The sequence below is a fragment of the Taudactylus pleione genome, unplaced genomic scaffold, assembly GCF_031769625.1.
Source record: "Taudactylus pleione unplaced genomic scaffold, aTauple2 ptg000116l, whole genome shotgun sequence".
Lineage (NCBI taxonomy): Eukaryota > Metazoa > Chordata > Amphibia > Anura > Myobatrachidae > Taudactylus > Taudactylus pleione.
The window spans coordinates 13,415,092-13,703,449 of record NW_028284518.1 but is presented as its reverse complement, the minus strand read 5'-3'; the positions used below and the strand labels follow the sequence as shown (position 1 = coordinate 13,703,449).

At 42.8% G+C, this 288,358-nt stretch overlaps 2 protein-coding genes across 2 annotated transcripts; both read right to left on the bottom strand.

The window, feature by feature from the left end:
- Positions 1-8,933: 8,933 nt before the first annotated feature.
- Positions 8,934-17,332, bottom strand: NRN1 (neuritin 1). Its single transcript, XM_088471692.1, has 3 exons — positions 17,103-17,332; positions 12,562-12,706; positions 8,934-10,144 (listed from the first exon to the last, which is right to left on the bottom strand). Exons 1-3 carry the CDS (start codon positions 17,155-17,157, stop codon positions 9,910-9,912), a joined length of 435 nt encoding a protein of 144 aa, XP_088327818.1. The 5' UTR covers positions 17,158-17,332; the 3' UTR covers positions 8,934-9,909.
- Positions 17,333-69,510: 52,178 nt separating this feature from the next.
- F13A1 (coagulation factor XIII A chain) lies at positions 69,511-274,706 on the bottom strand. Its single transcript, XM_088471783.1, has 15 exons — positions 274,640-274,706; positions 265,426-265,596; positions 258,173-258,361; positions 218,410-218,661; positions 214,284-214,402; positions 210,563-210,670; positions 193,970-194,144; positions 176,177-176,315; positions 136,039-136,142; positions 132,557-132,645; positions 112,697-112,850; positions 103,739-104,026; positions 100,384-100,544; positions 97,304-97,440; positions 69,511-70,769 (listed from the first exon to the last, which is right to left on the bottom strand). The coding sequence occupies exons 2-15, from the start codon at positions 265,583-265,585 to the stop codon at positions 70,619-70,621; spliced, it is 2,226 nt and encodes a 741-aa protein (XP_088327909.1). The 5' UTR covers positions 265,586-265,596; positions 274,640-274,706; the 3' UTR covers positions 69,511-70,618.
- Positions 274,707-288,358: the final 13,652 nt, after the last annotated feature.

Below are 288,358 nucleotides of genomic sequence, written 5' to 3'. Positions count from 1 at the left end.
GCTATAATATCTTATACAGTTATCATACCTTACATAGCTATCATACCTTGCACAGCTATCATATCTCGCACAGGTATCATACCTTGCACAGCTATCATACCTTACACATATCATACCTTATATAGCTTTCATACCTTACACAGCTATCATATCTTGTACAGCTATCATACCTTACACATATCATACTTTACACAACTATCACACCTTGCACAGCTATCATACCTTATTCAGTTATCACAGCTATCATACCTTGAACAGCTGTCGTACCTTGCACAGCTATTGTACCTTGCACAGCTATTGTACCTTTGCACAGCTATCATACCTTACACATATCATACCTTACACATATCATATCTTACACAGCTATCACACTTTGCACAGCTATCACAACTTACACAGATATCACACCTTACACATATGATACCATACACAGCTATCACACTTTGCATAACTATCATACCTTGCACAACTATCATACCTTGCACAGCTATCGTATCTTATACAGTTATCATACCTTCCACAGCTAAATTACCTTGCACAGCTATCATACCTTATACAGTTATCATACCATACACAGCTATCATACATTACACATATCATAGCATACACATCTTTCATACCATACACAGCTATCATACCATACACAACTATCATACCTTGCACAGCTATCATACCTTATACAGTTATCATACCATACACAGCTATCATACATTACACATATCATAGCATACACATCTTTCATACCATACACAGCTATCATACCATACACAACTATCATACCTTGCACAGTTATCATACCTTACACATATCATACCATACACATCTTTCATACCATACACAGCTATCATACCATACACAGCTATCACACCTTGCACAGCTATCAAACCATACACAGCTATCATATCTTGCACAGCTATCATACCTTACAAATTTCATACCATACATAACTATCATGCCATACACAGCTATCATACCTTACACAGCTATCATACCATACACAGCTATCATACCGTAAGCAGCTTTCATACCACACACAACTATCATACCTTTCATATATCATACCATACACAGATTTCATACCTTACACAAATATCATACCTTACACAGCTATCATACCGTACACAGCTATCAAATCTAGCACAGCGATCATACCATACACTATCATGCCATACACAGCTATCATACCATACACAGCTATCATACCATACACAGCTTTCATACCATACACACCTATCATACTTACACATATCATACCATACACAGCTTTCATACCATACACAGCTATCATACCATACACAGCTATCATACCTTGCACAGCTATAATATCTTATACAGTTAACATACCTTACATAGCTATCATACCTTACACAGCTATCATATCTCGCAAAGCTATCATACCTTGCACAGCTATCATACCTTACACATATCATACCTTATATAGCTTTCATACCTTACACAGCTATCATACCTTACAGAGTTATCATAGCTTACACAGCTATCATACCTTTATCAGTTATCACAGCTATCATACCTTGAACAGCTATCGTTCCTTGCACAGCTATTGTACCTTTGCACAGCTATCATACCTTACACATATCATACCTTACACATATCATATCTTACACAGCTATCACACTTTGCACAGCTATCACAACATACAGAGAAATCACACCTTACACATATTATAACATACACAGCTTTCACACCTTGCATAACTATCATACCTTGCACAGCTATGGTACCATGCATAGCTATCATACCTTGCACAGCTATCACACCATACACATATCATACCATACACATATCATACCATACACAGCTTTCATACCATACACAGCAATCATACCATATACAGCTATCATACCTTACAGATATCATACCATACACAAATCATACCTTACAAAGCTATCATACCTTACACAGCTATCATACCATACACAGCTATCATATCTTGCACAGCTATCATACCTTACACATATCATACCATACACAACTATCATGCCACACACAGCTATCATACCATACACAGCTATCATACCTTGCACAGCAATCACAGCTATCACATATCATACCATACACAACTATCATGCCATACACAGCTATCATACCTTACACAGCTATCATACCTTACACAGCTATCATACCATACACAGCTATCATACCGTACACAGCTATCAAATCTAGCACAGCGATCATACCATACACTATCATGCCATACACAGCTATCATACCATACACAGCTATCATACCTTACACAGCTTTCATACCACACACAACTATCATACCTTACATATATCATACCATACACAGCTTTCATAACATATACAGCTATCATACCGTACACAGCTATCAAATCCAGCACAGCAAGCATACCATACACTATCATGCAATAAACAGCTATCATACCATACACACCTATCATACTTACACATATCATACCATACACAGCTATCATACCATACACAGCTATCATACCTTGCACAGCTATAATATCTTATACAGTTATCATACCTTACATAGCTATCATACCTTACACAGCTATCATATCTCGCACAGCTATCATACCTTGCACAGCTATCATACCTTACACATATCATACCTTATATAGCTTTCATACCTTACACAGCTATCATACCTTACAGAGTTATCATAGCTTACACAGCTATCATACCTTACTCAGTTATCACAGCTATCATACCTTGAACAGCTATCGTTCCTTGCACAGCTATTGTACCTTGCACAGCTATTGTACCTTTGCACAGCTATCATACCATACACAGCTATCATACCTTACACAGCTTTCATACCACACACAACTATCATACCTTACATATATCATACCATACACAGCTTTCATAACATATACAGCTATCATACCGTACACAGCTATCAAATCTAGCACAGCAAGCATACCATACACTATCATGCAATAAACAGCTATCATACCTTACACAGCTTTCATACCATACATACCTTTCATACCTTACACATATCATACCATACACAACTATCATGCCACACACAGCTATCATACCATACACAGCTATCATACCTTACACAGCTTTCATACCATACACAACTATCATACCCTACACAGCTTTCATACCTAAAACAACTATCATACCATAAACAATTATCATACCTTACACATATCATACCATACACAGCTTTCATACCATACACAGCTGTCATACCATACACAGCTATCATATCTTGCACAGCTATAATATCTTATACAGTTATCATACCTTACATAGCTATTATACCTTGCACAGCTATCATATCTCGCACAGCTATCATACCTTGAACAGCTATCATACCTTACACATATCATACCTTATATAGCTTTCATACCTTACACAGCTATCATATCTTGCACAGCTATCATATCTTTCACATATCATACCTTACACAACTATCACACCTTGCACAGCTATCATACCTTACAGAGTTATCATAGCTTACACAGCTATAATACCTTATTCAGCTATCACAGCTATCATACCTTGACCAAATATCGTACCTTGCACAGCTATTGTACCTTGCACAGCTATTGTACCTTTGCACAGCTATCATACCTTACACATATCATACCTTACACATATCATATCTTACACAGCTATCACACTTTGCACAGCTATCATCCCTTACACAGCTATCACACCTTACACATATCATACCATACACAGCTATCACACCTTGCATAACTATCATACCTTGCACAGGTATTGTACCTTGCACAGCTATCATACCTTGCACAGCTATCACACCATACACATATCATACCTTACACATATCATACCTTACACAGCTATCACACGTTGCACAGCTATGATACCTTGCACAGCTATCACACCTTAAACATATCATACCTTACACATATCATACGTCACACAGCTATCACACCTTGCACAGCTATCGTACCTTGCACAGCTATCGTACCTTACACATATCATACCTTACAGATATACCTTACACAGCTATCACACCTTGCACAGCTATCATACGTAGAAACATGATTTAAATTCAACACTATTCAATATCATACCTTACACATATCATACCTTACACAGCTATCACACGTTGCACAGCTATCATACCTTTCACAGCTATAATACCTTGCACAGCTATCACACCTTACACATATCATACCTTACACATATCTTACCTCACACAGCTATCATGCCATACACAGCTATCATACTTTACAGAGCTATCATACCATACACAGCTATCATACCGTACACAGCTTTCATACCATACACAACTATCATACCTTACATATTTCATACCATACACAGCTTTCATACTCTACACTTATCATACCTTATACAGCTATCACACGTTGCACAGCTATCATACCTTACACAGCTATTATACCTTGCACAGCTATCACACCTTACACATATCATACCTTACACATATCATACCTCACATTGCCATCATGCCATACACAGCTATCATGCCATACACAGCTATCACACCATACACAGCTATCATACCTTACACAGCTTTCATACCATACACACCTATCATACCTTACACATATCATACCATACACAGCTTTCATACCATACACAGCTATCATACCATACACAGCTATCATACCTTGCACAGCTATAATATCTTATACAGTTATCATACCTTGCACAGCTATCATACCTTGCACAGCTATCATATCTCGCACAGCTATCATACCTTGCACAGCTATCATACCATACACATATCATACCTTATATAGCTTTCATACTTTACACAGCTATCATATCTTGCACAGCTATCATACCTTACACATATCATACCTTACACAACTGTCACACCTTGCACAGCTATCATACCTTACAGAGTTATCAAAGCTTACACAGCTATCATACCTTATTCAGTTATCACAGCTATCATACCTTGAACAGGTATCGTACCTTGCACAGCTATTGTACCTTGCACAGCTATTGTACCTTTGCACAGCTATCATACTTTACACATATCATAACTTACACAGCTATCACACTTTGCACAGCTATCACACATTACACAAATATCACACCTTACACATATTATACCATGCACAGCTATCACACCTTGCATAACTATCATACCTTGCACAGCTATCGTACCTTGCACAGCTATCATACCTTGCACAGCTATAACACCATACACTTATCATACCTTACACTGCTATCACACGTTGCACAGCTATGATACCTTGCACAGCTATCACACCTTACACATATCATACCTTACACATATCATACCTCACACAGCTATCACACCTTGCACAGCTATCGTACCTTGCACAGCTATCGTACCTTGCACAGCTATCGTACCTTGAAACCTGATTTATATTCAACACTAATCAATATCATACCTTACACATATCATACCTTACACAGCTTTCACATGTTGCACAGCTATCATACCTTACACAGCTATCATACCTTGCTCAGCTATCACACCTTACTCGTATCATACCTTACACATATCTTACCTCACACAGCTATCACACCTTGCACAGCTATCATACCTTACACAGCTATCATACCTTACAGAGTTATCATAGCTTACACAGTTATCATAAATATTCAGTTATCACAGCTATCGTACCTTGAACAGCTATCGTACCTTGCACAGCTATTGTACCTTGCACAGCTATTGTACCTTGCACAGCTATTGTACCTTGCACAGCTATCATACCTTGCACAGCTATCTTACCTTACACATACCATACCTTACACATATCATATCTTACACAGCTATCACACTTTGCACAGCTATCACACCTAACACATATCACACCTTGCACAGCTATCATACCTTACACAACTATCACACCATACACATATCATACCTTACACAGCTATCACACGTTGCACAGCTATCATACCTTACATAGCTATCAAACCTTGCACAGCTATCACACCTTACAGATATCATACCTTACACATATCATACCTCACACAGCTATCGTACCTTGCACAGCTATCGTACCTTGCACAGCTATCATACCTTGCACAGCTATCACACCCTACACATATCATGCCTTACACATATCATACCTTACACAGCTATCACACGTTGCACAGCTATGATACCTTGCACAGCTATCACACCTTACACATATCATACCTTACACATATACCTTACACAGCTATCACACCTTGCACAGCTATCATACCTTGAAACCTGATTTAAATTCAACACTAATCAATATCATACCTTACACATATCATACCTTACACAGCTATCACACGTTGCACAGCTATCATACCTTACACAGCTATCATGCCTTGCACAGCTATCACACCTTACACATATCATACCTTACACATATCATACCTCACACAGCTATCACACCTTGCACAGCTATCATACCTTACACAGCTATCATACCTTACAGAGTTATTATAGCTTACACAGCTATCATAAATATTCAGTTATCACAGCTATCGTACCTTGAACAGCTATCGTACCTTGCACAGCTATTGTACCTTGCACAGCTATTGTACCTTGCACAGCTATCATACCTCACACAGCTATCACACCTTGCAGAGCTATCATACCTTACACAGCTATCATACCTTACAGAGTTATTATAGCTTACACAGCTATCATAAATATTCAGTTATCACAGCTGTCGTACCTTGAACAGCTATCGTACCTTGCACAGCTATTGTACCTTGCATAGCTATCGTACCTTGCACAGCTGTCATACCTTGCACAGCTATCACACCATACACATATCATGCCTTACACATATCATACCTTACATAGCTATCATACCTTGCACAGCTATCACACCTTACACATATCATACCTTACACATATATCTTACACAGCTATCACACCTTGCACAGCTATCATACCTTGTAACATGATTTAAATTCAACACTAATCAATACAAAAACGCATGGAGAGAATATGGCAACATATATATAATATGGAAGTTACTAAATTACTGTCAGACGCTAGATACGTTCTATTCAACTATTATTTGTCTCCTTTAATAAATGTAACGCAATTATTTACTACTATTAGTCCTACATAATTTTGTACGCACAACATGGGATTTCAATATATATATATATATATATATATATATATATATATTTATAAACACACATATACACATATACGTGTCGAAATACCCTGTTGTTATACATTAAAATTGTAACTAAAAATATTTTATCCAATTTAAAAAATGTGCATCCATTACAACTTCGCTTAGTCAATCTGCAGAAATGTTATATGACTGTAATGAGATAACTGCTTCTTATATATGTGTAATCTGATTATAAAAAGGTGACTGTAGCGTGTAGAGACTTCCCTGTGACTCTGCATTCTGCCTGTGGCTTGGTCTGTGCATGAACAGTCGCCTGGTAATGAGAGTCACATCTGCATTATAACAGTGAGACAAGATTTCCCAGGAGAATTTATTTTTCATTGAACATATTTTTTTAAATGCTAACTAGACTGACATTAAAATCGAAACATGGTACACCCGGTTGTGAAAGAATAAGCATTGCACCCTTCATTTGTTCAATGTAAGGTGGAACATATTCATGCGGTTTTGCTGCTCATGGTGTGCCTTAAATAAGTGAGCTATATTTAGATACAAGGATATCATTAATGCAGAAGCAGAGGGAATTTGAAATCACATGAGCGTCTTTCTCTCTCTCAGCCTTTAATGCTGGTATCGAGCAATGCTACCATAATAACATCTAATATACCATAAATGAATCTAAGGACAAATTAACATCGGTTAGCTCATGATTTCATTCTTATTGAGAACCTGCTTGCTCTGAATGTACCAAAGTTATACAATACATTTAAAGGTCACATATAAATATCAGAGTACTGAAATAGATGGATCCTTATCTACTATCGTGGATAGTGCAGAACAATACAGGTATTTGTGTGTATGATCTTCATCTTACCGACAGTGTCATCTTTAGCTTCCAAAAGAGATGCCTGCCTTTGTTATAGTGCATTTATGGACCAGGAGCCTCCAGGGAGTTGCAGCATGAAATAATCCTCTTGTACTTGATGTATAGTATGCTAGTTTCCTTTTGAGTACATACACATGGCATTATTAAAAAAAAAGAGATGGGATTTATTTGTTGAGTGAATGGAAAGAAAAATGTAGTTAATGGACATAAAGTACATTGTAAAGGATCAAATGGCATGTTGTTGTTTCCCTCTGTCTTGTGCTGGCTCTTACTGGTTAAACTCACAAAGGTTTGTGTTGGTGCTTTCATGTGTATACACAAGTATACTTCCCCTAGACATCAAGAGCCTCTAAACAGAAAAGGTTAGAGCATTTTCCTCTGTTAAATCAATAGTGCTAGTCTCCTCACAAATTCAGCTGAGGTGCCTTATTAATTATGAAACGACTCATCTGATCTGGAGAACAGGCAGTATTCTCCTGCACCTTTGCAGTCTTAATAGTGGTGACCTTTTGTTCAACAAAAGCTATTTTCCCCGCACTCTCCCTGTTATTCTTATACCCTCCCTCCCATCCGTTTTTCAACCTCGCTGTCTCTGTCCTCCACACCTTCTCTCTGTCTCTTTCCTCCACACCTTCTCTCTGTCTCTGTCCTCCACACCTTCTCTCTGTCTCTTTCCTCCACACCTTCTCTCTGTCTCTTTCCTCCACACCTTCTCTCTGTCTCTGTCCCCTCACCTCTCCAATTTTGCTAAGACTCTCTTCCCCTTAGCACTCTGTCACCCTCCCTCTTTCTCCGCTCTATACCTTTATACCCCCTTTTTCCCCCCTCTCTGGTACAGCATTATGCGAGCAGCTACTGTATTCATAATATCTATGTAAGTATTCTTTACTAACATACAACAAATATTAACAATTTTCTTAAAAAATAAAATAAAAAATATATTTTTTTTATAGAAAATATGCAATTATAATAATGGAGACATTTTTGAAACAATAATTTTATTTAATATCTCATACTATACTTTGTAGCAAATATTTTTTTTGCTGATTTGGGTTTATAATAAACTTTATTTTAAATTACATTTATTTATTTATTTATTTTAAAATCAAGGCTCTCTTTTTTCTGTCAAAATCTTGTATTTTATAACTATTTGTACGATTATACATTTACTCCGCCGTTTGTGGTTCACACTGTAGGATACGTAATAATATGTGTAACACCTAAATCAAGGAAAAAATAAATAAAGGCAGTGAACTTTGAAATATATCTTGGCAACAGCAGGTAAAGCTACACTTCCTCAGCAGTCCATACATCATACTTGCCCCATCGGTAACGCATTCAGCCATTCACTGTGTTACGAACGTATCAGTGTTCTCCTGGATAGATACAACTTATCATTGCTGCAGGTAGAGCTGTCCTTTCCTTGGTTACATCATTGCATTGTAATGAGGAAACATCATTCTGTGGAGGGGGTTATGGTGAATATTAGATTGTGATTTGACCATATGTTTCACAAGTGAACATCTACAGCACATCTTCCATGTGCGACAGGTACCTTGGCTTGTATTCGGCATGTTGTGGTTTATTCAACGATTAGCCCATTTCCGTTTCTGCCTCGTATTATTATTATTATTGTTGTTGTTATTATTATTATTATTATTATTACTGGTTGGCCGAGGGCCTTTCCTGAGTTTCTTTTGCAAAGAAATATAGGGCTCGCGGTTTCTATTTTGCTGTGTGAAGATGTAAAGCTGAGGTCCGGTTTTGGCTGTTGTTGCTCACTGTTTGGTAACATTTGGCAAACAAAACGCAAATTAAAGAACATTATTTTTCTTTTCCCACAATCCTAGAAGGTTATTTTTGAACGTCATAGAGAACACAACGTCCCCGGACAACGGATAGGTATTTCCTCTAGAAATCCAGCAGGTGGCGAGACTGAGTGCGGATTCCCGAAGCTTTGGGTCTACTAGAAGAAGATCCAGGTAAGTAGAGCATATAGAGACACCATGAGCAAAGGCAGGATGGCTGGATGAACAGGTCGTGGGCTGGCTGATCCATTAGACCCACCACACATTTGGAACAAGCTGCCTTCAATGTTGAGTTTTTTGGAATCCTTTTTCAGTTTCTCCCACATGTCTGTTGCCCCTTCATGACAATCTGCGAGTACGGTGACAGCACAGATATGAAACTCATTCCAGTATCTAGATGAAAAATAATGAATGGACACTATTAGTTTAATGGTGTCCTCCAGCTACTCACACTCTGTGTGTCCTATGGCATGCACTGAGTGGCTACAATAATAAAATATATAAGTTTGGTATAATATCGTAATTTAAGCAGTACAATTTGACTAGAGGCTATCATGTAGGATAATGTGAAAGAAAGTTAGAAAGGGGTATATATATATATATATATATATATATATAGAGTGTATATATATATATATATATATATATATATATATATATCTAGATATAGATATATATAGATATATATAGATATATATATAAATATATATGTATATATAAATATGTTTATGAAATCATTCTGTAATAAGCATGGTGGCATTTGGAAATAAGTAGTATATCTTAATTCATGTCATGGTTTTTATAGCTCTATTTGTCATTTACAATAAAAACATTTAAAGCACAGGGGACGTCAAATGGTAATTGCACATCTCAAACTATGTGTTTGCGAAACCAAGTTACAAATCAGTTTTAATTTGAGTGCAATAAAAATCTTATCTGATCATAAATCTCTATGAAATCATCGCTTATTCACAAATACACGAATTACTATAAGAAGAAAATATATTTATCTTATATGTCATTGCTCATCTGATTTATGTAGAAATAAAAGCCCTCGATTAGTGGTCCTCATGCTCTTCCGCGATTACCAACTATACCATATCGATTGTTTAGCAAATACCCCCTTGTGATGGCAGGAGAGTCACAGCACCTGGCATTTTCAGCATCTCTTTTTTAGGCACGTGCCATTCCTATCAATTGTGATTTATCAGCTTAGATCAAATTGCACTGCTGTAGAATTATGTTCCAAAACCAATATATCTCAAGGAGTCAATGATATGCATGCATGTATTCCCACTGGGTAAGAGTTTTAAAATAGATCTCTGACCCCGTGCATCCCTTTATCTTTAGATCTTTAATCTCACCGATGTTTTCCCTCCCCTCTCTTCCTTTCTCTCCTTCCTGCATATAAGTGTGTTTATTTGCCTGTCTGTATGCTATTTCCTTCAATGCTATGATCTAGACAGGCGCCTGTGTTTTCTTGTAAAGTAGCCCCACAGAATCTAATTTATGAGCACTCCAAGCCTGTTGTAAACTATAGTTCTGCTATATTTGTAATAAATAATGAGATGTTGAGATGCTAGGAAAGCTTAAAGTGTCCCTGTTACAATATATCCGCTGTAATTGCATTTCCCACTGGAAAACTAGATCTTCCATAAATTACTTTCCATAGTCAAATACAAATGAAAGAAAACATTATCAATGCCTTGAACTCATGTTGCACCAATATATTAACACAGTTTAGGTCTTATTACATAGTTTTTCAAAAAGAATGGTAATATACATAAACTAGATGTTGAAAAATGAAGTATTTTGGTCCCTCGATTATGTCAAGTGAGCAACGACCAGCAATGATAATCTCATGAGAAAATTATTTTTTAAAATTGTATTAATGTATTTTTATACAGTGTTCATGAAAACAACTCTAGCTTGTCTATCTTATGTACGTTTAACATTTATTTAGCTGCATTGAATCACAGTACTTTTTACTAAATACACATATTACCTGTATAACGCATTTTAAAGAAGTACAATAATTTACTTTGAGTTTTGTTATGTATTTACCTCTCATTTACACACGTGTAATCGTTGTTTTTATTTGTAACTTTAATTCAGAACTAATGATTGCATGATTAGCCTCTACGATTTCTGAAGGGACTCAACCTTCTTCCCAGTCATAAAGGAAACATACTGTACTAGCAATTGTCAATTTTAGCTAATCTACTCAGGAGTAGCCCTGAAAATCCCTAAGAGGAGAATGTGTAATATGTTAATTGTATTGTATGTGCTGTGAGTGCAAGTGTCTTCGAATTTGAACTGTATCATTTATGCTTAAATGTAATTCAAAATTTGGCCATACAGGCGCAGTAAAAAGGGACATTTTGCATTCAGGTACTATCTTGTCTGGTTACACACTGTATGCAAATAGAATCGCAGTTACAGCAATCTAAAATGAGGAAAATAAACTGTGTACTGTTCTTTATTTACATTTATATTACCTTCATATAACCACCACAAATGCATTAGAGTAAAACTTTTTGGAAATAATTAAACCTACTGCACAAACAGTAACGCCCAAACGTTATTCATTATTGATTTGTATTTATAGAAATATATTCTAATGATTTGTAACCTGCCAGTGACTGTAATGAGAAAGAGAGAGAGAGAGAGAGAGAGAGAGAGAGAGAGAGTCTCTGACTTTTCTCAACTTCAGCGTCTGATTGGGGGCGGTGCTTCAAGGTGAATGGTACACAAAAATCATAATTCGTAAATAAAAAAAAGAAAGGATCAAGCTAACATTGGGAACTTACGTGCAAATGGTGTTGAGGTTTTTCTCTTCGTCCATGCCTTGCGAATAGGTTTCCATTTTATCGCCCATCGCGAGCATACAGTTGGAGAAGCCCTTAAAGACCGCATCGCACTTGCCTGTCGCCCTCACCGCCTGCAGCAGGTATGCTGGGGACAGAGATCAGCACCACGTCAGCAGGACAGCTCCACGCTGAGCACCGAGCTTACACTTAATGACCCGGCCACATATATACTGGATCATTCAGCTTGTCTTGAGAGCGTACAGAAAACAAACTACAGTATTTGCATTTCCTAATCCATGACCAATTCGGGGAACACTGTCCTTTATAGATATGATTTGAACTTTTTTCGTTCAATTCCATGTCCCAAAGTTAATTTTGGCCATGGCATGTACTTTCAAGTTTAGGACAATTGTATTGATATTTGGGCAAATTGCCGCATGCCACATGGCCACACATTTCACTGAAAATAATGAATTCTAATTTAAGCAAGAAAGTGCCCAATTTCCAATATGTGTTAATTATCTTTGTGTACATCAGATATTCTCTGCACTGTATGGAAACCGATATATAGAGGCATAATATAAGTAATAATTTAGGTAACAAAGCGGTAAAGTGCACAGTAGTTCTTTATAGTGTAAATTATTCTCCTTTTGTCTACACAAATATAATACTAGTAATAAAAATGTTTCCGAGACTCTTTAAACAGGAATTAAATATAATTCCTCACAACACACCAGGCATGAATAAAACATTGTCTTCAAAATTAAATAACTGTAAAGGTGGGGGAAATTAAATCTATTTTGCAGAATGTTTCTCTGCGATGAAACCTTAATACTCCCCACGTCGCACTTTTCAGACTATAGTATTAAGAGTTATAACAAATATTACACATAAACATTCCCTTAGATTTGACATAGAGAATCTTGGATTATACAATAGATGCTGCAGTGATCAGACAGTGAGCCATCTTTCAGGGGGGCGGGGTACTCTTTTTAGATGCAGGCTATGCTGTGGAATCTGTGTGTGTAAGGAAAGGAATTGGTGCACTCTTCTTGGATATACAACACTTCCAGGTCATTAGTACCTGCGTTTATTTAACACTAGAGAAAACCCAAAGTCAAATGCACAATGAACATTTTGATGAAGATGTAATGTTTCTGTGTATATATCACAACAGCAAAATACCGACATTAAATTCTAGGTTTTGTTTTCCTTTCTCTTGCAAATGCATCCAGGCAGCTATCATTAAAAATGCATGCACAGATTACCACATTCCTTTTATCCTCTGCTCTAGCAGACTCCAACTCACAGTACAGTACACCTAAAAACAATCTGGTATGATATGGTGATTCTGTTCATGGTCTGCAGTGTACACATAGTGTACATACATTATATACACTCTGCACAATGTATGTACAAGCCTTAATCTAGTTTTTTCCTAAAGTATCACGATTTTATAAAGCTTACAAGAACTGGTGATTCATTAAATGTACTTAGAACTAGTGTTACTTTGATTAAACTCCCTTATTACAGTGCAAGGTGTCAGTGGTTCACTGTAAGTAGGTCATTAATCTAAGTTTACAGGCCATCCTGGTGCCACACAACTGATCAATAAATAAAGCCAAGGTGTTCAATTGCTAAAGCGATCGTGTAGTAAATTAGGCGCTAGTTTATGAGTCCAAATTTGCAGCCAAATTATGCAGCCATCAGAACTGTACGTCCAAGACAGAGAGAAATGTTAGCTGTAAAATCATTCTAATAATTAAAACGTGGATATATAAGTCTTGAAATAAACACCTAAACGTGTCAAGGCAAAATGAAAAAGCAGATATCAGGGTGAAGGTGACACCCTTTTCCTATGTGTGAGATAGTGTAGGGAAAATACAGCCCCTCCCTCTTACACTGCTTGTGTTGCTGAAGTCTGGCTATTGCCATCACTAGATGATAGTATGTGACGATGACTGTGTGTGGATGGCACAATGCACCTATGCAACCATCAGCCTTAGACCAACAAATCAGCAGTCCATGAATATGTATGCAACACAAACAAACAATCCCTATAGATAAACACCAATGCTCACACATCATGATGGAGTATTATCCACAGAAAGACTTCTATTAAATGTGCCGTATCAGTTATGCGCATGCCCAACTTTATGTAGCATACTAGTACACTGGACTTCATCTTTTCAGACATTTTTTTAAAACTTGCTAAATGCAAAACGAAGATCTTTCATGGATCAGACACTTTTCCTGCTAATAGCTCATTTATTAGGCACATAGAGGCAAAAGAGTAAATGCAGCTTCAGATTGCATCTGAATGGCAGATATGTCATTGCTTTAGCTGCACCCATACCCTTTGCAGCTAAAAGAGTCAAACTGGCACTGAAGATCCGTGCCATACACTGATCCATACACTGAAGAAATGTGCCAGCTGAGCTACAACATTTCTAAGAAAATAAACCAATGCTCCTCTTTTTATTGTTCTAAGACTGCAGGGAAAGGGACGCCCCCTATATCATTTATCTACCTACATATTTTGCATTAGAATTAGGGCAGAAAATATGAATATAATCATGTCTGTTTGGGTATACTATCTATATAGTGACAAATATATCCTCTAAAGCAGTACCCTTGTGCAAATCAAGCAATGAATGCGCCAAATAATTACTATATTTTGTAGCATCAACAAAACACACTAATAATTACAACAATCCGTGATAATACAACGTCCAGTAAACATCATAATACATTAGTTCTCAGGACCAAACACACAAAGCGCTCCATGTAAGTTTAATATCCAATTCTAGGATTTCCTCTACTAACAAAATGTATTTACAGAGATCAGATTCACCGAGATATACATAAGAATATCTATAAAGGGAATGTAATCCATATTTATATAATAATGGATTTTGTGTGTTATGTCCCATTTAAAAAACAGTAATTTCACCCAGATAAATAATTTGCCTTTATGTGTACGTATGAATATAAGCAAACAAGTCCACATCCTTTAGCAAATTATAATAGAGTATATTACACACCATAAGAAACGGAAGAAGTGCCCTGAGCCACAGTACTCTGATAATGCTGCTCTCAGGTCCCAGGCACTGCTCCTTTTGTGCAATTAGCAAGCACTCTCAAATGTGTTGATGTCTGCATGTATAGTCGCTAATGTCATTACTGGTGTAAAGTCAATTTTAACGCCTCAGATCAAAGTCACAAGGGTGCATGGATTGAACAGATCAACTGAGGGACGATTCCATCTCCCTTTCACCGCACATCAGCTACCTGCACTTAATAAACAGCTATTTTTTCTCACTTTATTGTCCCTGTGCTCATTAGCTGGGATTATTCTGTGAGACTGTACGTTGTTAAGCACCCAGGCTGTCTTAATTGTGTCTTTATCTGTATACATTTTTTTTCTTACTGGAAGTGCTAATTAAATTTTTTCTTTTCAGTCAGCTGTTCACTAAGAATGTCCAAGGCCGTGTGGCAAAAGGAAAACAGGTTCCCTTAACGGCAACGGAGGGGTGCATTGTTGTATCAATGTAAGAGCTTCTGTCAGTGGGGCCCATTTACCACAGGGTTACAGAGATGTGCCAAGTGCAGCACTTTCCACTACCCGCTGTCGCAGTGAGGTGACTGAATTTATATCCGGGCAATGCCTCATAATCCCCGGGCACTATTTGTGCAATTTACACGGCCTGTCTCCAGCAGTTAGGTGTATATCTATCTATCTATCTATCTATCTATCTATCTATCTATCTATCTATCTATCTATCTATCTATCTATCTATATATCTATATATATTGCTAAGGGCATCTATTTATTTGGAGATCCACCACCACAGCTCATTTATAAAAAAGAACCTTTTATCGATTCGGAACAATTATCATTTTGTAAAGATAAAACACTTCAATTAAATATATATACATATATATAATACATATATATATATATATATACATACATACATACATATACACACACACAAACACATTACACACAAATTACCGTAATTAAAAAATAATTATATTTCACATGCATGTTTTTTTTTTTACTTTTACAGACATCTTACTGTGTTCTGGTTCACAAGCACGAATTGCTTTCAAGCAAGTACCCATGACAGATGAACCGACTTTAGATACAAAATCTAAAATACATATATGTCCTACAGACGATATTTTAATTATATTGCAATCGTGTAAGCAATATTTTTTTTTAATAAAAATTCATTCAGATTTTTGGAAATGTTCTGTCGAGTAACACAAGAGACAAAGCCCACAATTTTAAATTGAAGCACATTTTATGCCAGAGTACATTCTATCCCACATACATTTAAATAATCGGTGCACTGTTTTTTCAAACTATTCATATATATTTCTCCTATATCTCAGCTCTCTCCCTGCTGTCAATTTTATATAACGGGAGGTAAATATAAAGGGATTATCTGACTGACATTTTGTAGTATTCCATTCTTATCGGATTTAATGGTTATTAGGTTAAAAACGTCAAACAGAACTGAGCAGCCACTTACCTATCTGCACAGCAAGGACCAGTAGAATATATCTTCCGTTCAGATTAACTCCCATCCTACATTGAATAAAACCATTGGAGATTGTAGATTTTAATGTGTTTCTTGGGAAATCCTGGGTGGGGATTGAAAACTAGGCATTGCAAACAAGTTCCAGCAGCTGACACTTTGCAGAGCCGGAGAGAGAAGGCAGAGGAAGGGGAGAGAGGAAGGGAAGAGCCTGGGATGGGTCACACCATTTGGAGAGGGGATGATAGCGCACAGCCCACGCCCACCCCCCTTGCCTGGGCCTGACATGAGGAGGCTGGCGAAGTACCACTTGCTTATATACGTGCCTTGGAAGAGCATAGCCATTTATAGTCATCAGAGGCTGAGATCCTCCTGATATACCCACATTAATGAGCTGCCAGGGTAAGCACCTACCATTCCTTGGGCAAAATAGGCGGTCCCTCTTGGGGGAGGATGGGTTAACATTACATATGAGCTATAGATACTCTGATATTTGTTCAGCTTTCTGGATAGTCATAAACTCTGATCATTTCACACTGCTGGATTTACTAATAAGTGCGTGACATATTTCTGTGTTGTCGGTAACAGAGGTACATACAGTCATCTTGAATAAGAAACTGAGGCAACAACTTATTCTGTAGCATCGGGTAACAAAAAAAATGTATCCCCCTCCCCCTCTCTCTTTTCTTTCTCATTTTTGTGTATATCTATAAATCAAAGGATTTAACCAATTCAGTTCATATATTTTATTTTAATACGGCCATTTATTTATTCATTTATTTTTAAAGTAATATATATATATATATATATATATATATATATATATATGTATAACGTGTTAATTCCTCAAAATAAGTCCAATTTGACATACATTAGGTCTATTTAGTAAAGTCTCCACACAATGCTCCCAATAAAGGGATCATGCAAAGAAGCAGAAAGCATCAAGCTGCCATACAATTCAGCAGATTACAGGGAACAGGTTGGTGTGAAGGGAGCCTGTGCCACTACAGGGAATTGCTGCCAGTGACAACACTGGCTCTCAGAAGCCCACAAAGTTACCCCCCCCCCCCTCCTGTCTGGGAGGAGCGGCTGGTAAGATGATGTAATCGATCTCTGAATCCCATCAACTTACTTTATTCCTTCATGTATTGTACCGTTCAGTCTATTCTCAGTCGTCCTTGTGGTGCTGTGTGAAATACTCTGCTTTATATCAGTGATGGCTCATTTTTAATGTTAATCTATATATCTATCTGTCTATTTATCTATGTAGTTATCTGTTGTTTGCGCGTCTGTCAATGTAACAACTTGCCAATATCTCCCCCCTGTGTACATAAAACAACTGGTAACTCATTTGAAGAATTTATTGCTTTAAATTTTCTATACATTCCATTTATTACCCATACTCTACTGAGACAAAAATGAAACCTTTACATATATCCGCAGTGATCTAGTTTTCCCTCATTCCCTCTTTTCAGTTGTCTTTTTGACAGATCCTCCAAGACAGTCACTGGTCCTCCTCCTCCCAGACCTGGCTCAGGCAGTTCCTGCATAGAATCCTCTACTGTGACGTCAGCCAAGGAGTGCACCTGCCCTGCATCCTAATGCTGCTTCCCCAAACCAAGGAGACCTGATGTGGTATACTTGGCTTCTGTTGATCGCCGTTCACTGTCGGGAAAGCTAAAGTGGAGGGGGAGCCTGGGTGGGAGGCGGGGGAGGAGGGAATCCTTCCTGATCAAAATGATAAAGCACTTTGTGCTGCCAGCTTGACGTAAGGATGCAGCACAGGTAATAAGAGCAGAAACAAATGCCCTTGAGCAGTTTGCACCCTCCTACTCTCAGTTCTCCTTCCTTCGTCAGGTCTTCAATGTATCATGCTTCCTTTTTTCTACTGCATCCCTTAAAATGTATAACTATCCGTCCTTGCTGCTCAGGTTTAGCAAAAAAAAATAAAAACATAAAAAAATAATATTTTTTTTCTTCCAGTGCCCATCACTTGCTCACGAATCTGATCTCATTTGAATGAAGATAAGCGGTGACTCCATTATCAAAATAATATGAACGAAATCACTATTAAATAAGTCTTCAAAAAAAGTCTTACCATGTTAATATTTCCATTGTAGTTTAGAATGCTATTCCTAGCCATTGATATTACTATTTAAGTAAACCTGTTTGTGTTATGTATATAACTGTATTTTGTTTGTTTAGAGGAAAGCTAGTTGTTCTTCCTTTAGCTCTGCTCACATTTGATGATACCCCAGTAATAATTTGCTTAAACTACGTCTGTCCACTAGTTACATCCCCAAAGCTCCTACTGCCGCATTGTACCTAGTCCTCTCCCTTCTGCTGCAGTCTAGCTGCTCACAACTAATTAAGTCCCAGGACAGAGCTGCAAGTAGCAGCTGTTTTCTCTAGACTGTCTTTAGATATTCAGGGACCTTGTGTCCTCATAGGTTTCTGCTTAGAGGTTTTATTCCTGTTTTATGTTGGTGCAAGTTACCACAAACAGACCATTCTTCCCCAGGGGACATTTTATCCGCTAAATATAAAATCTGTGCATTGCTTTATGGTCAATATTTCTCTCTAAAATTAGTTTTACCTGGAAGACAATAGTGATGTAAGAAAACAGTAGTATCTTGCATACTAGCAATTGCCTACAATTGTGGTAATAAAAATAAATCAAAATAAAATACATAAATATTGGTATATGTTCAGCAAAGTGGCTATATTATTTTTTTCAGTCTAGTCACATATTGAAAAGTACTATCTGCTATCAATATCTATTTCCACAAGCCTGACTGGGTAAATTATTATGGATACACTAAAGGGGGCAGTGGGATTAACTAAATTGTGCAGCCCACAGTAAAAAATCCCAAAACACAACATAGTTTTGATCGTGTCAGTCACAATGATGTCCTGTAATAGTTTTATATGTAAAATAAGGGGAATAAACCAACAATAACAAGTAAAAGAGTATAATTAGTACACTTGCAGATGATTATTAAAGGTGATCACACAATGTTTATTTGTAATGCATTCCAGCAATGGCACTGGGGAATGCACAAACCAGTGCTAGTGCTCCTCTGTAATAGGGATGTAAAATCTTTTTAATCTATAGCCACATATGAATATTGTAACCATTGGGAAGAGTTGCAGTAAACTATTAACTGTAGACTTCAATATAGAAAAGAGGAACTTGCTTCTAGTTAAGTCATACTTCACAACATTATAAAAGTTCCCAAGGGGATAGAAGTGCACATGCTTGTGCAAAATTATGGGATGTGCACTGACCCTTCACTGTAATACATTTCGCTCACCGCACACTTCTGACCTGCAACACATAGGCTTCGCTGGGGAAGAGATGTAGGTGCTATGTAAATGTGAAATGACAACATTTAGAACATCACATTGGGAATGGGCAGACCTGGTGTTCCTTACAGACACTAGATCTAGGTTTGCTAACAACTAAATGTATATAGAGATTATAAATATAACCTGGAGTTGGATGCAATAAATATTCGGTAATAATTTTTTTTAAATAACTCTTTAATATAACACATGTACAGATTTTGTTACATGGTTTGCAATTTTGCAATGCTGAAGGTTAAATGTTTCTGATGAACCCTGTTTGGGGGTGCTCAGGCCAACCCCAACTCTCCCCCCGCACATGTGTTGTGCACAACCGGTGCAACAACACATGTCCCTCTTACCCAAGGCACTCCCAGTCCTGTATTCCTCTAAGGAAGATCTCCAGTTTAACTCATACCGTAGTTTGGAAAAGTTATAATAAAAAGGGAGTGGCAGGGAGTGTATGTGTGTGTTTAGGGGGGGGGGAGTAAAAAATGCTACAATGTACAACCTCCTTGTCATTTCTTCCTTTATAGCCTTTAATGTCTTGGTAATCATCCATCCTAGTAAGGCTTTGGCATGAAGATGATGACTAATAAGACTAATTCTGATTACATCTATATACCTACTTGTTAATGCAAATAACTAATCAGTCAATGTGGCAAGTACCTCAGAAACTGCTGCTATCCTGATTTTCATGGACAACAGTCTCTAAAGTTTACAGAGTATGATGCACATAGCAAAAACATCCAGTGACCAAAGTTTAGTCCTTTTAATAAAGAGATCAGAAGAGATTTGTCAGACTGATTGAAACTGACAAGATGGTGACAGTAACTTCTGCATACCACTGTTGTGTTACTGTTGTGTTACTGTTGTGTTACAACAGTGGCATGCAGAAGAGTAACTTTGAATGCATGTCAAACCTTGACGTAGATGGGATTCCTGTCAGATTGGAAAAATGGCACCTGGTCGAATGAACCCTGATTTCAACATGCAGATAGCAGGATCAGAATTTGGTGTAAACAACATGAATCCAAGTTTCCATCCTGTCCTATGTCAATGATTAGGGCTGCTGGTGGTGTAATGGTTGGAGTATGTTTTCTTGGTACATATTCTGCCCCTTAGTACTAATTGAGCATTGTTTACTTGCCACAGCCTACCTGAGTATTGTTGCATCTTTTTATGGCCACAGGTTACCCATCTTATAATTGCTCCTACGGGAATATGGCACAAATAACATGGTTCCACAGACATGTTTACTCCACTTGCATACACAGTCAACTGAACTAAATTTTATAGAGCACCTTTGGGATGTGGATAAGTATTCCAGGCCCTAAATTGTTTACAAATCACAGGACTTTGGGATTACCAGGCTATAATCCCGGAATTTTGGGATTGGGGTTAAAAAAGAAATAGAAAAAATACCCCAATGAAACATGGTAAAAAAGCTCCAATCTGTAACCTGGAAATTGGAAGTCCGTTGACTAGACTGATGATCTATTACAAACTGCAATATTCTAAAAAGAAATTGAAGTTTTTTCTCATTTGCTAAAAGTACTACCTAAGAGAAAGCAGGGCACCCAGGGTGTCACCGCTAGTCTTCGGATTTTGTTTCCTGTATACCCAGCTGCAGAGGAAGCACATTCAGGCTCTACACTAAGCATGGTTAATCCCATGGCTGTGATATCAGCTACTGATTCAGCTTTGTCTGTGTCAGACTAATAACCATCATCATGGGATGTAGTTGGCATCTCGGTGGTCGGGATGTCAGCGGTCAGAATCCCAGTGCCTGAATCCCGACAGCAGATGGAATCCCGACAGCAGATGGAATCCTGTCTCCAGAATCCTGACCGCTGACATCCCAATGGTAAGTATTAGGGTTAGGGTTAGGCACTAGGGGAAGGGTTAGGGTTAGGATACGGAGGGGAGGGGGGTTAGGGTTAGGCTGCAGAGGGGAGTGTTAGGGTTAGGCTGCAGGAAAGGTGGGTTAGGGGGAGTGTTAGGATACTTACAAAATTCTGTCAGGATTGTCGGGATGCCGCTGTCGGTATTCTGACTGCTGGTATCCTGGCTGCCGGGCTCCTGTACCCAACCCATCATCATCTATATTAGGAAGAGTCAATGATCATTATTGATGTCTATACAAGAGGAGAACAGATCAGTCTTTGTTATGGGTGAAGAGGGCTTTGTAGACTGTGAATGTTTAGTAGCACCCTTTTTGTAGAGAACATCACACACTGCAATGTGAAGGCTGTGCAGTATACACAGCTGGTGGTAAGTAGCTACAAGTTTTTCAATTTGTACCATTACAGTTGAGCTCTCAGTGATGATTGCGACTTTATAATTTTCAAGCGTCACATTAAACTCATTTAAACGTATTTTCAAAACTTCAAGACATTTTTCAGCATTCATCACAGAGTGAACTCTGGAGCTGATTCAGACCCGCTCACTAAGCTGAGTTCATTCATTATGGGCGATTGTCACCAGTCTGTGCATGCGTATGTGTCGCAGTGCGCATGCGTGAGCCAGTCTGTGCATTTGGGAAGTGATCACTTGTAGCCCGCAGGTGGAGCACTACTTTGAGTGACAGATAGTGCCGTTTGTGGGTGGTAACAGGGGAAGGTCCATGAAAATGGGGGAGTGGATGTGTGAACGCAGGCATGTCTGAGCGTCAAAACCCCGTTCTTTGGGCGTGCATAATTAACATGGAAGCATCATATTACATGTCACCTGGTTGTATTTCAGCCTGCAGTGATCGCAGTGCTTGTGGCAGGATAGGGTCTACCTCAAGGGCTGCGAGCAGCTTCGATGGGTCTCGATGTTACTGATTAATCATACACTTCCTGAAGATGATGTGTGCTTAGAATGAAAAGTGGGTGTCAATACACCGGCGTGCAATCACTCTGCCGTCGCTCTCTAAGACATAGAAGGCGTCCTTAAGCCTGGCTGTGCGATCACGGAATTTGCAAATCCGCCCCCTGCCGGCTGCGAGAGAGCGCTGCTTTGCGTCCGGGTCTGAATGAACTCTGATCACACTCAAACTCCAGAATATGTTTTGGCTATGTAAAATAATATTTGTATATGTTTTATTAGCAGTAGAGGTCCATTCATCAAATGCTTCAGATAATCTTGAACCCCACTTAAATTGCCTTAAATCCTGTGTAGAATAAATGATGAACGCTAGTCCATCTAAAGCTGTCATTGCATCTAGTGATGTATTTTCTGAAAGCCCAACTAATAGAAAGTTCTTTGTTTCATAGGTGGACCTTCATCAATATTCATTTGACTTAAACTTGGTATGAGCATGGCCTCTTTTGGTCATACTTTTATTTTCTGTTTGGCAGTTAAATGTTTATGCAAACCTTTTGTAGAACTGCCCAAGGTTTTTAAAATAGCATGCAAGCTTTGTATTTTGCTGTTTGATTATCAACAACTGTCAAAAAATGAAAACATCTCACACTAATGGTGCATACACACGGTCAGATTTTTCTTCAGATCTGAACGATAACGATTTTAAAAATCGTTCAGTCATTCATATCTGAAGGAAAATCTGACATATATAACATGTTTGTCAGATGAACGATGAATGATGCGCATTCCCGCTTGTCAGATAACGATATCTGACATCTGATGTGTTTGTAGTCAGATTTGGACGATTCCATTCATTTTAATGCAGTCAAAAATCGTTCGTTGTTCAAATCGTTTGTCAAATCATTCATCAAATCGTTCAATCGTTCATCTGACCATGTGTATGCACCTATACTGTATCTTTTTTAAGAGTAAAATAAAAAGTTGGCATTTTTTGTGCTGTTGCCATAATAGAAAATACCAAAGTGGCACTTTCAAATGCAAGCATAAAGTTTGTGTGTTTTTTTTACACGAACACACCTTTATTTAAATTAGACTGAAAGCATGGATGGTAAGGTAATGGTACCTTAACCAGAGGCAGTTTATGGCTTATTGTTGATATCATTTTGCTGCTATTAAACACCAGACAACAGTGCACAAATAAAATTCCACAATAGTACTGCTGCACTTTGGAGTGCAGCCTGCCAGAAAAAAGTTTGTGGGTTTGACATTTTTTCTACACACCATTATTGAACGTGTAGAAAAAATGTAAGTATATGAATGGTATTACATGTACTATGAAACCAGAATGGCAGTTTAATATCTGTCTTATTTTTAAATTAATTGTCTGCTATTAAGCATCACTAAACAACAGTGCACCAAGTCAACATAAAAAATTCCACAATGGTAATACTGCTGCACTTTGAATTGCTGTCTGTGAGAATCCCATTAATACACGGGATATGGTGTTGAAAATCCCAGAGAATTTGGGCATCTGGAACGGTCAGGGATTCCCCGGATGTAGTGGAATGGGAAATTTGCAGCATGTATGTGCAGTCAACAGTTCTGCAGAAGCTACGTGAGGCTATCATGTCACCAAACCTCTAAGGGACAAATTTATCACAACCTGCATTTTTTGCCTAAATTTGCAAAGTGAAAATTAATATTTTCATGCAAATTGAATAAAATCCATTTGCCAGGTGACAGGCCATGATAAGAGCTCATCCTGGCAAAGAGCTAGAAGCAGTGTGATAGCGTAACTGTCTCCCTAACCCACCCCTCCCGCAGCCTAACCCTAACCCTCCTGTCCTGCAGCATAACCCTCCACTCCAGCAGCCTAACCCTCCCCCTAGTGCCTAACCCTAACCCTCCCCCTAACCCTAAGTCTCCCCCTGACTCTAATACTTACCTCCGCAATCTGTCAGGATGCTGCTGTCGGTATTGTGTCTGTCTGCATCCTCACTGTCGGGAGGCTGACTACATCCCTGGTAGACAATGCGCTGAGATATCTGCTTTGATTCCTTCAAAGTACGTACATCTGGGGGATTCTTCATATTTGTGCCTACCCCCCGAAAAATGGGAAATATCCTGCAAATGTTTGATGACAAATAGGCCGATAAGGAATGTTTGTAGCCTCTTATTGAATCCACATCATGCTGTTTGGAGTGACATACACAGTACTGGGAAGGTGTACCTAGCAGAGTGACCACTGACTGTATGTGCATTTTTAAAAAGGGAGTCACATGACAGAGACCAAATGCATTGGGACTCAACTTGCTAAAGTTGTGCACAAGGCAATCTATGCTTAGATCAGCCTCTATACCATTTGTTTTTATAAGATGCTGACTCTGCTAAAGGATACACCTCTAGCACTATTTTGTAAGTACCTGATACTATCAGCAAATAAAGTCTGTTTTATTACATCCAGTCTAATTCTCTTAGTGTTATATATACACTTCCATCACACACCTACTTAATAACACACAACTCTACTACTACAATCTAAGGACCAGCAAGCAGAATGGAGTAATCAGGATACGTAACACTATCCTACCTATAATGTTTGCATGGTTGTGTCTACAAAGTACCTGATGCGGCGTTATTTGTGACAGTTCAGGTTTTGAAGACTTGAGGGGACTACAGAAGGAAGAGAAGCAGGCAGAGAATTTACAGTGTTAACTATGCACTTGTCAATGTTTGGATGATTTCTCAATTTCAATGTTTGGATGACTTTTCCCCTTAACCTACATTGTTACACTTTGAACTTTAATAGACTCACCGTTAGTATATACTAGGGGTGAGCGGGTTTGGATTTCTGAAATCCGAACCCCCCCGAGCCCCCCCGATCCGAGGCTGATCCGAGTCAGGCTCGACTTTTCCCGCCTGACTCGGATCTGAAATCGAGGCAAAACGTCATCATCCCGCCTTCCGGGTCTCACGGGTTTTGGATCCTATATAAGGTACCCGCGTTGGCGCCATTTTCTCACTCGGCTGTGGACAGTGAAGAGGGAGGGTGGGAGTTAGGGCTGGCTGGGCTGTGTAGTGTAGTGTAGTGTAGTGCAGAGTAGTGTTGTGCTGTGCTGTGCTGCGCTGTGCTGCTGTTGTCCATAGGGGCTGTGTCCACTATTTCAAAGTCCATAGGGGCTGGCTGTGTTGTGCTGTGCTGCTGTTGTCCATAGGGCCTGTGTCCACTACTTCAAAGTCCATAGGGGCTGGCTGGACTGTGTTGTGCAGTCAGTTGTCCATAGGGGCTGTGTCCACTCCAAAGTCCTGTGCAGTGTCCCAGTCCTAAAGGGGTGCTGTAGTGTTGTCCAGGGGGTGCTCTGTCCGTCAGGGGTGCTCCCCACAAGTGCTAAATATATTTTTTCTGTGTTTGTGAATTGTGTGCGCAGTAGCCGCACGTGCATCAACAAAGTAGTGCCAAGCGTGCGCCTGTGTCATAAGTAAAGGGCCGGCTGGCTTGTCCGTTAAAGGGTGCTGTAACCCCCAAAGTACACTCCAAACCAAATAAAAAAATATTTTCTGTGTTTGTGAATTGTGTGCGCAGTAGCCGCACGTGCATCAACAAAGTAGTGCCAAGCGTGCGCCTGTGTCATAAGTAAAGTGGCGGCTGGCTTGACCATTAAAGGGTGCTGTAACCCCCAAAGTACACTCCAAACCAAATAAAAAAATATTTTCTGTGTTTGTGAATTGTGTGCGCAGTAGCCGCACGTGCATCAACAAAGTAGTGCCAAGCGTGCGCCTGTGTCATAAGTAAAGGGCCAGCTGGCTTGACCGTTAAAGGGTGCTGTAACCCCCAAAGTACACTCCAAACCAAATAAAAAAATATTTTATGTGTTTGTGAATTGTGTGCGCAGTAGCTGCACGTGCATCAACAAAGTAGTGCCAAGCGTGCGCCTGTGTCATAAGTAAAGGGCCGGCTGACTTGACCGTTAAAGGGTGCTGTAACCCCCAAAGTACACTCCAAACCAAATAACAAAATATTTTCTGTGTTTGTGAATTGTGTGCACTGTGGCTGCACGTGCATCAACAAAGGAGCAGCGCCAAGCGTACGCCTGTTTCCCATAAGTAAAGAGCCAGCTAGCTCATTTCTTAAAGGGTGGTGTAACCCACAAAGTGCACTACTCTCCAGCAAAAATAAAAAAATATTTTCTGTGTTTGTGTGCACCTTAGCCGCATGTATATATCAATATAACATAAATGGAGGACCAAACTTTCTCCGATAAAAATAAAATAGGGAAAGATCAAGAACCACTTCCTCCTAGTGCTGTTGCTGCTGCTGGGAGTTGTTCATCATCCCAGAGAGGAAGTAGGAACATCACTACTTTTAGTAAACAATTGACCCTCCAACAGTCCCTAGCGATGAGGATGAAGTACGACAGCAGTCATCCTGAAGCAAAACGTATAACTGAGGCCTTGACTGCTATGTTGGTGTTAGACGTGCATCCGGTATCCGCCATTAGTGCAGTGGGATTTAGACAATTGATGGAGGTAGTGTGTCCCCAGTTCCAAATCCCGTCTAGATTCCACCTGCATCCTCAAAGCAGCAGCGACAAGCGTGCGTCTGTCTGTTAAAGGGTGGTGTAACCCTCAAAGTGCGCTCCACAAACAATAAAAAACATTCTTCTTTTTTTTTCTCTTTGTGAAATGTGTGGGCCATAGCCGCACCTGCATCCTTAAAGCAGCAGCGACAAGCGTGCGTCTGTCTGTTAAAGTGTGGTGTAACCCTCAAAGTGCGCTCCACAAACAATAAAAAAATTCTTCTTTTTTTTTCTGTCTTTGTGAAATGTGTGGGCTGTAGCCACACCTGCATCCTTAAAGCAGCAGCGACAAGCATGCGTCTGTCTGTTAAAGGGTGGTGTAACCCTCAAAGTGCGCTCCACAAACAATAAAAAAATTCTTCTTTTTTTTCTGTCTTTGTGAATTGTGTGGGCTGTAGCCGCACTTGCATCCTCAAAGCAGCAGCGACAAGCGTGCATCTGTCTGTTAAAGGGTGGTGTAACCCTCAAAGTGCGCTCCACAAACAATAAAAAAATTATTCTTTTTTTTTCTGTCTTTGTGTAATGTGTGGGCTGTAGCCACACCTGCATCCTTTAAGCAGCAGTGACAAGCGTGCGTCTGTCTGTTAAAGGATTACATCGGTGACAGCATCCAAGTAGGCATGTTAGACAGTCCGTACCTGTACTGGCAAGGAAAAAGAAGCAATTTGGAGGTCCCTGTACAAACTGGCTCTATTTTACCTGATTTTCCCCCCCTCCAGTGTGTACTCCGAAAGAGTGTTTAGTGCAGCTGGGAACCTTGTCAGCGAAATGCGTAGGAGGTTGCTTCCACAAAATGTGGAGAAGATGATGTTCATAAAATGAATTATCAACTCTTCCAGGGAGACCAGCCTCCAGAGCGTACAGAGGGACCTGTGGTTGTGGATTCCAGCGGGGACGAATTAATACTCTGTGAGGATGAGGATGTACACAACACTGAAGAGGATGAGGAATTGGTGGATGAGGAGGATGAGGACGACATCTTGCCTCCGTAGAGCCAGTTTGTGCAGGGACAGATTAATTGCCAGCTTGTTTTGTGGGGGCCCAAACGAACCAATCATTTCAGCCACAGTCGTGTGGCAGACCCTGGCGCTGAAATGTTTGGTTTGTTAAAGTGTGCATGTCCTGTTTATACAACATAAGGGTGGGTGGGAGGGCCCAAGGACAATTCCATCTTGCACCTCTTTTTTTTCTTTGCATTATGTACTGTTTGGGGCCTAGTTTTTCAAACTGCCATCCTGTCTGCCACTGCAGTGTCACTCCTAGATGGACCACGTGTTTGTGCCGCCCACTCGTATCTCTTAGCATAGTCATCCAGCTACCTCGGTGCAACCTTTTGGATATAAAAACACTATTGTGAGGTGTGAGGTGTTCAGAATAGACTGGAAATCAGTGGAAATTAAGGTTATTGAGGTTAATAATAGCATAGGAGCAGAAAAACACACAAATTCTGTGATTTTAGCTGTTTTTATGCTTTTTTAAAAAAAAATACAGATCCAAAACACAAAACCCAGAACCCAAAACATGGAAGGGTGGTTTTGGCAAAACCAATCCAGATCCAAAACACGAAGAAAGATCCAGATCCAAAACCAAAACACAAAACACGAAAAGTGGCCGGTGCACACCCCTAGTATATACAGACATACAATTCATTGTATTGGTCAAGTTCCTTCCTTGTATTCTAGAGATACATTGCTATATACTCGTACAAATGTGGTGGATACTGTGGCTAGAGAACCAAAACCCCCCCCCCTCCTTTTTGTTGTCTCCTTTATTCAATATAAATCAGCATATAATTTCTGGCATGGATTGGTCATACACTCAATGTACTCCAGAGCACTGAACCCATCTTATATTATCTAAGGCAGCATAGTAGTATGACTCGGTTAGAAGAGGGAGACCACAAACTTTTGTTCTTGCCTGGGGCCCCATGGGGTCTTAAGAACACTGGCTATAACATTGTTGGTGTTTCAAATGGGCTTGATAAATTCAGGTCAGAGAATGCATTGTTACAGAATACTCTTCTGTTAAAGTCTTATATAAATATATTCCTTTTTAACTCCATTAAATAAATCATATTGGATAGCTTTAAAAACGGGATGGATTTAGTGTGCTCCTCACAGTGAGTACAAACAGCTGTATTATCATTATCATTTCTTTATGTATCAGAACATGAGTAATTTATTACTTTTTTATTTTTTTTTGCTTTGCAAACTTCTGCGTGATAGATTTCCAGATAAGAGATTTCATATCAATGCATATACTTCTGTGTATAGGAGCCAGTAATCTCTTCTCTGCAGTATGTTAAAAAAATGCAGTCCACATCAAGACATTTGCTAGGATGAATTCTAATTATGTTTATTAGATTATGTCTACCGAGCAGCAGCCATTTACATAACACCTCATGTAAAAATAAGAAACAAATAATTTATTGAGCATGTAAGTATAGTTTTAAAAAAAAAACCATACTTATGGGGCTCAAAAGATGATTATTTAAAATTAATATTTTCCTCTAGGCATTTATTAACTGGACATAGGCTGTCTTCCTCTATCATTCACCTGTGTGGTGCTCCAGACGATGATTATGATATAAAAAGGAACTAGCAGATAATTAGTATATGAAATGAGATCAGCCATAAGTGGCATTTTCCTTGCCGCCCTCTGGGTCTCATTCAGACCCGCTCGCGAGCGCAGGACGCTCGCAAGCGGGTCGATGTTACCCAAATGCGCATGCGCACAACGGAGCCTGCTCCGTCGTGTGCATGTGCAAGACCCGGCGAGTGACGGGGAAGCTGTCGCTCGGGGTCTCGCTACAAAGGGGGCGTACTGTCGATGGTGAGTGACAGCACGCCCCCTTTGGTGGGCGTGCCGGGGCGTGGCTGCCCATACGGAGGCGTTCCCATGGGAATGCCTACCGTCTGGGACCGGCCCCACTGACATCACTAGTGATGTCAGTGGGAGTGATTTTGGCTCTGATAGAGCCAAAAGCACTCCTGGGCTTGCGGCAGCGAGACCCTACCGCAGGGTCTCATCGCAAGCCCGATGGTCGCGATGGTATTGACCATCGCGACCATCATCATGGACACTCGCATAAGCTGTGGGTGGTAACCCACAGCTATGCGAGCGTCCAAAAGGCCGCTCCAAATTTAACTAGGACGGCCCTGATTCAGAGCGAGCGCTCTGGTCAGAGCGTCCGGCTCTGAATCAGGCCCTCTGTGTGAAAGGGGTCAAATTAAATGACTTTAAATAAAATAAATTATATATGATTGTAAATTCATACTACCAAAAAAAAAGATTAGTTATAAATAATTGTTTTCTGGAGTCTTATGGTTCGAAAACAACATTTAAACTGATAAGCTTTTATGCAGTCTAAATGTTTGACTTGTAATTGCTTGTAAATAAGGGCCTGATTCAGAGCCGGTCGCTATTTGCGGTTGTTCGTTCAACAAAAAGGGGTGGCTATTCAAATGAACCGTTCGCTCTTTGCGGTCTGTTGACACCTCTATGTCTGAACGAGCGAACAAAACTTGCGGTTGTAATTTTGAAAAAGACGCCCCCTGGCCGCTCGCACCATACGTCATGTCCGCTATTTATTAGATTAATCAAGTACATCGAACAGCGTATGAACTGCTCGCTATTCTTGCTACCACAAATTTGCGAGCAGTTCTGGCTATAAAATAACCCAGGGACGTGGTCAATGACGCTCCAGTATTAATTATGCACACCCTTAAAACGCCCGTTTTGACCTTTAAGCATGCCTGCGTTCTGATCTCCACTCCCCGTTTTCAAGCACCTTCCCGTGTTACCACCCACATACGCCTCATCCTGTCACTCAAAGTAGCAGGCATTCGCTATATAGCGAACAAACGATTTTTGGCCACACTGACTGGTTTGCGCATTCGTATTGTAAACCATATGCATGCGTAGAAGTGCGAACATCGCTCGGAATGAGCGTACTGCCGCTTACGAGCGGCTCTGAATCAGGCCCTAAGTCTCCACATTAGTATCTTGCCTAGTTGCTTGCCAAGTTCTATTGTAAGGAGGCTCAAGAGAAAGGGGGTTTTAAAAGACCAGACTACTCACGGTGTACTGCCCCGCACTAAGGACCTCATTCAGAGTCGGTTGTAAGCGGCCGCTCGGTCGCACGCCTAATGATCGAGAATCAGAAAAAAATGCAATCGCACGGCCGGGCGATCGCAACCAAAGTGACGCCCACACATGAACAAAGCACCTCCTCTAGCTAACGAGTGATAGCAGCTAGCGATCGAGTCGATCGTTGTCAGTCGTTGTCTGTCGCTGTATGTTAGTTTTCTTCTGCTGGTTGCAGCTGCTTGTGTTGTGTGCAAATTACATCAAAAATTAACAAAAAAACGCATAGAATAAGCCATCCCCATGAAATATATTTATTCTTATTAGTCTCTAATGCAAATGCAACTGAATCAATTACAATCCAATTAGCAGTGTTATTAGCAACAACAAACGATTATTAGCTGCTTGCATTGTGTGGCACAGAATAGAAACATCAAACATAACATCAGTCACATTTGATAGTATCGATTGTACTCTGGTGCCTGAGAGAGCACATACCCAACCTCAAACTGTACGATCAGCCAGGACTCAAACCTGCTCGATAGAGGAACTTGCGTGGATGTACACAGATCGATGAGTATAAACAAGTGTGCACATGTGTGCGCATGTGTGCGATGATAATGGTAAAACTGTAAACAAACAATAAAAAGCGATTACTATATGTACATGGGAATGCAAGGCAAACATATACATAACATGGGAAGCGCAAACAACATGAAACATACAGTATGCAAAGTACAGGCTGCAATGTCACATAGTACAGCTAACATGCATAACATAACTGGCTAAGCAGATCTATGGCACAGTTGAAGCTTAGAACTCACTATCGGATGCTGTACCAGGTTGAGCATATGTAATGGTGACTGTTTGGGACCATGTGAAAAGGAAAATGGCTGCTTAGAGCTCCTTTAGCCCAGAATTCATTGCTAGACTGCTATGGATTGTTAAGAAGGACAAAATAGATCAGATTTAAACTGCTGCTGTCCTGACCATTAGGTGGGGCTGCTAATGTGAATTAGTGTAACATAACAAACCCTATGCTGAAGGCATGACACATGGTCCCAATTTCTCCTGCAGAGAAATGTATGAGTTTAAAATATTTTAGTCTGTGCTTTATTGTCATCATAAGGCATCAGAAGAAATAATAATGATTTATCACTTATTTTAAGAAGGAGCTTTTGGAGCCTTATGAATTTGCAGATAATTAAATTGTGATTCTCTAAGGGACCTTTTCATCATCCTCAATGGGCCCGTTACACATGCGTAAAAACTAGTTTACGCATGTTTTAAGTAACGGCCCATTCCTTAGGAACCTGATGGCGCAGCCTACTATTTACCAAACTCCGAAAACTGAATGTTTTTTGTTTTTAACTGCAAAGAAGGTGTTGATTCTCAGAGCTCACTCTTTCCTAGGGGAGGGAGCTCCAGGGTTGCAAAGAGGGTTCCCTCCACTGCCTCTGCACTGAATGCACAGCGCCTACGCGAATGCGAAAACTCAGGTCACGTATGCTCAGTTGGCCGTCATGGCAGTGGTAAGTAACACTGCTACTTTGCTAGCAGAGTTAGGGATTGGAAGGACAGCTGCTTTTCGGAGCAGCTGTCCTGGCACTGGAGCAATACTGAATTGCTCTGGTATTTATGTATCCACTGCTGCAACTTGAGGCGAGTTGGATACTTAATCATCGGGGACCTTCAAGCCCCCAAGGATGAATAGGCCCCTAAAAGGCTTATTTATCAACTAGAATTTTGTACCCATCACTCGCTCTGGTCGCTAGCTTTTGTGCTGATTTTTTTTCCTCTCTCTTTTTTACCCCTTTTTGCCCTGCCTCTCTTTTTATACATGTCTTATCCTGTTTCTCCCCCTCCCACCTTCCCCCTTTCTCTCTCTCGCTACCCCTAAGGGTGCTTTTTGTCATCAGCTCTAAGGATACTTTTTGCCCCTTGTTGGTGACAGGGGTAGCTAAGAGCAAGGGGCGCACAAGCAGCACCTGCGCACCTCCACGCAGCTCTCTGTAGAAAATGTTTATCATGCCTATTTAACAAAAAAATGTTGCCCAGGTAGCTGGGCAATACTCTACAGAAACGAGTTGCTTCACCAGTCAGTCCGGATCCCTTCAGTACACTCCACTGGAAGTCCAGAAGTGGGTTACAATGTGCAAATTTGATTATAAAAATAAAACATTGAAAAATAAATAAAAAATATTGTCCTAAATTTAAAAAATAATTTATTTTTACAAAAGTAGAAAATGTTTTGTTAAATAGCACTACCATGAATTTGCAGTCTAAACCTTCAAGAAAAAATGAATGACTGTCTGGCACATATAACAAATTTGAACAACTTAATGTATTACTAAATACTATTTTAGGATCAAACGTTTTGCTTTTGTGGGTAGTACAAAATCAAATTTTGATATTTTGTAACAACAAAGGATATATTTTAATCACTATATTGGGACTGTTTAAGACTTAACATGACCTTAGAGTAGAAATGCTTAATCATCTTAACAATATGCTTGATATTGATGTGTATATGCACTGGCATAATTCCCGTAGGCAGTGGAATCACTGACCTATGGGCACCAGCTTTAAGGGGGGCACTGAGGAGCAGGCCTAGTGATAAGGGAGTACAAGGAGCACACAGATAAATCCATCTATAACCACTGCCAGCGCCAGGCAGCAGTAATACATGAATCTTTCTGTGGGGTCTGGGGAGTTGCTGTCTCGTCTTCAGGTGTATGGTGCAATAAAGAGTCGCAATAAACAAAAAGAATACAAAAATCCATAAACGCCAGCAGTGTTTGAAGAATTGAAATGCGGTGCATGTGACATAATGATGTCACGTAGCACCGCTGAAAAGCAAAGGAGCTGTGGAGTGAAGAGGATCAGATAGAAGACCCAGAAAAAGGTAAGTCTCTGTGGGATGGACCTGGAGGGATGTAGAGGCGAGGGCTGCAGCTTCACAGGCATTGCAAGGCTAACTGGAGCTGGTGAGACACTGGGGTGCTGGAGAGACAGAAAGGTGCTGTCTGGAGCTGGAGAGACACTGAGGGTTAGAGAGACATAAGGGGGCTGGATGGAGCCACAGCACAATTAGGAGAAGCTAGAAGACCAAGAAGAATGTAATTCTCTGTGGTCAGGAGCCAGATATATGTGGGAGCAGGGGATGGGGAGACACTGCAGTGCTGGCTGGAGCTGGAGAGACACTGGGGTACTGGAGAGACATATGTGGATGGAGCAGAAGAGATACTGGGGGCTGGGGAGACAGAAGGGAACTGTCTGGAGCTGGAGAGACACTATGGGGCTGGAGAGACAGAGAGGGGTGGTGGCTGGAGCTGGAGAGACACTGGGTGGCTGACGAGACAGAAGGGGGCTGGCTGGAGCTGGAGAGACACTGGGGGCAGGAGAGACAGAAGGGGGCTGTAGCGACTAAGTGGGGATGAAGCTGCAGAAACATGTGGGAATGAGGCTGAAGTGACACAAGAAGATATTAGGCTGAAGAGAACTGAAAGGAAGTGAGAGTATCCATAATTGGCAGGATTACTGGTACATTACTTACTTCTTTGTCCTCTTATGACATTAAAGCATTCTGCATCGTTGAAAAGTAGAGGAGCCACAGCACGAGGAGGAGTAGCCAGAAGACCCAGTAGAAGGTAATTCTCTGAGGGCTGCAGACAGAGAAATGTGGGGGAAAGGGCTGGTGAGACACTGTGGGGCTGGCTGGAGCTAGAGAGATGGGTGCTGAAGGGACAGAAGGTGGTTGGTTGGTTGGAGCAGGATAGGCACTGGGCTGCTGGAGAGATACAAGGGGGGCTGTCTAGGGCTGGAGAGACACTGGGGGCTGGTGAGACAGAAGGGGGCTGGCTGGGACTTGAGAGACACTGGGGCCTGGAGAGACAGAAGGTAACTGGCTTGAGCTGGAGAGACAGAAGGGGAGATGAGATTGAGTAGAACTGGGAAGAAGTAAGAGCATCCACAATTGGCAGGATTACTGGCACATTGCTTCCTCCTTTGCCCTATTAGCTGTACTACTGTGCATGCACCAACAGTCAGCGCATGCGCAAGCTGGAGCTAACAGGTTGGGGGCACCACCATATATTTTGCCTCCGGGCACCTGGCATGAACATACGCCCCTGTGTGTATGCATAGTTTCCAGGCTGAGGCATAACAGTTTAGATTATCACGACTATGTGAATTCTGTAGCAAGTAATACCATAGTATTCTATGGCACAAAGACAGAACACAAACATTTCAGTAATGTGGAGCCAAATGTATGTTTATGCTCTGTGTGAATTAGTCAGCCAGATAGATGCCTAAAGACACAAAACCTTGATACTTTTTTTGATGTGATGGCTTCTCATGTACTTAACAGTATATGCTTTCTGTAATTTGTTATGTTGACATATTAAACAGGTGCATATAATGCTGACATTTTTCTTTAATGATAGTAGTGAATCATTGACCTAAATAATAGAGATGCAATGTTTTTTATAAATAATATTCTGACCAGGTAATAAACCCAAGTATCTTGGTTTTAGTTTAAAAAGTGATAAACAAAACTGTGTTGGAATATTGTACCAATCAGATTTTGTGGTGAAACAGGCCCACTTTTCATTTTCTGGCAATACAATTTTGACTTCTAGCTCCAATATATTGCGGGGTGGCTTTCCACACTGTAGTTGTAAATTTCATATTCCACATTTTGCAGACTTTATAATCTATGAATAGAGCCGCGATGATGAGTATCAATTTATTTTACTATGTATTAAGTCTTAAACCATGTGGAAACAAGGCGATTTAGGCATATTTTTATATATTTTAGTATAGAGGCTATTTACTAAAAGCTGACTGCATAACAAAGTATTGTATTAGATTGTAAGCTCTCATGAGCAGTGCCCTCAATACTCCTACCTTCTTCTGATCCCACCTCCTCAACCTGTGCATCCTTGGAGTATGTTTGGTGATTTATGTTATATATTATATGACTTATAAGGTTTTATGCTTAATTTCTTGCTAGTCTTACATTTATATATCTTGAAGGTCCTGTATTTTGCCTATTGGTCAAATATGCTGTACATTACTATTGTATGGTACTGTGAAATTTTGAGCTGTCACATACATATACTTTAATAATAATAATTATGGCTGCCTGACAAAGTCTGTGGTAGAAAAGTACGGAGAGCTCAGAAAACTAGAACGCATCTGATAAAAGTTTTCAGCTCATAAGTACATATATTAAGAACAGCTTTAGTATATACCATTTATTTCCAGCAAACAAGTTAAACATTAGTTGTACACATTTATAAATAATTATTTAGATACAAATAAAAATACATATAACTACATATAAATCTTGACTTAATCACAAATATCCTTCACTGACGAGCCAAAATAGATGCTACTTGCTTTAGGGAATTATAATATACTTTGTGCATTGTATTTACGTGTATATGCATGTACAGTATCTAAGATACAATGGATTTTATACATCTTCCAGTCTCTGTCCATACTGTTGTCTTGTTATAGATATTGGAGGAGGAATTGGAGAAAACTGCAATCCTAGTGTGGATTAGTTGAGTAGACTCTCAATTTGCATTATGCCAAAGGGACCAGTTTAACTAGAACACTGATGCAACCCCAGCTTTGGCAGAAAGACATATGATACACACAGCAGATACAGGAGCAGATGGGAACGTCGAATGGTGTTTCCACATGACACATATCCCAGAGGTGCATTGCATCAGTCAACCACTGAAGGTGAAGTAAACATATATGCTTTCATAATATGATATACACATGGGCTTTCACTGTTAGCGGAGATAGGGATGGAAATGCTGACTGCCGCTTTTCATGTGCAAAGTTGCATTTAGTGACTTAATGGAACAGATATGGGCAATGAGAATGAGAATCAATCAAATTTAAACATGATTCTTAATTCTTTCAGAATATAGGAGGAGACCAAGCTGGTTTTGCATTCTAATTTGCACCATCGGGAAGACTCGCCGCAATGCATCTGACAGGCTATTACATTTACCCCATAAAGAAATTCACATTTTTCCTGTCAGTATATTTTCTTCAGTCTATGGCAGTGGTCCCCAAACTTTTTCAGTTGAATGCACCCTTTGGGTCTCCTTAATTTTTTCAAGGCACTCTTAAGCCAAATTACCTGTAGTACTGCCCTTTATGTAGTGCCCCCTGTAGTAGTGCCCCTTATGCAATGCCTCCTGTAGTAGTGCCCCTTATGCAATGCCCCCTGTAGTAGTGCCCATTATGCAATGCCCACTACAGTAGTGCCCCTTTTGCAATGTCCCCAGTAATAATACCCCTTATGAAATGCCCCCTGTAGTAGTGCTCCTTATGTAAAGTCCCCTGTAGTACTGCCCATTATGCAATGCCCCCTGTAGTTGAGCCCATTATGCAGTACCCCTTGTAGTAGTACCTCTTAGGCAGTGCCCCCACACCCCTGCGCGGAACTTACCTGCATGAAGTTCATGCTGGGGACCGCTCCTCCTGCTGTCTCTCCCGCTGCACTGACAGGATCAAGCTGGATCCAGCAGGCACGCAGGATGCTCACAAGTTCCCAGTGATGCATTGCGCGGGCCGCGGGTGCACGGGTGACATCATGATGTCACCAGTACCCCCACGCACTGCATCACTGGGAACGCTGAAGCGATCAGAGGCTTCTTTAGCCTCTGATAGCTTCAGAGGCCAATGATCCACTTTCTGAAGGAGAGTTGATCGTGATCTATCGGTGGGAGCTCTGCGAGCTACCGGTAGATCGCGGTCAACGTTTTGGCCAGGCCTGCTGAGATGACATAAGCTTCCCTCCGGCCGCGACACCCTGGTGACAGTACCACAGTGCCCCAGGGTGCTGCTGCGCACAGTTTGGGAGCCACTAGTCTATGGGGTAAATTTACTAAAGTGAGAGTTTTTAGAAGTGGAGATGTTGCCCATAGCAACCAATCAGATTCTAGCTATCATCTTCGGGATGTAGTTATGTGACCGACGCCGGAATGCCGGCTAGGGATTTATGACAGGCGTCAAGATACTGACGCCTGTTATAATCCCAACGCCGGAATGCAGAACGACGTGGGCCCGAACAAGATAAGTACAGGCGCCTCTTTTCTTAACCACGGGGGGGAATGTTAGGTTTAGAGCACCCCGGGGGGGACTTAGGGTTAGGCACCCCCCGGGGAGGGTTAGGGTTAGGCTAGGGGAAGGGGGGGGTTAGGGTTAGGCACTAGGGGGGAGGTTAGGGTTAGGCACCCGTAAAGTAGCGTTAGGGGGAGGAGGGGAGGGTTAGCTGTACTCACCTCCGCTGTTGGGATTTCCTCCTTTTGGCCAGCCGCCGCTGGCAATACAATCCCATTCCATTATCTTCTAGAAGGTGCTTTTTAAATGTTAAGTAGAATCTAATTGGTTGCTTTGGGCAACATCTCCACTTCTAAAAACTCTCACTTTAGTAAATATACACTTATGAGAGAGATGTATCAAACCTTAGCGAGAGATAAAGTGGAGAGAGATAAAATACCAACCTATAAGCTTATAAATGTTATTTTTCAAAAAGAGGGCCGTATTCAATTAGGTGCAAAAAGGCGTGATCGGTGAAAAAGTATCGCCGATTGCGCCCTTTCACCAGGCGGAAACTAATTGCTGTATTCAATTGCAAAGACTTTTCGCGTACGCAGAAAGTCAGTGCAATATAATAGGCGAAATAGTTTCGCCAATGAATACCCGGCGGAAAAAAATGCAGAATTGCGGTTTTGGGGTGCAAAGGTGCGGAACCACTCTGCATCCTTTGGACAGCCCCCAAAGGATAATTGCGCCAAAAAAAACGCAAAAAAAAGAACACCCCAAAAAATCACTTTGAAAATGGGGGTGAAAAAATACAAAGTGGAGGTACAAATGCAAAAACAAGCGAAATAGACTTTTAGGGGGTCTGTAAGTATGGGGGAGGTGTTTTTTTATTGCAGGTGTTTGCTGAAGGTGCGTTTTTTGCAGCACTTGATTTTAGCGATTTTTAACTATGCTTACACCCATTTTTAAGTATCCCAAATTTGACAGGACTACTTATTTTCACCAAAAAACCTGCTTAATGCTATTCATCACCACTTGTGCAAAGCCCCTATTTTGGAGCAATTGACAGCACTTAAGTACCCCAAATAGCTTCAGTAGGGCTAATCGGGGACATCTAGATTGATCCCCAATGTTAGTGCATCTTTTGGGGGGTGTCAGGCTGATTTCCCCAATTCTGACAACACTTTTCGCCTGTTAGAGTTTCGCTGGGACGCTTTCACGTCCTTTGGAATTGAATAGCGGGAGCGCGCGTAATACTTTTTCGCATGCAAAATTGGCGGTCGGCAAAAAGTCTGGCATGCTAATAAGTATTGCGGGTGCGAAAATAATTTAATATGGCCCAGAGGCTGTAAAATGGTAGTTAGTACCTGATTGGTTGGTACTTTATCTCTCTCCAAGGTTTGATACATCTCCCCCAATGTGTCCATATTGTACAATGGCAGGGTATCAGAGATCACAGAGGCGTTTGTAGCAATGTAAATGCACAAGGCACAGAGCAAATACTTTTATACATGTGACAGAACTCTGGCTTCACACAATTTACAGTATAATAAACATTATTATTTATAATACTATACTACATACACTGTGTAGTGCTTTGCATGTTGGAGGCATACCCACCATACCCCCAGTGTGCTGCACCAATGATCACATCCAAACTTGGAGACAACCAATGTTTGGATGTATGTCAAACATTTTTGTTTCCTTTGGCTATAGGGCACATTATAACTTTGTTCTGTACATCAAAGGTTTACAGCAGTACTAACACCATTGATGTTAAACTCATCAACTTTAAGACTCTTTTGTATGGGGAAGCTACTTAAAAAGTTTTCTGATGGTATTTGTACTGCTGCAATTTTTATTCTGTTATCACCTTTTGAGGATGGCAATAATAAAAGAAAATGATTGAACAAATTTGCACTATTATTTAGTTATTTACTTTCAGAGCCTAAAGGTTTTTACTATAAATATTTTTTCTACTTTTTCTCCATTCTATACACTTATTTATTTATTTTTGACAAGTGGAACTAAAAGCCTGAGATTGTGCTTTCAGTTCCACTGCATGTGCCAGTGGTTCCCAAATTCGGTATTCAAGGCACCCTAACGGAATGCAGTCTGGAAGCTAAAGGTCGAAATGCCGACCGCCGGCTTCCCGACTGTGCAATACCGAAAGGGGACTAATGATAACCGTTGAAATCCCGACTCCTATCATTATCCCTATGCCGGCATCCCGACGCCCGGCATACCGAACGAAGGTAAGCCGGGCGGCGGGTGCGGACACCCTCGGGGAGGTGTTAGGTTAGGGGCTCCCAGGGGGGGACTTAGGGTTAGGCACCCCCCCGGGAGGGTTAGGGTTAGGCTAGGGGAAGGGGGGGTTAAGGTTAGGTTCCCCCGGGGGGAGGTTAGGGTTAGGCACCCCCCGGGAGGGTTAGGTTTAGGCTGCGGGGACGGGGTGGTTAGGTTAAGGCACTTGAAGGGGGTTAGGGTTAGGCACTGGGGGGGAGGTGAGGGTTAGGCACCCTTAAGGGAGTGTTAGGGTTAGGGGGGAAAGGGTTAGGTTAGTTAGTATACTTACCTGTCGGGATCTTCACTGCTGCCGGTCTTCCGGCATCAGGATTTGAACCGCCGGACATAGATCACTCATACCGGTCCCACCATAAAAGCCCATGTTTTAAAGATATCCATGTTTGTGCACAGCTGGTATAATCAAACTGACTGAGGTACTAATTAAGTCACCTGTACTTGCTTATATTTTAAACAGGGATACTGTGCAGTGAAGGCATGCACTAAAAATAAAGGGGCGTGGCCTCACAGGGAAGGAATATGCCCACACAAAAGTACCAATTCACATTACACTGCACAGTAGTGTCCGTTATAAACATTACATCACAAAGTAGTACTCCAAATCCCTTATACATGTTACGCCACACAGCAGAACCCCTTATACATGTTACAACACACAGTAGAGCCCCTTATACACATTATGCCACACAGTAGTACCCCTTATACACATTATGCCACATAGAGCCCCTTACACACATTATGCTACACAGTAGTGTCCCTTATACACAGTGGCAGATTTTACCTAGGGGCAGCAAGGCTGTAGCCCCCCCAGTAAAATCCTCCACTTCAGTGAGCCAGTGCAAACCGTGACTGCGCTGGCTACACTGTGACTGGAGGTGGCTTCCTATTGGAAGTGTCACCTACCAGTCATGCAGAGGACAGGCAGCCCCAGTGGGAGGTGTCTCCTCCCCCTGGGACTGCCAGTCCAACCTGCCATAAGCAGAGAGCGGCTTCCAGTGGAAGCTGCTGGTTTGCCTTTTGGGCAGCCCTGCAGGGCTTCTCGGGGCTGCTATTAATGCAGCCCCAAGAAGCTGGTCTAGAGTTATGCGCATGTGTGGCGCTACCTCCGCTTATGCACATGCGCGAGTCCCAGTGCCTGACCTTCATTGTGCAGGTGCCGGGAGCAGAAGCAGCAGCAGACCCCCTCAGGAGCTGCTGCTGCTTATACACATTATGCCACGTAGAGCCCCTTATACACATTATGCTACATAGTAGTGCCCCTTATATACATTATGCCACATAAAGCCCCCTGGCAAACTAATAGACTGGTGCCCACCTCCCCCCATAATTTCTGAATAATTACACTATACATTAAATAAGTACTTAAAATGATTGCCCAGCTACCCCCCATGCAGTGGCCCCAGTAGTAGTCGCCCCTATGCAGTGCCCACAGTAGTAGTCCCCATATGCAGTGCCCCCAGTAGCGGCCACCCCCCCATACATTGCCCCCAGTAGTAGTCCCTCCTATACAGTGACCTCAGTAGTAAACCCCCTATGCTGCATTGCCCCCAGTTGTAGTCCCCCTTATACAGTGCCCCCAGTAGTAGCCCCCCTATGCTGAATTGCTCCAAGTAGTAGTACCCCCTATGCTGCATTGCCCCCAGTAGTAGTCCCCCCTAAACAGTGTCCCCAGTAGTAGTGCCTCCTATGCTGCATTGGCCCCAGCAGTAGTCCCCCTATGCTGCATTTCCCCCAGTAGTAGTCTCCCCTATACAGTGCCCCCAGCAGTGGCCACCCCCCATAAAGTACCCCCAGTAGCGGCCACCCCCCCATAAAGTGTCCCCAGTAGCGGCCACCAGCTATACAGTGCCCCCTAGTAGAAAAAACAAAAACACAACTTATCTGAATCCCCGCTTCTGACGCTACTGCTGCTGCCCACTCCTCCCGGCCCGCTCTGCAGTACACTATGGGAGAGATGTCATTATGTCTGTCCCATCACCCACTGCAGAAGAAGCCAGAAGGCGGAGCTCATGAGTGAGCTCCAGCCGGCTCCCTCCATGGACACAGCAGCCAATAAGAGTCAGCTGGCGGCTGTGTGTTTGTTACTGTGTAGGGCAGACCGCTCTCACTGCGGTCTGCCCTACAGTTGTGGGCCCCGGGGGACTAGCGGTGGATGCAGCGGCGGCTATGGGCCCCTGCACCAAAGCGAACTGCCGCTTGTTTCAGCCCTGGGGAAGACCACCCCTTGGCTGCTGGTGGCACTGCCGGACAGCGCCCCCCTTTGGCCATCTCCCCTGGCGAGTGCCATCCTGGCCAATGGGTAGATATGCCCCTGTGTGTGACAGGGGCTGGGGAAGAGGGGGCGGTGACAGACATAGAAGCTGGGTAAGAGGTATGTGTAACAAACACAGGGGCTGGGGAAGAGGGATGTGTGACAGTCACAGGGGCTGGGGTGTGTGTGTGTGTGTGTGTGTGTGTGTGTGTGTGTGTGTGTGTGTGTGTGTGTGTGTGTGACGGGCTTGGATAAGTACTAGGAAAGTGTATAGGAGGCCCCAAAAACATGTGTACTTGGCCCCAAGATTTATGTTGCCGGACCTGACTATAACTCTGCCTGTTAATTATGCACGCCTCTGAAACGGTGTTAAGACGCTCAGGCATGCCTGCGTTTGCAAATCCACTCCCCCGTTTCTAGCGCCAAGCCTCTGTCACCACCCACAAATGGCTTCTCCTGTCACTCATTCAGTCGGGCTGGCTATGCACAGTGAGTGAACGCTTCCCGATCACTCGGACTGGTTTGCGCATGCGCACTGCAATGCTTACGTATGCACAGAATGCAAACATCGGCTGGCTGCGTGCGAATGCATCTTAGCGAGAGGGTCTGAATTGGGCCCTATATCCTTGTCGTGCCAACATATAAATGGCAGGGTACTTACATAGTATTAAGAAGGAACTTTTGACCAAAACTTCTCCTAAGCATGAAATACATTTGTTTTCTTTAGAAGAAAACACAACATAAAATTGTTAATAAAGTAAATAAAATAATATGTTTGACCTATTTAGTCCAAGCAATAATAAAGATCTCTGATAAATCCAAAAATTGTAACTGGACCCTTAAGTCTAACATGCAAATATTAGGCAAATGTGGTGCTGTATTATGTTAATTAGGTGATCTTGTTGAGAAGTCCTAATTTTCCAACTCCAAACATCTCACTTCTACAGTAGTATTTAAAGATATAGGAATACAGGATAAAGGAGCAAAAAGGTGGAAAATGTCCATGAATGTCCATGAATGGTGTGCCATATGCAATATATATATATATATATATATATATATATATATATATTGCCGCTTGTTTCAGCCCTGGGGAAGACCACCCCTTGGCTGCTGGTGGCACTGCCGGACAGCGCCCCCCTTTGGCCATCTCCCCTGGCGAGTGCCATCCTGGCCAATGGGTAGATATGCCCCTGTGTGTGACAGGGGCTGGGGAAGAGGGGGCGGTGACAGACATAGAAGCTGGGTAAGAGGTATGTGTAACAAACACAGGGGCTGGGGAAGAGGGATGTGTGACAGTCACAGGGGCTGGGGTGTGTGTGTGTGTGTGTGTGTGTGTGTGTGTGTGTGTGTGTGTGTGTGTGACGAGCTTGGATAAGTACTAGGAAAGTGTATAGGAGGCCCCAAAAACGTATACTTGGCCCCAAGATTTATGTTGCCGGACCTGACTATAACGCTGCCTGTTAATTATGCACGCCTCTGAAACGGTGTTAAGACGCTCAGGCATGCCTGCGTTTGCAAATTCACTCCCCCGTTTCTAGCGCCCAGCCTCTGTCACCACCCACAAATGGCTTCTCCTGTCACTCATTCAGTCAGGCTGTCTATGCGCAGCGAGCGAACGCTTCCCGATCACTCGGACTGGTTTGCGCATGAGCACTGCAGTGCTTACGTATGCACAGAATGCAAACATTGGCTGGCTGCGTGCGAATGCATCTTAGCGAGAGGGTCTGAATTGGGCCCTGTATCCTTGTGCCCACATATAAATGGCAGGGTACTTACATAGTATTAACAAGGAACTTTTGACCAAAACTTCTCCTAAGCATGAAATACATTTGTTTTCTTTAGAAGAAAACATAAAATTGTTAATAAAGTAAATAAAATAATATGTTTGACCTATTTAGTCCTAGCAATAATAAAGATCTCTGATAAATCCAAAAATTGTAACTGGACCCTTAAGTCTAATATGCAAATATTAGGCAAATGTGGTGCTGTATTATGTTAATTAGGTGATCTCGTTGAGAAGTCCTAATTTTCCAACTCCAAACATCTCACTTCTACAGTAGTATTTAAAGATATAGGAATACAGGATAAAGGAGCAAAAAGGTGGAAAATGTCCATGCAATATATATATATATATATATATAAAATAAATTGTATATATATATATATATACACATATATGTACATATATATATATATATATATATATATAATCTCTCTCTCTGTATATATACACAGATCAGCTATAAAACATTATGACAGGTATAGTGAATGACATTGATTAACTTGTTACAATGGCACCTTGTAAGGGATGGGATATATTAGGCAGCAAGGGAACAATCAATTCTTGCAGTTGATGTGTTGGAAGTAGGAAAAATGGGCAAGTGTAAGGATCTGAGCGACTTTGACAAGGGCTAAATATTGATGGCTGTACGACTTGGTCATAGTATCTCCAAAATGGCAGGTCTTGTTTGGTGTTTATGGTATGCAGTGGTTAGTGCCTACCAAGAGTTGTCCAAGAAAGGAAAACCAGTGAACCAGTGGCTGGTCATGGGTGCTCAAGACTCATTAATGTGCTTGGGGAGTGAAGGCTAGCCCGTCTGGTCCTAACCCACAGAAGAGCTACTGTAGCACAAATTCCTGAAAAAGTTAATGCTGGCTATGATAGAAAAGTATAATATTGAAGGAAATGGGGGACAATGGGAAAAACAATTGCACAGGAGAAAACACTAAAGGTCAAAGGCATAGGAATTCTGATATATGGTACAGAGGTGCTCCCTCAGAGTAAAAAAGAGTAGACGAGAAAAAAGAGGAAAGGGACTCCTTTTGTGGGGCACTCTCTGGTTGTATATGAAAATCTGATATGTATTAAAATAAAACTTTATTAATCAATATTTAAAATATTACTACCAAGAGCCTATAATCATGAACAATGAGTGCAAGACAGACTAACAAACAAGACAAAAATATGTGATTACGACTGATCCTGCATGCGTTGGCTGCACCCCTAAAATCAGAGAATAGATATCAATTCAAAAAGAATATTTAGTATATCCACAGGAAATAGTCCAAAAAAGCGATATAACACCTGTATTAAGTGAGTAACAATTGGACAATCAGCAGTCCTGATTATAATTTTGATGTTATGTTCCTGAGTATCACATTAAAGGGGTAACAGTGTTAAATGCACATATAGGTGTGGCGAAAATATGTGAAAACATGTGAATATCATAGAAGTAACAAATTACATAAATATTAAAAAGCTGAAAACCACAGATCCGATAACCAATTAAATTCACAATGAATAATTTTTTGGAGGAGTCCCTCCCTTCAACCTGGGAGAGTGTGGAGTAAATTAAACCTGGATAGGATGTTAATATAAGAGATGAGTGCACTTATAAGTCAGATGCTGCTTTCCCATGTCATACATGTATCAGACATGGGATGAGTGTCACTGACATATGGCACATAGAAACAGTGCAGCTTGCCTCTGCTATTAGTGTCTATTATAACCAGAAACCATGTTGCCAAACAGGCAGCGCAGGGGATCCGGTCTAGGACAACTAATGAGAAAGCAAGGAAAAAGGAATAAAGGTAAGATACCTGTCCCTGTAAACTCCCAGGTAGGATCATGGTGCGGAGGTTCCAAGTGTGCACTAGGTCCCCCCCAGCTGTATGGCCGACGCGCATTTCGTCGGAGGCTTTCTCAAGGAAGCTGTCATGGCAGTGTTTGTGGGCCTGATTTACATAGTGCCCGCTGTTCAATGATTGGTTGGCATCATATGCTAATTGCACCAGCCTCTAAAATGACGTCACTGTAGGCAGTGCACAGAAAACGGAGTTCATGCTATCATCTGAAAAAGTTTATAATCAGCTGCTTAGGGATTTAGCTAAGCATAACATTGCACAGGCATTTATCAAGTTACACAAGTACATATTGAAATAGGTACAAATCAAGTATCTATATCTGTGTGTCTCAAACGCTGGGTTAATTCACAGCCAGGACAATGAATATATTAATAAATAAAGAATTTGATACTAGACCTAATATGCGTGCATAAAACATTTAATTAAATTATATAGCAATATCAAAATAGACACAGATTTAAAACAACAGGTAGTAAGTGTGCATAATATATACACACACATAACTGTTTATTTATAGAAAATAATACTCAAACAGTACAAGGTGTTATCACCAGAAAAATAAATATGCAACTGATCAGGTCAAAATAAGGACTATATTTCAATAATGAAAATGTATATTATTTTTGAATCAATCAGTGTAGAATTGATTCAGTAAAAAACAATAAGACAATTAAATAAAAAATTTAAAACAAAAAAAATATATATCCATACTATTGGCAATACTGATTAATCCATAAGACGTCATGTGAAAATATAATTAAATGTGTGTATCTGAAAAACCAATGTGTATGTGCTGGAAAATACATCACCACATGTACAAAAATAAAACTTAAAAATGTAAAAAAAATTTTTTTACAAAAATTAATAAAGGTGTATATTAACAAAAAGGTGATATAATAAAAGATGATTACGCCATGTAAAATGTGTTCAATAAAAAATGTAAAAATGTTTATATGACGTGATAAAGGATGTCTCCATGTTAAATATATATCTCAGTACACATACATGCACTTAAATATATCAACATGTGCAAAGACATCAAAACACACATGTGCACATACATACCCAAAATATATTAATGCATAGAAAAGTAACTGGGTGAAAGTAATAACCAATAGAAAGGTAATGTGAAAATAAATAAAATAGGTGAACAAAAGCTCTACATTAAATGGATAAGTACACATAATTAATATAGTGAATATCAGTATATGTCAATAAAATATAATAAAAGGAATATGTAACAAAAAAAATGTTAATAAATCAAGTATCAAGAAAAGGACTGTAATTAATCATTTCATTCATCCCGTTTGGATTCACTGTGCCCAGTTTAAAAGTCAATTCACACTCCTTTTTGAGGAGTTCTTTGGTTAGATCTCCTTTCCTCAGATCCAAGACTATCCTATCTATACCAAAAGCCCTCAGGTTACTTGAAGATCCTTGATGGTGTTTATGGAATGTCTTGCGACTGTTGTTATTTTCTTCATTTTTTGTATATCCAATGCTGCATGTCTAATACTCCCGATATGTTCGAGTATTCGCTCTTTCAATGGTCTAGTAGCCATACCTACATATCTTTTTACACATGTGCATTCAAGGCAATAAATCACAGCAGAGGTATCACAATTGATGAAGTGTTGAAAAATATGTTTTTTACCAAACCGATCTATTATCTCTTTCCTTCTAATCATGTTAGGACATGCTTTGCATCGTCCACATGGAAAAGAACCTGGTACATTAAGTTTTTTCTTCTTTTCTGTTGAAAATGACTGTGAACACATATATCTGTCAGGTTCTGTGCTCTACGCCAACTAATCTGGACTTTAGGGTATGATAGAAAGGTGTCAGAATATACAGTACATAGCAGCTTGCTGTATACGGGGGCTGAAAAGCCACAGATTGGTCAGAGTGCCCATGCTGACCCCTGTCCACTGCTGAAAGTGCCTTAAATTGGTACAAGAGGGCCATAACTTGACCATGGTGCAATGGAAGAAGGTAGCCCGGGCTGAAGTATCATGTTTTCAGTTACATCATGTGGATGGCTGGGTGCATACACATCATTTATGAGGGAAATAGATGGCACCAGGATGCACTATGGGAAAAAGGCAACCAGGTGGAGGCAGTATCATGCTCTGGGAAATGTTTTGTTGGGAATCCTTGGGTCCATGTGAATGTTAGTTTGACACATACCACCTACCTAAACCTTGCTGCAGACCAAGTACACCCCTTCATGGCAATGGTATTCCCTGATGGCAGTGGCCTCTTTCAGCAGGATAATGCGCCCTGCCACACTGCAACAATTGTTCAGACATTGTTTGAGGAACATGACAAAGAGAATAGATGTGTTTAACTTGGACTCCAAATTACCTAGATCTCAATCTTATCAAGAATCTGTGGAATGCACTGGGAAAACAAATCTGAGTCATGGAGGCCCCACCACGCATCTTACAGGACTTAAAGGATCCGCTGCTAACATCTTGGTGCCAAATACCATAGGACACAACAGGTTTGAGCTGATTTGGCATCAGGAGGGGGACCTGCCCAAAATTATGTGTATATATATATATATATATATATATACATACACACATTAAATTCAAAGACAGACACAAACCACCCAATATTTTAAATGCCCAGGGCCTCAACAGTACCATAACATTAGCAAGTGACCACATGAAAAATATAAGAAGAAGGCGCTCAAATGGCACTTATTAAAATGTATCTTGTTCATGTTTGAGAAAGCAATTATATATTTATATGCAGACAGGAAGCACTCAGGTAAATGTATGCAGACAGGCGGTAGTCAGGTGTATAAAGCACACAAGGCACAGGGATTGACCAACATTTCGAAGTTAATCCATCGTCATCAGGGTTACCTGATGGATTAAGATCGAAACATTGGTGAACCCCTGTGCCCTGTGTCCTTTATTCACCTGAGTGCCGCCTGTCTGCATCTATTGTGAGGCTCTGAACTGTGGAGCTCCTGGCAGGGCAAGGAATATAAATAACGTGAGCGCCTCCTAAATAGCTCATACATACATACATACATACATACATACATATATACATATTTTATATATATACTGTATATAGATATATACACACACAACATGAAAGTTAATGCAACCTCTCTTGTGCTGCCTATCTTGATCAGTGTATACTATTGCTCATGATCATTCACAGTTTTCCAATTCAATAATTCAATAGTTCTACAATCTCATATTCTCATTTGACCACAAAATAATGTTGATGCTAGTGAAAGATAGTAATTTCCACACTGATCTTTTGCAGGCCTGGTAAGGTGAAGAGGTGGTTCTGCATCACAATGAACCTAATTGAACATAGAAATTTCATTGATTTCCTATTCAGCTTTCTCTAGAGCCCACAGCACTGGTACATTGCAACTCCTCATCCTTGCTGACTAGCAGACAGATAAAGTGGAAAACAAATGTAACCGTTTTAACCTGTGTGTGTATTAGAACTTCACCTAATCCCTGCTGGCCAGTCAGCTGCATATGCTCATGTCAATTAGGAAGCTTTCTTTCCTGTGTAGATTGCAGATTGTAATAGTATGTAGCCATGCAAAAACTAAATGCAATAGTTCTTTTTAAATGAGCTAAGAAGGGAAGTGACAGGGCACCAATTTAGACATACCTGGGTGTCAGTAAATCTGGCAACACAGTCTACAATATCAGCAACAAGATCAGGCAATTGACCTGATTTCACAGAACGCCTGGTGCTCAATTATTACCCAGTCAAAATCCACTGGGTTGTTATTGGGCTGTGTGCACTTATACAGGACATCTTGAAGTGATCCAGAAGTGTATGCTGAATGGTGGATTTTGTCCAATGTATTGGCCATATTGGGTACTGGTCCTGTATCAGGCAGAACTGGATTGTCTTGTGTGGCTAGCATAACTCATATAAATAAAATGTATTATGTACATTACCACAAAGGGCCTTATTCAATTTGGGGCGAAAAGCCGTTCTCAGCGAATCTTTTTATCCCTGTATTCAATTGTAGTGTCTTTTCGCCGGAGCTAAAACGCAATGCAATGTAAAAGGCAAAAAGTTTTGCCTATAAATACCTGGCGGGAAAAAGTGCAGAATTGCAGTTTTGTGGTGCACAGATGCAGAAACCACTCTGCACCCTTTGTACACTCCCCTTGATGCAAACTGCATAAAAAACACAAGGGACACCCCAAAAAAGCACTTTGAAAATGTTGGTGAAAAAATTCAAAGTGCGGGTACAAATTCAAAAACTAGCAAAATAGCCTTTGGGGGGGGTATGCAAGTATGGGGGAGGTGTTTTTTTAATTGCAGGTGCTTGCTGAAGGTGCATTTTTGGCGCTTTTTAATGCTTGGCTTTATCGATTTTTAAATATGCTTGCACCCATTATCATGTACCCCAAATTTGATGGAACTACTTATTTTGACCCAAAAAAATTGCTAAATGCTATTCTTCACCACTCTCTCAAAGACGATAAATAGCTCCTATTGAGACCATTTAAAGACCCCAAATACCTTTATCAGGGCTAATCACGGGTACCCATAGTGAACCCCCATGTCAGAGCATCTTTTGGGGGGTGTCAGGCAGATGTCCCCAAAAATGACAGGACTTTTCGCAGAATTCCTTTTTGCTGGGTCCCGTTTTCGGCGATTTGAAATTTAATACGGGGAAATCGCGGGACGAGAGCGATAAGTTTCTACCTGATAAACTCCAATGACAGTGAAAAATCCGGCAACGGACTTTTTGCTTCAAATTGAATATGACCCAAAGAGTTTAAGTACAGTAATTGGTAGATTTAAACATACATTCTTAGATTTAACTTTGTTCAAAGTGCAAATGGAATCGGTATGAATGAACGCTGAACGAGAGCCCGGCAGTCGATATCCCGATGCCGGCAGGCCGATCAGTGCAGATCCCGACGGAGGTAAGTAAAGTACCTAACCCTCCCCTCTCCCCCCCCCCCTAACCCTCCTTTAGTGGTGCCTAACCCTAACCTCCCCCCTAGTGCCTAACCCTAACCTCCCCCAGTGTTGCCTAAACCTAACCACCCATCACCGCACCCTAAACCTAACCCTCCTGGAGGGGTGCCTAACCTTAACCTCCCCCCGGAGGTGCCTAACCCCAACCCCTCCTTCCCCTAGCCTAACCCTAACCCACTCTGGGGGGTGCCTAACCTTAAGCCCCCCCAGGGGGTCCCTAAACTTAACCCCCCCATCCCCGGCTACGTGGATAACTTACTCCGGCGTTGGACGATCGGTCCGGCGTCCTGTCGGGGGCGCGGTGTCGGGATTAACATAGGCTTCGGTATTTTGATGCCTATGTTAGATCCCTTGCTGGGATTACACTGTCGGGATTGTTACTGGGGCCTTGCGGCCGCCGGTCACATGACTGCATCCGTGTCCATAATAAAGCTATGCACATAGTGGGGCTGATTCAGAGTTGGGCGCAAAGCAAATAATAATAAGAAAAAAAGTAAGCAATGGACTTTTTCATTTATAACTAAAGTTTCCACTCTATGGGGCCTATGTATCAAGCTGATTTTTACATAAAAGTATGCAGAAACTGCAGTTTCTGCATACTTTTATGTATTATTGCTATTTACTAATAGCACAATGCAGGAGATTTCACAAAAATCTTCGGCAAAGTGCTAATTAGCGCTGCAGTTCTCAGGCCCCATTATTGTCAATGGGGACTACGATCTGACCCCTATGTACTAAACTCTAAAAAGTGAAGCTTTTCGGAGTTTAGCTTCGGTAGTTTACACCATCTTCAGATGGTGTAAACTATTGTCAGCCTATGGAGGCTCCAGGTGCAGGAGAGCTGACACTGTGCGCATGCGCAGCATCATCTCCCCCCAGGGAAGTGAAAGACTTCTTCTAAATGCCGGGGATGTACCTCACAGGGACAGTTGTTACCGTAACTGCTGTCTCTGTAAGTTCCCCTTGGTACATAGCAGGGATATTTTCATTTTTAATGAAAAAATTCCCAGCGAGATGGATACATAGTAGTCGTGGCAGTACCGAGATTATTAGTATATAGACCCCTATGTACTGAAATGACTTTGCAGGGACAGCAGTAGCAATAACTGCTGTCCCTGCAAGTTACATCTTGGCCACATTCTTCTTGCTGCACTAGTCCTTTTGAATGATTATGAAAAGCTACATCTCTCACACAGGGGATGAGGGGTGGCTGTGTTGTATAGTGAACTGAGGGCCTGATTCAGAGCCGAACGCTCTGACCAGAGCGCTCGCTCTGAATCAGGGCCCTCCTCCATGAAAATGGAGCGTCTTCCTGGACGCTCGCATAGCTGTGGGTGACCACCCACAGCTTATGCGAGCATCCATGATGATGGTCGCGATGGTCAAGACCTTTGCGACCATCGGGCTTGCGACGGAGACCCTGCGGTAGGGTCTGCCGCAAGCCCTGGAGTGATTTTGGCTCTATCAGAGCCAAAATCACTCCCACTGACATCACTAGTGATGTCAGTGGGGTCGGCTTCAGACGGTAGGCGTTCCCATGGGAACACCTCCGTCTGGCAGCCACGCCCCCGGCACGCCCACCAAAGGGGGCGTGCTGTCAATCAACATCGACAGCACACCCCCTTTGGTGCGAGACCCGGAGCGACGGAGAGCCTGATGGAGCTCACTCTGTCGTGCGCATGCGCAGTGGGGCAACATCGACCCGCTTGCGAGCATCCTGCGCTCGCGAGCCGGTCTGAATGACCCCCTGAGCATGTTCAGAGTTTGATTTGCTTTCACTATTTACACATTCTCACATATTATGTTACATTAACTGTCACTACTGGACACTTGCCTCACCAGAATGGGACATTTCATTGACATAAAAATGTGAGGTCTCAGAATGTGGCGTACTATGGCGTACTATGGGCCTGATTCACTTGGGAATAGAGAGAGATATCTCTTTCAACTGATCATCTTGGTGAAACCATGCTGCACTGCAGGTGGGGCAGATTTAAAATGTGCAGAGAGATTTAGATTAGCGAGGAGTGTTTCCAAACTGACACCTAAATTGTAGAGTAATAATAAAGCTGTGCAGTATTTGTGGGCTACATGCAAAAGCAGCCAGTATTTACCCTTCATGTAAAAAAATGTATGTATTTACACCCCTTGCATTACAATATGGTTTGTTCAGGTTCACAGTTGAGAGAGATATCTCACTCTATTCCCAAGTCTGAATCAGGCCCTATATAAGTACACAGTTTCTCAATAATGGTCATGGCATAGGCAACATGTTTATGGTTTCTATTCAAGCTCAAAGTTTCCTGCAATATCGCCTCAGAGATATCAAACAAATTGGACTCACAGTCAGGCAGCACTTGAGGTAAATGGATTATGTGATCAAAATTATTTCTGCAATCGAGACAAAAGTATCCCTCATATAGAACTCTGTATCAAATCAATTTTGAGCTCAACTTTCAAACATTTTCCAGAACATGAAGCATATAAGCCAGAGGTTACCAAACGCGGTCCTCAAGGCTCCCCAACAGTTCAGGTGTTAAGGTGCATACACACGTAACGATTTTTTGATCCATTTAACTATAACAACGTCGTTATAATTGAATCGTTGAAAAAATCGTTCAGTTTCTGAGTTATAACGATTATCGTTCATGCGCATTCCCGTTTGTATCGATTGACCAATTGGACAATTTTCATTAAGGGAAGTTACAAAAATCGTTTGTAGTTCAAAAAATCGTTCATTACACTTTCAAAAATATGACAGATAAGCTGACAGAAAATCGTTTATAAAATCGTTGGTAACAAAATCGTTTTGTGTGTGTATGCAGCTTTATAAATATCCATGGTTGAGCACAGGTGACTTAATTAGTATCTCAGTCAATTTGATTTAACTACCTGTGGTCAACCATGGATATCTCTTAAGCTGCATACAAACACAACGATGTTAGTAACCAATGATTTTAGTGAGCGATTTTCGTCCAGATTTTCCCTTGAAAAAGTGAACGGAAATAGTTTATAAAAAATCGTTGGTTACTAAATTAATGAACTATTTTCATGAACGATGAACAATTTTTTAATCATGCATACATTGAACGGACATCGTTCATCGTTCAGTCTGTACAACATGAACGAATTTCTGAACGAAAATCGTTTGTTGGACAGTCAGAATGGATGATAAACTGCAAACGTGAACGCGCATGAACGATTATCGTTCATCATTCACCTTAAAAAGATGAATGATTTTATAAACGATTTAACGATAACGTCATCGTTATCGTTAATTCGGTCTCAAAATCGTTATGTGTGTGCGCACTTTTAAACCTGAACTGTTGGGGAGCCTTGAGGACCGCGTTTGGGAACCTCTGATATAAGCATACCCATAGCACTATGCACATACCACCATGTTTCACAGTGTAGATAATGTTTTTGGAATGATTTGCACTTTACAGTTGTGTTAAATATCGAGCCTACTGCCTGGACCAAAAAGATCACTCTTTTTCCTCATCACATAGTATAATCATCTTCCACTTGGCATGAGTGTCTCCCACATGCATCCTGGCAAACTCTAGCGGGAAGATTTATAAAACCTTGGAGAGCGATATGGTGAAGAGAGATAAACTATTGACCTATCAGCTTTTGTCATTTAACAGGTTGCATTTGAAAAATGACAGAAGCTGATTGGTTTGTACTTTATCTCTCTCCAAGCTTTGATTAATCTCCCCCTAATTGAGATTTTTGCCAACATCCCATAAAGAACAGATTTGTGAAGCATCTGTGCAATTGTTGATCCTAGGACATGTTCTGACATGGTTGCCATAGGCCTTTTGGTGTCCTCCTAATAAGTTCTCTTCTTACATGGAAGCTCAGGGCCTGATTCAGACCCGCTCGCAAGTGGTCGATGGTGCCCTAGAGCGCATGCGCACATCGGAGGGAGCTCCGTCGTGCGCATGCGCGAGACCCGCATAGCGACGGCCAGCCGTCGCTATGGGTCTCGCACCAAAGGGGGCGTGCTGTCGATGGTGAGTGACAGCACGCCCACTTTGGTGGGCGTGCCGGGGGCGTTGCTGCCCACACGGAGGCGTTCCCATGGAAACGCCTACCGTCTGGGTCCGGCCCCACTCACATCACTAGTGATGTCAGTGGGAGTGCTTTTGGCTCTGATAGAGCCAAAAGCACTCCTGGGCTTGCGGCAGCGAGACTCTACCGCTGGGTCTCGTCGCAAGCCCGATGGTCGCGATGGTCTTGACCATCGCGTCCATCATTTTGGCCGCTCGCATAAGCTGTGGGTGGTCACCCATAGCTATGCGAGCGGCCAGGAGGCCGCTGCAATTTTAGGTATGAGGGCCCTGATTCTGAGCGAGCGCTCCTGTCAGAGCGTCCGGCTCTGAATCAGGCCCTCAGTTTGGAGAACAGTCTGTTTTGACAAATTCATATTTTATTTATTTATGATAGATTAACTGTGATCTGGAGGATAATAAACGTCTCTAAAATCTTATTATAGCCATCCCCTGACTGATGCTTTTCAATAATGTTGATTTGCATGGAAAGTTCTTTGAGCTTCATGATACAGATCTTGCTTGGAAATGCATTTTCAAACTGTGGGAGCTCTCCCAGACAAATATATTTATTTTGCAATCAACTGAAACACTTTAATTGTATACAGCTGTTACCCCATCAATTACTTATGTGATAAAATAAATTGTCTGTTTTTTTAAGTTAAATTAAGGAAAAACTTTCTTTTATTTTAGATCACAGATTATTTTGTGTTAATCAGTATAAAGTTTTAATGACTAAGGGGCCAATTTAGAGTTAAGCTGCATACACATATAAAGATTTTCTGTCCAATCATCCAACTAGTTGGTTGGTTGGAATGAAAATCTGGTAAGGTATGAAAGCAAATGACAATCAGCAATTTGCTCCCAAACGCCGGAAAATGGACAAAAACTGTTGTTTGAACAAATTGTTTAGATGAAACAATTAACAAACTTGTCTGATGACCATTTTCATCTGTTTTCTGGCATTTAGGATCAAATTGCTGATTGTCAGTTACTCCCATACGTCATCAGATTTTCATTCCAACCAATCAACTAGTTGGATGGTTGGACAGAAAATCTTTACGTGTGTACCCAGCTTTACACACATGTTCATTTTGTGGATGTTTCTTGTGATTTTTAGGAATGCACATGCGGTGTAGCCAAACATATCCCTAATTGTAGCTGAATGGGCATAAATGGTTAGTAACGGGGCACTGGCATGTAGGCTAGGTTCAGTGAGGGCATGTCATGTGTTGCAAATCTATTTATTCCATGTTGTAGAAAAATGAAAAGTATGAAACGGGTGAGCACTTTGGAACTTGTTTAATTATACTGGCAACCCTGCTACTTGAACCACCAGAACAATTGCAGTAGCCATTGCTCTTACCCCAGTTGCATGTGCTCATTGGAACTTCCTGACACTACAAACCCACCCCTCCTCCTACCACCCCCATAGAGAACTTCCCTGATCTGTTGTGAATGATGTGAGGTTAAATAAAATAAATAGGCAGACAGTAGCAAAAAGTATGGGCTCCAGACTCCAGCACTGAGGAGATAGAGACATGTCAGAAAGTCAGGTTGTTACTCTGCGGCGTGGTGTGAGATTCAGACACTTAATCCATACTTGCCGACTTTTCTGCCTAGTTTGGCCTAGAAGGGGTGTGGGAGCTGCATAGGTGGGATGTGTGGGTGGGAAGGGGGGGCATGGTGATCGTGTCATCATGGCCCCGCCTCCAGCTATACAGTGCTTAGATCACAGGCATTGTGTAGCGGGGGGCGAATCGCATAATCGCCTCCCACTTTTGCTCTGTAAATGGATGGCTGGAGGGGGTGCGGGAGACTTTCCCTCTTTTCCAGGCGGCCAGGAGTGCCACTCGATTTTCGGAAGCCTCCCGGCCATTCCAGGAGAGTAGACAAGTATGAATTAATCCTATCAGCTGGTGACATCCTGTCCTTCCTAAGTAACACACATATAATTAAAAAATACCAAACTTATTTCTCGCCACTGTATATGAAAATACTTGTAATACTTACCTTTTATGTGCTTTATATGTCTCTGATCTCACCATGCTTACTAACACAGACATTACTGAACCCTATGCTGATTTCACTTTTACCTGTTTACTAAAATATATGAAATATGCTGTAATAGAAAGTGAATCTGTACTGTTTGCTGAAAAGACAACACAATTAGGTGTTATATTTTAGAGTAAGACTGACAGTGTAGATCAGTGGCGTAGTCAGCTTTTAAAATGATGAAAGTTGGAAAAATAAGAGCCCCAGTCCCAGGTGGTTCAAAATTCAAATATCAACATCTAAATACATTGGGGTCTAGGTACAAAGGGGCACTTTAGCGTGGTGTAAAAGCCGCTTCTGCTTCACCTGCATACCGCTACGAAGCAGGAGCTGGCTACCGCGGTTGTTACTAATTACCGACCCGCTAAGGAGGGTGAACGTTCAGTCACCCCCTCGGCGTATAGGCAGTATGGCAGAGACTGGACTCACCAGGTCTCCAGAGTCCTGTGAGGAGGAAGCAGAGAGGAGGTTTTTTTTTCAACAAACTTTATTGACAAATGTCCAAAATTACAGAGCCCAAGGCTTGCTTCTCCTGAGGAAGGATGAAACTGTCCGAAACGCATTGAGCAGGTGACCGCACACGGGACGCTGAGATTGGGCAAACTGTGGACTGAGTGAGGGACTCTTTTGGTATCCAGAACCCTTGGTGTCTCTTCACCCAACATCTACCATTGTATTGCACTATTTGTGGCTATCTTTTTCCTTTGAGTTAACCCACATTGGAAGTTGGAGTTTCCTATGACGCATCAGATTGCTGTATGATCACTTTAGAAATGTGAGTGTCCCTTTGTCATAAACATTACATGTGTTTTTACAATCAGTATTGAACTATGTTTGGTATCTTCCTTTTTTTGAGATAATCAACACAAAGGAATTGGAGTTGGAATTGGAATTGGAATTGGAGAGAAAGTAAAGTAAGATTTCCATGTGGAGGACTTCAGTGTGATGTATGGTCACTATGGAGACATAAAAGTATAAGAGACATTTCATTCTGATGGTAGCGCCAAAGGGTGAAACTCAATTTGTATTTATCCGCTTTGGATTGTCAAAACAAGAGATTCAAATATAAACACATTTATATTTGTCCAAGCCTCACACAACTTTACAAAAACTCAGCAAGAACACACAGAGTGCAGCAAAAAATCTTTACACAATATCTATGTACATACAAGCGTGTAATTCTAAAAAAAGGATGAGAGAGCGCCGACTTGACTATCTATTGCTCTGGCCACCAGACCATAGTACCATTCATCTTTATTATATTCTGCCAATGTAGTGACCTTTCCTTGCACAGGCTCACTGTTAGGTCTTTTGCCAATTGAATTTGTCAGTCCAAGTTTGAACTTATTCTACTAGTGAAATGAAGTATGAAGCAACTAAAGCATCCCTCGTGAACATGAGCTTAGGTAATTTATCTACTAAGATGTTTAGAGAGGGTATGTATCTTAATTGCTATCAGCTATATTATCATTGATCTTCTTTGCAATGTATGTTCAAATGCTGTGGAATAAAGAATCAATGCATAGTATATATAAATAAAAAACAGAAAATTGGACTTACTATCATTTGACATATGTTTACAACAATAATCTAGAGCATACTGCTGCCACATAAGGTAAATTGACACCACATTGTTAGTTTTGGGATAATATTTCTTGTTTTAAACAATATCTTATTTTTGTCTGAGTCTGTGGCATGCAATCTGCATGCAATCTGTTTCTTTATTGCAAAAGAATGTTCATAGACAACAATTTTTCCCAACTTATGTTTTCACATTAAGCAGAGACTATCTCAGTTTTATTATTACAAATGCCGTAAAAGCTTGATAAAAAAACAAGACAAGAAAAAAGTAAAAACAAGAAAAAGGGGAGCACAATTTCCAGACATCCATCTTGATATCAGTAGCATGATGTTTTCGTAATTAATGGAGCTATTTAATAAACTATAATTTCTTATTGCCACATTGTGCTGCATAAATATTTTATTTTAAGTGACAATTTATCAAAATCCTCCTTAGAGGACAGTGGTTCAGATAAAGTCCATACCAGAGAAGAACGAAAAGTAAAGTTATAGCTTGCATAAGCACTTAAATGCTGCATCCAGACTCCGCTTATCCAATGTTCATGAGTGATTCTTGGGCTACCATAGAGGGATCTCTGGCAAAAAGGTAGCCTATAGGTTAAATGGCTAAAGCCATTTAAAGATGGCATTAGCCATCTTGATTAAGTTCCAAAAAGCTTTGTTTTTGGGGGCCTCGTATATTGGATAGAGGTCTACATTGGTGGGTCAGTAATTAGCATACCAGATACCTATAACATCTCCTACATTATAGCTGTAATACATTGCCCAAATAAAAGTTAGAAACTCAAAATCAAGATTTTCTGAATGGTAAAAAGGTCCCTATAACTGAAATCCCATATTTTTATTTGAATGCTGAATGTTAAACACAGTATATAATTTATTCAAACTAATTATGTTTACAAAGGTGGATCAGAAATGTATATTCTAGGTGTAGTCCTATGCTCAGGGGCCTATAGACTGCACTCTACTTGGTGTCTGCAGTTATCAGTTACTGTCTCCATCTGGAAAAAGGTGGAAGAATATAGCATTTAGAAAGTCTGTCTCAACAATGGATGTGTTCCTGATCTGATAGATTTATTGTTGCTGCAAATTACATTCCAATAGAAAGTGCAGCATGGGTCAGACATCTTTACAGGTTGCCCATCAACTTCAACCTATCCACAATGAAGATGACATCCCAAAATTTCAGTCAGTGAGACTCTGGGAATACAGCCGAAAGTTAGCTGGCAGTCAGCAATAAGTTAACAGTGATGGTGAAGCTCGGGAAAGTCCTTAATATGCCATCCAGAAATATTGGATATAATTCTTAGGGAGAGTTGGCAATGTAGTCTAAGACAATGATTTATTTCCTTTACATCCCCAAACATATGTCAACTGAGCCAAAGTGCTTCCCATGCTTTATGGCAGGAATGGCTCTGATGGGCACCAATATTTGTCAATGCTTAATGTAGAAGTGACGGACTAGACACACAAAATGCTACTTGGCACATAATAGAGTAATGCATACCAAGATTAATGCAGTAAGAGTGGGTACCCTTTTAAAAATGTCATATCAAATGATAGTCAACCAGAAGGAAACTGAGACTTCTAACTTGACAAGCAAACATGGAGAGTTTCTGCACAGCAGGTCCAAAAATGTAAAGACACTGCAGCCTCGACCATCCATGTTAAGGAATCCCACTATTTGTTTTTGATAACAGCTCCAAATTTCTCCCATATATTGGCATTATTCACATCTGCTACCAGAATCATGTCCCAGTTTCCATTGTTGAGGTGTATCTTTGTTTCCAAGTGGTAGAGTAATTTCTGTAACTCTTTCCAGGTATGACAATAAGGGGTCTATTTACTAAGCAGTGTTAGGAGACAGAGTGAAAAGTGATAAGAAAGTGATAAGGTGCCAGCCAATCAGCTCCCAACTGTCTTCTCACAGGCTGTGTTTGAAAAATGACAGTTGGGAGCTGATTGGCTGGCACCTTATCACTTTTCACTCTGTCTCCTAACACTGCTTAGTAAATAGACCCCTAAATTAGCAAATAGACTAGGGGTCTATGTACTAAGCCTTGAAGAGAGATAAAGTGGATGGAGATAAAGTACAAACCTCTGGTTCAGCTCCTGTAATTTTTTAAACACAGAATGTAAAGTGACAGTTGGGAGCTGATTGGGTACTTTATCTTCATCCACTCTATCACTCTCCAAAGGCTAGTACATAGACCCATGCTCATGCTCATGGTCTGGTTTGGGTAGAACCTTGTAGTGCACCAGGTTGTCAACCTCTTTTAATGATACAAATTCTTGACATGTCAACTTTGCGGGACCTAAGTACAAGTAGAACTGAAAAAGTTCCAAATAACAGACATCTTATCTCAATTAAAACACAGTCCTATAATTGGTAACTCAACATGTATGGAACCTCCCGTAAACCAACAGAAGAGGGCCGAAGAAACTTCTTCAAAGATACTTTCAATTTAATGCTTAAAATGGTGTTTTAAAGTAGTGGGAAGTTAAGTGGGTTTTGCCAATAATTCTCTTTATTCGTGCATTTAAATAGGTGATATCTAAATAGTGATACCATTTAATAGGTGATACATATTTTGTAAGTGCGTTCTGACAAACAGACCAATAAAATGCAATTGGGTGTCACTTTTTGACACCTGAAAAGTTTTGAATTTACTTTTATTAGAATCACACTGCTCATTTTTCTTGAAATTATACAGGAAAAAGGTTTTCACCCTTTCAGTAATAAATCATTATTTTTTGTAAGAAAACCCTACATTGAAAATATCTTTGTTTGTTTTTGGCATCTCATTACTTGCTTTACTTCCCTTGGAGTTTTGCATTGATAGCTTATGTTTTATGCTAGTGTAATGTATTACGCTTTGATCAGTCACTTATTACCAATAATCTGTTTTACGTCTATGTGACATTCAGCAAATACATTTAAAAAATAAATACAAATTCACCATTTGATATTAATCCAAGCATTCACTTTTGTTGTTTCTGCATGTACATTGGATAGTCTATGCCAGTGGTTCTTAAACTCGGTCCTCAGGATCCCACACAGGTCATGTTTTGCAGATCACCCAGCAGGTGCACAGGTGTATTCATTACTCACTTACACATTATAAAAGATCCACAGGTGGAGATTATTATTTAACTTGTGATTCTGTGAGAACTGGAAAATATGCACTGTTTGGGGTCCTTAGGACCGAGTTTGAGAACCTGTGGTCTATGCTTTGTATATTCCAATGGTTCTCAAACTCTGTCCTCAGGGCCCCATACTGGTCACATTTTCCAGGTCACCCAGCAGGTGCACAGGTGTATTCATTACTCACTGACACATTATAAAAGATCCACAGGTGGAGCTAATTATTTCACTTGTGATTCTGTGAGGAGACCTGGAAATCATGCACTATTTGGGGTCCTGAGGACTGAGTTTCAGAACTTGTGGTATATTCTATTGCGCCTCTTGCTCAATGTCAATGTTTGTTTTTAGAATTAATTATAATTAGTGTAATACATTTCTAAATCACAGTTAAAAATAAAGCTGCCCAGTATTTGTGTGCTGCATGCAAAAGCCAGAAGCATTTTTTTTTCCTTCATGCAAAAAGAATTTGCATGGCAATATGATTTGTCAATATGCAAATCAACAATTTCTCAAAAATTTAAGCTGGGTTTGCGCTAACTCTAATCAGCCACTTTCTGTTATGTGGAGCAATGTTGGACGCTTTTAAAAATTGCAAAAATAACACATCTACTGAACTACGATGATCAATTTGCAATTTATTTCCTTATGCTAACTAATCAGATTGTGTCACGACCAGAGTTTCTCGGCATGGTGGTCGATGGGTGTTACCTGTGAGGTCACTCTGGCGGGGGGTGTCTGGCGGTGGCGCTGGTGTTTGGCGAGGGGCATTGGCTGTGCGTGGTTCTGTGCGGGCATGTTGTCACTTTGGGCTGGTGAGGCCTGGTGGTGCTTCTGTTCTGCTCCGGCATGGGCGCCGCCATCTTGCCTCCGGTCACGTGACCTAATCGCCCAATCCTGGTTTGTCACATGCTCTCTATGGCCATTCACGGCACAGCACTTGGTATTTAGGGAGGTTCAGAGCCTCACTTCATTGCCAGTGCAACGTGTTTCTCAGCATAGCTTAGAGAGAGTTCCCTGTGCTCACCACCTGTTCCTGTGTAACGCTACCTGTCTGCCTGCTTGTCTTCTCCAACCCCGCTGGACTACCCTGCATCCTCCATTACCTTCCCCTTGCCTGAGTACCTGAGTCTGCTGTTCACCCTGCACCTTGCCTCCACTGACACTCTGCTGGATGATTCTTCCTCATCCTGCATTCTTCAGTTCAACCACTACACCTGATTTTCCCTGCCCGTCATTACCTGGACATTCTCTATTAACCAGTCATTACCAGGACAGTTCCCATTGTCTGCCACTACCTGGACATTTTCTATTAACCAGTCACTTCCTGGACATTTTGCATTGCCAATCACTAACTGGACTTTCTCCCATTACTTCACCACTGCTCCCAAGTGCACTTAGTGCTATTTCTGGACTTTAGTTTTTTGTCATATTCATGTCTACCAAACCACTCTTTAAAAGTTCCATATTTTCATTTAAACCTGCTTCAGCGTCTGCTCCTATCATCACCCCGGGCCCACAACAAAACCAGAACCTCACAGATTGATTTGACATGACTATTCCTTCATTTATTTATGTTGACACCATTTTATGAGGTTATTTTCTATATAATATGCTTTTAGACAGAATCTACTATATAATCTTAGTAAACTGTGAGTCTATAACATGCATAGTAAGCATTGGATGTGGCACGGGTTTTCACAGGGCAAAGAAAGTTGGGGAAAAGAGCAAGAGAGATGGTGAGAGAGATGCCAGGAAGACTGGGAGAGATCGGTAAAAAAGGAAGAGAGATAGACAGGGAGGGAGATAGAGAGAGACAAGGGAAAGAAGGGGAGAGAGATACAGGATAAGAGAGAGGAGAGAGAGAGAGAGAGAGAGAGACAGGGGTATGAGAACTAGAGATATGGGAAGGGTAGGGAGAGTGAGGGAAAAAAGATCCCTGCAAATTGCAATGCGGAACTCAACAGCCGAAGGTAAGTTGCAGATTATAGTTTTTGTGCATTTTGCTGCTTGTGAACTGGCAAATGACAGTTCCGGAATACATAGAGAGGTCAAGTAAGGCTTGGCTGTGTGCTTAGGGAGTGTGGAAGGGGTGGGAAGCAACCCACATCAAAAGGACAGCAGTGCAGAGTAGAGAAGCGGAGGGGGAGTTGCACAACAGGCAATATGCAATTAAAACAGAACAAAAAAGTAAAACCGTTATAGAACATCAAACAAAATTATAGAATCAATATACGAATAAGAACCACTTTGGGAGAACTATTTGAGAGCTAATGGAAAGATAAATAACTCCAACAAATAAAAAGAGGGAAGAAGGCAAGAGCCAAAGGGGGAGGGGATGGGAGAAGAAAAGGAAAAAGAAAAAGGGGGTGGGGGAAGAGGGCGTTAGAGGAGAATGAGACCTAGACTGAATGTTACATGTACAGTTATACATGAGATCTAAAATTTGATAGCTCACATTCAATTCAGTCAAAGGAGCAGGGCGGCAATGTAGAAACCTAAAAAAGAACAGAAAAATGAGAACAGAGAAAAATCACAAAGAAAGAGCAATGGAGTAAACTGAGAAATAGAGTTTCAAAGTAATCATAAGTCCTGTTCTCATTTCAGTGACTGTCAAACCTTGGATTAGAGAGAGGATGGAGGTCGATAGGAGAGATGCGATAGGGGACCCCAATGAAATGCCAATGTTCTGAAGCATAGCAGGTTATTTCACTCTATAAGAGGTGCCATTGTGTGTTAACAACAGGCTGAGGTAATCCCCATCGATAGTGTATCTTATCATTGCAGAGAACTTTTCTGATGTTGATGTGATTGCAACGTTTCTGTAGGGTGGAGGGACACACATCTTGAAAGACTTGCAGGTTGTGTCCAGAGTAGGAGATCACATGGGTTATTGCAGGTGGAGCTAATAATCGTGAAATGTGAAAGTAGTGAAAATGTACAACCACACCCCTCGATGGTTGGTCAGAAGGTGCCTTAGGTCGTAAGACATGGTGGTAAAGTTCAACAAGAAAATCAGTAGGGGGAGCAGCAGGAAGACACTGTGGAACAAGCTCTCTAAATGTTGGAGAAGGTGTCATTGTCCACTGTTTTAGGAATGTTTTTGAAGTGGACATGGTTTTGACCATATTGGTATTCAACATCTTTCAAGTGCTCTTTCATGGCTTCTAGTTCTTGGCAGACTGAGGAGAGTTTGTGCCATAGATTCCTGAAAGTCACAAGTATCATTCACTTGCTCATGGGAATCCTTTGCGGGACCTCAGGGATGTAATCTCCATCTTAAGATCCTTTATGATGCATGCATTTCTGATTGAATATTGGAGTAAATGAGGTGCATTAACTTAGGAGTAGAGCAGATGATGCCAGTAGGATTTAGCCCCTCAGTTTCTGAGTCAGGACGAATAGAGCTGGCAGAGTGCTCAGTTGAAGGAGCTTTGTCTTTTGTCACAAACATGGAATGGGTCAAAGGAACCGAGGATTTATTATGCTGATGTGACATTGGTTTCCCTAAATGTGGACAGCATTGGTCAAGAGTCAGATAGAAAGTATGATGCTATCATAGTTAGTGCCTGTAGCAGCCAGTCCACCTAATTAAGTGGGATCATGCAAGCATATAGCACAGAGCGAGAAGGGAGAATGGGAATATCCAAATCGGTAGGTGAGGATATCTGTTGACAGGAAATTCATTGTGCATGGATGAATAAGAGAGAAGCAACTAAGAAAGTCAGCATACTGCAGTAGAGACTCACTCACCAGGCATTGGAGGTTTGCAAGCACTTCCATTGAAACTACAACATATAAAGTCCTTTTGAAGATCTAGGCAGCAGGGTACTTGGAGACAGAAGGACAGTTGCAAGGTGAGGTAAAGGTGACAACGGGAAGGCAGCTAAATACAAAGCAAAATGGGCTGGATCCCTGGAGGCTGATGTAATGCAGGAGGACAGGCAGGAGCCACACTGTGTCTACAGAGGTAGAACTGTTCCCATGCAGTGGAGTAGCGTTCAGAGATGGCTAAAGGTGCCACAACTCGGGTGGAAGAGCCAGAGTCGTAGGAGGGAGTGCACCTCTCTGAGGCCTCATGGCACTACAGCAGGAAGTCTAGTGCTGAGGGAGGCTGGAAGCAATCCACAGCAGATGATACAGCTGCTCTGTGGTTCCAAGACTATACTTATCTACTTTTCAGCTCTCTCCTCTGGGAGAAGCCCTGAGGAGAGATGCTGACTGACTGGAGATGGGGGCGGGGCACAGAACTACACATCATTAGGCCCCGCTCTCTCACAGGGAATTCCACGGGTCGATTGTGAGGGGTGGGACCAATATTGTGTGTTTTGTATAGAAACACGTCATGTTGGCCCCGCGTCCTCCCTGTTTACTCGCGATTCATGGTTTTAACATCCTCACAGTGCCCGCTTTGTTAGGTAGTGGACAGTGGATGCGGAAGTACCATCTACTCTTCCTTGGGTGTGGGGGACTGCCTGCAAATTCAGGGGTCTCCCGCAACTTCTGGGAGAGTAGGCAAATATGCCCAAGACCCACACCGGCAGATGAGAGTCCAGAGGAGGCGTGAGGTCACAGCTGGGGTCCTGGTGAGTGTAGAATCAGTTATAGTTCTCCAGGAGGAAGAGACTTGCAGCCAAACAGACAGGAACCGGAACATGAAGCGGAGCTCTGCTATTACACCACTGCTAGGCTACTGGGTGCCAGACTGTAGATAGACAGTAATTAGTTAGACAATGTCTAGATCGACCCCAGATGTTAGACAGTCAATAGATCGACAGATACAAAAGGTCAACAGGTACAAAAGGTTGACACACTAAAGGTCGACCTGTAAGAAGGTCGACAGGTACAAATGGTCGACAGGGTCAAAAGGTCGACATGAAAATGGTTGACACAAAAATGATCGATACTTTTTTTTTTTTTTTTTTAAGGTTAGGCACTTAAGATGATCCAGTGTCCAACGTCATTCCCTACCATCAAACGTCATTCCCTGCCATCCAAGTGGGCATGGAGGGGAAACAAATCCATGTGGCGAGCGAAGCGAGCCACCGTGCCCGCAGCGTGGCGAGCGAAGCAAGCCCGCAAGAGGCCGAATGGTATTTACGCAAAAAAATTACCCGTCGACCATTGTCGTGTCGACCATTTTCATGTCGACATTTTGACCCTGTTGACCATTTGTACCCGTCGACCTTTAGTGTGTCGACCTTTTGTACCTGTCGACCTTTTGTACCTGTCGATCTATTAGCTGTCTAACATCTGGGGTCGATCTAGAAATTGTCTATCTAAATGACTGTCTATCTCTTATACCACACCTTAGGCTACTCCCCAAACCAGCCTATTTGTTCCAATACTGTCAGTTTGATTTTCATTGCCATTTATGTATTTTACATTTTTTGGCAGTTTAGATTTCTTTCAATACCAACCAGTTTCTTAAGCTTCTATATTTACTTAGCTTATTTGCATTTTTGTGTTACTTTCCTTGGTTTTATTTAATGCTTTCTCACTATCTCCTAATTTTGAAAATGTAAAGGCTGTGGTTTTTCCAGTGACACTACTAATACTTTCTAATTTAGTCACTATAATTCTTTTATTTAAAAAGTTGTAAATTAACCTGTGTTCAATATATTTTGATACTTCAATAGCCCTACTTCGATAACATACCCACCAACATTCTATACCCAAACAATAATTTACAGATTTAGTAGCATTTTACACTTGTGACTTTAGAGGCAGACTGGTGGAGTGCAAGCAAACATAGGTCAAGTACATTAAGGGCTTGTATGCATAATTGCGACTGAGGTAGACCTGGATCCAAACACCTGTCAGGAGCCATATCTCTTGCAGATGCTGGAGAGCTGGTGCAAATACATGCACTGATGGGGATGATAATGATGATGACTATCGGCACCACATTATATGAAGTAACATCCATCTATTCAAATATTTAATTGATATCGACATTTGAGCCACAGCATGCAATGATTTTTTACAGGGGAAAATAAAACACCTTTGTATTTGATTCAGTTTGACTTAATTTAATTGAAATTAATTTGAATTTGTTATTTGTATTTAATTATTTTATGCATTGTGAATATGACTTTCAAATGTATTAATGACACTATCCAGATACTATTTCTGTTGTGCATATGACCCATTATTATATTGTGTAGAAATAGGGTTGTGTGGCCTGCACAATTATTATTAAACCTATCAAGCCACATCTCTTTGCTATACTTGTTTCTCCAGACATAAATCTATGCTAGTGCTGTAAAACTGAACGCAGCGAGAGGTGTGTCTGACTAAGCATATGCGCTGTTCACAAATGTGTCTTTTACTGTCAATGTCCAAGATGTAGCTTCATCTTTACATCAGCACAAGAGTGTCCAGGGAATAAACATATTATTCTAAACACTTTAGCTAATCTATATATGTATTCGATTTTGTGATAGTATTTTCCACTGACGAAAATAAAGAGCAAATACCAAGCAGAAAGAACAATCAAACTGTACTGAAAGTGTACTGAAATATTCTTTATTAGCGCTATAAAAAACCAAATAAAATAGTTAAAAGATAATGAAAACGTTAATATTTCCAATAAAAACCCAGAGCACTGTCACTAATGCATGCATATAAAAAGTGCTAGGGGTTACATAAAAGTTTTCAGAATAATATTTTGAGACTATCTAAAAAGAATAATTAATTAGAAATTCACTGATTAACAGAAAGCGGACCCTCTGCTAGATACTTGTATATTGGCATAAATGAGATTGTTGCATGTGAGACGTATTATATCCCTGTTTCTACATGACTTAGAGAAGATAGACAAGTGTATAATTTGCGACTTCCTGTCTGTGAGCAAGGAGTTTAATCTGCTGTATATTTATTTCTTCTCGCATCCTATGACTTTAAAATCCTACCATAAAACAATAAGCTACAAGGTATTTCTGAACTCACTGTGACTTCCATGTAACTCATTACATGGAAAAATGCTATGTGGCAGGTGTTTTCTTACAAAGGCAATGCTAAAAATATGACTTTATAAAATTTATGCTTTCTGTCCTCGTTTCTTGTCTTTGTAAAACAGACTGCTAAGCAACACTACCTAATGTATTCAGAATATTTTAGGGTTTTTTGGTTATTTTCATAGACATGTGTACAGGGTTGAAATCAGGGCAGTATGGAGGGTACCTGTATATATGGCCTGTACTAGCCTGGGAACCCAGACTAATGAGGGGGCCTCCACCTACAGATGATGCCTAGCTCAAGCCTTCCAGCTGGGAGCAGCCACACCTCCAATGGTGTGGCTGTGTCCCCTGCACATGTAAAGAGAGGTCCGGTATTTGCAATGGGACATGGCCCCATCTTATGTCCTGGCAGTACTACATATGTTAAAATTTGGAAGATTACTTTTATGGCAAAGACTGCTGGAAAAAGAGGAACAGTTTACCAGGTCAATTATGCTTTATGATATAAACATTTAATATTATGCAATCATTCTTCATTCAGTATTGTAGACCCTGCAATTATATATAATTGTGTTATGGTAATTATAATAGTAGCAATGATTATCTCAGTAAAATTGTAATGTCAGAGCTGCTTCACTAATAGTCTGCACTCAAGATTTCTATGTTCAGCTCTCCATACACATGTCGCAGGGTCTCAGAGTCGAGAGTTGCTATCACTTTCCTTGAGCCTGCTCTGCTTGGAGTGCACTTCTCTTCCCAAGTCACTGATGTGTTTCCTGGGATTTCTCTGAAAAATAAATCATACGCATTAAGGTTATCATATGCTCATACAAACACGTGTCCAAAATGGTTCCGGTAAGAGAGCCTTGCTTAATCAACAACCAAATTCCTTCATTGCCACATTAATGTTCCATTTTTGGTTTTCCAGTATTGGTTATTATGACAGAACTATTGGATAAGGTGCAGTCTGGTGCAGACTCCATTCTTAGTGCAGAGGCGGTCTCTAGGACCTGCCTGAGCTCAGTGAGAGGTCTAAACTCTGACATGCGCTACAGCACATGCGCGACATCTCTGCACGTTTTTCTCCCTGGTATTTGTGCTGATTGTACAGTACGTCATTCCAAGACTCTCCAACATACTAGCTGTGAGGAGCCTATACAAACACAGCAAGTACACTATGGGGCTGATTCAGCAAGGATCGCTATTGCAATTGGAATAGCGATTACGCAAGAAGTCTCACTGCGAAGATATGGTAATGATTGTGATCGCACTGCCATACGCAGCCTAACATAAGGATGCCCACTTTACTTTACACACATCCGTAATGCTTAGCAAAATTGCGAAACCATCAGTAACATTGAGTACCATCACAGCCTCACGCACACTTGCACAAGGTCTGATCTTACTCAGAAATTGCTAACCTCATCACACGCAGTGGAAGACCAAGCTGCGTCTGGCATTGCAGTGGCTAATTTATGCACACCCCTACAACAGCGTTCAAACACACTGGCATGCCTGCGTTTCGCCGACCAGCCCCCCAATCACTCTGCGATGTGTCTGCGTAGTCACTACAATTGCAGTCCCGCTTGCAGTGGAGTGTTCTCGCACACGCAATGTGATGTATGCACAGAACGCAACAATTGGCTAATTGGCAATAGCGATCCTTGCTGAATCAGCCCTTATATCACCACTGTTAAAGTGTGTAGGCATATTGCTAATATCCGCTAACATTCGACAGTTATACCTGTCATATCCCTTTATCTTATGCTACTTGTTGTTCTAACTGGTTCAGTAAACATAAGAACTAGTTATGCTATACCACTTGTGTGTATTAACTGTCACCGTGTTTCCCCGATAATAAGACACTGTCTTATTTTTTTTTTGGTTCCAAAAAACACCATAGGGCTTATTTTCGGGGTAGGTCTTATTTTAACTAACATTGACAGCAGTTCCCCTTATGCAGGCCCCCCTGCAGCCGTGCCCCTTATGCAGGCCCCCCTGTAGCAGTGCCCCTTATGCAGGCCACCCTGTAGCAGTGCCCCTTATGCAGGCCCCCCTGTAGCAGTGCCCCTTATGCAGGCCCCCCCTGTAGCAGTGTCCCTTATGCAGGCCCCCCCCTGTAGCAGTGCCCCTTATGCAGGCCCCCCCTGTAGCAGTGCCCCTTATGCAGGCCCCCCCCTATAGCAGTGTCCCTTATGCAGGCCCACCCCTGTAGCAGTGTCCCTTATGCAGGCCCCCCCCTGTAGCAGTGCCCCTTATGCAGGCCCCCCTGTAGCAGTGTCCCTTATGCAGGCCCCCCCCTGTAGCAGTGCCTCTTATGCAGGCCCCCCCCCTGTAGCAGTGTCCTTTATGCATGCCCCCCCCTGTAGCAGTGCCCCTTATGCAGGCCCCCCCCTGTAGCAGTGTCCCTTATGCAGGCCCACCCCTGTAGCAGTGTCCCTTATGCAGGCCCCCCCCTGTAGCAGTGCCCCTTATGCAGGCCCCCCTGTAGCAGTGTCCCTTATGCAGGCCCCCCCCTGTAGCAGTGCCTCTTATGCAGGCCCCCCCCCTGTAGCAGTGTCCTTTATGCATGCCCCCCCCCTGTAGCAGTGCCCCTTATGCAGCCTCCCTTGTGTAGCAGTGCCCCTTATGCAGGCCCCCTTATTGCAGTGCAAGTACGGTACTTACATGAGTCGCCGCCGTCCGGGATGTCCCTCTCACTTGCGCGCTGACTGGATCTAATATGATCCAGCAGGCGCAGCCGCACAGGATCCTCAGCGCGCGGGTGACGTCGTGACGTCACCCGCGCACTGCATGACTGGGAACGCTGGTCTCTGCAGCGTTCCCAGCTCAAAAAGAGAATAAGGTAGGTCTTATTTTCGGGGTAGGGCTTATTTTAGACCGGGCTACAAAAGTAAGGGTAGGGCTTATTTTCAGGGTAGGTCTTATTATCGGGGAAACACGGCACCAGCACCAAACAACTGAGCAACACACTTAGGGGGATCTATTCAACATATTAATTATCTATCTAACACATCCGAGTGGACCCCGATAATTAACTTTCCTACTTGAGGCGAGCAACGGAGCAATTCATAATATTGTATTTTCAAAGCTTGATGAATTCTGTCCCCATACTAGTGTATGGGAACAATAGGCCATTCCGGTAAGCAGGAGATATCTGTGATATCTCCTGCTTTACCCTTTTGATGTCCCAAAAACTTAATTTCTACAATTGCATGTAGCTTTTGTAGAAATTAAGTGATGATGAATAGAACCCTTAACATTTTATATACTTTGGCCAAGTGTATTCCCTCCTGGTGGGTAAATTGTCAGGAGGACTAGTACATCCAATACCACTGCTGATCACAGCACTGTTACACAGTTCTGCTACTGGGTTATGGGTCCGTAAGTCTCAAGATAATAGGCTCTGGATCCCCCATACACTTACCGATAATCTGGTAATAAAAACACCTTGACTAAGACTCATATACAGACCATAAAATGCTGATTTGCACCACTCTTTTTATTTGTGCACGTTGTCCTCGAAATAGCATTTCAAGATGTACCGTATGCCTGTTTTCTGTGTTTTGGAAACTTAGGGCCTAATTCAGCAGTGCATGATATATATATATATTAGGGGTGTGCACCGGCCACTTTTCGTGTTTTGTGTTTTGGTTTTGGATCTGGATCTTTCTTCGTGTTTTGGATCTGGATTGGTTTTGCCAAAACCACCCTTCCGTGTTTTGGGTTCTGGGTTTTGTGTTTTGGATCTGTATTTTTTTGAAAAAAAGCATAAAAACAGCTAAAATCACAGAATTTGTAGGTTTTTCTGCTCCTATGCTATTATTAACCTCAATAACCTTAATTTCCACTCATTTCCAGTCTATTCTGAATACCTCACACCTCACAATAGTGTTTTTATGTCCAAAAGGTTGCACCGAGGTAGCTGGATGACTATGCTAAGCGACACGAGTGGGCGGCACAAACACGTGACCCATCTAGGCGTGAAACTGCAGTGGCAGACAGGATGGCATTGAAAAACTAGGCCCCAAACTGTACATAATGCAAAGAAAAAAAAGAGGTGCAAGATGGAATTGTCCTTGGGCCCTCCCACCCACCCTTATATTGTATAAACAGGACATGCACACTTTAACAAACCAATCATTTCAGCGCCAGGGTCTGCCACACAACTGTGGCTGAAATGATTGGTTCGTTTGGGCCCCCACAAAACAAGCTGGCAATTAATCTGTCCCTGCACAAACTGGCTCTACGGAGGCAAGAAGTCGTCCTCATCCTCCTCATCCACAGATTCCTCACCCTCTTCAGTGTTATGTACATCCTCATCCTCACAGAGTATTAATTCGTCCCTGCTGGAACCACAGGTCCCTCTGTACGTTCTGGAGGCTGGTCTCCCTGGAAGAGTTGATCATTCATTTTATGAACATCATCTTCTCCACATTTTGTGGAAGCAACCTCCTACGCCTTTCGCTAACAAGGTTCCCGGCTGCACTAAACACTCTTTCGGAGTACACACTGGAGGGGGGGCAACTCAGGTAAAATAGAGCCAGTTTGTACAGGGACCTCCAAATTGCTTCTTTTTCCTGCCAGTACAGGTACGGACTGTCTGACATGCCTACTTGGATGCTGTCACCGATGTAATCCTTTAACAGACAGACGCACGCTTGTCGCTGCTGCTTTGAGGATTCAAGTGCGGCTACAGCCCACACAATTCACAAAGACAGAAAAAAAAAAAGAATATTTTTATTGTTTGTGGAGCACACTTTGAGGGTTACACCACCCTCTAACAGACAGACGCACGCTTGTCGCTGCTGCTTTGAGGATGCAAGTGCGGCTACAGCCCACACAATTCACAAAGACAGAAAAAAGAAGAAGAATATTTTTATTCTTTGTGTAGCACACTTTGAGGGTGTCACCACCCTTTAACAGACAGATGCACGCTTGTCGCTGCTGCTTTAAGGATGCAGGTGCGGCTACAGCCCACACATTTCACAAAGACCGAAAAAAAAAGAACAATATTTTAATTGTTTGTGTAGCACACTTTGAGGGTGTCACCACCCTTTAACAGACAGACGTACGCTTGTCGCTGCTGCTTTAAGGATGCAGGTGCGGCTACAGCCCACACATTTCACAAAGACCGAAAAAAAAGAACAATATTTTAATTGTTTGTGTAGAACACTTTGAGGGTGTCACCACCCTTTAACAGACAGACGCACGCTTGTCGCTGCTGCTTTAAGGATGCAGGTGCGGCTACAGCCCACACAATTCACAAAGACAGAAAAAATAACAATATTTTAATTGTTTGTGTAGCACACTTTGAGGGTGTCACCACCCTTTAACAGACAGACGCACGCTTGTCGCTGCTGCTTTGAGGATGCAAGTGTGGCTACATCGCACACAAGTCACAAACACATTAAAAAAAATATTTTGATTTTTTGGAGCACTTTGAGAGTTACAACACCCTTTAACAGACAGACGCACGCTTGTCGCTGCTGCTTTGAGGATGCAAGTGCGGCTACAGCCCACACAATTCACAAAGACAGAAAAAAAAAGAACAATATTTTAATTGTTTGTGTAGCACACTTTGAGGGTGTCACCACCCTTTAACAGACAGACGCACGCTTGTCGCTGCTGCTTTAAGGATGCAGGTGCGGCTACAGCCCACACAATTCACAAAGACAGAAAAAAGAAGAATATATTTATTGTTTGTGTAGCACACTTTGAGGGTGTCACCACCCTTTAACAGACAGACGCACGCTTGTCGCTGCTGCTTTGAGGATGCAAGTGCGGCTACATCGCACACAAGTCACAAACACATAAAAAAATAGTTTTTTATTTTTTGGAGCACTTTGAGAGTTACACCACCCTTTAACAGACAGACGCACGCTTGTCGCTGCTGCTTTAAGGATGCAGGTGCGGCTACAGCCCACACATTTCACAAAGACCGAAAAAAAAGAACAATATTTTAATTGTTTGTGTAGAACACTTTGAGGGTGTCACCACCCTTTAACAGACAGACGCACGCTTGTCGCTGCTGCTTTAAGGATGCAGGTGCGGCTACAGCCCACACATTTCACAAAGACAGAAAAAAAAATAACAATATTTTAATTGTTTGTGTAGCACACTTTGAGGGTGTCACCACCCTTTAACAGACAGACGCACGCTTGTCGCTGCTGCTTTGAGGATGCAGGTGGAATCTAGACGGGATTTGGAACCGAGGACACACTACCTCCATCAATTGTCTAAATCCCACTGCACTAATGTCGGATACCGGACGCACGTCTAACACCAACATAGCAGTCAAGGCCTCAGTTATACGTTTTGCTTCAGGATGACTGCTGTCGTACTTCATCCTCATCGCTAGGGACTGTTGGAGGGTCAATTGTTTAGTAAAAGTAGTGATGTTCCTACTTCCTCTCTGGGATGATGAACAACTCCCAGCAGCAGCAACAGCACTAGTAGGAAGTGGTTCTTGATCTTTCCCTATTTTATTTTTATCAGAGAAAGTTTGGTCCTCCATTTATGTTATATTGATATATATACGTGCGGCTAAAGCGCACACAAACACAGAAAATATTTTTTTATTTTTGCTGGAGAGTAGTGCACTTTGTGGGTTACACCACCCTTTAAGAAATGAGCCAGCCGGCTCTTTACTTATGGGACACAGGCGCACGCTTGGCGCTGCTCCTTTGTTGATGCACGTGCAGCCACAGTGCACACAAGTCACAAACACAGAAAATATATATTTTTTTGGTTTGGAGTGTACTTTGGGGGTTACAGAACCCTTTAACGGTCAAGCCAGCCGGCCCTTTACTTATGACACAGGCGCACGCTTGGCACTACTTTGTTGATGCACGTGCGGCTACTGCGCACACAATTCACAAACACAGAAAATAATTTTTTTTTTGGTTTGGACTGGAGTGTACTTTCGGGGGTTACAGCACCCTTTAACGGTCAAGCCAGCCGGCCCTTTACTTATGACACAGGCGCACACTTGGCACTACTTTGTTGATGCACGTGCGGCTACTGCGCACACAATTCACAAACACAGAAAATAATTTTTTTTCGGTTTGGACTGGAGTGTACTTTGGGGGTTACAGCACCCTTTAACGGTCAAGCCAGCCGGCCCTTTACTTATGACACAGGCGCACGCTTGGCACTACTTTGTTGATGCACGTGCGGCTACTGCGCACACAATTCACAAACACAGAAAATAATTTTTTTTTTGGTTTGGACTGGAGTGTACTTTCGGGGGTTACAGCACCCTTTAACGGTCAAGCCAGCCGGCCCTTTACTTATGACACAGGCGCACGTTTGGCACTACTTTGTTGATGCACGTGCGGCTACTGCGCACACAATTCACAAACACAGAAAATAATTTTTTTTTTGGTTTGGACTGGAGTGTACTTTCGGGGGTTACAGCACCCTTAACGGTCAAGCCAGCCGGCCCTTTACTTATGACACAGGCGCACGCTTGGCACTACTTTGTTGATGCACGTGCGGCTACTGCGCACACAATTCACAAACACAGAAAATAATTTTTTTTTTGGTTTGGACTGGAGTGTACTTTCGGGGGTTACAGCACCCTTAACGGTCAAGCCAGCCGGCCCTTTACTTATGACACAGGCGCACGCTTGGCACTACTTTGTTGATGCACGTGCGGCTACTGCGCACACAATTCACAAACACAGAAAATAATTTTTTTTTTGGTTTGGACTGGAGTGTACTTTCGGGGGTTACAGCACCCTTAACGGTCAAGCCAGCCGGCCCTTTACTTATGACACAGGCGCATGCTTGGCACTACTTTGTTGATGCACGTGCGGCTACTGCGCACACAATTCACAAACACAGAAAATAATTTTTTTTTTGGTTTGGACTGGAGTGTACTTTCGGGGGTTACAGCACCCTTAACGGTCAAGCCAGCCGGCCCTTTACTTATGACACAGGCGCACGCTTGGCACTACTTTGTTGATGCACGTGCGGCTACTGCGCACACAATTCACAAACACAGAAAATAATTATTTTTTTGGTTTGGACTGGAGTGTACTTTCGGGGGTTACAGCACCCTTAACGGTCAAGCCAGCCGGCCCTTTACTTATGACACAGGCGCACACTTGGCACTACTTTGTTGATGCACGTGCGGCTACTGCGCACACAATTCACAAACACAGAAAATAATTTTTTTTTGGTTTGGACTGGAGTGTACTTTCAGGGGTTACAGCACCCTTTAACGGTCAAGCCAGCCGGCCCTTTACTTATGACACAGGCGCACGCTTGGCACTACTTTGTTGATGCACGTGCGGCTACTGCGCACACAATTCACAAACACAGAAAATAATTTTTTTTTGGTTTGGACTGGAGTGTACTTTCGGGGGTTACAGCACCCTTTAACGGTCAAGCCAGCCGGCCCTTTACTTATGACACAGGCGCACTCTTGGCACTACTTTGTTGATGCACGTGCGGCTACTGCGCACACAATTCACAAACACAGAAAATAATTTTTTTTTAGGTTTGGACTGGAGTGTACTTTCGGGGGTTACAGCACCCTTAACGGTCAAGCCAGCCGGCCCTTTACTTATGACACAGGCGCACGCTTGGCACTACTTTGTTGATGCACGTGCGGCTACTGCGCACACAATTCACAAACACAGAAAATAATTTTTTTTTTGGTTTGGACTGGAGTGTACTTTCGGGGGTTACAGCACCCTTAACGGTCAAGCCAGCCGGCCCTTTACTTATGACACAGGCGCACGCTTGGCACTACTTTGTTGATGCACGTGCGGCTACTGCGCACACAATTCACAAACACAGAAAATAATTTTTTTTTTGGTTTGGACTGGAGTGTACTTTCGGGGGTTACAGCACCCTTTAACGGTCAAGCCAGCCGGCCCTTTACTTATGACACAGGCGCACACTTGGCACTACTTTGTTGATGCACGTGCGGCTACTGCGCACACAATTCACAAACACAGAAAATAATTTTTTTTCGGTTTGGACTGGAGTGTACTTTGGGGGTTACAGCACCCTTTAACGGTCAAGCCAGCCGGCCCTTTACTTATGACACAGGCGCACGCTTGGCACTACTTTGTTGATGCACGTGCGGCTACTGCGCACACAATTCACAAACACAGAAAATAATTTTTTTTTTGGTTTGGACTGGAGTGTACTTTCGGGGGTTACAGCACCCTTTAACGGTCAAGCCAGCCGGCCCTTTACTTATGACACAGGCGCACGTTTGGCACTACTTTGTTGATGCACGTGCGGCTACTGCGCACACAATTCACAAACACAGAAAATAATTTTTTTTTTGGTTTGGACTGGAGTGTACTTTCGGGGGTTACAGCACCCTTAACGGTCAAGCCAGCCGGCCCTTTACTTATGACACAGGCGCACGCTTGGCACTACTTTGTTGATGCACGTGCGGCTACTGCGCACACAATTCACAAACACAGAAAATAATTTTTTTTTTGGTTTGGACTGGAGTGTACTTTCGGGGGTTACAGCACCCTTAACGGTCAAGCCAGCCGGCCCTTTACTTATGACACAGGCGCACGCTTGGCACTACTTTGTTGATGCACGTGCGGCTACTGCGCACACAATTCACAAACACAGAAAATAATTTTTTTTTTGGTTTGGACTAGAGTGTACTTTCGGGGGTTACAGCACCCTTAACGGTCAAGCCAGCCGGCCCTTTACTTATGACACAGGCGCATGCTTGGCACTACTTTGTTGATGCACGTGCGGCTACTGCGCACACAATTCACAAACACAGAAAATAATTTTTTTTTTGGTTTGGACTGGAGTGTACTTTCGGGGGTTACAGCACCCTTAACGGTCAAGCCAGCCGGCCCTTTACTTATGACACAGGCGCACGCTTGGCACTACTTTGTTGATGCACGTGCGGCTACTGCGCACACAATTCACAAACACAGAAAATAATTATTTTTTTGGTTTGGACTGGAGTGTACTTTCGGGGGTTACAGCACCCTTAACGGTCAAGCCAGCCGGCCCTTTACTTATGACACAGGCGCACACTTGGCACTACTTTGTTGATGCACGTGCGGCTACTGCGCACACAATTCACAAACACAGAAAATAATTTTTTTTTGGTTTGGACTGGAGTGTACTTTCAGGGGTTACAGCACCCTTTAACGGTCAAGCCAGCCAGCCCTTTACTTATGACACAGGCGCACGCTTGGCACTACTTTGTTGATGCACGTGCGGCTACTGCGCACACAATTCACAAACACAGAAAATAATTTTTTTTTGGTTTGGACTGGAGTGTACTTTCGGGGGTTACAGCACCCTTTAACGGTCAAGCCAGCCGGCCCTTTACTTATGACACAGGCGCACTCTTGGCACTACTTTGTTGATGCACGTGCGGCTACTGCGCACACAATTCACAAACACAGAAAATAATTTTTTTTTAGGTTTGGACTGGAGTGTACTTTCGGGGGTTACAGCACCCTTAACGGTCAAGCCAGCCGGCCCTTTACTTATGACACAGGCGCACGCTTGGCACTACTTTGTTGATGCACGTGCGGCTACTGCGCACACAATTCACAAACACAGAAAATAATTTTTTTTTTGGTTTGGACTGGAGTGTACTTTCGGGGGTTACAGCACCCTTAACGGTCAAGCCAGCCGGCCCTTTACTTATGACACAGGCGCACGCTTGGCACTACTTTGTTGATGCACGTGCGGCTACTGCGCACACAATTCACAAACACAGAAAATAATTTTTTTTTTGGTTTGGACTGGAGTGTACTTTCGGGGGTTACAGCACCCTTAACGGTCAAGCCAGCCGGCCCTTTACTTATGACACAGGCGAACGCTTGACACTACTTTGTTGATGCACGTGCGGCTACTGCGCACACAATTCACAAACACAGAAAATAATTTTTTTTTGGTTTGGACTGGAGTGTACTTTCAGGGGTTACAGCACCCTTTAACGGTCAAGCCAGCCGGCCCTTTACTTATGACACAGGCGCACGCTTGGCACTACTTTGTTGATGCACGTGCGGCTACTGCGCACACAATACACAAACACACAAAATAATTTTTTTTTGGTTTGGACTGGAGTGTACTTTCGGGGGTTACAGCACCCTTTAATGGTCAAGCCAGCCGGCCCTTTACTTATGACACAGGGGCACTCTTGGCACTACTTTGTTGATGCACGTGCGGCTACTGCGCACACAATTCACAAACACAGAAAATAATTTTTTTTTAGGTTTGGACTGGAGTGTACTTTCGGGGGTTACAGCACCCTTAACGGTCAAGCCAGCCGGCCCTTTACTTATGACACAGGCGCACGCTTGGCACTACTTTGTAGATGCACGTGCGGCTACTGCGCACACAATTCACAAACACAGAAAATAATTTTTTTTTGGTTTGGACTGGAGTGTACTTTCGGGGGTTACAGCACCCTTTAACGGTCAAGCCAGCCGGCCCTTTACTTATGACACAGGCGCACGCTTGGCACTACTTTGTTGATGCACGTGCGGCTACTGCGCACACAATTCACAAACACAGAAAATAATTTTTTTTTAGGTTTGGACTGGAGTGTACTTTCGGGGGTTACAGCACCCTTAACGGTCAAGCCAGCCGGCCCTTTACTTATGACACAGGCGCACGCTTGGCACTACTTTGTTGATGCACGTGCGGCTACTGCGCACACAATTCACAAACACAGAAAATAATTTTTTTTTTGGTTTGGACTGGAGTGTACTTTCGGGGGTTACAGCACCCTTAACGGTCAAGCCAGCTGGCCCTTTACTTATGACACAGGCGCACGCTTGGCACTACTTTGTTGATGCACGTGCGGCTACTGCGCACACAATTCACAAACACAGAAAATAATTTTTTTTTTGGTTTGGACTGGAGTGTACTTTCGGGGGTTACAGCACCCTTAACGGTCAAGCCAGCCGGCCCTTTACTTATGACACAGGCGCACGCTTGGCACTACTTTGTTGATGCACGTGCGGCTACTGCGCACACAATTCACAAACACAGAAAATAATTTTTTTTTTGGTTTGGACTGGAGTGTACTTTCGGGGGTTACAGCACCCTTAACGGTCAAGCCAGCCGGCCCTTTACTTATGACACAGGCGCATGCTTGGCACTACTTTGTTGATGCACGTGCGGCTACTGCGCACACAATTCACAAACACAGAAAATAATTTTTTTTTTGGTTTGGACTGGAGTGTACTTTCGGGGGTTACAGCACCCTTAACGGTCAAGCCAGCCGGCCCTTTACTTATGACACAGGCGCACGCTTGGCACTACTTTGTTGATGCACGTGCGGCTACTGCGCACACAATTCACAAACACAGAAAATAATTATTTTTTTGGTTTGGACTGGAGTGTACTTTCGGGGGTTACAGCACCCTTAACGGTCAAGCCAGCCGGCCCTTTACTTATGACACAGGCGCACACTTGGCACTACTTTGTTGATGCACGTGCGGCTACTGCGCACACAATTCACAAACACAGAAAATAATTTTTTTTTGGTTTGGACTGGAGTGTACTTTCAGGGGTTACAGCACCCTTTAACGGTCAAGCCAGCCGGCCCTTTACTTATGACACAGGCGCACGCTTGGCACTACTTTGTTGATGCACGTGCGGCTACTGCGCACACAATTCACAAACACAGAAAATAATTTTTTTTTGGTTTGGACTGGAGTGTACTTTCGGGGGTTACAGCACCCTTTAACGGTCAAGCCAGCCGGCCCTTTACTTATGACACAGGCGCACTCTTGGCACTACTTTGTTGATGCACGTGCGGCTACTGCGCACACAATTCACAAACACAGAAAATAATTTTTTTTTAGGTTTGGACTGGAGTGTACTTTCGGGGGTTACAGCACCCTTAACGGTCAAGCCAGCCGGCCCTTTACTTATGACACAGGCGCACGCTTGGCACTACTTTGTTGATGCACGTGCGGCTACTGCGCACACAATTCACAAACACAGAAAATAATTTTTTTTTTGGTTTGGACTGGAGTGTACTTTCGGGGGTTACAGCACCCTTAACGGTCAAGCCAGCCGGCCCTTTACTTATGACACAGGCGCACGCTTGGCACTACTTTGTTGATGCACGTGCGGCTACTGCGCACACAATTCACAAACACAGAAAATAATTTTTTTTTTGGTTTGGACTGGAGTGTACTTTCGGGGGTTACAGCACCCTTTAACGGTCAAGCCAGCCGGCCCTTTACTTATGACACAGGCGCACACTTGGCACTACTTTGTTGATGCACGTGCGGCTACTGCGCACACAATTCACAAACACAGAAAATAATTTTTTTTCGGTTTGGACTGGAGTGTACTTTGGGGGTTACAGCACCCTTTAACGGTCAAGCCAGCCGGCCCTTTACTTATGACACAGGCGCACGCTTGGCACTACTTTGTTGATGCACGTGCGGCTACTGCGCACACAATTCACAAACACAGAAAATAATTTTTTTTTTGGTTTGGACTGGAGTGTACTTTCGGGGGTTACAGCACCCTTTAACGGTCAAGCCAGCCGGCCCTTTACTTATGACACAGGCGCACGTTTGGCACTACTTTGTTGATGCACGTGCGGCTACTGCGCACACAATTCACAAACACAGAAAATAATTTTTTTTTTGGTTTGGACTGGAGTGTACTTTCGGGGGTTACAGCACCCTTAACGGTCAAGCCAGCCGGCCCTTTACTTATGACACAGGCGCACGCTTGGCACTACTTTGTTGATGCACGTGCGGCTACTGCGCACACAATTCACAAACACAGAAAATAATTTTTTTTTTGGTTTGGACTGGAGTGTACTTTCGGGGGTTACAGCACCCTTAACGGTCAAGCCAGCCGGCCCTTTACTTATGACACAGGCGCACGCTTGGCACTACTTTGTTGATGCACGTGCGGCTACTGCGCACACAATTCACAAACACAGAAAATAATTTTTTTTTTGGTTTGGACTGGAGTGTACTTTCGGGGGTTACAGCACCCTTAACGGTCAAGCCAGCCGGCCCTTTACTTATGACACAGGCGCATGCTTGGCACTACTTTGTTGATGCACGTGCGGCTACTGCGCACACAATTCACAAACACAGAAAATAATTTTTTTTTTGGTTTGGACTGGAGTGTACTTTCGGGGGTTACAGCACCCTTAACGGTCAAGCCAGCCGGCCCTTTACTTATGACACAGGCGCACGCTTGGCACTACTTTGTTGATGCACGTGCGGCTACTGCGCACACAATTCACAAACACAGAAAATAATTATTTTTTTGGTTTGGACTGGAGTGTACTTTCGGGGGTTACAGCACCCTTAACGGTCAAGCCAGCCGGCCCTTTACTTATGACACAGGCGCACACTTGGCACTACTTTGTTGATGCACGTGCGGCTACTGCGCACACAATTCACAAACACAGAAAATAATTTTTTTTTGGTTTGGACTGGAGTGTACTTTCAGGGGTTACAGCACCCTTTAACGGTCAAGCCAGCCGGCCCTTTACTTATGACACAGGCGCACGCTTGGCACTACTTTGTTGATGCACGTGCGGCTACTGCGCACACAATTCACAAACACAGAAAATAATTTTTTTTTGGTTTGGACTGGAGTGTACTTTCGGGGGTTACAGCACCCTTTAACGGTCAAGCCAGCCGGCCCTTTACTTATGACACAGGCGCACTCTTGGCACTACTTTGTTGATGCACGTGCGGCTACTGCGCACACAATTCACAAACACAGAAAATAATTTTTTTTTAGGTTTGGACTGGAGTGTACTTTCGGGGGTTACAGCACCCTTAACGGTCAAGCCAGCCGGCCCTTTACTTATGACACAGGCGCACGCTTGGCACTACTTTGTTGATGCACGTGCGGCTACTGCGCACACAATTCACAAACACAGAAAATAATTTTTTTTTTGGTTTGGACTGGAGTGTACTTTCGGGGGTTACAGCACCCTTAACGGTCAAGCCAGCCGGCCCTTTACTTATGACACAGGCGCACGCTTGGCACTACTTTGTTGATGCACGTGCGGCTACTGCGCACACAATTCACAAACACAGAAAATAATTTTTTTTTTGGTTTGGACTGGAGTGTACTTTCGGGGGTTACAGCACCCTTAACGGTCAAGCCAGCCGGCCCTTTACTTATGACACAGGCGAACGCTTGACACTACTTTGTTGATGCACGTGCGGCTACTGCGCACACAATTCACAAACACAGAAAATAATTTTTTTTTGGTTTGGACTGGAGTGTACTTTCAGGGGTTACAGCACCCTTTAACGGTCAAGCCAGCCGGCCCTTTACTTATGACACAGGCGCACGCTTGGCACTACTTTGTTGATGCACGTGCGGCTACTGCGCACACAATTCACAAACACAGAAAATAATTTTTTTTTGGTTTGGACTGGAGTGTACTTTCGGGGGTTACAGCACCCTTTAATGGTCAAGCCAGCCGGCCCTTTACTTATGACACAGGGGCACTCTTGGCACTACTTTGTTGATGCACGTGCGGCTACTGCGCACACAATTCACAAACACAGAAAATAATTTTTTTTTAGGTTTGGACTGGAGTGTACTTTCGGGGGTTACAGCACCCTTAACGGTCAAGCCAGCCGGCCCTTTACTTATGACACAGGCGCACGCTTGGCACTACTTTGTAGATGCACGTGCGGCTACTGCGCACACAATTCACAAACACAGAAAATAATTTTTTTTTGGTTTGGACTGGAGTGTACTTTCGGGGGTTACAGCACCCTTTAACGGTCAAGCCAGCCGGCCCTTTACTTATGACACAGGCGCACGCTTGGCACTACTTTGTTGATGCACGTGCGGCTACTGCGCACACAATTCACAAACACAGAAAATAATTTTTTTTTAGGTTTGGACTGGAGTGTACTTTCGGGGGTTACAGCACCCTTAACGGTCAAGCCAGCCGGCCCTTTACTTATGACACAGGCGCACGCTTGGCACTACTTTGTTGATGCACGTGCGGCTACTGCGCACACAATTCACAAACACAGAAAATAATTTTTTTTTTGGTTTGGACTGGAGTGTACTTTCGGGGGTTACAGCACCCTTAACGGTCAAGCCAGCCGGCCCTTTACTTATGACACAGGCGCACGCTTGGCACTACTTTGTTGATGCACGTGCGGCTACTGCGCACACAATTCACAAACACAGAAAATAATTTTTTTTTTGGTTTGGACTGGAGTGTACTTTCGGGGGTTACAGCACCCTTAACGGTCAAGCCAGCCGGCCCTTTACTTATGACACAGGCGAACGCTTGACACTACTTTGTTGATGCACGTGCGGCTACTGCGCACACAATTCACAAACACAGAAAATAATTTTTTTTTGGTTTGGACTGGAGTGTACTTTCAGGGGTTACAGCACCCTTTAACGGTCAAGCCAGCCGGCCCTTTACTTATGACACAGGCGCACGCTTGGCACTACTTTGTTGATGCACGTGCGGCTACTGCGCACACAATTCACAAACACAGAAAATAATTTTTTTTTGGTTTGGACTGGAGTGTACTTTCGGGGGTTACAGCACCCTTTAACGGTCAAGCCAGCCGGCCCTTTACTTATGACACAGGGGCACTCTTGGCACTACTTTGTTGATGCACGTGCGGCTACTGCGCACACAATTCACAAACACAGAAAATAATTTTTTTTTAGGTTTGGACTGGAGTGTACTTTCGGGGGTTACAGCACCCTTAACGGTCAAGCCAGCCGGCCCTTTACTTATGACACAGGCGCACGCTTGGCACTACTTTGTTGATGCACGTGCGGCTACTGCGCACACAATTCACAAACACAGAAAATAATTTTTTTTTGGTTTGGACTGGAGTGTACTTTCGGGGGTTACAGCACCCTTTAACGGTCAAGCCAGCCGGCCCTTTACTTATGACACAGGCGCACGCTTGGCACTACTTTGTTGATGCACGTGCGGCTACTGCGCACACAATTCACAAACACAGAAAATAATTTTTTTTTTGGTTTGGACTGGAGTGTACTTTCGGGGGTTACAGCACCCTTAACGGTCAAGCCAGCCGGCCCTTTACTTATGACACAGGCGAACGCTTGACACTACTTTGTTGATGCACGTGCGGCTACTGCGCACACAATTCACAAACACAGAAAATAATTTTTTTTTGGTTTGGACTGGAGTGTACTTTCAGGGGTTACAGCACCCTTTAACGGTCAAGCCAGCCGGCCCTTTACTTATGACACAGGCGCACGCTTGGCACTACTTTGTTGATGCACGTGCGGCTACTGCGCACACAATTCACAAACACAGAAAATAATTTTTTTTTGGTTTGGACTGGAGTGTACTTTCGGGGGTTACAGCACCCTTTAACGGTCAAGCCAGCCGGCCCTTTACTTATGACACAGGGGCACTCTTGGCACTACTTTGTTGATGCACGTGCGGCTACTGCGCACACAATTCACAAACACAGAAAATAATTTTTTTTTAGGTTTGGACTGGAGTGTACTTTCGGGGGTTACAGCACCCTTAACGGTCAAGCCAGCCGGCCCTTTACTTATGACACAGGCGCACGCTTGGCACTACTTTGTTGATGCACGTGCGGCTACTGCGCACACAATTCACAAACACAGAAAATAATTTTTTTTTGGTTTGGACTGGAGTGTACTTTCGGGGGTTACAGCACCCTTTAACGGTCAAGCCAGCCGGCCCTTTACTTATGACACAGGCGCACACTTGGCACTACTTTGTTGATGCACGTGCGGCTACTGCGCACACAATTCACAAACACAGAAAATAATTTTTTTTTAGGTTTGGACTGGAGTGTACTTTCGGGGGTTACAGCACCCTTAACGGTCAAGCCAGCCGGCCCTTTACTTATGACACAGGCGCACGCTTGGCACTACTTTGTTGATGCACGTGCGGCTACTGCGCACACAATTCACAAACACAGAAAATAATTTTTTTTTTGGTTTGGACTGGAGTGTACTTTCGGGGGTTACAGCACCCTTAACGGTCAAGCCAGCCGGCCCTTTACTTATGACACAGGCGCACGCTTGGCACTACTTTGTTGATGCACGTGCAGCTACTGCGCACACAATTCACAAACACAGAAAATATATTATTTTTTTAGCACTTGGGGGGAGCACCCCTGATGGACAGAGCACCCCCTGGACAACACTACAGCACCCCTTTAGGACTGGGACACTGCACAGGACTTTGGAACTGACTGCACAACACAGTCCAGCCAGCCCCTATGGACTTTGAAGTAGTGGACACAGCCCCTATTAACAACAGCAGCACAGCACAACACAGCCAGCCCCTATGGACTTTGAAGTAGTGGACAACAGCAGCACTACACTACACTACACTACACAGCACTAACTCCCACCCTCCCTCTTCACTGTCCACAGCCGAGTGAGAAAATGGCGCCGACGCGGGTACCTTATATAGGATCCAAAACCCGCGAGACTCGGAAGGCGGGATGATGACGTTTTGCCTCGATGTCAGATCCGAGTCAGGCGGGAAAAGTCGAGCCTGACTCGGATCGGACTCGGATCGGGGGGGCTCGGGGGGGTTCGGATTTCAGAAATCCGAACCCGCTCACCCCTAATATATATATATATATATATATATAAGTAAAAAAATCACCGGCTCTTTTGACGTGAGTATAAACATAAATCCTGCTGAGGTGCTCACCCTGGGGCATGTCACCCCTCCATGTATCCTTTTTTCAATAAAGCGGCACTCTCAGCCTTAGGCAAAAAAGATATGCAGTAAAATACTTTTTTGCACAAGTATCTAAGCCTGAGAGCGCCGCTTTATTGAAAAAAAAATAAATAAATAAAAAAAATATATATATATATATATATATATATAATGAAAGAAAAGAGAGCAGTAGTTGTTTTAAGGTGGTGCTCTAATTGTTAAAATAAAACTTTTAGGGCTCTATTTATTATCACTTGTGGCCAGCTCCCAAAAAGAAACATTCCTTATTACCGCAATTCATGGCAATCTTTATTCGCTAAGATGTACCACTGGTGAGTCACCAGGACATGGGCTCCAATAGGAGCCCTTCCCAGCGATTGCAGAGAAGTAATAAAATTGCACTGTGATCAAATTTTTTCCTTTTCTGCCCCCTCAGCTGTGCTACTGCGAATAAAACATTGGACATTGGCGCATGTGTAAGCAGGAGCCACTGGGGTGGGAGGGGCATCACCATCTATTTCGCCTCAGGACACGGGGTAAATTTTTCAAAGGTTGATTTGGCATTTTGAGTGATTTGAGGTGCGATTTTCATTCGATTTGTATTTGATTTTGCTTTTGGGTATTTACTAAAGGCCAAATCGAATTTCAAATATTTTTAGTCAAATCGGCCTCAAATCGACCATCAGAAAAACATTGGTACTTTTACACACAAAACCCTTATTTACTATCATTCGATTTGAAATCGACCTCAAAATCGGACTTCAAATCGAACTTCAAATCACCAAATGAATAGACCTGATGCATGCTTTCGATTTGAGCATGAGCAGGTTGGATTGACACAGATACATGCAGACATCAGTGAGATGCCTGCATGTATATGACTGTAAAAAGTAATGAAACAGTTAAAAGTTTAAAAAAAATTGATGTGAGGTCCCCCCCAGAACACAACCAGCCCCGGACTGTTCAAACCAAGGTCTGGTTGACTAAGTACAGGGAAAAAATTACGTAGGGTCTCCCTGTACTCAGTACAACCAGCACTGAGCTATGGGAAGCAGGGCTGGTTCTGGAATTACAGGGAAAAATTTGCGTAGGGTCTCCCTCGAATTCACAGAACCATCCCTGGACCCTTTCTAATGGGGGACTGATGCCACAGCCAGGGGAACCCTATCATCGGGCCCCCCAGCCACAGCATCAGCCTTGACTGATAGTCAGCCCAGGCCAGGGATCCCTGGGGAGTTGGAGACCCCTGTAAATAAAGGGGTCTCCCTCTCCAGGGCACTCCTAGCCTAGGCTGATAGCCCGGGGCTATCCCCGCCACCCCTGGGCGGTGGGTGGCGGGTTGATTGTGTTAGTGTAGTGTAAAAATAGAAGAATATAAACCTTGTGTTTACAGTAGAACTGCAGGTCCCAGCAAGCCTCCCCCGCATGCTGGTACTTGGAGAACCACAAGTACCAGCATGCGGGGCATTAAGGGCCCACTGGGACCTGTAGTTCACCTGTAAAGAACTGTTGAAAGAAACACACACACCTTACACAGTATAAGTTTAATACATACATACACACTCACACATACTCACCTATATTACCTCGTGTGGTCCTCTTGTCCAGTAGGCATCCATGGGTCTTTTTAAAATAAAAAAACGATAAACCCGACCATCATACTACGCAAGATTCATCCTAACCAGGATGAATATTCCTTCCGGAATGAAGCGCACAGACGCGGCTTCCTCCTTTGAAGTACCAGGTCTGAGCGTTCATTGGCTAAGATAGGTCAGGCGCCGCATCTCAGCTAATGAACGGCTCCCTCCATTGAACTCAATAGTGGGAACTGCAAGATAAACTTTAGTTACCCTGTGGCTCCCACCATTGAGTTCAATAGAGGGAGCAGTTCATTGGCTGAGAGGCAGCACCTGACCTCTCTCAGCCAATGAAAGCGCAGACCCGGAACTTCAAAGGAGGAAGCCGCGTCTGTGTAATTCCAGAACCAGCCCTGTTTCCCATAGCCCAGTGCTTGAGTACAGGGAGACCCTAAATAATTTTTTCCCTGTACTTAGTCAACCAGACCTGGGTTTGAACAGTCCGGGGCTGGTTGTGTTTTGGGGGGGACCTCACATCATTTTTTTTTAAGTTTTAACTCTTTAGTTACTTTTTACTGTCAGATACATGCAGGCATCTCACTGATGTCTGCATGTATCTGTGTGAGAACGAACTGCTCATGCTGAAAGTGAAAGCATGAAGCAGTTCTATGCTGTCAGGATTTGCAGTTAGTTTTGTAGTGTGATTTGCCGTTCAATTTGTACATGAACATGCCAAATCGAACAACAAATCACTGCTCAAAACCAACTCAAATCGAATTTGTTTTGCAAATTGCAAAACAAATCGAATAATAGTAAATGCAGTGAAAAAATGGGTTTGCCTCAATTCGATTTCAGTAGATTTGAAAAGAGCTAAATCACTCCCCAAATCGACCTGCAAATCGACCTTTGATAAATTTACCCCCTGGTATCAACTTACACCCCTGAGTGGTTCCCAATCTTTCTTGAATCACAGTGCTCTAGAGTATCAGCATTTTTTTCATGGCACCCCTAAGCCAAAAGTTTCATATTGAGAAATTCAGCTATATTGTTAATACCTGTCATTCTTGGGCTCAGGTATGTTATGGTGGACAGGGTTGTACTTGTTTGGCCACATGATTCATGATAGGCAAAAGCAGTGCCAATGAGTGCCAATCACATTGACCATAAATAATTTGATTTGGTTCTGGACCACCAACCTGTGGCATCACTGCAAGTGCCCTGCATCCAGTTTGAGAACCACTGATTTAGTGGCAAATGGCACTTGTGTATGACATCTATGGTGATTTCTCTTTAATACTAATTTTGAGTATCCCTAAAAATGTTAAACAAGCCCCTTTCTTGGAAGTACCGATTGCTGGTTTGAGTTCAGCAAGAAATGAAGGTTGCACTAAACCACATTGAGGCGACCACCTTCAGGAAACCAAAAGCAATGCTCTCTTCCCAGTTATCAGTGAATAAAGCAACTGTAAGCACTGTATGCAGATGCAGGATTTGAGAATTCACTCAAAACCTCTCATCTGTCTTTTGGACCTACCAGGGGAGTTTTCTAACAAGACAGAAGCATTTTTTTCACCATGGAAATGTACCTTTAATGGAAGGATATTATAGATCCTTACCAGTGGCATAACTACAGGGGGTGCAGGGGGTGCAGTTGCTATGGGGCCCGCCGCTAGGGGGGGCCCGAGTTCCAGCAAGCAATTTGCACTTTTCAATATAAAATTTATTTAATCCGGCCCTGCTGCACCCTCTGTAGTTACGCGGACACACTGCCTTCGAGTCCTGTACTACTGTGAAGACCCGCCCAGAGCCGCAACAGGAATCAGCACAGGAAGGAGATGCAGCTGGAGAGTCTGCTGCCCCCTCCCTCAGTGCTGCCCGAGCCTCCCCGCCCCTGATGCTGATGGTCAGTCACAGAAGGACACACGCCATCCCGAGCCCTGCTGCAGTGCTGCTGATGCCCCCAGTGGCGGCCAGACTGTCCCGCATAATACATTGAACTCCCCTCCCTCGGGTGATTGCGGGGAGTCTGTGAGATGCTATGGAGTCAGTGAGATGCTACAGGGGGAGTGAGGTGTTATAGGAGGAGTGAGGTGTTACAGGGGGAGTAAGGTGCTACGGGGAAGTGAGAGGTACTACAGGGAGAGTGAGGTGCTACAGGGGGAGTGACAGGTGCTACCGGAGGAGTAAGGTGTTACAGGGGGAGTGAGGTGCTACGGGGAAGTGAGAGGTGCTAAAGGGGGAGTGAGGTGTTACAGGGGGAGTGAGGTGCTATGGGGAAGTGAGAGGTGCTAAAGGGGGAGTGAGGTGATACAGGGGAAGTGAGGTGTTACAAGGGGACTGACAGGTGCTACAGGGGGAGTGAGGTGTTACAGGGGGAGTGAGGTGCTACGGGGAAGTGGGAGGTACTAAAGGGGGAGTGAGGTGCTACAGGGGGAGTGAGAGGTGCTACAGGTGGAGTGAGGGGTGTGAGATGCTACAAGGTGAGGGGAGTAAGAGGTGCTATGAGGTGAGGTGAGGGGAGTGAGAGGTGCTATGAGGTGAGGGGAGTGAGAGGTGCTATGAGGTGAGTGAGGTGCTACAGGGTGAGGAGAGTGAGGTGCTAAGAGGTGAGGGGAGCTAATATATATATTTGTATATAAATTTATATACACGTATATACATTTATATATATGTATACACTCTGGTTGAGACCTGAGTTGGGGGCCCCTTAAGAATTTTGCTATGGGGCCCACAAAGTTCTAGTTACGCCTCTGATGCTTACATTGAATTGTTCTTGTTATATCAGGTTATCTACCAACCAATTAAAAGTGTTTATACATATGGATGCATTTTACCACTTTTAATATAAATTTGTCTCTGTATTTATGTTTAAGTATCAGCAGCAGCTGTACTACATTAATTTTACTATGCATTATAATATGTATTACTGACTTGATTGTTATTTATTTGTGACCTATGATGCCAGTTTGCTCTACTAATAGTATTCTGTTTTTACCTACATCTTATTATTAATAAACCACTGTTTATAAGTCATATAAACTAATCACTCTTTTACAAAAAGGTTCTCTACATTTCTGGTTCACAAATTTAATACACTGTTATGATGTCCTGAAATACTTTGTGTAAGCCCTCTAGAGTCACACTGGTAAGGTCTTTAAGCCAATAACAGCCACCTGTTGTTGCCTTAGAGCTGAACACGCTCACCGGTACTTAGGTTGCCGACTGGTCTTATGCTCGGGACAGTAATGGCTTACACAGTAGTTCAGATATTGCAGGAGATGTGTGCGGCTAGGGATCTGACTGGAAACAGGTGTTATGAACTTTGATACTAACAAGGTGTGACTAGGCCGCAAGCTGGATATGGAGTGAAGAGGCAAGGTAGCAGGCTGGGACGCTACAGAGCGGAATGGCAAGGTCACAGGCTGATGTTGCAGAACTGAGGGGTACTGAGTGGTAAGGGCACAGGCTGATGTTGCAGCTCCTTGATGGAATAAGCGGCAAGGCCATGGGCTATTGTCACTGCACTAAGGTGGTATGAGCGGCAAGGCCATGGACTGATGTCGCAGCTCTAGGTGGAATGGGTGCAGCTAACAGCGACTACAGCAATACAAACTGGAACACAGAAATTATGTTTGCAGGGTCAAGGCAGAAGTACTGGCTGGCAGAGATTCCTCATGACCACAAACAAAGACCAGGGATGTACATGCAGGGTATAAGCTATAACTGGCAGGGAGGAGTTGGGCTGGCTGCCTTTTAACAGAGTGACCCACCAATCAACAGCAGCTTGAGAATGAGAGACTTAGATTGATAATTAGGAACAGCTGCAGAGCTGCATGTCCACCCGGCAAGCTTGACAGAGGGAAGCAGCTCCCATGGCCACCCGGTGTACTGGGCACCTGGCAACCACAGGCATCATCCTAGCCTGGTGTCCCCATTGCAGGGTGAAGATGCAGTGTCTTGGTTGCATGGCAACAACCGGGACCTCGGGAGGAAGCAAACCATGGCGGCTTGTGGCACACACTCACGCAGCTTACTATGACCTTCCAAATTAAAATCACTATTTAAAATTATATTCAATTATTTTAAAATGTTTTTAATACAAATATTATTGAATTAAAATACAGCGTACAATACTATCTTGCTTTGATTCAATGTTATTCTTATATTATACAGATTATTTTTTCGCACTGATGCTACTTGTTTAGAAAACTCAATGTGGATCATAGCACCGTCTTACAGGGAGCTACTGAAATCTTACAAAGTACACTCATGGGTTTATGTATAAATGAATCAAAAAAAGTTTTTTTTTCCATTCTAAATTCTATTCATCCTTTACCATACTGAAATCTTATTTGTGGTATGTAAAAATCATTGAAAAGGTCTCAAGTGATTATTAGTAATCTCATTAAAAATGTCAGCTTAGTTTTACATAAAGTCTGCCTACATTATCTATGGGGAAACTAGTGCAACAGTGAAGACTAGGAGGGATTGCTGCCAAACAGCGCTATGAAGGAAGATGCGAGAATGCTGACTCTCTTTATGGATGAATGAATTAATTAAAAAAATTAATCCTTCCTCAGTTCCTTAAATAAATAAATACATATATAAATAAATAAATAAATAAAAATACGTATAACTTGGTCAAATAACCTACTGTATCTGCAATTTTTAATTATCACTGTAACAGATAAATCTTCAATGTGGGGTCCCCTTGTTAAAGGGCCCAGAAGTGTCAATGCAGGCCTGAATGCTTCTATTAGGGCATGGGTGCCAAATATGCTGTGTGGCCGCTATTCTCCAATATCTACCATGCCAATGCTGAAATGAGAGTGGTGGAGATCTGGATAATGAGTGATGTTGAAATCGATCATGTCAACTTAAAGTGTTAAGTTAATTATTTGTAACATTTATGACAGGGTGTGACACTAGAATCTTAGAAGAACATTGACTTGACAGAGTAGGAGCTCCTTAAAAATGTGTCCAATTATTTCTAGTTCTAATTTCTAGTTCCGCCATTGCAAGCAAGCAATCAGGCATTTGATTATATTGTCTTATTTCTACTAGATCAATGAAATTAATCATAGATTGGTTGTTACTGGTTACTGTACTGTACATATGAACTTTGTTAGTAAATAACCATTAAATCAGTTTAAAAATACAGAGAACAGCAACCATTACATATTATGAATGTGTTATTGCAATTGCTACTCTTTGCATTCTAAATTGCCATATTGTGTAATGCTTAATCTGAACCTACTGTATATCAGAACTTGGTGCTACTGCACTATCCAGAATCTACCTCATTGTTTTATTTGTTCAGTTATAACAGGCACTCAAGCATGCCTACAATCCTGAAGAGACATTGATAAAGAGAAAGTGGAATAAATAACAAAAAGTAAACTAAAAATAAGAGAAAATATACAGTAAATTATTTTCATTTTTTAAGAAATGGATTAAATTTTCAATAATCCTTTTTGCTTGGGAGAAAATATTGTGATGAATGCTTCCAAATAATGTGCTGAGCCATCAGAAGGCACATGTTATTTATCATTTTGAATACCTACTCACTAATGGGATTATGATTTAACTACTATCCTTTTTCCATTGCATTGAAAGGCCTGCAGCTTTATGTAAACTAGAGAACTTCAAACGGATCCTGAACTATTGATTCAACAGTTTTTAACATTAAGTGAATTGAGACATACCGTAGCAAGGAGGATACATTAGAGACATTACCCAAATTTCTTACCATCATACTGAGCTACTGAAGAAGGCAATGGTCATATGTCAAAGCTTAGTTCAGTAAATCATTATTTTAATATTGTACCTTACTACATATGCATTCTCAGCTTCTCTATCTTATTTTACTATTATGTGGTATAATTTAAAAATAAGATAAAGTTGCTATATGCTGGGTTGTAACTACAGAGTGTAGTCAGGATCCCTACGGACAGAATGCTGAAGGTCATAATACCAACTGCGGCATCCCGGCAGTCACAATCTCGACAGATTCCAACAGTGAGTATTAGGGTTAGGTACTAGGGTTAGGCTGGGGTAGGGGACGATTCGAGTTAGGCTGCGGGAGGGGATGGTTTGGGTTAGGCTGTGAGAGAGGTGGGTTAGGATTGGTTTTAGAATACTTTCCAAAATCTGTTAGGATTTTGACCGTCGAGATGCTGCTGTCGGTATTCTGACCATCGAGATTGTGACCATCGGGATCCTGTACCCAACCCATAATCTACAGTCAGTGCAGGGGTTGCTGTTTCTATTGGTCCTGGACCATCACCAGGGTCTGACTCCCTGCAACTTACTCAGGCTGCTGAACACTGCCTTCTAGGTGAGACTGTGAGGCTTTCTCCTCCCACTGTTACCTGCGCCAGCCAATGAGGACTATGGGCAACAAAGAAGGATGGGGAATCTGATGGACAGAGCACTGGAGCCGCCAGCTGAAGAGGTCTGTGTTTTGGAGCTCACTCTGAGCCACTCAGAGAACTTTCAAACAATGCGGCAGACAGAAGGTAACATGCTAGGGTGAACACAAGCACATTGTACAGTTGTAGTAAAGGGTGTCAGGTCTTATGTTGATATCTCTATTTTTGTGAGAACTAGCTGTGAACATTTCAGAGTAAATATATGTCCTTGCATAAAAGTAATTAAAAATGGATGGAAAGGTGTATTGCATTTTGTCACATTAACAGGATAGAGTTGCTACCCAGATTGTTCAAGGAAGGAGCCCAGTAGCATGAGCTTCAGGAGATATAGCACCAGGATAAAGGCAACCAGAAATTGAGATGTTTGATTGGTGGGATGTATTGTGACTAGCCCTGCATTTATTAAATTACAGAGGAATGACCTTATTAGCAGCTGTAGTAAGGTTCCTGCAAATCACCAGCTATTGCATACAGGTCCAACTATGATTCAGACAGGAAATTGAACATCACATTTGTCATACAGACATAGCCAGTGTTCATAAGAGCAATGATGGCATAAATGGAAAGTTATATAAATATGTAATTGCCAGACTTATACATTGATTGGTATTTAAAGATAACTCTTTACCTAAAAATCTGAGTTTTGGTTTTCATAACACCTGGCCCACCGATTCGCAGGATAACATTCTGGAGTTTCTTCTTCAGCGGATTAGTGAACTCCACCACCACTGTCATTTCCTTTCCAACCATCATCTCCCCGATAGTCTACAGTGTTTTATTGCAAAAAAAATAAAAAAATAATAATGGTATTATATGTGTACATATATATATATATATATATATATATATAAACAATCGTATAAAATTACAAATATCAAGTATTTTGCTTATATATAGCCCAAATTAAATAATGATTTAACATAAGTACAGAATAACTGTACTAGATACGAATATTGTAGACATTCTAATTAGCATTTTAATTATTCATCACATTATGCTGATCTTGCTTGAAATATTCTAATTATCCTTTTTTCTCATAACTTGTTAGACTCCTTAAAAATGTAGGATAGTGACATTTAATTCTCTACACTAAATGCCATCTAGGCTCAAGCTGTCCATATAATTCATATATATGCTAGTCTATTTATTGAAGCTTTCAATATATTATACATAATCTAAAAGTAAAGGTCATTTATGTGGTGCAAAAGTGCACATGCTCTTTTGTGACATCATGTTTTCACTTCAGTGCAAATGTGCCTAACTTTACATGGAAGCATGTGGCTATATAGGCCATGATGGTCCTTTCTGCAGGGGTTCAGAAGTTACAATGTAAGCTTATTTAACCAGTCTCACTGTTCCCCTTTAATATAAAGGGGAAGTGGTCACTTATACCATTCAACTAATACTATATAAGAGATACCCAGGCAGCAAATCATTGGCTATCATGGCCGGATGATAGGCGAGGCGACAGCGGTGGTCGCCCCAGGACCCCCACTGGCTCCCGGCCACTGCTACTAACTAAAAACCAAAGTACAGCATTTAGCTGTCTCTTCTGAGGTACTCCTCAACCACTCAGCCGAGGAGCTTCAGTACAGTCACAGTCTCGAGAGATTATGACGTCAAAAGACTGTGACTGGTCAGACCAGAGCAGCAGGCTGCGAAGTAATCCTCACTGCAAATGGCATCGCAAAGGTACCTACAACTCTAACTCAGGCCCTTTGTACCCTATCTGTCTGTCGATGGTACAACCGATTGTTGCGTCAATGTTGGTGTGTTTACAAACTCCAACACAAATGCACAGACCACAGAGCCTGAAAATGGGTGTCTCACCTCTGTACACTCCATCACACAGTAGAACACAAAGGAAAGTCTGAGATTAACATTTGCATGTTCCCGTAACCATTATTGAGAGAGCGGCTGCATTACCAGCCATCTCTGAATTAGGCCCTAGAACATATTCTCCTATGAACAGTTAATTGCATTTGTATAATATAATTTTCTTTATAAAAAGGACATTATATTAGCAATTGGTACACTGATAGGAAAATAATTATTTTCTATAATATCAATGCTAATTGCAGGAAGGTGGGAGCTTACCTAAATTGTATTTCATTATGTTTGTGATTTGTATAATAAAGGTCTCCAGTGCACAGCAAAGAATGAAATAATCATTCCAACCATAATTACTACAATAAGAATATTCATCTGCTTCGCTGTTTGCATCCTACTACATTGAGATGCATTACATCATTACTAGCAGGCAGTTAATGTCCTGCTCCTATAAAACTATTGAGTGACAGATGCGTCCATCAGCCTTACAGTTTTAGATGCATTATATTGCCTATGGGTATTTCGCAAATTAAATGTAAAATTATGAAAATGCTTCCATGACTATAGAAAAACAGAAAACCCATTTCCTTGTAAATCCAGTAAAAGTTATGCGTAATAATTTGTTCACACAAAGAAGCAGATATTGTATATTCAGTACAGTGAGTTTGGAAAGTCCCTCTGCAGTGACTGCCAAGTGTGTAACGAACAGTGGCTGCTCCAGTGGTGGGGCCACAGCACAGTCCAAAATTCAAATAGGGGAATCTCACCAACTGTCACCCCAAATTATGCCAAACCTCACCAGCCGGGACTCCCTGGCAGTTGGTGTGGCTCCCCTAATTGAATTTTAGACTATCCCACACTTAGCACAAGCAGTCACTGCAGAGGGACTTTCCCAACTCTCTCTATGGGGTAGAAGTACTAAGTCTTTGAGTGAGATAAAGTGTAGAGAGAAAAAGTAGCAGCCAATCAGCTCCTCATTTCACAGGCTGTAAAGTGACAGTTAGGAGCTGATCGGTTGGTACTTTATCTCTCTCCACTTTATCTCTCTCCAAGGCTTAGCACATCTCCCCGCATATGTATAGTATTGTACGTATAATGGACATGTAACAGGGAAGCAAATGCAAAAATCATTGAGATACTATAGGAATGAGAAAATATGTTTCATTTTTCATCAGGATGAGACATCACACAGGTAAAAAAATAAAGTTGAGAATTCAGTCATCTGAGTTACTGTTTTACCACTGGCCCTACCCCTGTGTATGAATGAAGTCACCTGCCCAAAACAGTGTATATTTGAAAGGCAAGTTTAGAAAGCTGTCACTCTAACTCTGCCTGATAAGTTAAAGGAGCACCTCCCCCTTCTAAAGGGCCCCATACATCAAGCGGCTGTGTTACTCATTCCCTTATCCGACTGGAACCGATCGATGACCGCCGATATATCAGGCAATCAGTGAAATTCTTCATGTTAAAAATCCATGATTTGTGAATCGCAATCATATTTGGGTCGGGATTGACAATTTGTGAATCCAACATGTTGCATTTCACAGATGCACCGATCCCAGCTCCGGGGATCGGGGAATTGGCCAATACATTGCTGAAGTATGGGGGCCTATAGTTAACAGAAGAACCTACAACAGAGGAATACAAGAGTGTATGGTTGACATGTTTAAGTACAAAGACACCAGTTATTTCATGTGTATTATTCAGCTCATTACTATACTTTCTTTGATATATATTAATTCATTAATTCTTTTATATATATATTCAAATAATGGCTTTACTTAAAAAATGAATACTGAGATATGAATCAGTCTGGAAAAGTTTAGCATAAGTTTCTCTCTAACTGTACATTTGTTTTCTTTTGGATATGACTCTGACCTTAATAGACAGCTCAGGAACGTGCAATACAACAATCTTCTGTTTGGCCATTATCTTCTTTGTTTCATTGACCCGAGCTGTGACAAAAAAATTTAGAGATGCCTGTTCCACAAGATGGTTCATGTACTCACTGGCTTTTATTTGAACTTCTGCCGTTTTAGCTAATAGAAAAATGAAATGAAAGAGAGAAAATGCAATTTACATTCTGAAGTGGTCATTGGAAATATATTCCTGAGTATCACATACCATATATCACTCATCATATTTGTTGCTAGTACTGTAACTAAATGGTAATTTACACAATTCCACCTCTTCACTCTCAGTACACAATGAATATCTGTGCTTGGTATAAGCATCTCCTAACTCTGTAGCTTTTTGTAGCCTTCAATCACATAATCTGCAGTTAATAAATAGAATTTAATGTATATCACTTGAAAGCTGTATTTGGCAACATTGGAGAGAAGTTGAAAAGATTATACAAAGGGATATGACTTCTTCAAAAAGGAAATTCAATTTCCAATACGTGTTTTATTATATAGCAAACACAAACATAAAGTGCATTCTTTTACATTTGCTCTTTAGCAGTTTTACATCAAGTGCTTTATTATAGATGAAAGAGCAGCTTCAAAAGGGTCTCACAAGTGTGCAAATAAACAGTTACATATATTATTATATATAAACCTTACACAATGAGCATTTTCTTTACGCAACAAAGCTGTGTTATTACTATCAATGCATGAATTGCCCCATTTGCTTTATTAACTGAATGGTTATATTTTTTATCCTATTATTCCATGTATATAATCAAATAGACTTAATAGTTTATCTTTATGTTGCAAATATGTTTATAGATATGATTAGTTTTAATGTCTCCTCTATGTGCTAGACGTAGCCCCCTCCCCAATATAAATCGTTCAATGCCCCTGGCTGCGGCTGTGATAAAACATGTAAAAGTCGCAGGAGGCATTGAGTTAAAAGACACCCACGACTAGCTTCTGTACTCCACTGCTGTGTCCGATGACACAGCATCAGATCTACTGGGGGACCATCGGACAATTCAGTAACCCTCTGGTTACTCAGGATGTCTGGTTAAATTACGCAGCCGAAACCAGTGAAGCTGCTTCCAAGGACACAGCCACTAGCTTCAACACATCCAGACAACAGGTGCAATATGCCCCGGTTTTCTGTAACACTTCCTGTCGCCGTCCTGTTGCCACCCCCAAATGCCAGCAGCATTCCAGCTTCAGATCAGCCCATGAACAGAGATGTGCGTTTATATCAGGTTTACTTACATCTCTGAATTAGGCCCTAACACAAGTAACAGAAATGACTGACAAGCAATGATATATTTTTATCCAATGTCACTAACTTGAGAAGATCACTATCAGATATGGCAGGTTGTGGTGATCTACTGTACTGTAAAACTTTCCAGGGTCAAACATATTTTAGCCTTTGTTTTTATCTCTAACTTTTCAAATCCTGCTTTCAGTGTTTTCTAAAGCCGCGTATCTATTTGCAGATTAAACAGAGCGATTGATTGATAACGACATCGTTATCGATCAATCGCTCATTAATCGTGCACAAATCGGGCATGAAAATGTTGAAAACAACCAGCAATGCGCGCTGCCACTGGTTGTTTTCAACATCAATCATCGCCTGAACATGCCGGTGAATCTGCCGATAACGACAGATTGGGCATGTTCGGGGATGAGGGAGGGTGCCTGCACTGAACGACATATCGCTCAGTGTAGGCACTGCAGGGGAAAAGGAATGACTGTACGATTACAATGTTGTAATCGTACTGTCGTTCCATGTTCTGCAAGTGGATACATATCTTTAGACCATCTTTTATGTTACAAGTGTGTTTGGAAAATGTAACCGTACTTCAGTAGCACTGATTCTATTAATCAGATCAAGTACAAGACTAGAATAAAACTGTTGTCAAAACTATTGTAAGGTTTTCATTACTTGTGAATACTTTACATTTGATACAATTGTCTATTATTATGTAGCCACTTTTTCCATTACACCCAAATCTACTCTCTAAAACAGAGTAGTAAAAGTAACAATAGTACATATGCATTTCAAGTGAATACAAAATAGAGTTTGTATGTTTGCCTTATATCTTTCCTTGTGTGGATACATTTTGGAATAATTTTCTCTGCTGTTTTTGAAACCCTTTATTTTTCATGACAACTGAAATATCTCAAAAATAGGAAGGAAATTATATTGATCATTTAGAGATAGCTTTATCTGAGGGGGTGACACCAAAATAGCAAAGCAGCTCTGCTATTTTGACATCACTTCCTTGAATGGTGTCACCCGGTGTGGCCTGCCCCCAAAATAGTGATGCCACTAAGGGATCGAGAGACTTCATATTGAACAAGGCTTTTTATTTTGGTCAGCAAAGACATAATATTTGTTTTTTATTTTTAAATAACTTTTATGTATTGATGACTGGCCCAGGGAAGTAGTAAGTTTACTTTAAACTCCAGGCCAGTACCACATACATAGCAGAGGACCATTCAGCTGCTCTCTGATATTTTTCCTGATAAATCAAGATAATAAAAAATTCCATGAACTGGCTGTTAATAAAATAACAGAAAATTGGCCTTTAATACTGTTTTTACTGCTGCCATGCACTTTGTCACTTTTTAGGCATATAACCATTTTATAAAGGGGGGTAACACCACACCCTGTGAACTGTATGCCTTGAAATAAGGTTGGTGGAGAGCAGGGGACACCTGCATGCATACAAAAAGCATTGAAGGTCAGCACTTTTTGACTGCTTGTAAATGACTGTGTGTTTCTTGATTTTTTGCTACATTCAGTTCTCACACTTCCTCGGCAAGTCATGGATAATTTACAACATATATAGTAGCTTGTTGAAACTGAATGAATGAAACATGCTAGGATTTGCTATAAACCAAGCAAGACCTGCCAGTAACCCTGTGTCCCTGAGGTAATCAGAAAAGGGATTTTGTATGACAGAGATTGAGGGTCAAGAGGGCTGAGCACCTTTTTATATATCTGAAGGTTGCGTTTGGTGCTTTTAGGAAAGCATCAGACTATGCGTTTTATACTGTAGACGCAGGTCATAGTTTTCTTTATAAACAATAATTGTATTCCTGCATGGTTGCCTTAAATGTCTAAATGATATGAGCACAGAATATCCATACAGCAGTGGATCTGATGATTGTATGTAAAGTATGAAAAAAAAGAAACCAGCAATCAATTGGATCCATTGCTCATAAAAGTGATTTCTAACTAATGTTATAGTACATTTCTCCTATGCACAATAAAACATGTTATTTAATTTTGCACTTTATATTTATAATATGTTTGTGCAACTTACTGGATAATGGATCCAAAGTAACTTCAAGTTTTTTGTTTTTAAACTCTGCTTTCAGTACCCCAGTATAAAATACAACATGTCCAGCTAGAAAGGCTGACACTGTATAAAGATGTGAGCTTTGGTTCTTGAATGTTAAAGTGACTTTGAAGTCACTGCCAAATACTGCATTATCTTCCTGAAATTCCATTGTAGTGTCAATCGAAGATGGTAGCTGTTCCTCTTCTCGGATTACCTTTTTGACACCATACATAAGAGCAGCCTCCAGCGCCAGTCTCTCTTCCTCAGTGCCTGTCACAAAACAAAAGTACAAACAAGTTTTCAGGTCAAAAGTATTAAGAGTACAACATTTAGAAATATTGGTCATTTAGCTGCAATAAAAAAATAAAATAGGAGTTATAAAGAAAATTATTCAATTCAACAAGAACCACCCCCGATCTCTGATAGTATGCCTGTTGGATGTAATGCACTGTGCGGGACTGGACCAGGTTAATATTATGGTAAATGTATACAAACACTCAGCCATGGTGCTTAGGGCCTGATTTCAGAGCCGCTCGTAAGCGGCCGCTCGTTCGCTCCGAGCGATGTTTGCCCAACTGCGCATGCGTACGGATCGTTATACGCATGCACGAACCAGTCAGTGCGGTCGAAATTCAAGTGCTCGCAATATAGCGAAAGCCTGATAATTTGAGTGACAGAAAGAGGCGTATGTGGGTGGTAACAGGGGAAGGTGTTTGAAAACGGGGAGTGGAGATCCGATCGCAGGCGTGCTTAAAGGTCAAAACGGGCGTTTTATGGGTGTGCATAATTAAAACAGCAGCGTCATTGACCACGTCACTGGGTTATTTTATAGCCAGAACTGCTCGCAAAATTGTGGTAGCAAAAACCAACCACAAGAATAGCGAGCAGCTCATACCCTGGTCGATGTACTCGATTAATCTAATAAATAGCGGACATGACGTAGGATGCGAGCGGCCAGGGGGCGTAGTTTCCCAAAAAACGACCGCAAGTTTTGTTCGCTCATTCAGACCTAGAGGCGTGAAAAGACCGCAAACAGCGAACGGTTCATTTGAATAGCCACCCCTATTTTCTGGACGAGCGAGCGCCAATTGCATCCGGCTCTGAATCAGGCCCTTAGTCCAAATGATCCAATTTCAAAAATATGTGTATGTGTATGTGTATATATATATATATATATATATATATATATAAAATATATATATATATATATAATATATATATATATATACACACACCTAGGCTCAAAGGGGCTCTATGAGCATCTTCAATAAGATTAGCAGAATTACTTTAGCATGTAAGTGGTGATTCTTGGTATATTTTGCAAAAGACAAAATATTCCTTTTGCATTGGCAAATGACTAATGTATGACTGGCACCTCATAAAATTGATTTGATAGCATAGATCCTTAAAATGAAAATTGCAATATTAAAATTTCCAACAATGTTATGTTCTAAAACAGGGGTGGGGAACCTTCTTTCTGCCGAGGGCCATTTTGATATATATAACATTATTCGCGGGCCCAGTCCAGGCCACACCTCTTCCATGTGACGTCACATGGGGGCGGGGCCAAAATAGACCCTGATTCAGCAATGCAAATCCGGAGGATGCTCTGGGTAGCTGTAAGGGCAGCAGTGTGACCGTCTAAAGTGTCCTAAGGATGCTAAAGTGTCCTAAGGATGCTAAAGTGTCCTAGAATGTAAGCTCTCATGAGCAGGGACCTCTTCCCTCATGTGCTTCTCTTTTCATTTTCTTCTACTCTCTACTCCCCATTAGGGCACCTAACACGGGACTGCCAACTCCCGGCAGCTTATTGTGAGTGCTTTAATCACTATTTCAGCAATGTATATCAGTCGTGTTCTTGTCCTGCACTGTAATGTACTGTAAGTTACTTGTTTCTTGTTCACCTATTATTTCTATGTACTATGTAAGGCGCTGCGGAACACTTGTGGCGCCATATAAATAAAGGATAATAATAATAATAATAATGGCACTGTTGCATAGATTCTGGCTGCAGTGTTCCATTCTAGGCACCCTGCTATCCAGATGAGGATAGCAGAAAAAAGCTCAGAGGGCCAGACCAAATGATTCCGGGGGCCTTATATGGCCCCCGGGCCTGAGGTTCCCCATCCCTGTTCTAAAATGTAGTTACTATTGTTAATCAGCTTTGTCATTCCATTGTTTCCTTAAGAAAGTTCACATGTCAAATTTTTTTTTTAAATATTGTCACTCAACAGAGTCTTTGGCACTTTCCAGTAATGTGGGACAACAAAAATGTTTTGTAGGGCCGTCAGTAAGACAGGCCTTCTCTTTCCTCAAATCCCCTGTAGTTTCCAGTGCTTGGGTGTAATTGTACAAGTCACTTATGTCATATATGTAACAAAAGGAAGGAATGTGGCTCCAATTATCATTCTTCATTCTCTGCCATGTCCACATACTCTCAATATATTTCCTTTTTCCCTCTGACCAGACAAAATATTAATATTACACATTACATGGTTTAGTATTTATTATGAAGTGGGATTTTCTGTGACAGTTGCTGCTTTCCTGTTGGATGTCATTGCTCTACTCTCTTGTTAACTGCTTTCATTCTACAACCTTTCCTCACATCCATCCTCTTGGGACCCAGTAGCTAAGCAACCACACAGTACTCACACTACAAATCTCCAAGGGTTTGCATGGCAAATAGACCTCCCATTAAATATTGAAAAACTCTAATGGTGAATACTGACGTGCTTTCTTTTACACTTTTTTTTCCAATTTCCTTTCCCTTTTACTTTCATTGCAAAACTGCAATAAATGCTAAAATATTTACTAAACCATCTTTCTACAGTACCACCTTGTTTGATCTGAATTATTTTTAGTAATATAAGAACAGATGTGTTATGATAGAATTGTATTTTTGAGATGCAAAGCCTGCAGTCTTTCAGCTAAACTAATACACTTTGCTAGCCATTAAAGCAGTTTTTCGCTACATAGACAACACAATTAAATCGCAATACAAAGAAAACATTCCCAGTAACAAATATACACCTTTTGTTTGGATTTGGTAAACACAATTTTGTGTTTAGTTTCCATAATAACTATATTAGAAATGTAAGTATTTATACTGATTATTGATAAACATTTGCTTACCAATATAGTTGATTTATTCGGGAAACTGCAGTTTAAATATTTATGTGTATTCAGCCTACTGCAGGTGTTTAGTTAAATTCGGTAATCTGGATGCCCTAGCAAGCACTGGTGGCCTGTAACTACATTATTAATCATTTGGGATGGTGTGTAGCCACAGGGCAATATGCAAAGTACGGTGTAAACGTAATTTGCAGCCTTTTCTGGGCACAAGTTGTTTTGCTTTTTAATGTCCATGCACATATTTTCGTAATCCACATTTTTCATGGGTACTCATAGCCTGCGACTACATGTGACTAAGGGACCAGGATCGGGGCATGCAGATGAGGGCTCTGGGTGTGCTTACATGTGCAGTAGGCTAACAGACCCAGTCAAAGCACAGTAAGGATGTGGGGTGGGCATGCATGACGTGAGGGGTGACCAAAAAGGGCAGCGGAAATTGGCAAATGAATGCAGATGCAGGGATCTGGGCTACGGGTCCTCACACCGTGACACTAAAGATGATGACTTTGTCTGATTGGTTGCAAACGTAAAATACACATCAATTTATGCAAACATACTGAAACTTTGTTTAAAAGGTTAGTTTACATTGCAATTCATACACATTTAATACAAATAAAGAATGCTTCATTCATACTAAGTTTGGGTAGGGGAAGCCCGCACATACATTTTAAAGTGTTGTTAAGCATTACAGATGTACCAATCCACGTGGGTACTTTTTATCTGCTCTGTCTGCCAGTTAGCTGTAATGCATTAGAATTGTATACAGTGATTTTTACCAATTTCAAAACTCACTGTAAAATCAAACCTCCAGTCATACTCCAGCTGCAGGTACATCTATGGGCGAGAGCCTCAGCCAAGAGTAGGAAGCCTCAGCTAAAGACTTGCATACACGGACAGCTCTGAATAGGTCACCAAGATGCAAATTTATTTTGCCAACACAAGTTGTGATTGTTTACTTGCAACTATGGATATTAGAGGGGGTTATTAGAGGGGGTTTGGCTGGGCTTGGTTGGATAAGATGTAACATATGACTTCAGGGATCAATCAAGCCTGCACTTTAATGTTAGGAAGGTTTTTTTTATCTAGGTTGCAATACATTGGCTTTATGTCAGGGACAGAACTATGGGAGACAATGGAGGCGCCTGCCGCCGGGCTCCAGCTCTGAAGGGGCACCTCCTCCATTGTCCACAACATATTCACCCCACTTTGGGCTGTAACTATCAACTTGGAGTGTACTGTCACGGCCGCCCAATACATGGCACCCCTTCCTAGCACCTGAGAAGCCACCATACACTAGTGGAGAGCTCCATGTCAGACCACCAGCTGCTGCCTTCATCTATCTATAGCCTGTCTGCATGTGAATTGCTACATTACAGTGTCAGCGGCTGTGACAGGGGGGCACCAAATTATAACTTGCCTCCAGGCGTCTGGGATGAACTTACGCCACTGCTTTATGTGCACCTTTGCTGAGAGTCAGTCAGATGTGGTCATCTGAGAGGAAGTGGGCTAAGCAGTGGTGGCTCCTACTTCATGTATCAGGAGGACTACTGCAGCCCACCTAAGCAGCAGCACTGTAAGGGGAGGGAAGAAAATAGAACAGGTCCTGTGCATATGCACAATTCCCTGGCTTCAAGGGACTGCAATGGGTTCGGCCCCTAAAAGCACATTACTGCTGTTGGCAAAACTTGTGTATGCTCACAACCCTTCCTATTTCTCTCTCGCAGCTTTTAAGGACTGCAGGCCTGATTCAGAGTTACACGCTATTAGCATCACTGATGCTTCTTTGGACACAGCAGTGATGCTAAAAAATGCTAATGACACAGAAGACGTCTTGTGTAAAAAGACACCTCATTCTGGTTTCCATGATCCACTGCTGTGAATGAGGACATAGCATTTCAGCACTCTGCATGACCATCAATCATCTGAGGTTAAGTCATGCCTCCCGACCCTCCTCCAGACCCGTCATGCCTCCAGACCTGCCCTCCTCAGTCGAGAGTCTCCTCCCTCCACCCCCCGCAGTGGTGTTTATACTGAACCAATTATTATAATTATTTAGAAATGTGCGCTGATCCCGGTGTTTTGGTTTTGGATCCGGATTCATCTTTGTGTTTTGGTTTCAGTTTTGCAAAACCACCCTCATGTTTTGGTTTTTAATCTGTATTTTTTTTTAAATAAATAAAAAAACTGGTAAAAAAATGACATAAGTTTGACCTGTTAGCATGCAATCCAAAACCCGAGTTCAGTTTTTAAGCAGGAGTTCTGAACCGCAGGAAGATCTGAACCGGGACTCGGTTCGACTCGGTACCCCAAAGTGATTCCTAACTTGTACTCTGTTCAACTCAGAACCCCTAAATTCGGTTGTTGTTCATTCTCTGAGAACCGGACCCATCTCTATTATTATTATTATTATTATTATTATTATTATTATTATTATTATAATTATTATTAAAATCCTTTATATGGCACCACAAGTGTTCTGCAGCGTAAGTACAAAGTACATAAACAAATAAGTGAACAAACAAACAACGACTTACAGTACAATAGAATGCAGGACAAGGACATGGTTTATGCACATTGCTGCATTAGTGATAATAACACTCAAGTAAGCAACAGGGCATAAGCAAACAGGTGTTAGGTGCCCTAGTGGGGAGTAAGGAGTAGATGAAAGTATAAGTAAAAAGAAGCACAAGAGGGCTCGTAACAGCTTACATTCTAAAGTTAATAAACCAATAAACTTATAATGTGACCAAACTGTATTGGGAACAAGCTACATATACTTGAAAATCACTGCACTAATGTCACTACCATTGGATTTGTAATGGAACCTGGGAAATGCATAACACACATACATGAGAAGTGCTTACACACATACATGAGAAGTGCTTACACACACGCATAAAACAGGCAAAGAATTCAGAGTAATGAAACTTTATAAAGTATTGTACAATCTATGCTAAAATTTTATATTGTATGTGTAAGATTGTTGTTGAAGATTATCTAAATGAGAATATACAGTGTAAGAATCAATAATCCTGTTATGCATGTCAAAGAATATAAACATTTATATTTGTACTGTATAAATTTATATCTGAACATGTGCATGTTGCCGAAAAATAAATTATATGTACCATATATTGTAAGTAATTCTAAGTCCCATATCTAGAATATCTGCTTGTGAATAGTTTATATACCATTCACAACCAGATATTGTAGATATACAAAGGCAGCTTCCAGTTTAGCCAGAGCTACTGTTAATTTTCTACTCTTTTTGTGAAATGTGGCTAAACTGGAAACTGCTTTTGTGAGCGATTAATATGTATTATTTTACATGTTGAAATGTGCTGTGTTATACACAGGTTATGTTATATTTGTATTGTTTACAGTATATGATCCTGAAGTTATCTGATAGCGTTTCATTATGACTCAGAGGAAAAATGTTGCAATAGCTTGTCTTAATTCATAATACATTGTAGATACGTTGATGATTTGCTTGATGTATTTGTAAAAATATAGTTTGTGTAAGATCTGGGAGGTACAGTATATCCCCTGTCAAAAAGGAAGATGGCAAGAACTTCCTCTCTGTGATTGTTGTGCTACAAGATGGGAAATTGACTAAAAGATACCTCATAGGAACATCTGCAATGTGTTATGGGAACTGTATTATTTGATATTACGCAAAATGCACATCTTGTATTTTACCCCAATAACTTAATATTAGATGGCCATATGGAATTTCATCATATTTCAAAGTTATTATGTAGGGTTCCATACAAAAGGTTGAAAATGAAAAGGTCTACAATGATTTGGTTGACACAAGAAAGTCGACATGACAAAGAGTCAACAGTATAGAAACTCGATATGTACAAAAGGGTGACAGGTTCAAAAGGTCAACATAGAAATAGTCAACACAGCAATGGTCGACACATACTTTTTTATTTTTAGGGTTAGGCACTTACCGGAGGGTTAGGCACGAGGAGGGACAGTTAGGGTTAGACACTCACCCAGACGGTTAGGCACTCACCCAGAGGGTTAGGCACCAAGGGGAGGGTTAGGGTAAAGAATAAGGTTAGAAAAAGAAAGTGTCGAACATTTCTCTATCCACCATTTCCATGTTGACCTTTCTAACCTGTTGACCTTTTGTACCTGTATAAAATATGTTGTCGACCTTCTGTACTGTGTAACTTTTGCCATGTTGATCTTTTTCCATGTCGACCTTTGGCGGTCGACCAAATTATTGTCAAGCTTTTTATTGTTGACTTTTTGTTTCCCACACCAAAGTAATAACAGCCATTTTAATTGTTTTGTAGTGATCCCTAATTTCAGCAGTAGACCAGCAGGAAAAACTCTGCTATGGACCTGCTAGCCCTCTTGATAGCCAACATATTGTACAGCTTGTAGAAAATGCATGATATATATTTGCACCTATCCCTATACAGATCTGCAACAGGCTACACTAATTCTAAAGCACTTACACATTGCTAGTATTGTCAGCTATTGAAATCAAGTAGACAGTTCAACACCATATGTAACAAAATATAGAAAACAAAATATAGAAGAAAAATTTAGGGTCTATAAATGCATAAGGCAGTACATATTTTAAGGTTTCCTTTGTTGTGCTGAAGAGAATAGTGGACCTCTAGCATTAGAAACCAAATATGAACATCGTTGAATGATTTAATTTGAACACTGTCCTGCTCAGCCTTATATTCCATACCCTGCATTCAGCCAGGGTTAGTGATGCAACTGTGTTATGCCTGTATGTGCAGTAGAATGTGCAGATCTTGCTCCCCAAAGGACATACTTTATAACCAGCACAGCAAACAAACATACTGTAATTGATTTCAAGCACCCTTCATTTAGCCGTTCATGGAGGCTCTTCTTAGCAGTGGGCATTACTGTAAAGCTAAAAGCAACTGCGATCAGGCTTTTTATCAGATCAGATGATCATCTTAGGGTATCAGACAAGGAGATTTGTGAATAATTTGGTATAAAATACTTTGGTGGTCATCATTAGTTCAACCTTAAAGTCCATAAATATGCTGTAAATAAAAAAATAATCTCTATCTATCCCATCTTAGTGCTGATAAGTTTCTTAATTAAACGGATGCATATTTATCATAGTCATATTTAGTCTTTCATTTTATGCAACATTTACTTAAACCTTCAAATAACATTAGTACAAGGATACTGACTCATGGGGGTTTATTTACTAAAGTGCAGGTTGTTAGAAGTGGAGATAGAAGAGATGTTGCCCATAGCAACCAATCAGATTCTGGCTATTATCTTCTAGAAGGTGCTAGATAAGTGTTAAGTAGAATCTGATTGGTTGCTATGGGTAACATCATTTCTAAAAACCCAAACTTTAGTAAATATACCCCATAGTGTAACAGAGTTAAATAAAAGAATAAAAAAACAGTAGATAAAAGTAAGCAAAACATAAATGGTATAATCAAATGGTCTGTAGTAATACAGTGTAAACAATGGCTGAGGACCGTGAGGTTTGAGCCATAAGAGATGTAAAAAATAAGTTTAACTTTATCTAATTAAAGTAAAAGCCTTCTGTTTAATTGGGTTTCTTACTGTAAGCCAGATTCACACTGTGTATGTTTATCAGAACTTAAATTATTAAGACTGTACAGAAGACATGCTAAATTAAAATTGAATATGAGTTTGACTAACAGGTGCAAAGTCATCCCGAAGTCTCTCCCACACATGCTGCAAAGAACATGTCCATACATTTTATTTAAACTTCTGTAAGTTTTAAAATGTACACCAAACTGTACATCATAGCGCAGCAGAACACATTACCTTCTGAAAACTTGTAGAGGTCAGTTATATCATGTTGTCCATCTCCGCCTATCTCTTTAGTTAATATTCTTTGTCCTACGTGAGTTTTATCAACATTCTGAATCACTTTTGATCCATCTTTCTTTACATTGTAATAAACAATGTCACTGTTTACCTGTAACAATAAAGCGAGCATGGTGTGATTCATCCCAAATCTGTTTTTTTAATATCTGTTAATTCATAGATTTAAAACATGCAATGCTCTCTTAATGATAGAATAGTAGTTATCACAAACAAATCCTCCTTATAGAATCCAATATGTAAATAAAAAGTTATAATAAGACCTTGGATATCTGAGTCTACGCTATATGATGTTGTCATGTTATGGTCGCATACTTCTCAGACTAGGGATGTCCATCAACATTTGCTGGCTAGTAACCATCAATGCTTTCCTCCCAATAGTAAATAGTTTTACCATCGATGGTTCCTATGGCAAAATAACACCACTTTCAGTACTGCGCATGCGAGGCTGCAGACACTCTTCATTTGCGCATGAGCAGACCCAACTGGTTTAAAGACTGTGCAAGAGTTCGAACTAAGTCAATATCACAAACAAGTGCATATCAATTGCATTGCGTAATAACATCATCGATCATGGGCTGATGTGTCACAGGTGGTCATGTGTGTGCTATGAAAAATGCACACACATAGCCCACAACATGGGCATGGTCTTAAAAGCCGGCATGGTCTTAAAAGCCAAGGCACAGACGTTTAGTCTTTCTCTCTTTATCCTGGAGATTCACAGAGACACACATTCTCTCTCATCACTTATGCTGGCCATACAGGCTACAATTATCGGGGCGATCCACCTGATATCGGCGGATCGCCCCGATAATTCTAGCGTGTGTGCGGGCGACCGAGGGTTAAATATTGCTCGGTCGGGCATGCAGGATTGTCCAGCATGCCCGTCCGATGCGATATTTACCCGGTAAACTGTTGGCCGCATAGGGCAGTGTATGCCCAGCGCGGCCGACAGACAGACATTTCCTGTGTTCCTTCCTACGGAAGGAACAGGGAAATGTCTCCTCCCCCGGGGGCAGAGTGCGGATGTCGGGCTATACACTGTGAGAGAAATCTCGCAGTGTATGCTGGCGACATCTGCGGCTGGCAGGCTGCCAGATAAAATGTCTGTCGGTCTGACAGACATTTTATCTGGCTGTGTATACCCAGCATAAGAAATGCCATACACAAATCTAAGATTATACTAACTAGCAATAAACTGATAAAGTAACAGGACACACAGGGCTCATGTATAGCTGGACTTACATGTATTTTTTTGGTGTAAAATATACTTTATATGTAATGTACATACAGTATGCACAAAAAATCATTGCCCATATGCAAATTCCTTCTGACTAAGTAGAAAGGCAGACTGGGGGAGGGAAGAGGTAATCAAGCGCAGGCCAGGCACAGTAAGCGTGTGTAAGTGTGACTGAGTCAGATCTGTACACAGATGCTGTTAGCAGAACCTATGTTGATAGTGATGCTGGCGTGTGATAGAGGTCAGTCCACACATTAAAGGGATTAACCAAGGATTGGTTTATTAGCCAGGTAGAAAGGCAGGATGTGAGACAACACAGGGTTAATGCAGTATAATGCAGGAAGATGCAGTATGAGACAGATCCAGCCAGGAGTGGGTTAATGCACAGTAGGTGGTGGTGGAATACACAGTGCAGCCAATGGTGGTGACGCAGTGGCTTGTGGAACCACTGTACAAATATGTGGCAGTTGTTGGGTATCTGTGGTAGTCTCCCTCCAGAGAAACCCATGGGCAGGTCATAACTCTCCAGAGGAAGAAGATACGTGGTATGGTAATAGTGTGCACAGTAGGTGCATTGGGCCAGAGGTTGTGCATGTGCAGTAGTGGTGGTGATTTATTATTGGCTGAATGCAGATTACCTTCTCCAGCTTAATGTGCTGTGTGCTGTGGTTATATGATAATTTTGCTTACGTGTCAAGATACATATAAATCAACATGCACACCAATTGTTCTTCTATTCGGACATATTTTATGTCTGCGTTTTTTTCTGTAAAATGTGTCCACCTTTGCATTAAGCCCACATAGAGAACACTAATAAAGGAACAGAGCAACACAAAGGCAGAGAGATGCATGCCCTGACTGACTACTGCAACAAAGGAATAAACTCAAGATTCAGTGGCATACAGCAAAGAGTGGTGTATTCACCTGGTGAAGTCAATTTATAATAATTTGTTAAAGTGTAAATGATTCAAAGTATGTGTGTGTGTAGTGCATTGTGGGTTACCTACAGCAATTATGTGTGTGACTACAAGAGTGAACAACAAGGGTTTTGTGTTAATAAATGGTAAGAAGGATTAGAGTAGTCATTTGTGAAAATAGCACAAGTAAAAGTGGAAGAGTATATGAGTAATTAGTGGGGACTTACTTGGAAGACTAACTTCCTTCAATTTAACTATCATGAGTGAATTAACACCTTAAAATGCATTTTAAATGGTTCCAGTGAGAACTATGAAAACTTTGTTGGTGCAGTTGAGCTATGCTCAGTTACCTGGGGATATAGGCTGGCAGCTGTAAGTCTTCCAGCCTCTGTACATGCATGATCTAATGCTAGCATCTCATATGGGTCACAACTCCTATATATAGAGAATGCAGGCTTACTTCATCAGCGCCAATGTATATAAAGACAGCTAGGCTGGCATCACTTACTAACAACTAACACGCATGATCTAATGCTAGCATCTCTATATGGGTCACAACTCCTATATACAGAGAATGCAGGCTTACTTCATCAGTGCCAATGTATATAAAGACTGCTAGGCTGGCATCACTTACTAACAATTAATTATATAGGTTGATTGACATCCAAAAATATTCCTTCAGGTACTGTACAAATTAAATGCTATTAATAAAGGTGATGATAAAAGTTGACATGCTGTGGGGGAGGTAAGACAGTTAACTTTTATTAGGGGACCAATATTTTAAATCTCTGCATAGTCCTTCATCAGCTCATCTTCTGCCTGTTGTGTAAAGCCAGTGCCTGACATAAAAATCTATCACAGGTTGTTATTACTGAGCTCAATAACATATAGGAAACAGCTGTTAATGTTCATACATGTCCACCATGGTGATCTTTTTATTAAGTATATACATATATATATATATATATTATGAAAGGTAAATAATTTTAAAGTCTGCTCAGCTCACTTGGAGTTCCAAAGTCAAAAGGATTTATTTGCAAACAGAAATAAATAGCGTACCGCCCCTTACAATACGCAAGCGCAATTGGCACCAATACAAGGCTTCAATTCTGAATGCACTGACTTCCAATGGTCACTGCAGTACAATTTATAAATTCACTTTCAAATAGTCCTTAGGGAATAAGATCATTGGATACAGGCAGGGATCTGTATATACGTCTGATAGGTCAGTTCTTTCTTCTTTGTGTGTGAGCAGTCGGATCTTCATTAGCCTGAGGGTCACGCCAAAACTATCCCATTCTGGAATTCCTTTGTCTCACAGTATCATTGGAGAGGGGGAAGTTTCAGTTTCAGGTTAAGCACATTACATTGTTTAACTATATATAAACTGGATCTAAAACATTATACCAATAATATTACATTTGTGTTTACAACAGGGATGCAGTATTTACCTATAATATGCTACAAATTAAATACTGATTAAAATAAGACTAAACATCAATATACAGTTATGTAACATTATAAGTATACTTAAAGTATATTTAAAATAAGAACTTCATTAATGATATTCCATAACCGCACGGTGTGGTGGTTTCTGCAGTGTCACCAAAGTTATCCTATTGGAATACAGAACAGAACAAGCCCAAGGAATTGTGTAATATTATGAATCACAACAGCATACAATAAGATCTTATACAATCAGATCTCATAAAAATCTAATTCGACCAATCTGCAATTTATAACCTATATAAGTACATGCCTTCATCCAAAATAACTATCCTTAACAATATATATATATTAGGGGTGAGCGGGTTCGGATTTCTGAAATCCGAACCCCCCCGAGCCCCCCCGATCCGAGTCCGATCCGAGTCAGGCTCGACTTTTCCCGCCTGACTCGGATCTGAAATCGAGGCAAAACGTCATCATCCCGCCTTCCGAGTCTCGCGGGTTTTGGATCCTATATAAGGTACCCGCGTCGGCGCCATTTTCTCACTCGGCTGTGGACAGTGAAGAGGGAGGGTGGGAGTTAGGGCTGTGTAGTGTAGTGTAGTGTAGTGCTGCTGTTGTCCACTACTTCAAAGTCCATAGGGGCTGGCTGTGTTGTGCTGTGCTGCTGTTGTTAATAGGGGCTGTGTCCACTACTTCAAAGTCCATAGGGGCTGGCTGGACTGTGTTGTGCAGTCAGTTCTCCATAGGGGCTGTGTCCACTCCAAAGTCCTGTGCAGTGTCCCAGTCCTAAAGGAGTGCTGTAGTGTTGTCCAGGGGGTGCTCTGTCCATCAGGGGTGCTCCCCCCAAGTGCTAAAAAAATAATATATTTTCTGTGTTTGTGAATTGTGTGCGCAGTAGCCGCACGTGCATCAACAAAGTAGTGCCAAGCGTGCGCCTGTGTCATAAGTAAAGGGCCGGCTGGCTTGACCGTTAAAGGGTGCTGTAACCCCCGAAAGTACACTCCAGTCCAAACCAAAAAAAAATTATTTTCTGTGTTTGTGAATTGTGTGCGCAGTAGCCGCACGTGCATCAACAAAGTAGTGCCAAGCGTGCGCCTGTGTCATAAGTAAAGGGCCGGCTGGCTTGACCGTTAAGGGTGCTGTAACCCCCGAAAGTACACTCCAGTCCAAACCAAAAAAAAAAATATTTTCTGTGTTTGTGAATTGTGTGCGCAGTAGCCGCACGTGCATCAACAAAGTAGTGCCAAGCGTGCGCCTGTGTCATAAGTAAAGGGCCGGCTGGCTTGACCGTTAAGGGTGCTGTAACCCCCGAAAGTACACTCCAGTCCAAACCAAAAAAAAAATTATTTTCTGTGTTTGTGAATTGTGTGCGCAGTAGCCGCACGTGCATCAACAAAGTAGTGCCAAGCGTGCGCCTGTGTCATAAGTAAAGGGCCGGCTGGCTTGACCGTTAAGGGTGCTGTAACCCCCGAAAGTACACTCCAGTCCAAACCAAAAAAAAAATTATTTTCTGTGTTTGTGAATTGTGTGTGCAGTAGCCGCACGTGCATCAACAAAGTAGTGCCAAGCGTGCGCCTGTGTCATAAGTAAAGGGCCGGCTGGCTTGACCGTTAAAGGGTGCTGTAACCCCCAAAGTACACTCCAGTCCAAACCAAAAAAAAATTATTTTCTGTGTTTGTGAATTGTGTGCGCAGTAGCCGCACGTGCATCAACAAAGTAGTGGCAAACGTGCACCTGTGTCATAAGTAAAGGGCTGGCTGGCTTGACCGTTAAGGGTGCTGTAACCCCCAAAAGTACACTCCAGTCCAAACCAAAAAAAAAATTATTTTCTGTGTTTGTGAATTGTGCGCAGTAGCCGCACGTGCATCAACAAAGTAGTGCCAAGCGTGCGCCTGTGTCATAAGTAAAGGGCCGGCTGGCTTGACCGTTAAGGGTGCTGTAACCCCCGAAAGTACACTCCAGTCCAAACCAAAAAAAAAATTATTTTCTGTGTTTGTGAATTGTGTGCGCAGTAGCCGCACGTGCATCAACAAAGTAGTGCCAAGCGTGCGCCTGTATCATAAGTAAAGGGCCGGCTGGCTTGACCGTTAAGGGTGCTGTAACCCCCGAAAGTACACTCCAGTCCAAACCAAAAAAAAAATTATTTTCTGTGTTTGTGAATTGTGTGCGCAGTAGCCGCACGTGCATCAACAAAGTAGTGCCAAGCGTGCGCCTGTGTCATAAGTAAAGGGCCGGCTGGCTTGACCGTTAAGGGTGCTGTAACCCCCGAAAGTACACTCCAGTCCAAACCAAAAAAAAAATTATTTTCTGTGTTTGTGAATTGTGTGCGCAGTAGCCGCACGTGCATCAACAAAGTAGTGCCAAGCGTGCGCCTGTGTCATAAGTAAAGGGCCGGCTGGCTTGACCGTTAAAGGGTGCTGTAACCCCCAAAGTACACTCCAGTCCAAACCAAAAAAAAAATTATTTTCTGTGTTTGTGAATTGTGTGCGCAGTAGCCGCACGTGCATCAACAAAGTAGTGCCAAACGTGCGCCTGTGTCATAAGTAAAGGGCCGGCTGGCTTGACCGTTAAGGGTGCTGTAACCCCCGAAAGTACACTCCAGTCCAAACCAAAAAAAAAATTATTTTCTGTGTTTGTGAATTGTGTGCGCAGTAGCCGCACGTGCATCAACAAAGTAGTGCCAAGCGTGCGCCTGTGTCATAAGTAAAGGGCCGGCTGGCTTGACCATTAAGGGTGCTGTAACCCCCGAAAGTACACTCCAGTCCAAACCAAAAAAAAAATTATTTTCTGTGTTTGTGAATTGTGTGCGCAGTAGCCGCACGTGCATCAACAAAGTAGTGCCAAGCGTGCACCTGTGTCATAAGTAAAGGGCCGGCTGGCTTGACCGTTAAGGGTGCTGTAACCCCCGAAAGTACACTCCAGTCCAAACCAAAAAAAAAATTATTTTCTGTGTTTGTGAATTGTGTGCGCAGTAGCCGCACGTGCATCAACAAAGTAGTGCCAAGCGTGCGCCTGTGTCATAAGTAAAGGGCCGGCTGGCTTGACCGTTAAAGGGTGCTGTAACCCCCGAAAGTACACTCCAGTCCAAACCAAAAAAAAATTATTTTCTGTGTTTGTGAATTGTGTGCGCAGTAGCCGCACGTGCATCAACAAAGTAGTGCCAAGCGTGCGCCTGTGTCATAAGTAAAGGGCCGGCTGGCTTGACCGTTAAAGGGTGCTGTAACCCCCAAAGTACACTCCAGTCCAAACCAAAAAAAAAATTATTTTCTGTGTTTGTGAATTGTGGGCGCAGTAGCCGCACGTGCATCAACAAAGTAGTGCCAAGCGTGCGCCTGTGTCATAAGTAAAGGGCCGGCTGGCTTGACCGTTAAAGGGTGCTGTAACCCCCAAAGTACACTCCAGTCCAAACCAAAAAAAAATTATTTTCTGTGTTTGTGAATTGTGTGCGCAGTAGCCGCACGTGCATCAACAAAGTAGTGCCAAGTGTGCGCCTGTGTCATAAGTAAAGGGCCGGCTGGCTTGACCGTTAAAGGGTGCTGTAACCCCCAAAGTACACTCCAGTCCAAACCAAAAAAAAAATTATTTTCTGTGTTTAGCCGCACGTATATATCAAATCGATATAACATAAATGGAGGACCAAACTTTCTCCGATAAAAATAAAATAGAGAAAGATCAAGAACCACTTCCTCCTAGTGCTGAAGCTGCTGCCACTAGTCATGACATAGACGATAACATGCCATCAACGTCGTCTGCCAAGGCCGATGCCCAATGTCATAGTAGAGGGCACATACAATCCCAAATGGCAAAGTTCAGGAAAATGACCTTGAAAAAGACATTTAAATCAGCTGAAGAGAAACGTAAACTTGCCAATATGCCATTTACGACACGGAGTGGCAAGGAACGGCTAAGGTCGATCCCTAGTATGTTCATGACTAGTGGTTCAGCTTCACATGACGATGGAAGCCCTCCTCCCACTAAAAAAATCAAAAGAGTTAAGCTGGCAAAAGCACAGCGAAGAACTGTGCTTTCTAAGAAGATATCACAAATCCCCAAGGAGAGTCCAAGTGTGGTGGTGGTTGCGATGCCTGACCTTCCCAGCACTGGACGGGAAGAGGTGGCTCTTTCCACCATTTGCACGCCCCCTGCAAGTGCTGAAAGGAGCACCCACAGTCCACTTGCTGATATGCAAATTGAAGATGTCACTGTTGAAGTACAACAGGATGAGGATACTGGTGTAGCTGGCGCTGAGGAGGAAGTTGGCGAGGAGGATTCTGATGGTGATGTGGTTTGTTTAAATCAGGCTCCGGGGGAGACAGTTGTTGTCCGTGGGATGAAAAAGCCCATCACGGTCATGCCTGGGCAGAAGACCAAACATTCCACCTCTTTGGTCTGGCAATATTTCTATCCAAATCCGGACAACAACTGTCTTGCCATATGTACCATATGTAAAGGTGAAATAAGTAGGGGTAGGGACGTCAACCACCTAGGAACATCCTCCCTTATACGGCACCTGCAGCGCGTTCATAAAAAGTTACTGTCAAGTTCAGAAACTTTGGCTAAGACCGTAAGCAGTCCAGGGACACCTAAATCCCGTTGTCCTGTTGTATCCAAGCGCCTGCAAACCACACCGTCAACTCCCTCCTCGTCAATTTCCTCCTTAGTCAGGATCGGAAGTAGTCCTGCAGGCCATGTCACTGGCATGACTGACTCTCCTATCCGGGATTCCTCTGGAGGATCCTGCATTGCTACGCCTACTGCTGCCGCTGCTGCTGTTGCTGCTGCTGGGAGTCGTTCATCATCCCAGAGAGGAAGTAGGAACACCACTACTTTTACTAAACAATTGACCCTCCAACAGTCCTTAGCGAGGAGGATGAAGTACGACAGCAGTCATCCTGAAGCAAAACGTATAACTGAGGCCTTGACTGCTATATTGGTGTTAGACGTGCGTCCGGTATCCGCCATTAGTGCAGTGGGATTTAGACAATTGATGGAGGTAGTGTGTCCCCGGTTCCAAATCCCGTCTAGATTCCACTTCACTAGGCAGGCGATACCGAGACTGTACAGAAACGTCAGAAAAAGTGTCCTCAGTGTCCTGAAAAATGCCGCTGTACACAATGTCCACTTAACCACGGACATGTGGACAAGTGGAACAGGGCAGACTAAGGACTATATGACTGTGACAGCCCACTGGGTAGATGTATCACCTTACGCAGCAACAGCAGCAGCGTCACCAGTAGCAGCATCTCAGAAACGCCAGCTCGTTACAAGGCAGGCTACGCTGTGTATCACCGGTTTCAGTAAGAGGCACACCGCCGACAACCTCTTAGAGAAACTGAGGGAAATCATCGCCCAGTGGCTTACCCCACTTAGACTCTCCTGGGGATTTGTGATATCTGACAACGCCACCAATATTGTGCGGGCATTACATCTGGGCAAATTCCAGCACGTCCCATGTTTTGCTCACACAATAAACTTGGTGGTGCAGAATTTTCTGAAAAGCGACAGGGGCGTGCAGGAGACGCTTTGGGTGGCCCGAAAAATTTCTGGCCACTTTCGCCATTCAGCGACTGCGTGCCGAAGACTGGAGCGCCAGCAAACACTCTTGAACCTGCCCCGCCATCACCTGAAGCAAGAGGTTGTGACGCGGTGGAACTCAACCCTCTATATTCTTCAGAGGATGGAGGAGCAGCAAAAGGCCATACAAGCCTATACATCCACCTATGACATAGGCAAAGGAGGGGGTATGCACCTGACTCAAGCGCAGTGGAGAATGATTTCCGTGTTGTGCAAGGTTCTCCAGCCCTTCGAACTTGCCACACGTGAAGTCAGTTCAGACACAGCCAGCTTGAGTCAGGTCATTCCCCTCATCAGGCTTTTGCAGAAGCAGCTGGAGAAAGTGAAGGAGGAGCTAAGACGGAGCGATTCCGCTCGGCATGTGGGACTTGTGGATGAAGCCCTTCATTCGCTTTGCCAGGATTCCAGGGTGGTCAATCTGTTGAAATCAGACCACTACATTTTGGCCACCGTGCTTGATCCTAGGTTTAAAGCCTATGTGGTGTCTCTCTTTCCGGCCGACACAAGCCTGCAGAGGTGCAAAGACCTGCTGGTGAACACACTGTCAGCTGAAGCGGAACGTGACACGTCAATGGCTCCTTCTTCATTTTCTCCCGCAACTGGGGCTGCCAGGAAAAAACTTAGGTATCCTAAGCAACCTGCTGGCGGTGATGCAGGGCAGGCAGGACCAAGTTTGGACATCTGGTCCGGACTGAAGGACCTGGCAACAATTTCTGACATGTCTACTGTCACTGCATATGATACTGTCACCATTGACAGAATGGTGGAGGATTACATCGGTGACAGCATCCAAGTAGGCATGTCAGACAGTCCATACCTGTACTGGCAGGAAAAAGAGGCAATTTGGAGGCCCCTGTACAAGCTGGCTCTATTTTACCTGAGTTGCCCCCCCTCCAGTGTGTACTCCGAAAGAGTGTTTAGTGCAGCCGGGAACCTTGTCAGCGAAAGGCGTAGGAGGTTGCTTCCACAGAATGTGGAGAAGATGATGTTCATCAAAATGAATTATCAGCTCTTCCAGGGAGACCAGCCTCCAGAAGGTACAGAGGGACCTGTGGTGGTGGATTCAAGTGGGGACGAGTTAATACTTTGTGAGGATGAGGATGTACACACTGAAGAGGGTGAGGAATCGGTGGATGAGGAGGATGAGGATGACATCTTGCCTCCGTAGAGCCAGTTTGTGCAGGGACACATTAATTGCCAGCTTGTTTTGTGGGGGCCCAAACGAACCAATCATTTCAGCCACAGTTGTGTGGCAGACCCTGGCGCTGAAATGATTGATTTGTTAAAGTGTGCATGTCCTGTTTATACAACATAAGGGTGGGTGGGAGGGCCCAAGGACAATTCCATCTTGCACTTCTTTTTTTTCTTTGCATTATGTACAGTTTGGGGCCTAGTTTTTCTAACTGCCATCCTGTCTGCCACTGCAGTGTCACTCCTAGATGGGTCACGTGTTTGTGCCGCCCACTCGTGTCGCTTAGCATAGTCATCCAGCTACCTCGGTGCAACCTTTTGGACATGAAAACACTATTGTGAGGTGTGAGGTGTTCAGAATAGACTGGAAATGAGTGGAAATTAAGGTTATTGAGGTTAATAATAGCATAGGAGCAGAGAAACCAACAAATTCTGTGATTTTAGCTGTTTTTATGCTTTTTAAAAAAAAAATACAGATCCAAAACACAAAACCCAGAACCCAAAACACGGAAGGGTGGTTTTGGCAAAACCAATCCAGATCCAAAACACGAAGAAAGATCCAGATCCAAAACCAAAACACAAAACACGAAAAGTGGCCGGTGCACACCCCTAATATATATATATATATATATGTATATATATATATATATATATATATTAGGGGTGTGCACCGGCCACTTTTCGTGTTTTGTGTTTTGGTTTTGGATCTGGATCTTTCTTCGTGTTTTGGATCTGGATTGGTTTTGCCAAAACCACCCTTCCGTGTTTTGGGTTCTTGGTTTTGTGTTTTGGATCTGTATTTTTTTGAAAAAAAGCATAAAAACAGCTAAAATCACAGAATTTGTAGGTTTTTCTGCTCCTATGCTATTATTAACCTCAATAACCTTAATTTCCACTCATTTCCAGTCTATTCTGAACACCTCACACCTCACAATAGTGTTTTTATGTCCAAAAGGTTGCACCGAGGTAGCTGGATGACTATGCTAAGCGACACGAGTGGGCGGCACAAACACGTGACCCATCTAGGCATGAAACTGCAGTGGCAGACAGGATGGCAGTTTGAAAAACTAGGCCCCAAACTGTACATAATGCAAAGAAAAAAAAGAGGTGCAAGATGGAATTGTCCTTGGGCCCTCCCACCCACCCTTATGTTGTATAAACAGGACATGCACACTTTAACAAACCAATCATTTCAGCGCCAGGGTCTGCCACACAACTGTGGCTGAAATGATTGGTTCGTTTGGGCCCCCACAAAACAAGCTGGCAATTAATGTGTCCCTGCACAAACTGGCTCTACGGAGGCAAGATGTCATCCTCATCCTCCTCATCCACCGATTCCTCACCCTCTTCAGTGTGTACATCCTCATCCTCACAGAGTATGAATTCGTCCCCACTTGAATCCACCACCACAGGTCCCTCTGTACCTTCTGGAGGCTGGTCTCCCTGGAAGAGTTGATAATTCATTTTATGAACATAATCTTCTCCACATTCTGTGGAAGCAACCTCCTACGCCTTTCGCTGACAAGGTTCCCGGCTGCACTAAACACTCTTTCGGAGTACACACTGGAGGGCGGGCAACTCAGGTAAAATAGAGCCAGCTTGTACAGGGGCCTCCAAATTGCCTCTTTTTCCTGCCAGTACAGGTACGGACTGTCTGACATGCCTACTTGGATGCTGTCACCGATGTAATCCTTTAACAGACAGACGCACACTTGTCGTTGCTGCTTTGAGGATGCAAGTGCGGCTACAGCCCACACAATTCACAAAGACAGAAAAAAAAAGAAGAATATTTTTATTGTTTGTGGAGCGCACTTTGAGGGTTACACCACCCTTTAACAGACAGACTCACGCTTGTCGCTGCTGCTTTGAGGATGCAAGTGCGGCTACATCGCACACAAGTCACAAACACATTAAAAAAATAGTTTTTTATTTTTTGGAGCACTTTGAGAGTTACACCACCCTTTAACAGACAGACGCACGCTTGTCGCTGCAGCTTTGAGGATGGAAGTGCTGCTACAGCCCACACAATTCACAAAGACAGAAAAAAAAAGAACAATATTTTTATTGTTTGTGTAGCACACTTTGAGGGTGTCACCACCCTTTAACAGACAGACGCACGCTTGTCGCTGCTGCTTTGAGGATGCAAGTGCGGCTACAGCCCACACAATTCACAAAGACAGAAAAAAAAGAACAATATTTTTATTGTTTGTGTAGCACACTTTGAGGGTGTCACCACCCTTTAACAGACAGACGCACGCTTGTCGCTGCTGCTTTGAGGATGCAAGTGCGGCTACAGCCCACACAATTCACAAAGACAGAAAAAAAAAGAACAATATTTTTATTGTTTGTGTAGCACACTTTGAGGGTGTCACCTCCCTTTAACAGACAGACGCACGCTTGTCGCTGCTGTTTTAAGGATGCAGGTGCGGCTACAGCCCACACATTTCACAAAGACAGAAAAAAAAAGAACAATATTTTTATTGTTTGTGTAGCACACTTTGAGGGTGTCACCACCCTTTAACAGACAGACGCACGCTTGTCACTGCTGCTTTAAGGATGCAGGTGCGGCTACAGCCCACACATTTCACAAAGACCGAAAAAAAAAGAACAATATTTTTATTGTTTGTGTAGCACACTTTGAGGGTGTCACCACCCTTTAACAGACAGACGCACGCTTGTCGCTGCTGCTTTGAGGATGCAGGTGGAATCTAGACGGGATTTGGAACCGGGGACACACTACCTCCTTCAATTGTCTAAATCCCACTGCACTAATGGCGGATACCGGACGCACGTCTAACACCAACATAGCAGTCAAGGCCTCAGTTATACGTTTTCTTCAGGATGACTGCTGTCGTACTTCATCCTCATCGCTAGGGACTGTTGGAGGGTCAATTGTTTAGTAAAAGTAGTGATGTTCCTACTTCCTCTCTGGGATGATGAACAACTCCCAGCAGCAGCAACAGCACTAGGAGGAAGTGGTTCTTGATCTTTCCCTATTTTATTTTTATCAGAGAAAGTTTGGTCCTCCATTTATGTTATATTGATATATACGTGCGGCTAAAGCGCACACAAACACAGAAAATATTTTTTTATTTTTGCTGGAGAGTAGTGCACTTTGTGGGTTACACCACCCTTTAAGAAATGAGCCAGCCGTCTCTTTACTTATGGGACACAGGCGCACGCTTGGCGCTGCTCCTTTGTTGATGCACGTGCAGCCACAGTGCACACAATTCACAAACACAGAAAAAATATTTTGTTATTTGGTTTGGAGTGTACTTTGGGGGTTACAGCACCCTTTAACGGTCAAGCCAGCTGGCCCTTTACTTATGACACAGGCGCACACTTGGCACTACTTTGTTGATGCACGTGCCGCTACTGCGCACACAAACACAAACACAGAAAATATTTTTTTTTTTGGTTTGGACTGGAGTGTACTTTGGGGGTTACAGCACCCTTTAACGGTCAAGCCAGCCGGCCTTTTACTTATGACACAGGCGCACGCTTGGCACTACTTTGTTGATGCACGTGCGGCTACTGCGCCCACAATTCACAAACACAGAAAATATTTTTTTTTGGGTTTGGAGTGTACTTTGGGGGTTACAGCACCCTTTAATGGTCAGTCCAGCTGGCCGTTTACTTATGACACAGGCGCACGCTTGGCACTACTTTGTTGATGCACGTGCGGCTACTGCGCACACAATTCACAAACAGAAAATATTTTTTTTTTTGGTTTCGACTGGAGTGTACTTTGGGGGTTACAGCACCCTTTAATGGTCAAGCCAGCCGGCCCTTCACTTATGACACAGGCGCACGCTTGGCACTACTTTGTTGATGCACGTGCGGCTACTGCGCACACAAACACAAACACAGAAAATATTTTTTTTTTTGGTTTGGACTGGAGTGTACTTTGGGGGTTACAGCACCCTTTAACGGTCAAGCCAGCCGGCCCTTTACTTATGACAGAGGCGCACGCTTGGCACTACTTTGTTGATGCACGTGCGGCTACTGCGCACACAATTCACAAACACAGAAAATATTTTTTTTTTGGTTTGGACTGGAGTGTACTTTGGGAGTTACAGCACCCTTTAACGGTCAAGCCAGCCGGCCCTTTACTTATGACAGAGGCGCACGCTTGGCACTACTTTGTTGATGCACGTGCGGCTACTGCGCACACAATTCACAAACACAAAAAATATAATTTTTTTAGCTCTTGGGGGAGCACCCCTGATGGACAGAGCACCCCCTGGACAACACTACAGCACCCCTTTAGGACTGGGACACTGCACAGGACTTTGGAGTGGACACAGCCCCTATGGAGAACTGACTGCACAACACAGTCCAGCCAGCCCCTATGGACTTTGAAGTAGTGGACACAGCCCCTATTAACAACAGCAGCACAGCACAACACAGCCAGCCCCTATGGACTTTGAAGTAGTGGACAACAGCAGCACAGCGCAGCACAGCACAGCACAGCACAACACTACTCTGCACTACACTACACTACACTACACAGCCCAGCCAGCCCTAACTCCCACCCTCCCTCTTCACTGTCCACAGCCGAGTGAGAAAATGGCACCGACGCGGGTACCTTATATAGGAACCAAAACCCGCGAGACTCGGAAGGCGGGATGATGACGTTTTGCCTCGATTTCAGATCCGAGTCAGGCGGGAAAAGTCGAGCCTGACTCGGATCGGCCTCGGATCTGGGGGGCTCGGGGGGGTTCGGATTTCAGAAATCCGAACCCGCTCACCCCTAATATATATATATATATATATATATATATATATATATATATATATATATTGTAATGTATCATGGGTAGTTGAAGTGAAGATTCCAGACAGGCAGGTAATTTTGGTAAAGCAGTGGCTTTTTTAATAGCAGCAAACACTGCACCTTAGCATATGTGAGTTTAGGCCTGCCCACATACAGGTCCATAACATACAATAAACAAACAAACAAACAAACATCAAAGTCTCAGCACTCCTTGTGCTTATCGATCAGCAGTGGCTTGCAGCCACAATTTGGGCATGCTTTCCCAGCATAGCCCTTGGACCCTGGCACTACAACACTGCGTCGCTACTTCCTGGCTGCTACTCAGCGTCAGGGCAATGAGCATCAGGTGTGTGAGAATTTTAAACCCTTCTTGTGCTCCAGTGATTATTCCAGCTGGGTCTGTAAATGTGAAAACCTGGAATTCCACACAACCACAGCCAATGCAGAACGTACAGGTTTCACTCTAGCCTCCCTTGGAGGGAGCTGATTCCTCCAGAATGTGGGTATTCAGGTGAGAGACAATCCCTCTCACCACAAAAAAAAAAAAATAAATAAATTTATATATATATATATATATATATATATATATATATCTACTGTTCGGAGAAGTCTGGCCAGAAGTGGTCTTCATGGAAGAATTGCAACCAAAAAGCCATACCTTCGATGTGAAAACAAGGCCAGCTATGTACTAAAACATGGGCCTGATCTCTACATCATTGAGTCTGTCTGGGATTACATTAAGTGACAAAGATTTGAGCAAGCCTACATCAACAGCAGATCTGTGGTTAGTTCTCCAAGATGTTTGGAACAACCTCCCTGCTGAATTCCTTCAAAAACTGTGTGCAAGTGTACCTAGAAGCATTGATGCTGTTTTGAAGGCAAAGGGTGGTCACACCAAATATTGATTTGATCTAGATTTTGATTGGATTCTGTGGAATCCGAACTGCTCCGAACATAAGGGATCCGAGTCCACCTGAGCCACGGCTTGGGTGTTCCCGCCTGACTCGGATCCCACTTCGTGGTCGACCGTCATCCTCCTACCGTTGGATTCTCGCAAGACATGGATGACGTTCGTCCTCTATATAAGGTGCGGCTGGGACTCGATGCCATTTGTTAGTCAGACTCACTCGGCACGCACGCTGCTCAGAGCTCTGACAGGAAGTTTGCTGTGTCCAGACTCCAGACTAGTGGCTACTGGCTGTGCTGTTAAGTGACTGTGAGGGGTACACTGCATGCTGATGCTGCGCTGCCAGTGGCGGGCTGGGCTGGGGGGCAGGGTGCCATATGCCCCCCGGTCCGGTAGACTTTCGCCTCAGTGAGGGCCGGTATCTCTAGTGCACAGGCATGACTGACGGCCGGGTGACAGGCAGAAAGTGCTCTCAGTCGCTCCGACTATAGCAGCATCAGAGCGGCTGGGCAGCATTCTCTGCCTGTTACCGGGCTGTCTGTCACCCTATGTAGCTTGTGGCTGCACACTGAGCAGCACTCCTTCCGAGGCCGCTCCGCTGCAGGGGCTGTGCACCTACTTCTGTGTCCTCTGTCCCTTCCCCGGGCTCCTTCCTCTCCCCGGCTAAGGCTCTGCCCCCCTCTCCGGGAGGCACCGCCCCCTCTCTTACCCTGTCTGACTATATTAATCTATCTCCTCCTGTACCTGCTGAAGACCCCACCCCCTCACCCCTACTCCCCACCCTTTCTTTAGTCTATCCTGTCTGTGTCATCTCTTCCTGTACCCTGGAGCTCCTCAGGGACCAGAAACAGAGCAGCCTTCCAGGCAGGTAAGTGCCAGTGGAGGTGTACATGTTTACATGACATTTGAGAGGGAAGGGGGGAGTGTTGGAATACTTATGCAATGGGGGCTGTAGTTATTTTTATCTTTGGGGGGATGGGGTGTTTTAATACTGTCGGTGCTGGGGGTGATGTAATAATGTGTGTGAATGTGGGGGGGTATTATTATTGTGTGTGAGGGCTACTGTATACTCAGAATACCTGTGTTATATGTGGGTCACTGATGATTTCTGCATAATCTGGTGATTACTGCGTTATCTGGCAGCCATTACAACGCTCCCCGCTCTGATGGTCCTTGCGAACCTCTCTGCATTATATGGCAGTCACTGCGACACTCCCTGATCTGATGGTCCTTGCGAACCTCTCTGCATTATATGGCAGTCACTGCGACACTCCCTGATCTGATGGTCCTTGTGAACCTCTCTGCATTATATGGCAGTCACTGCGACACTCCCTGATCTGATGGTCCTTGCGAACCTCTCTGCATTATATGGCAGTCACTGCGACACTCCCTGATCTGATGGTCCTTGCGAACCTCTCTGCATTATATGGCAGTCACTGCGATGCTCCCTAATCTGGCTGTCACTGCAAACCTCTCTACATTATTTAAAGCACACCCACATTAGGCACACCTAATTAGGCTATTATAATGTGTCTTTTCTCCATTGCAATGCGCTGGTGGAGAAATCGGGCCACTTACTTGTGTCTGCCCCCCAGACCAAAAGTTGCAGGCAGCCCCTGTGTGCTGCTCTGCTAATTAAAGTGACTCTTTGGGCAGTGCAGTAGCCCTCTGTGTATACAAGCACTGTGACTCCTTGGGCAATAGCCCTCTGTGTATACAAGCACTGTGACTCCTAGGGCAATAGCCCTATGTGTATGCAAGCACTGTGACTCCTTAAGCAATAGCCCTCTGTGTATACAAGCACTGTGACTCATTGGGCAGTAGCCCTCTGTATATACAAGCATGACTCCTTGGGCAATAGCCCTCTGTGTATACAAGCACTGTGACTCCTTGAGCAATAGCCCTCTGTGTATACAAGCACTGTGACTCCTTGGGCAATAGCCCTATGTGTATACAAGCACTGTGACTCCTTGAGCAATAGCCCTCTGTGTATACAAGCACTGTGACTCATTGGGCAGTAGCCCTCTGTATATACAAGCATGACTCCTTGGGCAATAGCCCTCTGTGTATACAAGCACTGTGACTCCTTGAGCAATAGCCCTCTGTGTATACAAGCACTGTGACTCCTTGGGCAATAGCCCTATGTGTATACAAGCACTGTGACTCCTTGAGCAATAGCCCTCTGTGTATACAAGCACTGTGACTCATTGGGCAGTAGCCCTCTGTATATACAAGCATGACTCCTTGGGCAATAGCCCTATGTGTATACAAGCACTGTGACTCCTTGAGCAATAGCCCTCTGTGTATACAAGCACTGTGACTCATTGGGCAATAGCCCTCTGTGTATACAAGGACTGTAATTCCTTGGGCAATAGTCCGTTGTGTGTATAAGCACTGTGAATCCTTGGGCAATAGCCATCTCTGTGTATAAGCACTGTGACTCCTTGGGCAATAGCCCGCTGTGTGTATAAGCACTGTGACTCCTTGGGCAATAGCCCTCTGTGTGTGTAAGCACTGTGACACCTTGGGCAATAGCCCTCTGTGTGTATAAGCACCATGACTCCTTGGGCAATATCCCTTTGTGTATACAACACCGTGACTCCTTGGGCCATAGCCCTCTGCATATACAAGCACTGTGACTGCATATACAAGCACTGTGACTCCTTGGGCCTTTGCCCTCTGTGTCTCCATAACATACAAGTACTGTGACTCAGTAGTGAGTAGCAGTGAGTGGCAATGTTTCAAAGATGTACTTTAAACTGCGGTGTCTGTGCCGCTGCTCTGTCGCTTAGTAACCAGCCAGCTCACTGCAGCCTTTGGCCAATAATGGTGAAAACAAAATAGTGAGCTGTGAGGTGGTCTAAATTGACTGTAAATGACTGTAAATTAATGTTATTGGATTTAATAATACTCTAGGAACAAAATAAAGCCCAAATGATGTGATTTTAGCTTTTTTTGTACATTTTTGTAAAAAAAATCCAAATCCAAATCCAAAACCAGTCATGGCAGGTTTGGCAAATCCAAAGCCGGATGATGTATCAGAACCAAATCCAAATCCAGCAAAAATGGTCCGGCGCACATCCCTAGAAATGAGGGTACTCACCATGCTTGTTGCTAACAGGTTTAAAGATTTATTACCACAGAAGATCATCACAGGAATAAAACTGTCATAATCAACATTTTGTGCCTATAAGGACCTTTTTCAAGATATTAGCAGAATAATTCAAAAGTAATTGAATCACAATTTCACCATGTAACTGTGACTTAAATGTGCAAGGTCTGAGTGGCGTCGGTGTAATACTGTTTTCTGGTATCAGCCATAGACATGGCAATGTGCATTTGGAAGCAATACAGTGGTACTGTTTCAAACAATAATGCTTAAATTGTGTTAATATTTATAGAAGTCAGTTTAAACCAAATAAAGGTTATGTAACGTGAAGCAGGAACAACTTTGTACTGCAGACTTCTCCAAGGTAAAATAATGTAAATTGTATACACTCACTATCGTCTTTTCTGAATACTTGACTTACTTTTTACATTATATGCATGTTATGTATACACAAAGGCAGATTTAATGTATGACATGATAGAGGCATTTATTCACATTTCTCAACAGCAAAGTTAATTGAAGACCTACTAGATGTGGATGATAGAAATGAAAGAGTACCATGCAAATAGCTTTGGCTTAGCATTGTGGATTTAGTAGGAGATATTACATTTATGATGAGATTAAAGTAAATCATACCTCAGAGAATAGGAAGGGTGTATCAAACTGGAAGCAGACATGGCCGTGCTTAATGGCTTGAACAGATGCAGGGCCGCATCTATACATACCTGAAAAGATGGTCAGTATTACAGTTTATCTGAGGATGAATTTGCACACTAGCTAAGAGCTTATTTTTCAGTATTGCACAGTTTGCCTACTGTTATTGATGTTTGCATACTATAGAGATATGTCCTCATACACTATTGCTAAAGTTGTGCAGTTGGACCAAACAGCCCTTCTTGGCGTGCCAGGTCCCGTCTTAAGGTGCATACACACGGAACAATATTGTGAACGATATGAACCATAATGATATCGTTATCGTTCATACCGTTCAATATCGTTCCGTGTGTATGCAAGACATTGTTAATGATGCGCGCTCATGCGGCTCGTTAATGATGTCTTTCATTGCCCGAACATGCAGGCCGACCTGATGATATCGTCAGGCCCTGCATGTTCGGGGATGCAGCCGGTGACATAACTGAACAATATCGTTAACGATATCGTTCAGTAGGTATGCTCAGTGTCGGGAACGACATTGAGCCTGGCAGGTGAAGGGGCAACACTGAATGATATTGCTCATAGATCATACCATTCCATGTGTACGCACCAGAACTCGGCTTGCTTTGAGCTTTTTTTTGCATCTTTAAGCCAACAAAATGCATCAAAGCGATGCTACTAACTGAGACTGTACGGATTCATTTGATATCCGACACTTCTATATCAGTGGCGTAACTAGGGTATTTGGAGCACAGGGCAAATTTGAAAAAGGAGCCCCCCCCATGTGCGCTCGGTGAAAAATGGGTGTGGTCACAAGGGGCGTGGCCACTGAAAAACAACATGACACACACCCCTTTCTTGTCACTGGGAACATTTCTTTCCATTTGCACCTTAATGCAGTGCCTCTTATACAGTCCCCCCTATGCAGTGCCCCTAGTAGTGGTCCCCCTTATGCAGGCCCCCAGTAGTACCCCTTATATAGTACCCGTAGTATACAATGCCCCCAGTAGTGTTCCCTCTTATGCAGGCCCCCAGTAGTGGTCCCCCTTATGCAGCCCCCGATTAGCTCCCCTTATACAGGCCCCCAGTAGTGATCCCCTATATTCAGTGCCTCTTACACAGTTCCCTCTGTAGTAGTCCCCCAGTCATGATCTCCCATATGCAGCCCCCCAGTAGTGATCCCCCATATGCAGTGCCCTTTATACAGTGCCCCCAGGGGTGATCCCCCCTTATGCAGGCCCCCAGTAGTTATCCCCCCTATGGAGTGCCCCCTGTAGTGGTTCTCCCTTTTCAGTGCCCCCTGTAGTGGTTCCCCCTGTGCAGTGCCCCCAGTAGTAAGCCTCTTATATAGTGCCCCAGTAGGAGTCCCCCTTCATGCAGTGCCCCCAGTAGTAGTCCCCACCCAGTAGTGTCCCCAGTAGTGGTCCTCCCCAATGCAGTGCCCCCAGTAGTAGTCCGCCCTATACAGTGCCCTTTATATAGTGGCCCCAGTAGGAGTCCCCCTTGATGCAGTGCCCCCAGTAGTTGCCCCCCCTATACAGTGCCCTTTATGTAGTGGCCCCAGTAGGAGTCCCCCTTGATGCAGTGCCATCAGTAGTAGTCCCCCCTATACAGTGCCCTTTATATAGTGGCCACAGTAGGAGTCCCCCTTGATTCAGTGCCCCCAGTGCCCCCAGTAGTAGTCCCCCCCACTAATGGTCCCCCCAGTAGTAGTCCCCATTAGTGGTCCCACCCAATGCAGTACCCACAGTAGTAGTCCCCCCTATACAGTGGCCCCAGTAGGAGTCCCCCTTGAAGCAGTGCCCCCCTGTAGTAGTCCCCAGTAGTGGTCTCCCCAATGCAGTGCCCCCAATAGTATCCCCCCCAGAAGCAGTGCCCCCAGTAGTAGTCCCCTCCTTAGTAATAGTGTCCCCCCCTTAGTAATAGTGTCCCCCCCAGTAGTGGTCTCCACCGCCCCCCCGAAGCAGTGCCCCCAGTAGTAGTCCCCCCCTACACACTGACATTAAATAATAAATAAAAGTAAAATACTTACCTGAATCCACGATCCGGCTCCCACTGCCATCCGCACGTCAATCCTCCCGGGCTGGCGTGCTCTGCATTATGGGAGAGACGTCATGACGTTATGACGTATTTCCCATTACCCACTGCAGGAGCCGGAAGGGAGCCGGCTCTTGCAGTGGGCACTGCGGCTGCAGCAGTCAATGAGAGTCTATCTGACTCTCATTGGCTGCTGTTTAACACACACATCACCGCCAGCACTTTGAGCAATCTCGCCTTTCAGAATCTAGTCTAAAAGATCTGCCTTTATTCTGGTTGTTTTAAATGCAGGTTTTGAAAACAGCAGCTGCATACATTGCACCTTTTGTATGTACCCATGTCCCAAAACCAAAATTGTGGATTACAATTTTAATTAATGCGCAGTTATTTGCAGTTAGGTCTTCAGTGTAAATCACTGTTTATGAATAACTCATTGGGGTCAATTTACTAAGATGGGAGTTCTATTTAAAAGTGATGTTGCCCATAGCAGAAGGTGCTAGATAAATGAGAAGTAGAATCTGACTGGTTACTATGGGCAACATTACTTTTAAATAGAACTCCCATGTTAGTAAATTTACCCCAATGAGTTATTCATAAACAGTGATTTAATCCGAAGACCTAACTGCAAATAATTGTGCATTAATTAAATAGAACTCCCATCTTAGTAAATTTACCCCATAGAGTCAGATGAAAACCTGTGGTTTGGTGTAACTGCACTCTAGCAAATTTACTTAAGGAGTTAATGATCCTCCGGGGGTTGTAGTTATAATCCCGACAGTCAGGATGCCAGTGCTTAGAATGCCGGCATCCCGACGGTAAGTACTGCGTCAGGATTCTGACCGCCGGGATCCCGAGAACCAGCATCCCTTACCCAACCTCTCACAGATACCGTCTTACAAGATTTGTAATGCCCATATTTTTTCTTAATTTATAATATTTGTGTTATGTATGCAACAGTTTCACTGAATTGGATTAAACAAGAATACTGGGTACTCTCTGCGTGTGGTTTAATAAATATGCTTGTGTGAATGGATCTTCCATATGGTATATGAATCAATGAACACTGTTTAATAATCATTTATGTTAACTGCAGCAATCTGCTGAATATCATATGCCTGTGTCATAAAGCTACATTTAACAGCATAGTCCTAACAAATTCTTCCTATTATACAACTTGATTTTAATTAAAACAAAAGTAATGAAATTCCTGGTAATGATAAGACTGCTGGTGAAAATACACCAAGGGTCAGATCTTCATTAATCCTTAGCAGGAAAGCTGCCCAAAAACAAAGATATAATTGTATGCAACTGCTTCTGAGCTACAGTACTTCATAACTGTAAAATAATAATGGTAATTTAGTGTGAAAGCGGTGAGAGTTCTATTGTGGAAGGAGATGAGAAGAAAAACAAAATAATGAAGTAATTACCATCGCTGGTCTCCTGAGGTGTGGCATCTACTGCCTGCCATCCTCCAAAACCCACCGGAAGGTCCGGGCGGCTCATCCAGGCCTCATTCCAGCAATGATAGTTCCTTGTTAGGAGAACAATTTGTTAATTTTAAAGAGCTGCTTTTGATCATAGTGTATTGACATGTACAGTCTACTATATGAGGATTAGTTTTATAAGATTTTAATTTATGGCTTTGTAGATAACAACATATTCTTGCATAAACCACTATACAGTGTCAGTATTTTCATATTGTTTTCCAGTACATTAGAGTCTCTGTTTTGTGTTCCTTCCCATTGTGTTTAGCTGTTTGTGCAAATCTTCATTGTGTCTATACCTTTTTATATTTTATTCATTTATGTTTGCCTTAGCTCATTCTGCCAATTCCACCTCTGCTTTCAGATGCAGATTAGATTTATTGGCCCACTAGGCCTTACCTCCCTCCAATGCATTGTTTTTTACTCCACTGTCTTCCATCATACATTGACTACATTTAACCCAAGTATAAGCAAAAAATGTATGTTTTAATATATTAATAACACACTAGCATTTTGGTTGTATTTCCTCTGTCTTCTCCTGTTTCTCTCTGATCCCGTTTAATTTTATCCCACCTCCCTATATTCCTCCTCCTCCTCCTCCTCCTCCTCCTCCTCCTCCTCCTCCTCCTCCTCCTGCTGTGTAGTGTCAAGTGTGTGGAGCACACTGACTACCTTGTACAACCAGTTCCACTTCTGTGAGTAATCTGAGTGGGGGTTCCAGTCCTTAGGGCATCTCCCCCCTGCCCCTATTTGTGCGTGCTGAAGACCGACTCTAGCAAGATTCTGTAGTAGCTTATTAAACATGTTAAATGTAAAAAGTGGCGAATGTGTTACACCTGGTCATTCCACAAATCTGGGACATAATATTGTGGTATCTCCATATGGACCTGTGCAGCAGCATGTGAAATATTTGTTGTACCCATCTGCATGACATCATCATAGTGACTTTTCTGTGCATATGAACGTGTCCAGTATCGGGCTCATTTACTAGCACTGCACTTATGTGCAAATTTGTTTTGAACAACAGAATCCAATCAGCATTATTCAGCATTAATCCTTTATCTCTTTAATGCAAGTTAGAGAATGAAAACAAGTGGCTGTTTGGTTGCTATGGGTAAGTACAAACTTTGAAAATGCTACAGCATGTTTGTAAATGAACCATTTTAGTGCAATTTAGAAAGTGAAATGAAAGTTGAATTTCGTAGCCATTATAAAAAGTAATGTACATGAAGAGATAAAATGGAACAAGTTCTAATACAAAGTTATAATAATTCACAATACCCATGTATTATCAGAAGGGATAAGAATATTGTTATTAAATAAATAAATAAATAATAAATCAATAAATTCCCTACAAGCAGACAGTTCCCTTCCAATTGTTTAAGCATAAAGTTTAGTTCACTGAGTGGTTGGAACAATGTGACACCTCTGTACATTATTAGGTACTGTATGTGGAATATTAACAGCTTTACTGTAATAAAAAGATGATGAAACTGAGGTTACTGGAAGGCATAGCTTTCATTTGTCTAAAGTTAGTCACCACGATGTCTTCAATCAGAATACATCAATTGTATGTAATATTTCGTTACAAGTATCTGGTTAATTTTGCTTTTTAAGTGATCTGCACCCAGCCAAGTGTTAAGAAACTGATTTAATTCAAGTACCCACTTATGTATTCCTGATCTGTAAGATTGTATCAGCAATAAAAATGTCAGTAAGAAAAAAAAACACAGAATAGTTAAACTCTGACCATTTCATAAATAATGGGTAAATACAGAAAGTAGAAGAGGTTGGGAGGATCTAAAGCTTGTCTAACAAGTCATTTCAAAGTAAGAATAACATTTTGGATCAAGGAAAACTTGTCAATGGAGAAATATAATGAGGCACAAAAATACGAAGAGATTATTCAAGGAAACCTATCTACAATTCTTGAATTTTTTAAACAGTACAAGAATGCATTATCCAGAGATTACTCTTGGGTATGCATGATGGAATATGAAAGGATGTTACTTACTGAGGTATAGAATCCTATTTTATTGCCAGAGAAAAAGATATAACCAGGTAAATTTGCAAAGTTATGTATACAATGGCATTTTCAAAGTAATTTTTTTTTATAAACGTATTGCATTTATATGTGTTTAATATGATTTTAGGTGTATTTACTAGTGCAGTCAATCTACAGTTTTATATATGCGCCAGTTACAGTGCAGGAAGCTATCGTGTTTAACCCAAACACATATAGGGCTATATTCATGATGTTAACTAACATTCTAACTTTCCGTGGACGCCGAAGCAATTCATCATTGTTTCAGCGCGGAGACAGCTGATCCAAAAATCATCTGTCCCCGAGAGTGGCTTCCCTGCTGCTTTCGGACCAGTGAATCTTTTCAAGACTCCTTCCTGAGTCCCGCGACCCGGGACTCCTTTCTATAGGGAAGGAGCGGGAAGCGGGAGCACTCGTCTTCTGAAGATGGCGAATGCTCCTGCAATCTAGCTCTGAAAATATTGTATTTTCAGAGCTTGATGAATTCTGTCCCCATACTAGTTTATAGGGACAGCGGGCCACTCCGCAAGAGGAAGGTAAGCAAGTAATATCTGTAATATCTCCTGCTTTACCTTCTTGATGAATGGTCCGATAACTTAATTTCTACAATTGCAGGTGAAAATGTTCATTTTCACCTGCTTTTGTAGAAATTAAGTGTTGATAAATAGGCCCCTTAGAAACTTATGTAAGTGCAGCCGAACCACATCTCCCTGAGATTACAATGCACTCCCATTGAGATAACTGGTGTGCCTCAAATTCTGAAATCGAACAAAAAAGTGTTAAACATGTGTAAATGCAAATATGTACGGTCTTATTTTGCGGGGGTTGGGGTTAATAGCCTTATGTGTAAGTAAAATTATTTTATATTGAATTCGGTAGAATGCAGGTAACCAGTGGATGGACTGACAGATTGGAGCAGGAGACGATAACCATTTAGTAAGGAAGATCAACCTCGCAGCTGAATTCAGTATGGATTGTAGTGGTTAGAGTCTGTTTTGGGGAAGACCAGTAAGGACACTATTGCAATAATCAATGCGGGAGATAATGAGTGCATGGATTAAGGTGGGTGCACACCTAACAGATATATCTGCAGATCGAGTGTCCCTCCCCGCGGGTGCCGCTGCATGTGTACAGGCGTTTGGCTGATCGCTCTTACACACTTGCCAAAGGACGTGATATGTCTGTGAACGACATATCGCTGGTACACATTGGCTAACGGGCAGTGCCAGATTAATGTCCACATGACCGGTGTGGTGTAGGTGTGGTTTACATAGGGGTGTGCCCTGTGCTGTGGGATATATACACATACATATATATATATATATATATATATATATATATACAGTATATATACTGTATACATATATATATATATATATGTATATACATATATATGCATACCTACACACACATATATATATATATATATATACACACACACATAAATACTCAGGAGCCAGACATTACACTGACCTGTGGGAAGTTAATCTGGACCTGCTGGGCTGCCTTCCCTCCGATTCCCAAGCTAGGTGACAGGATGGTGGACACATCTATAGAGCAGGACGGTCAGGGGACGGAGCTTCGGCGGATCGGAGGAGGGCGGGGTTTGGTCAGCCGGTCCACCGGCTGTGGGGAAGAAGGGAGAGGTCGCCAAGGGGGTGTTGGAAAGGGCTTAACTTAGCTATGGGCGGCCGAGGGGAAGAGATAGCTGGGCTAATGACGACAGGAAAAAAAAGTATTTTTCCTGTCTGCACCGCAATCAGTGTATGTAGAAGAGATCCAAAGTCCATATAACTAGTCGTTATCCAAAGTCGCTTAAATACGCAGGAACTACTCAGAGAGTATCAATGTAGGACAAAATGTCACAACAAAATGGCTGCCAGTAGCTAAGCTTCCTACTTATAGTGCTGTGACCTGCATTGTGACATCACAATACATGCAGGCAGCAGCTAAAGATGTCTGTAGCTTATATCAGCTCTAGGGCCCAGATGCCCTGGTTTAGGAGATGGCATTGTAATTTGGTGCAGGGAGAGGGCCAGGCCCCAGAGGTGGCCTGGGACTCTTAGCAGCCCCTTTCTCTACACCTACTGTAGCTACGCCCTTGCCTGTGAGTAGCCGTTAGTCTGCCAAAGATTGGAAAAGTGAGGACGGTGACACAATCATTTCAGTAGACTGTTTTAGCAGATGCATATCTAAGAGCTGCTGCAAAATTGTACAGGTGTGGAGGAATATATAGGGCAGTGGTGACGAACCCTGGCACTCCAGCTGCTGTGGGACTACATATCCCAGCATGCACTGCCAGAGTTTTGCTACTAGGGAATGCTAAAATTGTGGAAGTGCATGCTGGGATATGTAGTCCCACAGCAGCTGGAGTGCCAGGGTTCGCCACAAATGATATAGGGTTTTGAAACTGCGTCCAAATCTCCAGTAGGATTGTGTCAACAGTCTGGTCTGGGTTTGGTTCCTGGAGGATTGCACAATTGTTTACCAATCTTTGGTCATGCAGCATCATATCAGATGAATAATTTGCTTTTTCTATTTTTTCTAAATTAAATTCTCCATATAAAATGGAGGGAGGTGTCTGATGGGGTAAAAGTGACAAGCTAAAACTTGTTATATAGTTCTTACCTGAAGATGTTATTCAGATTCTGTTTCTGAAGATGTTGCTGTTTAGGACTTTATTGGAAGATTTAATCCAAAATCCATATCAGTAGTCGTTATCCAAAGTCGCTTAAATAAGCAGGAACTACTCAGAGAGTATCAGTGTAGGACAAAATTTCACAACAAAATGGCTGCCAGTAGCTAACCTTCCTGATTATAGTGCTGTGACCTGCATTGTGACATCACAATGCATTCTGGCAGCAGCTAGAGTTGGTTGTATCTTAGATCAGCCCTGAGTCCAGATGCTCTGCAGCAGCAATCAGGTGAGAATAGAAAAGCCGGGGTTTAGGAGATGGCTTTGTAATTCATTGCAGGAAGAGGGCCAAGCCCCAGAGGTGGCCTGGGATTCTTAGCAGCCCCTTTCTCTATACCTACTGTAGCTATGCCCTTGCTCGTCAGTAGCAGCTAGTCTGCCAAAGATTGAAAAAGTGAGGACAGTGACACTGGCCCTCATTCAGAGGCTCTCGCAAAATGCGAGCGGTCGCTCTGAATGAGGGCGGCCGCTTGGGTTTTGAAGTGCGGCCTCCTGGTCGCTAGCTAAGCTGTGGGTTACAACCCACAGCTGAAGCGACCGACCAGGTTGATGGTCGCGATGGTCAAGACCATCGTGACCATCGGGGCTTGCGACGAGACCCTAAGGTTGGGTCTCGGCAACCGCAAGCCCCAGGGAGCTTCCTGCTCTGATCGAGCAGGAAGCTCCCCACTGACATCACTGCTGATGTCAGCGCGGCCGCCCACAAAACGGCAGGCATTCCTTAAGGAACACCTCCGTTTGTGAAACCACCCCCCTACCACGCCTACAAAATGGGGAGAGCTGTCGATGAACATCGACAGCCGCCCCTTTTGTAGTGATCTCCGGAGCGAGAGAATTTCTCTCTCGCTCCGGGGCTTGCGCACTGGTCTGGGTTTGGTTCCCAGATGATTGCACAATCGTTTACCAATCTTTGGTCATGCGGCATCATATCAGATGAATAATTTGCTTTTTCCATTTTCTCTAAAGTAAAATCTCTAGATAAAATGGAGAGAGGCATCTGATGGGGTAAAAGTGAGAGGCCACAATTTGTTATATAGTTCTTACCTGAAGATGCTATTCAGATTCTATTTCTGAAGATGTTGCTGTTTAATACCTTATTGGAAGATTTAATCCAAAGTCCATATCAGTAGTCGTTATCCAAAGTCGCTTAAATAAGCAGGAACTACTCAGAGAGTATCAATGTAGGAGATATTGTCTCTACAAAATGGCTGCCAGTAGCTGGGCATTCTGTTTATAGTGCTGTGACCTGCATTGTGACATCACAATGCATGCAGACAACAGCTAAACATGGCTGTCACTTAGATCAGCTCTGGGCCCAGATGCCCTGAAGCAGCAATCAGGTGAGAATAGATAAGCCGGGGTTTAGGAGATGGCTTTGTAATTCAGTGCAGTGAGAGGACCAGGCCCCAGAGGTGGCCTGGGACTCTTAGCAGCTCATTTCTCTACAACTACTGTTTGGCCCTTGCCCGTCAGTAGCAGCAGTCTGCCAAAGATTGGAAAAGTGTGGATGGTGAACCAATCTTTTCAGTAGACTTTTTTTTAGCAGCAACAGATATGAGATCTGCTGCAAAATTGTATAGACCCTATATATTCCTCCACACCTATACAATTTTGCAGCAGATTGCATGTGCAGGTCACCGGGAAAATGGCAGACACGCCATTTTCCCAGTGATTTGCCCACTGCGCATTTGGTGGCCATTTTCCAGGCGTATTTGCGCAGGGCTGCGACACCCGACATGGGTCTTAAGAGGTAAGTATTAGAAAATATGGGTGCAGGTTGTGCGGTGTGGGCCCCCCTGAACCCAGGAGCCCATGTACCCTGCACATCCTGCACCAATTATAAAGACGCCCCTACTTCTGACATCACTAAAGAGGTTTGTCTGCAATTGCTGCGTTGTCCCATTTTAATATTTTAACTCGGTCCTCAGGACCCCACACGGTTCACATTTTCCATGTCAACCAGCAGGTGCCCATGTGTATTTACTACTCACCGACACATTTTAAAAGATCCACAGGTGGAGCTAATTATTTCACTTGTTATTCTGTGAGGAGACCTGGAAAACAAGAACAGTTTGGGGTCCTGAGGGCCGAGTTTGAGAACCTCTGAACTAGTGTATATACCATTTCTGATTATATAATTATGCACCTGGCCTGTGACTGAATAAGATAGATGGGTAGCATGTATGTCTTATAACTTTGCCTCATACACTGTTGGTTATTATATCTTTCCGCTGTATACTCACAAACATATATTGCAGATTTCTGATATATGCAACCATGGTTATATATCTATAAGATGATAAATGAGCATACATTCCATATACTTCATTGTTAATATAGGCTGCAAACCAGTGACTAATTACTTTCGACCGAAGGTACCTGAAATTCCATTCCATTGGTTGGATTACGGCACTAAAGCTGGGTACACATTATACGATTTTTTGGGCAGATCTGGCCGACATATCATCTAAATTGTCTAATATGTATGCACTATGGCCCTCATTCAGAGCCGGTCGCTATTTGCGTTCGTTCGTTCAAAAACAAGGGGTGGCTATGCAAATGATCCGTTCGCACATTGCAGTCTGTTCACACCTCTAAGTCTGAACGAGCGAGCAAAACATACGCTCTTTTATTTCTTAAAAACGCCCCCTGGCCGCTCGCACCATACGTCATGTCCGCTATTTATTAGATTAATCGAGTACATCGAACAGGATATGAACTGCTCGCTATTCTTGTGGTTGGTTTTTTCAACCGCTATTTTGCGAGCAGTTCTGAGTTAAAAAAAACCAAGTGACGTGGTCATTGACGCTGCTATATTAATTATGCACACCCATAAAACGCCCGTTTTGACCTTTAAGCACGCCTGCGATCGGATCTCCACTCCCCGTTTTCAAGCACCTTCCCCTGTTACCACCCTCATACGCCTCATTCTGTCACTAAAAATAGCAGGCACTCGCTATATTGCGTACAAATGATTTTCGGCTGCACTGACTGGTTCGCGCATGCGTACTAAAAACCGTACGCATGCGCAGATGTGCGAACATCGCTCGGAACGAGCGTACTGCCGATAGCGAGTGGCTCTGAATGAGGGCCAATGTCGGCTATTGCACGCTCCAGTGGGGTCGTCGGCCACATCGACAGGTCATCCCTACATGCAGCTCAACCTGACAATGTGACTGGCGACCCCATGCAGCGGGATGTGGCAGGGGACGACATATCGGTCAGACACCGGATCGTCTAATGTGTACCGGCCGCCCATCGTATTGCTGTCTGTTAAAGGGTGGTGTAACCTCCAAAGTGCGCTCCACAAAAAATAAACAATTCTTCTTTTTTTCTGTGTTTTGTGTGTGAAATGTATGCACAGTAGCCGCACGTACATCAACAAAGGAGCAGCGCCATGCGTGCGCTTGTGTCATAAGTAAAGGGCCGGCTGGCTCATCTGTTAAAGGGTGGTGTAACCCCCATAGTGCGCTCCATAAAAAATAAACAATTCTTTTTTTTCTGTGTTTGTGTGTGAAATGTATGCGCAGTAGCCGCACGTGCATCAACAAAGGAGCAGCGCCAAGCGTGCGCCTGTGTCATAAGTAAAGGGCCGGCTGGCTTGTCTGTTAAAGTGCACTCCAAACAAAATTAAAAATTCTTCTTTTCTGTGTTGTGAATTGTGTGCACTGTAGCTGCACGTGCATCAACAAAGGAGCAGCGCCAAGCATGCGCCTGTGTCATAAGTCTGTTAAAGGGTGGTGTAACCCCCAAAGTGCACTCCCAAAAAAAATATGAGATATGGTAAGAACTTACCTTTGTTATCTCTATTTCTACGAAGTACATAGGGTTCCACAGGATACCTTGGGGTATAGGAGATGACGTCAGGCATCGGGCACCATAGAGTTAAGTTTTTAAGTTTTCAGCCTCCCAGGATGCACTAGGGTCCCCCTCCTATACCCCGCCCCCGAGCCAAGGCATCTCAGTTACGTACCAAGCCATAGGCCGGAGGAGGAGAAGGAAGAGAGAGAAAAAAGATCTGGACACACACAGGAAACACATTCTCACCAGAGGGAGACGGAAAAACCGGTGACCAGAGCAAAGCCCATCTGCAGCACAGGTGCGACAGGGCGGGAGTCCTGTGGAACCCGCCCGAAGGAAGCATCCTGAGAGGCAAAGTTGTCAAACGCGTAATACCTCACAAAGGTATGGACAGAGGACCACGTGGCAGCCTTGCAGATCTGGACTGCCGAGGCACCACGTCGAGCTGCCCACAAAGGACCCACAGACCTAGTGTAATGAGCCCTCACAGAGGATGGAACCGGCAGGCCCTCCTTCCTGTTTGAATTTCCGGATTACCCGTGGAAGTGAAAATGGAGGAAAGAGATAAGCAAACCGGAACGTCCACCGGATGGACAGAGCATCCACCAGAGACGCCTTTTCGTCTCTTGTGGGAGACCCGTACACCGGCAACTTATTGTTGTGCCGTGACGCCATGAGGTCGATCTCTGGAAGACCCCACCTGTCCACCAGAAGTTGAAAGATGTCCCAGTGCAGAGACCATTCCCCCGGATGAACGTCCTGGCGACTGAGAAAGTTGGCCTCCCAGTTGAGGACTCCCAGGATGAATACCGCTGATATGGCCGGGAGATTGCGCTCTGCACAGATCAGGATGCGGGACACCTCTACGAGTGCCGCCCGACTTCGGGTTCCTCCTTCCTCCTTGCTGATTTATGTAGGCAACGGCGGTGGCGTTGTCCGACTGGACCTGCACGGGATGACCCTGGAGAACCCGATGGGCCTGCTGGAGAGCATTGAAAATGGCGCGGAGTTCCAAGATGTTTATCGGAAGCTCCTCTTCCGTCTCAGTCCATCTGCCAAGGAAAAAGTGTGGACCTGTGACCGCTCCCCAGCCCCGAAGACTGGCGTCCATTGTCAATAGTGCCCAGTTCGCCACCCAAAATGGATGACCCTTGTTGAGATTGGTCATCTGCAACCACCAGGCAAGGGACAGGCGAACCTCCGGAGTGAGCACCATCGTCTGGGATTTGAGACTCTGAGGCAGTCCATTCCATTTGGACAGGATCAGTTGCTGCAGAGGTCTGGAGTGAAACTGGGCATATTCCACCATGTCGAATACGGACACCATGGAGCCCAGTAACCTCATTGCCGAGTGAAAAGACACCCGGCGACTCTGCAGTCAATTGCACACCCTCAACTACAAGGCAGAGATCTTTCCCCCATCACAAAGATCCGCTGCTGACTGGAGTCCAACAAGGCTCCGAGGTGCAGAATCCTCTGAGACTGGATCAGGGTGGACTTTTGCCAGTTTATCAACCAGCCGTGCCGTTGCAGTACTGCGATCATCAGATCCTAATGGCATAGAAGGAGCCAACAGTAGGTCGTCTAGGTACGGCAACATGCGGACTCCCTGCAGCCGCCGGGAAGCCGCCATGACCGCCATAACTTTGGTGAACACATGTGGTGCTGTCGCCAGGCCAAAAGGTAACGCCCAGAACTGGAAATGATCGTTGCGGATTGCAAACCTGAGGAACTGTTGATGGCGCGAAAGAATAGGGACATGCAGGTAAGCGTCCTGTATGTCAAACGACACCATGTAATCCCCAGGTTCCAGCGCCAGAATGATGGACCGTAGGGTCTCCATCCGAAACCTCGGCACCCGCAAGGACTTGTTGAGTGCTTTGAGGTTGAGGATCAGACGGTACGACCCATTGGGTTTCTCCACCAAAAACAGATTGGAATAGGAACCCAGGCCCCTCTGGGAGAAAGGAACATGCACTATAACTCCAGCCTGGAGCATAGTGTGCAAAACCTTCTGCAGTTCCGTGGCTTTGTTCCGGTCTGATGCAAGACCCATGGTGAAGAATCGGGACGGGGGCCTGTGCCGGAAGGAGAGGGCATACCCGTGAGAAACCACCTCGTGAACCCAACTGTCTGTCGTGGTGACCGACCATCACTGGGCGAACCGCAGCGGGCAGCCTCCCACTTTGGGATCCCCCAAAGGGAGGCCCGGACCATCAGGCCGCAGGTTTGTCATCGGACTTAGGGGCCGGACGTCTGGTACTCCAGGCCTGCTTCTGGGGCTTGGCCGATTTCTTGGGGCCAGCCTGTCGGGGAAAGGACTGAGCCTTCGGTCTACCCTGGGTCCTGTAAGGCTGAAAGGACGAGGTACCTGAACTGGAAGGAACTGCAGCAGACGGGAGACATGCCGATTTGGTTGCCGCCAGCGTGGCTACAATTTTGTCCAGATCCGGACCAAATAGGACTTCTCCATTAAAAGGCAATGCTTCCAAGCCCTTTTTGGAATCAGCATCTGCCTTCCAAGATCGCAACCATAAGGTGCGACGAGCCGCCACTGCTGCCGAAGAAATCCGAGAAGTCAGGGTACTGATATCTAAAGCCGCTTCATTAATGTAAGTGGCCGAATCCCGGAGATTGCCTATCAACTCGGTGTGTTCAGCCGAACAGTCGAAATCGAAAGACGCCTCTAAACTATCTGCCCAGCGCTCCATAGCTCTGGCTACCCAACAAATGGCCATAGCCAGCCTGGCTGCCCCCCCTGCGAGGGAATAAACGGACTAGGCAGATCTCCACATTACGGTCTGTGGCATCCTTTAAGGAGGACATGGAGTGCACGGGCAACGTGGCACTTCGGACCAGGCGTGTCACATGGGAATCCACCTGTGGCGGGGATTCCCACTTAGCAAAATAATTGTCCGCAAACGGATAAGCCACTGCTAAACGTCTTTGAGGCTGATACCGTTTGCCAGGATGTTTCCACGCCTCCTCTAAGTGGTCCACCAATTGATCCGAAAGAGGAAACACGGTGGCGTGACCCTTAACATCCTTGAAAAAGGCATATTTGGATTTTGATACCAGAGGTTCATCATCCTCAATAACTAAAGCTGTGTGGACTGCACGAATAAGGCCAGGGATATAAACCTTAGACTTGGCGTCCAACTCTTTAGTACGGAGAGGTTCCTGGTCCGAAAGATCCAGAATCTCCCCATCATCGGACGTCCCCTCGTCATCCTCATAAGGAGTAGACAGAGATGCCACCGGCCGCTTATGCGGCCGCAACGCAGACTCCCCTTGTGACATGTCTGACAAATGCTGCACAGAACTTGTCAGAGAATTAACCCACGCAGGCTCCTGAGAGACCTGAGGTGTGGGGTACCATCAGTTGTCCCGGGAACCCCTGCATGGGTGATGACACCACTGACTGCTGGGACAATCCCATCTGAGGGAACGCAGGTTGCGGAGCTAACTGACCCACAAGGGTTGTAAGCGCTTTAACGAAACAAGCCCAGGGCGGTTCCTGAACCGGAGCCGTGACGGTAATCGGCCGCGTCAATAAAAAACACTGCCGACATAGCCCCTCCGCGCTACCCTCCCCCTCCGCTATAGGTACCTTACATGTAGTACACAGAAGCTGGAGAGGAAAATCATTCTCAGACATGATGGCAAGTATGTGACCCATCTCACTGATATGCGTTAGTTTAGTGGGAGAACAACCCTGCAATCACCGCACCGCAAGGGCTTTAGCAGAAGAAGAGCAGGGACAGTGAAAAGGCTGATAGTAGAAAGTGAAAGTACAGGCAGCAGACGCTAGCAGCAGTAACATACAATGCAAAGAAATCAATCCCTGCACTATCAGCGCTGATCCTCAACTATGCCGACACAGAGCCTAGTAGGACACAGCGCTGCATTCACAGACCTGTTCCAACGGAGGAGAGGTATGCCGGGGGACCCAGACCATGATGCCACCGATCAGCAGCATCCAACAGCGTTCACCATGCTTCAGGAAAGATGGCCACCGAGGAGCAGAGAGGAGGCTGGCCTGGGGGAGGAATGCTGCCACAGGGCCAATCGGGAAGTACAGAGAGGCTGTGTGCAGCGGGGGAGGCGCCGGCTGTGTACAGGGAAGGCGCGCTCCCCTGGCATGCATTTAACCCCTGGGATGCTGCAGCGCTACCGCTCAGCTGCGGTCCGCTGTCCCAGGGGGGAAGTGGAAGCGCAGGTCCATAACCTGGCTCCACGCTGCAGCCAGTCCCCAGGGAGCCCCTTGCCTGGGGTCTCCGGACCATGTTCCAGTGGGGACCCACCACGGGACCCCGCTGCTTACCTGCTGTCCCCCTTAAATCCAGCCATGGTCCCAAGCATCTGGGGTCACCGCTAGCTGTGACCCCAGATGCCTACCAGCATCCCCGGATCAGTACCGGCATTCTGATACCGGCGTGGGTGTAGGGAAGACAGCATGGACGTCAAGAATGACTGTCCATGCTGTACTTCCAGATGTGCAGCCACAGCTGCCTTGATAGAAAACTTCAGGGGCTATCCTAGCCCCCCTCTAAACAGGTGCATCCGACTCCGAGCCGGGCCCCAACGAAACTGAGATGCCTTGGCTCTGGGGCGGGGTATAGGAGGGGGACCCTAGTGCATCCTGGGAGGCTGAAAACTTAACTCTATGGTACCCGATGCCTGACATCATCACCTATACCCCAAGGTATCCTGTGGATACCCTATGGACCCTGAAGTAGAAATAAAAAATTCTTCTTTTCTGTGTTTGTGTGCACCTTAGCCGCACGTATATATCAATATAACATAAATGGAGGACAAAACTTTGTCCGATAAAAATAAAATAGGGAAAGATCAAGTACGACTTCCTCCTAATGCTGAAGCTGCTGCCACTAGTCATGACATAGACGATAAAATGCCATCACCGTCGTCTGCCAAGGTCGATGCCCAATGTCATAGAAGAGGGCATATAAAATCCCAAATGACAAAGTTCAGAAAATTGACCTTAAAAAAAACATTTAAATCATCTGAGGAGAAACGTAAACTTGCCAATATGCCATTTACGACACGGAGTGGCAAGGAACGACTAAGGTCTTTCCCTATGTTCATGACTAGTGGTTCAGCTTCACATGACGATGGAAGCCCTCCTCCCGCTACAAAAATCAAACGAGTTAAGCTGGCTTCTAAGAAGATATCACAAATCCCTAAGGAAGTCCAAGTGTGGTGATGGTTGCGATGCCTGACCTTCCCAGCACTGGATGGGAAGAGGTGGCTCTTTCCACCATTTGCACGCCCTCTGCAAGTGCTGAAAGGATCACCCACAGTCCACTTCCTGATATGCAAATTGAAGATGTCACTGTTGAAGTACAACAGGATGAGGATACTGTGGTAGCTGGCGCTGAGGAGGAAGATGGCAAGGAGGATTCTCATGGTGATGTGGTCTGTTTAAATCAGGCTCCGGGGGAGACAGTTGTTGTCCGTGGGATGAAAAAGCCCATCACGGTCATGTCTGGGCAGAAGACCAAACATTCAACCTCTTTGGTCTGGCAATATTTCTATCCAAATCCGGACAACAACTGTATTGCCATATGTACAATATGTAAAGGTAAAATAAGTAGGGGTAGGGATGTTAACCACCTAGGAACATCCTCCCTTATGCGTCACCTGCAGCGCATTCAGAAAAAGTTACTGTCAAGTTCAGAAACTTTGGCTAAGACCGTAAGCAGTCCAGGGACACCTAAATCCCTTTGTCCTGTTGTATCCAAGCACCTGCAAACCACACCGTCAACTCCCTCCTTGTCAATTTCCTCCTTAGTCAGGATCGGAAGTAGTCCTGCAGGCCATGTCACTGGCATGACTGACTCTCCTATCTGGGATTCCTACGGAGGATCCTGCATTGCTATGCCTACTGCTGCCGCTGCTGCTGTTGCTGCTGGGAGTCGTTCATCATCCCATAGAGGAAGTAGGAGCACCACTACTTTTACTAAACAATTGACTCTCCAACAGTCCTTAGCGAGGAGGATGAAGTACGACAGCAGTCATCCTGAAGCAAAATGTATAACTGAGGCCTTGACTGCTATGTTGGTGTTAGACGTGCATCCGGTATCCGCCCTTAGTGCAGTGTGATTTAGACAATTGATGGAGGTAGTGTGTCCCCGGTTCCAAATCCCGTCTAGATTCCACTTCACTAGGCAGGCGATACCGAGACTGTACACAAACGTCAGCAAAAGTGTCCTCAGTGTCCTAAAAAATGCGGTTGTACCCAATGTCCACTTAACCACGGACATGTGGACAAGTGGAACAGGGAAGACTAAGGACTATATAACTGTGACAGCCCACTGGGTAGATGTATCACCTTACGCAGCAACAACAGCAGCGTCACCAGTAGCAGCATCTCAGAAACACCAGCTAGTTCCAAGGCAGACTACACTGTGTATCACCGGTTTCAGTAAGAGGCACACCACTGACAATCTCTTAGAGAAACTGAGGGAAATCATCGAACAGTGGCTTACCCCACTTAGAGTCTTCTGGGGATTTGTGATATCTGACAACACCACCAATATTGTGCGTTTATTACATCTGGGCAAATTCCAGCACGTCCCATGTTTTGCTCACACAATAAATTTGGTGGTGCAGAATTTTCTGAAAAACCAAAGGGGCGTGCAGGAGACGCTTTGGGTGGCCCGAAAAATTTCTGCCCACTTTCGCCATTCAGTGACTGCGCACCAAAGACTGGAGCGCCAGCAAACACTCTTGAACCTGCACCGCCATCACCTGAAGCAGAAGGTTGTGATGCAGTGGAACTCAACCCTCTATATGCTTCAGAGGATGGAGGAGCAGCAAAAGGCCATTCAAGCCTATACATCCACCGATGACATAAGCAAAGGAGGGGGTATGCACCTGACTCAAGCGCAATGGAGAATGATTTCTGTGTAGTGCAAGGTTCTCCAGCCCTTCTAACTTGCCACACGTGAAGTCAGTTCAGACACTGCCAGCTTGAGTCAGGTCATTCCCCTCATCAGGCTTTTGCAGAAGCAGCTGGAGAAAGTGAAGGAAGAGCTAAGACGGAGCGATTCCGCTCAGCATGTGGGACTTGTGGATGAAGCCCTTCATTCGCTTTGCCAGGATTCCAGGGTGGTCAATCTGTTGAAATCAGACCACTACATTTTGGCCACCGTGCTCGATCCTAGGTTTAAAGCCTATGCGGTGTCTCTCTTTCTGGCCAACACAAGCCTGCAGAGGTGTAAAGACCTGCTGGTGAAAACACTGTCAGCTGAAGCGGAACGTGACTCGTCAACAGCTCCTTCTTCATTTTCTCCCGCAACTGGGGCTGCCAGGAAACAACTTAGGTATCCTAAGCAACCTGGAGGCGGTGATGCAGGGCAGGCAGGACCAAGTTTGGACATCTGGTCCGGACTGAAGGACCTGGCAACAATTTCTAACATGTCTACTGTCACTGCATATGATACTGTCACCATTGACAGAATGGTGGAGGATTAAATCTGTGACAGCATCCAAGTAGGCATGTCGGACTGTACTGGCAGGAAAAAGAGGCAATTTGGACGCCCCTGTACAAACTGGCTCTATTTTACCTGAGTTGCCCCCCGCCCAGTGTGTACTCCGAAAGAGTGTTTAGTGCAGCCGGGAACCTTGTCAGCGAAAGGCGTAGGAGGTTGCTTCCACAAAATGTGGAGAAGATGATGTTCATAAAAATGAATTATCAACTCTTCCAGGGAGACCAGCCCCCAGAACGTACAGAGGAACCTGTGGTGGTTGATTCCAATGGGGACGAATTAATACTCCGTGAGGATGAGGATGTACACAACACTGAAGAGGGTGGGGAATCGGTAGATGAGGAGGATGAAGACGACATCTTGCCTCCGTAGAGCCAGTTTGTGCAGGACAGATTAATTGCCAGCTTGTTTTGTGGGGGCCCAAACGAACCAATCATTTCAGCCACAGTCATGTGGCAGACCCTGTCACTGAAATGATTGGTTTGTTAAAGTGTGCATGTCCTGTTTATACAACATAAGGGTGGGTGGGAGGGCCCAAGAACAATTCCATTTTGCACCTCTTTTTTTCTTTGCATTATGTACTGTTTGGGGCCTAGTTTTTCAAACTGCCATCCTGTCTGCCACTGCAGTGTCACTCCTAGATGGGCCACGTGTTTGTGCTGCCCACTCGTGTCACTTAGCATAGTCATCCAGCTACCTCGGTGCAACCTTTTGGACTAAAAACAATATTGTGAGGTGTGAGGTGTTCAGAATAGACTGGAAATGAGTGGAAATTAAGGTTATTGAGGTTAATAATAGCATTGGAGCAGAAAAACCCACAAATTATGTGATTTTAGCTGTTTTTATGCTTTTTAAAAAAAAAATACAGATCCAAAACACAAAACCAAGAACCCATAACACGGAAGAGTGGTTTTGGCAAAACCAATCCAGATCCAAAACACGAAGAAAGATCCAGATCCAAAACCAAAACACAGAACATGAAAAGTGGCCGGTGCACACCCCTAATATATATATTAGGGGTGAGCGGGTTTGGATTTCTGAAATCCAAACCCCCCCGAGCCCCCCCGATCCGAGGCAGAGCTGAGTCAGGCTCGACTTTTCCCGCCTGACTCTGATCTGAAATCGAGGCAAAACGTCATCATCCCGCCTTCCGAGTCTCGCGGGTTTTGGATCCTATATAAGGTACCCGCGTCGGCGCCATTTTCTCACTCAGCTGTGGACAGTGAAGAAGGAGGGTGGGAGTTAGGGCTGGCTGGGCTGTGTAGTGTAGTGTAGTGTAGTGCAGAGTAGTGTTGTGCTGTGCTGTGCTGCGCTGTGCTGCTGTTGTCCACTACTTCAAAGTCCATAGGGGCTGGCTGTGTTGTGCTGTGCTGCTGTTGTTAATAGGGGCTGTGTCCACTACTTCAAAGTCCATAGGGGCTGGCTGGACTGTGTTGTGCAGTCAGTTCTCCATAGGGGCTGTGTCCACTCCAAAGTCCTGTGCAGTGTCCCAGTCCTAAAGGGGTGCTGTAGTGTTGTCCAGGGGGTGCTCTGTCCATCAGGGGTGCTCCCCCTAAGTGCTAAAAAAATAATATTTTTTGTGTGTTTGTGAATTGTGTGCGCAGTAGCCGCACGTGCATCAACAAAGTAGTGCCAAGCGTGCGCCTGTGTCATAAGTAAAGGGCCGGCTGGCTTGACTGTTAAAGGGTGCTGTAACTCCCAAAGTACACTCCAGTCCAAACCAAAAAAAATATTATTTTCTGTGTTTGTGAATTGTGTGCGCAGTAGCCGTACGTGCATCAACAAAGTAGTGCCAAGCGTGCGCCTGTGTCATAAGTAAAGGGCCGGCTGGCTTGACCGTTAAAGGGTGCTGTAACCCCCAAAGTACACTCCAGTCCAAACCAAAAAAAAAAATATTTTCTGTATTTGTGAATTGTGTGCGCACTAGTCGCACGTGCATCAACAAAGTAGTGCCAAGCGTGCGCCTGTGTCATAAGTAAAGGGCCGGCTGGCTTGACCATTAAAGGGTGCTGTAACCCCCAAAGTACACTCCAGTCCAAACCAAAAAAAAAAATATTTTCTGTGTTTGTGAATTGTGTGCGCAGTAGCCGCACGTGCATCAACAAAGTAGTGCCAAGCGTGCGCCTGTGTCATAAGTAAAGGGCCAGCTGGCTTGACCGTTAAAGGGTGCTGTAACCCCCAAAGTACACTCCAGTCCAAACCAAAAAAAAAATTATTTTCTGTGTTTGTGAATTGTGTGCGCAGTAGCCGCACGTGCATCAACAAAGTAGTGCCTAGCGTGCGCCTGTGTCATAAGTAAAGGGCCTGCTGGCTTGACCGTTAAAGGGTGCTGTAACCCCCAAAGTTCACTCCAAACCAAATAACAAAATATTTTTTCTGTGTTTGTGAATTGTGTGCACTGTGGCTACACGTGCATCAACAAAGGAGCAGTGCCAAGCGTGCGCCTGTGTCCCATAAGTAAAGAGCCGGCTGGCTCATTTCTTAAAGGGTGGTGTAACCCACAAAGTGCACTACTTTCCAGCAAAAATAAAAAAATATTTTCTGTGTTTGTGTGCGCTTTAGCCGCACGTATATATCAATATAACATAAATGGAGGACCAAACTTTCTCCGATAAAAATAAAATAGGGAAAGATCAAGAACCACTTCCTCCTAGTGCTGTTGCTGCTGCTGGGAGTTGTTCATCATCCCAGAGAGGAAGTAGGAACATCACTACTTTTACTAAACAATTGACCCTCCAACAGTCCCTAGCGATGAGGATGAAGTACGACAGCAGTCATCCTGAAGCAAAACGTATAACTGAGGCCTTGATGTGCGTCCTTGACGTGCGTCTGGTATACGCCATTAGTGCAGTGGGATTTAGACAATTGATGGAGGTAGTGTGTCCCCGGTTCCAAATCCCGTCTAGATTCCACCTCCATCCTCAAAGCAGCAGCGACAAGCGTGCGTCTGTCTGTTAAAGGGTGGTGACACCCTCAAAGTGTGCTACACAAACAATTAAAATATTGTTCTTTTTTTTTTGGTCTTTGTGAAATGTGTGGGCTGTAGCCGCACCTGCATCCTTAAAGCAGCAGCAACAAGCGTGCGTCTGTCTGTTAAAGGGTGGTGACACCCTCAAAGTGTGCTACACAAACAATTAAAATATTGTTCTTTTTTTTTCTGTCTTTGTGAATTGTGTGGGCTGTAGCCGCACTTGCATCCTCAAAGCAGCAGCGACAAGCGTGCGTCTGTCTGTTAAAGGGTGGTGACACCCTCAAAGTGTGCTACACAAACAATAAAAATATTGTTCTTTTTTTTTCTGTCTTTGTGAATTGTGTGGGCTGTAGCCGCACTTGCATCCTCAAAGCAGCAGCGACAAGCGTGCGTCTGTCTGTTAAAGGGTGGTGTAACTCTCAAAGTGCTCCAAAAAATAAAAAAATATTTTTTTAATGTGTTTGTGACTTGTGTGCGATGTAGCCGCACTTGCATCCTCAAAGCAGCAGCGACAAGTGTGCGTCTGTCTGTTAAAGGGTGGTGACACCCTCAAAGTGTGCTACACAAACAATAAAAATATTCTTCTTTTTTCTGTCTTTGTGAATTGTGTGGGCTGTAGCCGCATTTGCATCCTCAAAGCAGCAGCGACAAGCATGCGTCTGTCTGTTAAAGGGTGGTGACACCCTCAAAGTGTGCTACACAAACAATAAAAATATTCTTCTTTTTTCTGTCTTTGTGAATTGTGTGGGCTGTAGCTGCACTTGCATCCTCAAAGCAGCAGCGACAAGCGTACGTCTGTCTGTTAAAGGGTGGTGTAACCCTCAAAGTGCTCCAAAAAATAAAAAACTATTTTTTTTATGTGTTTGTGACTTGTGTGCCTTGTAGCCGCACGTGCATCAACACAGTAGCAGCGTCAAGCGTGCGCCTGTGTCATAAGTCAAGGGCCGGTTTGGACATCTGGTCCGGACTGAAGGACGTGCCAACAATTTCTGACAAGTCTACTGTCACTGCATATGATACTGTCCTCAAAGCAGCAGCGACAAGCGTGCGTCTGTCTGTTAAAGGGTGGTGTAACCCTCAAAGTGCGCTCCACAAACAATAAAAATATTCTTCTTTTTTTTCTGTCTTTGTGAAATGTGTGGGCGTAGCTGCACCTGCATCCTTAAAGCAGCAGCGACAAGCGTGCATCTGTCTGTTAAAGGGTGGTGTAACCCTCAAAGTGCGCTCCACAAGCAATAAAAAAATTCTTCTTTTTTTTTCTGTCTTTGTGAAATGTGTGGGCTGTAGCCGCACCTGCATCCTTAAAGCAGCAGTGACAAGCGTGCGTCTGTCTGTTAAAGGATTACATCGGTGACAGCATCCAAGTAGGCATGTCAGACAGTCCGTACCTGTACTGGCAGGAAAAAGAAGCAATTTGGAGGTCCCTGTACAAACTGGCCCTATTTTATCTGATTTGCCCCCCCTCCAGTGTGTACTCCGAAAGAGTGTTTAGTGCAGCCGGGAACCTTGTCAGCGAAAGGCGTTGGAGGTTGCTTCCACAAAATGTGGAGAAGATGATGTTCATAAAATGAATTATCAACTCTTCCAAGAAGACCAGCCTCCAGAACGTACAGAGGGACCTGTGGTTGTGGATTCCAGCAGGGACGAATTAATACTCTGTGAGGATGAGGATGTACACAACACTGAAGAGGGTGAGGAATCGGTGGATGAGGAGGATGAGGACGACATCTTGCCTCCGTAAAGCCAGTTTGTGCAGGGACACATTAATTGCCAGCTTGTTTTGTGGGAGCCCAAACGAACCAATCATTTCAGCCACAGTCGTGTGGCAGACCCTGGCGCTGAAATGATTGGTTTGTTAAAGTGTGCATGTCCTGTTTATACAACATAAGGGTGGGTGGGAGGGCCCAAGGACAATTCCATCTTGCACCTCTTTTTTTTCTTTGAATTATGTACTGTTTGGGGCCTAGTTTTTCAAACTGCCATCCTGTATGCCACTGCAGTGTCACTCCTAGATGGACCACGTGTTTGTGCCGCCCACTCGTATCTCTTAGCATAGTCATCCAGCTACCTCGGTGCAACCTTTTGGATATAAAAACACTATTGTGAGGTGTGAGGTGTTCAGAATAGACTGGAAATGAGTGGAAATTAAGGTTATTGAGGTTAATAATAGCATAGGAGCAGAAAAACACACAAATTCTGTGATTTTAGCTGTTTTTATGCTTTTTTTAAAAAAAAATACAGATCCAAAACACAAAACCCAGAACCCAAAACACGGAAGGGTGGTTTAGGCAAAACCAATCCTGATCCAAAACACGAAGAAAGATCCAGATCCAAAACCAAAACACAAAAAGTGGCCGGTGCACACCCCTAATATATATATATATATATATATATATATATATATATATATATATACACACATAAAGATAAATATTTGTTCAGGATATCAGCAGATGGCCGGTGCACACCCCCAGTTATAACTGATATTTATTAGCGTTCAAGATTTACATTTTATATTATATATAATATATTGTGATAAATTGTTATATATTCTTTCTCGGATAAATTCATCACTCATGTCCATTAGTTTTTAGATTATTTGTCTGTCCCCAACCTATATTTATTATTTGATAATTAAAAGTAAAGTTTTAATCTATACAATATTTTCAAGAGTGCCCTACAAAGAGTCTTCTGTCTGTCTCTTTACATTACAATAATGTACTGACTCTGGGGAGCACCACCACTATTTAACTATCTTTCCCGAGGGATATTTTTATTTATACTGTTGGTCTTGGTAATTACATCACATTATATTCTAAGCTTAGTGTGGAGTCTATTGTTGGTCTTTGTTACTGTCAAAACATGACAGTCACAGTCTTAGGCTGGTGGTGGGTGCAGCCCCCAGGCAGTGCACTTCCCCTTCCTTCTACAGTCCACTTCCTCATGCAGAGACTAACCTCAGCCCCCACATGACAACAAGGAGCCGCTCCTGATGATCTTAGGCTGGGTACACATCAGAACGATGTGTTCCTGATCGATCCGGAGCGATATATCGTGCCATGTGCCGTGTGTACAGTGGTATGACTGCGCGATGTACCATGTCATGCTACATGTAGTATGGCAGTCTTACACAGGGGCGTACACAGGGGGGCCTGCACCGCACACCCTTCACCGCTGCGGCCAATTTTCCGGCGTTCTGGACATGCGCAGTAGACTCTGGGCACACTCTAGTGCCTAGAGTCTACTGCTTCTGCGTTGGACGGTCAGTCGGCTGGCGGCCGCCTGGGAGAGAGGAGGGGACCCTGCACGGGGAATGCACATGGGCCCCCTCCTCTCTTAAGATGCCCCTGGTCTTACACATTATCTTCTGATTGACCATGCAGCCCAGCCAACCAGAAGATATCATTTATAACCTGTGGGAGCACGCAATTGAAAGTACACACTGAGTGATATGCACAATATGTCTTTCCTATTTGCCCGGAAATGACATATTGTGCCAATGTTGTTCGAGTGTGTACCAAGCCTTAATGGAGGCTAGAAATGATGCCCTGGAAAGAGGTGAGATTTTAATGAAGAATGTATGCAGCAGTATCTCAGTGCCGCTAACCACAGAAAGATATTGGGGTAGATGTATGATAGCGGCACTTAACGTGCCGCTATAACGCTACCCGCTTCGCCCCTTTACCGAGGCGAAGCAGGAAGCACTGCCGATGAGATGTAAGAACATCTCATCGGCCGGAGAGGGGGAGCATTAACTCCCCCCTCCGGCGCTACCCGCTAGAGACCACAGCGCATCAGCTTAGTGCTGATGCCCTGTGTCTCTGTCCCGGCCGGCTCCACTGAGCATGCGCGGGATCTTGCTAGTATCGCGAGATCCCTGCATGCAGCCTGGAGCCAGCAGCCACCACAGCAGGGACAGCGCTGTCCCTGCTGTGGGGATAGGCTAGCACCAGGCTGTAGCTGTCGATAAGGACAGCTACAGCTGGCCGAACGGTCATGCGGTATGACCGTTCGTACATGGCCCTGCTGCTTGGCGCTGCTATCTTGTAGATTGTAGCACCGATAATGACAGGGGCGCATAGCGCCCCTGTCATTTGCCGCCCAGACCCCCGATCATACATCGGGGAGAAGTGGTATCAGCGCACCTAACGTTACCGTTTCTGGGCTTCATACATCTCCCCCAGTTTTTTTTTATGTTTAAAGTACCATGCCTAGATATAAGGCTTCCCTATATACTTTATGTACTGTATAAGGGGTAATTTTACTCTAAAAAAGTGTACACTAAGTATATAAGGAACCCTCCTTATCTCTCATACCAGTGTGTATGTATGTATGTATATTTATAGATATACACACAGATACATATGTGAGTGCATTTTATTAAATAGAATTTTTGGATGGGAGTCGGTTGCATGATCAGCGGGGTGATGAGTTCTGGGGCAGGGGGTAGCTGAGCAAAGTGCAGGAAGCCCTGCCAGTATAATGTGTAATAGTGCTCACAATTTCTGCTGGCAGTCCTGGGACCCCCTTCTTAGGTTGTCACCATGTGGTGTCACTTACCAGCGGTGCATACCTTCTCCATAGTTAAACTAATAGGGTATGGACTTGCCCACCCCAACATTGGAGGTGGCTATCCTGAACCCACGGTACTATACCAAACTATGAGTCAGATGCAGTGGAGAAATTCATCTGAGATGCACCACGCATTTGCCCTGATATTTCTCGTGCAGAGCCGTAGTACGAATGTAGACGCGCGATAACAGAAATGTATGGGGTATTCCTGGGTGGTGACTGGAAGGTAAGATGTGGGTGGCTAAATAGAAGCATGTAGAGTTTGTTTTTGGGAGTGTCACAGGCGTGCCGCTGATACTGGATACATTCATAGATGCAGAATCATTCACATAGTAGGCTAAATTCAGATAGATAATCAGCACCGATCTGACTTCTGGTACAAGTTTCGATGGTGTGACGATGGTGCATCTAAAGGTACGCCAAGCAGTATTTCAGCATGGGCATCTTAGTCCTTGCACATTTGGATGCATAGATGTACACCAGGAAAGGGCATTATATTGCCATTTGCATAAAGTACCCGCCACAACTGCGGCACAAGACACAGACATGTACACTTCTGCCCCCAGCTTGGGCAGTCTGGACAAAATAGAAGATTCCCTGCTAGGGCATACAGTAACAGTTTAGGATGTGTGTGTAAAATTAATAATCATGTTTATTCTAATCTGTGTAACTGAATGTGGAGGTGTCTGATGGTATAATAGTGGCAGATGGAGGAATCTGATGGTATAATAGTAGCATGTAGTCTGATGGTATAATAGTGGCAAGTGGAGGAGTCTGTTGGCAAAATAGTTGCAGGTAGAGGAGTCTGATAGTATAATAGTGGCATGCAGAGTAGTCTGGTGGCAAAATAGTGACATGACAAGGAGTCTGATGACATAATAGTGGCATGTGGAGTAGTCTGGTGGCAAAATAGTGACATGCCGAGGAGTCTTATGGCATAATAGTGGCATGCAGAAGAGTCAGATGGCATAATAGTGGAAGGTAGAGGAGTCTGATAGTATAATAGTGGCATGCGGAGGAGTCTGGTGGAAAAATAGTGACATGCCAAGGAGTCTGATGGCATAAAAGTGACATGCAGCAGAGTCTGATGACATAATAGTGGCATGTGGAGTAGTCTTATGGCAAATAGTGATATGCAGAGGAGTCTGATAGCATATTAGTGGCATGCAGATGAGTCTGATGGCATAATAGTGGCATGCAGAAGAGTCTGATGGCATAATAGTGGCATGCAGAAAAGTCTGATGGCATAATAGTGACATGCTGAAGAGTCTGATGGCATAATACTGGCATGTGGAGGAGTCTATGTGCTGTCCTTGCAGGAGTTCATGATACTGTTGTGCCATTTATTAAGATTGGGGTGGGGTAGGGGAAAAAAGGGTGTGTTTGTGTGCGGTGAGGGAATGGCTGTATGCTGAATTGTGTCTGGGGTAGTAGTGTGATGGGTAACTGTGTGTGTGCAGGTGTGGTTGATCAATTATGTGGATGAGTGTCGATTGGGAATAATTGAAGTGGAATGAATGAGTATATAACCAAAACAAGGCAAGACAAACAAATTGAATCCAATCCTGTTTTATTGGAGGAGACACAGTGCTCCTCTAGGATGGTGATATAGTTGACTGAATTTACAGGTATTATGGCTGGTTTGATAGGTAATATAATATTCAGTCCTCTTGGGAGAGGTGTAGCCAGATGTGATCCTCGGTTGGGTAGTGGGTAGACCCTTTCAAGAGGCTCCTTACTGTGCGGTCCTTACTACCTGCACATTCCCCTGCTGAACCTATGGCCTACAGACTTAGGAATTGGGATTATCTTTACGCTGATGCCGGGAGTACCTCCAGGTGGCGACGTCCCGCACTGTTGAGGGATGCTTACCTACTGGTAAGTGTTTAGCGGTTACCTCACTGTCCAGTTGTATTGATGTAACCTATTGGAAGGTGCCAGTCTTACACAATCCCATTAGTGCTGCGCAGGATGTCACTAGTACTGTTGTCTCTGCCTGGACATCTGGTCAGTGTGGTGGCGGTGCGACACTGAGGTGCTGAGGCCGGAGATAGACCTGACCCCACGATCCCGTGGGGTCTGCACTGTGTGCTGGGTCGTGCACTCTGTGAGCGCGTGCTAGTCCTACAAGCCTGTAGGGGACACACAGCATAGTGACAAGCAGTGGCTCTACATGTCCGTCAGGGTCTACTACCGGTGTAGTGATCGACCATGGTCCGCGCCACAGCCGTGATGTATGTCAATATGAGAATGAGATAGATGGGAGTTCGTATGGTATAGAGTCCTCCAACGCATTTCAGCCTGCTGGCCTTTCTCAAGGAGTTACTGTATGGCTGGTGTAGCAGTCTTTTATCGGAGACTTCAGGGTCTGTCAGTCGATCACGTGTTGAGGGTGAGCCAATCGGGTGGTGTGTGGGCATGGCCAGGGGAGTGGTGGTGTTGAATGGGAGGTGGTTGGAAATTACCATTGACCAATGATGTGGCCGTGGCTGTCTCAGTGTGAGCTGGGACGTGTGGTTGCCATGGTGCATTGGTTTGTGTATGCAGCTGGTGTTGGCAGTGCAGTATTAGTATAGTGTGTGGAATGATGTGTGTTATATGTGAGGCGCTTGGGCGAGTGGGTAGAATTCACAGGGTGTGTGGGTGTAAAAGCGCCTAACATCAAGAACAAATTAATTAACCACATCCCACCACCATTTACACAAACAACACTGAACAAGCACACCATGAGACAGGGTTTCTACTACTGTGGAACCTGTAGTAACTGCCATACTTTAGGCTACAGGAGCACCAAACCCATCACCTTCTCCTCCACATGAACAGGCAGGACTTATAAGATTCAAGAACATATCTCTTCTAACACAAGTCACGTAATTTATCTACTGCAATGCCCCTGCAACCGTCAATACAGAGGGAGAACCATCAGGCCCCTCAAATTCAGAATTTCACACATTACGAGCATCACCAACAAGGAAGACAACCTCAACGTCCCACTGCATTTTCTGGAAAAATATCAGAGCAACACTACAGACATCAAATTCATGGGTATAAAAACCATCACCAAAAACTGGAGAGGCGGCAACCAAATCAAGAAGCTAAACAAGGAAGAACTTAAGTAGATGTTCACACTGAAAACTTTCATGCCACACGGTTTCAATATAGACAATGAAATTAAATCTGTCATTTCCAAGTAAACACCTCCCTTTCAGTACTGTTATAACTAGAATCTGTGACAGACCGGCACATTTCATTAACATACCGCCCTTTTAACCCTCCTGGGTATCCCAGTTGTCACTCCCTCCACACCTATCCACACCCCTGACCCTGGCTAAGTTTCCCCACATCATCCCAGTCCCCTGCCTTACATTCACCATTCCCTGCCCAATCGACCGCACAAGCCATCCCTCACAGCACTCAGTCAAACCCATCCCTACATTTTGTCCGTCCACCCACACCGAGAGCACCCACCCCTCCACACTCCATCCATCATTTTTTCATTGTTTCATCATTTAAATTTTTTACACAATCTATATGTTGATCCAGTTTACTCAGGATCACATATACCTCCTAAATAGCATTCTTACAATCCCATAGTAGACTTACAGTAGCGGACACCCCCCCCCAATATCAATAACACCCACACACCCTGTAAATTTTACCCACTCAGCCAAGCGCCGCACATATAACACATATAATTCACACGCATCCTTATTCCACACACTATACTAATACTGCACGGCCAACACCGGGTGTTTACACAAACCAACACACCATGGCAACCACACGTCCCAGCTCACACCGAGACAGTCACAGCCACATCATTGGTCAATGGTCATTTCCAACCACCTCCCATTCAATACCACCACCCATTGCCATCTTCACACACCCCCCAATTGGCTCACCCTCAACACGTGATCGGTTAACAGACACGGAAGTCCCCAAAAAAAGACTGCTCCGCCAGCCATACAGTAACTCCTTGAGAAAGGCCGGCAGGCCGAAACGCCTTGGAGGACTCTACACTGTATGAACTCCCATCTATCTCATTCCCATATTAACTTTTACACCCTGGCCGTGGTGCGGACCGCGGTCGATCACTACACTGGAAGCAGACCCTGACAGACATTTGGAGCCACCACTTGTCACTACGCTGTGTGTCCCCTACAGGCTTGTAGGACCAGCACACACTCACAGTGCACGACCCGGCTCAGAGAGTGCACGACCCAGCACACAGCGCAGACCCCATGGGATTGTGGGGCCAGGTCTACCGCTGGCCACAGCTCCTCAGTGTCGCACTGCCACCACACTCAACAGTGCGGGATACCACCACCTGGAGGTACTCCTGGCATCAGCGTAAAGATAATCCTGGTTCCTAAGTCTGTAGACCGTAGGTCCAGCAGGGGAATGTGCAGGTAGTAAGGACCGCATGGTAAGGAGCCCCCTGAAAGAGTCTACCCATTTCCCAACCAAGGATCTCACCTGGCTACACCTCTACCAAGAGGACTGAACACTATATTACCTACCAAACCATCCATAATACCTGTAAATTCAGTCAACTATATAACCATCCTAGAGGAGCACTGTGTCTCCTCCAATAAAACAGGTTTGGATTCAATTTGTTTGTCTTGCCTTTTTTTGGTTTATATACTCATTCATTCCACTTCAGTTTTTCCCAATCCACACTCATCCCCATAATCGACCAACCCCACCTGCACAGACACAATTACCCATCACACTATCACACCAGACACAATTCAGCATACAGCCATTCCCTCACCGCACCCCCACTTTTTTTCCCCTACCCCACTCCAATCTGCACCCACATTCACGGAGCGCATGTAACACCTACCATATTTATTGTTATCGTCAGTAGAACCAGGTACTCCTACTTTATGTTGCAGCACCTTCACACCCGCCTCCCCCCCCCCCAGCATTATAGACTCATCCCCCCATTGTCACCACACCTCAAAGCACGGCCCATCCTGAATATTACCCATTTATTAAGATGCCTGCGCCTACATCCTTGTGGATTTATTTTTGCCCTGTGTATTTCCCCTTTGTTGACTTGTGTTTCTGTTCATTCCTGTCTTGTGGTGTGTTAATCTATTGAGCTTCATCACTATATTAAATTTCTCTTGTACTTTAATAATGTAATTGCTTGAAAAAAGTCTCTTAATTAATATAGCCCTTATCAACTCCATGGTTGAACACAATAAACTAAAAATAATAATAATCCTAAAATAATATGCATTCAAAATGGGATTAATGCTCAGTCTAGTCTTTATTCTAGCATTCTGCACCTGTCACAACCCGTGCAGTTCCTTCTTCCTGCCTGGGGTATCACTTTCTGCTCTTGTGCTTCTAGCACACACTGGTCTGTATATCAGAAGTTTGTTGTTGTCACAAGCCACCCACACTGCCAATGCTGTGCGGGGTGAACGCCGGGCAAGCGTTCGCTGAAGTCTCCTCCTTCCTCCTGTTTGGATCTGTGGTTAGTAGCATATTGTTTGCAGTTCCAGTCTTGGTTGATGCTGAGCCTTTGCACTAATTACTGTACTTCCTGTCTGTGCTCACTGATTGATTCTCCTGTCTGTACACAGCCCAGGTGCTCACTGGTCTGTCATTAGGGATACTTGCTCTGGTTGGCCCTGTTTCTGTTAAATTCCAGCCAGCCCTTCACTCCATGTCGGTGATAGCATTCCATGTGTTTTCGGTTCCAGTATGGTCTCCTGTTTTCAGTCGAGTTACCTGTGTCTAGTCAGCCCCATTGTACCAGCTGCTTGTGTCATCTAGACGGCATGGTCTGCCATAAGTATTACCAGCCATTTGTGTCATCTGGGCAGCTCGGTCTGCATTCCTGTCACCAGCCATTTGTGCCATCCAGGCTGCACGGGCGCACCTCAGCGTCCTGAGTATGCAATCTTGTGTACTATTGCTGGTGTCATCCCAGTGGCACTAAGTGCACTTCAGCGTCCTGAGTACGCAATCTTGTGTACTATCCCTGGTGCCATCCCGGCGGCACTAAGCGCACCTTAGCGTCCCGAGTACGCAATCTTATGTACGATCGCTGGTGTCATCCCAGTGGCACTAAGTGCACTTCAGTGTCCAGAGTACACTACGCAGTTTACAACCGCTGGTGTCATCCCAGCGGCACTCAGCGCACCCCAGCATCTCCTTGCCAAGTTCATCCAGCCCTCGAGGCTGCTGCACAGCCTGGAGGCTGCCTCACAGCCCATAGGCTGCAACTCCTTTCAGTGACTGTTAGTACTGGCCCTCAGGCCACAACCAGCCCAGAGGCTACTACCGGTCCAAAGGCCGCACCTCATCCTGCTGGTCCTCAGGCTACAACCAGCCCAGAGGCTGCTACCGGCCCAAAGGCTGCACCTCATCCTACTGGCCCTCAGACCACAACCAGCCCAGAGGCTGCTACCGCCCCAAACGCTGAACCTCATCCTATTGGCCCTCAGGCCACAACCAGCCCTGGTTGCTACCGGCACAAAGGCCGCACCTCATCTTATTGGCCCACAGGCCTCAGCAAACCAGTCACCTCCAGCTCTCAAGGCTGCTTCTGGCACCAAAGGCTGCATCTCAACCTACCGGCCCACAGGCCTGATCCAACCAGGCACCTTCAGCCCTCAATTCTGCTACACGGCCGCATCAAGCCAAGGTATTCCGGCCCTCAAGGCCGTAGCGGGACTAATACCCAATTATCTGACCTGAGCCTTAACAGTTGTATCAGCTGAGTGTGCTAGATGCACCACAGCAGAGAGCAGCACACCAGGCAGGATAGGGGAACATCACGAGTTGTGACAGGTGCAAGGTGCTAGAATGAAGACTATCAGTCTCAGTAATTAGATTCTTTTCAGTAGTTCAATTAAAATTTTATAAGTTAAAAGCTGGATTGGCATGTCTATAAAACCATTATTTTCTATTAATGTCACACTGTGGAGTCCATTTATTAATCAGGACACCCTTTCTCTGGCTTTTGGGAGGTTTATTGCTAGTTAGCTCCTCCTTCATTTATTTGCACATATTATTGCCAAGCCTCTCTGTTAACTTGGTTCACTCACTTTGGCCGATGGTTACACCCCTTCACCGGCCCCTACTATTGTAATCCCCTGGTGACCCTTCAAGTCCCAGACCGACACTGATTGTACAGGTGTGAAGGGATAAATAGGGTGTTTAATCTGTATCCAAATGTCCAGCAGGAATGTGTCAACAGTTTGTGTGGAGTTGGTTCCCGGAGGATTGGACAACTGTTTACCCATTTTAAATCATGAAGCATCATATTAGATAAATTATTAGCTTTTTCTATTTTTTCGAAATTAAAATCTCCAGATAGAATGGAGGGAGGTGTCTGATGGGTTAAAGGTGAGAGGACAAAATGTGCTATATAGTTCTTACCTGAAGCTGTTATTCAGATTCTATTTCTGAAGATGTTGCTGTTTAGGAACTTATTGGAAGATTTAATCCAAAGTCCATATCAGTAGTCGTTATCCAAAGTCGCTTAAATAAGCAGGAACTACTCAGAGAGCATCAATGTATGACAAAATGTCACCACAAAATGGCTGCCAGCTAAGCTAACCTTCCTGATTATAGTGCTGTGACCTGCATTATGACATCACAATGCATGCAGACAGCAGCTAAAGATGGCTGTAGTTCAGATCAGCTCTGGGCCCAGATGCCCTGCAGTAGCAATCATGTGAGAATAGATAAGCCGGGGTTTAGGAGATGGCATTATAATTCCATGCAGGGAGAGGGCCAGGCCCCAAAGGTGGCCTTGCACTGTTAGCAGCCCCTTTCTCTATACCTACTGTAGCTACGCCCTTGCTTGTCAGTAGTACCTTGCCTGCCAAAGATTGGAAAAGTGAGGACAGTGACACAATCCTTTCAATAGATTGTTCTAGCAGATGCAGATCTAAATGCTGCTGCAAAATTGTACAGGTGTACAGGAATATATAGGGTGTTGAATCTGCTTCCAAATCCAGTAGGATTGTGTCAACAGTCTGGTCTGGATTTGATTCTCTGGAAAATAGGGCAATTGTTTACCCATCTTAACTCATGCAGTGTCATATCAGATGAATCATTTGCTTTTTCCATTGTTTATAAATTAAAAGATGCATATAAAATGGAGGTAGGTGTTTAATGGGATAAGAGTGACAAGCCAAAATTTGTTATATAGTTCTTATCTGAAGATATTATTCAGATTCTTTTTCTGAAGATGTTGCTGTTTAGGGCCTTATTGAAAAATGTAATCAAAGTCCATATCAGTAGTCGTTTTCCAAAGTCGCTCAAATAAGCAGGAACAACTCAGAGAGTATCAATGTAGTACAAAATGTCACAAGAAAATGGCTGCCAGTAGCTAAGCTTCCTGATGATAGTGCTGTTACCTGCATTATGACATCACAATGCATGCTGGCAGCAGCTAAAGATGGCTGTAACTCAGATCAGCTCTGGGTCCAGATGCCATACAGCAGCAATCAGTTGAGAATAGAAAAACCGGGGTTTAGGAGATGGCAGTGTAACTCGGTGCAGGGAGAGGACCAGGCCCCAGAGGCGACCTAGGACTCTTAGCAGCCCCATTCTCTGCAACTACTATAGCTACGCCCTTGCCTGTGAGTAGCCGCTAGTCTGCCAATGATTGGAAAAGTGTGGACGGTGACACAATCCTTTCAGTAGATTGTTTTAGCACATCCAGATATGAGTTCTGCTGCAGTATTGTTCAGGTGTGGAGGAATATATAGGAAGTTATATATATGTCCAAATCTCCAGTAGGATTGTTTCAACAGTTTGGTGTGGAGTTGGTTCCCGGAGGATTGGACAAGTTTTTACCCATCTTAAGTCACGAAGCATCATATTAGATGAATAATTAGCTTTTTCTATTTTTTCTAAATTAAAATCTCCAGATAAAATGGAGGGAGGTGTCTGATAAGGTAAAAGTGACAGGCCAAAATTTGTTATATAGTTCTTAACTAAAGATATTATTCAGATTCTTTTTCTGAAGATGTTGCTGTTTAGGACCTTATTGAAAGATTTCATCCAAAGTCTATCAGTAGTCTTTATCCAAAGTTGCTTATATAAACAGGAACTACTCAGGGAGTATTAATGTAAGAGAGATTGTCTCTACAAAATGGCTGCCAGTAACTGGGCATTCTGTTTATAATGCTGTGACCTGCATTGTGACATCACAATGTATGCAGGCAGCCAGTGCCAGATTAACGTCCACATGGGCCTGGAGCTGAAATTCATGAAGGGCCTATTGTGTGTCGCTGTTGGGGGTGTGACAAGTGCTGCAAAGTCTGACTGGTGATGTGGGGTCGTGACCAGTGTGGTGTAGGTGTGGTTTAGATAGGAGTGTGCCCTGTGCTGTGGGTATGTTTAGTTCAATGGAAGCTACTGCTGGCGCCTACCTTCCACCTAAGCAGCTACTGTTGGAAATCCGCCACTCTCTGGGCCTGATTCAGACCCGGTCGCAAGCGCTGAGTGCTCGCAACCAGGTCAATGGTGGCCCACAGCGCATGCGCACGACAGAGCCAGCTCCGTCGTGCGCATGCGCGAGACCCGGCTAGAGACGGGCAATCCAGGTCTCGCACCAAAGGGGGCGAGCTGTCGATGTTGAGTGACAGGTCACCCCCTTTGGTGGGCGGTCCGGGGGGGTGGCTGCCCAAATGGAGGCGTTCCCATGAGAACGCATGCCATTTGTTGGCGGCCCCACTGACATCACTCGTGATGTCAGTGGAGAGATTCCGGCTCTGTTAGAGCCAAAATATCTCTGGGGCTTGCGGCCACAAGATCTTACCACAAGGGTCTCGTCGCAAGCCCAATGGGTGGCAACCCACAGCTATGTGAGCGGCCAGGAGGCCGCTCCATAAAAAAAAAAAGACGCCCTGATTCAGAGCAAGCTCTCTTTCAGAGCGTCCGGCTCTGAATCAGGCCCTCTGTCCTTCACTCCAAACACCACCACCACTCTCAATATATATAACTAATAATAATAATAATAATAAACATAACAAACAGTGGGGTTTTGGTTCATGAATTGATCAATGCATTTAAGCTTGCAGCCTATCGTCACAGGACCCCACTTTACTGTCCCTACTCTATTGCTCAGAATCATAACATGGACATAGCCATCACATTGGTGTTAAACTCAGGGTATGCTATCAAGGTTTAAAGCTCACAGCAACTTTGCTTTTAAATGTGAGACAGTTACCAAGCACACCTGTTGCAAAGCACCTAGGAAAACAACTGACACAAGTTAGATAACTAGTTAAAAGGGGTGCATGAGAAAATGTGATCACAAAAATGATTAATTATAAAAATGAATCATAATAAACATAAAAGCACTAATCCACGGCACTCACCATTCCTAGTTTTGGGGTGCAACATGGTATGTGACCACATTGTTTAAATAGAAATCACAGGGGCTCTGCACTCACCCTAATAACTAATAGGGATGAGCGGGTTCGGTTCCCTGAGAACCGAACCCACCCGAACTTCGGGGATCCGGGGCGATCCGAGCCCAAGCTCGGATCTCCCTGTCTGCCCCGGATCCCTCTCCCGAGGCAAAACCTCGAGATCTGCTGTCGGATCTCGAGGTTTTGCCTCGAGCGGCCATTTAAAAAAAAATGCCTTTGCCTTTAATGGGCAAAGTGCTGATTGGCTGACAGAGCCGTCTGTCACGGCTCTCAGCCAATCAGCATTATGGTGCTCATTTGCATGTAGCACGGACTCGTGAGATCCGTGCTACATGCATCTGTGTGATTGACAGTGACACAGAGCACAGATGGGTCAGTGAGACCCGTCTGTGCTGCTGTGTATTTCAATGACACAGATGCACGCACGGACCAGGAGATCCGTGCTACTTGCATCTGTGTCATTGACACAGAGCACTAACGGGTCCGTGAGACCCGTCTGTGCTGCTGTGGTAAATAAAAAAAAAAAAACCTGTGTAAAAAGAGAAAAAAATGGCGTGCCCCCCCCCCAAAAAAGAGCAACCAGCCCCGGGCATTAGTGACCCAGTGCTGGGTGTGCTTAAATACAGGGGACAAACGACATAGGGGTCCCCTGTACTTAAACACAACCAGCACCGGGCTAGTCAGAACCAGAGCTGGTTGCCAAAATACGGGGGACAAACGACGTAGGGGTCCCCCGTATTCTGCGCAACCAGCTCTGGGCTCTGATCCGGTCCTGGTTCTGGAAATACAGGGGAAAAAAATGAGTAGGGTTCCCCTGTATGTTCCAGAACCAGCACTGGACTTTTTCTAGCGGGGGGCTGATGCCACAGCCAGGGGAGCCCTTTCACCGGGCCCCCCAGCCGCAGCATCAGCCCTGACCGCTAGTCAGCCCAGGCCGGGGATCCCTGGAGAGCTGGGGACCCCCCCAATAAAGGGGTCACCCTCTCCAGGGCACCCCAGGCCCAGGCTGATAGCCCGGGGCTATCCCCGCCACCCCTGGTGGCGGTGGGTGGCGGGTTGATTGTGTGGTGTGGTGTAAATAAAGAATATCAAACATTGTCTTTACAAGTAGAACTGCAAGTCCCAGCAAGCCTGCCCCGCATGCTGGTACTTGGAGAACCACAAGTACCAGCATGCAGGGCATTAAGGGCCCACTAGTACCTGTAGTTCACCTGTAAAAAAATGTTTAAAAAAAACACAGGACACACACACCGTGACAGTATAAGTTTATTAAACATACATACACACACACACACACACACACACACACATGTACACATACTCACCTATGTAACCCTGTAGCATCGGTCCACTTGTCCGGTAAAGTATCCATAGGGGACCTGTGAAAAAAAACATACTCACCATCTCCTATGCGAGGTTCTGTCCTCTTCGTTCCAAAGTAGGCATCCCCGGACTTGGCAAAAAAAAAAAAACGAAAACGCGATCCACGAACTTAGTACCGTTCTATAGAACGGTACTTCCCGAATGAGAGCTTAGCGGCGGGGTATCACCATGGAAACCCCGCTGCTAAGCGTTCATTGGCTGAGAGAGGCCATCTCCCGTCTCTCTCAGCCAATGAACGGCTCCCTCCATTGTAGTCAATGCTGGGAGCCGCAAGGTTATTAAAGTTTACCCTGCGGTTCCCACCATTGACTACAATGGAGGGAGCCGTTCATTGGCTGAGAGACGGGAGATGACCTCTCTCAGCCAATGAACGCTTAGCAGCGGGGTTTCCATGGTGATACCCCGGCGCTAAGCTCTCATTCGGGAAGTACCGTTCTATAGAACGGTACTAAGTTCGTGGATCGCGTTTTCATTTTTTTTTTTTGCCAAGTCCGGGGATGCCTACTTTGGAACGAAGAGGACAGAACCTCGCATAGGAGATGGTGAGTATGTTTTTTTTCACAGGTCCCCTAGGGATACTTTACCGGACAAGTGGACCGATGCTACAGGTTACATAGGTGAGTATGTGTACATGTGTGTGTGTGTATGTATGTTTAATAAACTTATACTGTCACGGTGTGTGTGTCCTGTGTTTTTTTAAACATTTTTTTTACAGGTGAACTACAGGTACTAGTGGGCCCTTAATGCCCTGCATGCTGGTACTTGTGGTTCTCCAAGTACCAGCATGCGGGGCAGGCTAGCTGGGACTTGCAGTTCTACTTGTAAAGACAATGTTTGATATTCTTTATTTACACCACACCACACAATCAACCCGCCACCCACCGCCACCAGGGGTGGCGGGGATAGCCCCGGGCTATCAGCCTGGGCCTGGGGTGCCCTGGAGAGGGTGACCCCTTTATTGGGGGGGTCCCCAGCTCTCCAGGGATCCCCGGCCTGGGCTGACTAGCGGTCAGGGTTGATGCTGCGGCTGGGGGGCCCGGTGAAAGGGCTCCCCTGGCTGTGGCATCAGCCCCCCGCTAGAAAAAGTCCAGTGCTGGTTCTGGAACATACAGGGGAACCCTACTCATTTTTTGTCCCCTATATTTCCAGAACCAGGACCGGATCAGAGCCCAGAGCTGGTTGCGCAGAATACAGGGGACCCCTACGTCGTTTGTCCCCCGTATTTTGGCAACCAGCGCTGGTTCTGACTAGCCCGGTGCTGGTTGTGCTTAAGTACAGGGGACCCCTACGTCGTTTGTCCCCTGTATTTAAGCACACCCAGCACTGGGTTACTTATGCCCGGGGCTGGTTGCTCTTTTTTGGGGGGGTGCACGCCATTTTTTTCTTTTTTTACACAGGTTTTTTTTTTTTTTTTTTTTTACCACAGCAGCACAGACGGGTCTCACGGACCTGTCATTGCTCTGTGCCAATCACACAGATGCATGTAGCACGGATCTCCCGGGTTCGTGCTACATGCAAATGGGCACCATAACGCTGATTGGCTTCCTGTCTGCCACTGCAGTGCCACTCCTAGATGGGCCACGTGTTTGTGCCGCCCCCTTGTGTCGCTTAGCATAGTCATCCAGCTTCCTCGGTACAACCTTTTGGCCTAAAAACAATATTGTGAGGTGTGAGGTGTTCAGAATAGAGTGGAAATGAGTGGAAATTAATGTTATTGGGGTTATTAATAGCGTAGGAACAAAAAAAGGCCCATTTATGTGATTTTAGCGTTTTTTTTTTATTTTTTAAGAAAAAATCCAGATCCAAAACACAAAACCCAGAACCCAAAACACGGAAGGGTGGTTTTGGCAAAACCAATCCAGATCCAAAACACGAAGAAAGATCCAGATCCAAAACCAAAACACAAAACACGAAAAGTGTCCGGTGCACACCCCTAATAACTAATAATAATAATAATAAAACCCCACTGTTTATTATGTTTATTATTATTATTATTATTATTATTATTATTAGTTATTATGGTGAGTGCAGAGCCCCTGTGAGTTCTATATATATATATATATATATATATATATATATATATATATACATACACAGTACACATATATATATGTGTGTGTGTGTATATATATATATATATATATATACATATATATATATATATATACATATATAGTCACATACATACATATATAAATACTTACATATGGGTAGAGAAAGGACGGCACTCGGTAGACTTATTTAAGATTTAAAACGGTCCTTTATTTTGCCAACGTTTTGTCAGGGACAGAAGAGTACATATATACATATATACACATACATACATACACACACATATATATATATATATTATATATATACATACAAATATATATACATACATATATATATAAATACTCAGGGGCCAGACATTACACTGACCTGTGGGAAGTTAATCTGGCCTGCTGGACTGCCTTTTCCTGATTCCTGAGCTAGGAGACAGGATGGTAGACACATCTTTAGAGCAGGATGGTCAGGGGGCGATGTTTTTGCGGGTCAAAGGTGGCGGGGCTTCGGTCAGCTGGTTCACCGGTCGTGGGGAAGGGGGGGGCGCCAAGGGGGTGTGGGGAAGGGTTAAACTTAGCTATTGGCGGCCGGGGGGAAGAGTTAGCTGGGCTGGTGGTGACAGGAAAAGAAATTATTTTTCCTGTCTGCACCACAGTCAGTGTATGTTGGCCTATTTTCAATGGGAGGGCCTGGAGTTGTAGCTCCACCTGCCCCATTGTTAATCCGGCCCTGCCGACGAGCACCAGATATATTGGCCGATCAATTGATCTGTGTACTCAGCTTTAGAGTTTTTACAGTGTCCTGTGTAAGATATGATTGTATAATGGATGTATGTAACTGGATTTGGAAACATATTGAATGTAGGGAACAAAAGACAGTTCAGAGTCAAGGATGACACCTTGGCAGTGAGCTTGTGCAGTAGGGTTGATTGTTGAGTTATACAGGCATAGAGATATCAGGTTGGTAAAAACTATTGGCCGGTGGAAATATTTTTAATTCTTTTTTGGAAAGATTAAACTTCAGGTGGCGAGATGACTTCCAAGATGAAACATAGGTCCCCTAATGTTTTAGCAGACTGCTCTTTAAGGTCTAGCCCTATACCCTATGAAATTCCCATTCACATAATGAGGACTGGGGTTGGCAATTCCATGCAAGATCCACCAGAGCAGGAGAGAGGATCTCCTGCTGAAGACCATTAAGCCATCAGGGCATTGCCAAAAACAACAGGTTGATGGCGTGCAGGTAAATAATATTTGCCATTTTATCTTTTCCCACTAAGGGGCCTATTCATCATTACTAAAAATTCTCTGGAGGTAAATAGGTTTAGAACTTGCATGGAGTTCTACCTAATTACTGGAGAAATTCATCATTCATCCTCTCCATAAGTATCTATTCCGAAAAGCTGTAATTTTTGTGATAACAGCCTTTCAGGAAATAGATACTTTTCCCTACCTACGCTAAGTTACCGCAGCTGTAATCAGTGCTGCGCATGCACCATTACATTCGTAAAAGCAGTGCATGCGCAGCATTGCCTACAGCTGCTGTAATTCTGTGTCCCCCCCCAACCCCCCACCTGCCTCCTGCCCCTCCCCTGTCCCCCACTTACCTGGTCGCTGCAGCTGCCTCCAGCTGCTGTTCTGACACTGTGTTCTACCGACAGAACGCAGTAAAGTTTAGAAAGAAAAAAAAAAAATTTTTTTTCTAAACTTTACTGTGTTCTGTCGTGAGAACAAAGTGTCAGAGCAGCAGCCGGAGCCAGACAAGGGACCAGGGAGCGCTGGATCGAGCCGGAGGAGGACCTGCCCAGCTGAAGGCAGGTAAGTATCACCCGCTATAGGCCACCTGAGAGTGGCGTAGAGCAACCCCATCAAATTCCGAAAATACATAATTTCCAGAATTTGATGAATAGCCTAATTTCCATATCCCCATAGTGGAAATTAAATGCAGACGGACTTAACCAGGAGATATCAGACATATGTGTGTTAATGATTACTACTGAAACAGTAATTAAGGAAAATGTCCTTTAAACCGTTATTTTAGTGTTGATGAATAGGCCCCTTAATCCCCACAAATTTCTCTTATTGTATAGTATTCGCCGTAAATAAAAAATGTGGAGTGGAGGCCCCTGGCTGGAACACTGGCAAGGGCCACTGGTGGTTTTACTGCAAGGTGACTCCTGACATAAACTGGAACAGATTAAAAGAAAATCAACACCTGGAATTATTTGACACAGTTGCAACAGTAGCTTAACAAATAATACGTGTAACTATTATTGTAAGCTACAGGCATCGAGAAGCTAGTTAAAATGTTTTGTTCTGCTTTCCTAAGTACTTGCCTTTCTCTTACTTTCAGACTAGTCAATAATCCCCACTATTGTTGAACTGTCTTTGGGATGTACAGTATGTACAATGCCAGGCAAGTCTAAGCATTAGCTTGACAGGACATTTTTTGCATACATTAGAACCAACTTCCTCATTTGTCAGTACCTAATATCACTGCACCAATACAGCTCATAAACTGTATGTGTCTAACAATGATCACTGTTTCAGATCACATATTTTATGTAATAACTGTCTGACAAATCATCACATGAAAGAAAAATAAGAAAATAATCATTCAGAAATGCATCATTAATCCATAACCTACCAGATGGAGTCCTTAGTGAGTGTGGTGTTAATTGTATCATCGTCATCCAGATAGAAATCAGTTTGTAGATTGGCATCATTGTCATGGGCAGAGAAATAATTGGTAATAAGTCGTGCAGGAATTCCAAGACTTCTCAGAACTGCAAGCAGAATAATAAAGCTTTTTTTACTAATAAATGAGATAATCAGAAACGAGACATTACTCTACTTGCACAGTCACTAGTGTTATTTATCGGAATAGCTTATTCTATGTTCATGCTAATGTTTAGTGTTAAGTTCTGTACTAGATAACAAGATTCTGCTTCACAATACAGAAGATTGCCATAACTAATTACACCCATTGAAACCTAGCAGAAACCTGCACAGTTTAGATGGCATACAATAGACATAATATAAGACATGCTAAATACATATGATATAAAATACTGCTTGGTAAGAAAAGATCAGTCAGGAAGAGAATATGGTGACAAAGTACAGCAAAAGACATAGAAAGTTATGGCTTTATCATTGTTTCAAGAGTAATATCATGATGTTGTCTAAAATGGATACATTACAATTCTCTATTCTTCTCTATATAAATCGAGAGATAGAAATAAATCTGTTTATATAAAATTAATTCTACCTATCAATTCTGTTATCCATAATATAAACAGTGAAGCTACCTCTTTTTCTAATGATCCATTAATCCCTGAAATGCTTATATCTATCTTGTTTCATACCTCTCAATTAGCCCAATTATGTGGAATTTTCTAGTTTTCTAGAACCACACAGAGCTGCGCACCTCTCCCTCCTTGTGTCTGCCCATATTCCTCATAATTATAAACTCTCATGAGCAGGGCCCTCTTCCAACTGTCTCTTCCTGTAATTAGTAGGGCTGTATTATATAATTATGTTAATCTGTCAATTTAAAAGCTAGTTTGTAACTATCTAATGTAATTTAATTTTAGATTGTATGCTATCACCTACAGTATATATAACTGAACTGAAATTAAAGATAGTAACAATGCCCTCATGTACCAGTACAGTAAGTGGCTATATATTAATAATAACACTAGACAGCGGCAAATTGGGCCACTGGGAAAGCGGGAAAGTTTCAGCTGGGCTGGTTCCATTCTCCCCTATCCCGGGCCGGCTTACACTGCAGTTTTAGGGGCATATTCAATTAGCCGCGATAAGCCATTTTCGGCGAAAAGTTTTTCCCGGTGACGTCATTTTGCCAGGTGAAAACTTTTCCCCGTATTCAATTCCAAAGACTTTTTGCCAGTGAGGAAAGTAAATGCATTGAAATAGGCAAAAAAGATTTGCCTATGAAAGCTGGCAGAAAAAAGTGCAGAATTGGGATTTTGGGGTGCAAACTTGCGGAAACCACCCTGCACCCTTGGGTCAGCCCCCCAAAGGTAAACTGTGTAAAAAAAAAGTAAAAACCCCTTAGAGCACCCCAAAAAAGTACTTTTTGGGGCAAAAAAAAATCATAGTTGGGGGACAAACTTAAAAACTAGCGAAATAGACTCCAGGGGGGTCCCCAAGTATGCCCCAGGTGTTTTTAAGATTGTAGGTGTTTGCGGCAGGTGGATTTTTTACGTTTTTTAAAACTTTACTTTAGCAACTTCAAAATATGCTAGCACCCATTTTCATGTACCACAAATTTGCTGGGACTACTTATTTTCTGCAAAAAACCTGCAAAATGCTATTCTTCACCACTTGTGCAAAGACGCTAATTAGCAGCTATTGAGATCATTTAAGTACCCCAAATACCTTCAGCAGGGCTACTCGGGGGCATCTAGAATGATTCCCAATGTCCGTGCATCTTTTGGGGGTGTCAGGCTGATTTCCCCAAATCTGACAGGACTTTTCACTAGTTTTGAATTCGCCGGGTTCCGTTTTCACTGATTTGTAATTGAATACCGGGATAAGCAGGGACGAGTGCGATACTTTTCCGTATGGAAAACCAGCAATGTCGGCGAAAAGTTCAGCATGCGAAAAGTACGGGACTTTTCGCAGGTGATTGAATATGCCCCTTAGTAGTGGCAGTGTTTTTACTGCACACCCCATGTAGTAATACGGAGGCCATATATGTTGGGAAAGGGGGAGAAGGAAAAAAGGAGGAAAGAAAAATTTGTTTTTTATCACAATTTTGGCAAATTGACCATTAGTACCTAGGCAATATTTTGATTTATTTATAAACGAATACAGTTACTATCAAGAAGCATGTTAGCTATGTAAAAGCAGGGGCCAAAACAATAATACAATGTATATTTAATGTAGAAGCTTGTGCCTACATATAACTTTAGATGCAACTCACCTATTACAGTATGTCATAGACTCTAACAGGATCTAGATTCCTGTATGTAGTAAAAATCAAATATAATCCACATGTCCTTAGTGCTGAGCAATGTAAACATTCATAGACTCCCAGCCGTATATATAATACCACAGATATAGCTAGTGCTATTGCATTCTCTGGTCAGTCACAGTGTACATTATACAGTAGGTATTTTTTGCTTAATACATTTTTGATAAAGGATTTTCCAGCCAGAGAGATGAACATTTGTACAGTATATACTGTAGTTATCTGTCAGCTAACACACAAGCATGATGAAATTCAAGTATTGTGCTGGCGGATGTGCAGTTACAGGGAAAATATATCCTGGCACATTTAAGGACAGATTTACTAAGCAAGTACAGCCATGAGCACATTAAATATAATATAAATGACACCAGGGCAATAATTAGGTGATTTGTAGATTGTAATAAAAATTCTTTATAGTAGAGTATTTTTAGTCACATGGAGAGGAAGGAACAGTGAGCCTCATAAGATGTACGCAAACTCGATGGCTTGTGTACATCTCCGATGATAGAAGATCTGTACTGCGCATGCGCCCGTCTTCTACTGCGAGATCTCTCGCAGTTCCCCAAAGCCGCAGCCTGCATGACAGGCTGAGACCATTTAGGGGCAAGGAGTGGGTGGAGCCGGCCTGTGTTCCTGGAAAACGGAGGTGTGTTGCCCCCATTTTCCAGGAGTGATGGGCCCAGCTCTGCGTCTTCCGAAGCAGACTTCCGGATCCCGGCTAAGCAGTTTCATTGCCCATTCTGAGTAAGCTTACTCAGATGGGTGATTACTGCGGCCATTGCGACGATGGCGATCCAATGCTGCACCTTAGAATGCAGCACTCAGATCTGACATGTTATCAGGAGGCGTCTTTTCCCTACAGATGCCTCCTTCTGCACTACCAAATATTAGCATCGCTGCTGCGTCCGTCTCTGTATCAGGCCCAGTATTTAAAAAATATTTCACATGCCTCTGAGTGATAAACAACAGATGCACTAGCCCCATAAAACATTCTAGGCTTTATAATTGGAGTACAGCCACATCTCCTCTAAAATGGGGACGTGGTTGCATCATTTTGGGTGCATGGTCGTGTCATGTAGTTGGCACATTCCATGTGACCTGAGGGTAGTGCGTCTGAAGTGCTAAGCTGGATCAGTCACCTCCTCTCCCCCAAAAGTAGCACTTAATTGCTCTGTACAAATGTCCCAAGTCCTGACGGATGGGGCAGTTCATTAGAATCGGGACTTTCCTGTTTACCTTGTGACATTTGGAAGATATGTCCTGTAGTCAGCATCCCAGCTACCCAATCCTTCCTAAATAGATGTTTTACTTGACTGAGGTATAATATTTTAGTTACTAGTAAGCCCACAATTTACCAGCTTTGGTATACAGGTGTGGGTCTTATTATATAGCATGCTTGGTATTAAAGGGTCTAAATGAGAATTTTTAACTTAGCCAGATACAACTGACTGTCAGTTATAAAGGAAAGCTAAATAAGAAGCTCTCTACAACATTGAAAACCGCAGTACAATACACACAATTATTTATTATATAGACATGCAGGCAGGAGTTTTGAGTAAAATATGTATTAAATGAGACAAGCTGGGGAGAAAAGGAGTTAGCCCTTCCTTTGTTCAACACTTTTACTAAATACATATGCCTTTGTTGCTCTGTCTAGGCACATATAGCCCTGATGTACCTTTCATAAGTTTATTATAACATGTACATTATAATAAAATATATACTACATTGTGAAAAACAAGAAATGGTCAAATTACTTAAGGGTAAAGTACAGGGGGTAGATCTACTAAAGTTTCTAAACATGAAAAGTGGAGGTGTTGCCCATAGCATCCAAATTCTAGCTATCATGTCTGTATTGCATTCTAGAAAACGATAGACATATTCTGATTGCCTGCTATAGGCAACACCACCACGTGTCTGTTTTAGAAGCTTCAGCAAATCTATCCCCAAATGTGATTGTAGGTAGAACATTGAAATAGACTGACAGACCATGTGAGTCACAGTAAACAATCCTGCAATGATGGTAAATGATGGGCCATAAAAGTGCTCTTCTGGATGTGAGCCTACTTACTGTATGTGTTGGGCTGCACTAAGTGGAATTACATACAAAGGAATGCTGTTTACTGCTATATTTTTTTCAATGATAGAATTAAATACAATGCACTAGAGGCTTTTATCTCAAGGTTCCTGCTTTAGCCACAAACAAAAAATAAATAAATAAAAGCCAAACAATAGGACAAATATTTTTTTTATGAGTAAATAACAAATATGCTTTAGAAACAAGTTTGTATTATTACTTTTTTACATTTTAGCAAACATTTCAGTAAATGTACAGGGGAAAAAAGCTAATACGGAGGTCATTGCTGTACTTTTACTGGAAGTTAATGTAGTAATGCTGCTAGGTCTATGAACGTAAATAGGTGACTTTGATGATTAAGTCATTTTTCTACTACCCCTTTTAAGCTTTTTGGATACAATGTTAAAGACTGGCTGTTAAAATACTGATGTGTATCCCTCAAGTCTCCAAAATATAAGTCATTCTTCCATTCATAGATACACAACATATGAGGAATAGGAATCCTTGGCGTGCAATCTTGTGAATCATTGTTAGAGCTGAGAGATGTTGAGAATGAGAGCATTAAAGTCACAAAGAAGCAGTCGTTCTAAATTCTACTAGCATTAGTCCTAAAGAGTTTTTTAATACTCTCAGTACACAACCCTCAGTACACAGCATTATTACTATGCATATAGGACCTGTTCGCTACTTGGTTCCAATTTTGATAGGCTACTGAAAGATTAACACTTAGGGCCTCAATGAGTATCCCTCACAACAATAAATGGTGCTCCAGCCAATCAGCTCCCAACTGTCATCTGTTTGAAAAATAACAGTTGGGAGCTGATTGGCTTGAGCACCATTTATTACACGCAACAAGTTTTATCATTCGTTGTGAGTGATAAGACTTGTTGATAAATAAGGCCCTTAGTACCATACATTTAAAACTGCAACATATATATAAAACAACTAGCTGAAATACCTGGCGTTGCCCGTGTTTATACTTTCAAGTTATTTAGTTTTATTATTTATTATGTGATGTCATCCAAATCCATCCAGTGGGAGGCCCAGAACAGACTCCCTGGGTCAAAGTTCTGCTGGGTGCACTCCGCTGTGAGGTCTGACTGGGACCCCAACCTCTCCATTAGGTATCCCTGACCATATTGCCACCCCTCTGTGAAGTTTTCATCCAAATCCATCCAGTGGAAGGCCCAGAACAAACTTCCCCCGGTGAAAGTTCTGGCCAGCATCCCCGGGACAAAGTTCTGCCCAGCGTACACCAACAGGAGGTCCGACTGGGGCCTCAACACCCTAGCAAGTCTTCTGGCATCCAATTTTACCACTCTGTGAAATTTTTGACCAAATCCATACAGTGGAAGGCTCAGAACAGGCTCCCCGGGTCACAGTTCTGCCCAGCGTACACCAACAGGAGATCCGACAAGGACCCTAACCCCCTAAAACCTGATCAGGTTCCAACTGGACCACCCTGCATTGGTTTCATCCCAATCGGGGTGCAGGGGTGTCCGAATGCATAACTGGATAGACAACAAACAAACAGAACAATTAATTTTATACAGATTACATTATTTTAAAATGCTTAACAAATGGTAACAATTTCTGGGTAAGAGCTCGCATAGAATAATTTCAAGCAATTCCATAAAGAAAGGAACAAACAAAGAGCCAGAGTGTCACCACTGACTGAAGGAGGGACTCCAATTTGATTTGAAATTCACTGCAACAAAAGTGGGGTAACTTGCATTTACAGTGCAACAAAGAACTAGAGTTGAAATAGGATATGAATTAAAGCGTCTTTAATTTCCTCTAAATAATAGCCTAAAACATATAATTATATATATATATATATATATATATATATATATATTAGGGGTGAGCAGGTTCGGATTTCTGAAATCCGAACCCCCCCGAGCCCCCCGGATCCGAGGCCGATCCGAGTCAGGCTTGACTTTTCCCGCTTGACTCGGATCTGAAATCAAGGCACAACATCATCATCCCGCCTTCCGGGTCTCGCGGGTTTTGGATTCTATATAAGGTACCCGTGTCGGCGCCATTTTCTCACTGGCTGGGCTGTGTAGTGTAGTGTAGTGTTGTGCTGTGCTGTGCTGCTGTTGTCCATAGGGGCTGTGTCCACTCCTCCAAAGTCCATAGGGGCTGGCTGTGTTGTGCTGTGCTGCTGTTGTCCATAGGGGCTGTGTCCACTCCTCCAAAGTCCATAGGGGCTGGCTGTGTTGTGCTGCTGTTGTCCATAGGGGCTGTGTCCACTCCTCCAAAGTCCATAGGGGCTGGCTGTGTTGTGCTGTGCTGCTGTTGTCCATAGGGGCTGTGTCCACTCCTCCAAAGTCCATAGGGGCTGGCAGGACTGTGTTGTGCAGTCAGTTGTCCATAGGGGCTGTGTCCACTCCAAAGTCCTGTGCAGTGTCCCAGTCCTAAAGGGGTGCTGTAGTGTTGTCCAGGGGGTGCTCTGTCCATCAGGGGTGCTCCCCCCAAGTGCAAAAGAAAATAATATTTTTTCTACGTTTGTGAATTGTGTGCGCAGTAGCTGCACGTGCATCAACAAAGTAGTGCCAAGCGTGCGCCTGTGTCCCATAAGTAAAGGGCCGGCTGGCTTTTCTGTTAAAGGATGCTGTAACCCCCAAAGGGCACTCCAAACAAAATAAAAAAATATTTTCTGTGTTTGTGAATTGTGTGCGCAGTAGCCGCACGTCCATCAACAAAGTAGCGCCAAGCGTGCGCCTGTGTCATAGGTAAAGGGCCGGCTGGCTTGACCATTAAAGGGTGCTGTAACCCCCAAAGTGCACTCCAAAAAAAATAAAAATATATATTTTTTTGTGTTTGTGAATTGTGTGCGCAGTAGCCGCACGTGCATCAACAAAGTAGCGCCAAACGTGCGCCTGTGTCATAGGTAAAGGGCCGGCTGGCTTGACCATTAAAGGGTGCTGTAACCCCCAAAGTGCACTCCAAAAAAAGAAAAAAAAATATATTTTTTGTGTTTGTGAATTGTGTGCGCTGTAGCCGCACAAGCATCAACAAAGTAGCGCCAAGCGTGCGCCTGTGTCTAAGGTAAAGGGCCGGCTGGCTTGACCGTTAAAGGGTGCTGTAACCCCCAAAGTGCACTCCAAAAAAAGAAAAATATATATTTTTTTGTGTTTGTGAATTGTGTGCGCAGTAGCCGCACGTGCATCAACAAAGTAGTGCCAAGCGTGCGCCTGTGTCATAAGTAAAGGGCCGGCTGGCTTGACCGTTAAAGGGTGCTGTAACCCCCAAAGTGCACTCCAAACAAAATAAAAAAATATATTTTTTTGTGTTTGTGAATTGTGTGCGCAGTAGCCGCACGTGCATCAACAAAGTACTGCCAAGCGTGCGCCTGTGTCATAAGTAAAGGGCCAGCTGGCTTGACCGTTAAAGGATGCTGTAACCCCCAAAGTGCACTCCAGACAAAATAAAAAATATTTTCTGTGTTTGTGAATTGTGTGCACTGTGGCTGCACGTGCATCAACAAAGGAGCAGCGCCAAGCATGCGCCTGTGTCCCATAAGTAAAGGGCCGGCTGGCTTGTCCGTTAAAGGGTGCTGTAACCCCCAAAGGGCACTCCAAACAAAATAAAAAAATATATTTTTTTGTGTTTGTGAATTGTGCACAGTAGCCGCATGTGTATCAACAAAGTAGCGCCAAGCGTGCGCCTGTGTCATAGGTAAAGGACTGTCTGGCTTGACCATTAAAAGGTGCTGTAACTCCCAAAGTGCACTCCAAAAAAAAGAAAAAAAAATATTTTTTTGTGTTCGTGAATGGTGTGCGCAGTAGCAGCCTGTGCATCAACAAAGTAGTGCCAAGCGTGCGCCTGTGTCATAAGTAAAGGGCCGGCAGGCTTGACCGTTAAAGGGTGCTGTAACCCCCAAAGTGCACTCCAAACAAGATAAAAATATATATTTTTTTGTGTTTGTGAATTGTGTGCGCAGTAGCGCACGTGCATCAACAAAGTACTGCCAAGCGTGCACCTGTGTCATAAGTAAAGGGCCGGCTGGCTTGACCATTAAAGGGTGCTGTAACCCCCAAAGTGCACTCCAAACAAAATAAAAAAATATTTTCTGTGTTTGTGAATTGTGTGCACTGTGGCTACACACACGATCATCAACAAAGGAGCAGCGCCAAGCGTGCGTCTGTCTGTTAAAGGTTATTTGTGATATCTGACAATGCCACCAATATTGTGCGGGCATTACATCTGGGCAAATTCCAGCACGTCCCATGTTTTGCTCACACAATAAACTTGGTGGTGCAGAATTTTCTGAAAAGCGACAGGGGCGTGCAGGAGACGCTTTGGGTGGCCCTAAAAATTTCTGCCCACTTTTGCCATTCAGCGACTGCGTGCCAAAGACTGGAGCGCCAGCAAACACTCTTGAACCTGCACCGCTATCACCTGAAGCAAGAGGTTGTGACGTGGTGGAACTCAACCCTCTATATGCTTCAGAGGATGGAGGAGCAGCAAAAGGCCATTCAAGCCTATACATCCACCTATGACATAGGCAAAGGAGGGGGTATGCACCTGACTCAAGTGCAGTGGAGAATGATTTCTGTGTTGTGCCAGGTTCTCCAGCCCTTCGAACTTGCCACACGTGAAGTCAGTTCAGGTACTGCCAGCTTGAGTCAGGTCATTCCCCTCATCAGGCTTTTGCAGAAGCAGCTGGAGAAAGTGAAGGAGGAGCTAAGATGGAGCAATTCCGCTCGGCATGTGGGACTTGTGGATGAAGCCCTTCATTCGCTTTGCCAGGATTCCAGGGTGGTCAATCTATTGAAATCAGACCACTGCATTTTGGCCACCGTGCTCAATCCTAGGTTTAAAGCCTATGTGGTGTCTCTCTTTCCGGCTGACACAAGCCTGCAGAGGTGCAAAGACCTGCTGATGAAAACACTGTCAGCTGAAGCAGAACGTGACACGTCAACAGCTCCTTCTTCATTTTCTCCCGCAACTGGGGCTGCCAGGAAAACACTTAGGTATCCTAAGCAACCCGCTGGCGGTGATGCAGGGCAGTCAGGACCAAGTTTGGACATCTGGTCCGGACTGAAGGACCTGGCAACAATTTCTGACATGTCTACTGTCACTGCATATGATACTGTCACCATTGACAGAATGGTGGAGGATTACATAGGTGACAGCATCCAAGTAGGCATGTCAGACAGTCTGTACCTGTACTGGCAGGAAAAAGAGGCAATTTGGAGGCCCCTGTACAAACTGGCTCTATTTTACCTGAGTTGCCCCCCCTCCAGTGTGTACTCTGAAAGAGTGTTTAGTGCAGCCGGGAACCTTGTCAGTGAAAGGCGTAGGAGGTTGCTTCCACAAAATGTGGAGAAGATGATGTTCATAAAAATGAATTATCAACTCTTCCAGGGAGACCAGCCTCCAGAACCTACAGAGGGACCTGTGGTGGTGGATTCCAGCGGGGACGAGTTAATAGTCTGTGAGGATGAGGATGTACACAACACTGAAGAGGGTGAGGAATCGGTGGATGAGGAGGATGAGGACGACATCTTGCCTCCGTAGAGCCAGTTTATGCAGGGACAGATTAATTGCCAGCTTGTTTTGTGGGGGCCCAAACGAACCAATCATTTCAGCCACAGTCGTGTGGCAGACCCTGGCGCTGAAATGATTGGTTTGTTAAAGTGTGCATGTCCTGTTTATACAACATAAGGGTGGGTGGGAGGGCCCAAGGACAATTCCATCTTGCACCTCTTTTTTTCTTTGCATTATGTACTGTTTGGGGCCTAGTTTTTCAAACTGCCATCCTGTCTGCCACTGCAGTGTCACTCCTAGATGGGCCACGTGTTTGTGCCGCCCACTCGTATCGCTTAGCATAGTCATCCAGCTACCTCGGTGCAAGATTTTGGACATAAAAACACTATTGTGAGGTGTGAGGTGTTCAGAATAGACTGGAAATGAGTGGAAATTAAGGTTATTGAGGTTAATAATAGCATAGGAGCAGAAAAACACACAAATTCTGTGATTTTAGCTGTTTTTATGCTTTTTTAAAAAAAAATACAGATCCAAAACACAAAACCGAGAACCCAAAACACGGAAGGGTGGTTTTGGCAAAACCAATCCAGATCCAAAACACGAAGAAAGATCCAGATCCAAAACCAAAACACAAAACATGAAAAGTGTCCGGTGCACACCCCTAATATATATATATATATATATATATATATATCTATATATATATCTATATATATCTATATCTATATATATATATATATATATATACACATAAAGATAAATATTTGTTCAGGATAGCAGCAGATGGCATTGGTGCACTTATAATCAAATAAATATGAGCAAAAATATGAAGGAAAATATTTATTGAAAGAAACGACAATACCGACCTTCCATAAAACAATGAGCTATGTAATTAGAAACGGACAGTCCTCGTACTTGTAGAATTAGCTCTGTGTGCCATTTAAGAGATTACTGGTTTCTGCAATATATGTATAGGGACAGCATTTGTAATCACAGTATCATTAATATCGCTAATGTTGTGCTGTTCAGTTCATAAACATCTCCAGTGATGTGTTGTTTGGTTCATAGGCAAGTTTACCATTACCTTAAAGTGGACACTAAGGCTCCCGTTAGTCCAGCTCTATAGCTTTCTCATGACTTAGGTAGAAAACATACGTGAAGCCGCACATGCCGAATTACTACAAGTCTGTTTATATGGGAACCAGATTTGCTAAAGTCTGCCAGCATACATTAAATATGTCATCAGCAAACACTTGGCTTAGCAACCCCCCCCCCCCCCTACACACACACATACAGACACCACTTTCCACCTTGTAGATAGTAGTCACCCTTGGCTAGTTTTGTTACAACATTGTAAAAACTGAAATGTATGTAGGGTGAGGGAAAAACATTTTTTAGCCTCAGCACCAGGTGCAATTATTTTGCGGTTATGGGATATCTACAGTTTTCAATGGAGCATACAGGCTCAACTGTCTCAAGAATCAATGGCTAAGTATTGCTCCCTGTACTCCTATCACATAGTGACAGCCATATAATCAGAGTATATTACAATGACCACTACACAAAATGAGAACATCACAGTGACCATCATATAATGCAGAGAACATCGCAGTAACTGCTATAAAATGCAAAAAACATTGCAGTGACCACCATATAATGCAGAGAATATTGCAGTGATTGATAGATAATACAGAGAACATTACAGTGACCACCATATAATTCAGAGAAGATCACAGTGACCATCATATAATGCAGAAAACATTGAGTGACCACCAGATAATGCAGAGAACATTGCAGTGATTGCCATATACTGCAGAGAACATAGCAGTGACTGACATATTATGAAGAAAGCATCACTGTGAACACCATATAATGCAGATAACATCACAGTGACCACCATATAATGTAGAGACCATCACAGTGACTGCCATATAATGCAGAGAACATCGCAGTGATAGCAATATAATGCAGAGACCATCAGAGTGACTGCCATATAATGCAGAGAAGATGGCAATGGCCACCATATAACACAGAGACCATGATAGTGACTGCCATATAAAGCAGAGAATATCACAGTGACACAAACATTAATACAACACCACCACCATAGATAATATTAGTAACTCCCCTCCAAAAAAAACATACATTCCTCCTGATTGCATAAATGTACCAACCCTCTAGATAACATTAAAACATTTTCACACCTTCACTGACATTTACCTGTCTGGTGGTCCCTGCAGAGCTCCAGAGTACAGGAAAGGAATACAGAGACAGGCTACAGAAAGGAATGGGTGGGGACTCAGGCTGAGGGTGTCAGATGGGAATAGGAGAGAGTTGGAGAATAGACAGACAGAGGAGAGGGGGATAGAGTGAGTGGGCGGTGTTTTGGGCAGGGAAAGACAGTGTAGAGTAGAGGAGCAGGTCGACACTCTATGAGAGGCAAGGACATGAGTAGTAGAGTAAACTCTAGACAGACAGGGCTGAGGAAAGGAGGGGCGGAGATTCGGGGTTTCAGACAGGATGGGAGTACTGCAGCGTGGCATAGGCAGCTGGTTTAGAGTAGTAGGGAACCAGCTGCCACTAATTAAACAGTTCACCAGGCTGGCAACCCTCACCCTCCATCATCCAGATCATGTGTCACACCCAGTGGCGTAACTAAGGGCGGGGTCGAGCGAGGCACATGGCCTGGGCGCTGTCTAACCCAGTGGCACGGGAGGGGGGGCACTGCCAGCTGCCATCCAGGTCAGTGCGGTCTGCGGCACTAAATAGTAAAACAAACACAACGCCATTGGTACCGGGTAGTACATTCACTGACAGTGAGTGTACTACCCGACGGTGGTGTGTTTGTTTTACTAGCCAATTAAGGGCAGAAAGATTCTTTTTGGCTGCTGCACCCAGGGTCAGCAATGGGCTGGAGCTCACTCATGAGTTCCACCTTCCGGCTAGCACAATAGGTGAAGGGAGATACGTCATCTCTACCATAGTGCTGAGTGGGAGGAGTGAACGGTGGCGGGTGCAGGAGCGGTGATTCAGTTAAGTATAGTTTTGTATGCAGCAATAAATTTTGGTGCCTACATTTTGTGCAAGTAGAGCACTAGCACAGAGTCACCTGGCACTCAACAATATATAAACACAAGAACAATATAGGTGATTGATATAAGTGCTTAAAGCCAAAATAGGGAAAGATACAATCATGAAATAATCCCACACAGAGGCCCTGATTCTGAGCCGGACGCTCTGACAGAGCGCTCGCTCTGAATCAGGGCATCTTTTTTTATTTTTATGAAGCGGCCTCCTGGCTGCTCGCATTACTGTGGGTTGCCATTACTGTGGGTTGCCACCCACAGCTAATGCGAGAGGCCAGGATGATGGTCGCGATGGTCAAGACCATCGCCACCATTGGGCTTGCGACAAGACCCTTGTGGTAGGGTCTTGTGGCCGCAAGCCCCAGAGAGCTTTCGGCCCAAACAGAGCCGAAAGCTCTCCCACTGACATCACTTGTGATGTCAGGGGGCCGGCCCCAAACGGTAGGTGTTCTCATGGGAACGCCTCCATCTGGGCAGCCACCCCCCCGGCCCGCCCACCAAAGGGGGCGTGCTATCACTCAACATCCACAGCACGCCCCCTTTGGTGCGAGACCCGGAGCGACGGATTGCCCATCGCTATCCGGGTCTCGCGCATGTGCACGACAGAGCCCACTGTCATAAATTCTTAATCTTTCATTAAGTTTTTATCCATCTGGTGCCTTTAGTCTATCAGTGGGTCTGATTGTGATTAATGTTTTCCCAAATAATCCTGTTAGGACGTCACACTCCCCGTGAGTGTATAGAATAGAAGAGAAGAATAATATAGTGCAAAACCCTTTATTTGATATATACAATGCAGGTGTGTGTTACAATGCACTCCTGCCAGATATGGTGTGAGATAAGCAGGGCCTCAATTTGAGCAGTGGTTATAAATAAACCCAGGCTATCCCACCATCAGGAATTACAGTCCTATTTCCTCATCAAATGGTAGTTCCAAAACTCTCCTCCACCAACATGTTTAAACCATCCTGAGGTTGAGGCCCTGCTTATCTTACACTATATCTGGTAGAAGTCAGGGTCGTAGCTAGGGTAGTGCGGCCGGTGCTATCGCACAGGGCAACACAGGTCAGGGGGCGGTATTTGGGCCTGTCAAATTTCTGTTTATTATCATTTTCACTTGTAGCTTCCTCTAATTTCATCCCCAGCATCTCATGGCCTCCCCTATCTCTTCCCTGGCCCTTCCCCATGAGTCCATTCCCCTTTTTTGGGTGCACTATGTCCCTTTGAAAAATGAGGGTGGCGCCAATGCTCTTTCTGGCACAAGGCACCAAAAAGTCTAGTTACGGCTCTGGTAGGAGTGCATTATAACACACACCCAGGGGTGCCGAGAGGGGGGGGAGAAGGTAGAGATTAACCGGGCCCGGGCTTCCTGAGAGGCCCATTGGGGGCCCAGGTCTGGCGCCACCCCCCCCTCCCTCACAGCAGCCCAGCTGCAGTGGGAGACTGCTTGTGGCTGTTGAGCAGTATCCTGTGCCTGTGGGGGGGAGCGATCGCACTGATCGCGCCCCCCTGGCTTTGAGTAGGGCTGAGGGGGCTCAGAGCGCCCCCCCTCCTCAGCACGCAGCGCTGTTTCACGGCGCTGCAAAGCTTTTTTTTCCCGGGAAGGAGGCGTGGCCATGCCTCCCACGATTAGGCCACGCCTCCTGTTACCTGGGCTCTTGGCGGGCCTGCACACACCTGCATTGTATATATCAAATATAAGGTTTTACATTATATTATTCGCCGTCTTCTACTCATACACTCACTGGGAGTGTGACTTCCTAACGGGAATATTTGGGAGAACATTAATCACAATCAGACCCACCGATAGACTAAAGGCATCGAAGTATAGTTTTGTGTTCTGTGCGTCTGTATAAGGGGCACTACTACTGGGGGCACTGCATAAGGGGCACTACTGGGGGCACTACATAAGGGGCACTACTGGTTGCACTGTATAAGTGGCACTACTGGGAGCACTGCATAAGGGGTATTATTACTGGAGGCATTAAGGTGCATATGGAATGGAAATGAATGTTCCCAGAATGATGACAAATGGTGGCGTGTGATGTTGACACGCCCCCATTTTTCAGTGACCACACCCTTTATAACATATGACCACTCACACTTTTTTGGCACGCACACAGTTGGGGGGACTCCATTTTTCATCTTGCCCTGGTCGCCAAGGACCCTAGTTACGCCACTGGTCACACCTATCCCCCCAGCTATGCCGCTGCTCAGTAGTGGTTATACTACCTAAGCAGCATGTGAGAGGGCTAGTGCTAATTCAGAAAAAACAGCTTAAAGAACATTTTTCACCTAAGCCTTGAGAACTCTATGGAGAGCACTACAAGTAGCAATGGTGCGTCCTTAAGATAATGGAAAACCTGTTACAAAGAGCACATGATTGGAAGCACTTATGATATTGTGATTATACTACTGTCACTCAGGCATAAACCAATATACATCTATTGTGGACACCAGTATTTTATTATTTTCTATAGTGTTGCAACCTGTCACAGCTTAGTGCTGGTAGTGGAAGAGAACCATGCTGTCTATCAAGTTGTAGAATTATAGCCTGTGACACTATGCTTTTCTTATGGCCATTTACAGACTCCTACACTGTCCTGCTATCTTATTTGCCACTTTTTTGGGGGACAACATGACTTCCGTACTCTCCCATGCACATAGAGGCTGATTCAAAGTTGTAAGCAAATCCAATGGTTTGCGCACAACTCCGATGTTTGGGAATCTGCGCATGCGCAGGACCTGTACAGTGCATGTGCAGTTATTCCTCTGCATGGCTTGCTTGCAGTCTGATTGACAGACTATGGCCATTTGGGGGCAGAGCGGGTGGCAATGTCAGGCAGCGCCCCAGAAAACAGGGGTATGTGAGCACTATTTTCTGCACTGTAATTGCAAAATTGCATTAAAAAAACAGCAGTATTATTAAGTTGGCAGAAGTTACTAGCACTAGAGAATTATGTATCTAGTTTAACGTTTTTCGATGACACTATTTTATGTGAAGGACTATGGCTCGATTCAGAGCCCCTCGCTAGATGCATATGCTCGCACTCAGTGTATGCAAATTCAGCTTAACGACGGCATGGCAGGCGATCGCACTGCATGCGATCGCTTTGTGTATGTAGACGCCCCCCAGCCTGTCTTAAGATGCCCACTTGCGCACGTCATCTCCAGGAAGTGTCTGCAACCATCAGTACATCAGGTACCATCGGAAGTGAATGCAGCGCTTGAGGTTGATTAATCCCTACCGCAAGCAATGCGAGCATTTCAGTGTGAAATACAGCCAGGTGATGCATACTATGATGCTGCCTGTTAATTATGCACATCTCTGAAACGGCGTTAAGACGCTCAGGCACGCCTGCATTTGCACCTCCATTCCCCCGTTTATAGTGGCCTGCCCCTGTTACCACCCACAAATGGCTTCTCCTGTCACTCACTATGCTGGGCTGTCTATGCGCAGCGAGCGAGCGCTTCCCGATCTCTCGTACTGGTTCGTGCATGCGCACTGCGATGCATACGCATGCGCAGACTGCAAAACGATCGGCCAGCTATGAGCAAACGCTTCTTATTGACCGGGTCTGAATCAGGTCCTATATACGGATTTATAAGGTCACTAATTAAATTTCTTTTCTTGTAAATTACATAATTTCAAACCAATATTTCAAAAGAAAAGGACAGGCAAGAACACAGTCAGTGCAGGATTTCAGTTCCCTAAAGGAACATTTTGGTATTACCCTTGTGGCATTGGGATACCATTGCATTGTAGAAACACCAAAAGTAACACATAAATCTAACCTTTTCTAGCTAATTGAAAAACAATAAAAAAATGAGTTTACCAAATTTTGGGTCAATGTTTCTGATGGTCTAGATAGCACATTCCTGGTTCTCTTTTACCATTATATATGCATGCTGGCACAAGGGCAAAATATTGGCTAATTGTAAGGTAATGGTTACAGTAGACAGAGGATTTAGCTGTGATTTCCTTATGACATAAATAAAGTGCAATAAGTGATAAAGAAACAATCAAAATTATTCCTCTTATTAACTAGCATATTGGTAAATGAACAAGATAAATGTGATTGGCCTATTAGCCCATGTACAAATGGCTGTATCTGATCTGATTCAGAAATCCACATTTTTTGTAAGTGATTCTTTAGCCCAGAGGTTCCCAAACTCGGTCCTCAAGGTACACTAACAGTCCAGGTTTTAAGGATATCCATGCTTGACCACCTGTGCTCAACCATGGAGATCTCTAAAACCTGAACTGTTGTGGTGCCTTGAGTACTGTGTTTAGGAAGCTCTGCTTTAGCCTGTTCCCATTGGTAGGGTTGGCCCATGCATAGCTAGCTAATCGCTATAATACACAAAATAAGTGACAAATTTTGCAGCATTGTTTTACCAACTGAAGAGTTCAGAGGTCTTCCTTGTGTGAGAGCCAAACAGTGTTTCCCAATTACTTTAATGTGTCACTTCTTTAGTTTTTTTTTAGGAAGAATCTATTTTCTAACTAGTAAAATGCAGAATTCTATGATGCCAGTTTGGCACAGCCGTATGGTAGGATAAACCCTCTATTCCATCAAAACAACCTGCTTTAGAGCATCATAGCTTTGGAGCTGCAGTGTCAAGGCCAGACTGCTATTACAGTAATACAGTCATATTTAGTAGGAGTTATTCTTCAAATGTCTGTACTACTACAGTATAGCTAAATAGAAAATATAAATATATCTTAAAACACTGAAAAACCTGTGGTGACATAAATGTTGATTAGTTTTCAATGCTTACATGTAGTAAATACACCAGCAAACACCCAACACTGTCCATATTTCACTGGTAATTTAGAGCTGAAGTATTCTAGTAGGATTTCCACACTTCCAGTCCAGGCAGATGGAGATACTCCAAAAGAATAATCCTTACCCCAACTTCCGACAATCACACCATTATCATCTTTGGAGTTTATCTATAAAGAGCAGAAAATAATGTCATTTTTCTATCCTAATTACTGGTATCCTGCATATACATACTGACAGGACTTATGCCCCAAAACTGTCACAACTGGAAATGTCCTTTTTATGTCTATGTCTGTGTGTATATGTCTATGTTTTTATTTATATATAATCAGTTAATTTGGAGTTGTGCACCTGTATTTCTTCTTTGTGTATATGTCTGTGAACTCGCAATTATTACACATCTAAACCAGTGGTTCCCAAACTGTGTGCTGTGGCACCCTGGGGTGCCTCAGGACTCTTGCAGGTGTGCCTCAGCCTGGTGGTCCAGCACCAAATCAAATTCTTTATGGTCAATGTAATGTAAATATGTGGACAAACAGAAGCACAAACCTGTCTACCACCCCATAACTGATCCTGAGGATGACAGGTCAGCACAATTTAGTTAATATTTTTGTTTCTGAATTTCTCAATAACAAAGTTTTGGCTTAGGGCTGCCTTGAAAACAATGCTGATACTCTAGGGCGACGGGATTCAAAAAAGTTTGGGAACCACTGATCTAAACAAAATATACAATACACAGTCTGAGAAGAATGTTTATCTGTTACCAGGCTGCTATTAGATTGCCTGTCAGCTCCACAGTTATACAGTAATATAATAGTCATACTGTAATATAATAGCAGGATTTTAGGAGACCTCACCCCTTACATATTTAATTTATTAATACAGTTTAGAATTTAGTGAGCATTTTATCTGTTAAATAAAATAGGTACGACTCATCTATTTTACCAACAAGATGCACTAAGTTACAGTTTTCTGTAATTGGGAGTTCACATAAGGGAAGAGGAAAGTGTAGTATGTACTATTTAGTAGGTATATGTAGTTTACTTTTTAGTTGGTAAAAGTGACCTTTATTATACACACTACCTGACATGGTATGGAAAACTCAAAAAGCACAGGATACCTACCGTGTACATGTCATAGATAACTGTAAATGATTCAGTTAGCATTGTAGTCAACTATACACCTCTTCTCTTATTCTATGAGACTCATAGTTCTGCCCAATTAGTTTAATATTTTTTATGCTATCTACTACCATTACATTCTACCATTTTACATGCTTTTGAAACAATGTTAATATGTTACCTTCAATTAGGTCTCAAGTCAAGTTCACTGGCATCCCTAGAGCTCCTCTGTGTCTTTGATGCCAAGGGCAATTATACTTTGTTATTGTTCAGTCAATGGCTATAAATGCCTTATTGCTGAACGTGAGATATTGACCTGCCAGTTTCCATCACACCGGATTAAAAACATAATAACATGGTTCTTCTCATAAGGAAAGGATTTCTTTAGAACTCATAATTTTCTACATGCTATGCAGTTTTCTCTTTCACAATATATAAGGAAACTACAGGAGAAAATGACAAGCTATTTTTCTTTACTACAAAAAGATAATATAATGTACCATAGATTTGCCCCATTAAGGAATGTATTTTGGGGGCTGGGACAGCTGGTCTGATAAGCAGATGTCCCAGTTAATGCTAAGATCTATTCTTTACACTGTCCCGTTCTGTCCAGGCAGTGTTCCTGAGAAAAATTGGAGAGAGCTGAGTGGATCCTGCTTCACCCTCCAATATAGGTTTCTATATGAAAAAAATTATGGCATTGGCTATCAGAAATAATCTAAGCTTATTAGAGCTAGTGACATCGGGCCTGACTGCAGTTCCCATAATCAATAATGGGGACTGATTCTGCTGTGTTAGTTTGCCTAAGACAGGAGATATCTCTGATATCTCCTGTGTTTAGCACGTCTTAAATAGGTTGCAATTTCCTCATGATTTTCAGGGGAAATTTGGTTAATAATAGGCCGTGGTCATTTCCTGCTGTGAGTTGTCATTTGTCTGTTCTTGCATGATACACCTTTTAGGGCTCTATTTACTACAATCCGCATTTGTAATGCAGATTATAGTGTGATATTACCAGGCAATAGCACAGGGATTTACTACAAATCCCTTGCAGAGACAGAGCTTGCAATAAAGCTCTGTCCCTGCAAATCCCCTCCGGAGCCTTATCACGGTATTTTTACAAAAAATACTGTGACAAGTGCCCCGAGCATGTGCCGGCCGCCGCTGTAACCCCCCCTGTCGCCAAGCTCCGACCCCATCGCTAAGACCCGCCCCCACAATCGCAGACCCCCGCAATCCCCCCTCCCCCCCTACGACTCCCCCCTCCCTTAATTACACTTACCTGCAGTTATCGGGCCTCCGGTGATGTCCTCTATCGCTCTGGTCAGGTGACATCCCATTCTGCACTGGGACCCTGTCAGGTGACGACTGGGCCCCAGTGCACCATGGGAGACCAGCTGACTGGAGGGAGGACATCACCGGAGTCCCGAACTCAAGTCCCTGGACTCAGGTAAGTTTGTTTTTTTACTTTTTTTTACAATGAATCAGCGTGTGGACCACACAGCTGATCACTGGGGCTGGCTCTGCTCTGCCCGTTACAGTGGAGCAGGAGTCCGGTAACCGGGTGAGACCCTGGATAACGCTACCTTCAGGTGGCATTATTATCACAGGGCTTCCCCCGGTATTTTTTCACATTTTATATTCAGTAACTTTGGTCAGATCACATTTCCCATTACAATTATGGGAAATGCGATCTGCTTACTAAAAATAAGTGATAATTAGGGGTTGGAGTAGAATTTTGCGAATTCTACTCCAAATGCCCTTTAGTAACTGTAGGTGATACTAAAATAATGTGAAAAGGGTGTGAAAACACCCCTTTTCACATTATTTTAGTAAAAATAATGGCCCTCATTCAGAGCCGTTCGTTAACAGCAGTACGCTCGTTGCATTCCGATGTTGAGTAACCGCGCATGCGTCGGTGTTACACTGCGCATGTGCGTACGGCAGATTGCGAGTTTTTTTTGTCTCGTTCGTCAAATAGCGTACAGGAAGTGACATGTCAAATGTGATTGACAGAACAGGGCATTTTGGGGTGTTGCCGGGGGAGGAGATGGAAAAACGCAGGCGTGGCGAGGCGTTTTTTGGGCGTACATACATTACCAAATGCGAACGTCAAATGTGTTCGTACCAACTCATACGTCAATGGATGATCCTCTTTCCCTTCAAAATGCTTGCACAGCTTAGGGGCTGGATAACTCGACCACAGTGGCGATGGCCTTCTCCTCCGTCCCGGCACTCCACGATGTTGCCTCGATTAATCACGGCTTGTCAGAAACTCAATTAGTGTTGGATTGAAAACCGGCTTGGTATGTGTTTGGAAAGCAGTTTTTTTGGATAGCACAAAACCGAACGCAGGTGGAAATCATAGCTGCTATTGTCTGGATTACACAATCAATTAGCGTACATTTGTGGGGGTGTATTTTGGCCGCAATGTGTTCTTTTTGGACTATTGTAACAATAATGTCATCATGTTTAGGTTTTGTGCCTCATTTTGTGTTTGCAAGGTGATTTTTCCTCCTTAGGTAATGTTTTAAACCTTCCTTAACGAGCCCTTTTTTTTCAATGTGTAATTTTTTAGGTTGAACGTTGTTGGCTTGTGGACCCGGATTAAATGTAACCCATTTTTACAATAATGTCAGAATACAAAGTCGTACATTTGTGGCAAATTTATTGGTATCCCACAAAAAATAAATACACATATTTTACTCAAACATTTTTGGCAGTGTTCATTCCACAATATTTATTAATTGTGCAAACAATAATTTTTGGGTAAACGTAAATGCAAAAATTAAAAACAATTCACAAGAAAGGAGAGGGAAGTTTTGGCCAGAAAGGAATATGAGGCAAGCACAGAAGGAGTGTGGGAAAAGTAGCCAATGGTGTCACCGTTTTTTCGGCCGTTTGGCTGGGGGAGGGAGGGTGCCAGACCGGGTCCGGGATGTCATCGGGCTGGCCTGTCCAGAGGCAGATGTTGTGGCCTCTGGACTAGGCACAGGGCTAGGCACATTTGGAGGATTGGCTGATGTTGTGCCAGAGGTGGAGGATCCTGATGTTCCGGCAGGAAGGGAGGTCGGCTCCACCATGTGCTGGCGAACGAGCTGCTCCAGGGCAGTGGTGATGCGGATGTTGGCCCTGGTATTTTCCGCCAGGGCCTGACCAATGGTCACGTTGGCCGCAGCATTTTGCTCCAGGGCCTCAGCCACCCGTACCAGACTGGCGTCCATCCTCTGCAGAATCTCCGTATGGAAATCCGATTTAAAATTGAGTTCTGTGAGGAGGGACACTGCCTGCGAGGGGGATTGCCCAGAACTGGCTTCTGCAGGGTCCTCAGCCGGATGTACTGGTTCCTCCCCTGCAGAGCCAGCAGAAATTCTGCGGCCAAGGCTCCCCTCTGGAGCAGACTCATCCGCCTGTGTCTCTGTTGGAAAAATGAGAAAAGAGTCACATTAGAATCTACATATTGGCACAATAACATTTCAGAGTTGGTGACATCACAACATTTACCTGGGACAACATGAGGAGCCGCAAAGTCTGGCATGTCCGTATCCATGTTGGACACGCCAAACACCTCCACAGCCTGCACACACCCCTGTGCCAGCTCTTCTAAATCAGTCAACTCCAATGACACAGGGGTGGGACCTCCACCTGTCCCCCTTGCATGCCTAGCCCTGTCCGCCATTTTTTGTTTCAGGCGATATTTGAAGTCTTGCCATCTGTGGGTGAAAAAGGAACCATTACTTTTTATTTGATTTTGTTTTTGGTTTTAGGGTGGTCAAGTGTTTACTTACCGCCGTTTGACATCCCGGGCTAGACGGACATAATCACCCACCCTATTGACATCCACGGCTACCTCTTCCCACATTCTCCACTTCTGGCTTGCACTCATATTCCTGTCTGCCTGTGTCAGGATGTCCACACACTTCTGAATCAAAACCTCCATCTCCTTTCTTGTGAATTGTGGCTGCCTTTTCTTTTTGGCAGCTTTGCCCGGAATACTGGGCCCAGCAGCCTCTTCCATGTCATCCTCCTCACCTATTTGTGTAAATTTGCAGAATTCCCAACTTCACAACTTGCACAATATTGTGTTTCTAATTAATCATTGAGTCAAAATGCATGAAATACTTACCGCCTGACTGTTGTCCATTGTTTCCCTGGTCTGTAGCCATATCTGAGCTCCAAACAAGAAATACACCAGAATTGTGTTTTTGTCTCGTGACGTATTTATACATGCGTCCTTATTTTGCGGCCGCATCATTGATTGTGCGTTACTATGATCCCTCCTTAATTTGTGCGGGAAACGAAACACTATTTATGGCTTGGGGCATCTCGATTCGAGGTGGCGTTTTTGGAATGTTGGAGGTTACGTTGGTTGGAGTTGATTGTTGGCTGGTGTAGGAGTAAGCGTTTTTTGAAGTATTTTTTTGGATTTATTCTTTTTTTGATTTCCGTTCGTTTTTTTTCCCTTTTAATTTTTTGGGTCGTTTCCAGTTTTGGTAAGTTTGTGGAAGTCTAACTTTGGGTCAATTTGTCTCTCATTCTGGTGACGATTTTTCTAATAAGTTTTTCCCGTCATTTCATCTCTCTTAGGTTTTATTTTGGCTCTGCCCCAAAGACATTTTGTTCCGGATTCTTATATATTATCTCTTGGTAATTTCATTTGTTAAACTGTTTTGGAAATGTTCTTGTTTGTCTTTACGCAACTTTGGTTGGCCTTACACATGTAACGTTTGTTTTTGCCAATTCGAAGTCTGTGTTTTTTGTTTTTTTATTTACGCGGTGTTGTTGTAACTTGTATTTGCGAACTAATTAGCGCATTTTTACTACTTACTATTGTGACTTTTATTTGCGAACTAATTAGCGCATTTTTACTACTTACTATTGTGACTTGTATTTGCGAACTAATTAGTGCATTTTTACTACTTACTATTTTGACTTTTATTTGCGAACTAATTAGCGCATTTTTACTACTTACTATTGTGACTTGTATTTGCGAACTAATTAGCGCATTTTTACTACTTACTATTGTGACTTGTATTTGCGAACTAATTAGCGCATTTTTACTACTTACTATTGTGACTTTTATTTGCAAACTAATTAGCGCATTTTTACTACTTACTATTGTGACTTGTAGTTGCGAACTAATTAGCGCATTTTTACTACTTACTATTGTGACTTGTATTTGCGAACTAATTAGCGCATTTTTACTACTTACTATTGTGACTTTTATTTGCGAACTAATTAGCGCTTTGTGAAATGTTTATTCATCCCTTAAAATTGTTTGTTTTTTCGGTAGCATTTGTTGCTTACATTTGGCCTCAATTTGACGTAGTGTGCGCAACGTCATTTTGCTCTTTGGTCAAATGTGTGTGTGTCCCCTTTTCTGTTTTTTCTTGCTTAAATTTTTGAAAATGACATGTCCAGCATAAAATGATGTATATTTATGTTGTGATTTTTTCCAGTTTCAACATATCATGACAATACCCCAGCATGTAAGCATCAATGGATGGTATTTTCAAGCTAAGTCAAATTGTTTTTTTTTGGGTGGGGTAAAAAGCCTGACATTCCAATGTTGCCATTTCAGGTTGATATGGGTCGGATTGTTCTGGCCCTGCTCCCGGAAGCCGACCAACCTCAATCTCGTCCCAGGCATAGGCATCGTAGGCGTGCAAGGCCCCAGATATTTCTAACACATGTCACCCTTTTTGGAATGCCCGATGATGAGGTTTTAAGATGCTACCGTCTTCCTCCAAAAATCATCATAGACACTCTCTCATTAATAGAGAGTGATCTTGAGCGGCAAATTGACAGTCCTACAGCAATACCACCACTTACGCAATTTATGGCGGTGTTACATTTCTGTGCCTCAGGATCGTTCCAAACAATGGTGGGAATAGTGGCGGGCATCTCCCAATCCTCCTTTTCCCAGATCCTGAGGGCAGTGATGGAGGCACTTTTCAAGCACCTCCATCATTTTATTCAAATGCCTTTGGATATGGGTGCCCTTAGTGTGGCCAAGGCCAATTTTTACCAAATAGCTGGCTTCCCACACATCATAGGGGTTGTGGATGGTACTCACATACCACTTCAGCCTCCAGCACGGCTGGAGGCAATATTTAGAAACCGGAAACACTATCACTCCCTCAATGTAATGGTGGTATGTGATGCCTCCCTCCAGATCCTGTCCCTGAATGCAAAATTACCAGGAAGTGCACACGACTCCTTCGTCATCCGGCAATCAGGGATATGGCACAAATTAACCAACCTACAAGCTGGTGATGCGTGGCTTCTGGGTAAGTGGAGACCTTTAGTACATAACAATGTTAAGCTTCATACAGAGTGAGCCTGATGTTGACTATTCTTTTTCACAGGAGACAGTGGCTACCCTTGCACGCCCTGGCTGCTCATTCCTTATTTGGCTCCCACACCAGGGCCACAAAGTGAGTATAATTCCACACTTACAGCCACCAGGCAAGTGGTGGAGCACTGTATCAGCCTTTTAAAAGGCCGATTCAGATGCCTCTACCGCTCTGGTGGCGAGCTCATGTATTTGCCGGATATGGTTTCGAAAATTGTGGTCCTGTGTGGGATATTTCACAACATCGCCATAAGGAGTGGTGTCCCAATGCTGCCAGAGAATGCCTTACCTGAGGATGGCCCCCCCGAGGTTGGTGGGAGGTCAGTATGTGGGGGACCATACGCGATGATGTGGTGGCCGGATTTTTTAGGTAATTATTGACAAAACAACAGTGTTGATACCTACTGTGGTTGGGTTTGTTTGAGAACATCTAATTTTTTTTTAATTATTTTCTCCATCTTCTGTTTTTTAACATAATCTTTGGCACTCCAACAATGACTACTTCCTGCTACCCTTACAAAACCTGTATGTGGACATTTTGGGGATATATTCTGGAACCCATATTGCAACACCATATTTGTGGAATCATGTTGGCATGGTCCTTCGTCAACCAGTTCTTGATTTTTTGATTTTTGATTTGGTTTTTTTGGTATGTGTTGTATTTGAGATTATCACTGTGTGTTTTGTTTGTGAGTGACCACTTTGATTTTTCAGTTATGTTGTGAATAAATGTTTTGAGAGTGAAATGTTGTACCTTTTTTTGAACGTTACCAGCAAGTGTAACCAGGTTCACACACGTTACATTTGACTAAGGGGTAATCCAGTACTGACGCCAGTTGAGCTAAAATTTAATTTTTTTTCAGGGTCCAAACCAACACCAAAAGGAAGCCTGTACAATCATTTTGCTTCATAAGATTGGCCTAAGCAGCTTGTACACCAACTAGGAACCTGTAAAATGTAGAAATATCTAATTGTGACTACACCAAAAAAGGGAAATGAGATTGTTACTGTTAGGTGTTTCTTGTGGCTGTTTTACATAAAAATACAACACACACTCTTAGTGTCAAAAAATGGAAATCCTTGCAGGAACAGTCTACTTATGTCAGGGTAAACAATCTGTGTTTTTAAAAAAACGAATGAGCCAGAACGTTACTTCGAAAATAACAATTTATTTAGATAATGGGACAAAAAAATAAAAAACTAATCCCTAAGGAGGACCGACATACGGTCAAGGACCACCAGCACCCCGATTATATTGTGGCGCATCCGGCCCACACAGGCGGATAATTCGGCCCGACGCCTCTGTTCCTCTGTGGGTGAGAAAAGTGTGGGGATTAATACAACAATAGTGAAACCACATTAAAAAACAAGCCAAAACCAAACTCCAAAAACAAAACAAAAAAAAACTGCATTAAAACACATCAAACTAAAATGTTGTAGGCCAAAAATCCAAGGCCTATGTACAAATTCCGACAGGTGTGATATGTGTATGTGGAAAACAGAAGGAACAGGTAAAGGCAATCGCCCAAATACCCAAAAATGTAGCCAAAAACCACAAAAAAAGGAACCACACATGATTACATACAAACAGTTTGTGTCGATAAAAAAACGCAAAGAAAAACATACCGGAAGATCCAACGCCAGCTACGGAAGGCCCTCCATCGTCCTCCTCGGAGGTGGCTCCATTCCCCAAAGATCGGGGCGGGGTAATGACCGACTCCGGGGAGGGGGTCATTCTAAGAGGGGTGGTTGGTGGAGAGGGGGAATTGGGATGGAGGGGAAGGAGGCCCGAAATTTCAGGCTGAGGGTCTAGGAAGGCTGGGGAGGAGTGGGGAATAGGGGAATTACTGGAGTTGGAGTGTTGGCTGGGGGTTGAGGAGAGTGGCCGTGAGCACCGTCTGGCCGGACGCTGACGGCGTAGTCTTCGCTGGGCCCCTAAAAGATGTAAAAAATTTGGGGTTAGTTTCAACTAGGGGTGAGCGGGTTCGGTTTTACTCGGTTTTACCCGGATCTTTTTATTGGCTATCGCCGAACATGTGTTTTGGATAGCGAATAAAATCGAGCCAAATTTGCGGTAAAGTGGCGATAAGAACCGAGTAAAACCGAACCCGCTCACCCCTAGTTTCAACACAAATCCGCGCCACAAAACAATTTCAAACCCCCCCCCAAAAAAAACAGATATGAGGAGAATGAATAAATATGAAATACAGGGAAAACATGGCCATGCAGATATGAGTACAATGAATAAATATGAAATACAGGGAAAACATGGCCATGCAGATATAAGTACAATGAATAAATATGAAATACAGGGAAAACATGGCCATGCAGATATGAGGAGAATGAATAAATATGAAATACAGGGAAAACATGGCCATGCAGATATGAGGAGAATGAATAAATATGAAATACAGGGAAAACATGGCCATGCAGATATGAGGAGAATGAATAAATATGAAATACAGGGAAAACATGGCCATGCAGATATGAGGAGAATGAATAAATATGAAATACAGGAAAAACATGGCCATGCAGATATGAGTACAATGAATAAATATGAAATACAAGGAAAACATGGCCATGCAGATATGAGTACAATGAATAAATATGAAATACAGGGAAAACATGGCCATGCAGATATGAGTACAATGAATAAATATGAAATACAGGGAAAACATGGCCATGCAGATATGAGGAGAATGAATAAATATGAAATACAGGGAAAACATGGCCATGCAGATATGAGGAGAATGAATAAATATGAAATACAGGGGAAACATGGCCATGCAGATATGAGGAGAATGAATAAATATGAAATACAGGGAAAACATGGCCATGCAGATATGAGTACAATTAATAAATATGAAATACAGGGAAAACATGGCCATGCAGATATGAGTACAATGAATAAATATGAAATCCAGGGAAAACTTGGCCATGCAGATATGAGGAGAATGAATAAATACGAAATACAGGGAAAACATGGCCATGCAGATATGAGGAGAATGAATAAATATGAAACACAGGGAAAACATGGCCATGCAGATATGAGGAGAATGAATAAATATGAAACACAGGGAAAACATTCACACGCAGTTAGGGCCACAAAGACAAACATGAAAACCACAATCCATAAAACTTACGATCTGCGATCTGCATGCGAAAGCATGCCAGCAAGCGGGGCGTCCGCCGTTGCAGGTCCGACCACCTGCGCTCCAGCTGCCCGATCTGGCGGCGTGAGCCAAAGGAGCGCAGGCGGGCCCGTACCTCCGCATATGCGGAACGCTTCTCGCGGTTGGTGATGGGTGGAGGCTGGTTGGTGATCCGCCTATCCATCACCTCCGTAAGCACCAGCAGCTCGCGTCTGGTGAATGCGGAGGCTCTCATGATGGCAATGGTGTTTTTCTTAAAAATCATTTTTGATAAAGTGCACCAAAATTTTATGATTGGCTAATGTATTTGGGTAATTAACAGGAGCAATTCTATTGGTTAGTGTATGAGTCATGTGTTCGACAGGGCCAGAAATCTGTTGAGACTTATGATAGGCTTGATGCAGTGACATGCGTAAGCAAATTTACATAAAGAAATGAACTCCGGGAAATATGCGGCCTGAAACACAAATAGAACAATTATTTAATTGAGGCTAACATGTATTTTGACAATTAAAAGCGAATGTTTAAGCCGTACGTATTCTGCGGGTAAACACAAACACGGACATGAATAAAGTTTATTGCATTGTGTTAAAAAAAAAAAAAAAAACAATTTAGCGAATTGATATATTGATTGGCATGATACGATTGAGGGAGGTAGGCAGAATAAACGAGCAGTTAATCGAAATCTGACAGTCCAACTTCCGGGTAGTACTAGTGCGTGCGTTCCCTTCAAGCCACTTCGGGGATGTACGCTCGCTATTTCGCACGCTCGTTAGTTAGAGGAGGGGTCGCTTGAGTTTGGGGAGGATGTTTGTCTGCGTGCGAAAATATGAGCGTGTGCTTGAATTTAAATATTTTTTACGTACGCCGAACGTACGAACGGTCACTTGCGTCCGGGTCTGAATGAGGGCCAATGTTAATAAATAGAGCCCTTAATGAGAAAGTGATTGGATAAGCAATAACTATATGGTGTACATTTACGGAAGAAACATATTTTATATCCTCAGCATAGATACATTTGATTCCACCTGGGCAGGTCAGGGTATTACAAGCAGAATGCAGGTTATCTCCAATAATACATCTGATTGTACAAATGCAATTATGATATGTTCTATTGTTTTGTGCATCAAGATATTCCAATGAACCGCAAGGGATGGGATAATGCATGACTTTGCACAAAGTTTGGTAAGATGCACAACATAGCTATATTTTGCTACTAAATTGTATCTCTCTCTCTGTAAAGATATGTTTGCTATTTGTGTACTAAAAAAAATTATCATATGAGGTAATCCTTCAATAAGGGGAAATGTATTAATATGTGTAGATAAACCATACATGCTGACTCTGAGAGACTGACAGACTTCTAGGAGTACGCCCAGAGAAAGTCCTCCGTTCTCCTGGCAGTCAGGAGACATGAGTCATGTCATCTGCATCTCAAGGCTGAAGTAAAACAGAGATGAATGAAAATACATCAATGTGCAGTGGTGGAGGCCTGCACTAACATATGCCATGCATAAGCTCTGGTCCTCCCCTTCCCACCTCTGACTAAATTCCTCCTCTATTCCTCTCCCTATATATACATATATACCTCACCCTCTGCCTGCATCTCTGTTCTCCCTCTGTGTGTCTGTCACCATCTTTGTATTATTCACCCTGTTTCATTCTGGTATTTGCACCTGTCTCTCCATATGTGGTTCTTTGTCTCCACATGCGGAACTCTCTGTCCTGGCACATGGTGTGTATGTCTCCCATTGTCCCCCTATTCCATCTGTTTCTCCTCCTTTTTCTCCCATCTGCTCCCACAACCCACTGTCCACCTTGCACTCCACCCCACTTGCATCTGTCTTCCACTTCTCTCCTCTTCATGGTTTTCTTTCCTGCTGGTCGCCGCCAATCAGAAGCTACAGTATGTGGACAAACAGAAGTGCGACCATGTCCAACAGTAACTGAACTAAATATAACAGGTAAGCACATTTTTTTTTAAATAATGTAATAATGTTTGCTGATTATCTCACTAGGAAACTTTTGGTCTAGTGGTGACATAAAAAAATGCTGAGAAAGTTTGGGAACCATTGAACCATATTGCAAGTAAATTAAGTGTACATTACACAAAAGGAAATATGCACAAAAAGGTATTTTGGCCCATATGTAGAGATATAGACATGTCAGAATGTGGCCACATCTGTCTGGGCAGCTAGGTTTACAACTAGTCATCATCAGTGCACTTGCACCAGCTCTATTCTAGGTGCAGTCTGCAGGTGCAAAGGAGCTCTAAGCACTTCCTAAATAGGCTGCTCTAAACTAGGCCCTCTACAGACATGAATGCATACATGCTGGTATACCCTGGCCCACATTTGCACAAGCATGCCCTCACAGAACTTTGCCTATTTGAGAATGCCTTATCTTCATATTTTTACACAAGGTAAGCCACGCAAATAGGTGTGCGTTAAACTCTTCATCAGCTCCTAAGTGAGCAGTATTTTACTGAAAAAAAACAAACATTGTAAATCATTCTGAGGTGGCTCCAATGCAATCACAGGCTATGCTTTGTGGTGACTTTTTTACATTTGCAAAATACGGCACAAAGTGCCATGAATATGATAGTCAAAGTGCAGAATCTTCTATTTACGTCTCTGACCCTATCTGCCTTCACACTCCCGCCAACCCACTTAACTCCACAATTCCATGCTGCCTCTCCTACCAACTGATTATTTTCTCCCACTACAGCTCCAAAATTTTTCTTGTGCTGCTCCGTACCTCTGGAATTTTCTCCCTCTCTCTACAAGACTCTCCTCCTACAAATCTAAAAATGAGCTCTCAAGACCCACTTCTTGATCAAAGTCTTCTAGCTCTCTAATCCACTGCTCCATGCTCCTTGCTCACTGACTCCCCCTTCTGTGTCACCCCATCTGTCCACCCCCCACCCCCTTTAGACTGTAAGCTCTCACGAGCAGGGCCCTCTTCCCTCAAGTGCTTTCTCTTCCCATACTTATACTATCATCTACTCCATACTGCCTATAACAGCACTTAACCCTTGGTTTCAGCCACCATGCTGTACTGTAAGTCACTTGTTTCTTGTCTTGCTCATTCTGTTTATGTACTTTGAAATGTGCTGCAAATCCCTTGTGGCGCCATATAAATAAAGGATAATTATAATAATAATATTATTATTATTATTATTAGTAATAATATTAATAATAATAATAATTAGCCCAATGTTTGCATTTTTGAAAATAAGCTGATTTCTACCAAATAAAATACACTTTACATCAGAAAATGCCTTGTCAGATAAGCAACAAAATTCTGGTTAGATTTTTTTTTTTTTAATTTCTAAAGACTACATTTTTCTTAAGGTATTTGTTTTTTCATTATTAAAGTTTAAGAAAAACAGTGCATTCATTAATATATGACAAAATACATGAGTTAAACCACTGCATTATACCTCACATTGTGTTCTGAACTATCCCTTGGTTGTTATTATTGTTATGTTGCTACTAATTTAAATGGGTGTTGTATATTAAAATTGGTATCCGGTCAGATGGTCGACATACAGAAGGTTGACATTTCATTGTGTTAATTATCGGGGGCCAATAACCTCACTTCCCACTATTTCTTTATCAATTAATGGCACAACTACTGTATTCTGCATTGTCTTGGAGTTATCCTGAACTCCTCCCTCTTCTTCAAACCAAATATTCAAAATCTCTCAGAGTCACGTCGTTTCCATCTCAAAAATATTTCTAAGCTCAGACCCTTTCTCAACCAGGAAGCTACTAAACCCTCATACACTCACTGGTCATCTCTGGATTGGACTACTGTAACCTCCTCCTATCTGGCCTCCCCAACTCCCATCTCTCTCCAGTCTGTCCTCACTGTTGCTGCTCCACTTATCTTCCTCTCCAAATGCTCTACATCTGCCTCCCCTCTCCTACAAGCCCTCCACTGGCTCCCCTCCCATTCAGAACCCCTTTCAAGGTTCTTACACTTGCTTACAAAGCCCTCACCAATTTCTCTCCCATTTACATCTCTGACCTCATCTCCCTTCACCCCCCTGCCTGCCATCTTTGTTCAACCTCTCATGCCAACTAATTACTTCCTCCCACTCCTCCCTCCAAGATTTTGCCCATGCTGCTCCTCACCTTTGGAACTCTCTACCTCTCCCCATCACACTCTCCACCTCTCTACAATCCTTTAAATGGACTCTCAAGACCCACTACTTCATCAAAGCCTTCCAGCTCTCATACTAACTTGCTGCTACATTCTCCTTCCTCCCCTTCTACCCCATCTGTGTCACTCCAGTTTGTCTGCCCCTCCCCCTTTAGAATGTGAGCTCTTATGAGCAGGGCCCTCTACCATCTTGTGCTTCTACTTACTTTACTGTCATCTACTTTTTATTCCCCACTAGGGTACATAACATTTGCTTGCTTATGCTATGTTGCTTATTTGGGTGTTATGGTCGCTGATGTAGCAATGTATATTATGTCCTTGTCCTGCATTTGTATTGTATTTGTACTGTCAAAACTGGATTATTGGCTGAGACAAGATCAGTTTAAAATTGAAGCATGCGCGACGCCATCTTGCAAATGGCAGCTAGACTCCATTTTAGAAACAAGAATCTGCAAGACGCCATTTTGTGACCAGCGTCACTTCAAGTTACAACTCAGGAGCTAAGAACAGATGGCAATGTTTTTGTTAATCTACCAAGGGCAACTGGAAGAACAAGCTTCCTGAATAAAAGTAAATAGAATAGACAATGGGTATTTTTACATACAAATTGGGAATCCCTGGATGCAGACAAAGTATAGTTGTGGCAATTGTAATATAATCCAGGCATTGATCTACACAATTGGATTTGTCTGAATCCTAAACAGGTCAGCCCCACACACAGACAGGATGGCCCCAACTTCACAGCTTGAGATGATAACACAGTTTCCTTTGAACACAGGAAAGGTGGGGGCCTGCTGACAGAGGGCATGTGGAACTATCTGGCTCAGCATGTCACACTGCTAAAGTGCACCCATCTTCATACACACATTAATATGTCTTTATATCAAACCCCGAATACTCACACATTACATATTCACACATAAGGTTTAATAAGCTTTAAAGTGTATGATTTAAGTTGGTTCAGTTAGTTTAAATGCTGAGAAATAAAGATATTTGATAACTAAGGTATTATACATGCTAAACAAGTCGTGTTTGGAGTTGTACTGATGCATACTCTTTTTACAGTATTCCGGTGTTATCGGTGGGGAGATCGCATCATGCATTCTCGAGTTATGGATCGCAGAGCCTACAAGCAACAAAATGTATATTTTAGGAACAGCTGTTAGGATGTTGCAGGGGGCGTGAAGAGGAAGATCCCCAGCTGTTAGAGGCAGGGAGAGTCTATTTGAACTAGCCTGTTAAATGTGCTGTAACAGATGCTTCTCCCCTGGGAACCAATGATACCAGTAACAAACTTCCCTATTGTCCTGTTTATTCTGGGGGGTATAAATATGTGTGCACGAACGCTGGTTCTCAGTCTTCGTGCTGAACGCTGTATGACTAGGGGTCTCTTGCTGATGCCTATCTCCGGGTCCGGAAGCGCCTGCGTATGTATACTGTACTTGGGTCTGTATAATTTTCCTTTTGTGCCTAAATTGTGTCTTGATCAATTGCGTGTAACTGTCTGAACTTTTACCTGAATAACACTTGTGCTTTGGAACCACAGATTCCACGTCTAAGTCTTTATTTATGGTATGACTGCGTACGCAAATTAGCGTCTTCCTTAGAGGTTTATAGGAAGGGTTTTAGAAGGTACAGGCAGGGGTATATAGAGGTTAATTTTAATATTAACAGTACTGTAAGTCACTGGTCAGTTATTTATTTATGTACTTTGTAAGGCACTGCGGAACACTTGTGGAGCCATATACAGTAAATAAACGATATAATAATAATAACTAACATATTTCACATACCAATGCAGATCCAACACGGCTGATTTTGACAGGGTTGCCTCTTCCAGAGAGATCAAGTTCCGCTTTATCCATTAAAAAAAGGCACGCATCAAGTACCCTCTCTTCAAACTAAAAAATGATATCATTACATTAGAAGGAAGTTATATATTAATATTATTCATCCCCTGCTTAAATTACTATTAGCAATTATTAATATATTATAGAATTTTGTCACATCTGCTGCTGCGAATTTATACTAATGTCACAGCCGAAGGGCTTCCTACTGAAATGCCTACTGGCTGCAATCCGCTGTGGTGCACAAATACTGGAGTTGCACCATCGAGCAGACAGCGGTCACACCATAAGATATTTGAGCAACCCTATGGTTGGTCAGAATGTCCGACGGTGCTTGGCTGCCAGTGCCAGTGGAACTGTGACTTCCGACGCAGTCCGTGAAACCAGCACACCCTAACACGCCCTCTGATATGTCTGCCAATGAAACCCACTGCTCAGGAATGCATATCGGGATTGCATGGATCTCCGTGCAATTCCGATCTGCATCCCGTGGTGATAACCATTGGGACATGTGTTTCAGGCACATGCGCAGATTTAAAACATTGGGATATTATTAATGTTCTCTAACAAATTACTTGTATGAAGTGAAATGAACATTGGCCCTCATTCAGAGCCGCTCGTTAGCGGCAGTACGCTCGTTCCGAGCGATGTTTGCACATCTGCGCATGCGTACGCTTTTTAGTACGCATGCGCGAACCAGTCAGTGCGGACGAAAATCGTTTGTACGCTATATAGCGAGTGCCTGCTATTTTGAGTGACAGAATGAGGCGTATGTGGGTGGTAACTGGGGAAGGTGCTTGAAAATGGGGAGTGGAGATCCGAACGCAGGCGTGCTTAAAGGTCAAAACGGGCGTTTTATGGGTGTGTATATTTAAAACAGCAGCGTCAATGACCACGTCACTGGGTTATTTTAGAGCCAGAACTGCTCGCAAATTTGTGGTAGCAAACACCAACCACAAGAATAGCGAGCAGTTCATACGCTGGTCGATGTACTCGATTAATCTAATAAATAGCGGACATGACGTATGGTGCGAGCGGCCAGGGGGCGTTTTTAACAAATAAACGAGCGGATGTTTTGCTCGTTCGTTCAGACTTAGAGGTGTGAACAGACTGCAATGTGCGTACGGATCATTTGAATAGCCACCCCTTGTTTTTAAACGAACGACCGCAAATAGCGAACGGCTCTGAATGAGGGCCATAGTCTTGCTTAGTACATGTAGAAGGTTAGACAGATTGATGTGTCAACACAGAAGTAAAACAAAAGGTTATGGGTGTATTTGACTAAATAACCTTAAAATTGTAAGTACAGATACTATGAAGTAAAGAGTCTAAGTGTAAATTTACTAAAGTGAGCGTTTTTAGAAATTAGTTTTAGAAGAGATGTTGCCCATAGCAACCGATCAGATTCTAGCTATTATCTTCTAGAAGGTGCTAGTTAAATGTTAAGTAGAATCTGATTGGTTGCTATGGGTAACATTTCTTTTAAAACTAATTTCTAAAAATTCTCACCTTAATAAATTTACCCCTAAGAATCTTGTCTGTCTGAATTTTAAACACGCTTGACATCGCACTGACACGAGTGAGTTTGTGTAAAACAAACTCACAAATTTACGAAGAATCGTGTTGAACTGAATCGTGTTTTCCAATGGTGCATGCATACGTGTTTGCAAGTGTGTGTGTTCAGTCGTATTTGGACTGAACACAATAGAAGTGTGTATCAGCAGCATGTGACCTGTGCATGCTTCTGTGTGTAATAAAAGCATTAAATTGCTACATTGCTATATTAAAAGCATTCACACCCCCGTGGTGCCTAGAGAAGAGAAGAGGACCAACTGACGCCTAGGATGCCTACAAGACAAGGATGACCAACTGGCACCAGGGAGTAGGTAAGTATGTGATTTGAGTGGGTGTGAGTGTGAGTGCGGGTGAGTGAGTGGTTATGTAATAAAATAATAAAACATTTGGTGTGTGCATACTGTCATTATTTTAATACTTCTTTTACATGGTGACTATAGGTACCAGTGGGCACTTAATGCCTGGGCTTGCTGGCATTGTGATTCTCCAAGTGCCAGCAAGCAGGGCAGGCTTGCTGGGACCTCTAGTCCCACAGTAAAGGACAATATTAGTTTAAATCTAAATTTTACACACATCAACCCCGCACCCAGCTCCCAGGTGTGCGGGGGATAGCCCAGGCCTGGGGTATACTCGGGAGGAGGACCCCTTTATTGGGGGGGTTCCCACCTCCTGAGGACTCCCCAGCCTGAGCTTACTAGTTGGGGATTGGTTAATGCTTTGGCTGGGGGATCCTGGCTGTGGCATTACCCTCCGCTAGTTGAGCCAGGTGCTTGTTTCAGGGAAATACAGGGAATCCCTTGTTTCCTCGTACTTTCTGACCCAGGACCGTTTCAAAAAGCCCGATGCTGGTTCATGGAAATACGAGGGACCGCTATGCATTTATTTGCTCATAATTCCTGAACCAGGGCTGGTTACATTTAACTATTTAATGTCTTTATTGCACTCAGAAGCATGCACAGGTTACACTGATTGTGCATACTTCTGCTAAACACACTGGAGGGAGTCTATTTTTAACTTTTATTTTGTCCCAAGTTTTCTTCAGTTACGATCGTGTTAGACACAATTCTTGGTAAATTCCTGTGTTGTATTCCTGTCCATGTAAAGTACTTGCGAGTTTGGCCAATTTTGTATTTACTTTTATTTGTATTTTCACCTGTGTTTTTCAGAGAGATTCGTGTTTTGTTATCTGTGCTTGCCTTTAGTAAATCTCCGTGTTTGAAAACCAGGGCCAACTCGCTTGTGAATGGCATCTCGGGCATACATGATTCTTAATAAATTTACCCTTATTAGTCTATTTTTTTTTAAAACTTAACAAATGGGATGATGAAACTTATTAAACTTTGATCATAGGTTTACAGAACATGAAGATCACATTTGTAGAAGAACATCTGTTGATGAGTGAAGATATTTCTAGTGAGCACTGATACATCTCATTTTGAGGGCAGTGCAGAAACTAATATGTAGAGAGAAGATATTGTGATGAGATGATAACTAAATAGGACACTGTGTTACAGACATTCCTTGCTGTTTGCAGTGGGTTGGGTACGGGATGCCGATGCTCGGGATCCCGGCAGTCAGAATCCCTACGCCGGCATCCCGACATGGTTAGGATACCGACACCTTTCGGTTAACATCCTATCCCTACCCCTGAACCTAACCCTCCCTCCCGCGGTATATCCCTAACCCCCCCCCCTCGCAGCCTAACCCTATCCCTCCCCCTAGTGCCTAACCCTAACCCTCCCCCTAACCCCAATACATGCCGACGGGATGCTGGCGGTTGAGATGCTGGTGCCGGGATTCTGACTGGTGTCAGTATTCCTGCAGCGGCATTCTGAGCACCGACACCCTAACGGCCGTGGTATAAACTACATCCCATTGAAGTGGCATGTGTCTTAAAAAAAATTTTCATTTTGCACCAGTTCAAACCTTATTTTCTTCAGGGTTTAATCCACACTTATATAGTATATGTCAAAGCAAGTGTCACCTGTGACCAGCCAGTTGATATCCAATTTTTACCATAATTTGATGAAATAATTAGATTATAAATACAGTACAATCTGCTTCATGCTCACTAATAAATAAGAATTCTCACCTGTCCATATTCCCAGCTTCTTTTCTTAATATTGGTAATTTCTCCATTGAAAATGACACCAACATCATTCATGACATATTCTTCTATTTCCCTCTCATCATCCATGTAAACAGCATCTTCTACTCATAGTAACACAGGTGTTAGTTTAAAGTGGTTGCTGTCTATTCATAAACATACAATTGTAGTGATGCAGGCTTTCAGTTTATATTTTTATATTTTTATATATTTATATTTTTAACCAGAACCCTTTAGTTGCTTTTTAAAATAGTTAATTAATAGATCATTAGATACATACTTACATAGGTCCTCATTAAGAGATGTACACTATTCTGATATTTACTCAGTTGAGCGATTATCGGTTGACTACACATGCATCACGTTCGCACTGCCCATGTGCCCAGGTACCTATGCGATGCTACTTGCAGAGAGGATTTTGTCGCAAAGAGATTGACAGTCAGGGGGAGGTAATGGAGACAACAAATGCAGACGTGTCTTAGCCATTTTTTCGTGTGTGTCATAGCCTGGGTCTGCGATCCCATATGCAGATAAAGTAGCTCAGACTCAGTTCAGGTGGCCATTCTGCGTGACCATAGGGCTACTCAGATGGATGACAATCCAATGATCTGCGATGGCAGCTGCGTATTTGTACACACTTGCTTGGGTTTGCGAAGCACAGGTCGGTGTCTCAATACATTTCCAGCCGGCTATCGCAGCTGCAAATGCATTAGCGTATATGTCTGTATCAGGTCCAAAGTTAATACACACACATAGGGTTATGTAAAACTCACACCTCTATATTATATACACATATATATTTTTTTTTTCTGTTTTGATGATGTGTATATATATTTGATGTCTGGGCCATGTCTATGGCTCTATATAAAGTGTTGAGGTATTTGTATGTAAACAAATGGGCATCCTTGCCCTGTGCTGGCACCTTGATGGTTAAAATCTTGGTTGTTTTGATCTGATGCACTCTGTCAGGGAGAGCGGCCATTTGATTCATTAGTGGCTCAGTACAGTACAATGTTGTAGGCAGGGCCGGATTAAGCCTTCGGGGGGCCCGGGGCACTTAAAAAAGGTTCTACTTCCCCTCTTGTCAGCAACACCCCTCTGGCTGTGCCAGATGAGCGCCTCCTATGTGAGTCCCTCCCCCTGCACCTCCATGAGGCAGCCGCTAGAAGAAAGTGAGGCTTTCCAGTTCTCATAGTATTTGGTTCAAATAGCTTTGGGTGCCGGGGTGCAAATAGACGGTTAATCTCTTTGGGTAGTGAGGGTGGGAATGATCTGATGGATGCTGATAATGTTACGTAATAGCTTTATAGTAAATAGAGTATGTCAAAATAGGCCAAGATCAGTATAGGGTTGCAAGATAGATATTGCAGGTCAAACTTGAGAAACCACAGATAGAGATTAATTATGAAGATGAAAAGAAATGAGGTACAGAGATGGTAATAGCATGAGAGGTATTAATGGGGTATCCACTTAGCGATTTGAGCAAGTGATTGCACAATAACGACATTGTTATCGTAATCGCGCATGCATCGGGCAGTTTAGGTAGGAAAACGACCAGCGATGCGCGTGCCCGCTGGTCATTTCCGACATCTATCATCACTCGTACATGCTGGTCAACCTGACGATCCCGTCAGGTTCAGCATGTGCGTGGATGGTGGATGTGCCTAGACTGAACGTTCAGTGTAGGCACATCACTAAACATGGAAACGACAGCACGATTACAATGTCGTAATCGTGCTGTCGTTTCCATGTCTACTAGTGGATACGCGGCTTTAGCTAGCTGCTCCCAGCAGGGGTGTTGGGTCAGTGGGTGCAGACAATGTTCAGGTCTCTGTGGCTGCAGCCTTTGGCACACAGTATATAAACTGTATAAAGGAGACTGATTCCTCCTGCTCTGATGGATTTATTAGGAGAGCTGCTCTTGCTGAGGCCAAAGGTGCAACATGTGACTGAGGAATCTGTTATTTCAGCTCTTTAGCACCAAGAAGAATCCTCCCTCCAGTCTCTCAACCTCTCCTCCTGGTGTGCAGTGGCTGTAAATTTCTGTTATCAAAACAGTTAGAGCCCTTATCTCCCACCTTCAAGGACTCTGGGCCTCATTCAGAGGCGGTCGGAGGATGCAAGCGGTCGCTCAGAAACTGGGCGGCCACTTGCATCCTGACCGCCTGCCTCTGTTGCGGTCGTTAGGCTGTGGGTTAACACCCACAGCTCTAACGACCGCTCCGGTGATGGTCGCGATGGTCTCTGACCATCGGGGCTTACGACGAGACCCTAGGGTAGGGTCTCCCTTGTCGTAAGACCCGGAGAGCTTCTGGCTCTGTCTGAGCCGGAAGCTCTCCACTGACATCATTAGTGATGTCAGTGGGGCCTCCCCCAAATGGCAGGCATTCCCATAGGAACGCCTCCGTTTGGACTGCCAACCCCCCGGCCCGCCTTCCAAACGGGGCGAGCTGTCAATCAACATCGACAGCTCGCCCCCTTTGGATCGAGACCGGCTACGACCGGCACTGTCGGTCGTAGCGGGTCTCACACATGCGCATGCCGGCGCCGTCGTGCGCATGCTCTGTGGGTGCCATCATCCCGGTCCGAGCGCATCGGCGCTAACGACCGGGTCTGAATGACCCCCTCTCTCTCTCCCCCACTATGCCAATTTGTTTCTCCCTTTGTTCTGCACTATCCTGAGCTGTGTGTGCTGTCAGGCTACAGTGAAAAAGTTGCCACTTTTACTACTGTACCTTATAGCTCTCATATGCCATCAGATTGGCATCTGCAGCTCTGTTCACGCTCCTTGCATGGATGGATCACTGTGCCTGTGCGGAGCAGAGAGTGAGGGGAAGGCAGGAGAGCACAGTAGTCTCTGTTGTCTCCTCCCCTTCCCCTGTCATGTTGTGGAGCTGCAGCTTGATGGTGACTGACAGTACTGTACAGTAAGCGCTGCTGATTGGTCAGAGAGGGCATCTGCTCCCAGCAGCAGCATGTTCCACTCAGCTGACTTTCCTGGCCTGGCTGTAACCCCCTCCCCTTCATCATCACTGAAATGACGGACTCCTAGACAAATAGGCAGAAGTCCGCAGCCATTTGAAATAAAACAAAAACACAGATTCGGCAGGAGGCCCCCAGAGAGAGGGGTCCCGGGGGTACTCGCCCCCTGTGCCCCCCCTTAATCCGGTACTGGTTATAGGTGCTCATGCTGGTTTGACCATGATACTATAGTTATTTTGAACTGAGTGTTACAGTATATAATTAGAATATTAGATGCTCCTTCCTGAGGGGGAGCAGCCTCCGATCGGTGCCCAATTTGTTTACTTATGCTTCTCAGGCACATCAGCTGGTCTGAACAGGAACAGGAAGTTAGGTCACTGGCAAGCTCAGTTTCTGATTGTGAATCCATGTGCAAATTGAGAAGCAAAATGTTGACATGTAAAGTATTCATGTGCCAAAAAATATCTGTTATCTCTATGTGAAATGGTGTGTGCCCATCTTGATTTATGTCTGCCTCATACACATATAATTTTGCACAATTGTGAACAGAGGCAGACAGTGATGATGATGGCACCAACACAAGCAAACTGCTGACACTGATAGCCGGTGCTTTCTTTGTTGTCAGGGAATAAATATATTTTGTTTTTGTGTTCACCTTGACTAACTCTATATTCGTCTTTTAACAATCATTAATGAATCATATTTTTGGAGCTACTGAGGTACTTCTTTTCACACTACTAAATCAAACAGTATTAATTAATGTAATATATGGCTAATAAAGGAATTATACATTTTTCCATGTACCTAATTTTTTTAGAACAGTTTTGCTGACATCAAGTCCTAGAATACAGACTGATAAGACTTTAATACATCACAGGACATTGTTTTACATTTGGCACCCAAAGCAATAACTGAAATGTAAGAATTTCATCATCAAAATAAGTTTGCATTAGCAATAACCCAGTGACTCTAAAAGTAACTTTATAAAAACAAATATTTGGAACAAACAAAGTTATGTACCATAATATAAACAGTTAAACTATGATAAGTTTATTTATATTTATTAAAGTTGTCCTGTGTAAAGAGTTTAAGTGTTGAGTAAGTAAATGTCCTAGCCGCTGTTGCTTACCTTTACACCAAGGATTGAAGAGAATATAGGTGTCTGTGTTAGAGTTTCTAGGTGTCCTCCGTATCTCATAAGAGGTTAACACAGCAATATACATGCGGAATTTGCCTATGATGCAGTCAGGTGCTGATAATATGCTCAAAGTAATGGAGTTGCTTTCCTCAAGAATGATTTTTGCTCCCCATTTTCCTGCTTCTAGGTTGTCCACAATAGGGATTGGTATGTATGTACCTTTGCTTTGTTGTGGGTAGCGACCTGAATAAGACAAAAACACAAAAACAGTTAGGCATTGCCTTGTGGATTAAAGCAGAAGATAATGTAAACTTGACAATTTTTGTTAAATTTTTCTATAACCTTAGTATGTTCTACATGGCTTTAACTAAAGGCCTGTTTGAAATGTTCTGCAAGAAAACAGTAGTTAGACGTGTTATTTTTCCATTGTTTGTAAGAACTCACATCCCATCATGGTGGCTCACTTAAAGCCTAATTCAGAGGTGGACGCAGACGCTGTTGTGTCCTTTGGCGGTTGCCTGTGACTTTATGCAAATGCCACTACAAAGTGCTTGCCTGGTGTACACCCATGTCTATGAATGTGCAAGGACTGAGATGCCCACTTTTGTGCGAGTGTAGATGCTCTAATACCTCCTGGTGCATCTTTAGACACCACCATCGGTTACACAATCGAAACTTGCATAAGTTCTATGACGTGCAGATTTTCACACACGAATAACATGCTCATAAGATGGACCAGTCACCGCCCAGGAATGCCCATTTCTGATACCATGCACCTCATCACAACTGCGCTTTGGGTGTACACACTGTGTAATGCATGCACTGTACTCGTTTTTATGGATTTTTGCGCATGCACAGTAGCATATAATCGTTTAACACCATGAACATCGGCATTGCGTGTGAGTCTGAATCAGGTCCTTAATGTTATGTAGGCTTTCCCTTGTTTTATATTTTTTTATATTTTGGTTCCCTTCCTGTCTAATTAGTTTAGGACATTCTTAGTCCTTGTCCAAGTAAAGGCAATGTCACTACAGCAATTTCTTGCAATGTTTAACTAATTGAACTTCTGATTTCACTACTGATTGTAGAACTAGTCATGAGCCTTATTTACTACTATAATTAGCTGTTATAGCTGAATGCTGTTCAAAAGGACTGAAAAATAAAAATGTTCTGTGGATACAGCAAAATTGCAAAATATCCTATTTTGATGTATAGTAAAGGAAAAGGAACGGTGCCTATGGCTCACTAGTTTGGTTGTTGAACAGTTTATAAACTCTTCTTCCCTATTCTGTCTTGGGTACTTGCTACATCTGTATTGTGATGAGTACCACTATTCAAGGACAAAATAAAGAGATACTAACGGGCAAGAAAGGATTTTCACACAAAAGTGTTAGTTCATTGATTGACTAGGTTCCCAGGTTCAGTTAGCAGCTGGCAAGCATTTAATACGGAATATCACCTGACATGCACAAGTGCGACAGAGGTCCACCTCTGCACAGTGCAATATCAGTGTACCACTGTGCTGGCATCCAAGTCATTCTTACTTGTAGGCCATAAGAAGGACTGTGGGAGAGCTGCATAGTCAGGTCTCCGAATTAGAGCACAAATGGTTCTTATGAAGGTAAAAGACAGGCTGATCCTCGGTACATGAATATATATTAATGAGGTGTATTAACTAAAGTGCGGGTTTCTAAAGGTGGAGATGTTGCCCATAGCAACCAATCAGATTCTATTTATCTAGCACCCTTTAGAAGATAATATCTTGAATCTGATTGGTTGCTTCATAACATCTCCACTTCTGTAAACCCGCACTTTAGTAAATATACCCCATAGTCCTTATGCTGGAATAAAGCACAGAAAGCTACTAAAGATGGGGGTGAGGCAGTAGTTACTCTAATATTGGCAGGGCACTGAAGAAACAAATTCCTCAGGGAGGCTGTCATGATAATAGCCTGACCAGGAATCAGAGACATAGAAATAGAATTTACTGGTGTCCCAAATGCCTGTTTTCTTGTCACTCATCACGTTCCTAAATAATCCCACGAAAGATTACTGTACATGTCAAAATGTCTAAATATTGGTTCCTGCCATGTTGTTAATCTGTTTGATCTCAGTTTTTTTTCATTAAAAATGTATCCATTAGATGATATAATGAACGATTGAACGATAATGATATCATTATCGTTCATTATATTGTGCAGTAGACATTGAGCTCACACTGAACAATATATCGATTAGTGTCGGCACCCTCCCTCATCCCCGAACCTGCGCAACCTGACAATATAGTCAGGTTGGACAGTAGGTTCGGGTGATGAGAGACGTAGTCAACGACCAGCGAGTGCGCGCATCGCTGGTCGTTGACGGCATATCCACTGCACGATATAATGAACGATTGAAGAAAAATTATATCGTTATCGTTCAATCGTTCATTATTTTGTCTAGTGGATACGCGGCATAATACAAAAGAAAAAACATCAGCAGACAAGTAATGATAACATTATGGTAGGACATTTACATTATAAATCGTATAACAGGCACATTCCAGAAGAGAGGGAAAAAAAATTATGTGGACGTGTTATCACAGATTCAAAAATCAGTATTTAATCAGCTTAAGGGAAGTATATGATATATAGCATGCCAGTTCAGACTTCTTAATTTTACAAGATGGCTTAGTTAATACTTAATGTTGCTCATCACGTATTACATCTAAGAATTGAGCCAAAGGTTATTCCTGAGCACCTGAGAAGATGGCACTGGTTGTTTCCGTTGTCCACTAGATGATAGTGGCAGCCAAAGGATTATGTCTAATTGTAATATAATGATGGCATAGGTTTGTAGGCAACTGGGGAGGCAAGACAAAAGTGTTTCAGAGAAAAGGGGATACATATATATTGTTGTTGTCTATATATATATATATATATATATTGATATACTTGACCTCTAACCAAAGACCAAAATATTAACAATTTTAGGCACTCACATAATATAAGGAACCAGATCATAAACTATCCACTCCAACATTGGTTCGAGGCGATGGAGCCAATGTAGCCTAGTAGGCACATAGTGCCACCTCTATAGAAGCTTATTTAAATGTTGGCTGTGTTGTTCCACTCTTCTCCATTAAAAGTCTCCACCAGACCTGCTTCCCATGTTCGCTCACGGTGATCTTTGGACAACGAACTTGGGACAGTTAGTTTGTTATATTATATAATAATGAGATTAGGCTTATTGATGAAGCCTACTGGAAATCTATGGATTGTTTGATCCACTTTAATCACGCTGAGGAGATTTTTGTGTTTCGTTGGCTACCTCTCGGGCAAGGAGATGTTTGCTAGAAAATAACTGTTTGCTTTTAAGGCTTTAGGTTAATCCAAAGTTTTAATATATTTTTTTATTAGTATAATTATTATTATTATTCATAACCATAATAATAATATGCCAATGATCTGTACATTCGCCATAAGGAACCTGTACAGATAGGTATATCTTCTTGCCACATATTGGACATATTCAGACATTAGTTTCATATCTTTGTATGTAACAGTATATACATTAATGTACTGGAAAAATATTGAGTTACATTCAATACTTAAAGTATTTTTAGAAGCACATTACAGTGGATCTTCACGGTCGGCAGCTATTTCTTTTATCATTATATTGGGTAAATTAACAAATGCACATGACACTAATCAATTATAATGGATTTTAAGCATTCCTGTTACATAATGTAACCTAAAAATAGCTTAAAACATTATATACATCACTCCCTCCTGAAATCATCATTATGAATTAGATTATATAGACAATTTGTTGATAAAAGAGATGAATCTGAAAGAAATATGATATTGCCACATGAAATAGACTGTTTTTATGAATAAAAATAAAATAATAAACTGACTTGCAGATATATAACATATAAACTTTTTAGTACAGTGGAAAGTTGTGCTATTAGAACTCAATAAAATGTGTAAATTAGGAAAAAAAAAATTAAATCTGTATAGTGTGTGTAAAATATACACATAGCTCATAACCTTGACACAACCTTATTAGCTCTAAGTAGACAATCCCTTGAAATAATGTTATATACAGCTGTCAGTTTAATACTGAATGCTTCAGATACTTTGTCTATGTTACCACCATTTTTGGGGATTTTATCGGGCTATTATTATTATATTATTTTGTATTTTATTTTTGTTACCTGAGCTCACAATTTCATCACTTAATGATTATTTTATTGCTTGTTAAAATAAACAAAACATTTATATTTAGCATGCGCTTACAGTAAAGGCCCCCATACATGGTACAATTTTTTAAACTATATGGCTGTTTACGACCGATTGGAATGACATATCGTTTTAAAAGTGCTGTGTATGGGCATAATAACGATGCCGACATGCGCTCCCACTGGCGTTGATCGTGGTCCCTGATCTATTCAACATGCAGAAAGATCTCGACCTGTCTTTCACGAATAGACACCCCTCGCTCCGTGTGTATGCACGATGAGCGATTTATCATCACTTTTCCTGGCCATTCCTCTCCACCATTTTGTGCCAGCCGTCAAAGAGATAGAAGATGCATTGTGAGGAAATTTGCTGCCAAAAGATATATCGTTAATGATTTGCAGTCGTTAGCAACCCATCTATATTGTTTGATCATTTGTACAATCAGGAGTTCAAGGGAAATCGCTAACGAGATTAGATCATTGCCTACATTGTACCATGTGTACCAAGCTTTAGTACTTGGCTTTTAAATTGTACTTCATTTTTCCTGAATATTCACATGATTTCTTGATTATATACATAGGGCCGTATTCAATTAGCGGCAAAAACAGCGTTTTTTTCACCTTAGGTAAAAATGTCAATTTTTTTGCCAAAAAACTGCAATATTTTCTGCAAAAAACAGGCGAAAACACAATTGGTGAAAAAAAACTGGAGATAAGTTTTCTCCATTCCAGACCAGGTGAAGAAAAATGCAAAATCCCTATTTTTGGCTAAAATGTGGGTATTTCTTTCAGAACGCTTTGGACACCCCCTTAATGATAAATGACCCCCAAAAAATTTTGTGAGTTTGTGAGCGAAAAACGGCCACGCAAATTTTGGCTAAAAAAAATAATGTTGAAAATGGTTTTAATGTATTGTGTCTAATTTTTGGGGGGGGACGGTATGGATGTGTGAAGTATTTCAAACATCGCACACGGTCGCAGCAGGTTTTTTTTACGTTTTTTAAAATTGCGTTTGTACTACACGAAAATATGCTTGCACCCATTTTAACGTACCCCCAATTTACGTGGAACAGTAATTTCCTGGAAAAAAACTTGCTTCCTATCATTTTCAACATTTTTCATTTTTTTTCACCCAAAATTGCGCGGTCCTTTTTTGCCAAAGTGATGAACTTACTAAATTTTTTGGGGGTAATTTATCATTAGGGGGGGTGTCCAAAGGGTTCTGAAAGAATTCTCCAAATTTTTAGCCAAAAATAGAGATTTTGCATTTTTTTTTCGCCTGGTCTGGAATGGAGAAAACTTAAATCCAGTTTTTTTTCGCCAATTGAGTTTTCGCCTGTTTTTTGGCAAAAAAATCTCTGTGTCTTAGCAAAAAAATTCCCGTTTCGCCTATGGCGAAAAACTGTAGTTTTCACCGCTAATTGAATACAGCCAGGGCCGGATTTCCCACCAGGCAACCTAGGCGCTCGCCTAGGACCTGGCGGGATCCAAGAGGCCCGTGGGCAGGCCCCTTTGGCCTAAGAAATCTGCCTTGTCAAAATGCTCCCAGAGGAGCACAGTGCGCGTCATGACGTCACACGGTACCACCTACTTTTCAGGGCGTCTCGCTGCCTGCTCTCACAGAGTGACTGTGTATAGCATTGGGGAGGAGGAGGGTCACCTGGTCTGCCGCCCAGCTTCAGCTAGCTCCGGAGTCCGGACCACATAGTTACCCATCTGTACTGGAACAATATGGGCGGAGCCAATACAACAAGCTCCGCACCCAAATCGTGGCATTATATCGTGAGGGGGCGGAGCATAATGAAGCGTGTCTGGACTGTCTAGTGTCTGCCCCATTAGCAACCTGCATTGTTGAGTGTAAGTAATTTATGTATGTGTACTCTTTTAGTGTGTGTGTATGTATTCATGTGTTAGTGTCTATGTATGTTATTGTGTATATGTGTTAGTGTGTATATACTGTGTATATTTTAGTGTATGTGTATGTATGTATTCATGTGTTAGTGTCTATGTATGTTATTGTGTATATGTGTTAGTGTGTGTATACTGTGTATATTTTAGTGTATGTGTATGTATGTATTCATGTGTTAGTGTCCATGTATGTTATTGTGTATATGTGTTAGTGTGTATATACTGTGTATATTTTAGTGTATGTGTATGTATGTATTCATGTGTTAGTGTCTATGTATGTTATTGTGTATATGTGTTAGTGTGTGTATACTGTGTATATTTTAGTGTATGTGTATGTATGTATTCATGTGTTAGTGTCTATGTATGTTATTGTTTATACTGTGTATATTTTAGTGTATGTGTTATGTGTATGTATGTGTACTATTTTAGCGTGTGTATGTATGTATTCATGTGTTAGTGTCTATGTACTGTATGTTATTGTGTATATGTGTTAGTGTGTGTATACTGTGTATATTTTAGTATATATGTATGTGTTATGTGTATGTATGTGTTAATTTGTATATATGTGTGTGTAGACTGTGTCAATGTGTATGTTATATATTATGTATATATGTGTGTGTGTATATATAATATATATATATACTGTATATATTTAGATTTAGAAACCCACCCAGGAAAATCCTGCATTTGCCCCTGGGCCTCGGCCTGCCCCAGTATGCACATCCACCTCTGCACAGCGCCAGTGCCAGGCTTGCTACCGCACACCAGCAGCACGCAGAGGCCAGAGGGACAGGCAGAGCTTCAAAAGGGAAGGACAGCAGCCAGCTAGGTAGGGTACTGTATTAGGGTGGGTACACAACTGAGCGACCAGCAATCGTGCCGATGTTCAGGGCAATTTGCATTACACGATTTAATGAACGATGGAACAATCACTTGTTCCGTCCTTCATTAATATGTATGGCACCGTATGTGATATCGTGTGATTAGCTGTGCAGCACAACCAATGACACGATATCGCATTGCGACCGCGGGAGCGCGCAATTCGGGCAAAAACACTGCACGATATTTCCGATTTGTCATTCCGATTTAGTGAAATCGGGCCGATATAGTGCAAGTGCGTAGCCGGCCTTATTCTGAAATTACTCCGTAATCGCTCAGCCCATAATTAATAGCTATTCAATTTTAATCAGATTGCACAACATAAAAACTACATAAATCAACCTATAGTACTACTATAGATTGATTTATGTTGTTTTTATGTTGTGCAATCTGATTTAAAATTGAATAGTTAATAATTATGGGCTGAGCGATTATCGGTAGACTGTGTACTCATCGTGATTGCGCTGCACACACGCCAAGGTATAGTGTTAAGGATTATTTGAGGGAGGGGGCCCAAAACTGGTATTTTGCCAAGGCCCCATTAGGTCTAAATCCGGCTCTGAATACAGCCCAAAGTCTTTAATGTTTCTCTATATTGTGCGTGTATATATATATATATATATATATATATATATTAGGGGTGTGCACCGGCCACTTTTAGTGTTTTGGTTTTGGATCTGGATCTTTCTTCGTGTTTTGGATCTGGATTGGTTTTGCCAAAACCACCCTTCCGTGTTTTGGATCTGTATTTTTTTGAAAAAAAGCATAAAAACAGCTAAAATCACAGAATTTGTGGGTTTTTCTGCTCCTATGCTATTATTAACCTCAATAACCTTAATTTCCACTCATTTCCAGTCTATTCTGAACACCTCACACCTCACAATAGTGTTTTTATGTCCAAAAGGTTGCACCAAGGTAGTTGGATGACTATGCTAAGCGAAACGAGTGGGCGGCACAAACACGTGTCCCATCTAGGAGTGACACTGCAGTGGCAGACAGGATGGCAGTTTGAAAAACTAGGCCCCAAACAGTACATAATGCAAAGAAAAAAAGAGGTGCAAGATGGAATTGTCCTTGGGCCCTCTCACCCACCCTTATGTTGTATAAACAGGACATGCACACTTTAGCAAACCAATCATTTCAGCGCCACGACTATGGCAGAAATGATTGGTTCATTTGGGCCCCCACAAAACAAGCTGGCAATTGATCTGTCCCTGCACAAACTGGCTCTACAGAGGCAAGATGATGTCCTCATCCTCCTCATTCACCGATTCCTCACCCTCTTCAGTGTTGTGTACATCCTCATCCACACAGAGTATTAATTCGTCCCCGCTGGAATCCACCACCACAGGTCCCTCTGTACGTTCTGGAGGCTGGTCTCCCTGGAAGAGTTGATAATTAATTTTTATGAACATCATCTTCTCCACGTTTTGTGGAAGCAACCTCCTAAGCCTTTCGCTGACAAGGTTCCCGGCTGCAGTAAATACTCTTTCGGAGTACACACTGGAGGGGGGGCAACTCAGGTAAAATAGAGCCAGTTTGTACAGGGGCCTCCAAATTGCCTCTTTTTCCTGCCAGTACAGGTACGGACTGTCTGACATGCCTACTTGGATGCTGTCACCGATGTAATCCTCCACCATTCTGTCAATGGTGACAGTATCATATGCAGTGACAGTAGACATGTCAGAAATTGTTGCCAGGTCCTTCAGTCCGGACCAGATGTCCAAACTTGGTCCTGCCTGCCCTGCATCACCACCAACGAGTTGCTTAGGATACCTAAGTTTTTTTCTGGCAGCCCCAGTGGCGGGAGAAAATGAAGAAGGAGCTGTTGACGTGTCACGTTCCACTTCAGCTGACAGTGTTTTCACCGTCTTTGCACCTCTGCAGGCTTGTGTCGGCCGGAAAGAGAGATACCACATAGGCTTTAAACCTAGGGTCGAGCACGGTGGCCAAAATGTAGTGGTCTGATTTGAACAGATTGACCACCCTGGAATCCTGGCAAAGCGAACGAAGCGCTTCATCCACAAGTCCCACATGCCAAGCGGAATCGCTCCATCTTAGCTCCTCCTTCACTTTCTCCAGCTGCTTCTGCAAAAGCCTGATGAATGACCTGACTCAAGCTGGCAGTGTCTGAACTGACTTCACGTGTGGCAAGTTTGAAGGGCTGGAGAACCTTGCACAACACGGAAATCATTCTCCACTGCGCTTGAATCAGGTGCATACCCCCTCCTTTGCCTATGTCATAGGTGGATGTATAGGCTTGAATGGCCTTTTGCTGCTCCTCCATCCTCTGAGGCATATAGAGGGTTGAGTTCCACCGCGTCACAACCTATTGCTTCAGGTGATGGCGGGGCAGGTTCAAGAGTGTTTTCTGGCGCTCCAGTCTTCAGCACGCAGTCGCTGAATGGCAAAAGTGGGCAGAAATTTTTTGGGCCACCCAAAGCGTCTCCTGCACGCCCCTGTCTCTTTTCCGAAAATTCTGCACCACCAAGTTTATTGTGTGAGCAAAACATGGGACGTGCTGGAATTTGCCCAGATGTAATGCCCGCACAATATTGGTGGCGTTGTCAGATATCACAAATCCCCAGGAGAGTCTAAGTGGGGTAAGCCACCGGGCAATGATTTCCCTCAGTTTCTCTAAGAGGTTGTCAGCAGTGTGCCTCTTACTGAAACTGGTGATACACAGCGTAGCCTGCCTTTGAACGAGCTGGCGTTTCTAAGATGCTGCTACTGGTGACGCTGCTGTTGTTGCTGCGTAAGGTGATACATTTACCCAGTGGGCTGTCACAGTCATATAGTCCTTAGTTTGCCCTGTACCACTTGTCCGCATGTCCGTGGTTAAGTGGACATTGGGTACAACCGCATTTTCCAGGACACTGAGGACACTTTTTCTGACATCTCTGTACAGTCTCGGTATCGCCTGCCTAGTGAAGTGGAATCTAGATGGGATTTGGAACCGGGGACACACTACCTCCATCAATTGTCTAAATCCCATTGCCCTAATGGCGGATACCGGACGCACGTCTAACACCAACATAGCAGTCAAGGCCTCAGTTATCCGTTTTGCTTCAGGATGACTGCTGTCGTACTTCATCCTCCTCGCTAAGGACTGTTGGAGGGTCAATTGTTTAGTAAAAGTAGTGGTGTTCCTACTTTCTCTCTGGGATGATGAACGACTCAGAGCAGCAGCAACAGCAGCAGTGGCAGCAGTAGGCGTAGCAATGCAGGATCCTCCGGAGGAATCCCGGATAGGAGAGTCAGTCATGCCAGTGACATGGTCTGCAGGACTACTTCAGATCCTGACTAAGGAGGAAATTGATGAGGAGGGAGTTGACGGTGTGGTTTGCAGGCGCTTGGATACAACAGGACAACGGGATTTAGGTGTCCCTGGACTGCTTACGGTCTTAGCCAAAGTTTCTGAACTTGACAGTAACTTTTTATGAACGTGCTGCAGGTGCAATATAAGGGAGGATGTTCCTAGGTGGTTAACTTCCCTACCCCTACTTATTTCACCTTTACATATGGTACATATGGCAAGACAGTTGTTGTCCGGACTTGGATAGAAATATTGCCAGACCAAAGAGGTGGAATGTTTGGTCTTCTGCCCAGGCATGACCGTGATGGGCTTTTTCATCCCACGGACAACAACTGTCTCCCCCGGAGCCTGATTTAAACAAACCACATCACCATCAGAATCCTCCTCGCCAACTTCCTCCTCAGCGCCAGCTACACCAGTATCCTCATCCTGTTGTACTTCAACAGTGACATCTTCAATTTGCATATCAGCAAGTGGACTGTTGGTGCTCCTTTCAGCACTTGCAGGGGGCGTGCAAATGGTGGAAAGAGCCACCTCTTCCCGTCCAGTGCTGGGAAGGTCAGGCATCGCAACCGCCACCACACTTGGACTCTCCTTGGGGATTTGTGATATCTTCTTAGAACGCACAGTTCTTCACTGTGCTTTTGCCAACTTAACTCATTTGATTTTTTTAGCGGGAGGAGGGCTTCCATCATCATGTGAAGCTGAACCACTAGTCATGAACATAGGGAAAGACCTTAGCCGTTCCTTGCCACTCCGTGTCGTAAAAGGCATATTGGCAAATTTACTTTTCTCCTCAGATGAATTAAATGGTTTTATTAAGGTCATTTTCCTGAACTTTGTCATTTGGGATTGTATGTGCCCTCTCCTATGACATTGGGCATCGGCCTTGGCAGACGACGTTGATGGCATGTTATCATCTATGTCATGACTAGTGGCAGCAGCTTCAGCACTAGGAGGAAGTGGTTCTTGATCTTTCCCTATTTTATTTTTATCGGAGAAAGTTTGGTCCTCCATTTATGTTATATTGATATATAAGTGTGGCTAAGGCGCACACAAACACAGAAAATAATATTTTATTTTTGTTGGAGACTAGTGCACTTTGTGGGTTTCACCACCCTTTAAGAAATGAGCCAGCCGGCTCTTTACTTATGGGACACAGGCGCACACTTGGCGCTGCTCCTTTGTTGATTCACGTGCATCTACAGTGCAGACAATTCACAAAGAAAGAAAAAAAAGGAGAATTTTTTATTTTTTGTGGTGCACACTTTGAGGGTTACACCACTCTTTAACAGACAGATGCACGCTTGGCGCTGCTGCTTTGAGGATGCACGTACAGTGCAGACAATTCACAAACACAAAAGAAAATGTTTTATTTTTGTTGGAGCCCACTTTTGGGGTTACATCACCCTTTAACAGACAGATGCACGCTTGTCGCTGCTGCTTTGAGGATGCAGGGCTCTGAATCCACCTCCTCTTTGCTACCTTTCTCAGTTGGAGTACCACAAGGTTCAGTCTTAGGTGTGCTGCTTTTCTCAATCTATACCACATCCCGTGGAAAACTTATCAGCTCTTTTGGATTTCAGTGTAATCTGTATGCGGATGATACTCAAATCTACCTATTCTCCCCAGATTTGTTGCCATCTATAGTGGTCTGAGTTACTGAATGTCTTTCTGCCATTTTATCTTGGAGGTCATCTCGTCCCTTCAAACGTAATCTTTTCAAAACAGAATTAATAATATTTCCATCGGCCAATAGTTTCTGAACTGTCTTTTGTTTCCCACATTCAATATGTTTCTAAATCATGTTACATACATCTAAAAACATATCCAGAATCCAACCATATCTTACACAGGGCACTTCAAAAACTGTATTCATGCACTCATTATCTCCCGCATTGATTATTGCAATAGTCTCCTTACTGGTCTCCCCCCAAAACAGACTCTCACCACTACAATTAATTTTCAATGCAGCTGAAAGGCTGTTCTTCAACGCTAAATGTTCATTGTTTCCTGCTCTTCTCTGTCAATCCCTCCATTGGTTACTTGCATTCTACCGAATTCAATATAAAAAACTTTTACTCACACATAAGGCTATTAACCAAACTTTACCAACATACATCTCTTAGCTTATCTCAAAATATCTCTCAATCCAACCTCTCTATTCTGTACAAGCTCTGTGCCTCTCATCCACATGCATCACCTGCTCCCATTCATGGTTATGGGATTTTTTCACTCTGTAGAATTCCTTCCCATGCACAATAAGACTTTCCTCTAGTCTCTAAACCTTCAAGTTTTCCCTGAAAACTCACGTCTTGAGACAAGCTTATCAAATCTTTAAAACACCCACATAACCTTCATAAGCTATCCTACCCAATTACATCCCCTCTATACAGTCCATACATAACTTTACATATCTTCTCTTTCTTCATTTTCACATCCTTTTGACCTTAAGCCAAAATTCCTGTATGAATGGATCATACAGCCCACCAAGAGCCTCTGTAGTCTTGCTGGACCAATAGGCAATAGGTAGCACCTATCCTTGTTATATCAATGCATATTAGTATACTGTAGTTTGTAAGCTTACGAGCAGGGCCCTCTTACCTCTGTGTCTGTCTGTTATTAGTATTACCCAGTCTTGTGTTATTACTGGTCATTCTCAATTGTAATGGAATATGATGGCGCTATGTAAGAAACCGTTGATAAATAATATATACATTTATATAAATGTCTTGTTTTTTGTGTGGTACATGTTGTCGACATTCATCATGATGTAATGTTGACACTGTTGAAATATCAACAGTATGCTTGTATTATAGCTCTCTCTCTATCCCTAACACTAACCTTAAAGGTAACCTTAAACCTAATGGAAATGCTCACATTATGACAATGTTGGTGTCGACATTTTGTCAATATTGACATTTTGCAGGTGTCGACATAATAACCATGCAGACATCATTAATGTCAACCTTCTGGTGTCAATATTATGATCGGTGACATTCTGGCTGCATACCTGTTTTGCATCCTTCAGTATTATTAGAGCTTTTTTTTATTGTTATACTCTTTGCAAACCTTACAAAAGGGATTATTTAATATGGTATAGTTTAGGAATGACATATCTGTCAGAGGTAGCTTGAAGTGTCAGGCTGTGTGTACACCTATATACTGTACTAAGTATACCGGGAAGATTATTTTACCAAGAATGGTTTAATTCTGCGGCCACCCACAGAAAATATGCATCTTTTTGGATTTACTATCTTGGCATTCAAGAACAGTGTTACAAGAAGATAATGACTTGTGAATGGAAAGTACACAGAGAGGTAACAGAAAATCAAAATTAATAATACTGCATTATTGGGCAAGAAAAATGTCTATGATTATACAGTATTAGTTCTAGAATACTGTAACATGTGGCTATAATGTCCTTTTTAAAAAATAAAGTGTTATGTGGAATAAAATGAGAAGATAATACAACTGGTATAAAATTATATTTAATAAAAATGTATTTATTGTACAAAAAAAAAACACAATAGAAATATGAATTAATATGTGCATACTTGCCTACTCTACCGGTATCTGTGGCAGGCTCCTGATTTTTTGGGTAGTCCCCCACACCCCCAGAAGAGTAGTCATTTCTCCCACATCCCACCCACTTCCTAGTGAATTGGGCAGAATGGGGAAAACTTACCAGGAATCCACGATCCATCGGGAAGGGGTGGGGCTCAATGACGTGATTATATGATAATCGTGTCCTTTGGCACTGCTCTCTATTCAAATGTGTGTGATTTGCAGTATTTCATCACACGGGAGAAGGTCAAAATTACACAAATAATCCAGCCAACCCCCATCACTGCCCACCTGCATTTCCTCTCCGGGCTTCTCCAAGAGAGGACATATTAATAGCAGGTAAGTATGAATATATGTCTAACATTGTGAGAGCTAACTTTAAAAGGGAATAAGTATAGCAGTATATCCACACAGCAGAGCATCACACCACAAACAATACACTAATTTTAATGAATGAAAACTCAATAGAATTATAGAGTGCTGACTTTGGTTTAGGGTTAATAAATCTTATTTAGTGTGCTTTATCCTAGTGCACTTACTTCACGTGCCTTTATAAACCTTGTGATCCACGCAGTTTGAGATTAATAATACTCTAGGAACAAAAAAGGTCCAATTTATGTGATTTTTAGCTTTTTTTGTATATTTTTGAAAAAAATTCAAATCTAAATTCAAAGCCAGTCACCACGGTTTGGCAAATCCAAATCCAACACCGGACGACGAATCAGTCCAAAACCGGACGACGAATCAGTATGAGAAGTTGATAAAACTGATGAGTGCTAGAAAGACTGATTATCATTGACACAAATACATCACTATGTAGACAGCACTTCACAGGTATATGTCAAACCATTCATAAAATTACAATGTAAGCTCATAGCCATCCACAAACATTTTTGCAGAACTAACTCTAGCCATTGTTTCAAAATGTAATTTTTTCTACACTGCTTTTAGCATGAACCCCATATAGTACAGCACTGTGTAATATAATGTCAATGTAATAATGGGTGATAATAATTCCATTATTTAATAGGAGATGTAGTTGGGGAAAGGAAATCAAAGTTAATAATGAGGGTTCCTTCCTAATTGTAAACAGATAGTTAAGTTGAAACATATTTTAGAGTTTTGAAAAAATAATAGTAATGAGGTTTTATGTAAAGTACACACTACTGCGTCTACATGGTTTTCTGTGTGTTTGATGTAATGCAGCCTGTCACTCTGTGTGAGTTTTCTTACAGATAAATGAGATCTTTGAACTGTCATTTTCATTCAAGGTTTTGCAGCTATTACCAAGAATCATCTGGGCATGTGGGATGGATGGTTAAGGAATCAGGAAGGAGAAGAATAATGGTGATGGATTTCTAGCTTCCAGTACATTCATAGCACCAAGAGGCTTTCCCTAGTTCAATGGCTTGGGGAGAATGCCAGCTCTAATGATACAAAACTGCCAAGGGTGCTACAAATGGCAAATATCTTCAGATTTGTTTTATTTATTAGTCATGTCCTAATGAACGCATTCATGGAAAAAGGGAGAGGTCTGGTTGTCTCCACTGGGCCACCATATGTTATCAGGGGCACAGAGGGGTGGGATGCTTACCACAGAGACATAATTAGCTTCTACAGAGGGCACCTGAGGGGCACAACTTTACCACTACATGGCCATGACCCTTTAGTATCGGTGCACAGCTGACCTCTTACTGCCCCTTTATGCAATCTACCAACAGTGCAAACATACTGGATATCTCTAAGGAGTTTGGTCTAGAAGAGTAATGCAAACATTGTAACTGATTTTAATACACTATACAAAATTGGCACAACCAAAGACTTTTGCAATTGCTGTTACTCATTATCTCAGTGTCAGCTTCATTTAAACTAATTCTTGCTTTATCATTTTCAGAGAGCCGTAACTAGACTTTTTGGAGCCCTGTGCCAGAAAGAGCATTGGCGCCCCCCTCATTTTTCAAAGAGATATAATGCACCCAAAAAAGGGCCGTGGAGAAGGGCCAGGGAAGAGATAGGAGAGGCCAGGAGATGCTGGGGATGAAATAAAAGGAAGCTACAAGCAAGAATGATAATAAACAGAAATTTGACAGGCCCAAACAGTGCCCCCTGACCTGTGGTGCCCTGTGCGATGGCACCGGCCGCATTACCCTAGCTTCGGCCCTGATTATTTTTATGACATTATTTAAAATGATTACATCAAAATATTCTGGATAGAAACAACAATTATTAAAGAGCTTAGAAAAGAATAAACAAGATGAAACAAAAAAATTGTTATTGTTTCCCAGTGGTTCACTGCGACTAATTAAATCTTTAAAATATCTATGAGCCTAAAACAGCAGGTAACAGGATTGTGACAGGGGCTTTGAAAGTAGCACAGGAAGAAAGGCTGTGTTTTTATGCATTTAAGAAAAGACCATATTTCATATTCTTCTGAACTGAACAGACGTCCTACACCACTTTTTATGAATTGTTTACCTAGCATACTGCATCATAATCCAAGAATCAAAGTGTAAACTTTGGTATATTGAGGAATGAAGCTCAGATAAGTACTGTGTTAAGCTGTAGGCCTTAGAACATTCTCATTTATTATTGAGCATAAAGCAAAGCTGAACAGACTGATAAAATCAGTGAACCATTCTAGAATCCCATCAGTGTTAATATAATATGCTAAAAACAGTAAAACTAAAATATTGATGGAGTAATTTTAATTTTGGTTCAATACTGCTGGGTCTACTTTGTTTACATTTGCTATGTTAGGTCAGTATTAAAATGATTTCTTTTTAGTTGGTGAAATTATCAGCAGAGTTACAAAAGAAAAAGTATAATGGAAAATTATATAAATGGTTTCATTTAACCACTGAGTGGCCTGTTGTGTTTTCTTGTAACTGTGTGAATGAAATGTGATAGAAAAAAATCCTGAAATGTACAACAACACAATGAGGGCTCCAAAAGAAACATATTTTCGTCTGTTCCATGACTATACATAGTCAGAATATGTATGACTGTACATAGTAAGAATATGTATGACTGTACATAGTCAGAATATGTATGACTGTACATAGTCAGAATATGTATGACTGTACATAGTCAGAATATGTATGACTGTACATAGTCAGAATATGTATGACTGTACATAGTCAGAATATGTTTTTCATCCAGACACATAAGTACCAATGCATATGTGAAAGATCGCAAACAGATGTTCATTAGAGCTGCCTAGGTTTGGGGCACACAAAAATACAGAGTTGTAGCCAATTTGGTAAGAATTACCATTGCCCATTCAAATCTCTGCATGTGGGAGTATCTTTTAGCAGACTGTAGGCAGAGGTGTAACTAGAACTTTATGGGCCCCATAGCTTCTATAGAGAAACCTCTCTCGGCAGCACTCCAATGGAGTGGACATGTCTGCTGCCTCCCAGGGAGCATGCTTACTGCCACCTACTTTATCAGTTTAATGCATTAACATACTCCAGTCTATTTTGTCATATTCTCATGGTCAGCAAAATAAATGTAAACAAAATGGTTTAAGCTGATTGGTATTGTTTCCTATCTGTAGCTGAAAAAATAAATAGCTCTTTTAATTATAAAACATTGAGGGGTCTATTCATTAAGAGAAAAATATCCCCTGTGATAATTAAGGATTGAACTAGCTGCAAGTTCAATCCTAGTATTGGAGGCATTCATCATGCCGCCTATACTTAATTATATCTTGAGGATAATCGAGTAAAAGGTAACAACAAAGAAAAATTCTAAAATACCTTATACTTATTTCACTCACCGTGTATAAATCTCAGCAGGACAGTATGTGCCAACTAAGGGTCTGATTCAAACTATTACGCAAACCTAATGGTTTGCGCACAAGTCTGATGGCGGGAGGACTGTGCATGCGCTTGACCCATCTTGCGCATGTGTGGAACAGGTCTTGTGAGTTCACTCACAGTGCCCCTTAAGTCGCAGCATGATTGACAGGCTGCTGCCATTTGGGGGCAGGTGGGGGCTATGATGCTGACTCTTTTACAGAATGGAGACATACATTTTGTAGATGTGCCGAGGCCAGGTTCTATGTTTTCTGATGCAGATTACCTGGCCTCAACTGAGCAGCTCAGGCAGTCATTCTGAAGCTCATGCTTACTCAGATGACCGTTAGCTGCAACCATAGCAACCATAGAGAGCAGTAACGATGCTTATAGCATACAACTCTGAATCAGGCCCAAAAGGCCTGTTTCATGGTGATTTACTATAGTTGTCAAGTCCAGAAATACTTCATTGCATCTGATTAAGGCAGAGATGTACTAAAGTTGAAAATGCAATAAAACCTCTGAATGGGGGTTTTATTGCATTAAGCACCGAAATGTAATGCATTCTAGTGCTTCGTCCCAGTGCGTAATGCCACCTTTACTCAATAGAAGCCTATGGGCTTCTTATTGGGATGCATACCCTGAGAGGGATCCCTTCCATCACCCCCTGCGGCCAGCATCATTCTGTGTATTTAACACCCAGAAGTCCCTCTGTCTGGGGGGCATCGCACAGGACAGCTCTTATTGGGAGAGCTGCCCTTTGAGATGTAAATCGCATTTCTAGGTACATACCACGGTAATCAACCACGGTATGTACCCGAAGAGAGGCGGGATGTACCGCATTGCGGAAGCGATGCTTAGTATATCTCGCCCTAAAACACTAAAATCAAACATAAAATTATTAAAATGTACTGAATTCTGTTCTCGTCGACCAATTGCATGTACAGTATTAAACAGGCAGCTTTTGTACTATACTATTAATGGGGTATAAAAAGGATAATAATAATAATAATAATAATAATAATAATAATAAAAACATTGCAGGTGTCAGAGCAGCACTCTGTCTTTCCATGGCATATCACATCACCAAGCTTAGGCTTATTTTACAGAAAACCAGAGTAGGAATCATTTTGGTCCATAGGGCTGGTCAGCATTGATGGAGTTAAGTTGGACAGTAAATAATTATTACTTAAGGAATTTGCTGGGTCTCCAATTGCATTGCACTTCCTCTGGCAAGTACAGTAGCATCATATTACAGAGCAATGCTTCAGACTAAACAACACAAAAAGCCTTCCAGGGAATCTTCCCTTTCGTAAAAGCCTATTGAATTTTGGGAGTGTACAAATGCATAAGTGGTTTTCAATGATTTTTTGGTAGCTATGCTAATACAAATATTCTGCATACACCAAGTATGTTGTGTTCTACTGTCTTGTAGATTTTTGCAGATGCTGTATATAACATTAGCTGAAGACTATCACAGAACTCAGCAGTTGTATCACTAATAGACATTCGTAGGATACTGCTACCAGTACAGAGACAGACGGCTATATTACAAGATCTAATAACACAGTCTAATCACTATCATCATTAGACTATTGTCTATTATATAGACAGTGTAATATATCTAATCTTTAGCTCTGTAGAAATAGATTATTTAGCACTATTAGCCACTTATATAATTTGATTTAATACTTGGAATTTTGCAGCTTGATAAAAGAAAAATGCAAAACAGAATTTTATATATAGATTTTGCAATTCAATACATGACCACTATTTACCCCAGACAGGGTGACTGATTGTGATTCAACAAAACTGTTCTTGTTGATACAGACACTATAAACTGCTGATTTATGCCAACACACATTATGGGAAGGCATTCTTATAGCAGCAAGCAATATTACAGGCAAATTAAAAAACATCATGCAATATATAAGCAAAATAACCATAAATGGAACCTCTGACCTGAATATCTTAGACGTGTATAACACTTGCCAAAATGGGTCCGGGAATTAGAAGCAATCACTGGGAGAAAAGATTATTGATACATAACTGCTTTTCAATTATTTCAATCCTTGACTGCAGGTCAGAAATGTACACCATTGAAAAAAGTAGAAAAGCTGTAAAATGAATTGTAAACTCCATTTAGGCCTTGTAAACCTCACTGTTATAATCAACATAATTAAGCATTTAATATGCATTAAAAGGAGAGTAATTATATACTTTCATCAAGATTAACTGTGGTGGCAGCCAGTCCAGGTCCTATTGATTGTTATTAGGATAGTTGCCAACTTTTCTCCCAGATCAAGATTTGGCAGAATATTATATGAATTACATGAACTACTTGCTTATCATAGTCAAGAATTACAATAGGAAATATATATGCTAGAAACTCTGCATGCCATGATAAGCCCTATACTTGACATGGTGGCGTATTTATCTGTGAATCTAATCCCTTCCTCACAGTGGCCAGTTCACACCTATGCTAATTAGAAATAACCAAATAGATTTGATCAGGCTAAGTTTGTACACTGCACGAGTACAAAACAGACTAAAAACTAAAACAAGTATAGAAGAGAGTTTGGTCACTAGTATCGTCGCTGCAATACAACTGTACGGTTGGTCATCAACTGCGGAGGGTTAGGAACCATTGATGGTCTGATAGCATTGGCAAATAGTTTTGGCATAGATGGAAGACCATTTTTTTACCTCAGCAATGGGGGTCCTGGTGGCTAATAGTCACTGCAGTTTGTGCATGTCTTTGAACCATCAATGATTTCCCACCGATGGTTAGGAGCCATCACTACTCCAAAAGTTCTCTTCTTCCCTCATTCTAACTAGCTTGGTAAACAATTGTAAGAATCAACTTTGTCTCCAATATTAAAGCCGTAGGGGGTGATTTATGTATATAGGTTTCAGGACATTTTGGTCACCAGAAAAATTGTTGCGCCTCTTATAATTCAGTCAGTTACAAGGTGGAAGGTGGAAGATAAATCCTGTGAAACTGATGTTCCGTCACAATGTTATTTAGCAACTTGCCCAGAATGAACAAACCAAGACCTCACAATATGCCACAGACAGGTACTATATTTCTGTATTTTGAATTATATTTTGAGTCTCTGTTCTGTGTGTCCCACAAGCATCTGTGTGTGTCATGTGTGTGTGTGTGTGTGTGTGTGTGTCTATCTGTGTGTCCCTGTGTGTTTGTGACATGGGAGAGGTGTAGGACATAATTATTTCTACTTTATAATGCTAATTAGAAAAATACAGTGACACATTGGGTCTTATACAGAGTTAAGAAAAAAATGTATAAACGTATTCGGCACTCACCTAAATGCGTGGAGAAGATTAAAGGAACTGAAATTGTATGTGTAAAAATAATCTATGTTTATTAATAGAAATAAAATATTTTAAAAATTCAGTAAAACAATTCATAGATATAAATTAAAAGGAAATGTCATACATAAGATTCTGATCAAATGGATATAATCCTATGCTTTAAATAAAAAACAATTAAAACCTTATACAACTGTTGATAATTTCTTTATCAATAAATAACATAATGACATATCCAATAATTGTCCATAATGGTGTCAATAGCAGCTGTTGCAGGTTAAAAAGATGTCCTTTAAACAAGGGTTCTTTGTTAGACCATTTCTTCTGTTTTTTTCTATCAGTAATCTGAATGTGATTAATATTTCCAGTTCATTGGTTACAAAGTGTCCAGTTTTTAATGATTATGTAACAAAGTTTATCAGTTGCAACTTATATCCAGGCAGTTACATAAGTTACAATGGATAAACTATGCTACATAATCATTAAAAACTGGATACTTTGTTTAATGATCTAACAAAGAACCCTTGTTTAAATGAAAACTTTTTAACTTGCCACAGCTGCTATTGACACCATTATGGACATTTATTGGATATGTCGTTATGTTAATTATTGGTAAATAAATTATCAACAGTTTTTAATTGTTTTTATAGACACATAGGATTATATCCATTTGATCCAAATTTTATGTATGACATTTCCTATTAATTTATATCTATGAATTGTTTTACTGAATTTTTTAATTCTATTAATAAACATAGATTATTTTTATATATTCAATTTCAGTTCCTGTAATCTTCACAACGCATTTAGGTGAGTGCCGAATAGGTTTATACGTTTTTTTCTTAACTATTGATTATTACTAGGAGGAAGATAGGACCTCCTGTAAATCCTAGGCAGCACCCTAATTTTTAATCTCAGCACCCATAGAAAGAAGGAGCACAGTGTTATTACCTATATACTAGGGGCTTATACAGAGTTGAAAGCAGGTCTGCTGCAATTGCACCCGCATTGTGTGAATGGAGAAAAATGTGGATATATGCCGGTATGCTGATATGTATGCGTCACACCGACCAAATCCATACACTTCATAGCTTTTAACATTATCAGTACGTACTGGGATCAGCCCTATTCCCGGTACAAGAGATCTGTCTGAATACAAGCATATCCTTGCATATGTACAACTCTGTATAGCCCACAATTTAGTTAACACACCCTCAAGATGCCCTTGTTAAACCTAGCCTACAGGAGAACACATATTAGTTGTGTGTGACTCAGCATTGTCCGTACTTATGTTTGCTAAATTACGCAGCATCACTGTGTGAAACCATGCAGGACCCATCTGCAAAATTGACTAAGCATCTTCTCCATTAAGTGCCATCACTTTGTATTTGTAATAATGTTAAAAAGCATTATTACAATTAATGCTAAAATTAAATGAAAACCTATCAAAGTCCCTAAAGCTTCTGAGAAGGAGGTGCTAGGTGGCACACTACCATTTGTATACCGTCACTTGGTACAGAAAAGGGTCAAATCATGAAGAAATACGCCAGCGATGGGCATAACTACCATAGGTGCAACAGGTTCAGTTGCTATGGGTGGTACAGAGGGCCTCTTACAAACTTTTGCTATGGGGCCTTCAAATACCTAGTTACACCCCTGATGTCAGTGCTTGGATTTTCCTATATTATATGTAGTACCAGCTGCACAGCGCAAATGTCATATGTCAGAGGTTCCCATACTTGGTTCTCGAGACACCCTAATGGCCCAGGTTTTATGGATAACCATTCTTGGGCACAGGTGACTTAATTAGTACATCAGTCAGTTTGATTTAACCATCTGTGCTCAGACATGGATAGCCTTAAAACCTGGACTGTTAGGTTGCCTTGAGGACCGAGTTTGGGAACCACTGCTATATGTACAGTAAATACAAAACAGAACAACAATTACCGTAAGTGCTTATGCCCACTGTGTGTATCGGGATGAAGTTATGAGACCGGTGGCTGTGAGGCCAACGGTCTCAATCCCGACACTGGAATCCCGACAAGGGATTTAAGTTAGGCATCGAAATACTGACACCTATCTTAATCCCGAAGCCGGAATCCAGGAGGATGCATGCCCTAATGAAGGTAAGCAAGGCGCCCGCAGTGTTAGCGACGGGGGGAGGGTTATGTTTAGGTAAGTTTGAGGGGTTAGTGTTAGGTTTTGGGGGGGTGTTAGGGTCAGGCACTAAGGGGGGATGGCTAGGTTTATCATGAAGGGAGGAGACTTAGGTTTATGCACTAATGGGGAGCGTTAGGGTGGAGGGTGGGGAGGGTTAGGGTTAGGTTACAAGAAGGGAGGGTTAGGGGGAGCCAGGGGAGGATAATATACTTACCCGACCCCTGTCTGGATACCAACCATCAGGATGCCGCTGTCGGTATTATGACAGGAGGCATCCCCTCAGCTGGCATTACATACCCATTCCTGTGTATCTAGCAGAGTGAAAGTATGAGGAATTAATATGTTGATCAAAAGATTTTTTAGTGTGCAGGCCAACTCATTTCTGCCACTCCTACACTATCATATTTGCTTTATACAACATTGAATTGGAATTGCAGTAAAATGCCCTTTTCTCTCATATTCAGAGGCTTCCATGCTTACTTGGGTGGTCTTGTAAGCCACACTTCTATAGGCTTTATATAAGTGTTGAAGCTGGATAATTGACAAGATCAGCTTAAAATTAGATCGTAAAGACGTCATCTTGCGACTGGCCGCAAGATGCCATGTTAGAAAATGAGATCGCAAGATGCCATTTTGCGAATGGCCGCCCAAGCGCCATTTTAGGTAAACTCACACTTAAGTACATATGGCAATATTACTATTAACATCATGCGTTTGCATCTTTCACCATTTCTCATACACACATTAATACGCACAATTGGCTGTTAACTAGTCGCATATTAGCGAATGCATAAGATCCTGTATGAAAACGCTGTTTATTAGCTTCGTGCGCACGCATCTGCCCCAAGTTAACTAGCGTCTTTATATCAAACCCCAAATACTTACACAGTACATATTCACATAAAAGGTCTCATAAGCTTTAGAGTATAAGATTCAAGTTTGTTTATTTATTATAATTGCTGAGAAATAAAGGTTATTTGGTAGCTAAGGTTTAATACATGATAAGTAAGTCATGTTTGATATTATACTGATCTGCACTCTTTCAACAGCATTTTGATATTGTCAGTGTGAAGATCGCAACATGCATTTTCAACTTATGGACCGCAGAGACTTAAAGCACCGAAATGTACATTATATGACCAACTGTTAGGATGTGCATGAACAGGAAACCAGAGACAACCAGTTGTTAGAGGCTGGACTGTGTCTATTTGAATCAACCTGTTAAATGCTCTGCAACAGATGCATCCTCCTGGGAACCAACGGCATCAGCGACAAGCCTCTCTATTGTGTTGTCTGTTTCTGCTAGAGTATAAACGTGTGTGTTATGACCCCAGTCTGAGTCTTCTTGCTGAATGCTGATAGACGGGGGTTTCTTGCTGAAGCCTACATCTGGCCCAGAGCGCTGCGTATGTATAACTGTACTTGGTTCTGTATAATTCTTTGTGCTAAATTGTACTTAGATCATAGCGTGTAACTGACTGTACTTTTACTTGAAATACCATTTTGTGCTTTGGAACCACAGGTAAAAGGTCTGGAGTCTTTATTTACTATATGACTGTGTACGCAAAATAGCGTCATCCTTAGAGGTTTATAGGCAGGATATTAGAAGGTATAGGCAGGATATTAGAAGGTATAGGCAGGAGTGTATAGAGGTTCTAATTCAATATCTTTAGTTGGGGGCTCATAGTGAAGTCACTTACCTACTCACACGATACATACGGTTATCGATATCTCACCAAAGGGTGGAGTGGCCACATGCAGGGTTTACCTGCAACTGCTTGGTGCTGAGAATGAGAAATCGCTACCCATTTTCGTGTGAGCCAGGGACGCTGACTAGAATCCAGGGACAAGAGAGGAAAAAGTTTGTTTTCCTTTGTTGATAGAACCCTATGTTTAGAGGGGTGTCGCAGTATTTAGCATGTGGCTGAGTCGCAGTTTTGCACACAGTCAAGTCGCACTTTTGTGTACGCAGCTAAAGGTTGTCATACGGTTGTGTGGTAGTCGCATTATTGTGTATGCAACTGGTCGCACAATAGTGTATACGTACTTCCGCTTGTGCTGCCACGTGTTTAAACAAAGCTGTTGAGGTTTACATTCTTTTCAATTGTTGTCAATATCTGGGTTAACGTATATTTCTCAGTGCAGGAAAAATTGTGTAACAGTGAGTATTTGTTGGTAGGGGTAACTTGTTCACTAAAGTTAGAGGTACCGTATGAACTTTAAGGGCTAAGTGCTAGCCGCTCGGTAAGCAGCTGACCATTCTATACACAGTAGCAGGTGTACATGTTGTCTTTGTTGTAGAGAGGTGCGTGGAAGTAGCAGACTTAAACTTCCATAGGTGTGGAAGTTGCCTTCTTAAATCTTATCCGGGTGTGTGGAGTAGCCTTCTTCAAATCTTCACAGGTGTGTAGGCACTACCGTTTAAATCGTCCACAGGTAAGTGAAAGTATCTTGACTGTCTTTCACCAGTTTAAATCTTTATTGAAAAACATAAGAGTTGTCTCAGAATGGGAGCCATGCAAACAATAGAGATGTTAGACAATGATGCGCTGCTAATGGAAGCTTGGATCGGCCCATCGTATTATGCATACTAAGTATGGTACTTATGCAATAAGGTATTGTGATGTATGGTTTAAAATGACGATGAAGAGTGTTAGACCATTTCCCAGAATTGGTAGTTTTGATAAAGATGTATTAGATAATGTCCGGGATCACATCAGTCTGATGCGCTCCCGAGAGAAAAAGGTCAAATATTATGAATGTTTAAAGTTGTGGCAGCATGAAGGGGATGCGTGGCTTAAAAATGTGCAAGCGAAGCAAACTAGCATTGCGAGCGCATTGCCAGAGAATACATCCGCAACGCTAAATTGCAATGCGGGCGAGCCGCAAAATGGCGCGCACGTGCAGCAAGGTAGCGTTGTGGAAAGTATTGTCAGCAGTTCACGTGCACCACCTTCACCTTATGTGGATGGAGGTGCAAGTACAGTTATCAAAAAATACCCATAAAAATGTAACAAGCAATTTGTACCCTCTCTTAAGCAACCATAAAGAAAATGTTCATGATGTGGATGATGAGCCTATTGTAAGGTCTGCCATTTCCCATGCTGTGCAGATGATAGATGCTGCACCACAACAATCATGAGTGGTGCCGCCATCTCCATTGGTAACAGTAAGGGAAGTGCTAGCCCCCTCTGCACCCGTAGAGGAAGTCATTAATACCATACGTAGCAGCAGCAGATTAAACCCCCAGCCAGGTAACAAGGTCAAAGGTAGCAGTGCTACCGGTCTGCATCCCATTCGGACAATAACTGTTCCGAATGGAAATGCAGATGCGAACGGTATAGTGCCCACGAGGGAAGTGATAATGCATTGTCCTTGGACAAGAGCAGTACTAAATTCCATCATAAATGATTTCCCCGATCCCAAAAAGGAACTAGCCAAATGTCAAAGATTTTTGAGGAATTTGTGTAGTTCTCATGAGCCAACTAATAAAGATTGGCATCTGGTGTTAAGGGCCTTTCTGCCATGCAATACCGATGTGACAAAATTTATCACGGATTGTGTATTGGATGATGACGTTCCCTTAACAGACCAAGTAAACCAAGGTAACATTTCCCGCATTGTAACTCAATTGGGTATATATTTTCCGGTAGTAGTTAACTGGAACAAAATTTTCACTATAAAGCAAAAGGAGAGTGTATCTGCAGAAGATTATTGCAACCGGGCTCTGCAGGCTATCACCCAGTACACTGGGATAGACGATATTAAAGATAGCACTCACCAAAGGGGAATCATAGTCACGGTACTCATGGACGGTCTTAAAGAAAACTTAAAGACTCTGGTTCAAACCTCACAACCTGGCTGGAGGGGAGTCACAATAGATACCCTCATAGAATCTGCCATAGAACATGATAAGAACATCTCAAAGAAGAGAGAGACCCAGAGCAAAAAACTAATGGGTGAGTATCCAGGCTCTGGAAGGAATGACGGTAACATCACAGCCAGCAGACACACTTGCATCTACACACACACTTACACCTGAACAGTTATATGCCCTCACTAATCCCACAGCAAACACAGCTCTATTCTACTAATCCTACACATCCACAGGTCCCATACTACTCACAAACTTTCATACCCACCACAATACCCTTATCTGCCATATCCCTACCCATATCCATCACCTTTTCCCCCTGCTCAAACCTCACAACAACCCATATCTTCATCCAATCCACGAACATGTTTTTATTGTAACCAGCAAGGACATTTAATTAGAAACTGCAGAGTAAAAAGGGTAGGACCCTCAAATCAGGGAAAACCTGCATATCCCCATAAGGGATATGCACAGAGGCCAGCAAATATCCAGCAAGCACCAGCTCCAATTGTGGCCGTTAATGCTTTATTGGAGAATGGTAGCCAACGCTGGGGGTCAGGTCATACCTAAAGTCTACAAATAGTCAGGTTAACGGGAAGTACTAGGGACGAACCGGTCATGATTGTTGATGTAGCTGGTACTGAATATTCTTTTGTTGTAGACACAAGGGCGACCAGGTCAGTTATAAAATCTCCCATTAATTTACAGGTGACAAACGAGACAGTACCAACAATGGGTGTAACAGGTAAAGTGCAACATTATCCTTTAACAAAGTTCACAGAGGTTACTATTGGGCCGTTGCATACCAGGCATTCTTCCCTTCTGGCTGCTGTGGCTCCTACTAACCTGCTGGGTAGAGATTTGTTATGTAAGATGGGATGTGTCATATATTGCACCCTGTCAGAGTTCAGCCGGGGATCGGCCGTCCCTTACCATTCCGCCGGCTTCCTCTGACTTCCCGGGCAGTCGGGCAGCTGGTGCGGCGTCGAGGGAGGTGCTGAGCATTCTCCCTGATGCTGGTGTGTCGGGCAGCCTGGTGCGCGGGGATTGGAGTTTCTGTCATGGGCGCCACCATGACACTTCCTTCTCTGACTATCCTTCCTTCCCTGACAGTCTGGCCAGTCAGCTGACGCTGTGGACCAATCAGTGGGCTTCCAGGGGTATATATCTGGCTCCTGTGTATCAGGTAGTTATATGAACAACCATTGTCGCTGCTAGTGTTACTAGTGGTCTCTCGTTCCAGGTTCCCTTGCTTCCAGTGATCTATTCCTGTGTGCAGCTATATCATTCATCTCATCAGTGCGTTACCACCTCGCCTGTGCGCAGTATACCTCCATTCCACCAGTGCTATCTATTTCACCAGTGCTTTACCATCACAGCCTGAGTGTAGTTATACGTACCCACCTCTCCAGTGTCATAATCTCTGGCTGGCTCCAGTACCACTACCCACCTCATTACTGGACTCTGTGGTCCCTACCTACATGTTACAGTATTGCACCGTGGTGCACTCTTTCTAACCGGCAACCCGGTAGAGTGTGTCCACAGTGCACACTTCCTTGTACCTCAAGTACAGTGTCCCTACGTGCCCCTTACTGGCACAGACCCTTTGGGCCACAAGTGTTCATCTCTCCTTTTTCCCGCGGGCTTTGGTCACCTAGTCAAAGGACGGCGACCTGCTTACGAGGTGCAGCTCAAGCCCATATCCCGATTGGTGGGGTCACTGGCGAACACCATCTCATAGGTTAGATTCCGGACCTTTGACTAGGTCTCACCAACGACCAAGACTAATGGATGCAGAGGTCGTACATTCAGGCCCCTCGCCTCCATTTCCTCCTGCAGCCTCAGGCCTCAGCTTCCAGAAAACCGCCTCCCAGCGTGACACACCCCTGAAGGTGTATTTTAGATATCCCAGAAAGAGTTGCGCATGAGGTGCAGGATATGTTAGACATTACGATTATTACAACAGGGACTTTTAATTCATACAGCTAGTGTAGCCAACAGTCCCATCTTCCAGGTGAAGAAGAGTGGTGAGAGGGGTTATAGGCTGGTACAAGACCTTAGAGGTGTTAATAAAGTAGTAGAGAGCCAATTCCCCGTAGTGCCAAATCCAGCTGTCATTCTTATGCAGATCCCTCCAAATGCAACCCATTTCACTGTTATTGACCTCTGTTCTGCTTTCTTCTCTGTGCCTCTCCACCCTGACTGTCAGTATTTATTCGCATTCACATACAGAGGTGTACAATATACATGGACACGATAGCCCCAAGGTTTCATAGACAGCCCCAGTATCTTTTCCCAGCACGACTGTTTACAATCTTTTCAACCTGCCAATGGATCTGTTCTAATTCAATATGTGGATGATTTATTGCTATGTTCTGATTTGTTTATGTCATGATTGAATGATACTAAACTTTTGTTGCTTCATCTCTGGCATACAGGACACAAGGTGGCTAAGGACAAACTACAGCCGTGCCAATCCAGAGTAAAATATTTGGGACACTGCCTAACCCAGGGGTTACGACATCTCACAAATGATAGAATCCAGGCCATACAGAACATGACACTGCCGCAGAATCAACAGCAAATTCGTACCTTCTTGGGAATGTGTGGATACTGTAGAATGTGGATCCCAGGTTTTTCTATTTTGGCCTTGCCTTTGCAGGACTTAGTCTCTTCCTAAAAGCCCAAATGTGTCATACACACAGAGGAATCAGAGCAGGCTTTCCTTAATCTTAAGGATAGTCTGACAAAAGCACCTGCATTGGGAATACCTGATTATGAAAAACCTTTTGATTTGTATTGTACGGAAGCCGATGGTTGTGCTGCAGGTATCCTCACACAAAAACAAGGTGATGCCAGTAGGCCCGTAGCATACTACAGTGCCCAATTGGACACTGTGGCAAGATCACTCCCCACCTGTTTGAGAAGTGTCGCAGCTACCGCTCTATTGGTGAATAAAAGTGAGGACGTAGTATTGTATCTGCTCTGCTGAACTCTGCTCAAACCAGACACGTCTCTTCAGCTAGGGTTACCAAATGGGAACTAGCTCTAATCGCACCTGCAAACATCAATGTTAAACGTTGCAGCACGCTGAACCCAGCAACGTATTTACCATATGTACCACATGATGTACAAAGGGTTGAAGGGGACGAGTTGCTGGCTGGAGGTGAGTTCAGCAGACATAATGATGCACATGATTGTATGGAATATCTGAATCAGACCTTTACTGCTAGACCTGACATACGTGACACACCTTTGGAGAATGTAGATGTAAATTTTTACACGGATGGGGGTTGTCATAGATAAACAGACACAGGTGAATTATGTACAGGTTATGCTGTTGTAAATGACACAGACATCATAGAAGCTAAACTTCTTGGTCCTCCTCCCTCAGCCTAGGTGGCATAGTTAGTAGCACTAACTAGAGCGTGTGAACTGGCAGCAGGCAAGTCTGCTAACATTTACACTGACTCGAGGTACGTGTTCAGAGTGGTGCACGATTTCGGGGCTCTATGGCGTCTGAGAAATTTTATGACAGCAGCAGGCACACCAGTTGCACATTCAAGACACATAAAACATCTTTTAGAAGCAATCCAACTGATGGACCTTTCCAGGTGATACAAATTGATTTAATCTAATTACCACCCTGCAGGAACCTTAAGTATGTGTTAGTGTGCACTGACGTATTTTCCAACTGGGTTGAGGCCTACCCAGCGGCCACTAATACTGCTGTGTTTACTGCCAAGAAAATAGTTCAGGAATTTGTATGCAGATACTGCATCCCTAAAATCATCGAGAGTTACAGAGTTACTCATTTCACAGATGATGTTTTCCAAAATATGTGTAAGCTGATGGGTATTAATAGCCAACTTCACACCCCCTAATGACTGCAAGCCAGTGCCAAGGTAGAGAGGATGAACGGGACTATTAAAAATAAGTTAAGTAAAATCATGACAGAGACTGGACTAGGATGGCCAGAAGCGTTACCGTTGGTCCTGCATAGCATAAGGACCACTCCTAGACCCCCTCTAAATCTGTCCCCATTTGAAATACTGTTTGGTAGACCACCTCATTTGATTATAAGTCCAGAGGAAGATTTGAAAGGTAACAACGAGGTAACTGTAAGGTATCTTATATCAATGAGTAAGCAATTAAAACAGCAACAGCAGAAACTAAAATTGTTGTCCCATGATATGCCTGAAACTAACTGTCATGATGTTGAACCAGGAGAATATGTTATGATCAGAAATTTCTTGCATTCAGGTTGTTTGACTGATCGTGGGAAGGTCCGTACCAGGTGCTGCTGACAAGTACTACATCTTTGAAGGTGGCTGAGAGAAATACCTGGGTCCATTCCACTCACTGCAAAAAGGTCAATCAACCGGTGGAGAAACAAGTCGGAGACAAGGTTGATAGCGTGGACCTGTCGATTGCAAACTTGTTCCGGGAGGATTGAAAAGGTCGTAGTGAGATACCTGAACTAAAAGAAATTTGCAGGTCTTGTTGTGGCAATGGACGGGCCTGCTGTGTTCATTTTCATATTCTCTTTTAGAGTGTTCACCATTCTGGTTGGTTCTGGGATATCCGATTTCTGTGATGGGGGACCAATTGAGGAGATGGGAGCTGATGGCACTGCTGATGGAGTGGAATCAGGAGGAGTGCTATGCCAATCAGGGGAGCGTCTGACCAATCTTAGTACTGTTATTGTTAAGAGAGCTGAAATGTGTTTAATGATAATGATGCATACCATCCCTTATGTTCTCCCCGATAATGTGTATTTTATATGTGGAAGAAAGGCGTATAAGTGGCTCTCCCCGAGTTCCGAAGGTTTGTGTTACCTGGGAAGAGTAGTCCCAGAAGTTATGACCCTCACACAAGTTGAAATGCTTGGTATCCATAAAAACACACCATCACCATATCTTCACACGCAGTATGAACACAGAGGCAAACGAAATATGATACCTGGTGACATGCATAAAGCCACTCAGTTAATTAGTGAGACAACTGGCTTCCAAGTTTTAGTCGCACTGGATCCCACCAGGATCGCTCGGGGTACATTAAATTTTAGATATATTCAGGAACTTGCTAAATTGATAGATAATATCACCGAGATGTATGATGACACATTCAGGTATACAGGGAGAGAATTGCAAGCGTACAAGAAAGAACTGGTGCAACACAGGCTAGCGTTAAATTATTTAACTGCTGTTACTGGAGGGTACTGCGTAACTTTGGCCACCCAATTTGGAGTAAAATGTTGCAGCTATGTCACCAATGATACCAGCGACCCCAAGGAGGTGATAGACCGGAAGATGGATGAAATTCTGCAGCTAGGAATTTCGTAAGAACCATAATGCTTCAGTGGCTGAAGTAGGGAAGAAGATAGAAGGATGGGTCTCATGGTTGAACCCAGTAAAATGGTTCTCAGGCCTAGGGGAATGGGTCCAGGAAGTGATCACCAGCATAGGCAAATTCTTGATCCTTATACTGATTGTCATCATAATAATTGGCCTATGTGTCCAGTGTGTTCCTATTGTGTTGAAGTGTGGAAAATGTAAAAATAGAGTAAAATGAAAGAACGAAATTATGATGGTGGTCAGTAATGACAATATGAATACTGAGGTAAATATAGAACTGCATTACAACCCTGAACTAGGAAATACCATAATTTAATGTATTATATTTAGACATGCAAATAATGTATTATTGAAATGTTATTTTTAAAACACCTCAGATAATGTAAAGTCTCAAATTCCCCTTCAAGACTGCCTTTATAGGACTGTTGTATCCCCACACCTTTCACATGATCTTCCAAGATCCGCTGTGTGCAAATAATTGTAGTTTTATGTCCCCACTCAGAGACACATTATTGATGGATTAAGAACCACCTTGTGCCATCCCATAATAACACTAAATAATATATAAATGTAAGCCTAAATTAATTTTTAAAATCAGATTGTGATAGCATGTTGTTCACTATCAAAGGGTGGACTGTCGAAGCTGGATAATTGGCTGAGACAAGATCAGTTTAAAATTAGATCGTAAAGACGCCATCTTGTGACTGGCCACAAGATGCCATTTTAGAAAATGAGATCGCAAGATGCCATTTTTCAAATGGCCACCCAAGCGCCATTTTAGGTAAACTCACACTTAAGTACATATGGCAATATTACTATTAGCATCATGCGATTGCATCTTTCACCATTTCTCATACACACATTAATACGCACAATTGCGCTGTTAACTAGTTGCATATTAGCAAATGCATAAGATCCTGTATGAAAATGCTGTTTATTAGCTTCATGCGCATGCATCTGCCCCAAGTTAACTAGCGTCTTTATATCAAACCCCAAATACTTACACAGTACATATTCACATAAAAGGTCTTATAAGCTTTAAAGTATAAGATTCAAGTTTGTTTATTTATTATAATTGCTGAGAAATAAAGGTTATTTGGTAGCTAAGGTTTAATACATGATAAGTAAGTCATGTTTGATATTATACTGATCTGCACTCTTTCAACAGCATTTTGATATCGTCAGTGTGAAGATCGCAACATGCATTTTCAACTTATGGACCGCAGAGACTTAAAGCACCAAAATGTACATTATATGACCAACTGTTAGGATGTGCATGAACAGGAAACCAGAGACAACCAGTTAATAGAGGCTGGACTGTGTCTATTTGAATCAACCTGTTTAATGCTCTGCAACAGATGCATCCTCCTGGGAACCAATGGCATCAGCGACAAGCCTCTCTATTGTGTTGTCTGTTTCTGTGAGAGTATAAATGTGTGTGTTATGACCCCAGTCTGAGTCTTCTTGCTGAATGCTGATAGATGGGGGTTTTTGCTGAAGCCTACATCTGGCCCAGAGCGCTGCGTATGTATAACTGTACTTGGGTCTGTATAATTCTTTGCGCTAAATTGTACTTAGATCATAGCGTGTAACTGACTGTACTTTTACTTGAAATATCACTTTGTGCTTTGGAACCACAGGTAAAAGGTCTGGAGTCTTTATTTACTATATGACTGAGTACGCAAAATAGTGTCATCCTTAAAGGTTTATAGGCAGGATATTAGAAGGTATAGGCAGGATATTAGAAGGTATAGGCAGGAGTGTATAGAGGTTCTAATTCAATATCCTTATAAGTAAGCCAGGAGCCAGCAGCAGCTAGTACAACATTTGGCAATATTTTGAAACAAAAACATTGATAACTATGCCAGCATTCGGATTTACCTATACCATACTTAGTACCAGCTGCACAGGATTTGCAGAAATGAGGAAGCCGTGATGTTGGCCTGCAAGCTTAAATCTTTTGATGAAAATATTAACTAATTCCTAATACTTTCACTATGCTAGATACACACAGTTATGCAAAAGGAATAGATGCTGACAATTTTTGTTGTTCATATAATGGTAAAAGCTGCATTTAGGGCCTGACTCAGAGATGTACACTAATGTGATCACAGCTGCGACCCCATACACAGCTATTGTGCGAAAATATGCCAATGTCACAGACGCCCACCTGCGGCTTTCCAAATCCAAGCATCTGTGTATGAAGTCGTAGCTTCAGTTGCAGATCATTCAATTATCTCAGTTCTGAGTAACCCTATGGCCAGGGGCATTTTAAGAAAAGAGGGGGTCTATGTGCATCCTCCGTCCGGGCCCCCTCCTCTCTGGTAGTGCAGTAAACTGTCTTTGAGCCAGAGTGTACTGTGCATGCGCAGGTCTCCGAGATCAGGGCGCCTTATTCCCAGGACATTACTACTGGCATGCGCAAATCACTGGGAAAATGTCCGCCATGCCATTTACCCAGTGATTAAAGTTACTCAGAATGGTTACTATGGTTACTCAGAATGACCACTGTAACTGAGACGCTGGAGGCATTTTTTATTGTGTTTGGGATTGCAGACGCAGGCTGTGACATGCCCCGAAAACTATCACAACACGCCTGCATTTTTTGCCATCACTCCCCGTTACCTCCCGTAAATGCACCCTGACTGCCAATTACACAGAATAAAGAGTCTCTGCGAGCAACTATGGTAATGTACCATGACGCATGCACAGTGCGACATAGAGATATCAGCATTGCGTTCATCTCTGAATCAGGCCCTAAGGGGTATATTTACTAAAGTGCAAGTTTTAAGAAGTGGAGATGTTTCCCATAGCAACCAATCAGATTCTACTTAACATTTATCTAGCACCTTCTAGAAAATAATAGCTAGAATCTGACTGGTTCCTATGGGCAACATCTCCAATTCGAAAAACCTGCACCTTAGTAAATATACCTCTAAATGTTGATCTGGCTTTTTATGTGAATTTAATATGGGTCTGGCTTTTGCGGTAATTTTACCCACAACCAGTTTTACTGTGTTCTGTGCTTTTTGTCATTAGTGTTCCTGTAGCTCATCATTTATGAAACACAAGGTGGTGGAAGGGGTAGAATTTATGTTGGAAATTGTAAATATACTATTGCAAAACTTGCTCTCACTGACCCCAGCCCAAATGATATCTTATGTACATAGCCAAATTGTCACCCCTAATGTTTCCAGTCTCTAGACTAAAACATATGACTAATCTTACGGGTTCAAAATGCGCTGAATGCCTCCTAAATCATTTGCAATAAGGATGATAAATTCCATAGCATTAACATTGTGTAATTACAGCAAAAATACCTGATAGCAGCTGTGGAGCTACAGGTAAGAGATGGACACATCCTGCTCCAAGTATAAATAATATAATGTTTTTAAAGTCTTGACGTGTACTGTACACATATACTGATTAAAAGTAGTGCAACAGGCCTAGTGAGCGAGAGTTTGCAAATTTAAAAGAATGTAGGACACAGAGACTAATGAGTTCCTCAATTATGGTGCAGTATAGACTAAAAATAAAACAATTAAAATATATAAATTTCATTTTAAATCTCTGAAAATAACACAAAAAGCAAAATCTAAAAACAACGTCATGTCTTGAGAAAACTTGTGAGCGAAATGCTGATCTGCATACAAAGGGGCTGATTCTGAGTTGCACGCAAAGTGGCTGTACTGTAGTTGCGGGCAGCCGCAGAAGCCTGATTTACTATCTTATGTTAATGCCAGATGCCATTTAGCTAATGTGAGTGTACGTGCATCTGCTGGCGGGACATCATGCCGCCCATTGATCTTACGGCAGCTGTCGCTGGGTAACACCTGGTGCACTGTACGGTTAGTAGAGTAGTGCGCGTGGCAAAGCCACGCACCGGTAAAAGGTGGCATGGCCTCGCATGTAGGGGGCATGGCTATGCGGCCTGAACCCCTCGGTTTAGTCTCTCTGCTGGGGTCCCGGAGATGTGGACTGCCCCCGGGGACCAGTGTATTTACAGTGCCGGCTCCCTCACTGTGTCAGGAGCCGGGTGCTGCCCATTATGCTACAGGGCAGCACCCAGCTCCTGTCACTGAGGGGAAGTTGGCACTTTGATGTCACCCCTCGGCAGGTGACACACCCAGGTGCGGCCCGAACCCCCCTTGTGACGCCACTGGTCGCAGTCATCTTCATTAGAATTTGCCCTTCCACCAGCCCCATGCTGGGTGCAAGAGATCCATCAGAAGTAAACTTCCCTTCCCCTTCATCTTGGATGCCCACTTAGTAACTGAACGCAATCTTTATAATACTGAGCGAATGTCCCACTAGAGAATAGAGGCTGCCTACCAGACATCTCAGTAAACCTTATCCCTCATCACTGTGTCTCACACAATACACTACAAACACTTTAATTCATGCACTTATCTCATGCATTGACTCTTGCATTTTGCCTTTTTACTGATCTTCTCCTAACCATATAGATGTGTCCACATACATCTTACTTCCTTGCACGTTAAACAGCCCTTCTAGTTGCGCCATGCAGTGACATCACTTGGTAGCTCAGAGTGTCTTTTCGTGCAACTTTTTATATTCAAATACATCTTACACACAAGCAGCTTCTGCTAATTAAAATGATATGCAGCATGCCTATATTCTGTGTCTGACAACGTTCATCCCTACGTCTTCAGGAAAATGTCCTTTCCTGGTTGTCAACCTACTTATCAAAGTGTTTATTTACCTACTTCCACTTTCTCTATTGATTGGACTACCACAAAGAAGCCCAGGCCCACTCCTCTTCTCTATATACAGCCTTTCTTGGCCAGCAGTTAGAGTTAACTACACGTAATTTCACTTCTGTGCTCTAGCCCACACTTTTTCTTATTTTCACAAATATAAACATTAATTTTAACTGTTTAACTGTTGGTAAATGGAGTAGTAGTGTGTAGAGCAGTGTCATCACACCACGGACAAGTCTGTTTAAAGCATCCATTGCACTACCAATTCCACTTAACCCAACTATCAATGCTGTTGCCACCTCTGGTTGCTTGACCCACTGAGCTCAACTGTCAGCATCCTGGATCACATGTCCAACCTGCAGAGGCTGCCTGCTCCATTGCACCAGCCAGGCTGCAGCAAAGGAGACTACACCATTGCCTGCATAATGTAGATCAATTGTTCCTCTACACACTGCCATACATTAGCTAATCAACATTCATCCAAATCTCTTGCATCACTCTATCATGCAGCTACTTAATTTACCTTCTACTCAGTTTTCTCTTATCTCAGCTCAACTCATCTTCTCTCTCCACCATCCCAGCTAAAGCATTCTCCTGAAATCTTGCTCTAGTACCAATTTAATGATACCTAACAGATTGACTTGTAAAATGCTTGAAAGGATGTTGCTAGTTTTTGCAAAGACCAGGTCTTCGCATTAGTTTCTCTGTTATGTCATTAAACTTTCCCATGCACATGCCTCTATGGACTTGATGCTGAATTGCAGGCAAATTGGACGTATGCTCAAAAAATAGCATGTTTCTGCCAATTAGCTGAGGTGTATACATCTCGGGCTGTGTGCAGGTCTGCACCAGCCACACAATCACCCAGTTTTCATCAGGCATATGTCACCTAATCTTACACCAATGGTTTAGTCAATTTGGTTTGCTTGTGAAATAAGCATTCACTCTTACATTTCATGTAAAGTAAAAAACCTCTCTGATACATCAGAAACAAATCTCCTAATGTGCGAAAAGAGAAAAATAGTTAAAACACCCACACAAATACATAGTCTATGCACCAGATACAAAGAAAGTACCTATCTGCTTCAGAGATGAAATTGCAATCAGCCAATCAGAAGCGATTATATAATGCTGCTGTTGTCATCATCATTATTATCAGCCTGTATATGCATCTCACTTCAGCCACTCACAATTGATATAGCTTGGAACGGACTATGCACTACCAGTAAAGTTTTAGAACACACCTATTATTCCAGTTTTTATTGAAATTTAAGCAGTTCAAGTCCAGTGAACCACATAAAACAGTACAAAGTTAAGCAATAAACTGCAGCTGTTATAAAATAAGTTTAGGTTAGAAAAAACTGAAAAGTATTGTAAATTGATAATATCAGTATCAATAATAAAATACCTGTTTAGGTAACAAGTAATAGGTTAAGAACTGACAGCTTGAAGTAATAAAAAAGTGGCTTGTCTGGGCCATGAAGCACTAGAGATGTGCAGTTTAGTTTTCCTGAAAGCCAAACACACCCAAACTTTTGGATTTCGAGTTGAATTGAGTCTTGGCTCAGATCACCTTTGGGGTTCCGAGTAGAACCAAGTCACAGCTCGGGTCTGGTGTAAATTCGGAAATTATATGTAAAAACCGAATCTCGAATTTTAGATTGCATGTAAAAAGGTCCAAATTACATGTTTTTAGCTGGTTTTATAAATTTTAAAGAAACCCAAAACCTTATCTGCGACTTTGGATTCGCTGCTGTGTCCGATGACGCAGCATCAGATCATCTGCGAAAAACATTGGTCGTCTGAGTAACCCTCAGGTGTTTTCACTTTGCCGGGGTCATGAAAGGCTGTGGGAGGGAAGGGTTTGAGTTAGGGTACTTATTAGACAATATTTTGCCAGATCTGATGGGCAAACATAACGTCAAAATCGTCTAATGTGTACCTACTATGTCAGGCTATGCACGCTCCCGTTTGGTCGTCAGTTGCATCATCAGGTCGTCCCTACATGTAGCTCAATCTGACAATGCAACTGACGAACACATGCAGCTGGTTCTGACATATCGGGCGGTCAGGCACTACTGGATCATCTAATGTGTACCACCCGCCTGAGAAGTTGCCCCATCACCCGTCCAGTCATCCATCGCATTACTGGGTACACACATCGTTTAGTGTGTACTCAGCTTTAGGCTGCTGGAAATGTCGGTTAGGGTTAGGGGAAGGGGAAAAATACTTACATGTGTGCATCAGGATTTTCCACTGTCGGGAATCCACTTCCCGGGATTCTGACCGCCGGCATTATCAGTGCAAAGATTGCGTACCCAACCCGTTCATACACGTGTATGCTATTTCCAGGTGTCAGGACTGCACAGATATGGACAGTGGTTTTAGAACCAGCTAGGGCACCAGTATATCTAATTCAAAAGTGGACAGTTAGCAACTGTAGCTTTATGAGGTCCTCAGAAGATATCAGGTTATCCATGGCATAAGAATCTCACATTTAAAGACTTCTCGAGTACTTCACCCCAGATTTATTATACTGTTTCACTGGGATTTCTTATTTTATTATTATAGTTGAAAAGTAGTAGACTTGTTATTTCAATACATTTCTCTAGAACCTTACCTATAACATATTCCACCCAAAACTGGTCTTTTTCTGGATTATATGGACGGTTAAAGTCGATCCTAATTTCGAAAGTCTGTCCACGGCGTACTATTAGTTTATTGTTGAAGAATCTATCAGTGTGATGCGCTTTCTTGTTTTTTTCATGTTGTTGCTTGAACACCTCAACATTGTCAACTGTCAGATAATCTGTAAAGAAATGAAATAAACAGAATGTAGCTTTATTGTCCACAGATTTCTGCTGCTGCGAGGTCACAGATGGGCACTTTCAACACTTCAGCTGTTACTGGAAAAAAGCATTATCTTTTTAACAATGCAATGGCTGACTATGCATTATGCAACATAGGGCCTAATTTATAGCAATTGTGCAGCCCAAACATAAGAAAAAACTAACAGATGCAAAATTGTAATTTATCATGTGTATTCTGAGTTGCACGTATCTTAACATATAATACTAAATGCTATACAGTGTATAAATGCGGCCACATCAATATGGAATGGGTATCAAATCCCGATGCCGGAAGCCCGATGAGTGAACATCCCTCCCGGATGGGGTGTTTAACCCTAACCCCTCCTCCCCGCAGCCTAACCCTAACCCTCCCTGGGGGGGGTGCCTAACCCCAATTTCCCCCTGGGGGTCCCTAAATCTAATCCCCATCACCGGGCTAACACTGATACTTAGCTGGATTCTCCGTTCGGGATTCCTGACGGACGGGCTGCCAACGCCGGTATCCTGATCCCCTTCTGGACACCGGCGTCAGTATTTTGCCGGGCAGCGGGATTCTGGTGCCGGTATATCGGCGGCTGGCATTTCATCCGCCGGCATATTAACTACAACACCATCAATATATGCAGTATATTATGCTGTGATTTGAGAATCACACTTACAGGCATATTTTTAACAATCCGCAAATAAATTGCGCTTGTGATATGATAAAAATCGATTACATATGCAATGTGATATTTGCAAATATCTTATGAATGTATTATAATTCGCATCCTGGGATAGAGTTTGTGAAAATGCTCTGTCCCTGTGAATCCCCTCCCAGCACTTCTCAGGTATTTTTCGCAAAAAAAAGGCTGCATGTGCCGGCCTCAATGTCCCTGCACCCAGAGCCAGCTTCTGTTATCAGTAAGGGTGTGCACCGGCCACTTTTCGTGTTTTGTGTTTTGGTTTTGGATCTGGATCTTTCTTCGTGTTTTGGATCTGGATTGGTTTTGCCAAAACCACCCTTCCGTGTTTTGGGTTCTGGGTTTTGTGTTTTGGATCTGTATTTTTTTGAAAAAAAGCATAAAAACAGCTAAAATCACAGAATTTGTAGGTTTTTCTGCTCCTATGCTATTATTAACCTCAATAACCTTAATTTCCACTCATTTCCAGTCTATTCTGAACACCTCACACCTCACAATAGTGTTTTTATGTCCAAAAGGTTGCACCGAGGTAGCTGGATGACTATGCTAAGCAACACGAGTGGGCGGCACAAACACGTGACCCATCTAGGCGTGATACTGCAGTGGCAGACAGGATGGCAGTTTGAAAAACTAGGCCCCAAACTGTACATAATGCAAAGAAAAAAAAGAGGTGCAAGATGGAATTGTCCTTGGGCCCTCTCACCCACCCTTATGTTGTATAAACAGGACATGCACACTTTAACAAACCAATCATTTCAGCGCCAGGGTCTGCCACACAACTGTGGCTGAAATGATTGGTTCGTTTGGGCCCCCACAAAACAAGCTGGCAATTAATGTGTCCCTGCACAAACTGGCTCTACGGAGGCAAGATGATATCCTCATCCTCCTCATCCACCGATTCCTCACCCTCTTCAGTGTGTACATCCTCATCCTCACAAAGTATTAACTCGTCCCCACTTGAATCCACCACCACAGGTCCCTCTGTACGTTCTGGAGGCTGGTCTCCCTGGAAGAGCTGATAATTCATTTTGATGAACATCATCTTCTCCACATTCTGTGGAAGCAACCTCCTACGCCTTTCGCTGACAAGGTTCCCGGCTGCACTAAACACTCTTTCGGAGTACACACTGGAGGGGGGGCAACTCAGGTAAAATAGAGCCAGTTTGTACAGGGGCCTCCAAATTGCCTCTTTTTCCTGCCAGTACAGGTATGGACTGTCTGACATGCCTACTTGGATGCTGTCACCGATGTAATCCTCCACCATTCTGTCAATGGTGACTGTATCATATGCAGTGACAGTAGACATGTCAGAAATTGTTGCCAGGTCCTTCAGTCCGGACCAGATGTCCAAACTTGGTCCTACCTGCCATGCATCACCACCAGCGGGTTGCTTAGGATACCTAAGTTTTTTCCTGGCAGCCCCAGTTGTGGGAGAAAATGAAGAAGGAGCTGTTGATGTGTCACGTTCCGCTTCAGCTGACAGTGTGTTCACCAGCAGGTCTTTGCACCTCTGCAGGCTTGTGTCGGCCGGAAAGAGAGACACCACATAGGCTTTAAACCTAGGATTGAGCACGGTGGCCAAAATGTAGTGGTCTGATTTCAACAGATTGACCACCCTGGAATCCTGGCAAAGCGAATGAAGGGCTTCATCCACAAGTCCCACATGCCAAGCGGAATCGCTCCGTCTTAGCTCCTCCTTCACTTTCTCCAGCTGCTTCTGCAAAAGCCTGATGAGGGGAATGACCTGACTCAAGCTGGCAGTGTCTGAACTGACTTCACGTGTGGCAAGTTTGAAGGGCTGGAGAACCTTGCACAACACGGAAATCATTCTCCACTGCGCTTGAGTCAGGTGCATACCCCCTCCTTTGCCTATGTCATAGGTGGATGTATAGGCTTGAATGGCCTTTTGCTGCTCCTCCATCCTCTGAAGCATATAGAGGGTTGAGTTCCACCGCGTCACAACCTCTTGCTTCAGGTGATGGCGGGGCAGGTTCAAGAGTGTTTGCTGGCGCTCCAGTCTTCGGCACGCAGTCGCTGAATGGCGAAAGTGGCCTGAAATTTTTCGGGCCACCCAAAGCGTCTCCTGCACGCCCCTGTCGCTTTTCAGAAAATTCTGCACCACCAAGTTTATTGTGTGAGCAAACATGGGACGTGCTGGAATTTGCCCAGATGTAATGCCCGCACAATATTGGTGGCGTTGTCAGATATCACAAATCCCCAGGAGAGTCTAAGTGGGGTAAGCCACTGGGCGATGATTTCCCTCAGTTTCTCTAAGAGGTTGTCGGCGGTGTGCCTCTTACTGAAACCGGTGATACACAGCGTAGCCTGCCTTGGAACGAGCTGGCGTTTCTTAGATGCTGTGACTGGTGACGCTGCTGCTGTTGCTGCGTAAGGTGATACATCTACCCAGTGGGCTGTCACAGTCATATAGTCCTTAGTCTGCCCTGTTCCACTTGTCCACATGTCCGTGGTTAAGTGGACATTGGGTACAACGGCACTTTTCAGGACACTGAGGACACTCTTTCTGACGTTTCTGTACAGTCTCGGTATCGCCTGCCTAGTGAAGTGGAATCTAGACGGGATTTGGAACCGGGGACACACTACCTCCAGCAATTGTCTAAATCCCACTGCACTAATGGCGGATACCGGACGCACGTCTAACACCAACATAGCAGTCAAGGCCTCAGTTATCCATTTTGCTTCAGGATGACTGCTGTCGTACTTCATCCTCCTCGCTAAGGACTGTTGGAGGGTCAATTGTTTAGTAAAAGTAGTGGTGTTCCTACTTCCTCTCTGGGATGATGAACGACTCCCAGCAGCAGCAACAGCAGCAGCGGCAGCAGGAGGCGTAGCAATGCAGGATCCTCCGGAGGAATCCCGGATAGGAGAGTCAGTCATGCCAGTGACATGGCCTGCAGGACTACTTCCGATCCTGACTACGGAGGAAATTGACGAGGAGGGAGTTGACGGTGTGATTTGCAGGCGCTTGGATACAACAGGACAACGGGATTTAGGTGTCCCTGGACTGCTTACGGTCTGAGCCAAAGTTTCTGAACTTGACAGTAACTTATTATGAACGCGCTGCAGGTGCCGTATAAGGGAGGATGTTCCTAGGTGGTTAACGTCCCTACCCCTACTTATTCCACCTTTACATAAGGTACATATGGCAAGACAGTTGTTGTCCGGATTTGGATAGAAATATTGCCAGACCAAAGAGGTGGAATGTTTGGTCTTCTGCCCAGGCATGACCGTGATGATCTTTTTCATCCCACGGACAACAACTGTCTCCCCCGGAGCCTGATTTAAACAAACCACATCACCATCAGAATCCTCCTTGCCAACTTCCTCCTCAGCGCCAGCTACACCAGTATCCTCATCCTGTTGTACTTCAACAGTGACATATTCAATTTGCATATCAGCAAGTGGACTGTGGGTGCTCCTTTCAGCACTTGCAGGGGGCGTGCAAATGGTGGAAAGAGCCACCTCTTCCTATCCAGTGCAGGGAAGGTCAGGCATCGCAACCACCACCACACTTGGACTCTCCTTGGGGATTTGTGATATCTTCTTAGAAAGCACAGTTCTTCGCTGTGCTTTTGCCAGCTTAACTCTTTTGATTTTTTTAGTGGGAGGAGGGCTTCCATCGTCATGTGAAGCTGAACCACTAGTCATGAACATACTAGGGATCGACCTTAGCCGTTCCTTGCCACTCCGTGTCGTAAATGGCATATTGGCAAGTTTACGTTTCTCTTCAGCTGATTTAAATGTTTTTTTCAAGGTCATTTTCCTGAACTTTGTCATTTGGGATTGTATGTGCCCTCTATTGTGACATTGGGCATCGGCCTTGGCAGACGATGTTGATGGCATGTTATCATCTATGTCATGACTAGTGGCAGCAGCTTCAGCACTAGGAGGAAGTGGTTCTTGATCTTTCTCTATTTTATTTTTATCGGAGAAAGTTTGGTCCTCCATTTATGTTATATCGATTTGATATATACGTGCTGCTAAACACAGAAAATATTTCTTTATTTTTGCTGGAGAGTAGTGCACTTTGTGGGTTACACCAGCCTTTAAGAAATGAGCCAGCCGGCTCTTTACTTATGGGACACAGGCGCACGCTTGGCGCTGCTCCTTTGTTGATGCACGTGCGGCTACTGCGCACACAATTCACAAACAAAGAAAATATATATTTTTTTGGTTTGGACTGGAGTGTACTTTGGGGGTTACAGCACCCTTTAACGGTCAAGCCAGCTGGCCCTTTACTTATGACACAGGCGCACGCTTGGCACTACTTTGTTGATACACGTGCGGCTACTGCGCACACAATTCACAAACACAGAAAATATATATTTTTTTGGTTTGGACTGGAGTGTACTTTGGGGGTTACAGCACCCTTTAATGGTCAAGCCAGCCGGCCCTTTACTTATGACACAGGCGCACGCTTGGCACTACTTTGTTGATGCACGTGCGGCTACTGCGCACACAATTCACAAACACAGAAAATAATTTTTTTTTTGGTTTGGACTGGAGTGTACTTTGGGGGTTACAGCACCCTTTAACGGTCAAGCCAGCCGGCCCTTTACTTATGACACAGGCGCACGCTTGGCACTACTTTGTTGATGCACGTGCGGCTACTGCGCACACAATTCACAAACACAGAAAATAATTTTTTTTTTGGTTTGGACTGGAGTTTACTTTGGGGGTTACAGCACCCTTTAACGGTCAAGCCAGCCGCCCTTTACTTATGACACAGGCGCACGCTTGGCACTACTTTGTTGATGGACGTGTGGCTACTGCGCACACAATTCACAAACACACAAAAAATATTATTTTTTTAGCACTTGGGGGGAGCACCCCTGATGGACAGAGCACCCCCTGGACAACACTACAGCACCCCTTTAGGACTGGGACACTGCACAGGACTTTGGAGTGGACACAGCCCCTATGGAGAACTGACTGCACAACACAGTCCAGCCAGCCCCTATGGACTTTGAAGTAGTGGACACAGCCCCTATTAACAACAGCAGCACAGCACAACACAGCCAGCCCCTATGGACTTTGAAGTAGTGGACAACAGCAGCACAGCGCAGCACAGCACAGCACAACACTACTCTGCACTACACTACACTACACAGCCCAGCCAGCCCTAACTCCCACCCTCCCTCTTCACTGTCCACAGCCGAGTGAGAAAATGGCGCCGATGCGGGTACCTTATATAGGTTCCAAAACCCGCGAGACTCGGAAGGCGGGATGATGACGTTTTGCCTCGATTTCAGATCCGAGTCAGGCGGGAAAAGTCGAGCCTGACTCGGATCTGCTTCGGATCGGGGGAGCTCGGGGGGGTTCGGATTTCAGAAATCCGAACCCGCTCACCCCTAGTTATCAGCTGTGTTTCTTTATAGACCACAAGCTGATTACAGAGAAAACAAATAGTTACAGTATAATAGAAAATAATAAAAAACAAACTTATGTGCACGCTGCACCCAGGAATCGGCATGGTCCTTCTGTGACACCCAGTCAGCTGATCTGTGCCGTCAGTTGCGATGCCAACCAGGACTTTAGCTGATCACACAGATCAAAAATATGTATGTATATATATATATATATATATATATAAGCTGCAAGTTTAAATGCATTGATCAAAGTTGCTGTGAGCTTTAAACCAAGATAGCATACCCTGAGTTTAACACTAACGTGATGGCTATGTCCATGTTATAATTCTGAGCAATAGAGTAGGGACTTGCAGTAAAGTGGGGTCCCGTGATGGGGGCTGCAAGCTTAAATGCATTGATCAATTCATGAACCAAAACCCCACTGTTTATTATGTTTATTATTAGTATTGTTAGTTATTATGGTGAGTGCAGAGCCCCTGTGATTTCTATTTAAACAATCTGGTCACATACCATGTTGCACCCCAAATCTAGGAATGGTGAGTGCCGTGGATTAGTGCTTTTTATATATATATATATACATATATATATATATATATATATATATATATATATATATATATATATATATATGATGCCATTACCACCACCCCATATTTAGATAATGAGTATATGAAAGCAGTCTGTTTTCCCTTCCCCAAGCTAATAGCATCATAATGATTGTCACTGCTAGCTTGGACTGATGATGCTGTTCTTTCAATAGAACAGAAGAGCTAGTGTGAGCCAGATGATGACTTAATACTTTGGAGGGTCTGTATTCCATTATTATTCCATTATTTAGGTATCCTTCTTAATATGTCCTTGTTAGAAACTGTATTGCTTTACTGTTTTTTTGCCTTGATATGCTAAAACTTTAGCTTGCTCTGTAGATTACCAGTGACAATGAATTGTTACCTGTTGTGTCAAAACCCCTTGGGATGAGACCAAAGGTTTCCTTGAGGGGAATGTCATCTTCATTAGCATTGGAGACGTTTGGTGGGATAGATCTACGACCTGTATAGCCTGGAGCTGGAGACTTCTTTTTGTCCACATTAGTTGCTTTTGGCTCTGACATTATGACAGTCACTGAAACAAAAAAAACTATCTGGTCAAAGACTATCATAAATTGAATGTCTAAAGTGAACAACTCGTACATGTACATTACACATGGCTCAAACTGTGTTTTGGAGATGAATCTCACGTATCTTTAGTGGAATGTTCTTTTACAATGTCACAGCTGCTACAAAAACTACACATCTATAAATCTATTCTTCGGTCTTTCGAAAAGGACAATGCGATATTAAATTAAATTTGTTGAGTATATTCTGGAATTTTAATGCAGATCCTACTCAGGAGGAAAAACAACAACAACAAATTTAGCAGAAGACTTACAGGCAATCATTGAACATTAATGTCAGTAAATCAGATATGACACTATCCCATGTAAACCCTCTGAATTGCCCACATTCTGGTGGTATCAGCTCCCTTCAAGGGAGAGGAAAACAAGACCGGCACATTCTGCAGCTGCATTAGGAGTTTGGAACTTCGGGTTTTCTGGACTACACAGCTCAAACTGGAAATATAGAATTCCTGGTTTTCCAGGTCACCCAGAGCCAACAGGAAGTCAGCAGCACAAGAAGAGTTTAAAACTCTCATCTGCCTGATGCTCTTTGCACTGATGCTGAATAGCAGCTAGTTTAGTAGGCCAGAGTGTTGTAGTGCCCGGGACCCAGAGCTATGCTGGGAGAGCATGGCCGATTGTGGATGCAAGCCACTGCTGACTGCTAAGCACAAGGAGTGCTGGAACCTTTTATGTTAATTTGTTTATATGTGTTGTATGTCTGTGTTTCCAGGCCTAAGCCTGAGTATGCTAGAGTGTAGTGTCTGGGAGATGTATGTACAAGACTTGCCCCCTATCTCACTGGTGAGGCTCAGAAAGCCTATGCTGATTTGTCCTCTGCTGTTGCAGAGAAATATGACCTAAACATAGAAACATAGAATTTGATGACAGATAAGAACCACTTGGCCCATCTAGTCTGCCCCATTAATGGCAAAAGTGCCATCTGGCCAGGTCAAGCCTCACTCCTTCTGGAAAAGCACAACACTTCCATGAATGGGCCCTATTACCAGGAGTCCCAATTCGGAAGCAGGTTGCAGAACTCGCCAGACTTGGGCGAAGTTGGCTCCAGCCAGAAGACTGCACTCCCGCTCAGATTTTAGAGATGGTGGTTACTGACCAGTGTATAAGAACCCTAGGGCGGAATATGCAGTGCTGGGTCATACACACTAATCCTCAGAATTTAGAGGAATTAATTACAGTATTGGAGCAGTATGAGACCGCAGGAAATATGACAAAGATGATAGAAAAGAAACCAAGGAATGGGCGACCCATTAAGATGGCACCCCATTGACCTGTGACCCCGACTATCATCCCTCCACAAGGAAACACCACTGGAGATGCCAAGGTCATTTGCTATGAGTGTGGAGAGCCAGGTCATGTAAGGCGGGACTATCCCAGACCTTTTATGTTAATTTGGTTATTTGTGTTATATGCCTGTGTTTCCAGACATAAGCCTGAGTATGCTAGAGTGCAGTGTCTGCTGCTACTAAAAGATACTGCTTTAATGAGTATCTGCCTGACTTAAGTCCTCATTTCTACACCCTGTGTTACAATATATATATATATATATATATATATATATATATATATATAGTGCTTTGTTTAGACCGGCACTCTGGAAAACATAATTTTAAATACCTGGGTGCCCTCCCCGGGAAGTAAATCACCTGCAATCCAAACTCCAAAACAGCGGGCGGCACTCCTCGGCTTTCTCATTCTAAAATCACCACATTGGCAATAAATACCAAATGTGGTGATTTTTGAATGAGAAAGCCGAGGAGTGCCGCTCGCTGTTTTTGAGTTTATATATATATATATATATATATATATATATAAAGCGCAGAAAGGAATGCACTCACCAGGGCTTCTCTTCAGATTATAAACAAATGTTCTGGCAACAAATTTTATTCAGAGCATAGTTACGTGGTCACATGGTCGACGTTTCGACCTCACAAAACGCGGTCTTCATCAGGACACATTGAGACAGAGTACAGGACACACATACAAATATCCTCCATCTCCACCACCTTAAATACCCTAGGCGATAATTCCAAAGTCTAATCCCACCCCCTGCGTCCCCCCGGGACCGGAAGTGACACTTGCGGGGCGGAAATGGCTTAATGTGCATATTTCACACTATGTATAGCCGCCAGGCTTACCTCTACAGCACCATCCACGTGCGCTGAAGCGCTGGAGTTAAAAATATAATTGCATCCATCCAGTGCAAGGTCGCACTGCTGCGGACTTCCGGTTTGCGTTCCAGCAAAACCGGAAGTCATGCGTTCCACTCATCCAGCTGGGTCACTTCCGGTGTGCACCCTAAACTGTTGGAAAACTCAGCTTCTGACATAGGTACCTACAGAAAAAGCACCCGACTTTGGAATTATCGCCTAGGGTATTTAAGGTGGTGGAGATGGAGGATATTTGTATGTGTGTCCTGTACTGTGTCTGTATGTGTCCTGATGAAGACTGCGTTTTGTGCGGATGAAACGTCAACCATGTGACCACGTAACTATGCTCTGACTAAAATTTGTTGCCAGAATATTTGTTTACAATCTGAAGAGAAGCCCTGGTGAGTGCATTCCTTTCTGCACTTTATGAAAATTTTTGATACCAATTGGATGTCATTGAATGGAAACCCCAGGCTTTTACCTACTGTTTGGATGTGAGTGCTGACTTACTCTGAATATATATATATATATATATATATATATATAACACAAAGAGATTACATGCACAAATGACTTCAAATCCAATATAGTCCTTATTCCAGCCCAGATTGATGTCAGTGCAGCACCTTTCTAATAGCCCCAACCTCAGGCCAAGTTCAACATGTAAAGGAAACACAATAAAGGGCGCACAGCGTGAGTGTAAAATTAAGAATACACTTACTTGCATCAATGCTCACATACATCAGAAGTTTGCAGTATTCATTACCAATCTGGACTTTGTCAGGGGGTCTGATGATGCTGAATACAATTTAGTGTGCTGAGGCACATCCTTTCAGTTTTTTTTGTTTAGTATGACCCCTCCCTTACATGCACCTGAAGAGTATTGCCAAATTGATTTAGGCAGCTTCCACTTTGTTATGTTTGCTGTTTTGAGAGGCATAGATGGAACCAGCATTTGGAGGGCATGCTGATTCCTATAGTGCTAAATGGAGGTCCCAGGGCCTGGCTCTCAGTTTGGAAGTATTTCTGTATGTGCCTTTTTTCATGAGGCTTTACAATAGACAATTACATGGTCCAGGAGTGGGTACTGTTATCATGCAGTGTTGGGACCACCAGTTATCAGAGAAGCCGTGAAGTTGGCCTGGTGGCTTACTATGTATTTGCAAATGCATGCAACAAATATCTCTGAAATTCTATTACCATATAGTTTTTTAAGTATTGTTGCAGGTACAATTTAGTGTGTCGGGGGACATCTGGGGACACCCCCTTTCTGTTTTTTTTTGTGTAGTATGACCCCTCCTTCATGCACCTGAAGAGTATTGCCAAATCGATTTGAGCAGCTTCCACTTTGCTATGAATGCTGAATACTGCAAACTGATGTATGTGAGCATTGATACAAGCAAATGTATTCCTGATTTTACACTCGCGCTGTGCGTCTTTTATTTTGTTTCCTATATATATATATAGGGATGAGCGGGTTCGGTTCCCTGAGAACCGAACCCACCCGAACTTCGGGGATCCGGGGCGATCCGAGCCCAAGCTCGGATCTCCCTGTCTGCCCCGGATCCCTCTCCTGAGGCAAAACCTCGAGATCTGCTGTCGGATCTCGAGGTTTTGCCTCGAGCGGCCATTTTAAAAAAAATGCCTTTGCTTTTAATGGGCAAAGTGCTGATTGGCTGACAGAGCCGTCTGTCACGGCTCTCAGCCAATCAGCATTATGGTGCTCATTTGCATATAGCACGGACTCGTGAGATCCGTGCTACATGCATCTGTGTGACTGACAGTGACACAGAGCACAGATGGGTCAGTGAGACCCGTCTGTGCTGCTGTGTATTTCTATGACACAGATGCACGCACGGACCAGGAGATCCGTGCTACTTGCATCTGTGTCATTGACACAGCAGAGCAATGACAGGTCCGTGAGACCCGTCTGTGCTGCTGTGGTAAAAAAAAAAAAAAGAAACCTGTGTAAAAAAGAAAAAAATGGCGTGCCCCCCCCAAAAAAAGAGCAACCAGCCCCGGGCATTAGTGACCCAGTGCTGGGTGTACTTAAATACAGAGGACAAACGATGTAGGGGTCCCCTGTACTTAAGCACAACCAGCACCGGGCTAATCAGAACCAGCGCTGGTTGCCAAAATACGGGGGACAAACGACGTAGGGGTCCCCCGTATTCTGCGCAACCAGCTCTGGGCTCTGATCCGGTCCTGGTTCTGGAAATACAGGGGAAAAAAATTAGTAGGGTTCCCCTGTATGTTCCAGAACCAGCACTGGACTTTTTCTAGCGGGGGGCTGATGCCACAGCCAGGGGAGCCCTTTCACCGGGCCCCCCAGCCGCAGCATCAGCCCTGACCGCTAGTCAGCCCAGGCCGGGGATCCCTGGAGAGCTGGGGACCCCCCCAATAATGGGGTCACCCTCTCCAGGGCACCCCAGGCCCAGGCTGATAGCCCGGGGCTATCCCCGCCACCCCTGGTGGCGGTGGGTGGCGGGTTGATTGTGTGGTGTGGTGTAAATAAAGAATATCAAACATTGTGTTTACAAGTAGAACTGCAAGTCCCAGCAAGCCTGCCCTGCATGCTGGTACTTGGAGAACCATAAGTACCAGCATGCAGGACATTAAGGGCCCACTAGTACCTGTAGTTCACCTGTAAAAAAATGTTTAAAAAAAACACAGGACACACACACCGTGACAGTATAAGTTTATTAAACATACATACATACACACACACACACACATGTACACATACTCACCTATGTAACCTGTAGCATCGGTCCACTTGGGACCTGTGAAAAAAAACATACTCACCATCTCCTATGCGAGGTTCTGTCCTCTTCGTTCCAAAGTAGGCATCCCCGGACTTGGCAAAAAAACAAAACGAAAACGCGATCCACGAACTTAGTACCGTTCTATAGAACGGTACTTCCCGAATGAGAGCTTAGCGGTGGGGTATAACCATGGAAACCCCGCTGCTAAGCGTTCATTGGCTGAGAGAGGTCATCTCCCGTCTCTCAGCCAATGAACGGCTCCCTCCATTGTAGTCAATGGTGGGAGCCGCAAGGTTATTAAAGTTTACCCTGCGGCTCCCACCATTGACTACAATGGAGGGAGCCGTTCATTGGCTGAGAGACGGGAGATGACCTCTCTCAGCCAATGAACGCTTAGCAGCGGGGTTTCCATGGTGATACCCCGCCGCTAAGCTCTCATTCGGGAAGTACCGTTCTATAGAACGGTACTAAGTTCGTGGATCGCGTTTTCGTTTTGTTTTTTGCCAAGTCCGGGGATGCCTACTTTGGAACGAAGAGGACAGAACCTCGCATAGGAGATGGTGAGTATGTTTTTTTTCACAGGTCCCCTATGGATACTTTACCGGACAAGTGGACCGATGCTACAGGGTTACATAGGTGAGTATGTGTACATGTGTGTGTGTATGTATGTTTAATAAACTTATACAGTCACGGTGTGTGTGTCCTGTGCTTTTTAAAAAAATTTTTTTACAGGTGAACTACAGGTACTAGTGGGCCTTTAATGCCCTGCATGCTGGTACTTATGGTTCTCCAAGTACCAGCATGCGGGGCAGGCTAGCTGGGACTTGCAGTTCTACTTGTAAAGACAATGTTTGATATTCTTTATTTACACCACACCACACAATCAACCCGCCACCCACCGCCACCAGGGGTGGCGGGGATAGCCCCGGGCTATCAGCCTGGGCCTGGGGTGCCTTGGAGAGGGTGACCCCTTTATTGGGGGGGTCCCCAGCTCTTCAGGGATCCCCAGCCTGGGCTGACTAGCCGTCAGGGCTGATGCTGCGGCTGGGGGGCCCGGTGAAAGGGCTCCCCTGGCTGTGGCATCAGCCCCCCGCTAGAAAAAGTCCAGTGCTGGTTCTGGAACATACAGGGGAACCCTACTAATTTTTTCCCCCTGTATTTCCAGAACCAGGACCGGATCAGAGCCCAGAGCTGGTTGCGCAGAATACGGGGGACCCCTACGTCGTTTGTCCCCCGTATTTTGGCAACCAGCGCTGGTTCTGACTAGCCCGGTGCTGGTTGTGCTTAAGTACAGGGGACCCCTACGTCATTTGTCCCCTGTATTTAAGCACACCCAGCACTGGGTTACTAATGCCCGGGGCTGGTTGCTCTTTTTTGGGGGGGTGCACGCCATTTTTTTCTTTTTTTACACAGGTTTTTTTTTTTTTTTTACCACAGCAGCACAGACAGGTCTCACTGACCTGTCATTGCTCTGTGCCAATCACACAGATGCATGTAGCACAGATCTCCTGGGTTCGTGCTACATGCAAATGGGCACCATAACGCTGATTGGCTTCCTGTCTGCCACTGCAGTGCCACTCCTAGATGGGCCACGTGTTTGTGCCGCCCACTTGTGTCGCTTAGCATAGTCATCCAGCTACCTCGGTGCAACCTTTTGGCCTAAAAACAATATTGTGAGGTGTGAGGTGTTCAGAATAGAGTGGAAATGAGTGGAAATTAATGTTATTGGGGTTATTAATAGCGTAGGAACTAAAAAAGGCCCATTTTATGTGATTTTAGCGGTTTTTTTTATTTTTTAAGAAAAAATCCAGATCCAAAACACAAAACCCAGAACCCAAAACACGGAAGGGTGGTTTTGGCAAAACCAATCCAGATCCAAAACACGAAGAAAGATCCAGATCCAAAACCAAAACACAAAACACGAAAAGTGTCCGGTGCACACCCCTAATATATATATATATATATATAGAATGTAAGCTCTCACAAGCAGGGACCTCTTCCCTCATATGCTTCTCTCTACATTTTCTTCTACTCCTTACTCCCATTAGGGCACCCCACACATGACTGCCAACTCCCTGCTGTTTATTGTGAGTGTTTTATTCACTATTGCAGCAATGTATATAAATTGTGTCCTTGTCATGCGCTGTAATGTACTGTAAGTTACTTGTTTCTTGTTCACTTATTGGTTTTATGTACTATGTAAGGTGCTGCAGAACACTTGTTGCGCCATATAAATAAAGGATAATAATAATAATAATAATAATAATAATAATATATATGCATATAGTCAATGAAGCTGAAAACACACTTCTGTTCAGCCCCTCATATCTTTTACAATGACTTAAATTCTCCACCATGGGTAGCGATTACAAGACTTTCATACTTGTTTGCTGAAAACCGTCTTATTAGCATAGTAGCTACATCCAAGTCGCTATTAATATATAGGCATTTAGGATTTAGGATCGGTATTTTTGTTGCAAAGGAATAGTATAAAGTCACAGATTAGGCACAATGAAGCGTGGTGCGATGCATGGTCCGGCTCAACTGTATTGCTCCTCAGTCTTTTACCTTTTTAACCAGGTAAGCACCTGAGTTGCACACAACATCTGTATGCCGTACTAACGCCAGTGTCCAAGGTTCTCATGCATTGTCACATTAGTGATGCAAATAAGATGCATATTTGGCACAAAGTGTGTGGCGAGATGCATAGTGGCGCGGCTTAGTCGCAAAGTCTATGATGAGCCAAAGGGGCTATTTGGTGTGATTTGAAGATATGTGTATGCAAGCTGGTGCCTATCAGTATCATTTGTATAAATGAAAGTAAAATTTATACTATTTCACATCTTATTTACTTCATAAAAGAAAGATTAATGCAGCCTTTATATCTTATGACAGATTTTCATGTCTTGTTCATTCGCATACTGTATTAGGAAGACTAAGGAATGCTCTATATACTGTAATTTACTCCTTGTAGCTTCCACATCTGCCTTCATCTGATAAAGTTGTGTCCATGCAATAAACAGCAGTAGCTAATCTCTTGTAAAACCATGATCACATGCTGCACAAAGCTGCACACTTTTTAAGAGAATTCTTTCAAAGAACACTGGGGAAGCTGTATAAAGTGCAGTGAAACAAACAGAGCTATGTAAAGTATGAATTCAAACATTTTACAATGTTGTTAAAATTAGAGCTTTATGAAGATATTCTGATGAAAATAACCGACATAATAAGCTGACTTGACATACAGTAAATCTTCTGACCTTGACTTAAATTATATTAAACATATTTTAAATTCTATTTTAAATGTGTTCCCATGGTTTTGTTCAAATACATTGAAGCTTTGTAGCTAAGACTGTTATTTTTTTGTGTGGAGACACTATGCCCTGAACACCCACTGACTTGTCACATGTCAAGAAGCACAAATTGTTAACAAAATAAAATACTGCAAAGGTCATTCACTTGGGGCAAACTCTGCATTTATCAATTCTCCATGCCATTACAACGCTGGTGTGTAATGTCTCCAGATTTCTATTTCTTTCCCTGATTACAAAAAAGTCTCCCACACTAAAGTTTTAGACATTTTATAAAACATGGCAGCATAAAACCAGGCCATGGCAAAAAGCCCACAAGAGAGTTCCTGCATGAAGTGGCATAGTGCTGTATAGTGCTGTCACTGTCATTGTTTATTATACAGTAGTTGTACATGCTGTCATTTCTGTGAATTTACGAAATTTACCAAATCTGGTGAGTGACAATAATTTCATAAGCCAAAGTAGTTGAAACTTAAATCATAGTATATATAAGTAAATCTCTGTTCTTTAGGATTAGCATTATTTGTGTTTAAAACTCATGGTTCAACACCCACTATGTTTTCTATTTCCAATACCACTAAAGGCTTGCATCAGGAAGCCATGTATTCATGTGGTCATTAGCGACGAAAGATTTTTTTAATGACAAATGTGCTTAACAAATATATAGCTTGTGATTACAATTATATTTATCAGTACAACATGTGATGATTAATAAACCAAAGCTGATGACCATATGTGGCAATAACTTAAGTGTATTAGTACCTTTTCCTCTTGTGATTGCTTGTGTTGGTTTCCTTCATCAGAATTAAGACTGTCTTGTAACATTCTCTATTTCAGAGACAGCCCTCCCCCTCCCCACCCCTTTTACCACCACGGTCTCAATAGTTTCACTTCCCTCTGATCTCCACCCATTCCAGATGGATAATTATTATCACATTGCTCTCCTTGCTTTCAAAATAGGCTTCTATGAATAATGTGGTCCATGTCTGTAAAGAGGAACCATATGACAGTTGTTGTCACAAACAAGACAACTTTTGTTCTTCTGGCAAATACTTAAAAAATATGTGTATATTGGAATACAGCAACATGACATGTTCGCACTATGCGTGATATTAACACATATTATACTGTGCATATAATAATGATGCTAAGGCATACAGTCAACAGAAGTTCTAATATAATAAAAGCATTCAATGATTATAACAGAAAATTATTTTAACATTAAATTAAATATACATCTCACTTGAAATAGATCAGATGGTATGTACTGTAAGATGTGTACTAATAGAATGATACACTCAATATAAGAGTTAATACTTTTAGAACAGTTAAATTGTTTTGTCATATAAAGCTGCAACATGTGTTGACATTATATACTGTACATCAATTAAACTATAATAGTAGTAGTAAAAAGAATAACAATGAAAATAATGTTGATCTCTAAAGAAACTCTTTCATTGAGCTTTATGTGAGTGTGTTTCACCTGAAAAGTAAAAGAACTTTATAAACTGAATTTACTGAAATTGGTTAGAAATTGAACCTTCTTCATTAAAATTCCAATGTGTTAGGATTATTTCAAGGTAGATTTTACTGCTGAATCTAGAGCATGTTTTTAATGCTAATCTTTGTTTCTACAGTATAAATGATAGAGCTGTTGGCATTTTCACAACTGGAATGAGGAATCGTAAATTCTACAGCGGAGCAATTTAACACATGGCTGCTACATTTTACCATAATGTTAGCTAACAGCCTGCTACTGTGGAATTTCTAGTTATATAGTGTGGTGGTGCGCACCATTGTCATTATTCTGTAAGAAAAATATAACTAAAAATAAAAGATTGCTAAAAAGTGGATTTGCCAGTGTATTTGCACAGGTCCAATGCTGATGATTACCATCCTATTCTGCAAGGTTTAAAATAGGTTTAGGTCAGTTTGTTTAACCACTTATTCAAGTTATTCTTTTTTTTCTTTATAAGTTTGTCTTTAGTTCAAAGTTGTTTTTTCACATCAGCAATAGTATAATAAGGAAAAATTGAGTAATTTGTGCTGTGGTTACTAGAAACATAAAACATCTGTTTTTCACAGGAAATGAAATTCAATTAAATAATTTAAAAAAATGTAAATTATTAACTACTTATTTAACAGCGTATGAAGGAGACAGTTGAGGCTGCTCTGGCCGTGCTGTAAATGTATGGCATTTCAGTAGTAACATGATGTGTTATGTCACAGCTAACAGATATGCAATCATGTTTAGTAAATGCAGACAGATGTGTCCTCATACACTATTGCTATTGCTAAACAGCCCTTCTTGGCGCACCAGGTCTGTGCAACTTGGCTTGTGCTGAGCATCTTTTTCACTTGTTTTGCGCTCTAATGTGCATCTTAGTCGCAACGCGATGCAACAAACCGCTTCACGAGACTTCACTGATTGATTTGATATGCAACTAAGGGCCGTATTCAATTAGTTTTGCACCTGCGATAAAGTTTTGCCTGCCGGACTTTCACCTACATCGTAGATTTTAGCCGCGGAAACTTATCATGTCCGCCCCCGCTATTTTCTGTATTCAAGTCCAAAAAATGCAAAAACAGTGACACGTGAAGTAAGAGGCGAAAAGTGGTGTCAGAATCGGGGAAATCAGCCATCCGCTTTTCGCATACGCGGAAAGTCAATGCAATGTAATAGGCAAAAAAAGATTCTGAATAGGTGGAGAAATTAAGTGCAAAATTTTTGTTTGGGGGTGGAAAGGTTGGGAAACCACTCAGAGCCCTTGGGACAGCCACCCAAAGGACAACTGTGTCAAAAAATTCCTAAAAAAACGTAAAAACACTTCAAAAAAGTACTTTCAATTTGGCGAATAGTGGGGACGCGCACAATAACTTTCCGTGTCCAAAAGACGTTATGTAGGCGAAAAGTCCATCAGGTGGAACTTTATCGCGGGTGCGAAACTAACTGAATAACGCCCTCAGTCGCGCACATATATAAAAGTGTCCCATATCAAATTAATCAGTGCAATCTCGTGAAGTGTTTTTTCACAATGTGATGCACTTTTGAGTGATAAAGATTAGACATGGGGATATATTACGCTAGGGGATATATTTACTTAAGTGTGGGTTTATAGAAGTGGAGATGTTGCCCATAGCAACCAATCAGATTCTACTTAACATTTATCTAGCACCTTCTAGAAGATAATATCTAGAATCTGATTGGTTGCTATGGGCAACAACTCCACTTCTAAAAACTCGCACTTTAGTAAATATACCCCTAGGGGAATGAGGACACATCTGTAGGTTTGTAATGTATCCATTGCTGTAGTTGAAGTCCCTCAACACTGTAAATAGTTATATGTGCAAATGTTTAAATAAATGCATTGTAACAAAAACATGACTGTCTTAATCTCATCTGAAGATAACAATAACTATTTTTCCCTCTTCTAAATCAATTACCTCATAAATTACAAAACAATAAAGTTTTTTTCTTTGAACGTTCTCTTCTACTATTGTTATTTTCAGGTCATTATAGTAAAGGCCTTTTAAGTGTTATTGATATTTAAAATGTATTATTTATATTTAAAATTATTTTCATTGTTATACCAATTAGGACATTTGTTGGACTCAGTAGGTAGACATTATCGTCTGCACAAGGGAATGGTCTTCTCTGTGGTTTTCCACATATTATACAATACATGTAGGAAGGAAACGTGTAGAGGAAGTGATTACAGTATCTATAAAGAACAGGCTTCTTACCCATCAGACAAAAATGGAAAAGCATGTGCACTGACAGATATCAAACAAATAGAAATACATGGAAAACAGAAATAAATAATCTTTACCTGCAAAAAAAAAAAAAAACAAATTCAAACACTTAAATGTGATCATCATAAAGCTGGTGTGACTTTGCAGACCCTTTTTTAAGGGACACCATGCTAACAATGCAGGGCTGGCTCCAGTGGTCGGAGCACCCTGTGCCAGTCCTCTACACTGCGCCATATCTTCATGCGCGGCTGAAATGGGGGCATGGCCTAATAAACATAAGCCATGCCCCCAACATGACGTTATTAGGAGGCGTGCCTGCCTCCAAATAATGTCAGGCTGGGGGGAGCCTCACTAGCTGGGCTTCCTCCAGCCCCTCTCCCGTCACTGAATGGATGTTGCGCGCAGCATCCATGCAGAGTCTCCGGGGTCCGGCACCGCTGCACATCTGCGGCGGTGGGTGTCCCCAACCTCCCGATTTGACCATCCATGGGCCACTTCGGCTCACAGGTGGAACAGAGGGATGTTGGTAAGGGGTGCACCGTCTATGGGTGGCGCCCCTGTGTGACCGCACAGGTCGAACACCCCTAGAGCCAGCCCTGTAACAACGAGATGGTTGTGTTCTGCAAAGTATTAGAACTTATCCTTGAGTACCCCTATTGGGGCAAATATGTATAGTCTATAGTCTAGTTTGGGAAGTAACTAGAAATGTGGGCACCCCATAGCAACATTTTGAAGGCATCCCCACATTTTCTTCAGTCATTTATTTTTATGGACCAGCAGCCCACCTCTGCTATGATGCCCGCCATGCCTAGAATGCTGCGTAGCAGGAATGGCATTCTGGAACATCAAAGTGTTTGTGATCACATAGCAAGGATCTCATTAAATGCAGATACTGCAATATTATTTAATCACAGTGCTTAGTGGAGATGGTAGAGGGGAATAAGGCCTGACCTAGCATGGGAGGTAACTACAAACAGCCTCAAATCTTCCACTGAATGAGAGTACAGTTAGTTAGCAGTTAAAGCTGCTTCTGCGTTTGGCTTTGCAGCCTCCAGTAACATACATGATAGCTGAGAAACCAGGACCCTTCTGTCCAGTTTAAATACATTACAAGAATTATCTGTAGGTGAAACTTATTGGGTTCCACAGCTTTGCAGTTTCATGCCCCAGAGTCACTTCAGGCCACTGTATACTAGAGCCTCTGGCTTAGACCTATTACTGGGAGACCTTATTCTATGCCATCATCACTGAGCTGCATGCTCTGACTATACTTGTTCAATAGAGCAAAGTGCCTTTGCCCTACATTATCATTATTTAAGTCTGTTGGCTTACTGCAATGGACAATGCACAGAAAGAGAAACAATTTGTTGACCTCTAGTTAAAGTTTTTGATGTTTACTGAGCACCAATATTTTACTGGTATCCAACACTGCTCATTAAAAACTGAAACCCACCAAATTTGCTCTGCCACTCCATTTTTTCAAATCTTTCGCTATTAACATTGATTTTGGTGCCTCAAAGACTGTGGCGTCAATGGGAGATGACAATATACGTAACAAAGCTGAGTAACCAATAGCTTCATCCCTTAGGGATCCCTTCTGAGCCCAGATTCAAATGAACTGGTTATCATTACATCTATGTAACTCCTACTTGCAACACTTAAATCAAGACTCATAGCTGTAATGGTCTTGTCAATACGAAAAAAGAGCAAAGCATTGAGCTCATACAAGTCATATTGAAAACAAACTGGAGGCACTAATAATGATGTTATCACAACCCTGACTAGTTACAGAATGTTGATACCAACCTCACCACCTAGGCGCCTAGGCGGAAAGAAATGCAATGTAATAGGCGAAAAAGTTTCGCCTATGAATAGCAGGCGGAAAAATGTGCAGAATTGGGGTTTTGGGGTACAACATTGCGGGAACCCCCGTGCAGCCTTAAGACAGTCCCCTAAAGGTAAGTTGCATTAAAAAATTTTTTTAATAGACTTAAGATCACCCCAAAAAATCACTTTCAATTTGGGGGTGAAAAAAAAAAGTTGGGGGACAAAATTAAAAACTAGCAAACTAGACTCCAGAGGGTCCCCAAGTATGCCCCAGGTGTTTTTTTCATTGCAGGTGTTTGCAGAAGGTGGATTTTTCACAATTTTTTAAAATTAATTTTAGCAACTTTAAAATATGCTGGCCCCCATTTTCAAGTACCCCAAATTTGCTGGGATAAGTTATTTTCTGCAAAAACAACTCCTGAATACTATTCTTCACCACTTATCCAAAAACACTATTTAGCAGCTATTGAGCCTGTTTAAAAACACCAAATACCTTCAGCAAGCCAAATCGGGGGTAACCATAGATGACCCCCATGTCAGAGCATCTTTTGGGGGGTGTCAGGCTGATTTCCCAAAATCTGACATGACTTTCCGCTTGTTTAAGTTTCGCGGGTCCCGTTTTCGAGTACCTTCAAATTGAATACGGGGATACGCAGGCACACATGCGATACTTTTCCACCTGCAAAACAGGCGAAATAGGCGAAAAGTCCGGGAGGTGGAAAAGTATTGCGGGTCCACTCAAATTGAATACGGCTCTAAGTATGAGGTGTGTTAGGCGCGAATAAAAGATGAGTTAAGGGCATGCTAAAGGGCTGGGAGGCTGCATGAAACTTTAGTAGAGTATCGGGGGGATGTTCTAAAGGTTGGGTGCAGTGCTGGGGAAGTCCGGAATGGGAAGTATTGATTAGGAAGGAGGAGAGAAGGTGGTCATATGTAGAACTGAGTGGGTGGGAGGAAGTGTGCGTGGTAATGAAGATGGAGATGTTCCTATATTAAGGACTAGCTGATGTAACAGATTTCACCTGGGTAGACCTTAAATATATACTGTTTCCATTTCCATCTCACCTCTACAGTAACACATTAATCCTTCACCTCTATAGTAATGCATCCCCTCCCTCACTGCTATAGTAGGACATTACCCTCCCTCATCTGTGTACTAACACATTCCACTCCATAACCTCTATAGTAACACATTCCCCTCCCTCATCTATTTAGAAATACAATCCTTCCCTCATACCTGTAGTAATAAATAACCCTTGCTCACACATGTAGTAACTTATTACCCTCCCTCACCTCTGGAGTTACACATTATCCCTGCTCACCCTTGTAGTAACACATTACCCTCCCTCACCCGTGTAGTAACTCATTCTGCTCCCTCACCTGTGTAATAACACATTCCCCTCCCATACCTGTGTAACATTTTCCCTACTCTTACCTTTATAGTAACACAATCTACTCCCTCACTTCTATAGTAGCACATTCCCTTCTCACTGCTGTTGTAACACATTGTACTCTCTTCAAGAAAAAAGAACAAAAAATTATTTATACTGCACTCGGTATCAGCCTATATGTGTAAATTGTAATAGTATTAATAACTTTTAGGTTACACCAAATATCTTTTTAAGGGAAAACTCCCTTGATAAAGTTTCTAAATTAATTAGACATACGACTGCAGCAAGAAATAGTAACAATAATAATACTTTGGGGTCTATTTACTAAGTTTTGTTAGGAGATAAAGTGAACGGTAAAAAGATACCAGCCAATTAGCTCCTAGCTGCCATTTTTCAAACACAGCCATGACATGGCAGTTAGGAGCTGATTGGCTGGTACCTTTATCTCCTAACAAAGCTTAGTAAATAGACCCCTATATCTTATTAAATAGACCAGTGGTTCTCAAACTCGGACCTCAGGACCCCACACAGGTCACGTTTTCCAGGTCACCCAGCAGGTGCACAGGTGTAGTCATTACTCAATTACATATTTTAAAAGATCCACGGGTGAAGCTAATTATTTCACTTGTGCTTCTGTGAGACCTGGAAAACATGCACTGTTTGGGGTCCTGAGGACAGAGTTTGAGAACCTGTGAAATAGACAAATTCACATAAATACTAGACAAACATTTAAGTAGCCATGAACATTAAGTAGAAACAAACTGATAAAAACACTTATTAGATGTTTTGAGAGATCGGTTGTTGCAAGTCCCGGATAACTTAGCTTGACAGTTCTCCTATATCAAAAATTATTCATCTGGAGGGTAAAAGATGTAAGGTGAACATTGGAGTTCTTATAACGTAAATATTGAGATATCAGTACCTTATACAGGTGGATCGGGTAATCTGTGCTGGCGTCCCAGCACAGATCTATACTGACTATGTCCAGCGTTTGTTTCCCCTTGGATAGTGGTGTACTCTCCAGCTTTTGCATCCCCTGTCAGTGTGACTGTTAGAAAAATGACAGTTTGGAGCTGATTGGCTGGAGCCTCATTTATCATACACAGTGAAATATATCACTCGTTTTGGTGATAAAACTCGCTAGTAAATGGGGGCCTCAGAATTAAACAGTTTTGGAAAAATATACCTTTAAATGAAAAAACCTTTTGGACACAGTTACAAATATAAAATGCAAAAAATGTACTCATATTAAGTTACACTACATAAAGTATTATCATTATTCTCTTAATGCTGATGTAATTTACGCATTGGCAGAATTCATAGTTAAGTTTATTAGATATCCCAATGACTGTAAGACTATTGTCTGTGGGTACATGAATTTTAGGTAATAAACGTTAACGCTGCATACACACACAACGATTGAGTTAATGAACGATTTTAGTAAACGATTTTCTACCTTGAAAAATTTAACTAAAATCGTTTACTAAAGTTGTTCATTTACTATGTTCATTTAAATGTAATGAACGATTTTTATGAACTACAAACGATTTTTGCATATTAACTTGATGAAAATTGTTGAGTTGACAAGTCTGACTGAACTACAAACTACAAACTACAAACGTGAACGTGCATGAACAATAATCGTTCATCGTTTGACTCAGAAAGTGAATGATTTTTTCAAACGATTATCGTTAAACGATATCGTTTAACGATAATTGTTAAAAAATTCGTTGTGTGTGTAAGCACCTTTAGAAATCAATTCCACTGAAAGTCTAATTTTGATTGTAAGATCTGAATAATTGAAATTTCCCTTGGTTAAGACTTCTCTTAATTGTGATTTACAGAAACACTTTACTGCTTATATTTGGAGATAAACTTTGGCTCAAACTTAATATGATTTATTTTGAGAAAACAAACACCACAGAAAAAAGATAAAATTTCTCTGTAAAACTGTTTTACCGTGGTTGATGAAAGCAAGTTGTGTTTCACACAAGCTGTCAGAATAATACATCGGCCCATTTTAGAGTTTTAATGGTGTGGGGTTTCCTGGATGAAACTTTTAACATTTTTCTATAATAATAAACACTTACATTTCCAAGTAAGTAAGTAAGTAAGTAAGTAAGTAAATAATAAAATGCTTAAGCACAAATTACATGGTAGCTTTATAGAACACCTTAAAAAACTATGCAGCCCTATTTTTCAGTCAGGTACATAAATATTGGGACATTGACAGAATTTTCATATTTTGGCCTCTATTCACCACCACAATGGCTTTGAAATGAAACATACAAGATGTGCTTTAACTGCAGACTTTCAGATTTAATTTGAGGGTAATTACATCCAAATCAGGTGAATGGTGTAGGAATTACAACGGTTTCTATATGTGCCTCCCACTTATTAAGGGGCCAAAAGTAATGGGACAAACTAAACAATCCTAAATCTAACTTTCACTTTTTAATACTTTGTTGCAAATCCTTTGCAGGCTATTACAGCCTGAAGTCTGGAATGCATAGACATCATCAGACGCTGGGTTTCATCCCTAGTGATGCTCTGCCAGGCCTCTACTGCAAATGTCTTCAGTTCCTGCTTGTTCTTGGGGCATTTTCCCTTCAGTTTTGTCTTCATCAAGTGAAATGCATGCTCAATCGGATTCAGGTCAAGGGATTGACTTGGCCATTGCATAACATTCCACTTTTTAGCCTTAAAAAACTCTTTGGTTGCTTTTGCAGTATGCTTCTGGTCATTGTCCATCTGCACTGTGAAGCGCCGTCCAATGAGTTCTGAAGCATTTGACTGAATATGAGCATATAATATTGCCCGAAACACTTCAGAATTCATTCTGCTGCTTTTGTCAGCAGTCACATCATCAATAAATACAAGAGAACCAGTTCCATTGGCAGCCATACATGCCCATGCCATGACACTATCACCACCATGCTTCACTGATGAGGTGGTATGTTTTGGATCATGAGCAGTTCCTTTCCTTCTCCAAACTCTTCTCTTCCCATCACTCTGGTACAAGTTGATCTTTGTCTCATCTGTCCATAGGATGTTGTTCCAGAACTGTAATGGCTTTTTTAGATGTTGTTTGGCAAACTCTAATCTGGTCTTCCTGGTTTTGAGGCTCACCAATGGTTTACATCTTGTGGTGAACCCTCTATATTCACTCTTGTGAAGTCTTCTCTTGATTGTTGACTTTGACACATATACACCTACCTCCTGGAGAGTGTTCTTGATTTGGCCAACTGTTTTGTAGGGGTTTTTCTTCACCAGGGAAATAATTCTTCTGTCATCCACCACAGTTGTTTTCCGTGGTCTTCCGTGTCTTTTGGTGTTGCTGAGCTCTCCGGTGCGTTCTTTCTTTTTAAGAATGTTCCAAACAGTTGATTTGGCCACACCTAATGTTTTTGCTATCTCTCTGATGGGTTTGTTTTGAATTTTCAGCCTAATGATGGCTTGCTTCACTGATAGTGACAGCTCTTTGGATCTCATATTGAGAGTCGAAGGCAACTGACTCCAAATGCAAATGTCACACCTAGAATCAACTCCAGACCTTTTACCTGCTTAATTGATAATGAAATAACGAGGGAATAGCCCACACCTGTCCATGAAATAGCTTTTGAGTTGATAGTCCCATTACTTTTGTCCCCTTAAAAATTGGGAGGAACATATAGAAACCGTTGTAATTCCTACACCGTTCACCTGATTTGGATGAAATTACCCTCAAATTAAATCTGAAAGTCTGCAGTTAAAGCACATCTTGTTTGTTTCATTTCAAAGCCATTGTGGTGGTGAATAGAGGCCAAAATATGAAAATTCTGTCAATGTCCCAATATTTTTCCACCTGACTGTAACTTCATAATCTTGCAGAGTGGGTGTTTTTAGGTTTACAAAGGGATTTTTTAAATGTCATTTATTTTTATTACACAACTAAGATAACACATACTTAATAGTTCAATGGATATCATTAATGTTAGTCAAAGAAAGAAAGAATAGGGAACAGACAAATTCAGTGTCTTATTCATCCTAGCAAGCAAGTCGGTCACATTGCAGTCACAAAAATAAATGCATATATTAGCTATTGATCATGTGCAGTGCGTAAAATAGCAAAATTTGTCTGTAAAACAGATTTGCTTTCAACTATGAATCAGGCCCATTGTTTGGTTTTGATGGTAGTGCACTTTAGGAGGAAAACAACACCATCAGCTTGACACTGGGAAGGAGAGAGGTGAGTGAGTGTTGAGGGATTACGCGACACTGCTCCACTAAAAATAGTTTTTGAGTCAAGTGGATATTAGGAGAGTATCTGGGAAGACTGTCTCACTCCTGGCACCAGAACCGGATATAACGTTTCAGTGATATAATTTTCTGATCCACCCCTCGGTCCACAAGCTAACAAATTCCGTAAAACAAGCTCTTAATGACATTGTAATGTCACCCATGTAGTAGTCCAATCTGCTGAATAAAAGCAGTTTTATATGTGTTGCATATTCATCTTCATGAAGTAATAATGAAAGTTAATAGTAAGCTATTGAAATAATAAAAAATAAAACAATAGGTAACTATCCCCTTGCCTCCATATTTGAATAATGTCTGGCAGTCATTATAGACAGAGGCAGGGCCCAATTAAGGCTTCTGAATGCCCTAGGTTAATACATTTGTAGCACCCCATGTATAACTGGTAAGCACAGAGCACAATGTGTATGCAGGGTCAGGAAATTGGTATTCATACTGCGCCTTTGTAGGTAATGAAGGTTATTTCAACTGAAATGTTTGGTTTTGGCATCAAATGATCTAAAAATATTTGCAAAGTGTAATTTGGCTTCTGGAGAATGTGAAGAAGACTCTACATATAATTGTATGCAGATCTTCGGGCTGCCAAAATGGCGCTGTAGCACAATGTGTAAGGAGTAAAGGTTTTAGTTGTAAGTTACATGGTCACATCACCACAGTCATCTGGTTACCACTTTAAAATGACTTCATAACTAACAAGTTTCTTTGATTATGGTGTGTGGCTGATGCCAACATGGAATTAATTAGGTCTTCATTTTATTCCTCGGGTGGCCACTGTGTGGCACCACCAAAAGTCCTGGTGTCCCAACCTGCAGCCTAATTGTTGATCAGGCATTGAACAGAAGTCCTTTTAGATAAGTCTATATTATGTGGAAACTCCAAGATGTAACAATATTTGTCTATTCCGTCTTCAATGATTGCTGATGCAGGGTCAGGTTAATTGTGGAACTGTGGGCCTGATTCACAGAGACGGACGCTAATGCGACCGCAACTGTGTCTCCATACGCAACGCAGTTGCAAAAATATGCTAATGTTAGCAAAGATCACCCGAGAATAAAAACGTCCACTACTGCCTTCAGACTTGCGTACAACTAAGCATGCCTACTTAAACATTGGTACCATCGAAAGTCATCGGCAGCCATTTTACCCTTGCGGCAGTCTGACCTGACGCAGGCCAGGGAGCTCTTCTGCCACGCAGAGCTGTGTATGCAATTGTAGTCGCTAATTTATGCACGCCCACGTAACGGCCAGGCACACCTGTGTTTCCCTAACCACCCCCTGTGAACACCCCCAAATGGTCACTTCCTGTCAATCAATTTGCAATGGGCCTCCGTGGTCTGCGTGAACGCACAGTGAACACACTACTGCCTTTGCGTACTGCAATGCATACACAATGGCAAATAATTGCTCAATCTGCATGCGATTTGCAGTTGTGTTCATCTTTGAATCAGGTCCTGTGATAGCAGCTTTGAGGTTTTGACATAGATTTTCAATGGGATCAAATTAGGACCCTGAGAGGTGCACTCAAGGACAATTTAAGTAATCATTGCAATGTGCTTTGAATAACTGCCCTAATAATTATTTTACAAATATCCTTTATCTCGATCAATGCATTTGATAAGCACCAGTAGGCAATAGATCATTACAAGATGGCTGTTAAGTTATAGTTGAGGGTGTTTTATGATAACAAGAAAATTTATTGTATTCCTACATAATTTGAATCCTGAGAAATTTTGATACAGTTTATTCTCAAAAGAGGTTTGAGTTTAAAAGGCTTTGATGTCATGATGTGAATTTATATGATAATAAACCTCTTGGCAATTTGTTCAATGCTTAGAGGTTGGCTCTTAAATCATTAATAAAAAAGGTTATGCTGGTTATTAGACCTGCTAATAAAGGAGGGGCAATTGTACTTTAGAACTTTTGTGATGATAATATGGAGACTAGTAGACAGCTAAAAAAAAACTACAGTATGTAAATGAGTTTAAAATGAATGGCAATGATATTATTGTTTTAGCCTCACAGAATGGCTTGAATGACACCATGGCCTGAATTTCTTGCAGTTGCATATGCCTTTGTTGGCTGAAGATGATCGTGTTGCTTGCTCCACTGCCATCCTTGCCTTCACTAGTTTCATCAGAAAAAGAAAGATGGCTGTTCCTCTTGGGCTATTTCTCACCAATACCCCCCTTCCAACATGCCATTATCTCTTTTAGCTGGATGGATTTATGGAATATGTAGACTATAAATGTCTGATCAGTGTCATTAAGTCTTCACAGAGTCCTAGGCTAGGCAAAACACTTGGGCCCCAACTAACCACAGATCATTTTATATATATATGTATATATATATATATATATATATATATCCATTGACCGGCACTCCCAATCTGGAAATAGCATGCCCGGGTGCCGACTCCCCAAGTACCAAGGACAAATATGCAGAAATGGGAGGCACTCCAGGGACTAGTATATAGTATATTTAAATGAACATGAGCCACACACGGCAATGAAAATCCGACATTTCGGGTTTATTCACCCTTTTTCAAGGAATCAGATATACAAAAATAGCTTAGACATACCTTTATACACCCAGTGTGTTCTGCATCTCCTGTCGTCTGGTGCACAAAGACACCCACTTCCGGAGAGTGTACCGGAACCGACCAGCCAGCCGGAGCGTCAGCATATCCCAGCAACGGAGACGCCGCAACAAGTGACATACCCACAACCATATGTGCAGACTGCGCTGCAGAAGAAATAAAAAAGAAGTATCACAAACACAGTCACATGGCAATAGACAGGCTCTCCAACACATGGAAGACTGATGCAATCACAAAAACATAATGCAAGTAATAACTTCGTTTCGTGCTGCCTACATAGTTGGCAATGAAGCATGAGTGTTCTAACATATCAACTATAAAGAGCAACACACGTATTAACAGAAGATAATACCAGGAGATCAGTAACTCAATGGCAGTAATATATCAATAAATGGTAGATCACTACCTGAATTATGACTATATAATATCATATAGTAATGCTCAAAACTTAATTGGCTTAAGTAAACATATATATTAAGACGTCACATCTCGCTAAAATATAAGTCAATACCTATAATGGATCAGAAAATAAATAAAAGTAGATTAAGGTATAGACTTAAAACTATAAAAAGGCACTAAAGAATAATTGATCATTGAGACCTATTGACTTAATAGTGT

Excerpts from the sequence above, each read along its gene's own strand:
- NRN1 (XM_088471692.1), bottom strand. The coding sequence starts at position 17,157 with ATGGGAGTTAATCTGAACGGAAGATATATTCTACTGGTCCTTGCTGTG. Across the intron at positions 12,707-17,102 it reads GGTCCTTGCTGTGCAGATAG|CATACCTGCTGCAGGCGGTG; the intron begins GTAAGTGGCTGC and ends CTCTGTCCCCAG. Across the intron at positions 10,145-12,561 it reads AACCTCAACACCATTTGCAC|ATACTGGAATGAGTTTCATA; the intron begins GTAAGTTCCCAA and ends TTTTTCATCTAG.
- F13A1 (XM_088471783.1), bottom strand. The coding sequence starts at position 265,585 with ATGTCAGAGCCAAAAGCAACTAATGTGGACAAAAAGAAGTCTCCAGCT. Across the intron at positions 97,441-100,383 it reads TTCCTGAGCTGTCTATTAAG|ACTATCGGGGAGATGATGGT; the intron begins GTCAGAGTCATA and ends AAAACACTGTAG. Across the intron at positions 70,770-97,303 it reads ACCAAAACTCAGATTTTTAG|AGAAATCCCAGGAAACACAT; the intron begins GTAAAGAGTTAT and ends TTTATTTTTCAG.